At 41.7% G+C, this 223651-nt stretch overlaps 3 protein-coding genes across 19 annotated transcripts in view; 1 reads left to right on the top strand and 2 right to left on the bottom strand.

Moving 5' to 3' along the window:
* Window positions 1-57472, bottom strand: part of ATG4C (autophagy related 4C cysteine peptidase) — a 62326-nt gene extending 4854 nt beyond the window's left edge. For 4 of the 14 annotated variants that reach the window (XR_005583545.1, XR_005583544.1, XR_005583543.1 and 1 more), the window contains exons 1-11: window positions 57286-57467; window positions 54209-54337; window positions 52509-52592; window positions 51566-51799; window positions 46067-46397; window positions 43823-43893; window positions 41638-41774; window positions 37851-37929; window positions 37105-37181; window positions 32474-32593; window positions 2792-2912 (exon numbers count right to left, since the gene is read on the bottom strand). Coding sequence is in view for 7 of the 14 variants with exons in the window: in XM_039483929.1 (XP_039339863.1) it covers window positions 28300-28500; window positions 32474-32593; window positions 37105-37181; window positions 37851-37929; window positions 41638-41774; window positions 43823-43893; window positions 46067-46397; window positions 51566-51799; window positions 52509-52592; window positions 54209-54284 (1410 nt within the window). In the remaining 7 variants the exon portion in view is untranslated. Of the gene's footprint in view, window positions 1-1146; window positions 1165-2791; window positions 2913-10223; window positions 10294-15118; window positions 16295-22227; window positions 28091-28115; window positions 28501-31279; window positions 31446-32046; window positions 32154-32473; window positions 32594-37104; window positions 37182-37850; window positions 37930-41637; window positions 41775-43822; window positions 43894-46066; window positions 46398-51565; window positions 51800-52508; window positions 52593-54208; window positions 54338-57285 lie in introns of those variants that run through there. The other 10 variants (XR_005583548.1, XR_005583549.1, XR_005583547.1 and 7 more) reach the window with 10 other exon arrangements.
* A 22801-nt stretch (window positions 57473-80273) lies between these two features.
* Window positions 80274-222617, top strand: DOCK7 (dedicator of cytokinesis 7). 4 transcript variants are annotated; one of them, XM_039484526.1, is made up of 50 exons: window positions 80274-80427; window positions 89953-90058; window positions 115822-115997; window positions 116263-116331; window positions 119039-119168; window positions 119279-119491; window positions 119928-120013; window positions 124106-124172; window positions 125523-125672; window positions 128647-128727; window positions 131147-131312; window positions 132004-132146; window positions 134637-134730; window positions 135221-135383; window positions 158237-158354; window positions 159103-159173; window positions 162623-162761; window positions 163028-163129; window positions 163383-163469; window positions 164110-164341; window positions 166777-166941; window positions 167747-167916; window positions 171573-171665; window positions 172914-173003; window positions 174015-174110; window positions 174234-174374; window positions 174524-174637; window positions 175617-175787; window positions 176574-176713; window positions 184450-184619; window positions 186531-186685; window positions 187747-187929; window positions 188632-188767; window positions 190045-190141; window positions 194076-194172; window positions 195095-195229; window positions 196203-196355; window positions 197954-198112; window positions 198429-198529; window positions 200089-200281; window positions 200807-200950; window positions 202142-202273; window positions 203865-203879; window positions 213418-213543; window positions 214917-215006; window positions 215782-216018; window positions 217344-217487; window positions 219231-219337; window positions 220422-220589; window positions 222454-222617. In XM_039484526.1, exons 1-50 carry the CDS (start codon window positions 80390-80392, stop codon window positions 222494-222496), a joined length of 6396 nt encoding a protein of 2131 aa, XP_039340460.1. In that variant the 5' UTR covers window positions 80274-80389; the 3' UTR covers window positions 222497-222617. The 4 variants fall into 4 exon arrangements, with proteins under 4 accessions (XP_039340460.1, XP_039340461.1, XP_039340462.1 ...); XM_039484527.1 differs by lacking the exon at window positions 203865-203879 and having other exon boundaries at window positions 213409-213543; XM_039484528.1 differs by lacking the exon at window positions 171573-171665.
* ANGPTL3 (angiopoietin like 3) lies at window positions 138447-148147 on the bottom strand. The gene is made up of 7 exons (XM_039484530.1): window positions 147569-148147; window positions 146315-146425; window positions 145281-145398; window positions 144301-144414; window positions 142989-143084; window positions 140772-141044; window positions 138447-139931 (listed from the first exon to the last, which is right to left on the bottom strand). Exons 1-7 carry the CDS (start codon window positions 148061-148063, stop codon window positions 139750-139752), a joined length of 1389 nt encoding a protein of 462 aa, XP_039340464.1. The 5' UTR covers window positions 148064-148147; the 3' UTR covers window positions 138447-139749.
* Window positions 222618-223651: the final 1034 nt, after the last annotated feature.

Raw genomic sequence — 223651 nt, forward strand, 5'->3', positions numbered from 1 at the left:
TTTATTTTAAAAGTAACAGTGCTCTTTTACATATTAACCTCACTCCCTAGTATTAAAAGGCAGATAATGTATAAAACTAAATATACTGAAGGACTAGTGGGTCAAATCTATGGATTTTTTTATTTTATATAATTGCACAAAGATTTAAATGATACACATATTCTTCTGTGATCTTGTCAGGCTGCAGTACTGCTCTCTTGACTTAGGGAAATACAATTGCAATCCATAATGCTGATTTACTTTTTTACACCTAAATGTTTTAGCAAATGTTGCAACTCAGAATTCTGTAACCAAAACGGCTGTGCAAAAAAGAAAGAAAGAAAGAAGGCCAATATCAGGTACTCAATGCTTCCACGTTAATTTCCATTTATGTGGTTGGTTTACATATTATTAAACCACCCATCTGATCTATAATGGCAGCCCTGCTGACACTGTCTGACCCAGTTTGACAATCTGGATAGAAATTGTAGGGCTGGCTGTTCAATGTCTGTGACTTTAACAGCATTGCTTTGGGCCTGGAATCAATTCTCTCTGTTTACAGACCATTTCACAGCCCTTTACCTGCAACATCACTTGTGTCAGTCCCATAAATACTTTGGTGTATATAATGCTTGAATTAGCATAATGGTTTAGGCACAGAGCTTTAAGCACAAAGAAGGACATGTCAACATGTTCTCTTCACTTAAGCAATTAAGAGCCATTATGCTGCTTCAGTGGAAATATCATCAAGGTTAAAGACAATCCCAAACACCCCTCTAACCTTTTTATTCTAAGTCTAATAAATGAGGCATAGAAATTGAAATGTTAGTAAACAGTGCTACTTGCAAGCTCTTTTTGTATCACGTTTAATCAGACCTCTCATTCACCACTTGCAAAGTGTAAGGAAATGTGAATGTTAACTATGGTCACCTACTTAAAGGGTTGGGATTATTTCGTTTATTGCAAAAACTGATCTTGCTGCAAGGAATTTTTTTGCATCCAATGAAACATTCTAGATGTTTTGACTTGGACTTATGAATTTCTAATATACATACCTATAGGTAATACACACACAGATACACACAATCAAATTCTTGCCAGGATTCCCTCCCAGCGTGTATTATGTGGGCATCACCTGATTTTGAGCTCCTTCCCTTGATGCCTTAAATTTTCCTCTACATTTATCTAGAGAAAGTAACACAGTCAGAATTTGTTATTACAATAGCTACACTTTTATTTCAACTGACAAGATTCAGACAGGCTGTGGGTTAAATTCTATCTCTGGTGCTATTCTGATGAAATTGCATTCGGGTTGAATTTGGCCCCCTGGTTGTTGTGGCTTTGTTTTCACTTGGTGGTTGTTATTTTTTAATTCCATGTTTCTTGATATTTAAGGATTTTCAAATGCATTGGAGCAAATGAGGGAATAAGTGTGCCGCAGAATAAACTATATTGTCAGTTTTGATGGGCTAGTCTCATAACAGTACACAGAGAGCAGGGGATCAGCAATGCTGCTGCAGACAACAAACACAATTAGAGTGTCCAAGAGCCAGTTTCACAGTCTGATGCCATCACTGGGCCATCAGGACAGCATAGAGCAACCAGTTCAAATGAGGCAATCCCTAAAACCAAGTCAATTTTAACACAACGTTCTTTCTGTGAAAAGTGACCCATTGGTAGGCATGGAGAAGGAAATCTCTTTCACACATTCCTATAGCAACTACTGTTGGGTGGAGCCTGTCATCTTGCAGTGCTATCCTGAGCTTATTCTTATGTGAGATCCATAAAACAAGCTTCTTTACCCTTGACCTGATGAGAACACCTCAAGGGCTGACAGGATAACCCAGTCTCCAGAGCCAGACAATCAATGGCAGATACTGACAATGAGTGGGTGGGCTAGTCCTGACATTGGTGGAGGTTTGTCTGCTGGAAAGTGGGTATGACCACCAAATACCCCTCACATGGTAACAAATGTGGGTCACTACCAACCTTGGTCCCCGGTCTCCCATTGTATTATGTAATTCATTCTCTTTGAAGTCAGTGGAACTCTCATTGAAAATCAATGGGAGTTGCTTGCATCCTGCAATGGGAGAAGTGGGTCCATGACCGAATTTAAACAAGTGATCTAGATGTGAAAGGATTTGTATCCCATTGCTAATGCTCTTAGCCATCCACTTTCCTGAACTGTCTGGGAAAGAGAGTGAGAGGAGTGAGTGCAGGATGGGGCGAGAGTGGTTGTCTGACTATAACAGCTATATAGTGTGGTGTACGTGTGGGAGCAGAAAGCCAGGGTTCTCAGGCATTCATGGCATCCCTCCATCACTTACAGGCTTCCTACTTCCACATATGAAATGAACTGGAATCAGCACCTTCAGAAATCTGTCTAGGCATTGCTGCTGCATCTCTCCCAAGAGCCTTCTAAACCCTGGGGCACAGGGAATAGTGCCTAGCTGCAGGGAGAATAACTAATGGAATTGTAGCTATTGTGGGATCCTTCTGACCCAGGAGGTAGGAGGCTGGCTATCTCCAGAGATGTGCTAGCAAGGACTGGCCTCTCTTTGACCCATGGCTCCAAGGATTCAGTGGGGTTTGCAGGCTACAGTCCCCATCCCTACAAGTCAACGTGGAGATGCCAGAGCACGGTGGGGCTGGGAGTGGTACTAATTAGTTTTCAGATCATTATGTTTGGGGTGGGGGCTAGGGAGGTAGGATAAACCATTTTAATGTAGTTATTTACTTCCATTGTCAAGAGATTTCACCATTCTCAGGTGAATCTGAACAATCCCTGCATGGAGCATCTCAGTCTACTTACACTTACTCTTCTCCCCACGCCCTGCTTCGTGCTGAGATATCACAGCCGCTGGAAATGGGTGTCTCACTCCAGAAGAGGTTTAAACAAATCCTTGCCTTCATTTCAAATATATCAACTTAAGCTGCAAACCAAAAAGCCTGATGTAAGTGAATTGCCTTCTTATTTTATGCTACACCCTCAGGATCATCCTAAAAAGATTGCCAAATTACAGCAGAGATTTCCTTAGTATTATGCAGAGCTAAAATTAAGTTGGGCTCATTTTGAGAGAGATCCAGATATGGTAACTTTATAATTGAGCCATTTTGTTCTGCTCTCAATCAGCCTCAAATCAAAGGAGAAATTGATGTGAGACATAATGTGTTGCAATTTGAAAACTAACAATAATTAGCAAACATGATGATGTGGTTTGATCTGCTCTCAAATGCAGACACCAGTGGCTTTTCTTGCAGCCACAGCCTCCTGGGCTGTGACTGAGGGAAAGGGGGCAAAGCAGTGGCCCCTCCCTGTTGCTCCTGGATGCACTGGCTTGGTGTTGTCTGCTGGGGCTGCAGGCAGGGGTTGGTCCTGGCCCCCATCTGGAGATAGCTGGGGCACAAGGCTGGAGGAGCTGGCGAGTTCCCCACCTTCTCAGAGGTGGTGGGGCTCAGGCTTTGGCTTCACCCCTGGGGTGGTGGGGTGACAATCTCTGGCCACAGGGCTTCAGGCTCCAACCCCAGGCTCTGGGCGCACGGCTTCAGGCTCCATCTTCATCCCATGGGCCTTCAGTCTCTGGCCCCACACTGGCTCCTCTGGCCCCCACAACTCCATCACCCCTGGCCCCTACTGCCTACCCCGACCCCCCCATCCAGGGATTAATTTGTCCCCAGGCTTGCTGGGGCTGAGTAAGTCTTCTGTGAAAAGTGATACTTTTATGCTTGACAATATCACTTTTTACAACAGACTTACTAGCTAGCAATAAATAAATTACAGTGATTTGGACATGTACATGTGCATAATTATTTGTTTTTCCTAAAGCTAATTAAGTATTTTGGGGGAAAGTGGGAGAGAGGCCACCAGCAAGAGTTGGTGGCCGCACTCTGAGGCGACCAAAAAATTTGTCCTGAGAACCCCTGCGTAGTACTCTAGTGTCATAACTTTCCTGGAAGGGTGGTTTGAGGAACATGTTAATACCCTGGGCCCACGAACTGATCCTTTTCTTGTTACAGTGGCTATGCACTGCACCTTTTGGACTATATATCAGTGGAGATGCAGCAGCTTCTCTTGGCTGATCAAGCGTGTAGCCCATGTTCTTAGGGCAAGAGAACCATGAAGCGTAGCTGAGCTCTGATGATGCACCAGAATGCATCCATTTATACTTCTTAAATCATCCTCTTTCATAAAGAGCGGAGACGTACATGTTAAAGAGGTCCAGGAGCAAGGAAAAGGCTCTTTCCAACAGGATTTCCCCACAAGGCCCTAGCCCTCCCAAGTGGGGAGGGAGATTCCTCCCCAGTTGCTGCTGTTCTCACTGCTTTCCTGGAGAAAATCCATCAGGTCAGGTAAGAGTCATTTCGGTGTGCTGTTAAATACAAGTGAGGCTATTGGAAACTTACACAGGGCTTAAATGCCTGTTCCACCTGGAATACCCATGGCTTTAGGAACAGGTATAGTGCATTAAGTATTCTCCCTGCACACTTTTCATACTGTACCTTTCTAAACGGGGGGCTATTTTTAGTAGTCCCTGTTCTCCACAATCTTTTGTGCTAGGATGCTTTTCTTTTCTATACATTAATACTGTAGCACTTTTGAGGATCTCAGAGCATTTTACAGACATTAAGGGCTTGTCAACATGCACAATTAGTTCAGGGCTAGTGCAGTGTGACTCAACCTTGCACTAGCCTGCCACCAACTAACTGTCCATGTGGACCCTGCTGAAGCACATTAACAGTTCATTAATGCACTTTGAGCTAGTCCTCTTTGAAATGGGACTAGATCAAAGCACATTAACTAACTGCTAATGAGAGTCAACAGAGTCCACCTGGACAATTAGTCTGCAGCAGGCTAGTAGAGGGTATAAAACCCCAGTTTGTGGTGAATTAAATGTTTATCTAGACAAGCCATAAGCCTCACAACATCTCTGTAAAGGAAGTAAATATTACTATTGCCATTTTATAGAGGGGAAAAACTTGCCCAAGGTCATCCACTGAGGCTGCCGCAAAGCCAGGATTAGAACACAGATGATAAAACAAGAACTCCTGATTTTTCTAGTAGAGATAAACAATAAAATAAAAACTAACCTGAGCTTTTGTCCAAATCTGAAACAGTAAACTGCAGAAGAATTCCACTATACCTCCTCCAAGCATATCCTGTTCTTCACCCCTGCATCTGATTTTCACCCCTACATCTGAACTTCCTGGTTCCATCTGGAACCAGAAGTACACAAGATGGAAGACTATGGAAGAAGGTGTGTTTGTACTGATAATCTTGGGTTCTACAGACCTATAATGCTCAGATAGTTCTTCTCAGATTTGGGTTAAACATCCAAACTTTCGTGCTTTACTAGCCAATCTGAATCTCTGACACTTATGAGATTTGACCATCACTAGAAGATTAATGACCTTGCAAAAGGCTGAAAACCAATAGAGAAAAAGGAATGTTTTGCAATGTGGTTAAGAAGAGGTTCTATGTGTGCTTGATAAAAAGTGAAGTGCCTCCCATACCTTTGTGGAACACGGCAAGGACAATGCTGATTAGTCCATCATGTTGGAGTTATTTAACACATATTGTATGCCTAGTATTAAAAAAATGGGCACTAGGGCACAGTAAAATACACATATAGGTCTTGGATATGCTGTGATGGATCCAAAACGTGGATTCACATCAATATGACTACATGCCAGGGAGGCCAATAAAGTCCATAAAAAGCCAGATTTTCAAAGTCAGGCATTCACATACAATTGCATGTCTAATTTAGGGAAACAAATACCCAGCGTACATGGGCACATTAGGTTTTTGGATCAGCTGAGTGTGAAAACCCAACCATGTCTGTGGGGGAAAAGGTCTGATTTGCAGCCACGGTATTTGCATGCAAACATAGATGTGCAAGAGAATGCACCTATTGTAACTTTGAAAATCTGTACCAAGATGAGGATGTTTCATTCTTACCCCGCTTTTATAAATCATGTGGATTTGAGATCAGAAAGTGAGTTCTCATGTCATTGATATGTTTCTTGTAATTAAATTTTAGACCCATTTACTTAGATATATAGAGAGAACAGAGGAGTCAAAATGATGAATCTGCAATAGCCCTATGAATTTCCCTGGTAACAAATCAGTAGGTCAGAAACAAAGGGTTATGATTTCAATAAAGGATGAAAAAGGAGAAGCCTTTTTCAAATTTGTTCCACTAGAACAGTCCTCTTTTGGGTGTGTGTGTGTGGGGGGGGTGGAATGAGAGGGGAAAAGGACTCTTCTAGATTACACAATAGGTGCTGCGCCTCCCCTCCGTATCCGGCCCGCCAGCCATTTAAATCTGGCCCTCAAGCTCCTTCTGGGGAGCGGGGTCTGGGGCTTGCCCTCTCTTTAAAATTTGGGCCTCCTTTCTAGTCTTGAGGAAGATGCAAAGTTGATTCCTGATGGATGAAGACTAACACAGCTACCACTGAATCCTGATGGACGAGTTACCATGATTTTCTAAGGATGGCCTAAAGAATTTACTCTTGCCTCTAGGTACTAGCAGAACATTTAAAGAGAGTAGGGTTCACAAGAGAGACAATACTAAAGAGCATGTCCTAAAACTAACAGTGTATAAGCAGGAAATATATTATTAATTATTATTATTAATTTGCATGGTGGTAGCACCTAGGAGTAGGGTGACCAGATGAGAGGAAGAAAACGTTGGGACACATGGGGAGGGGGGGTTTGCTGGTGGAGCAAAAAAAAAAAAAAGCAGAAGTGGTGCCGGCGGAGAAAAAAGAAAGTGGAATGCTGCCATGAAATATCGGGAAAAACACCTAAATATTGGGACAGTCCCGATTTTATCTGGACATCTGGTCACCTTACCTAGGAGCCATGGACCCACTGTATTCATAACAATAAAATGGTCCCTGCCCTAATGCACTTAATCTAAGTATTCTGCCCTTGCTGTCCATGTTTTATGAACAAGACTTTAAGGATAATTCTCCCCTAGCCATTAAAGTGGTTTTAGTCCCCGAATCCACTGGTGGATTTATTTCATGTCTTTTAAGCATCAGTCACATTGTCAGCTTTTAAAGAACAATAGGACAACAAACATCATTGTCCAATGTTGCACACACTCTAATATGCACAGGCAGATGCCATTGGCAATGGGAGGTGGATAAGCCGAACTGCAGGCAGAAATTGCTTCCCTGACTCTACATCAGAAATGTGCATCCTAACAGATCTCAATATATTTTTCATTTCTTAAAGGCTCTGATAGAGAAGTTGTTCTCAAATTGTGGTCCATGGACATCTACTGGTCTGCAAAACCCTTGGACTTGTGTTACAATGGTGAAGCATGTGTCCTTCTTTAAGCAGATATACTTTCTGCTAGTTGTAGCCCAATCCACCAGTGCTCAAATTTGTGGATGGCACCAAAACTGGAGGCACTGCAAATATCCAAGAGGACAGACACGTACTGCAAAGAGATTTGGAAAGTTGAGAAGAGCCCTACACCCAGGAGAGGGAATGAAGAGTATAAACTGGGAGGACAGAAACCACCAGGCATCTGCAGCACATTTATTTACACTTTGACTCCTTAACACTGTCCTAAAAATACATTTTCACGCAACCAAGCTCTATGGCTTCTGCAGGATGTGGGATAGTGGAAAGGGGATAGGAGTACACTAGAAGATCTCCGGCATAGGGAGCAGTTCAAAATAGAAGCACTGTGATACACCATTTCTCCAGATAATACCACTACAAGTCAGTGCAGATACACTGATCTACACCAGCTCAGGATTTGGCCCTCGGTCATGAATCCACCCATAAATTTTAGGGTTCGTTTGTAATGCCCTAAATTGTATTTATACACCATGTAGCGCGGAGTTTACACCTCTTGCTCTAAGCAGCAGCAATTCTCTAAGAAGTGTGGATTTTTGTACAGCCACTCGCTTACACTGGTATTGCTATCCTGGGTGCATATTAACCATGATTGAAACAACGCCCATTGGAAGTCTTAAAACCTTAACCACCAGTTTTACTTCTAAAATAAAGTAAACTGCCAAAAGTTCTGATAAAAGTGACAATTTATATTTTTTAGTAGTACATCCGGAATTTTCCAATAGCTGTAGACAAAGGAATTCTTATCCCGATAAGTATAAGAGCACCAATAAATTTAAGGTAGCTTATGCAAGTTAGGCACTAATGAATGTCATCTTCTGTTTTGTCATGAAAAAAGATCTTTCTGCTGCTAAAGGAGACTGATTTAGATTATGAATAGCTGTAGTGATTTGCAAAAATGGCTCCAGAGAGATAGACTGAGATTCCATATACTCATGGCACTTGAGGTTTCTGCCCTTTTTGTTGAAAATTAATTTGTCCTGTGGGTTATTGGATTCTAGCTCAGCCAATGTATATTGCTCAGTCATCACAAATTTACTTAAAATTTACTGTAGCTGAAGTTCATTCAACAAGACAGAAGTCTACAGTTGAAAGCTTCTAAAAATCTTTTTAAAAAACTGGCTAACAGCGTAATTGAAAGTGCTGGAATCTAAGTAGATTCACAAAATGTTTTGCAGGTATCAATATACAGTTTATTATTACATTAAGGAGACTTTTTTTATTCAATCTGTTTGACAGTGAAAACAACGAAGTAGTTTATTGTCCTCTTGATGCACAGGGAATTTGGTGTATCAGCCCCATGCATGGAGGTAGAAATTTACATCCCTAAATTGAGAATACGTTCCTTACTACATATTCTACAACCTCCTAGATGACTTCTTTAATTTGACACATATTCCTTTTTATGGGATAGGGAGAGACTCTGGTTATAAAATCTCAAATGCATCTTTTTTTGCCTGTGAATCATAGGCAGAAATTTCATTTGCATTTTTGGCTAGTTCATTTGCTTCTTAGAACCACACGTTGTTGCTTGTAAATTTGACATCCCAAAGACAACTGGGCCAAGGTAAGAAAAAAAACAACAACTATGTAATGTAATTCAAGGAGCAAGATTCTGGTTTAAATTAAAAGGCTCTGAATAATTTGATAGATGGGTCAAAGTAATGTGTTATCTTGCATGATTGTGAATTTTGCTAGGTACAATGCAAAACTAAAATGGGGAATAATATAAAGGGGATGATTAAAGAATAAGCATATCTTAAACATTCACAGCAGAGTGGTTTTATTTTTTTTTATTTTTTTTTAAACTATAAAGGATAAAAATCTTCTTGAACAGAAACAACTCTCCTTATAAGTTTTATCTGAAAAAGTTTCATGTCTCATTTCAATTATATATATATATATAGAAAAATATACAGGGCCATTTTGTAATTTCAATTATAGAGAAAAAGCTCACTTTTTGCACAACTAACAGATAGTTTCTATGTAGTAAGTCACAACGGAGTTCATATACATTTCCTTGTTGTTTGCTTATTCTGTATGGAAAATTATATTTAAAAAAACAAATTTAAATTAAGCGGAAATTTAAACGTATTTAATTACAAAATCAATATATACAAATATGGGTAAAAAAATTCTAGATAAAAATCTGTACATTGCACAATCCAAATCTCTGTGTTTAGGAAGGTATTTTTTATGTTGCAATTTATTTATTTATTTATCTGCTTAGAGATGGAGATATATCTGAATGCAATTGATAAAAGTTTAAGCTATGGGGCTATCATCTCTTTGCTTGAGATACAATTGCAAGAAATGAGATACAGTGTGATAACCAAATCATGACACAATGGACTGGAAATTTTAGATTAATAAACCTCTTTCAGTGGAGAACTAAATAACTTTTACAGTTTTATCTATGGCTATTTGTTTCTTTGAAGATTTATGGTCCTTGGAACAGATATGCATCTTATCTTTCACTTTTCAGATTAAAGGAAGATGATTTTAAACAGGGTTCTGACTGGCATAATCTGGAATTGCAGATGATCTTGCTTTAAAAAAAATGCAAAAAGTGAACTTGCAAGTCAAATGAGAAGAGAACATCTTTGCGCATGTCAGGGGTCTGGAAAAAAAATCTGCATACAGCTAAACAAGCCTAATCACTTGTTAGCAAGCACTGATATACTCACAGCCCTTTATCAGCCAGGTGCAATCTGTACATGTTTAACAAGGAATTAAAACTCTTCATGTTGCTGCTGCTTTAACTGATTGATGCTAAAAGTTTAGAAACTAAAGCCTAACCAGCTATTACAAAGCTCCTTTAACCAAGCCTTTTCCTTTGAAAGCAGGATCCTCAATTGAAACTGGCAGCCCACATTTTTAGGTTTCAAGCAGCTCTGTCATTCTGCAAGGAATGTGCCTGCCACTTCACAGGATAGCTTGAGCTGAAAGACATGTACTTTGAATCAGAGAATCAATAGAACACTTAATGGACAATTAGGAGAACAGCTGTAGGACTGTCAGAGACCCATCTGTACACAGCTCAAGCAGCCTATGCCTGGACAAGGCATGGAAAACAAAGTACACTGCCCCAGGCGTTAGCTCCCATTACAAAATATCCCTTTCATTTTACATTTAATGTTAATATAGTATTCTTTTTTCATTACAAATTTTAACACGTGTAGAAAATTATGGAAATTGCTCAGGCCATTTGTCAACTTATATCATGTGAATTGATCAATAAATTTCACCACTTTGTTGTTAATGTAGATAAATTTTGGCATTTAATTAAGCTACAGTGAAAATGTGGCCACTTTTAATTTCAGCAGATGCTACCTTTTCATCTGTAATACAGGGTTACACCGGCAAATGCAATCCAGTTGCTAAATATTTATAGACAACATGACAATTCCTAAAAGAGTTATCATCAATGATTTTGGTTCTGAAACAATTAACATTGTTTCAAAGAGCTCATGTTGTGAGCTGAAATAAACTTTGAACAGAGGATTAAATTATGGTTGCACAAAAACCTTACACAAATTTACATACACCATGAATACACATATGCGCACACACTATACTAAATATTTTACAGACATACTCTATATGACACACACACAAATATAACTCAAATATGTGTATATACACATGTTGTACATAGAGATATAATGTATATAAAAATAGAGAAACACAAATATATACGCTTGGAAGACAATTTTTACGTTTTTATAATTTTGACGGATAATATCAATATTTATTTTTAAGTGTTTTTTCTATTTTTATCTATTTAAATTTTCACAGTTGCACAGAATTATGGGTTTTAAGCTTTTTTTTTTCCTATTCTTATCAATCTAAATTTTCAAAGTTGTGGAGAATTATGGGGGGGGTGTCACACAATGGAGAGGTCAGACAATTATTTAATAACATTAGATGCTGAACTTCAAAAAGTTAAAGCTGTATAACACAAATTGTATATTTTGACATGTTATGTCCACAAAGTTAATATCCTTAAATCAAACTCTAATAAGTTGTCAAGCAGCATTTTTCTTACTTTGCCTATCTGTAAATTTCTATTATTATATTGATATGAAATTTTTTCTGTTGGTTTGTGGGTGTACGGTGAAATTGATGTTTTCCAACATTTACCAAATAAAAATCTAATCCTTCCAAGTCTATAAATATATAAACACATATACAACTCAAATATATGTACATCTATGCATCATTTTGAACACAGATATATATGTGTGTGTGTATATATTATATACACACACAAATATTTAAATGCATATAACTTGAATATACATATATACACACACAAGCTTTGTATACGGACAGTGTATATAATATATATTTATACACACACATACTTCATTATAGACACACACACCTCTATGTAGTTCTGTCTATGAACCAGATTGTCCAACAATATTTTAGTATTTATCTCAAATTGGATTGCTTCCAAGGTTTCAATAAGAGAGATTCATTTCAAGAACTAGTACCACAATAGGAAGCATATCATATAGGCAACTAATGCAAAAGAAGGAGAGAGTAAAATGCATTTTTGTTTAAAACATATATTTAACATTTTTACTTGTTGGGTATTTTTCTGAGCCCCATTAATACATGGGTCAGCTTTTTAAACTTTTTTAAGCACACACAGGTTTGGCCAGGCAATAAGAAACATAAATGAATATTTGAGGCTTTCTATTTGGCCTTAGGGACTCCAAGATGAAATCCTGCCTCTGACAGCCAGAGGCCCTAGACACTGCGCTCAGCAGTGAGGTTTGACATGATAAACTGCTGTATCTCATTTGAGTGGGTAGGGGGAGGTTGCCTGTTGGTGATTTTGCGAACGCCTCTAGGGCAGGAAAAGACTTGAAATCACATTGCTATCTTTGCTATAATCCCCCTGACCACGTATATTCCCACCAGGATCTACATTCTTCAGTAAAGGCCTTATCACTTAGAGGACAACTGAACTGGAAGCATAAACTTCTGTTATGGGAGCAAAAGTGCCAAGAAACAAGGAAATCAAAGGTGGTCTCATTCATACTCAGTCTTTATGCTGGACTCTCAGTAACCATCATAGGCCGGGTCAACGTCTTCCCACATTCAGGGAATACACTGATCATATATTCAAGCATTAGGCAGAGGCACAACATTTTAGCAACTTTGGGGCAGAATCTTTTTCTTTTGCCTCTAGCCTGGATTTCTCAACTTTCACAGCCAGGTAAAATCATCTAGCTTCCTAAAAAGAGACAACTAAGTTGCGCTAATCTTTTTTAAAGAGGAGTGTCCATTTTTGTAGGTTTGTCACTACCACAGATGAGCTGCTCAGTGAATTTCCTAGAGTGTGACAAGGAGAGCTAAAATATTGCTCAGTCTGGGACTAGACTGGTTTGTAATTCACACAGAGAACAAGGAATCTGGATTCATTACCAGTGCTTGTTTTACCTCAGTGGAATCTTAGTAAAACATGTGTGTCTGTATAGGATCAGTTCAACTAAAAATTATTAGATAAACAAACCTGAAATAATTAAAATTGTCTCACTTTTTTTTCCTGTCATTCACAAATCTTAGTAGGCTCAACCTACCTAGCAGCATTTTGCAGAAGCCCCATCCCAAAACACATACCATTTTACCTCTATGGCTGGATTACTATATAGGCTTTCTAGGCCCATGACTAGGATCCCTGCTCCTGGAGTCACATAATATATCAGAGCTTCCCAGGAAAGGATGCTGTTTGGGATGGTGGGGGAGGAGAAGGAGGTGTGTGTTCTTTCACTCCAATACCCCATCATGGCTCTTCTGGGATGGCATCAGCAGTGTCCACACACACACACACACACGTGTGCCCTTTGCTCGGTTAGCTGGGGTTTGAGTTCTCTTTCCTTAGAGATAGACCCTCCTGAATACAGGGGAACGATTGTCCAGAGAGGAAGGTCATGGGGAGATCCCAAAGGAAGTTGGGGTCTCCCCCTCTCCAGCCCAGGCAGTTGCAATTACCACCCCAAGTCCCACTACAAAGGTGGGGCCACAGTTCAGGGGAACAAGTCTATTGGTTGTCCCACTGAAGAGTAGTGTCTTAGACTGCCCCTTGCATCTTCCCATTGATCGGACATGATGGACAGTCCATGCATTTCAATAGAATTTTTCAGTGGGGGAGAAATGGGGGGGAAAGATGAAGGACGTGCAGGTTCCCAAGGGTCTGATCTAGCGCAATAGCTGCAGGCTGGACTGGGATGACCAGTGATGATGCTCCCACCGCAGCATCTAGGGAAGTGGGCAGAGACAGGTGTGCTCCAACCATGTACATGATTAAAAAGTCAAGAACTCACACGTTCTAATCCCAGCCCTGAGCAACTCACAGAACTTCTCTGTGCTTTGGTTTCTTCTACGAAATGAAGAATACTCCTCTACCTCACAGAAGTGAGTACAACAGAGAGGGAATTTCAGTAGAAAGTACAAATAAGCCCTACTGCACCCACCCAAAAAAAGTCCTACTGTATTTTTTTAAAGAATGGCAGTAACAACAAATCCATGGGTCTGTTTCACCAATAAAGGGGATTTATTTGGGTGCAGGATTCCTATTTATCCAATTGATTAGAAATGCTCCATTGAGACAAGCATTTTTCTAATAAACCTAGAGGTTAGTACCATTGTTTTCAGTACAGCTGACCCTTGGATTTGCTGTAAAACCAGAATAATTAGAAATGATCCATTGGTTATATTGGAACATTTCTAATGAATTAGAGAGTCAGCTCTATTGAAATAATGTAAAATATCCAGATTCATGAGAAAAACTCCATTGAAATGCACGGAGCGTTTCTAATAAATCCAGATTTTAGTAGTGCTCAACCCTGAATCCATTAAAGTGTTATGAAAAAATAGTTACTGAGCATGCACCTGAAGTACTTTTTCCTATGTTAATCTCTCATTTATGTTAAAATGCATTGTAAAAATAGCAAAAGGCACCAGTGAAAATTTGTTATTTAAAAAGTCTGCCACTTCCCCCCCATGAATATATGAGTAGGAAGCCACTGATGCCACTAGAGACCAAAGGCATCTGATCACGTATTTAGCTTTTGCTATGCACATAGGGTGACCAGACAGGAAGTGTGAAAAATCAGGAGGGGGGTGGGGGATAATAGGAACCTATATAAGAAAAAGACCCAAAAATCGGGACTGTCCCTATAAAATCTGGGACACCCTATATGCACAAGCGAATTCTAGGAAATGTTCTAAAGTTTCCATTGCGTGTTATCAAGTTACAGGCTAGAGTGAATCTCATAGGAGTTATGACTGCTGAAGATGCAGGTCTCTACCTATCTTATGACTACACTTTGGAGGGGCTGTGGTCACTGAGATTTCTCCCCAGTCTCTTGGGCAGTCTGGTCCCTTGTAATCTAAGAGATGACCCCTTTTTGCATGTTGTTAAAAACTGGGGCACATGTACGGTCAGTTTCTGGGATAAACCTTTCTGGGTCTCTTCAGCAGAGTGTTCTCAGCAGGGGGTCCTTGCTTTTGGAATTCACTTCCTCTGATGAGCTCCCAGAGCCTGGGGACTGCTACCTTTCAGGACAGGGTGAAAGGCCCAATTGTTTAGCCAGGCATTTCACTATCTACGACACATGATGGCAGTTAATAAGTAGTACCAGCACCATTGAGCCACCCAGGCACTTCTTTTTAATATTGTGACATGCCCCGTCACTTGGTGGTGGCCATGAAGATTTTATAAAAGTAAAATAAACAAGGCCGTTTTGATAGGTGGTAGAACAGAAGGTGCTTTATTTGAGTATATTATGCCACAGCATAGTCATCCTTGCGGGGTGAGCTTGAACAAGTTCCCTTACTCTTTCTTGATTTACAGGCATGGTAAAGGGATTCTCCAGACTGGGAACTGCCTGATCGCATAACAGGGAAGTCTCAGTATAAGATATGAACAGCAGACACCATAGGGACCGTGGCTCAGTTCTCTCTACTGAAGGTAGTTTTTACAGCTTGGGCTATGCTACTGTTTCTATTTTGCCACAGGAACTTATCCTGTAGCCTGCAGGCCCTAGCAATTTTGTAGCTATGGGGACTAGACAGAGTTCCAGAGCGACAGTTAAGATGTTATTCCATTCTTAAACAGAAGGCAGAGCCTAGCAGATTTTTTTTTTTTAATTGCCAGTCATCGGGCAGCAACAACACTAGAATTTTGAAACAACAAAACCGAAAGAAGCTATTGCAGTTATTTCTATTGTATGTGCTTTAAGTCTTATTTGAAGGATACAGATTTAACTACTGCATTCTGCTAATACCACAAGTCCCGGAGATGGTTGTTTTAGAATGGCAATATCACAGACTTGCCCTTTTAGTGCCATGCAGTTAATTTAAGTTCCTTTTATGTGCATGAAAAACTATTGTTTTCGCACAAACCATGGAACTGCTACATGGGTTGGGAACGTTTTTAGAAACTGGCCATTTGAAATGGTCAAGCTAGAAACTGAAGGCTACAGTGGAAAAACTAACATTGTAAGTGGCAGGATTTTATGGCACCAGAAAACAAACAAAAATCTCTTTGACGATCTTTCCACAACCTAACAAGCACATGTAAACAATAACAGAGTAGTTGTATGATTCCAAGAACACATGGTTTTTAAGTCATAGCATCTCCGTGCCTCAGTTTCTCCATCTGTAAAATTCCTACTTCACAGGGGTGTTGTGAGGCTAAATTTGTTAGTTTCTGTGGCTGGTGATCCTGGTGTGGATAGTGCTATGGAAAAGATTCATCATCCTCATCATAATTGTGCCCAGTTCTCTGTTGCTTTTGGAGAATACTATTTGATTTCATATTGTGCCCCTCATCCTCTGAGATGCTTCACATACTAGATGTACATAGAGCACTGATGAAATGCTCTCACCCCTCTGCGAAGGATAGAAATCAGCTAGGGCAGCACCCTGCAAAAGAGGCAGGGAAGAAAATTTTGGTTAATATCCCCTAGGCAACCTGTTAGTCTTATGTGAGATCCTATGGGATCTTTAAAATCTATGAAGAAAAGGTCTCCATTTTTTGATTGTCTATTCCAAAAGACCCACACTTGGTTAACCACGTGAAACTCAGTATTTCTACCTCTGAAGGATGGAAAGGTGGGTTGACCAGCCAGGATTTGAACTTGTCCTCCAGAGAGTTAACATATGCTTCAAGATATGCAAACCTGGGACCCAACCCAACTCGTCTCAGAGTCCATTGATATTGAAAGGAGTTAGATCAAGCCCCTGATGTTTAGTCACTAACCCATCCTTTAGTGCACATCAGTGAGATCATAGTGTCATCATAGGATCTACTCTTCCCTTGATGTTTATGAGGAGAGCTTATGAAGGTAAGACGACTAGAAGCTCCTTGAGGCTGGAACCTGTCTGCTCCACAGCCCAAAGAGCTCTAAACCACACTGTTTTGTTGTTTGTTATTTGCTGACAATGTCATACTAGAATTGGATAAAATACTGATGAAGTTTAACTATGTTCCTATGTCAACAGTCTTCCCTCCCAGTACGTGGCGAGATTACACATTACATAAGAACGGCCATACTGGGTCAGACCAAAGGTCCATCCAGACCAGCATCTTGTCTGCTGACAGTGGCCAATGCCAGGTGCCCTAGAGGAAGTGAACCAAAAGGATCTGACCAATTTTGACCAAAGGAAAGTTAACTACTCTGTGTACACTTTTATACATTTGTAAAAGCTACATAGAATCTCACAGCATTGTGAATGCCACAACTGGAGTGTAAACAAGAGTGCTGTGACATTCTCAAGCCAGCATCCCCTTGCTTTTGTGGTTTTACAGTACATCTGAAATATATTTCAGCACAGTTTGCTTAAAATTCAGTCCACAAATACAGTACCTTCACCATGTATCCTTTACAAGGCTCTTCAGGGAACTACCCTTGCGTGTGTTGTAGCATTTTATAACAAAGGTCTTTATATGGGTCCTATGCTGTTAACAGTCAAGAAGAGGGTTGCCATCAGAGACATGGGCTAAGGTTCCGCTTATTATATGAACGAACACACGCCGTGTGTTTCTAAATCATTGGATGATAGTTCTTCTCCGTCAGCTGCTTTTTACTCATATTATATGTACACAGCAACTAAAGGAGAAGAACTTTATATATAGTACATACTGTATAATATAGTATATATAATATAATAAAGTATATTAATAGAATTCTATCTCAACAGATTTAATTCTTAAATGCTACATATACTTGTTTAATCTCTCATTTTAAAAGTAGAAAAGGTTAGATTATAACATCAGGTTAGCTCTCTTTGAAGCAGGTAATAATTAAGTTGATTCACTGTTGCAATTACTGTCAAATCCCCCTTAATTACCAGAGATTTTATAGCAGCTTCATTATACGTCTGCTGTAATGCATTGTGGCCCTAAGGAGAAGTGTTGCAGGAAATTCTGCATAGCATGTATAATTCTAACCTGCAGTTAAAGCTTCCAGTGAAAGCCTCGGCACTAAATTTATCTTTTTTTGACATTTTCCTCTATTATTTAAAGTAGTTTAACTGAAGTAACACCACTAAAATATCCACCTAACTTTGTAAGTAAGAACTGATGTCTTCACAGATATTAGAAATAAAAATGGAGACAATGGTAAAATTACAGTAAATTATTTTTGGAAAAGTATTGAACAAAAATTTAATAATGACTCTATCCTGACATATTTAAAAAAAGGCAACTAGCACCTCACTCTGAAAATAGTATCAAAAGAGTCTTTTTTCACCAGAGTTGTCTCACTGAATTCATTGCTCAGGTGAGTAAGGATTACTAGGATCAATCTGGGATGCACTAGTTCCATTTTTTTTTTAAAGTATTGCTAACTTCAATTTTTATTTATTGGATTGTACAAATACAGATATTTACACACACACACACACACACACACACACACGTCATTTATTCTTATGTTGCACATGCTTTTATAGTATATAAACTTTGTATTAATGTTGCAGGTAATAATACTTTGTACCCAGACCTCATCATCATATATAGAGAAGTTTTTAAAACAACACTTTGTAAATCTGACCTTCCAACTAACTTTTGTAAAAACATAACCACATGAAACTGCTGTTTTACAGCTCATGTGTCACTGCTTGTTTCCACTGGAAAAATCTTTACAAATCAGGATCTGTAAATTGAGCTTGTAACGGTTCAAAACAGATAACTGAATAATGTGTCCCACAGATCCCCTTGTAATGAAGGAATTTACTCCACAGAATATATTAGATGCAGAAAGGGCTTCAGTGTCAATGACACTATTGGCAGCTGTGTTAACAGTTAAGGAGCTGGCTTTGTACAGCAGTACAGTTATTAAATTTCTCCAGAGACCATGACTCATTAATCAAATATTCATACATCTCTGTAAATACACACTAAACAGAGAATACCCTCAGAGTTGAGCATCCCAGCACAAGCGCTCTTTCATGTAACACTGACAAAATCCTGAGAACATGCGGTCATGTTTTGCATTTCTAATGCTCTATGTACTCTTTAGTTCCCCAATTCCTAAAAACAGAACACAAATGATCTTACTGATCGCAAGTGTTACATAGTTACAATTAAAATTGCTCCACTATTGCTTCATACCATCTTTTTAAAATTGAAGACAGTGAATCAATTCTTCTGTTCTTTGTTTACCACCAGACAAGTAACTTTTTCCCATACGGATGAAGAAACCCAAGGCCGTGCTCTTATTAATACAAGAATTTGTATTAGCATGAAAACAACAAACCACTGGTTGAGCTATGAAGGCCAAAGAACTTCATATATTTGCAAGACATCAGCTTGCTGTGTTTTGCAAATACTTCATTCTGCTTTTCACAGCTGCTGTAAAATTTAATGTCTTCTTACCCATCCCATTGGAAGGAGAAATAGGGCTGAAAACAAAATCTAGACTCAGGTTCATATTTCAGTTCAGTGCCCATGATTGGCTGCTGCCAGCTGCATCCCAACACCTTGAAACATCAGCAAAATTAGGGTTTGAATTTCAAACCTGTAAATTCAGGTATGTTCAGATCTAGCATTTGGATTCTGCTTCTTACAGAGTTACAAAATTCTGATCCACACCTTTGGTTCAGACCTTTTGTAATTTAAGGTAGCCAGATCCCACTGTACGGTGTTTAAACATGGATTATCACAATACTGTGTAGATTTTAAAACCTCTGCACCGATTTCAAATTAATCTACTATGAACCTAAGGGTGCTGGTAAATCTTGAAGCAGACAACTGTCAGATTATTTCATTTATTTTTAGGGGTAGAAAACACAGCAACTCTTGGAACAGATGCCCGCACTGCAAGCTTTAGAGAGGCACTTGAAAAAAAAAAATCAGAGTGGCCTGCCATACAATGCAAGTAACTCTCAATTGTCCCAGTTTAAGGATTAAAGTTGGTCAGTGTATTAGGTAAAACTTTGGAGAATTAGTTCTCCTGTTTTTTAAATAAGATTCTTTCTAAATGTTTCTTTAAATTTACATAGAGGGGTTTTTCTTCTTCAGTTTATTTATTAACCGACCTAGTTGTTAGCGGAGACACGGAAAACCAAAGAGGAAACTTCCCACTTTGTTTAAAATTAAATAAATAAATATGCTAATTCAAGCATCCGACGCTGCTCTCCTTGCATTATTTTGCAGTGATTTTTTAATTGTCTTTAAGTGGAATTGACATTTACATTTAAAAATGAAGATCATCTTCCTTATTTAATTAAGACAGCCACTGACTGATGCAGAGCAACAACAATTCCTTCCCTCCCCGCAACTTCCTGAAAAACAGAATCTATGCAACCTTGCTCCACTGAGTCAGCACATGCCAATAAAACAATTGTGGGCATTCACTCAGTACCACTCTGCAGAAATTATGGGATTGCAATAAATTGCCAACTCTTACTGTCTAAGATAGGAGCCCAGACCTGCAACCGTTGCTCAGCAGAGGCCCCACTAAGTTAGATAACCTTATCCACTGCCCTGATCTTGCAAGCTACTTTGCATGTGTAGTCCTTTAGCCCGCACACAGGCCCCTTCATTTAAATGGCTACAGAGGTTCACTTGAGCAGACCAGCTTACAGGATGAGGGCCTAAAAGGAAAGACTATATGTATTACTCTCATTTAGATTAAGCACAGAACTCACAAAGCCCTGGTTGTTAACATATGCTCTCTCTCTCACACACACACGCTAGAGGTAGGCAAAAACCACTAAGCATTTATTGTTCATCTTCTTGCTTTAAACAAACAATAACAAAAAACCTGCTGATTTGTTTGGCAATTGCAACTGCTTTTATTCATAAACATCAGAGTAAGTTTTTATCTGAAAAAGCATTTGCAGAAAACAAAACCATCCTGAATTTGTGTGTGAATAAACATCCAAGAGCTTTCCCACATAAGAGATCTTGCGACCATTAAGAAAAGCCTTTTTTTTACTATTCACAAAGTAGACAAACAATATGACTGCCCATGGATTCCTTGCAAACTGTGAGACACTTGTTTGTAAAGCTTTTATCTTCCAATGAGGAAGCAAACAATACCATCTGATGAAGGTGACTAATTGTACCATCCAATGACAACTATTCAGGGTCCTGATTTTCACTTACACTAAGGCTATGTCTACACTAGCACTTTTGTTGGTAAAACTTTTGACCCTCTCCCACCAACATAGCTACTGCTGCTCATTCAGGGTGGTTTAATCATGCCGACTGGCGAGCTCTCCCCCATTAGTATAGGGCGGTTACAGAGGACACCTTACAGTGGTGCAGCTGTGCCTCTGGAAGGTCTCTAGTGTTGACATATCTTAAGTATCAGAAAGGTAGCCGTGTTAGTCTGGTTCTGTAAAAGCAGCAAAGAATCCTGTGGCACACCGACGAAGTGGGCATTCACCCACGAAAGCTCATGCTGCAAAACGTCTGTTAGTCTATAAGGTGCCACAGGATTCTTTGCTGCTTTGACATATCTTAAGAATCTTTTACATGGCTGTGATGCTATAAAGGGGCTTTAAAATGGGTGTAACTAGTTTACACTGCCATAGACGTGTAAATAGCCCTTAGTGTAAATGAAAATCAGTGAGATGTTCACAACCAAACTACAAGGTAAAATTTTGTTACACATTCTATACTCTCACCCAGCACCCACAGTGTGTTCAGTGCTGGATCACATCCTGATCATGGATAATTCATGGATTGGGAGACGTTAAAATAATCAAGCACCATCTGCCCCTATTGGGGGATCCTGGTACTGCAGCCACAGACTATTTGCTCCATCACATACACAAAAATAGTCCATCAATACAAACGATGCATAAACAGAACAGGAGGTGAGCTGGACTTTAAACATGCTGTTTATGTTCATTTCTGCTACTATTGACCGTTATAACTCACTCACCATTTGATTTTACAGGTCATCAATAACTCCCGGAAATAAATCAGGTCTCCAGAGTGGGCTCATTCTCTACTGTAATTAACGTAACTTACAAACATGCTCCCCCATGTAAGTGCCACGCTTTCAGCAATTAAGATTGCATCATGATATCCATGAACACCACTTCTTACGTCTAGAGATTAAAAATTCACAAGACTTTCCTTGGGCTGAAAAATTCTTTGCTTAACAAGATAAGAAATTAGGACACAATCATCCAAGCCTAACACACCTGATTGCTGTAAAACTAATACACAGCTGCGCACAGATTTCTATGGTCATTTCACAAGCAGAAAGCTCCTTAGTCTTAGCCCTCCTTTCATGCTCACTTCTGCTATTTCCAGCTTTTGAGGCCCCTAGCCATAATAAAAATAAAAAATGATGACACATGAAAACAAAATAAGGCACCAAGAGAAGAGAGAGAGATAATTTGAATATATTTTTATTTAACAAATGCTTTTCTGGTCTGATAGGGATGTGCATAAAAAAGTTGCAAAACATATCAAATGCCAAAAAATTAACAGGTGTCTAAATGTGAGGCCCCATTTGAGCTTGAGGCCCAGGCCAAATGGCCCTCCTTCCTCCTGCCCACCTCTGATTGGCCCTGCCTATCATGTTGAAAATACTTTGTCAAAGAGCAAGGTTTTGGAGTATGTCCTGAAAGCAGTCAGACGCTAGCCTAATCAAATTTCCTCTGGAAATTTGTTCTACTTGTGTATCCCCTTGACCAAGATCATAGAATATCAGGGTTGGAAGGGACCTCAGGAGGTCATCTAGTCCAACCCCCTACTTGAAGCAGGATCAATCCCCAGACAGATTTTTGCCCCCGATCACTAAATGGCCCCCTCAAGGATTGAACTCACACTCCTGGGTTTAGTAGGCCAATGCTCAAACCACTGAGCTATCCCTCCACACTTCTGGCTCTCATATGCTTTGTCTTGGCACTTTGAAAGTTGAACTGTCCCAGAGAGCAGTTGTCTTGGTAAATCCTGAGTGATGTGGTCTCCCACAGATGCCTTTGAAAATCAGGACCATGGCTTTGAATGGATACTGGACACAAACTGGGAACCAACAGAAAGTGGAACACGTAGGTGAAGTGCTCATGACGGGTAGTCTGTCTCATTGAGTAGGTAGGTGCACAATCACAAAAATGGACCCTCTGTAGGTCATCAGAACCAGGTTTTCATAGAAAGCTGGTGGAAAAAGGGCTTGTGGTCACTGATCATCTAGAGATGAGTGGAAGACAACCCCAAGACTTCGCTTCACTTTGATAAATGGAGGCATATACCCTTGGCTAGATGCAGAAGACGAAGTCCCAGCTAGTTATTCAAAGATCTGGCAGAGGTGACTCCTGCTGCTATTAGACTTGATAAACAAAAATGCCCCCCTCCTAATAAAAGAAAGGGAACAGCAGAAACACTTATTGGGCGGGGAAAGAACAAACCTATTTAAAAGATGCCCATATTTGCCACATTCCATGATATTGAGACGCTGGTTCCATCAAGAAAGCAAATAACTAATCAGTCAATGATTTGTATAAGCCACTTAAGAATATAGGCCACTGCTGGGTGTGTGAGTAACTAATGCACAGTTGGTTTGTGTTTGAAGGCAGCAGCAGTAACAGTGATGACACAAATTAATTGCACAGTTTTCAGGAGATAATGCAGTAGAAGTAAAGATAATTACTATGCGATTAACATAGTTTCCAATTAAAGTCCCCTGTAGTTACAGAAAAACATTAATTTCTAGTAATTTAGTAATTTAACTTGTGTCACCACTGTACATGGACCTTCAGGGATGAGGACTACCTGTGAGCTTGCCTGTCCTGGAGTCAGGAAATATACTAGAATACTTTCAAAACCAAGGTCTTCTTTCTGTGCCTTAGCCATTTTTCATTGGGGCAATGGGATCTAAACAGGAAGTAAGACTGGAAGGAGTTAGAATCTTGAACTATTCGGTTTCAAGACCTATGTAATTAGCTTTATGGGCAACATGGAAAAGTCATTAAACTAGCTGTATTTCTAAAATAGTGAGGCCTAGTATAGGGCATTTTGAAAACTACGTAGACAGGTAGAAATGAAAACCATCAAAGGTGAAATGTCATGGGTAGCAAAGGACATGCAGGAGTCACTAACATAGACATGATAGTTAAATCCATGGTAACAGATCAAATTGGCCAGGAATACAGGGAAGAGAGGTTATAGAACGGAGGCTGCAAGTGATCTGACCAAGAGGGATGGAGGAAAAAAAATTTAAGGCCAGAAATAAGCACATTTCATTGAAAGTACAAGTGGAAAACTTAAATTCTTCCTTAAGTACCCAAGCTGGAATTTGGCCTGGACTATCCTACTTTTTCCAAGTACCACCATAGAATTATAATTAAATCCCTATGCCTCCTTCAAAAAATTCCCCAGTTTTCATTTTAGTCGCCCATTTCCACTTCCTTATTAGATGCTTATTTACACAGATTTTGGGGCATTTACCTAAATCACCAACATGGAAAAAGGAACAAGATGGAAGTTGGAGGAGTGAGAGAAAAGGTAACTGAAAATTGTTACTAGTTCTAACAAATTTGCGCAGCTGGCTCTGAGTGCCACACTATCATGGTAGACTAAAGGACCCAATAACATCATCAACCAGCTGTCTTAATATTATTGACAGTTTTGCAATGCAAGTTTTCCTATCATAAATATACACTGAACAAAAGGTATATCATTAAAATTAAGTTAGCTAAGGTATTTCAACCTTAGGCCTTCTTCACAAGTTATAAAAGAGTAAGAAATGAAAATGTTCTTACAGATCCTAGAACAATGTGAACCTGTTGAAGTGTTAGATACATTTTATGTTTAACATTTATCTACAATTAAAACATTTCTATTTGCAGTCAGAACGCCAATCCATTCTTCTCACGTACATAAAATCATCCTTACATGCATCTCTATAGACACAGATAGCTTGTGTGGTTACATGCATGTTTTATTTTGTGATGTAAGTGTGACTTCCGCCATGGAGCAAAAGAGGAGGAAATGGCAATCCTTAAGTCAGCATACTAGGTTAAAAGTTACATGCACTGAACTGCAGTAGGCACTTTTACCTATAATCGATTTGTAGTTAAGTTTACAGCAAGAAGGTTTTATTAAAAACAGGAAGTACTACGCTTAAAGTTAAAACATGCTGAAATGGCTTGTTGAATTGAAGTCTGTAATTGTGGCAAACAGAGTCACTCTTAGATGAAACATGTATAAAGTTACCTAGCCCAGATAATTTTGTTTTAGTTTAAATACCAAACCTAATCTTTCCCACTTTGCAAGAATGTCCTTCCCTCTCAAACCCACTCCAGTTTCAAAACTTAATTCTGCTTCTTAGCTATCCACCATAGGACAAACCTGAGACATCAGACTAGCAGCTCAGTTATGGTTACTGCTGTAAAGAATGGGGCCTCTAATAGGAAATGGAGGGACATTGCTTTTAACAGATATGTGATGTTTTATGTACATACATGCTTACATACCGACTTATTGTAATATTTACTGTAGCATATTTATTCCCCATGGTCAAAACTAAGTATATCATAGAATCAGGAAAAAGTCTACTGGGTATCCACTTAAATATTCACTAAATTAATGTCACTTTTGGTTCCTTGCTTAAAAAGTTACTTGTAAACTCCAATGCATTAAAGCCTTTTAGGCATACTAAATTTATTCTTTTATTATTACAGTCAAAGAAATTGGAAACGGGAGGGATGTTATTAGTTTATCTAGTTCACCTTACGCATAATTATTCCTTATTGTACATTTGTTAGTGTTTGGGTCAGTCAGGTATCAATAGTCACATGTGATGGGACTTCTAACACTTCCTTATGAGCGTTACACAGCCTAATATTCTCCTGTATGAAGTTTTTCCTTTAGTTTCATCCTATTTCAGAAAGTTATATGCCCTTGTACCACCCAAGTAATTCCTCATCTCCTCACCAGTGTTTATACATTAAATATTTGTAAAGTGTCATGCCCTTCCCTTAGTAATAGATTAACAAAGCCATACATATTTGTTAATTTGCCTTAAATCCATGCCTGCAGGCCCCTGATCATTTTTATTGTTTTTCAGTGAACTTTAATTTGTTAATACCTTCCTGGCAAAGAGGCAGCAGAAAGGAAAGTATCAATGAGATCAGAAAGAACAATTACTACCTCCCTGTTTTATTACATAAGTGTCTAGATACATAGCCCAGAATTGCACTGGCTTTTTCTTTCATTTTTTTTGAATGCACAGTGCAAGCTCATGTCTAATTTGTTGTCCACTATCCCACATAGGTCTTGTTCAGTAGTTTTGTTTTCTGGACATACTCCCTAATATTTATTTTTTGCATTATTTTTCCATAGCAAAAATATCATTAGAAAAATGCAAGCCAAACTCAAATCTACAATATTTTCTAGCCCTCACTAAAATTCATAACTCTTCCCAAATTAACATCTGCATTTTATTAACATGTTAATTTTACTACTACTTCCGGATTATTAAGGACAAAATATCAAATAAGATCAGCCCTAACTGATTCCTTCTGTATATGCAGGATCTAAAAGTAATGTTACACTGATTAAAAATATTTAATAAGGAGCAAATTACCTTATCCAATCAACTGGAAAAAATTTTAAAAATGAAAACAAATGAAACTGAAAAATAATCCTCCTTTTTTGGAGTGATAATGAACAAATGTGAAAATTAATTCAACTCTGGTACGAACATGCGCTTGTCCCAGATTTGCCTAAAATCTCCCTACTAGTAACTCTACTCTCCATTCTTATAAAAGGAAAATATTACTTTAGTGATACATAGAATATTTAATATTTGGGTAGACAACATTTGTGCATTCTGTGCCTAAATGGCACTTTAGAATAAGTTAATAGCTGGTTTACAATACAATAAAATTTGCCTTATTACAGAGTATTTGCCTCAATACCTCAATTTTTTTTAGATCCAGAATTCAAACAATTCAAGCAAGAGAAATTTACCATTATAGTTCATAAGTACATGCATTTAATCTCACACCTTTAATAAAGTTATTTTTAAATGTAGGCAGTGTTAAATGTGTATTTTAAATTCTGAATTTGTTTTGTTAAAGCATGAAACTGTTCATGTAGACTTATTTGCTAGATGTTCTCTACATCTAAAATCACCAAGAGCAATGTATAATAATGGCACATATCAGAAGATCATATCCCAGAATATTTACTGTCTACCCCCAATTTGCTGTTTTATGCTCTGATTTAGAAGCTGCCTGGGTAGGAATAGAAGTCTCAATTATATTGTCGAGACAGGAAACAAACACTGCTCCCATTTAATAACTGTCTATCTGCTTTGATTGGTTGCAGTTAATATTAATAACATAACCTTTAAAAATGGTAGGGAAAAGCCAATACTTTATATTCATTCCTGATATTAAGGTTCAACAGCAAGTTTAATGAGTAGCCATTATAAAATCATATTGCTAAATAGTACCTTAACTCACAATTCTGCTTATATAATTGCATCTGGATTGTAGCTAACAATTACTATTGATATATCAAAGTTACATCTTGAGTAGTGCAATGCTAGAAAGGTACCTCATGGTTACATTATTAACCATTATAGGGGCTTAGACAGCAAAATAGGTTAAATGAACAAGGCTTTTTCTTCAGGAGCCCTAGATTCAAGTTTTGCTTACAACGGGAAACAATCCAGTTGTCTCAAAACTAGATGACATGTCCACACCACAAAACCACCATATAATTGGCAGACTATTCAGGACTGGAACAGCAGTGGGGACTGCAGGTCAAGACTTAGGCTCATTGGCAGAGCTATCAAGGAGGGCATGTCCATACACGCTATATTGTGTCTGGCTCTAAACAATGCTATCTATCTTCACTAACAAGAAGTGTCATCATATTCATCCAACTATCAATGAACAAACAAAAATAATTAATTACATTTATAAGTGACATTTTAAAGACCAAACATATACGACATTATAATCTTTATGAAAATAGATCAATTTCAATATTGCTTGCCTTGTGTTGTGTGATTTTTTTTAAAGGGCAAGTGTTCTCCTGGACAGCTGCCAATACCCTACTGTAAAATATCCTTAAAGCAAGACAAACTCTTCTGTACTAAATCTTTTTAATCTTTTCTTTTCCTCCTCGGAGAAAAGGTCATTTTCTTCATGGAGTGGACTGGAGGCAAAGTCATAGTCTCTAGAATGACCCTTTACAAAAGTAAACAAGGGATATTTCTCCTTAGATGAAGATTTCAGCATCTATAATGCAAGATAACATACCGGATAAACTGTTAATTGAAAATGAAGGGATACAGTCCCTGGGTGTATTGATCTAATTACAGCAGCACATAATTTGCAACATGCATATTTGTTTTTATTTTCATTTGTCACATTAGAATAAAAACACTGCACAGACTCTCAATAGCCCACTTCTTCTGGTAAATAAATATGTTTCTAACTCAGTCACCTCATGAAACAATAGCCACACTTGGAGTTTCAGGCCCCAATCTTGCAACTTGTTCCACACAGGCGAACTGAACCACTACACATATGCAGAACTCCATTAGCTTCCACTCATGTGTAACAAGTTGCAGAACAGTCTTCATATCTTCTGTCATCTCTTGAATTGCAAGCAGGATTTGTGGGCAGGTTAGCACCTTCTGGAATTTCTGGAAGCATTTTTATGGCAGAGACAGAGCACCTAAGTCATCAATATTTTTATTAAGTTTAAACATATACATTTAAGGGAAATAAGCCAGTTTAAGAGCAGATAAATCTGACAGTGGACTAAAAATGCTAATAGACAGCTTTTAAATACATGTCAGAAACCTCCCTTGGTATGTCCACACTGCACACTAAGTTTGGGTTCTGATTCAGGGTTGAGCTCAAGCCCCTCATCAGTTCCCACACAAATCAGTCTTACTCAGGTCAGCAAACACTCACGTCCCAGGTCCTAAGGCCCTGCCAGTAGGGTGGGTCAGAGTCCAAATTCCTCAGACTCAGGTCCAAGCTCTGTCATTCTGCAGTGTAGATGCAGCTCAAGCTGCAGACTGAAGTCAGAAGGTCTGCGCAATGCAGTATGGTTGCATTAGCATGGCTGAGACACCAGGGTCCAGCAATTGTAAACCCAGGTTTATGATGCCATGTGGACACTCAGTCATGGGCTTGGAAATACCGAGTCCACAAGCCCATGTCCCACAGACCTGGATTTACAATACAGTGTAGACAAACCACCTGTCTCCTCAGAGACGAGAAAGCTGAGCCTTTATCAAGGGATTCAACACTCACTGAAGTTTAAAAAAATTGCTGATCACTTTTGAAAGTAAATCTCAATATACAGCTATAGTATATGCAAAGCTACATTAGTCTACAGATATAACCTGCATTGAAGTGATCAAACTATGAACTCCAAAAATAATTTGTTTTAATGAGAAACAATCTGAAGCACTAAAAAACTTAAATAGATATTTAAGCAGCATGAGCTATTTAAAAAAAAATAAGGCACTGGAAAATTATGCTCCAAGTAAAATCAGATTCTGCAATTTTTACTGTGCTCTGCAATTTTCCACTTTATTCTAGACTATTTAAATTCATTCTATTATACTGAGAAACCTGAGGAGTAGGGCAAGGAGAAAGTGAGAGACATGCAGAAGGCAATGAAAAGGGAAAAAGAAAAGAATGAGTACTGAGGAAGAAAGAAAAAAGTTTAGACAAGAAGAAAGACTGTAGATCTCACGGGACTGGGTAATTTTATATAGAGTCTTTCATCACTAGGTCATTAGATGAAGCCAGCCCTGACAGTCACATGGCAGCTGTTTGGTAGCCTGTGAAATGGGTTAGTACACATAGTCCAACTCCTAAATAACATGCGTCTGCAACACAAAAGCCATCACCACAGTTTCAGAGAAGCCAAAGTAGTATCGAGACTCAACCATTGTCTCACCCCTAAAGGTGGTCCTTCTATGTCAGGACTGAGATACATGAATGAGGCAGCATGGGAGATGACAGAAGATTTCATTCTTTAGAGCCACTATTCTGACACCTCTCCGAGGACTAAATACTAAGGGAAATTATAAAAGATTAGAGAGAAAGAAAAAGTAACTAGAAAAGGTAGCAGAAAGCTGATCATGAAAGAATTGCAGTATGGAACTTGATTAAAATGAGCAATTATTTCCAAATTGCATATCACTCAGGGATTACCACTAGCTTCCAAGTCAATGGGCAAATTCTGGACTTGGGTTTTCTTAATCAGTATTCTAGCTTTCAAAAAAGTTAATGCAAAAAAGTGTGCATGTACATAACATTTGTTAGAGAAGATACTTCCACCCAGACGTTCACGTGAACAGGAGACAATTATCAAAAGAGATCATTAATTTGACATGCTGAGTCCCATTAACCGACTACAATGTTTCTAAAGCATTTATTTCTATTGTATCTGCTCAATGGATACAGATAACAGAGAGGACACACACTTCCAAATGAATAAATCCCTGTGGTTCTCAAACATGTATATATATATTTTTTTTACAATCTCTCTTTTTTGGTTTCACGTACAAATTTGATCACTGTTGCATTTTTACCAAAGAAACACCCATTCTAAAAAAATATGAACAAAGTAACCAAACAGTGTTCAAAGAGCTGTTTGTTTTTCAATTTAGTTGGCTTACAAAACACACACACGCTCGCACACACAGGGAAAGCTTTATCCTGAACCAGAAGTATCACTGCTTGAATGAACTATGAGATGCTGCAAAAGCATGACAAAAACAGCTCTTCAGCCTGAGAACCACTGCTCGCTCTCTCTGACCACCACAGGAATTTAGCTACATTTCATAATTTTTGTAAAAATTTAAAGTATATGGTCAGTAATTAACTTTCAAAGATTAACAACTTTATTTTTTGTGATTTTAAGACTATATCTACACTGTGTTTTAAAACCAGTAGCAGCAATCTGGGTCTACAGAACCCTATTACGTCACTTGCCACAGAAGCAAGAATTGGAAGTCCTTCATTAACCTAACCCGGGTGTCCCAACTCGGAAGTAAACTGTGCTACTATTCAAGGCATTAAGTTACTCTTAAAGTGATAATAAATGAACAGAAAAGTAGTAGTCAGAGGCAGAGCAGGAAAAATGAACAGACTGATGGGGCAGACTGGAGAATGCAGTAGGATTGTTCTTCACACAATATTCATATGAAAACTTTCCTTTTTTTTGGAAAATACATAATCTATTTTTGGGTGTACTTACATTGATGTCATCATATTAATATTAAAAGAGCCCCAATCCAAAATGCTAGTAAAATAGTTTTAAGACTAAAATCAGCTCCTTTGACATTAAACTAGATGCTGTTTCACAGCATCCAACAAATGGATGGGGAGAGAAATTCACCTGGCCTGAGATTTAAGAGGAAGACAATGGAAAAAAATAAAATAAAAGAAGGTTCTTACATATCTCAATTTCTCATTCATTATTCTGTCATGTTCTTAAATCTCCTCGCAAACACAGCAGGGCAGATAAACTAAACATAATGAAACTTTGCTTTATAAACTTTCATTCCTTTTCTTTATTGCTTAGAGTGCCTGTCCGCTAAATCTACTTTCTAGTCCTCCATGCCTGAATCACACAAAAGAAAAAACTTCAGCATTAACCAAAAAAATCTACTGACCACTATATGTCATTACTAAGTTTAAAATCTGGATATTACTTATTGGTTCATAACTTATCTAATAATAATATTTATCACTTATATAGAAAGTTATATTTTCTAATGTTGTACAAACCTTAATTCTTTGCACAGATGTGAAAACCATTATGGCACATGTATTAATATTGTGATGCATCTTTTGTTATTGCTGAATCCTTTTATAGGCAATTTTTGATAATAAAACATTTGGTTGTTTGGTACCATAGCTAACACAACACACATTAACACTGTATCACATTATTGGCATTCTTACACTGCAATAGTCTAGAAGAAAACGTCTGCCAACTACATTCAAACCTACCTAAATAAACCTATTCCTAGGTTCTTAAAGTGGAATGGACATGATTAGGCAGGTTTACTGGATGATACCTGCTTTGCTGATTTAAAACAATGCTTCCAAGTCATAAAAACACTGCTTTATCTTAAATGGAATAAAAAAAGCACTTATACTAACAAGAAATAATGCACAGTTTTGCTTTGCTCAAATATTTCCATTTCTTAAAAATTTCGTCTCCAAGGGATGGATTGCATTTTAAAAATTCCTCTTCAGGTAGAAGACAATCCAATGACTGTAAAAGGTGCTGTCTGCAAAAATATTTTCATTTCAATAGTGCCACCTAGTGGAATAATCTTATAGTGAGTCTACAAACCAGTGCAGTATCTGTTATGTTTCAGTCTCTCTCTTATACTCATCATCTCATTTCTTAACACACAATTACAGTAGTTATTCTCCTTTTAGACTAAACATGTTCATATTATGGGATTTAAAATATTCTAGAATTCTTGTATGTTTGTGCTTTATCAATAACCCCTATTTCTAGAACAGGATGGGTTCTATTTAGTATATTTAAGACTGTATTTTCTATCCTTAATATATATAGTACATACTATAATGGGTATCAGAGAGAGATTAAAATTTCATAATTTCAACACTCACCTTAGTTATTTCTTCAGAAATTCTTTCAAAGTCTTGCATGTTTCTACAATAAAATCCTATTGTACAGCTAGGATCCATGTTTTTGAATGACATCTTTTTGGGGGAAGGACAGTGAAATGACTGCAATTATGGAGATAAAAACATTTTAAAAGATATTTTAAAGACATGAGGAAGGCACAGATATCAATGCACTTGCCTTTCTATTAATGGTTTTAACATATAATTCACCATGCCACATATGCTCTAAAACCCATACAAGCTTTTAAAGTTATTTCTGTTCCCCAAAACATTCAAGTTATTGCACCCCTAGACATTCATAAGACCACATAACCTAGTACTGTTTATATTTTATTTACTAAACTCCCACACTAGGCCACATTAATGCCAGTCCAAAAAAGGATGTGAAATCTGTCAAAAGTTGGAGGCCCTAGAGAATATTTATGAATATTCCGAAGGTAGAGAAGGTGAATGCTCCTCTGCAAAGTGCATTTGTAGCAATATTTGAACTCTTACAATTACTGCTTTACCACCACCTCCCATTTCCCCCACACCTCCCTAAAAGAGATATGATGGAATATATTTTCATTAGCAAGAGAAATGGGAAAAAAAAAAAGGCCGAGTACTACAATATACCATTAGCACAAAAATCCACTTCATATTTTACACACATAAGGATTTTTATTTTAAATGCAAAATTTGTTCTTATGATAGATGACATGTTGACAGCCTTTGAAATGGAAACTACGAGCAATAGCTGTGCAAACTTCCCCCCACTACTTCACCCGGATCTAGAAAGAATACATATAGCGTAGTTCACGTCAGTCTCAGGGCACATTTAATTACTACAGACTGTGACCATGGGTAACAGTTGTTGGTTTCGCGTTTATTGGAGCTGGACAAAAGTCATTAACTCATTTCACATGTCACAGTATAGCCACCTGATGGTTAAACCATTTGGTCACTACTGATCTAGGCTGCAGTCAGTGATCTAAAGGGGTAAGGCTCTGTACCCTATTACTACCCAGAGCTATCCATACCCCAGACCCTCCATTAAATCATTAATAAGCCTCTTATAATAGCTTAGTATTTAAATTTAACAAATCTCAACGCTCCACATTTCATGTTCTACTGAGACTGGACTCGTAGTTTTATTCTCTGAGTACTTCCCAAGTGACCAATATGAAAGGAAGTAATGTGAAATACATATGCAGATGCGCATCAGGCACAAACTCAGTTAGCTTACCCTTGTGTCAAAATAACAATTGTTAAGTTCTAACCTGACTCTACAGAAACAGCAACAAAGCAAGTTAATATTCAACACTCTATTGGTGTAGAATCCCTCTTCCTAACACCTCCCTACTTTTCATTTTTGAGCTGGGTAAAAAAGCAGCTCGGCAGGAGTACAGATTGCTACATAAAATTTTAAGGTGTTTCTCATTGTGGTAGTTGTACACTATTGGCATATACTGCTCTTTACTACTGACTGGTCCAATTACAAATAAAACAGTTTACATTTTACATTAAATTTTGTTACAAAATCAATAAAGACTAGCAAGTTATATTTCTGCAAGACTGTTACACCTATTTATTGTGTTTTCTATAATACTGCCCAAATACTATATTCAGTTCACAGTTAATCAAAGTAAGATATTGGGAGTCTGCTTTAAGAAAAGCATTTTAACAGTAACATTAAAGGTGGTATTGGAACATCCTAAGAAAAGTTTTGTAGTATGTTCAGGAGAAGTCTTATTAATGCTGTGAAAGTCACTACCACAGAGAGATGTGGATAGGCATTTTTTTTTCACTCATCCAACAAAGAAGCCAATACAGAAATGGATTGATTTCCAACTTATTCTGGACAATTTGTCAATTTTGAAAATATTTCCTACAGAGAAAGCTAACAAGCTATTATCCACCCTAAGAGAGCAATTTCTGTTTACGTTCTGACCAGGGGCGGCTCTAGCAATTTCGCTACCCCAAGCACGGCGGCACGCCGCGGGGGGCGCTCTGGCGGTCGCCGGTCCCGTGGCTCCGGTGGACCTCCTGCAGACGTGCCTGCGGAGGGTCCGCTGGTCCCGCGGCTCCGGTGGAGCATCCGCAGGCATGCCTGCAGGAGGTCCACCGGAGCCGCCTGCCGCCCTTCCGGCGACCAGCGGAGCGCCCCCCGCGGCATGCCGCCCCAAGCATGCGCTTGGCGTGCTGGGGCCTGGAGCCGGCCCTGGTTCTGACACTTCTGGACAACTCATACATTACTATTCAATGCACTGAGCATGACCTTCCGATACTGCTTTTCTGGATACAGGATTGAGTATGATATGATCAAGCCACACTGGCAGCTTCTGCATTTTCAAAATACATTTAAAGTATATTATTTGGAAATTCATATTAATGACACCCAGCAGCATACTCTGGTGCATAAATCACTGGACTAGGAGCCCACAGATGTAGGTTCTATTTCTGTCTCACTGAGCTGCTCTATGACCTTGGATAGTCACTTCACCTCTCTTTGCTTCTGTTTCCCCTCCCACCTCTTATCTAGTTAGACTGTAGGATCTTCAGGGCAGGGACTGTATTTTATTATGCACTTGCACAGTGCTTAGTAGAATGGGACGCTGATACTAGTTAGGGTCTAAAGGCACTAACCTAATACAAATAAAGTTAGCTCATTTACCAACTTCCATCTGAGGGCCTCAGAAGGGCACTATAAAATGAAGACAGTTTTAGGTATAGCATATTGTTTTTGCTTGAGACTATAAAAAGGATCTATATTTCTTTTTAAATTCAGAACCACTAGTTTTCTAGGGGGAACTTTATAATCTCAGACTACATGACACCTTAATTAAAACATCTTGTTAAAATTAAACATTAAAATTAGTTTCATTATTGCTTTAACCCCATGCTAGGTTTTAAAATTATATTTACTAGTGTTTATAGAAGCTTAAAAGTGTCTAAACAGTTCTGCTAAACACACTATTTGATAATATATTGATTAAGATATGATTGACTTCAGCATGTTACCTCTTTGAAGTTGGTATGTTAACTGCACTTTACTCACAATAGTATTAGACAAGGAAATTGAAATAATTCCTGATCTTCTCTCTGTTTTTAAACCAATTGTTATACAGAACCAACAGCTTTGGGTACACAATAAAGTTGTATACTTCATTACAAACCATTTGACTTGTGTTTTAAATTTAACTAAATGTCATCAGTTTAAGAATGTGCTGAATTCCCCAATTGGCAGGTTAAAGGATGCACTCACAACACATAAGCTTAAGAGTATTTTTTTCCCCACCTCCAACCCTGTGCAAGTATCTGCAGCAAAACTTCAAGTGTTACCATAGTATTCATTATGCTGGTGACATCACAGCCACAGAACCCTGCTGGTACCAACTAATATGGGGGCAGGTAAATGTCTTTCCCTTACAAATATGGTGTGGTTTTGTGAAATCGTGTTTTAAGTTTTGTAATGTTTAATTAGAAAAACCCCAGTGCTAAAAACTATACTCTAGAGACCAGCTCTATGCTCTAGTGGCCTGATCCTGCAAGGTGCTGTGAACCCTTGGTGCACAATGAAGTTAACAAGAGCAGGCTCCAAATGGGTTCCGTAGCTGATAGAGTGTCATTCAGAGGAAGCTGGAGGTTCATGTAAGGGCTGGACATCACAGGATCCAGAAGGAGAAGTTTTAAACTGCTATACTGAATACCTCTTTTAGCATGAGTATTGGGGACATATTGGCTTGTCTACGAACTGCTTGTAAATGCAGTTCTTTAGTACCTTTCCCTGGATTTACTCCTTTGTTTTAATGTGAGTTGGAGGAGAAGGGGAGAAAATACTCATGTAAAAGTCTGATTTTTCAAGACCTAGACAGAGCCTGACAAGATGCATTAACTATAACCAGAAGGAGACAGAATGCCATAGCTAAAAAAAGAAACAGTAACTACACTTTCAGACTTGACAAGCCCTTGAAAGCTACTGATCCATGGAGCTAACTTGATTAAAAATAATAATAAAACAATCTGTTGAGAGGAACAGCATAGAAGACATCAGTAAAAGCAATACAATGGAAAATCCAGATTTAAGAAGTTAAATGAATGACCTATAAAGTAATTACGAGTAGACAACAGTACTGAAATGGTAATCACCAAGTCTTCCTAGACAACACACTGAAAATTCCTGGTCAAAAAAGCAGAGGGTAAATTTGTGTAGTCTATAGTTCAAAAGCTGAACCCTATTACACTGTAACATACATTTCTGACACCAATTCATTATGATTATTTTAAGAGAACCCATGTGTAATGTTTAAGGTCTCTGGTACTGCCTCGCTGTCTATAATGGAAAATTACTTAGTGGCATGATCATTTATTTGTGGAGTGTCTCTGCTATATAACAAGATACAGACAAAGATAAATGAAGTACATAATAAATTAAAATCCACTATCAAGTATTTAACCTTTGGTCATTTTTGTTGATTATAAGTCTATAAAGAAGGGCAAAATTTTGACAAATAACGTAACTAAAACTGTAAAAATACAGATAGCTAGAACAGCTCTAAATAATTAGTGTTTGATTCATATGGGGGGAAAAAAAACAAACCAAAAAACCAGTACCAGCTCTTTATCCACACTACCTCAAGAGGGAAATCCTTTATGCTGACATCTACAAAAGATTGGCAGTAATGAGGATCCATGTAAATCAAACTGTCATCTACAAGGACAAAACAGAAGACAAGTAATTCAAAAAACACCTTATTATTACACTGCTTACAATCCAATTTCTATGCAGAACAGCTGAAAAAAAAAAAAGCAAGCAAGTAACTGCTTGCCAGACTGATATTCATTGACTGCAGCATTGGTTTTTGCAGGACAGATTAACTTTTGCATAATCAAATATGCTTGTATAAGCAGAATTTTTATAAAGTGATGAGACTGTCATTTAATTTTTGGTGATAAAATTACTTTTACAAACACACAATTATATTCTAGAGTTTGCATATGAAAAATGCATTCTGCTACTTCATCCTGACAGGAAGAACATATTGCTTGTCATTTGAGCATCAACTAGCACTACTTAAACTGGTAAAAAGTAAATATGTAAATAAGAACTGCCAGACAGTAGCAGCAAAGGCTTCTAAAGTTTGGTGAAACGGATAAATTATGCCTTGTTTATGCAACAAAGGAAATTAAATGTACATTTTACAGAATCCAATTACTATGTGGGGCAAATGACAAATGACTGGACTTTGGCAGATCTGATGAATTAATAAGGTACTCAATTTTGCTATTTTAATCACTCTGCTGCCCACTGATCCTATATTAAACTTTCTAGCTTTTAAAAGGAAAACACTAAAGAGACATCTCTTATTAAAATACTAACCTTGAAATCCAGCAAAGTAATATGACTGCTTAGGTTTCCCACCAATAACACCAACACAGTATTCAAGACTCAAAATTCCCTGCCAACAAAATATTAAATAATTCAGATTTAAAGGCTAACAGAAGAAGGTGATGAATTAAAGTAACTTGGCGTAACTTTATTCATTTAATTTTTCCTGACCAACACATTTGGAATGAGGTCAGGGTGAATGACTTATGGAAGTGCCCCATGTTGCCAACTTTTGCAGCTTTATTGCAAGTCTCATGATTTGGTGTTCTTCTGAAAGCCCCAGTTCCTGGAGTCATGCAATTATACTAGAACCGCAATACTCAATATTAAAATAGGTATCTAGGTCTTGTGGCTGTGGAGAAAAATCTAGGAAATGTAAACCTTTAGCACTCAACGATCAAAAGACAAATAAGGCTGATATTAAAAAAAATCATGATTTTTCAGTAAATGTCATGATTTTCTGAGGCATTTTTTGAATGCTTGTGGTTGGCATAACTGACCACCTGCTGGCAGACATTCAAGAAGGGATGACCCCGGTCGTTCTGAGGTGTTCACAGTTTAAAGACAGGCCGGACCGTTTAGAAAAGAATAGATGTAACATAACAAAAGTTGGAATCACTGTAGGCTACCTGCCATGAAGTTTTACATATTTTATAGTTTTATGTTCAGTGGCCCATCACTGAGCCCCTCCATCCTGTTCATAGGTAAAAGCCCCACAGCACAGGAAGAATCTGCAGCTGCTTCTAAGAGCAGTTACTCTAAAAGACAAGAGGAGGTAAGTAAGGCGCACTAGTGCTGCCTCTTGATCTCCAAACCCTCTCTGAATTAATCTGTGGCTGTTTCGAAGAGAGAAACACCCTATGTTTACCTGAAGGGGGTAAACATCAGGGGGTTGGGCAGAAGTATGTGTGTCATCCCTCACGCAGGAACCTATAGAAGCATAGAGCAATAGAGGGAGAAACATTTCCCCCTAGAATAGCAGACACCAGGGAATAGAGGAGAGTCTGGTAAGGACTCTGATGTCAACATGGGCCAATATGAGGAATTAGTCTCTCCTCCACTCCTAAAAGACTACCATTTGAGCTAAAATGGCAGTGGCACTTATGCCCAATTTCTAGGGCTATAGCCACTAAAGGTAAGACCATGACAAATCATTACATTGTGAAGATTCTCTTTCAACAAGAAGTTTGGCTATAGCCCTAGAAATTGGGCATAAGTGCCACTGCCATTTTAGCTCAAATTTCTACTTTTGCAGCGCTATCACATTACTAACCCAAGATATTAACAACATGGAAACCAACTTCTGAGTGGTTTAAATAGGTAAGGAGTAAATACCACTTATTTCAAATATTAACAAGGGGTAATAAACATTACAAAACATGCTTATGCATATAAGATAAAGAGGAAAAAACAGTTTAAGTCTGTGTCCACTCAACCTATTCCAGTGCAGCAAAACTGAAACAGGAGCTATTCAGGTAAAGCAAAGGTCTGATTTCCCTATGGTAATCAGGTACTTTTCTTGTATAAAGGTATTATAAATCAATCAAGTAACAACTATCATCAACCAATTGCCAAATCCTTTGTAAACACTTATTTACTTAATTCAGTTCTGAGGTTTGTGTTTTCATTTATCTAGATCCACACCAAAGATACTAAGTCACTTTCAATGAATTACAAAGACAGGATGATTGCATGCATGCAGTTGAAGCCCCTTTTATCCTAGCCCCAGTGAGATATCTGCAAATGACAGCACATTTTCCAGTAAACCAATAATGGTCAACACTAATACAGAAGCCCACATTAAAGAAGAGTGACCACACAAGATCAGAAACCCTTATGAAAACAGAGGCAAAAGCAGTGCGTGCGTTAGCCTACAAATAAAAGCATTATGACTCCACATTCCGAGATTTCAAAGCTCTTTTGCAGAAGTACTGTAATGGGAATAGGGTTCTTAGATCAGGTCTGCAACCATGGATATGTTTTACTGTGCCAGACCTAACTAAGAGCAAACCAACTGTCTAGACACACAAGGAAAGGAATCAAGACAGAACAGCTACTTCATACTTTTTTATTTAAAGTCTTCGCAGTTCTGTCCTCCTTGGCTATAAAAGTTTTTCATAGTTCTCTCTAAAACTTTGTAATAAAATGGAATAGATAGTCAAGAGAAAGAAAAAATAGGTACAGTAACAAAAGTGCCCATCTCAGATTTTCTTAATGCTACTGAGCAGCTCCTTAAAAACATACAAATTTAGATGGGACTCAAAAGGATGATTCTGTGTGATTGACAATAGGGTAGTAAAGACAAAGGAACAAAGTTAAGCAAGTTCTTCCCTTCAACCAGCAGAACTATCAACATGTGTTCAAGAGGAATGAGAATTATGGTCCAGTTTCTTAGAGACCATTTTTAAGTGTTCAGTTAAAAAAAGTTGAATATTTGTTGATGAGAAGTTAGACCAAAAAACCCTACACTGTTTCCCAGCTCTGTCCTGCAATTTGATACACTGGTTGGTTTTTCATTCTTAATCGTCACTCTCTTCTTCCACATACAGAGTCATCTGAACCTCCAGCTAATGAAATAATGGCCACAAAAACTGCCAATTGGGTCAAACCGCTTACAACCCTTCAATCTGAAAAAAAGAGGTAGAAGGAATAAACTGTGAAAGTGCAGCTGGTAGTCTTCAATATTCGCTATTTAAGGATAAAAAAACCAAACAAGAAAATAAGCAGCTTGGTTTATATTTTTTAAGTGTTGGTTAATATGAAAGTTCATTTAAGACACCACAAATATAAATACCATAGATATACTAAATTATTTTTAATTTGAGTCACTGCATTAGGGTCTTTTCTGGAAACTACTTTAGGAATGGAATATTTATCACTGTTTTACCATAGATCAGGGGTCAGCAACCTGCGGCTCTTTAATCTGACCCTGCAATAGCGCTCTATAACGTAAGGGTTTTTGGTCTGGTGCAGCAGGGCTCAGGCAGGCTGCCTGCATGCTGTGGCCCCACGCTGATCCTGGAAGCGGCTGACTGATGGCATGTCCCTCTGCGCCCCTAGAAGGGGAGAGGGAAGGGGAGAGGTGACTCCGTGTGTTGCCCACGCCCCCAGCACCGTCCTCACAGCTGCAGGGGCGGTGCTTGTGGGCACGGGCAGCACACAAAGACCCACTGACCCCCTCCCCACGAGGGGCACACAGAGATGTGCCAGCAGCCAGACACATCTGGGAGCTGCATGGGGCCAGGGCAGGCAGGCTGTCTGAGCCCTGCTGCGCCACCAGCTGGGGATCACCTATGTAAGTGCCTCCCAGTCAGAGCCTGCACCTCGCACCGACTCCTGGACCCCAACCCCCTGCTCCAGGTCAGAACCCCATCCTGCACCCAAACTCCCTCCCAGACCCTGCACCCCAACCCCCTGCCCAACGCTGGAGCCCCCTCCTGCAAACTCCCTCCTAGAGCCCAGACCCCTCACCCTCTCCTGCACCCCAAACACTTTACATGTGATGCGGCCCTCGAAATATTTTGGTCAAAGACCAAAAAAAATTAAAAAAGGCTCTTCTGCTTTGAAAAGTTGTCGACCTCTGCCATAGGACATTATGTGCTCTGCAATTACATGAGATCTTGTAATATTGACATTTAAAATCTGTAAAGTCAAACTTTACAACTTATAACTGTAAAATCATCACCATGCATTTAATAGCTAGAAGATTACCACCATGAAGAATCTTTTCATATCTAGTACTACTGTTTGAAACAGACAATGAACTCTTATTTCATACCTTTACAAACTCCAAGTAGTCCATGTTGGTTCTCTCTCCACCAAGTCTTACCGGAACTAATATAATTACAGCTTTCATATCTGCTTTTTCAGAGCCCATGGAAGAGCACTGTCTATCAACAACATCCGAACTGTAAACTGAAAATAAGAATGAATATACTTGATCATCATTAAGGTACACATGTAATTTTTTTTAAATAAATAAAAATATCCTGAATACCTTTTACAAAATCTTATGTCCCTACAAAATTACATTTAAGCATAATAAATCAAAACTGCACATTTCTGAAAAGATTACACTCTCCACATTATACTGTCTTCTGGAAAAAACCTGTATTAATAGAAACTAATCACATTTTCCTTACCTCGAGTGGCATTTTGTGGAAAGATATGTTACACTGTTGACTTCAACAGTTTGGATACGTGGCATGTAGGGTGTAGGAAAGTAGTTATTGAGCAGAGCAGAGAAACATTCCTTCTATTTGTTTTAAAATTAATGGATAGTTTAAAATTTGGTCCTAGAACTAACTTTCATATTAAAAAAAAATTGTGACCAATAGAAACATTTACACATTTAAAATAAAAACAAAACAAAAAAACACCCAAAGAAAAGCTTTTTTAAAACGTTAACGTTCAAACAATATAGTATTAGATCCCAAGTTAAACAAAAATAAAATACCATTGTTTTACTTCCTCTGCTCAGAGATATGCATAAAGACAAAAAACCACTTCCACTATTTAAATTAAGACTACATTAGATTTTTTAAATTCTCTCACTTTTAATAACCCAAGGCAAGAGAGTCGGCAACCTTTGGCACGCGGCCCATCAGGGTAATCTGCTGGTGGGCCGCGAGACATTTTGTTTACATTGACCGTGCGCAGGCATGGCCCCCCGCAGCTCCGAGTGGCTGTGGTTCGCCATTCCTGGACAACAGGAGCTGTAGGAAGTGGCACGGGCCACAGGGACATGCTGGCTACCACTTCCCGCAGCTCCCATTGGCCAGGAAGGGCAAACTGCGGCCACTGGGAACTGTGGGGGGCAGTGCCTGCAGACAGTCAACATAAACAAAATGTCTCGTGGCCCGCCAAAGGATTACCCTGATGGGCCGCGTACTAAAGGTTTCCAACCCCTGCCCATAGGTGTTAATTATAACATGGTAAAGAAATTTGTTTACAATATACAATTAAATTGAGTGTGTCCCTTTAAAACTAGCTTGATCATAGAAAGGAATGATATTCCTGTATTATCTCCCAAGATCAGGTTCAGTATATCATAAATATAATAATAATTTTGGCAACTGAACATGGCTATAGAAGTAATATATTATGCTTTCATTTGAAAGCCTAGATTGTCATAGTCATTAGTGTAAAGTTTTATTACATCTTTAGTTTGTCTTGTTACCCTCCATTTCTGCACATCCACCAGAACCCTAATTTACCCTGCCTGTGATAACAACCAAGTATTTAAAAGCATTTGTGTTTGTGAGATGTCTTATACACTGTGTTAGAGTAGAAAATAGGTAACCATAGTGTTTGGTTTATTGGACTGCTCACATCTTTGAATGAAAACTGATTAGATTTATTACTACTAGAAACTGGTGCATTAACTTTCCCATGGACACATTCCTGCAAAAAATGGGACCTTTGCATTGCAAAGAGAATGCAAATTAATATTTAAGAAAATGCATAATAAATTAAATTACTACAGTTTGTTTCAGAAAAAATCTCTTATCAATTTCTGCATTTCACCAAAAGGTGAAAGGAAGACAGAGAAGAGAAATGTAAGCCAATTTATTTATTTTAAAGAGTAGGCCTAGCAGAAAAACCAACTGACTCCCTAGAATCAAATAAAAAATCATTGGAGTGAAATTATACATGTCAGGCAGATTAGATGGAAAAAAGGATCCACAAACTATTTTGAGTGCCATTATCCTAATCAGACGTCAAACAAGCAATTTACCAACCTTTCCATTTATTATGATTGATTCATCCAGACAAAAGCCAAAGATGTAGTGCAGGAATCAATAACCGCTCTGAGCTCATGATTCCAATTTTTAGGATTTCAAAACATATTTATAGCATTTAGTTTTTTCTTTTGAAATCGTAATATTGTTGAGCACTAATTGAAAAGCATAAGTGAAGTGCTTATAAAGTTGATTAAAACCTACAATAGCCACATCACTTACCTGTACAGTCCTGAGCAACATATATAGTTATCCCTTGTAACTCAGGGTCTCTTGCTTCTTCAACAGCTTTTCTAAGTGCAAATAAAAGATTTGATAGAGTATTTCATTTCAAGAAATTAACAGTAAACTGAATTTAGATTCTTGATTTTTAGAGATACACCTCTACTCCGATATAATGCGACCCGATATAACACGAATTCGGATATAACGCGGTAAAGCAGTGCTCCGGGGGGGGTGGGAGGGGGCTGCACACTCTGGTGGATCAAAGCAAGTTCGATATAACGCGGTTTCACCTATAACGCGGTAAGATTTTTTTGGCTCCCGAAGACAGCATTATATCGAGGTACAGGTGTACTATTAACTTGAATTTAAAAGAAACGGAGTTCAAAATATTCCGGTTTCTGATAGATCACCTTTTAAACAAGAATCCCTTAAATAAACTTCAACTTATTTTTATGTATTTTGTTTTTCTTTTTTAGCCACCCCTGTAGAATATTTATAAAAAGCCATTCCAGCAAAGCAGAAACTGACAGGCTATTAAGAAGAAACAGTGAAAGTGACAATACACAGAATGCAATTAAGTGCACAGAATTAACTAAACACAACCACCACCACCACCACCACCCCACATACTTTTGGTTATAATAATCCTTTGTCTTATTTGTAACTATAGGAAATACTGAATTTGCCAACAGAAATGGGATTTTTCAAGTTGATAGGGTTCCTTTAACTAACCTTCAAAGTAGTATCGGCTCAGTATGAACTGTTTTTCAGCTCACACAACTAACCTAAGAAGACAAGCTAAAGATATACAGAATTAGCTTCAGACATCTATTAGAATAAAAACTAACATTTGAACAGCTCCAAGGTTTCACTGAAACTTTAAAAAGATAATTGAAATACTAAACTAGCCTCAGAAGAATAAGAGTAATGAACCTAAAGACTAAAAAGAAAATATATGTCGATAGTCTGAATCATGATCATCAGTGAAGGACAAAATTTGTAAAGAAATTAAAAACTGTTCAAAATAAAAGATTAGCCTTTGACTTCTGATATGTGATTGTATTAAATAGTCACTATCCCTTTATTTCACAATATATTCTGAAGAATCATTTAATACAGACATTCTCAAGTTATGGGAGAACTATACATTCTCAGTATGGGAGAAGGGGAGTTCTAGGAAAGGAAAGCTTTGCAATGTTTGAATAACGGTAGGAATTATATTGAAGGGAATGCATGATTTGATCATGTGGATCTTGAAGCCAAATATACTTTTGCAAATTAGAAAATGGATTAGTAGAAAATATTTGTTTTGAAATTTCACAAAAAAGTCAATTTCAGATATCTACTACATGAAGAAAAAATTACAAATACAGGCAAATACATAAATAACCTTCACCTGTCATAGCACAAACACTGTAGTATTTCAATGTAGGCTCATTCAAGTAGAGTACACTTGTATATGAAATTATTCCAGCATCTACATAAATGTAGAAAAATTACATATGAACTTTGACCTCTCATGCTTAGGTGATTTATTAATGATTCCGTTTATGGCTAAACTGGGACCCACCTAGAACATAAGACTATAAAAAACAAAATCAGTAGTATCCAAAGAAATGGCACATAAAGGCACAGAGTATAGAGAAATTGGACTTTTTTTTTTTAAACTCATACTGAATGTCAAAGATCCTTTACTTTTACTATAATATAATTATAATATTAATAGTCCCATACATTTACGGTTTCACAAGAATTTGATGTGTGCAAAGAAATGCTGAAAACATCAATTTTAGCTCTGACATTTCATTACACTATCAGTACATTACAGCCCCCAGGTTACAGTATAAAAAAAAAAAAATCTAGAATATTATGCATGTTCCAAGGTTGAAAGAGTGGTTAGTTTTTAGAACATTTCATTAAAGGCAGCCCTATTTAAAGATCATGTATGGAGAGACCTTGGGTCTCTTGTTGCTCAGACTGGAGGAAAATAGGAATGTTTCAGAAATAAATGACAAGATTGGACAGAGGTTCATACTTCAGTTCCTGAATCTACTATTTCCTTTCCTATCTCTAAAAAACCCAAACTCTTCTAAATTGCTACTAACATGGACATGTTGCTAAGTGAATAATTAATGGTTAGGTGTCCAAGTAACCTGAAGAAATCTCAAGACACTTCTAAATGTTTCTCCCGTAACACTTAAGGCATTGTAATAATAAAGGATCATTTAAAGATATTTTTACCTTAAAATGTGTGCTACTACAGCAGGCCCATACCAGTCTCCAGCTGTTTTCCCAGACTTCTTTCCATATTCTATTAGCTGATGCAAGCCAAAAGATGCGGGTGGAGAATCTCCAAACCAAGAGATTATTTTTCTGTGATAAACTTCATCTCTCATTTCACTGTCATCACAGTCTCCCTTTAGTGCTTCCTTATGATCGTTTGACAGGACCTTGGGTTCTCTCTCTCCCGTAAGTGATGCTTCAAATGATGCAGTCAGCTTTTTCACTGTGTGGCTTGTCCATGATTCAGAGTCTGAATTTTCAATGTTCAGTGCACCCGGCCAGGTCCAGGCTGCAACAGAGTATTTTTTAAAGATATGTTTTACACTTCTTAACAGCAAGTTTTTTTGTATAATTACCAAAAAAGTGCCAATTTTTAATAAGACCAATAATCTATGTTTTACACAGACATGCAAATACTTCTGATAAGAATGTAGGCAAAAAATGGCAACTCAGTATAATATGGTTGTGCTATTTTTATTTGTGCAGGAGAAAGGAGGAAGAAAGGAAGATACTAACCACGTTACATTTCTTTCTTAGCCATTAATGCTAGCAGGATTTTCCAGGAGAGGATATAGTGGACTCTGCAGACTTAGGCAGTTAGGGTATAATTACAAGATAAAGATTAGGGGAATTTACATATCATCAACACAGTAAGTTAACTATTTAATACATGTAAAAAGGTTCAACTGATAGTTATCCAAGTCAAAGCCTTTGGATTTCTTGTTTGTTGATTTCTAAGACAAGTCTTCTAATTTTTTTAAACAGGGATGAAGAATTCTTATAATGTGAACAGAAGAACCATCCTCCCAATGTTCAAAATGCACATCAGTCAAAAAAAGGTCAGCAGAGTGACACTCTAGAACATACAATTTCCTTTGTTTGACAAATTTTAACGTCTGTCTATACTAGAGAACAGAACTGTTTCAAGGTTAGCTATTATAGCAAAGCATCTCCTGTCCATGTTTCTGGTTCTGCTTTTTTCTGTAACAGTTCGTCTTACATGCAGTGTCCACATTACTAGCCTAGTTGGCGTAAACTGGTTCAGCATGACAACACAACACTAATGATTCACTAACACTTCTCTTACCAGTGTATTGTGGGTCCCTCCCATAGGTCCCAACAAGTCCCTGCAGCAGGGGTTTGTGAAGAAACCTTCAAACGTCTATGAGTATGAGTGACAGATGAGGTAAATATCAAACTAGATAGCCACGTACTTTACAATTCTGCTGAACTTTTCAAGGAATTAATCCCTGCTGCAGCTCTATGTGCCTTTCACTTAAAAACAATTGTGTTCTAGCCTTCAGAGTTATGAAAATAAACCTGAAAATGTATAAGTGTGAACTTCAATGCAGTGTTGTGTCCCTGAATTTGCAGAAAGCCTGATACAGCTCTAAAAAGGTGTGAGCCCAGTGAAATGAACAGAGTAGAATTCTCATACCTAAAGAAGATTATTTAAAATGTCACTTAAATTATTTCACTGATGATCATTTTAATATAAACCTGCAGTTAGTGTTCTAGCTCAAACTCAAACTGCTTGCTATGTCTGCCCAGCTGCTAAAAGCCTAAACTGACATTGGCCAGATGCTATAATGTCCTCCAGTTTCTCCCAATAACTACTATGATGCAGGTATGCATCTTCACTACAAAATTCTACTGCACATCAAAACTTAAGTTATGGGGATGATGTATACTGAATTTAGTATCTAAATTAAGAAAAACAGTACCAATTGTATAATTCAGTACCAATTGTAAAAATCTCATCTTCCGTTTAATCTGAAATTGCTACAGAACTTCCATCCAAGTGCCACAGAATCCAGCAGTCCTGAGGCAGAATTTAGCTTCAGCTTTCCACAAAATACAAAGGCTACTGATTAATAGAAATGGCCTGTGCAAGTGATACAAATGGAAATGATAATGCTGACATCAGAATATTGCCGCCTGACTTTAAGATTTGTAAGTAGTGTCTTTTCACTATTTTATGGTGGTAGGTGCAAAGTGAACATTTCACGGATCATTTGTAAATTGTGTATAAAATACAGTAAGATTGCACAATTATTTTTTAAACTCGAGATTTATTTAGCTTTAAAAATGAATATCATCTTCAAGAACTAAAGCTACCAGGATGTGTACTGTGTCTGAATATAATGTCCTCTATTGCACTTTGTCCAATGCAAATACGAAACAGATCAGCGTTTCTCAAACTGGAGTCACTGCTTGTGCAGGGAAAGCCCCTGGAGGGCCGGGCCAGTTTGTTTAGCTGCCCCGTCTGCAGGTCCAGCCGATTGCGGCTCCCACTGGCCAACAGGGGCTGCTGGAAGCAGCGGCCAGTAAGTCCCTTGGCCCACGCCACTTCCAGCAGCTCCCATTGGCCTGGAGCAGCAAACCGCGGCCAGTGGGAGCCGCGATTGGCCGGACCTGCGGATGGGGCAGGTAAACAAACCAGTCCGGCCCGCCAGGGGTTTTCCCTACACAAGCGGCGACCCCAGTTTGAGAAACACTGAAATAGATTGTGGGCAGAGGAAAACTGAAGAAGCCATTGAAGGGACTATAAATGGTGGTACAGGTGTGTATGAGGTCTGGGTTGTCACTGTTAGCTCAGAAAGCAGGTCTGTGGATGTACAGCTTTTTGGGAGGTGACAAATAGGAGGGGCATTCTGGAGCTGGGAAGCATCAAGAGAAGAAGCACTGTTAAAAGGGCAGTTGCTGGAATAAGGCTGGTAGTAGCATTGGTACTGGTAGAGGCAGTCAACTTGGCTGATCCTCTTCCTTGCTTGTAGATGCTTTTACAGACCTCCAGTCTCTTCTTTCCAATAAAGAGCCAAGAAGCCTGTAAAAACAACTGGAAATGAGAAGACACAAGACCCTGTGAACTGCCATCCTTGTGGCACTAACAAGTGTACTATGGATCACAGTTTGACACCATCTACTTTAATATGTATAAGAGAAACAGATTTCAGTCATAGGAAGTGATTTACTGAACTCTGGCCTCATATTAAGCCCTTCATAGAAAGATTCAGAAATCAAGGAAGATACAAATGTAAATGTAACAGAACAATTAAATGGATGTAGCTGTTCCTGAACCTTGACATCTCAAGCTGCCACGTTTGTGTACATACCACAAAATTAAATGTAAAACCTTCTAAAACATAAAAATTAAAAATAGAAACTTATTGACAACATCATTCTGCGGTATTTGGAGCATTTCGTGTAGCTGTGGAAAGATGAGCATTTTAACTATGGGTAGGTCTATACTCACCGTCCGGGTCGATGCGGTGAGTTCGACTTCTCGGAGTTCGAACTATCGCGTCTAATCAAGACGCGATAGTTCGAACTCCCCGTGCGCTCCGGTCGACTCCGGAACTCCACCACCGCGAACGGCGGTGGCAGAGTCGACCTTGGAGCCGCGGAGTTCAACCCCGCCGCGTCTGGACGGGTAAGTCAGTCGAACTAGGGTACTTCGAGTTCAGCTACGCTATTCGCGTAGCTGAACTTGCGTACCCTAGTTCGACCCCCCCCCCCCAGTGTAGACCAGGCCTATTAGTGGCATTTAGGTGAGGGTTTTTTTGTTAAAAGAAAATACTATTAAAAAATCTCTAGAAAAGGATCTACAACCAATGAAAGATTTCATATGAAGATGTAAAATACAACATATTTCAGTTACCCCAATTTCACCAAAAGCTTTTCTAAAGAAGATTTACTATCCCTTGAGGGCAGGATGATGACAGAAGACTTTCATGTAGCCCAGACAGGTCTCTTTTCCCTATACAGAGGGGCTCCCACAGAAATGTGGGAGCTTGGTAGCTCCAAAGTAGTGCAGCACATGACTCACAAGTGAGGATACATGGATAGTACAAGAATTATTTTTAAGTGCAGTTTTTAAAAAATACACTTTAGATTAAGACTAGTCAAGGTCCTTTTGTTTTGGTAATATTAAACTGGGCCACTCCTACAGCCTCACCTGCATATTCATGTTTAGTGTTCTATCCAGATTGTGCAGGGTTTTAAAAAAAATTAAATAAAAGATTTATGTGCAACAAAAGCTGTATTTACGGGGAAACTGAGGTAGGATCAGGGGATAAGCCATCTCCAAACACAATAATTTCATATGTTTGGATGTTGAGGGCAAATGGAACAAAATAATATTTTATGAGCAGACAAAGTGCTTACAACAAAAAGAATGCTAGATATGTCAACTCCACAGATCAGTTTTGCTACTGGATCACTGAAGAATAGTCAAAATTGCATTTTCTGGTGTGATGGTTTTAGGGCTTTATAAGAACCATGCAAGATTTTGGTTCTTGACTTGCATAATATTTGCAAAATATTACTGAGCTGGACCTTCAGAATCTATGTTTTGTATGTTAGTTATAAATACAGCCCTCATAGGCCTCATGGCGCAGTAAACAAAACAACACACTCCCTTGCAACAAACCAGAGTTTGGAACTGACAGAGTTGAAAGGTCTTTGACAATGGGGGCAGCCAACCCAGCACAGGAATTGATCAACAGGGAATGGATACATATATTATAGAAGGAAAGGAAGTAAAGAGGATGAAATACTGAGAAGGTGGCTGGCTTGCAGACCTAGTAGTCCAGAAACAAACTACCATGCAGGAAACAGCTTTGTATTTCCCGTCTATCGCCTCTTGGGTTTGAAAAGACTGGGGAGAGCACGAGAGGTAATATGCTCAACCCCAGAAAGCAATCTTTTTTCCCCAAAGGAGACTGCGGCTGTTAGACAGTATATCGTGAAAGAACAAGGTTAAGATAAGAAAACACAAAGGGAAGCAGAAAAATAACTTTTTCAAGCCCCACGAGGGGGAAAAAAAAATAGTGAATCGTGCAGAAACTTCTGTTAACCCTCTCTCGTACAAGAATTAAAGAAAATTGAAAGATAACAAATTTAAATCTGAAGGAAATACTTTCTGCACATAGCCCACAATTAGGCAGTGGAACTCATTACCACAAGATATCACTGAGGTCAAGAACCTCTAAAAAGGATTGAACATTTACATGGATAACAAGAAGATGCAGTTACTGAAGTAAAGGTGCGTGTTTTGTTTTATTTTTTAGTTAGGAGTTTTGAAATGGACATAAACTCTTATACTTCAGCCGTAAGCTAACCTCTGGATAATAAGAGTTAGGAAGAAGTTTTGTCCACAACAAAAATTAACTTCTACAGGGTTTCCTGCAGCTTCCTTTGAAGCAGCTAATATTCACCATCATCAGAAACTGGTTCCTGGACTAGACAGACCATTAGTCTAATCCAGTAAAGAAATTCCTATATTCTTAAAAAGCAGTCGGACAAAAGCAAGCAAACACTTCAGCTAGCTAAGTTTAGCGGATGCATATGCAGAGGCTGACACATGTTCCTCATCACTAACAAAGGGCCACCTGCATCCTGATGCTTGGTCCTACCTCCTGACAAAACCAAAAATGATCTACTCTTCATTCTTACCTCTACCAAGAAAATGAAGCACAAGCCCTTGAGCCAGCAGCATCTGGCCAGTTCTCAGTGTACAACCCCAACCACAGTCTGTTGTCAAAGCAGATTCTTTTATCTGAGGAAAATCCTCTCTGTAAGTCAACCATATTCTAGAAATAAAATCTTTACGAAACTCTTCTACGTTTCCAGAAATGACTTTGTCAACTATATCCAAGCAGGATCCATCTGGAGAGAGTTCACTGGGTTCTGCAAGACAAACATAACACAAGTTACAGCTTTGAAATTAACTGACATGGCTTTTGTTAATTAAAATAAAATTATACTATTAAAAACAGGAATTTCTTAGGAGACTACAGTATCTCCTCAGCAACAAGTAGGGAAAGCTGAGGAGAAAAATAAAAGGTATGTAGCAGCTGAAACAAAGAATGATTCAGGCAGCAGCTGTCAACTGAAACGGTCATTTTAGGGCTGCAGCTGCTTGGTCCTGCTAAATATAAGTGGCCAAACCAAGAAAGGCATGCTGGGAAAACGGTTCCCATAAGAGGGCAAATTTGCACAGGGAAGAGTTAAGAGACTACGAAATCATCAAGGAAGATGTTACTTTGACGCTGGTATTACCATTTCATTCTCCTGAACAAGGCTGAGTTTATGCAGTACCTTTGATTAAGCCTCAGTATCCATGTGACAGATGAGTAAACTCAAGCATAGGTTATAAAATTTATGCACACAAAGGATGAAGTCTGATTTGCCAATGGCTAGGTTCTCTGGCCTATGTGCGAACAGTGGGATGGGGCAGGTATTAAGACTGGTATTGGAAACTTAACTGAGAATATTCTAACTTTTCCATATTTAAATTGTGAACTTTAATTCTCTATTAATAAAGGTTTTGGTAGATTACGACTTCACAGAGCAGTGCCAAAATGGGATCAGAACTAATTAAATCCTTTACACTTACCATCAGACTTGAAATGGTAACATTTTCCCAGCAAGAAGACAGCAGAATTTCTGCTAAAGTAAGTTTTTGTTTTCAATACCCAACCTAAAAGAGATAGAAAGCAAACAAAAGCTTGTGGCTGAAATATTTCAAAACACTTCCAAAAGCATTTTGATTATACAAAAAGTCACACAAGTTAGTAAGAACATGGAAACACCACATTGAATTGGAATTATTTTACAGATTGAATAATACAAACAGGTACTACGTTTTAAGACACAATGGATTTATGGTCAACAAGCTTAAAATAACTTAGCCTTTGTAAATACAGTATCACCCACATAAGATGTTATGCAACCTGAAAATTGCATAGGTAAGCAATGAAGTCATGAAATACAAAAGTTAAGTTTGAACTTGTTAACTCTGCCTTTTTGCATGAACTCATTACTATACACTTTAATTTTGTGATTTTTTAAAAAATACTCAAGTTAAGCTTCCAACAGCAATACTAAAACAGCCACACTGCATATTCTGCAAGTTTTACTGTATACATTTAGTCACAAGATTAAAATGCATATTTGAGAAAAAACAGGAATATATATATATATATATATATATATATGCGCAAAATGGGTGAGTTAATGTTGCTGTCAGAACTTCAACACTTACATATTTCATTGAGAAACAATAGCGTAACATATAGCCACAAAGGGTAGAATTAAGGTTGCATGTTTAATCTTAACTGTTGCACGTCCTGATTTGAATATTTAATATTAGCAAACATCGCACCAACTCCCCACCCCCACAAACATATTTAGGCCCAAATCCTGCAGTCTTCACACAAAAATAACTCCCACTGACTTAAGATGTGAATTTTCACCTCAGGCCTTGAGTGGAAATGGGAAGATTAAGATAAAGGCTGATTTAGGGTTGGGAGGATGAGGGTTAAAAAAGCTAACTAATTCCTCATTACCAAGTTTTGAGATTTGCCTACTTCTGAACTGTTTTGAAAGATAAGAGACAAAGGGTGAAATCCATACCCCATTGACTTTGATGGAGACAGGATTTGACCCAGAGTCTTAAGTTTATCAAAATACGCTACCAGTGAGAACTGCTCATACTGAGGTCTGGTCTACACCTAAAAATTAGATAGACCTACCTCTGTCACTCAGGTATGTGAAAAATTTCCTGCCCTGAGTCTTATGGCTATGTTGACCTAATCCTACAGTGTAGATACAATTTCCGTCAACCTAGCTACCACCTCTTGGACAGGTGGATTAATTACACTAACAGAAAAGCCCCTTCTATCGATGTAAGAAGCGTCTACACTACAAGCACTACAGCGACATAGCTACAGCTGTGCTGCTGTGGTCTTAGACATAGCCTGATTTTACAACTTCTCTGTTTAAGATCCTATGCAAAACTCTCACATCATCTGTGCTTAATGCCCATCTGTTTTTCTGATCTAAGTCAGTCATTGAAAAAACAAATCCTTAAAATATTTAAATTGAAGGAGAACATCTAAATTAGTTTGTTTTCCCAAATAGTTTAGTTTATTGTTGAAGTACAAATTGGTTTCAAAGTCCAAGTTACATTTTTGATTAATACACTTATATAAGTACACTTACTGTGCAAAATCTTGCCCCTCCACCCCGCCCCCAAGTCAATGGCAAAACTATTTACTTCAATGGAGTCCGGATTTTATCCACTGTTTCACTTACTGTATTTCATGTTGTGCCATGCAGACATAAACTTGGATTTTAGCTTTTCCACTTCATCTGTCCCTGTGGCCTCCATATTCAAATTCTAGAGAAAAAGCCATCACTGTCTTGCAAGACATGAATTTGTTACTGCAAAAACAAAAAATAAACATAACTATGGGCATAGAGTATACATTGTATAGTATCACCAGCATGCTTAGGTACTTAAACCTAATATGACCAGAAACAATAAACTTTCAGAATCCTCCACATCCAGGAACTGAAAAACAATCACATGTTCTAGGAATATGTAATAAAAGCATTTAATTCCAAATATACAATAAAACTACTGTACAAAGCTAAATAAAATATGTCCTCCATCGGCTCTCTATTCCACACACTGATTTAGACCACATAGACCACACTAGTGTATGTGACCGCACACTCAAGTTTCAATTTGTAGTTAGAATAGAATGCTTGAATCCCTATACAAGAGAGTTTTAGAAGTTTATTTTGCTCACATCTAGGATTCTGAGCACATAAAAATAATACCCTGCCTCTTCTTTTTAAAAAAAGACACTGCAGTGTTGGTTTCAGATAAACAAGACCTTTCCAGTGCAGGCAGAGAGAGAGAGAGAGAGTGTATGTGTGTGTGTTGATGAGGAGGTGGTGTAGGGAGAGAGGTGGGATGAAAGACAAAGAGGAAGGTGTTGAGCTTGTGGAGGAAAAGGTAGAAACCAGTTACTGAAAACAGGTTTATGTACAACAGAACTGAGACTATTTTGTATAGAAACAATTTGTTATAGAAGATTTTAAAATTAAATATATTTTGCAACAGTATTTATTCTATCAATATTTTCTAGAGATCTTTTATAGTGTACTTTACATCACTTCTAATCACATGTACAGGCTAATTGTAGTTTCCTTTCTACTTTTATCTTGTTTTATACAAAAGAGAAAAAGGTTTTTCATACATATTTTTTATGTATTCGGTCTAGTCATGTTGCTAGAATGTGATCATTTTGGCAACATAACTAGACCGAATACATAAAATGGTGGGAGCAGCAATTACCTTGCAAACTAATTCACTTAACGTTTTAAAAAGCTACTTACAAGTTGTCAAGAAAGGGAAACTGATTCCTGGAATAATCAAACAATGAAAAATGCAGTGCATACTTATTAACATGTTAGAAGCTGCAGCACAAATTGATTCAGCTTTCAAATGCCCCTTTTTTTATAATACATAAAAGCTGCATACTACCCTCACCTGATTTTTTTTCTTCTCCTAAGAGGTCTGAGAGAACTGAACAGAACTCCCTTGGTAGTCTGTCCATCAGTGCCACTTAACAGGAAAGGTTGCTATTGACCAATACAACTGCCCAAATTGCATATGCTTTGCCAATAAATAGAGGACTTCAGTTTCTATAGTTGTCAAGCTGGCACCTTTCACCAGAAATACATTTACTTTAAAATACTTGGTTCAGGAGCATTTTCTTGCCCATGCTAAGTAGAACAAAATTCTGGATTCCAGGATCTTTATTATTGGTGATATGAGAAGAAAAAAGAACCCAGTTTGTTTTTCAGAAAAGAGATTGCACTTGCAGTAATGACAGTGTGCAAAATTCATATGGTAGTCATTGACAGAGACCAAATATGGAATGCCAAGATATGATTTTTACAGTCACTTTTCTAACAAAAACCACACATTCAGACAGTCAATAAATTACACTCTGATAAATGTAAAGGGTATTTCAAAACAGTATCCTTGAAGGGCAGGTGAAAAGAACAAGCTTTTATGTCAGACAAAGATAGAACATTTTGCCCATTCAGGATTTAATGCTGAGTAAAAGCTTTTGACAGGCAGACCTTTAGGAACTGTTTCAGATTATCCCTTGGTACTTAAATTGGCAGAAATTAGTGCTAGTTCTGCAAACTACCCTTGTTAGTAACTTCATGGAGAGAAGAGAGATACTGATTCTTCTGGGATTTGTTTGTTCTAAAGGCTCTTGAATGTAAGTATCGGATTGTTGAAAGCAGTAAGGGTGTCACACTGCACTTTTGTATCCTCTTAAGCATAAAGAGCTATTCACAACTTTATTTTGTACTACAAAATATATAACTGGCTAGGTATTTAGGAGACATCATAGATACACATGCACTTTATGAACAAAGTTTACAGATGCTTGCTTTGAATGATAAAGCATGGATAAGAGAAAGAGATGGATGAAGAGTACAATAATGAAATATCAAAGTACACGTACTGACTTCCTTCTTTTAAAACCCTTGAAGGTACTGAAAACTTTGCTTGCTCACTCATCAACAGCAAGTGAGCAGCTCTCTGGTGAGGCCTAAGCCATCAACTACTACAGAATTTAAGCTCTTATTTAAAGAGCACAAAGTTTGCAGCCCTTGTAGAATGTCTAAACTACAGACCTTAATGCAGCACAGTTGCACCGCTGTAAGGTCTCCTGTGTAGCCGCTCTATGCTGGTGGTAAAGCGCTCTCCTGCTGGCATAATTAAACCACCCCCAAATACCACCTCACCCAGGGCAGTCTCTTTGCTTCCTTCCCTTTGGGGAGGATTGTTTCCCTAGATGGAAAAGCAGGTTAATTATGATCTTAACCTGCTCCCCATGCCCCAAAACTGAATCAGACAGGAAGACACATACCTCGCACTAAGCATCCCTCTCCCCCATTCACTGCGGGAACCAACGCCGCCCTCCCCACGGCACCGAGACATGCACCATGGGGCGCCCAGCCAGCCACCCCACGGCACCCAGGACGGGCTCATGCCCTGTCGTGAGGTCACCCTGGCGAGACCCTCGGGAGTTTCCTGGGGACACCCCACCTGAGACCCGCAAGGGGTCACAGAGGAGCTCGCCCCGCAGCTCGGGGGAGGGGATTAGGAGCTCCCCCACCACAGACACGCCCCGCTGGAAAGGGCTCCCCCAGGAACCACTCCCCCTCCCGCCCGGGGCGCTGGCTGTACCCGTCCCCCGAGAGGCGCGGGCTCCACCCTCTCCCGCTGCCCCGACCCCATGGGGCCCGCAGACGCTCCCTCCGCCCCCGCTGACGGACGGGAAAGGGGAGCCGCTCACCCCGCACGGAGCCGCAGCCCCCCCGCTCGGCCCGCTCACTCCAGCACCGCGCGCTGGCTGGCCCCTCGCGGCCGCCGTACAGCTCAGGAGGAAAAACGGGAGCCGTTAGCGCTCCAGAGCCTCCACTTCCGGCCTCCGGTCACGGGACGCCTGCAGCCGCGCTGGACACGCCAGAGACTACAAGTCCCAACATGCACTGCTCGCGGCGGGGAGAAACGGCGCGTGCGCGCGGTATGCCGGGAGCCATATTCTCTGGGGACCACCCCTGGGGTTGTCGTGTGTGGCCCCCCCGGCCTCGTGGTTGGCCGCGGTTACAGCATTTTTACGGCAGAGACCAAGCCTGGCAGCCGAAGCCCCGCAGGCGAAGGCGAGGAGGCGCTGAGGGCGGGCGTGACAGTGGAAACGCACGTGCCGCTGAAAACGGGGGCGGTCCTTGCGCTGCGCCTGCAGCCCCGCCCTCCTGTGAACAGACTGGCAGCTCCTGGGGGCGAGGACGGGTCATTTGCTTGATAAATGCACCAGAGCAGTCGGGTGTAATCGCCAATAATGCCTTGCTGGAGGCAGGCTAGCAATAACTCCAGAAGCTTGAGTCACATGCATCCGACTAAGTGGGTATTCGCCCATGAAAGCTCATGCTCCAAAACGTCTGTTAGTCTATAAGGTGCCACAGGACTTTTTGCTGCTTTTACAGATCCAGACTAACATGGTTACCCCTCTGATACTCCAGAAGTTTGATTTTCATCACTGGCCAGGGGGAATATCTCCTCTGATTGGCTGCTTTCCCTATGTACCTGCCTCCTGTGGAGGAGCAGCCAATCATAATAATACCCAGCTCTTGCATATTCATCAGAAAGCGCTCAAAGTTCTTTACAAAGGAGGTAAGTAGCATTTCCCCCCATTTTATACATGGGAAACCCAAGCACCTGATGGTGAAACGACATGCTTAAGGTTACCCAGCAGGCTCATGTCAAAGCCAAGACTTGACTGTAGGATTCCTGAGTCCAAGTCTAGTGTCCTATCCACTAGGCACCACTGCCTTCCAATCAGAACTGCTGCAGGGGAAGATAGTACTGGTGCCCCCGCCCTGGGAGAAGAGATGTGGGTGGGGAGAGGGAGCAGCTCATAACATTTTCACAGCAAGGGAAGAGGAAGCAGAAATTTTCCAGCAGTTCAAGGTAGTTCTGCTTTTTTTTCCCCTCTGAAAAATGGGTCAGTCAGTTTTCCCTTTCCACCAGTGCAACATCAAGTCTGGGAGAGAATAGGCCCCTGCTGCAGCTGCCATCCCAATCCTGGAAGCAGGGGTGAAAAGCCCTCACAATTGCAGAAGGAGTAGAGATGTGCCATGGGGTGAGGTGCAGATGAATAGTGGGGCAGAATTAATTGCTGGGCTAGGCAGTGGAACACAGAATTAGTAAACATTTTGGGCTCTGGGGAGAAGCTGGAAGCTCTGCACCATCAGGTGGCATTTTAACACAAATCTTTGTCATTTGATCTCAATTGGAAAAAAAAATTGATCTCAATTGAGTCTTCTAGTAAGAGCTCCTGTAGCAGGGGCCAAAAATCACCTTACTCTGTAAAGTTTGGGAGATGAGGCGACACTGTATTTGTAATACACATGAGCAGAGGAGAGTGAGGGGGTGCAGAGGAAGTTCAAAAAAATCTAAAGACAGGACAATAAACAATATAATATTTTGAAAATAGTTTGCAATTTTTGGCCCAATTTCATTATTTTTGGGCATCTGACTCATGATTTTTGAATTTATGGGATTGGCAATTGTTCTAAAGATACTATATAAGCAATAGGTTCCTGCATTCTTATGTTCCCATTCCACTAGTGGCAGGTTTGAGTGCATAAAGAATACATTCTATGCCCTTTCTTTGCGCTACTCCCTTCTATTGGATGAAAGATAGGAAGTGGAAATCTTCAGTGACCTGAAACTCAAGGAAGAGTCATACAAAAAGTGGAAATGAGGTTGAATTACAATGGATGAATATATATATTTAAACGCACGCACGCGCGTGCACCTTCAGGGACAAAATTAGAAATGTCAAGGCAAAAATTGGAGACGAAACTAGCCAGGGACTTAAAGGGTAGTAAGAAAACATTTTACAAATACATTGGAAGCAAGAGGAAGACCAAGTACAATGTAGACTGATTACTCAATGAGGAGGGAAAGATAATAACAGAAAATGCAGCAATGTGTTAAATGCCTTTTGGTTTCGGTTTTCACCATCAAAGTTAGCAGTGATTGGACAACTAACATAGTGAACATCCATGTAAATGGGGTAGAATCTGAGGATAAAATAGCGAAAGAACAAATTAAGAATTACTTAGATGTTAGATGTCCTAAGCTCAGCAAGGCCTCATGAAATACATCCTAGAATACTTAAGGAACTGTCTGAAGAGATCTTTGAGCCATAAGCGTTATCTATGAGAACTAGTGGAGGATGGGAGAGATCTGGGAAAGGACAAATATAGAACCTATCTACAAAAAAAGGAATAAGGACAACCCAGGAAATTATTTGCTCCATTATCTTTCCGGATACTGAAGTTAAACTGACTGGTCTATAATCAACAATCAATTTGTAAGCACCTAGAAGAAAATAAGATAAATCAATATGGATTTGTCAAGAACAAATCATGTCAAACAAATCTAATATCCTTCTTTGACAGGTAACAAGCCTTGTGGATGGGGAGAAGCAGTAGATGTGATATAGCTCGACTTCAGTAAGGCTTTTGATGAAGTCTCATGATCTTCTCATAAACAAACTAAAGAAATACAGCCTAGACAAAACTACTATAAGGTGAATGCACACAGGGGCAGCTCCAGGCACCAGTGTGCAAAGACATGCCAGCAGCCAACTGCTTCTGGGAGCGACGTGGGACCAGCGCAGGCAAGCAGCCTGTCTGAGCCCTGCTGCGCCGCCGGCTGGGAGCCACCTGTGGTAAGCACCTCCCTTCCAGAGCCTGTACCTTGCACCCCCTCCCGTAGCCCAACCCCCCTACCCCAGGTCAGAACCCCCTCCTGCACCAAACTCCCTCCCAGAGCCCACACCCCTCACCCCCTCCTGCACCCCAACACTTTGCATGTGATGCGTCTCTCAAAATATTTTGGTCAAAGATAAAAATTAAAAAATGGTTCTTCTTCTTTAAAAGGTTGCCAACCCCTGGGTTAGACATTAGGAAAAAGGTTATGACTATAAGAGTAATTAAGAACTCGAACAGATTACCTATGGAGGCAGTGGAATCTGTGTCATTGGAGGTTTTTAAAGAAAAGTTAGACAGGGATGGTCTAGATAATACTTAGTCCTGTCTCAGTGCAGAGGAATGGACTAGATGACTTATTGATGTCCCTTCCAGTCCTAAATTTCTATGATTCTATGAAATGTCAGATCTCCTTACAAACATACGACCATATCAGGTTACCTACATAGGGAAATGCGACTCAGTGCTAATATACTCCATAGATATTTTACTTGTCTCATGTTATTGGAGCTGTTTTAGAGCAAAAGATCCCCAAGTTCTCTCTAGACACACACTTGTTACAATCACACAAGAGAAATGTTGCATCACATGAAGCATTTAAGTACCATACACCCCGTGGAGAGCGAATGCAGGTGTCCTGGGTTCCATTCCTGCCTACCACTGACCATGCAGGTTGGTAGGGCAAGTCACTGCCTTTCTCTGCCTCAGTTTCTCTATCGGTAAAATGGGGATAATGATAGCAAAGGAGCTTTGAGAGAAACTGATTAAAAATGTTATAAAAGAGCTAGCTTCTATTTTACTGTTGCACCTGCAGCATACAATTCTTTATTGTCCTTTTTTAGCTCAAGAAAGAGACAAGGAAGGACTGGAAGTAATTTATACTGCATGTGTTTGTCTGCCAGAAAAAGATGATAAAATGTTTAAATAATCAAAACAGGATTGTAGTCTTATATATTGTTGTTTGCTGTTGAACTAAGCTGTCAAAGGCCCAATCAGGAGTGAGGGTCCACTGTGGTAGGCGCTGTACAAAGAGAGGAAAACAAGATCCCTGCCCTTAATGGTTTATAACCTAATTTGAAAATATGTTTTTAGAGTTTAATATTTATTTTTATTTTCGGATACAAAGACAGATTAGAGTACTTGTCTGTTAGTGTATGGTCTTTCATACGGAGTTCAGAGCAGCTAGGGTGGCCAGAATTTACCAACTTAAGAACAAAGAGTAGTTCAATGTATCAAATAAAATGACTATTCCCTTGCCTGACATTAGTTGCCTGCATCTCCCTACAATGAAATCTAATAACTGTGTCTTAATTTGATAGGACACACAATATGCCATCTGGATATACACTATTAATCTCTAGGTCACCCAGGTTAAGAGAATGAAAATATTTATTTTCTGCTTTGTGCATCTGTCAGATGCAAAACAAGGCTTTGATTACAAAATAATTACACAAGGCAACCATAAATAACAAAATACGTGGAATTAGTTGCTTCACATACACTAAATCAGTGATTCTCAACCAGGGGTACTTTACAACAGGTGAAATCAGTACAAACTAAAATTTCATAGAGACAATGTCTTGTTTATACTGCTCTATTTATGATACACTGAAATGTAAGTACAATATTTATATTCCAATTGATTTATTTTATAATTATATGGTAAACATGAGAAAGTAAGCAATTTGTCAGTAATAATGTGCTGCGACACTTGTATTTTTATGTCTCATTTTGTAAGCAAGTAGTTTTAAAGTGAGGTGAAAGTTGGGGATACACAGGAAAAATCAAACTCCTGAAAGGGGTTCAGTAGTCTGGAAAGGTTGAGAGCCTTTCTGTAGGAGAGAGATTGGAGAAAACGTCTTGCATATAGCAAACTTCCCACAAAAGTCACAGAGGGAGTTTATACTTTTAGCATTGTAATAGCATGAACTTCCATACAAACGACTTCCCAGCTCCAATAGTGCTAAATTATGCAATACCAGCAAGTAAATATTTAAAATCTGTTGATACACAACATAATTTAAGTGTATATTGCTTTTTTTTTATATTAGCAGGCAAGAACAAGTCATAGTAAACTTGTGACAAATACAAGATTAAAAGTTAAGGGAGATGCTCTATACTTCACTAGCCTTACATAGGCTGCAGACGAGGCCAATGCAGTTTTGGTTTCAGACTTTCTTCCCGCCACTCCAAAGGAGAGCTTCTGCAGTAGGGGCAGGAGTCTAGCAGTTACTCCAGCCCCACTGCTCTAGCGTCAACAACTTCTCCTAGTCTCATGGGGACCAGAGTAGGAGCTCAGAGTCCCGCTCTGTTTTTTCATCACCTTAGTGGCATCTGAGATGAGATGGAACTGGAACCACTGTACCTGCTTCAGAGAGGAATCATGATCCCCTTGTGGGCCTCACAGGTTGGGAACCATTGATTTAGAAAGATGCTTGCTTTGCACCACAACTTTCTTAGCATGATTTTCTTTGATATTCAGAACTAATGAGTGGCCCTGACTTATTGTATTGATGGGAGAAAGGTCAGAGAGGTAAAGAACACCCTTCACCATCTAAACGTCTTGATCTTCAGTGCTTGTGTGAGCCTAATAGTTACTGCAAGGGACAGGGAGGCAGGAAGCCTAGGTTCTGTTCCCAGCTCTGTCGCTGACTTGCTGAATCACTTACCTTCTTGTGCCTATTAATATAACTACCTTTAAAAGGAGCAAGATAGAGCTGAGGGATGTAATGGGAACATTAAACATTCAAAGATCCTTATTATCCAGTTTACTTTGCTCATGTGTAGTCCACCGACTTGAATGGAAGTACTTGCATGAGTTAGGCGATAAGATTTGGCCCTTAATGAGTTTAAAAGGTTTCACCTAGTTGCCAATAGATGGCTCTCCTAATTTGCAATATTTCTATTATTTGCACTTTGGGTTATGCTGGACATATTATCAGTGGAAAGTGTGTTTTCTTTGAGGGACTTTATGTAAGAATAATAGAACAAGCAGTAATGGCAGACATAATTGAATAAATATGCTAATAAAGACAATATCAATTATTATTTAATACCTTTCCTAACTGGTGTTTGCAAAGTGCTTTGAAGGTAATGTAAGAGATCTTTTATACTGTTGTGCAAGAGCTAGACAGCATAGGTAACAAGCCTGATGACTCATCATTATTATTGGCAGAACGTCACTCACCTACTGTGATAAGAACCAAGTAAAAATTCTCTTAAAAGTTCAGAAAATAAAGATAACAAAATGTAGTCACTTATTTTAAAAGATGTATCTGGCTAGTGGACAGATACCTCAGTGAATAGCTGAGTTACTTCTCTTCCCTCCCACTACACCTGGGTGCAGAAGGCCGTCAGTGCAGTAGAATTGCTGCAGTGTCATAAATATATCTATATTCTTAGATATAGTCAGTCTGTGAACCTTCAGTATATGGACACATAGGTTGAACCTAACTATAACTTTGATATACATAGAATTGATTGGTCATTCCCTGAATTTGTTGTTGCTAAATTTCCCAGCAGAGAAGTTTGGATTTCCCCCATCTAGCATTTTAGCCCTTGATGTCCTGAGTTGATAGTTTTCTCTCACTCCCAAGATCAACAGAGCAGTTAAAGAAGATGTATGGGCATTTTAAAAAGTATTGTAGGCAAAAACAACTGGGGCGAGTCAGTCTACAGTGTCCCTCAAAGCTGCTGTATTTGGTCTAGATATTGTAGTGTGTTTATACAAAAGTAACATTAACATTGGGGACAACAACAAAGAATGCAACAGCGTTACCTCTTTTATCACATTTCAAGTAATTCTTGCCTATGAAATATTGCGTGACAGGAGGAGTTACTGCTATAGCAAGCCATTTCTTTCTTGTTCCCTTTCCCTCTCCTCCTGTATCATCTTCTCCTTTTCATTCCTGTACTACTTTCACCTTCTTCCCTTTTCTATCCTCTCATTCTGGTTCCTTTTAAATATTAAGTAGATTATATTATGGCAGCTCCCAAAAGCCCTAGTCAGAATAATGGCTTTATTATGCTACACACTGTACAAATGCCTAGGAAGACAGAGAAAAGACCTGATTATATTTTTGGTTCTTTCTGTCACCTCTCTTGTTCCTATTTTCCTATTCCTCCTTTCTCTACTATTCTCTCTCTTTATCCTATTCCCTCACTTTGTTTCACCTCAAACCCTCTCATCTCTTCAGCAGTCTAATTCCAACTCATCTTCTCACTACAAGTTCAGCCCCTATACTGGAGTAACTTTTGGATAATGTTGCATCCTGGGTACGTCAAGGCCCCCAGCACCTCAAGTCTTGATGATTGAAAGAGGTTATTGATACATTCCATGTATCTCCACTTAATGGAGAAGGCTTATTTGAAAATAGCAGATTAGTTAAGATGTTGGTAGTACTGTTGCGCATGCCTTTCCCATGGAAAGCCCTGGGTCAGATATAGTACATAATTAGAAGGAGCGAGGTTCTGGAACAATAATAGTGGAGCAAACAACCTACCTAGTTTTAAAATGGAGCTTGATAAAGTTATGAATGGGATTATATGATGGGGTTGTGTGCAACAGCGGGGGCTGGACTTGATGTTCCAGTCAGTCCCTCCCAGTATTATGTCTCTAAGTGTCTCCCATCGTCCAATGTGGCCAGGATTCACTCTTCTTAATCTTGTGCCAACCTTATAAGAACATTTGTCTTTGTGACCATACCACTGGGCTATTTTCATTTAATTTAAGGTTTCCAGCAATGCCTGTTTATTGCTGGAGTCTAGTCCAGAATACAGAAGCTTGTTTGCTCACTTATGCACTCTTTACACTGGAGGTCCATAAAGTGAATTAAACTGAAGGCTCTGTTTACATTACAACTATAAACAGAGTCAGGAATGCTAGTTACACCAAGGGTTTTCCCTTACTCTGATTATAATTTGGATAAGAGCTGTAGTGCATTAGGGCCTATCTAGCATAACCAGGTTAAAGCTTTGGATGTTTGAGTTTCAAACTAGTTGTAGGGACACTTAGGTCCCAACAACACTTCAACAATGTTGTAATTGGGGGCCACGGATGAAGTTATGGTTGCAACATATATGGGGTCTAAAGACTATCCATGTATGTTGTCTTTGGTAGTTTTTAAAACTTTAATGGTAGAATCTAGATTGGCTTTATTTAATAAAAAATCATAGAAATGTAGGACTGGAAGGGACTTCAACAGGTCATCCAGTCCAATCCCTTGCACTGAGCCAGGACTAAGTATTGGCTAAACCAGGGGTAGGGAACCTATGGCACGCATGCCAAAGGTGGCACGCGAGCTGATTTTCAGTGGCACTCACACTGCCCGGGTCCTGGCCACCGGTCTGGGGGGGTGTCTGCATTTTAATTTAATTTTAAATGAAGCTTCTTAAACATTTTAAAAACCTTATTTACTTTACATACAACAATAGTTTAGTGTTATATTATAGACTTATAGAAAGAGACCTTCTAAAAAAGTTAAAATGTATTACTGGCACACGATACCTTACATTAGAGTGAATAAATGAAGACTCAGCACACCGCTTCTGAAAGGTTGCCGACCCCTGAGCAGGTGTTTGTCTAACCTGCTCTTAAAATCTTCTAATGATGGAGATTCCACAACCTTCCTAATTAATTTGTTCCAGTACTAACTGGAGCCCTCTTTGAGCCTCATTCTGCGGTTTTAGATCCAGTATGTGCCTTTTATGGATTATATGTTAGGTCAGCAGGTGTTTGGCTAGACTATGTGAAACTCATTTTCCCTTAACATCCATTTCAGTCTAATTCTTTGTCCTGGTGGCTCTCTTCTCTGCCTTTGGGGAGGCAGGAATTCACCCAAGAATCAGTCCAAAGCACAGCTTTCTCCCAACACCTTTATTAGTCTATACAGAATCCCACTGAGATTGCTAAAAACAGTCAGTGGGTATGATACAGAAATCCCAGATGCCTACAAGGAACTCAAGCTCCATCAATCAAAAACAATCTTGCCTGCCCCAGTCTTGGCTCCTTTGTCCCAGACTAAGGCTCCTCCTTCCCTTGAGACAATGGCTGATTCTTTAGTGGAGAAATCTCAACTTGCTGTATCCTTGCAGTGGCAACATGCACTCCGGGCTGCAGGCTGCATGGTCCCTTCTCGATTGGCAATCTAATCAGTGGAGAACTGGCAGTGGCAAGGAGGAGTGGTATTTCCTACCAGCCAAGGGTGCCAGAACCTTTATAGAAGTGTGTGCGGGGGCCAAGGCCAACGTGGCAGGGGAATTAAAGTATTACTTAAATATCCTGTAGAGTACAGCTGTAACATAAGTAACCGGAATACAAAATGTAGCCACATTATAATATTTAAGGTATATTATAATATGAACAAACAAAAAAAACAACAACTTTAGTTCTAAACATTGGGTCTTCATTTTATTTTTGCACTTCATGTATTGTATGTCACTTGCATTTATAATTTTATTGCGTATACTCCACTATTAATACTGCACTATTATTATTGAACTGTAACTTGCAATTCTGTAACATCACAATTGAATCATCCTTGTTTATCTGTAATGAATATTTTAACAGTTGTAACCCTAAATTTTAAATCTCCTTGGAAAAAGGTATCAACAAAATAAATAATAACAAACAACTTTGAAGGGAGGTAAATGTTTCCCTGTCTATGAGCTACCATATAAAATGATGTTTTTTCTAATGTTTTCTAAATAATAAAATAAAATATATATTTTTAGAAAACCTAACAAACACCATCAACAGGCTGTAAGATAGAAGTAATACGATATCTACTGAGCAAAAAATGTAAACTTAATGCAGTTTTCATTACATGATTATCCAGGATTTCCGTGGATATCTAGGAATGCATCTGATCCGATCTCATAGTGCATCTTGGCCATTAGCAGTATGATCATCTCTTTCCCACACCACATAAGAAACATATGTTAAAAAGTGGGGGGCATAGCCCCCTGGCTTCCTGGGTGCTGCCAGATCTCTAGCCAACCAGGACTCTGGTATGTAGAGAGGTCAGCTACTCCTATTTGCCCATCCCCAGCCAATGAGGCTCCAGAGTAGTTTTAGCCTTCAAATCCTTGCTGCTGATTGGTGGAGTGGGAGAGGTTCCACATCTCTGCCATTTTACATATCTATCTATCTATATATAGCTGGCAATAATCCTGCACTGGCACATAGATATATTGGCTTGGTCATCCAGTGTGTCTCCATCTTGAACATCTATGTCCCTATGAATAACTCCTATTTACAACCATGTTAGTACAGATTTTATAACTAGCTGCGTTCATTTAAAAATGAAATCATCGTTAGTTTTATGCTTAAATAATTGGCTGCAAACTATTTCAACTGCCTCACACCAACCAAGAAAATCAAGTTGCAGCACTTGACTTGCAGTGGGCACGCACCCCCTGGGGCAGGGCCAGTGCAAGGATATTTTGCGTCCTAGGCGAAACTTCCACCTTGCGCCCCTCCCCCCTGCACATCGGTTCATTGAGGGGCAAATCCCAACGAGTCTTTATAGACCCCAGATGCCAGCCGTGCCCAGGGGCTGCTCCCCAGACCAGGTTCCCCCCTCCCCACCTCCTGAACTCCCTTGGAGGGTGCACAGCCCCTCCGCAAGCCCTCCCCTCCCCACCCCACCCAGGTGGCCCCCGCCCCGAGTCCACTCACTGGCTTTGCCGGGCTTGGGCTGCTGCAGCTGCTCGGCAGGGAGGAGCCACCTTCTGGAGGCACTGGAGAGCCAGAGTGTTCCGCTTATGGCAGCAGCGAGCTCCAGCCATGGAGGAGCCAGCGTGGTGCAGGGGGGCAGCAGCCCTGCAAAGGCAGCGCCGCCACTAGCGGGGAGCAGCTGCCCCCCCCTCGCCCCTCCTGCCCAGGCTGCGGCCCGGGGCCCCCTCCGGGGGCTCCTGCAGGCTGCAGTGGATGTATGCGGGCGCCAACCCCCATGCGCCCCCCGGCTCCCACCTCGCCTAGGGTTACCATATTTCAACAATCAAAGAAGAGGGGAGATCCCTGCCCTAGCCCCGTCCCCATCCACTCCCTCTCACTTCCCACCCCGATTGCCACAGTCAGAACCCCTAACGCCCCCCTTCTCCTTGTCCCCTGACTGCCCCTCCTGAGACCCCCCCACCCTGACTGCCCCCCTAGGACTCTACCCCCGTCTCCTGACTGCCCCAACCCTTATCCACACCCCTGCCCCCAGATAGATCCCCGGGGACTCCCATGCCCCATCCAACCACTCCCCACCCCCTGACAGGACCCCCAGAACTCCCAACCAATCCAAACCTTCCCCTGCTCCCTGACTGCGCCCCAGGACTCCCCTTACCATGCCCATGCTGGTCAGACGCTGGCTCCACGTGGAGGCAAAACTCCACGTGGAGTGGTGAGGCAGCCGGAGGTGGGGAGCTGCAGGAGGGGCAGTGGCGGCGGCAGCTCACACTTCCAGTAGCCACTGAACCTGAGTGCGGCGAGGGGGGAACCAGGGGACACACCTGCCCTGGCTGTGGCCTGGTGCCTCCCCCGGGAGGGATTCCTGCAGCGGATGCATGCGGGCGGCGGTCCCTGTGTACCCCCCGGCTCCCTCCTCGCTGCGCTTGGGCTCTGCGGCTCCCAGGAGTATGAGCCGCTGCCACCACCCCTCCCGCAGCAGGCTCAGGGCCCCGTGCCCCGGCGGCTCACACTCCCGGGAGCCGCAGAACCCGAGCACGGTGAGGGGAGAGCTGGGGGGTGTGCCTGCCGCCGGTCTGGGGTCCCAGCTGCTGGCCCCGCTCAGCCTCCTGCCGGCCTGGGGTTCCATTCACTCAGCTGGCTGTGTGCTGAGCGGGGCCGGCATCTGGGACCCTGGCTGGCAGCCGCGTGCCAGGCAAAATCGGCTCGTGTGCCAAAGGTGGCACGTGTGCCGTAGGTTGCCGACCCCTGCACTACTCCAATAATGGTTGCAGGATCACAGTACTACTTAGCTTTTACATACCACTTTATATTTTCAAAATCAATGTATAAAATTTAGCAAATTAGTTCCACACCACCTTTTCAAGTAAAGATTATCTCCAGTTTTAGAGGTGAGGAAATTGAGGCAGAGAGATTGTGGCTCACACGGCAAGTCAGTGACAGCACTAGGATTAGAATTCAGAGTTTATGGTTCTGAACCAGAAGCTCAGTCAGTCTGCCTGTCAGTAGTGTGGAGAAAAGATTTGTTGATAACATGAATGTTAGTGTTTGCTGTTATTGGGAGCATACTAGAAAAGAGACTGCACCTTTTCTTACAGATCTTCAGTTTTCCCTTCATTCTGTTGGTTAATGTTCCATGCGCTGAAAAATTGTTGAGACAGTCAATCTACAGTATCTGTTGGTCTTCCTCACAAGGTCATGTATACGTTTCTACCAGCCTCACCCATCTGATATGATTTAAATTCATTGGCACTGATGTGGTAGTTTGTTGCTGGGCTGCAGCTATCTGGAAAGTAACAAGAAATGTTTCTATTATTTTTCTGATATTTGCTTGTTGAGGCTCACTGGGTTGAGAGATTTTTTTTTCATATTTAGACCAAATATATGGAGAGAGCCTATCAATCTGCAATGGATAATTCTACACTGAGGGAATATAAATAATGGTTTAATCTACATTAGCTACAAGACTATATTCATTTTATTCATTTTATAGCTTGGAAACTTAAATATACATTCTTCTCTATGTGGGCAGATCTTACACATTTGATAACATGAAGTCTGGATTTTATCATCTCTATTATTACTTCTATACTTTGCTACTTATGGATATTTACCTGCTTGAACAAAATGAAAACAAAATAATTTATTTAAAAAAGAAAAAGAAAAATCTACCCACCTCCCTTCCCAAATTTGGTTCTTTTTGAACCAAAACTGATTTTTTTCCCCAATTTTTTTCTTGCCCAAACCACCCCAAAATGTAATATGGGTCGAACATAACCTTTTGAATCAACATTCCATTTCGAAAAGGTCATTTCAAAACAAAACGTCCAAATGGTTTGTTCAAAAAATATTCGGACATTTCCAGGCTTTTTTCTAGCCAAAACTATTCACCAAGTTCAACGCAAGTTTGTGAATAGTTTTGGTGAAAAAGGCAGTTTTTGGTGTGACTTTACTATTTTCCAATAAATAAATAAATAGAACGGGGGGAAAAAAAAAAGAGAAAAATTTGCCCAGCTCTATCCAATACATTTAGTGACAGGGATTATCAGCTGCTGTGCAATAGCTAATAGAAAGCATGGAAGAGGGACATGGTAAATTAGAGCAGCTCCTGAATTCTGTACTTTACAGTGCATCGTGGATGCAACTTCCCTGTGCAGAGCTGACTGAGTGCTACAAGGGACCTTGGACATGGAGCTCAGAATCAAATGTATGCAAATGTGGCTTAAAGCTACTTTTGCAGTCCATCCCCCTTGCGTTGTGCCTTACTGTGGTGTACATCTTGGAAGAACAGCACAGAGTGTGAGCTATAATTGAGAATACAAACTTTATCAAATGATCAATTTAGATCTGCAGTGAGAAGGGAAAATATAATCAGAAACAATGCATAAAGAATATATTACAGGTATTTGCAATGGTATATTACGCTGCATGATGGTGTAGTTTAAAGGTTTTATTTGGGAAAGCCACATTACTCAAATTCTATAAGTCAAGCCATCTTGATGAGTAATCAGTCATAAAATCTTTTACATGACAGGTAGACATTTTCAAAAGTGAGCTAGGATCCCAAGTCCTATTAACTTTCATTGAGACTTAGATTCCTAACTTCCTAAGTCTCTTTTGAAAATGGGACTTACTTAATTTTTCTGTTGAAGTGCCATTTTCAAAAGTGACTTAAGAATCTAAGCCTCCCTGAAAGTCAATGGGACTTGGGTGCTTTTGAAAATTATACCCCATATTATTAAGTATTCACTATATACCACAAATTTAAGAGCAAAAATATTTTAGAAAGTTTTTAATCTATATTTACAAAGTTTTAAAAAATTGGGACTATTTTTCATGTCCCTGTATGCCAAGTCAGATTCTTTTGTTACTATGAGTTCAATAGTTCTGCATTCAGAAGGAAAGAAGAGTTATAATCAGAATCTTAGAAACCTCTGAATCATCAGTATTAGCTTTTCTGTATGCAATATCATCATAATTCTAAAGCCCAGTCTCTCAGTAAGTTACAGGACTAGATTCATGTACTGTGTCCCCTGTGATAGTGATAAAAATCTTCTCTTTCTACTGGTTTAAGTCTCACAATGTTTGGCCTGAAGGGGTCTTGGCCAGTGGGTCTTGATGATCACCCACACCCAGCCCACCCAGTCCTGAGTGGTGTCCCCCATGATGGACTTCATGGTGTACGCGTTGTCGTAGTCTCTTGCATACTGCTGGTTGTTGGGGATGGGCCTGAAGGTGTTCATCTGAGCAATGCAAAACCACCCAAGTGTCTTATTTAACTGGTCGTGGGTCAGTATCCACCCACACATGGGGCCCACCGTCGGCTGCCAGAAGGAGTCCTTCTGACCACTACTCCAGGGGCTATTAGCTGCTACAGCTACAGCATAAAAGACGTAGAGGAGAATTTCCCTGATGTAGGAGCCTTGTGAGATGCTCTCCAGCCTCCTCGCAGACATGGTGAACTGCTGGAGCAGCAAAGCTGGGAGGGGACAGATCAGGGTGAGAGGGGACATGGTCTTAGCACTCAGTACTATAGGGATTCTGGGCTTCAGAGAAGTCCATAGCCAGCCTAAGTAAGGCTGCCCCTGGACTCTTCTAATTTATAGTGGGTCCATTACAACCCCTACAACACCTCAGAATCTAGGCAGTGCAAAGGTGGCATAAAGCCATCTTTGCCTACTGCTTCAGGCTCTGCCTACTGAGATGCAGCATAGAGTCTAGCCCAGGTTCTCAAACTGTGGTCCGTGGACTACCAGCTCCATTCAGGTGGTCCGTGGAAACTTCCCTCTAAGGTGCACGCCTGGGTGGCCACACATGAAAGAATGAAGGGCCACCCACCTAATTAGTGGAGCCATGCAGGCATGGTTCCACTAATTAGGTGCCTGGACCCTGGAGAAGACGCACATGAAAGGTGAGGTGGTGGCCTTGGGGGGAATAGAGGGTAGATGAGAGGGAGCAGTGGGGTGAGAAGAGGGGGTGGAGGGAATTTGAGACATGCAGGGCTGCGGTGGCCGGAGAAAGAGGCGACTTTCCCCAGCTGCAGAGCTGCGGCTGCTGGGGAGAGACCCCCCTCCTTCCCAGCCTCAGCTCTGTGGCTGCCATGGCAGGGGAGAGAGGGCACATCCATCGCATTAGAAAGGTTAGACGACTGATATTAAAATATGAGTTGTGTGCTTTTATTTGTAGAACAAAAATGTTAATTATTAAGGTTTTTTTAATATAGCGCTTTTATCAAAAGTGCTTTACAATAGTTAGCTAATGGTACAAACAACATTTGGAAAGATCATTAAGTGGTCCACTGAGAACCTCACCTATTTTCAAGTGGTCCATGGAAAAAAAAAGTTTGAGAACCACTGATCTAGCCCATTAGCCCTAATGGAGTCAGAGTCCATTTACTATGACATTGTCATCACTGGTGTTAGCAACTGACAAGGTTTTTAGACTCTATTACAATTTAGCCTACACTAAACATGGTGAGCAGGAACAGCGTTAGCAACAGTGAAAATGTTTTAGAAGATTTCCCTTGTGGAGACAGGGCATCTATTTTGCAGCCCAGCAACTCTCTTCTCAGCTACTCCTGCTATCTCCACAAAGCCCTCCTTTCTCCAGTTAATGCTATTTGTTCAGTATTTGCTTTGGCTTTCGCCTTGTTGCAAATACTAGAAATGGTTTCAGTTTTTTGCAGACACTATACTAAGCGAAATTTAACTGGTTTAATCACAAACTTAAAATTCATAGGTCAGGGACAATGGTTAGGCTGCTACTGTGCAAAGACCACTGCCTATCATGACTCAGTGTTGGCTTGGACTCCTCCATTTGTCTATATCTATCTGTTGGCTCCTGTCTTATACTTAGACCGTAAGCCCTTTTGGGCAGGGCCCGTCTTTTTGGTCTGTGTTTGTAGAGCACTGAGCATAATGGGTTCTGGTCTATGACTGGGGCCCCTAGGCAATGCAAATAATAACAGCAGCATTCAACAAAAGGTTTGTTAAAGGGAAAGAACCTGGATCTGTTTACGGTTTCATTATAAAAACCATGCAAAATATTCATGGTTCAAGTTCAAAACCAGGTGAAACTTGGTAGATTCATCTTAGTTTTACCTTGAGCTTCAGGGGTTGTTTGAAACCAAACTCAGGGAATGCGATTCTACATGAACTGGAACTGAAGCTACATAAAGTAAAATTAATGTGTATTAGAGCCATATAAATTCACTGGAGTGAAGTATTGAGCCAACACATCAGATTGAGACCAGTTTCTCATAGCTTTGAGTGGCTATTACTTCTTAAAGCGAAAAAATGGTCTCGTGATGTCATGGCAATCAAGGTGTGACTTAATTATGGCAAACATCTAGAACAGGGATGGGCAAACTTTTGGGCCCGAGGGCCACATCTCAGAATAGAAATTGTATGGCGGGCCATGAATGCTCACAAAATTGGTGTTGGGGTGCGGGAGGGGGTGAGGGCTCTGGCTGGGGGTGTGGGTTCCGGGGTGGGGCCAGAAATTAGGAGTTCAGGGTGCAGGAAGGGGCGCCGGGCTGGGGAGGAGGGTCGGGAGGGGGGAGGGTTAGGGCCCCAGCTGGAGGTGCAGGCTCTGGAGTGGGGCTGAGGATGAGGAGTTTAGGGTGCAGGAGGGTGCTCCAGGCTGGAATTAAGGGGAATGGAGGGCAGGAGGAGGATGATCAGGGCTGGGGCAGGGGGTTGGGGTGCAGGGAGAGGCTCGAGGCGCAGGCTTCGGGCGGTGCTTACCTCAAGCAGCTCCCAGAATCATAGGATATCAGGGTTGGAAGGGACCTCGGGAGGTATCTAGTCCAACCCCCTGCTCAAAGCAGGACCAATCCCCAACTAAATCATCCCAGCCAGGGCTTTGTCAAGTCTGACCTTAAAAACCTCTAAGGATGGAGATTCCACCACCTCCCTAGGTAACCCATTCCAATGCTTCACCACTCTCCTAGTGAAAAAGTTTTTCCTAATATCCAACCTAAACCTCCCCCACTGCAACTTGAGACCATTACTCCTTGTTCTGTCATCAGGTACCACCGAGAACAGTCTAGATCCATCCTCTTGGGAACCCCCTTTCAGGTAGTTGAAAGCAGCTATCAAATCCCACCTCATTCTTCTCTTCTGCAGACTAAATAATAATCCTAGTTCCCTCATCCTCGCCTCATAAATCATGTGCTCCAGCCCCCTAATCATTATTGTTGCCCTCTGCTGGACTCTTTCCACTTTTTCCAAATCCTTCTTGTCCAAAACTGGACACAGTACTCCAGATGAGGCCTCACCAGTGCCGAATAGAGGGGAATGATCACGTCCCTCGATCTGCTGGCAATGCCCCTACTTATACAGCCCAAAATGCCGTTAGCCTTCTTGGCAACAAGGGCACACTGTCGACTCATATCCAGCTTCTCGTCCACTGCAACTCCTGGGTACTTTTCTGCAGAACTGCTGCCTAGTCACTCAGTCCCTAGTCTGTAGCCGTGCATGGGATTCTTCCATCCTAAGTGCAGGACTCTGCACTTGTCCTTGTTGAACCTCATCAGATTTTTTTTGCCCAGTCCTCTAATTTGTCTAGGTCCCGCTGTATCCTATCCCTACTCTCTAGCGTATTTACCACTCCTCCCAGTTTAGTGTCATCTGCAAACTTGCTGAGGGTGCAATCCACGCCATCCTCCAGATCACTAATGAAGATATTGAACAAAACCGGCCCGAGGACCGACCCTTGGGGTACTCCACTTGATACTTGCTGCCAACTAGACATGGAACCATTGATCATTACCTGTTGAGCCCGATGATCTAGCCAGCTTTCTATTCACCTTGTAGTCCATTCATCCAGCCCATACTTCTTTAACTTGCTGGCAAGAATACTGTGGGACACCGTATCAAAAGCTTTGCTAAAGTCAAGGAATAATACGTCCACTGCTTTCCCCTCATCCACAGAGCCAGTTATCTCATCATAGAAGGCAATTAGGTTAGTCAGGCATGACTTGCCCTTGGTGAATCCATGCTGACTGTTCCTGATCACTTTCCTCTCCTCTAAGTGCTTCAAAATTGATTCCTTGAGGACCTGCTCCATGATTTTTCCAGGGACTGAAGTGAGGTTGACTGGCCTGTAGTTCCCCAGATCCTCCTCCTTCCCTTTTTTAAAGATGGGCACTACATTAGCTTTTTTCCAGTCATCCTGGACCTCCCCTGATCGCCATGAGTTTTCAAAGATAATGGCCAATGGCTCTGCAATCACATCTGCCAACTCCTTTAGCACCCTCAGATGCAGTGCATCTGGCCTCATGGAGTTGTGCTCATCCAGCTTGTTTAAATAGTCCTGAACAACTTCTTTCTCCACAGAGAGCTGGTCACCTTCTCCCCATACTGTGCTGCCCATTGCAGTAGTCTGGGAGCTGACCTTGTTCGTGAAGACAGAGGCGAAAAAAGCATTGAGTACATTAGCTTTTTTCACATCCTCTGTCACTAGGTTGCCTCCCCCATTCAATAAGGGGCCCACAGTTTCCCTGACCTTCTTCTTGATGCTAACATACCTTTAAAAACCCTTCTTGTTACTCTTAACATCCCTTGCTAGCTGCAACTTCAAGAGTGATTTGGCCTTCCTGATTTCACTCCTGCATGCCTGAGCAATATATTTATATTCCTCCCTGGTCATTTGTCCAACCTTCCACTTCTTGTAAGCTTCTTTTTTGTGTTTAAGATCAGCAAGGATTTCACTGTTAAGCCAAGCTGGTCGCCTGCCATATTTACTATTCTTTCTACACATCGGGATGGTTTGTTCCTGCAACCTCAATAAGGATTCTTTAAAATACAGCCAGCTTTCCTCGACTCCTTTCCCCCTCATGTTATTTTCCCAGGGGATCCTGCCCATCAGTTTCCTCAGGGAGTCAAAGTCTGCTTTTCTGAAGTCCAGGGTCCATATTCTGCTGCTCTCCTTTCTTCCGTGTGTCGGGATCCTGAACTCGACCATATCATGGTCACTGCCTCCCAGGTTCCCATCCACTTTTGTTTCCCCTACTAATTCTTCCCTGTTTTTGAGCAGTAGGTCAAGAAGAGCTCTGCCCCTAGTTGGTTCTTCCAGCATTTGCACCAGGAAATTGTCCCCTACACTTTCCAAAAGCTTCCTGGATTGTCTGTGCACTGCTGTATTGCTCTCCCAGCAGATATCAGGGTGACTGAAGTCCCCCATGAGAACCAGGGCCTGTGATCTAGTAACTTCTGTTAGTTGCCGGAAGAAAGCCTCGTCCACCTCATCCCCCTGGTCTGGTGGTCTATAGCAGACTCCCACCACGACATCACCCTTGTTGCTCACACTTCTAAACTTAATTCAGAGACTCTCAGGTTTTTCTGCAGTTTCATACTGGAGCTCTGAGCAGTCATACTGCTGTCCCCCACCTGTCCTTCCTAAACAGTTTATATCCATCCATGACAGTACTCCAGTCATGTGAGTTATCCCACCAAGTCTCTGTTATTCCAATCACATCATAATTCCCTGACTGTGCCAGGACTTCCAGTTCTCCTTGCTTGTTTTCCAGGCTTCTTGCATTTGTGTATAGGAACTTAAGATAAGAAGCTGATCGTCCTGCTTTCTCAGTATGAGACAGGAGTCCTCCCCTCTTGCGCTCTCCTGCTCATGCTTCCTCCTGGTATCCCACTTCCTCACTTACCACAGGGCTTTGGTTTCCTTCCCCTGGTGAACCTAGTTTAAAGCCCTCCTCACTAGGTTAGCCAGCCTGCTTGTGAAGATGCTCTTCCCTCTCTTTGTTAGGTGGAGCCTGTCTCTGCCTAGCAATCCTTCTTCTTGGAACACCATCCCATGGTCAAAGAATCCAAAGCCTTCTCTCCGACACCACCTGCATGGCCATTAGTTGATTTCCATGATTCGACTGCCTCTACCTGGGCCTTTTCCTTCCACGGGGAGGATGGACGAGAACACCATTTGCACCTCAGAAGCAGCGACCATCTCCCCCCTCCGCCTCCTACGCGGAGCCGCGGCCGGGCAGTCCATAGGCACTGCCCCTGCAACTCCCATTGGCCGCAGTTCCCAGCCAATGGGAGCTGTGAGGGCGGCACTTGGGGTGGGGACAGCATGCGGAGCAGAGCCCCCTAGCTTCTTCTATGCGGAGGAGCTGGAGCAGGGCCATGCTTCAGATCCCCCTCCCCAGTTTGAGGGCCGGATTAAAATGGCTGGTGGGCTGCATTCGGCCTGTGGGCCGTAGTTTGCCCACCCATGATCTAGAGGATAATAAGGTGATAAGTAACAATCAGCATGGATTTGTCAAAAACAAATCATGTCAAACCAACCTGATAGCTTTCTTTGACAGGATAACAAGCCCTGTGGATAGGGGGAAGCGGTAGATGTGGTATATCTTGACTTTAGTCAAGCTTTTGATACTGTCACTCATGACCTTCTCATAAATAAACTATGGAGATGCAACCTAGATGGAGCTACTATAAGGTGGGTGCAAAACTGGTTGGAAAACCATTCCTAGAGAGTAGTTATCAGTGGTTCACAGTCATGCTGGAAGGGCTTAATGAGTGGGGTCCCACAGGGATCAGTTTGGGTCTGGTTCTGTTCAATATCTTCATCAATGATTTAGATAACGGCATACAGCACACACGTATAAAGTTTGGGGACGATACCAAACTGGGAGGGGTTGTAAGTGCTTTGGAGGATAGGATTAAAATTCAAAATGATCTGGACAAACTGGAGAAATGGTCTGAAGTAAATAGGATGAAATTCAATAAGGACAAATGCAAAGTACTCCACTTAGGAAGGAACAATCAGTTGCACACATACAAAATGGGAAATGACTGCCTACGAAGGAGTACTGCAGAAAGGGATCTGGGGCTCATAGTGGACCACAAGCTAAATATGAGTCAACAGTGTAACACTGTTGCCAAAAAAGCAGACATCATTCTGCGATGTATTAGCAGGAGTGTTGTAAGCAAGACACAAGAAGTAATTCTTCTGCTCTGATTAGGCCTCAATTGGAATACTTTGTCCAGTTCTGGGCGCCATATTTCAGGAAGGATGTGGACAAATTGGAGACAGTCCAGAGAAGAGCAACAAAAAAGATTAAAGGTCTAGAAAACATGACCTGTGAGGGAAGATTGAAAAAATTGGGTTTGTTTAGTCTGGAAAAGAGAAAACTGAAAGGGGACACGATAACAGTTTTCAAGTATATAAAAGGTTGTTACAAGGAGGAGGAAGAAAAATAGTTTTTCTTAACCTCTGAGGCTAGGACAAGAAGCAATGGGCTTAAATTGCAGCAATGGAGGATTAGGTTGGACATTAGGAAAAACTTCCTAACTGTCAGGGTGGTTAAGCACTGGAATAAATTGCCTAGGGAGGTTGTGGAATCTCTATCATAAGAGATTTTTAAGAGCAGATTAGATAAACACCTGTCAGGAATGTTCTAGATAATTAGTCCTGCCAGGAGTGCAGGGAACTGGACTAGATGACCTCTTGAGGTCCCTTCCAGTTCTATGATTCTATGTTTAATCTGTAAAATGGGAATAACAATACTTCCCCTTTCTAAAGCATGCTGAGATCTTAGATGAAGAACTGCTAGGCAAGCACAAAGTGTATCCGATCATCAGTGTGCAACATTACATGGCTATTATTGGTAATTTGTATTACAGCTGCACCTAGTGAAAGGATCAAGACCCATTGTGCTAGGTGCTGTGTGACAAATAAAGACAGCTCCATCACTTAAAGATGCAAATGGACAAAACAGAGGGGCAGGGGGGCAGAATGGATGTAGTAAAATGAAAACAAAAACTGCAGAAAAATGGACCTTTTGGCTTGTTACTTGATTAAATCAAAAGTTATAAAATGTAAGAGTCACAGTACAATGATGTCGTGTGTACACCAAAAGGTATTTCAGGATTCTTTCAAAATGTCTGTAATCTGAACCCAGCCAGGAGAATGCATTCACAAGTTAGAATGGCCAGCAACCCAACTTTCTAGAGAGGAAGAATGACCCACTGGTCTGGGCAGAAATCTAAGACTTAGGCAACCTGGGTTCAATTCCCTGTGCTAGATGGTATGTGTGACCTTGGGTAAATCACTTGGTCTCTCTGTGCCTCACTTTGCTATCTGTAAAATGAGGATAATCCTACTTGGAGGGATGGTGTGAGGCTAAATATGTTAGAATAATTGCAAAGCGCTTAGAGATCTGCCTGTGAGAGGTATTATCATACTTATCTGTAAGAGATCAATGTTATTTGGTTAGGGAAAACAGCATGCTTAACCCTATGTAGGCCCAAAGAGCTTCCAGACAGACTCCAGGCTGACACTGTGGAACAAAGCCTGGCCCATGTATGGTGGGGCCCAAGTCAGGGGCTGGATTTCCACACCCTTTGGATCTGGGATGTGGGTTCCAACCTGTCTATTTAACCGCCCTCACTAGGAAGGGCCTGAAAATAATCATCTGCCAGCCAGGGACACTCCCTGCCTTTTCCAACAGAATCTCTGCCCTGTGGCTTCTGCCCAGGGGCTGCCTGCAGAGCTCCCCTCTTCCATGCATTGCAATGGAGTTAAGCAGCGTGTCACTGAGTTCCCCCCTTGCCCTGAGGCCCCCCCAGCGCTGGCTGGGGCGGAGGAGGGGAGACTCCCAGTCACTCCCCAAGAGGAGATTTGGGGGCTTGGGGCCGCTCTGCCCTAACCCCCGCCTTAAAATGGGACAATAACTCCTCAGACAGCCCTTGGCCTCCACCCTCCGCCGCCGTACCGCATATCGGCTAAGAGCGGCTCATCCTCCCCACTCTTGCCTGGAAGGGGATTGTCAGCGTGGAATCTGGTTGCATGCTGGGCCGGCAAATTCAGGCTGCGTGTCTCTCCGGAGCGTTACGGCTCCCTTTCCCGGCTCCTGCTGCTGCTCCAGGCTGAGGAGCAGCCGCGAGGGGGGACGCGCCGAGCTTCCAGCCCGAGCGGCCGCAGCCATGGCCGAGCGCCGCGCCTTCGCCCAGAAGATCAGCAGGTAAAGGGCCCGCGGGGAGCGCCGCGCACCCGGGAGGCGTGCGCCGCACTGCAGCCTCCCGCTGGAGCCGCGCTCGGCGCCGGGCTGGGCCGGTAGCGGCAGAAGGGGCCTAGTCGGGGCAGGAGATGCCCCGCTGACCCGCCCTGCTGTTCAGCTCCCTCCGCCCGGGTTTTCATCAGCCCGGTCTGGGCCGGTTCGTTTTGCGTTGCCCCAGGTTGCATTTTGCCGGTGCATGGTCCCGATCTAGGGTGGGGGGCGTGAGCGGCGGGGATGCATCGTGCTCCGCCAGGGCAGGGGGGCTTGGGTGCCTGGCGCTCCCAGGGAGGATCTGGGGGCTGGGGAGGTTTGTTTACGTGCGTTGGATGCTGGAGAAACCCAGGGTCCGCCACATTCCCCTGATGCAGGCTGACAGGTTTCCCAGCGCCCCCCTGGCTGGCGCTGTCAGTGCAGCGGGGTGGGTGGGGTGCAGCGCGAGATGTCCAGCGCCAAGAACCACAACACTTCTGTCATTTTCTGCTCCTGGCTCTTTGACCCCCGCTGGCAGCAGGGAAGATCCGTTCGGAACAGGAGGCTGCCGTGCCGCTTGGCCCAAGTTAGCCACGGGTCTGCTCTAATCAAATCAACAAAAGCAATTATGGAGTTGCTGTGGAGATTGTGTATTTCCTCATTCTGCCACAAAAGGGGATGGGGGAAGGAGATCCCCGGGCTAAGTTCCATCTGCAGTTGTTATTGTGTATTTATATATGTGTACATGGTGTCACCTCAATTCAGGGTTTCATTAAAACTCCTTACATTAAACACAGATTGGGCAGGCCTTGCTAACATCATTCTGCGCTCTGCATTTCACCTATGCTTTTGTAGGAGGTGGCTCTGAAGTCTTCTGGAAAATTAGAGCTGTTCCATGTGTGCTGTCTAGATATACGGGTACAATGCTAATGTTGTACTAGTATAAAATATTACTCAGACATTGTAACAAGAATTTATAACTACTACTGGAATATAATTCTTCCTCTACTGACCAAATATATGTCACGCAGATTCATCTAGTGGAAGGCGCATGGGTCTGGATTCCCATGGAGTTCTAGCACCAGCTGAGAACAGACACCTTGGGAGAGTCACTTAACCTCTGCCTCAGTTCTTTCTCCCCTTCTGTAAAATGGGGGATACAGCTCCCTTCCTCATACATGCTGTCATAAGCCAGCTAGTTTGTTTGTCTAGAGACCTGTGCAAACACTAAGCTGTATATAACATTTGTAACATGAAATTTTTTTTAACAGAGCAGAATTTAAAAGAATTCAACTAGTAACTTTCTACAGCCTTTTTAAAAGTTACATTTCCAGCCACACACACACACACAAATGCTTCCAACTGTGAACTGAGGCAGTGTTGTTTTTGAGCGCCTGAGAGCAGATTGGGTAAGGGTCTCTGTGGCTGCCCCTTCCTTTCCCAAGCAGCAGAGTGAAATTATCTAGACTGGTCAGTTTCACTGCTGCTATTCAGATGGCTCTGGGCAGCCATGAACTGAATGTCACTTTCAGTTTTCTGAATGGGAAAACTGCAAAGGCAGATTTGAAGTGATTCATGGGAGGAGGTGGGGGAGGGGAGAGTGCTATCCCTCCCATTGCAGGGGTTCCAGGAGAGAATGCAGCTCTGTGCTCTTTCCTTCTTAGGGAATAGGCAGGAGAGAAGAGGGGCTTCAGATTTACTAGAGTGTATTAGTCAGAGATTGATATGAAAAACTGATGGCCCAAGAATTTTACCATACCTCTTCCCATCACATGGTGTGCCAGGAGCTGGTTTTGCCATCAGGGCACTTTTCCTGGTTCTAACTTGCAGTCATGAGTACAGCTGCATGAGAGGTAGGAGTTCTAGGAAAGTCAGGGGTAAGAATTTGTGAGTTCTGCAACTCCAGTGAAGAGTCTGCACAATAGTTTGCCACCCTCCCTTTGTGAAGTCTCTGTCTGGCTCTAGTTGAGTAGCTTTCAGGTTTCCCAACCACTGTTACAGATGTTAACCTCACAATATAGGAAGGGAGAAAAGTTGCTATAATGCCATCTTTGTATACCTTGCAGTGCTGTAGTCATTTGTTGTGTTTAAAAGCGACCAAATGACACTGTGCAGGTACAGATGTTTCCCTTCTGACACTTGCGGAGAAGAGTTACGGAACTCCTGACATGGAGTATGTGATTTACTGGATATGTGAATTTTACCTGCACATGGACAGGTTAATAGATTTAAAAGTTTATTAGGGAATATTTGAAAATAAACAATACAAAGAGTTTGAAGCATCAGTTATTGTGTCATCGGGGGTAACATACAGATTATGGGGGGGTGTCTATTTTTGGTATTGGACAGCATATACCATACACAGTTTGTCATGTCCCCGATGCGGGATGTACGGTGGGTGAGATCAAGATACAGTCTGGAGGCAGTGGGGGTACATCGCTCATACAAACAGGTTATAGACAGTCGTGGGCATAAAGAAGCGGGCTGGATAATGGGGATAGGGCGACCCTCATATGGTGGAGTTTGGTTCGGTGGGTTCAGGGCTCAGGGGATAGAGTCCAACGGGGGGGGGTCTACAAGTCTCCTCCTCCCCGCGGGTGCACGGGGTCACGCCCACTCACTCCTGGTATTGGCGGTGACCGGTGACGTGCTCCATGTAGATGTCTCTAGACCATCTAATAGTGTCCGAGACCATCAGGCGTCTCATGAGCCGCGCGTAGCGACGGCCTACCCCGCAGTTCCGAAGCACGCGTTCATTGCAAGGGTCCCAGGCACCCAGGGCCCCAACAATCAGGGCATCGGTATACACTACACTGACAATTTCTTAGAGCAAAACTACTGTTAATGGATATGACCGGATAAGCCCTATGTCCAGTTATTCTGGTAGAGCAGTATTTAGGAATTCTGAAGCAAGGAAACATATTTTTTGTACTTATACTAATACACAAATTACTCCTCAAAACATTGCTATGGTGGAGTCCTAGAATCTAAACTCTGGCCACAAGCAAACTGCTTGCACTTGTAGGTTCCAAGGGCTTTTCCCTGTGGCTGTCGGAAGCCTTCTCTTGTTTTAATCTTCATGCCATTGTTTGAAGTAGAATATCCGTGTTACATTTTTCACACATTGACATCCTGTTTGCCTTACTCCTAGAGCTAGTCACACAGATCTAAGTTTTGCCTGTAGTGAGTATGTTCATGTAGCTGTCACACACTTTGGTTAATATTAAAGCAGAATACAATTTGTAGGATTACCTGCCAATGTGTGTGCAGGCTTCAGGGTTGGATTTAGAGTAGTTTTAGGGAAGAATTTTCTGAGTGAGGAAGTGATTAGACTTAAGTTATTACTTTTTCTGAAATACTATCCAGGTAATTCTGTGCTTCCTCGTCATCATAGCATTGATACATTTGTCTACTATTTCCCCCAATCAACGTGGTCTACCTCAAAAGTGTATGCAGAACAGTAGTCCCGTCAGTGGTATACGTTCATCACTATTAGGTTATTTTACTGTGAGCAACAGCAGCTGTGCTAGACTGTTGCAGCTGTTTCACAACACTTCTCAATATCTCTATTATAAAATGTCAATCTTACCACTGCAGTGCAACATTCTGTTACTGGAAGTGTTCACAAAGATGCAAAATTCTTGGTCTGCACTTTGACTATGATGTATGTACTAATCCTCCCTCACCCTACCTAAAAAGGCCTCAGTGTTGAGCTGACTTTCCTGCCTGAGGCCTGATCTGCATTTGAAGTTGTGCCGATATATGTAGATCAGTTAGGCATGTGATTTTAAAAAAGGAAGTATAGTTATATCAGTATAAACTCTACTGTGGATGCTGTTACACTGATACAAAGGTACTTCTATAAAAGTTTAGCTACTTGCCTCCTCATGTAGGAATAACTATTTTGGTATAAAGCACCTTTATACCAATGTAATTCCACCACACTTGAGGGGTTGTACCACTTGAGTGATACCAGTGAAATGGTACAACTTTTTAGTTTAGGCAAGGCCTTAGTACAGAGCCTCTCAAGCACATTGTTCTTGGAGGGACCTGGAAGGGTTTTAAAGCATGAAGCAACCTTCTTCAGGGGCTCATCAGCATTCTGTCTGCCAAGCTGGAATCCTGGATTCTGACCTCCTGTATGGTAGCAGGTTGTGCTAGTTCTCCTCCTTCTTTGATATTACGCTTTCTTCCATCTGTTACATTCAGAGCCAGTGTCTCATTCATATTAAAGCCCCCTTTACACCTCAGGCAATATAAAGGGGCCTTAAAGTGAGTAAATTTACATGTAACCCTCTTTAATGCCCCCTTATACTGCCAAAATGGTGTGTAAGTCTCTGGCCCTTAGTCTGCTTAGGTCCAGTAGAGACTGAGGGTTGTTCTTAGCCCAAATAATTCACATGCTGAGATGGTCTGATCCTGCACCTATTGAAACCAATATCAAAGCCCTCATTGGCTTCAGTGGTCACAGGACCAGCCACCAAGTGCAGTGGGCATGGCAATGTCCTCTTCACATTAAATAGCTTTATAGCTGTTATCACAAATGCAGCAAACTAGAAGAGGCTGAAGTGTAAGGTACCTTTAGTGAAAGCATCAGCTTTCCCCAACCTCAGCCCCTAAAGAGATACAATAAGTGCTGGGACTTTTGCACCTATTTAGCCTTTGGCTTTCATGTGTTTGAGTGTACACCATTCTAGAGAGAGTTCAGAAAAAGGACTGACTGGTCAATGGAATTATTATTATATATACACCTATCTCATAGAGCTGGAAGGGACCTTGAAAGGTCATAGAGTCCAGCCCCCTGCCTTCACTATCAGGACCAAGTACTGATGTTGCTCAAGATGGTCTCCTCAGGGATTGAGCTCACAACCCTGGGTTTAGCAGGCTAATGCTCAACCACTGAGCTAGCCCTCCCCACAGTTCAGCACTAAAGGTGGACCTCAAAACAAAAGACAAACCTTTCTGTTGTTGCTTCCTCCTGGTGTAAGAGAGTTCATACTAGAAGCAATTTCCCTCTTTGGTGGAGGATCTTGATAAGTTAATCGGGGGAACCCGTTACAGGAATGTAACCTCTTCCCACTGCAGCTCAGGGATGAAGGGTGAGACAGTTGTTTGCCTTTGTAGAAATCTATCAGTTTTACTATATTGGAGTATTAGAACAGGGTCAATCCTCTGCTAACCAATATAAAAACCCCACAAGATATGTAGTTCTGGTATCATCTTAATCAAGACACACTCCTATCCCAGAGCAGTTGGAAATGGTCTGCACTGGGGGAGTTTTCCTCAGATTCTTATCAGGTTTATAATCAGTTATAGTCCCTCCAGAAAAATCTTCCAGAAATTATCCCTAGTGTAGACAAAGCTTAGAAGACCAATACACAAACTTCAAATCTGGGAGTGGAATAACAGTATACACTGATGGTCAAATCCATGCTACAAATAATCCAACTGAACAATGCTCAAAATCCTTTTTAAAACAGAAACATTGAACAGAATTCTCTGAACTTCTCAAAGAGAAGCAGCTTGATTGTTATAGATCTGCAAGGATACTTTACTGTAAGGCTGTCTTTCTACAGTGAAATACTCTAGGCAGAGCATCACCAAATACAGGATTAAGGATTATAAACAAGACAAAAACTGGAATGGAAAGCCAGAAAGAGTAACAATCTTGATGGGAGAGAGAAACAGACATTTTTTATTCCACAGTTCAAAATATAGAGAACTATGGGAAAGATACTTCCTCAAACGACTTGACAAAATAAAAGCTCATATTAAAATGCGAGTAAAAACTGAGCATGTTTTAGGGAGAAGTGAAAGATGATATATGGTCTTCATAATATTTAGCAGCCTGCTTCTAGTTTAGAAGAGAGTAACACCAGCAAATAGGCACATGATTAGAAACTCATTGTTAACATCTGTCTTGGACAGCTACTCAATTCTATTTATACTTTGATATAAGTAACTGATTTGATTTAACTGGTCATGCCAGTAAACATGAGTAGATAGAATAGATAGCAAGACTCTGCATCCTCTTTTCACACCTCCCTTCTCTGCTGTGAGAAGTAAGAGGATCTGCAGCTCAGTTAACTTTGATATCATTGCCAAGGACCTGATATTTCCAGTGTAAAAATCCCACACAATCTGGAAGTTTTTTAGGGGGTGGAGATGGAGACAGTCTTTACTGATTCTTCATCATATATAAAGTGCAATTAAGTTTGGTTTTGCTTGCAGCTCACTTTCTAGTTAGCGATAGTACTTTAAAAAAAGGACTAGTTTTGTTTTCTTTAAAAACGGGCTCCTAGGGGATTTGCCCCCCTCCTTTGGCATATTCTGTATTTTTGTGATATCGCATATGTTCACAGTAATTACCCAGTGAAGAATAAGATCAGAAAGAGTGTTACTAGGAAAAAGTGTACTTTAAGTCATATGACAGTGTCCTGTGACAAAGTTGTGGAATATTTGTCTAAGAATTCCAGATAAACTAAGTATGATGTTAGCATCAGATGGTTACAGAACTAATTTTTGATTTGTCATTCCAGTTAAAAGCTTTACCATTGTTCATTTTATTCTATACCACCACAAGAGTCTTTGAATCAGAGGCATGTGTCAGGAAAGCTTTTTCTGGTTATCTTTGGAGCATTACAGTCTTTTTAGCCTATCTGCTATAGCACATTCCTTTACTGTTTTGTACTCTTGCTGGGGGCTCAGATATCATGATTCCATTGAATTTATAAATCATCCCAAACACTTTTTCTGGCTTCTAGACTTATGTTCATTTTTTTTCTCTTAGTCTTGTCACAGAAGAGAATTCTAGTTTGGTGGGCAAAAGTACTTAGCTGGGTCTTTGTTTTGACAGTTGGATGATTAGAATGATAGTAGTAGAGAATCCTTCAAAGGAGCTCCATCTCATGGTTATAGCAATGTCCCCTTTTGTTTTATTATGTTTCATCCCTTCTCCCACCCTCCATGCAGGCTTGTACCGCACTGAATTACCTAGCTAAGGCCTTGTCAGTACTGATTATTTCAAACGCCATAGCTGCACCCATGCAAACTAGTGTAGCCAGGCAACACCAAATTGTAATATAACTGGCCCTTGCTTGAACCTGGGACAAATCTCCATTTTTGCCCTCCTACCACTGCAAGAATTCCCAACCCCCCCGGTCATTATCAGGCAAGTGCTGAACCTACAAAGAAGAACAGAACCAAGAACTACATCAGAAGAGAATGGGTTGCTTGTTACATGATGGAGTCAAGTGTAAAGAAGCCACCACACAGCCAGAGGTGCAACATTTAGTAACATATTTAGACATCATCTGTGGCTTCACAGCTGAAGATAAATTTGTTCCTCTGGCTAAACTTTCCATCTAGAAACAATATTTAGATCTATAAATCTCTGCAAAGATTTGTTCTCCCCCCCGCTCCTCCCGTTGCATTCCAAGCCCCTAGATAACTGTAGCCTCTAGTCTTTCATACCAGCCCTGCAATGAAGAGCTCTGTTCTGTGTTGCCTGAGGAATTGCACAAAACATGCAACAAGTAAGGGATCAGGTTTAAAGCCAGGATCATCTGCAGTAGAGGGCATGCTTTTAAGTCTCTCATCAGCTATAGATGCACAATATTTTCCATGTCTAAGACTCATTTTAGTACATTCCAAACTTTTCTATTAATACTAACAACCGAGTGGATAGGGGAAGAACCAATACAAGGACGATAGATCCTTATGGAAGAGAATAGGCTGTCTGTCAGTCCCCAGCAGGAGCTGGCTGGTCTACATTCAACTTTCAGCTTCTGGAAGTGAAAAGAAAACCTCCTGTGGTAAAGTCAAATATGAAGCAAATGACTTCTTGCAGCCAGAGTGCATAAAAACAGTTTTCTATAGTCCAAGTTATTTTTAAGGTAAAATAGTGCTTCCTCTAGCTAACCGTACCCCCATTCTCGGGACTGAGGAAACATCTGCTCTCCACACTAGGCCTGGTTGTTCTAGCCTGTTCCTTTTTATAGATTTTCCTCCCTCCTTCCCCCCGCTGTCAGCCCCATTGCACTCCGCCATTGCTGACTTCCTTGGCAGTCCCAACAATGAGAGCAGACCCTGTTGTCAAATCCCTGCTCAGAAAGGTTCTTTCCAGCCGATGGAGCCTGAACAGCCCATCACACCCTATGGTAGCGTACTTAAGAGTTAAGTCATAGCTAGTTCAAGTAGCCATGCCTCTGCTGATTTACACCACACAGCCAGTTGTGTTTGAAAACATGTTGGAAGATATTTGGGGGTTGATTTGAGGCTGGGCAAGCTGGGCATTGCCTTTGGCTAATGAGATGGGCTCCTGAGAGAGGGTATTGCAGAGCTGGGTGACATTCTTTTGACAAAACATTTTTTTTCAACATTTTTTTTTTTGGGGGGGGTCAAGTTTTCAAAATTTGAAACACTTTGACCAGCTCAGTTGCTGGTGGGAGTGTTCCATCTCCATCCCCTTCCAAGGTTATGGGAAGGTTTCCAGTGCGTTGCAGGGCTGTGGATAACCTAAGGCCCAGGATTTGGCCCAGTGTTGTTTTTAGGGATGTTTCTTTTTTTACCCATTTTTTTTCATATGTTGTCTCTGTCTCTTTGCTACTGTTTGTAAATGAAGCTGTCTTACGTTTTAATGTTACTTTGTGATATGGGGGATGGGGCGCTTGTCTGGGAACATAAAAAAGCAAAGGGGACACATTGTACTTGATTCACCCTGCAGGCACGGAGGGACATAATGTGCATTCCCCCGTGGCCAAGAGGAAAGCAGTGGCAATAGTGGGATTCACCTGTAGCAGAGAGCATGTGGCAGTGTAACCGAGCGGATCAGTGTGTGTTTCATGTCTTTTTCTGTGCCTGAGCCACAGAGGACGTGGGCCTGTTTCAGCCTCCAGCTTAGAGAGCCATCACAGCGGCACTTTTGCTGCCTTCCCCTGAGATTTCGACAAGCTTGGGAGAAATAGCTTTAAATGTCAGCCAGGGCTCAGTCAGTGCATTTTCCAGGTGTTGCCTCCTCAGCTGTCCCAACCCACTTTCTAGGCTGCACAGCTATTCCAGGCATAGAGGGGGTTGGACTTTAGCAAAGAAGTCTCTGCCAATCTGTAATCATTGAGATGAAAGAGAAGTCATGGCACACACACACAGGGTTCAGGAATGAGAGAGCGATTACATACAAGAGCTGGTTTGTGACTGAGGTCTGAACTGCTGGGAGGCACCGAGAGTGCTGCAGAAGGTCTTTCCACAGAGGAAAGTGGAAGGAGCTTGCTAGAGACAGGTTCAGCCAGTTGGATGCCACATCTCATTTTGCTGTGGCTTGGAAATGCACCGCACAAGAGGAAAAAGTTTGTATGTGGGTTAAGAATCTGAATTTTTTGCCCTGCAGTAGATTCTGTAAGTACTGGGGAGTCTGATACACACATTCTGTCCTCACGGGCCAGCAATATTCCTACAGCAGAACCACCTACCTGACATTTTGCCCTGGTTTACAAAAGTTAAATTGTTCCTCTCTTGTTTCAGAACTGTGGCAGCAGAAGTCAGGAAGCAGATCTCGGGGCAGTATGGCGGGTCTCCTCAACTTCTCAAAAACCTTAGCATTGGAGGAAGTGTCTCCCATCATACAACTGTAAGTAACACTTTTTGTTCAGGGTACTTTATACAGTGTCACAGTAAAGAAGAAGATGCAAGTTGTTTTGATTGCAAGTCAGGAAAAAAAATCACTGTTATATAAGTGATAACAATTTACTGAATTTATTGATCGTAAAAACATTTAGGCAAATAATTTACTACTGGCTATCTTAGGCATCCCTTCCTCAGCTTGCTGGCTTCTGTGAATCCTTTTTAGGCACCTAATTCTCCCCATACAATGCATGGGGAGCCTGGGCGCCTCACTCGGTGTTGTGAATGCCACTTGTTAGGTCCTGCAGTGCTCAGCAGAATTTCCCCATGTCAGTCTAGACCAGAGGCCTCCTTCTGAGACATGGGGCCAGATTCTCTTCCCAAATTCCATCCATTTTGCATGACTCAGGATCAGATTCTGTCTTTTGCACTGCCTAACTGGCTAGCTGAGAATTCCTTTAGGGGAGCTCTCAGCAGGCACAAAGCAGCATAGCCAGCTTCTGTGCCAGCCGCACTCCACCGCTGGTGCATAGGGAGCAGGAAGGGGATGGGAGAGGCAATTAGGCTGGCCTTTCTTTAGATCAATGGTCTGAATCCTGCAAACAGGTCTGCGTGGGTGGACACTTACGACCATGCAAGCTCCTCCAAAGATATGTTCATGTGGTTCCCTTTGTAGGACCATAGCCATTGTTTATCCCATTAAGGTCTCAGTCTTGCAATCAGTTCCGCATGCATGCAGGGTTCTGCCCACACAGCTTAATGCAGGGTCAGGGCCTTAGAAAGTTGGAGTCTTGTCTTGGTCTTTGGGGATGGTGTGGCAGCAAATGGAATAAGTTTCTCTCCTGATAAGATGCTTTAGAAGGGAAGGTGAGAGTTTGGAGATGGTTATTACTGAGGAGTGTGCATTTATTTAAATATGTGAAATTATTCAGATGAGTTGAGTTGTTTGTTTGTTTGTTTTTTAATAAGAGCCGTTGAATAGTGGAAACAAAATTGTCAGCATTGCCCACATTGAGGCAAATTATACTTACCATCTTCTGGTCAGATTTCAGAATTGAACCAGCTCTCTGGACTTAAATCCAAGTAATCAGATACAGAGGGTGTGAAAACTCCAATGTACTTGCTCAAGGTGGAACTGCATTCTGGGAAACATTCATGATGCCTACATCATTGCTCTGTGTTAGACCAATCGGGTTAAAAGTAATTCATTGGATCACCCTGTCCTCATAAAATGGGTCTGCTTAACTGTTGCATTCCAAGTTCTAGATACCTGTAACCTTTAACCTTTCATACCAGCTGTGCAGTGAAGGGTTCTCTTCTGTGTAGGATCAGTTGCTGGAAGTACTCCCTGGAGCGTGGAACCCTGGCACACATGCTTTTGGGATAGGATGTGGTCATCCTATTTTGCAGTAAGGGCCTACTGAGGATCAGCTTCTGATATAGCACCTACTACTTTACTCTTCATCCCCTGTGATACATTTAAAACCTTTCCAGCTTTCTCATCCAGAGCACACATACTTCTTTAGAGTCAACCTAACATTAAAAGGCCATGCTTGCATCGCAGAAGGCAGGGATGACCTCCAGCTTAAAGAAGTGAGTTAGCTTCATGCTGGAAATGCTTTTGAAGGGTTCCTTTTGTACAGTTTTATTCAAAACTCCTCATTTATCATTCCTGGTACCTGCAGTAATTGTGATATCTTCCTCTGCTTCACATGGAGATGCTGCAGCACCACGATCACCGACAGATGTTGAGGGCCACATCCATAGTTGCCTTATGGGCCCTTTGAGTCAGTGATGTTGGTTATGCAGGCACAAAGGGACTATAGGGCTAGCTCTGTGGTAACGCCACAGAAGCCCTGGAGGCAGAAAGAAGGAGAGGGTTGATGGTAGGAGGTTTAGCTGGGTAGTCCTGGACTGATGCAAACCCCATGGGAGGTATGATAGCAGATGGAGCAGGTTAGAGCAGTCATGACCCAGCCAGGCCTGTAGGATCTGTCTTGTAATCCAGGAGTGGGTATATAAGTAAGATCTCTTCCATGGACCAATCTCAGATACTGCTCAACTGACCATACCTTGGTAAACCTGGGTATCATTTCTTCTTCTCTGTCATCTTTCTTCTGTCTGCATTGTATCCTCTGATTTTCTTTGATCTGTAAGATTTTTCCATCATGCAGGCATCAAAACAAACATTCAGTGCTCCAGGGCTACACTGAGAACTGTGTGAGTGGACACTCTGGGGACTCTGCTAGTACAGGGATCTACCCACACTGTTTATCCTCCTGATTGATCTAACCTCGTTATCTCTAGCCTGCTTCTTGCTTGCTTATATATACACACCTGCCCCTGGAAACTGCTGCTTGCAGAAGAAGTGGGTATTATTCACCAAAGCTCTCATGCTGCAAAACATCTGTTAGTCTATAAGGTACCACAGGATTCTTTGCTGCTTCTACTGTTTTCAGAGCAGGATCAGGTCCTTAGAGGTATGTTGCCTTACCAGTGAATTGCTGTAAGTTCATTGTCGTTCCCCCCCCCCCCATGCCTACCAATACTAGTGAATTATTGTGCACGTGTACTTCTGTGCCATCCTGTGTCTGTGTGTGTATATGGGGAGTCAGTGGAAATGTAAAACAGGATCTCGAGCATCTCAGAAAATGGCAGACTGCTTGAAAGCTCAGCATTTCATATCAGACTTCACTTCACAATCGTTGATGTGATTAGCCACAAGCTTGTCATGTTAAATGTTATACTGAGCCTAGATGCTACTCAGAATTAAGATTAACTCAAAGTGGTAGTGGGCATGTTGACAGGACGTGGCTGGGCAAGTAAAGAATCTTTCTGAATGTGTAGCTAATACGACAGGGACTTGGTTGTAAAGAATTTAGGGCCAAATTCTGCTCTTTGGGCATGCATGATAGGCTGAAATCAGTGGGAGTCATGCATGAATCCAGAGGAAGAATCCAGCTGAGTGTTATACCTCTGGGATGCTAGAAAGAACTATGCATGGCATTGGACAGTAAATTCCCTTAGAGAAAGTGCTTTATGATAACCACACCCTTAGCAGTTGCCTCTGTTATGCAGAAATAGTCTTTGTTCTGGGAAAGGTTTGTGTGTTCTGGAGAATAAAATATAAGGCCCTGATCCTGCACAGCCAGTCTCTGCGGGCATAGGGGTCTGCGCACACAAAGGCTTGCAAGACAAAGGCCTACGTTGCTGTTTTAGACTACATTTCATCCCATGTTTGGATACATTTGATAGTGTAATTGCTTGAGTGAATTATCTGACTTATTGTTTGATATATTGTTGCCCAATCACCAGAGAGGTTGTGAAAAAGTCTGGTGGAAAATTAAATAAGCATGAGTTCATTTATTGAATCTTGTTTCATCTAGGTATGAAAAGGTTAATGAATTCTACTTTTTCATATTGGAGATGTCTTTAAACATTTGCCGTAGCCTGCTGTGGTATACAGCAGGATTAATGAACAGGACTGGTGAAGGCCCCCACTGGCCTTATCTACCCTATTTTTTTTCTTAATAGTTCCCTCTGATGCATGTCTCCAATGGTAGCTCTCGTGTAGACAAGGCATGTCCAACCACCGCATATTAATCACTTATAATATTAGGGTTAGTGCCTAGAGACCCCAACTGAGATTGGAACCCCATTGTGCTAGGTACTGGACAAATACCTAGTGAAAGATCATCCCTGCCCTAAAGAGCTTACATTTGAAAGAGATAAAAGGTGGGAGGTTAAACAGAAGTCACACAGCAGCTCACTGTCCGTACCACGAATACACCCCAGGTCTCTAGACTCCCAGCCCCATTTCCTATCCATTAGACAATGCTGCCTCAGTGTGGAGACTCAGACATTGGCAGCAGGTCTACACTAGTGTTCCCACTGTTGAGTCTGCAGGAATTTTTAATGCTAGCATAGACACAGCCTGTAATATTAAAGACATCCTGCTCAGTTGTATTTGTAGATGGCTACGATCTGAATGAGGTCATGCCACTGACCCTGACTTGGCAGTTTCCTCATTAGCAGTGGCTGCGGGTAATTGTCCTGAAAGTCTTGACACACTGTCTGTTGTAGATATTTTCTATAAAACAAGATGCCTTTGTGAAGGAGTTGGTAATGTAGATGTCACTTGGCACCTTGCAAGGTCGCTCTTTTAGTTTCTCATTGACTGAAGCACATTTGCATTCTCTTAGATAGTGGTTGAGTATGGGATGCAGTGCAGTAAATGGTCTGCTGAAATTTAACTAGTCTTTTCCCTGTATTTTGGAGAGATCCTCGTGCTGCATGAGCAACAGAAAAAATACTTCCGTGATTGTTTCTATTTTTGCTACTCATAGAAGCTAGGGAGAAGTACACTAACTATATTAAGGTGACAATACCGGAGCCTATGATTTACTGCCTTCCTCCTCCCCCTGTCCCAGTTTAAATGCAGCTCTTTCTAGTTGTGCTTTGGGGAATTCACAAATTTAGGTCCCAGTCATGCAGGCACTTCCACATGGGCTTAACTTTTCCTACTGAATATTCTTATTGGCTTCAATGGGACTAGTCACAGCACATAAGTCTTTGCAAGCTCAGGGCCTTAGATTTGAAAACCCGGTTACACACCCCAACTATCAATTTATCTGTAAGAAATAGAGTTAAGGTCTCGAAAGTTTGATTCAGGGCTGCCTGGGAAGCGGGGGAGGGTAAGAGGAGGAATTTGCTCTGGGCCCGCAGTTTGAAAGGGCCACCAAATGAATGGCATTGCAACCTAGCACATGGTGTCACAGTGCCACTCAGGTTAGGACCAGCGGCCAGAAAGTTGGCCAGACCAGACCTGGGTGGTGGTGTGACCCTTCATGCAATGCCACTCAATGAAATTTGGCCCAGCAGACTCTCCATCATGATGGAGTTTGTGTAATATTAGTAATGCCCAACAGACTTCCAGGTGCATTTGGACCCTGCCTTTGGGAGATGAATTAGCAGATTTTGCACAGATAAGTGCATTGTTGTCTCTTCCAGTCCTGCAGGGTGTTGAATTCCTCCCCCAACTCCCATTGATTTCGTGGTGTTCAGCTCCTCTGAAGAAATTTGCTTAGCAGGAGTTTTCAGGATTGGGCCCAATGAGAATTGAAGGCCTTTGCCTTGTTTTTCTGCTAAATTGAACAGTTAAGTCTGGGCTATTCTCATAGTTTGTGACCACTTTCTTTCCCATCATTAAATGTTTACTTTTTCTTTTCAGCAACTCATTACGGTGTGATGCTTGTTAACTCTTTCACTGCTGAGCCTCCAATGCACTTGTCATTTGTGCTGTTTTTCACTGAATTTAACGGCAAGTTAGGGACCTAGCTGACACATTCATTAGCATAAGCAGCAAAGAGTCCTATGGCACCTTATAGACTAACAGACGTATTGGAGCGTGAGCTTTCGTCGGTGAATACCCACTTCGTCGGTTAGCATGTCAGGTGTGGTTTTACCTGGGTGTGTTTGAAATGTTAAGTAGGAGTCTCGGGTTAATTCTGCTTATTGTCTGGGCAACACAAGGGCTTTCTCTTTCTCTGAATCTTGTTGTGCAGCCTTTGGTTTGGTGTTTAAGGGCTGGCCCTTATTCTTGTTTGAGATAGTAAGAGCAGACCTGTTGATTGAGGTTGAGGGTCAAGTATCCATTCTTGTTATTTTTCTTTGACTGACATGTTTGCTATTGTCCTTTTACAAAGAACAAATCATGCCCTCAAAGGCTGGAAAATAATCAGTAAATATAAAGATTTCCCTTAATCTCCTAACATCTAGCCTAATTGTCTCTCTCTCTCTTTTTTTTTTTTAAGCAGCTGTTTTGAAAGCTTTTGCTGTTTAACGATATTTACATTGTTAAAATGAGAATAGGTAGTTATGCAGTCACTGATTTGTGATTACTTTAAACATTCAGTTGATGGGTATGTTTAAATGTGCATCTCTTTATGCATTGTAAAGCAATAGCAGGAAATTGCAGAATAGTAAGGTTGTGTCAAAACTTGGAAAGGCAAACATTTCATGGTAAAAATGTTTTGGGGGCTAAAATTTGATCTAAAAGACCTTAAATATAATTTATTATAACTTGATTAGGGTAGGAAGGAAATAGTCTGGACTGTAAATATGTATTTTAATTTAAAAAGTAACATTTTGTGGGATCTGCAAAATATTTTGTCATTCAGCTTGTTTTGCAGAAGGAAGACACTGTTCCACAACTGAAACTGCACTGACATTGCCTGTTATGTTGGTGTGCAAAGACATTTTATTGCATGATTGGGTTTAATGTTAGCAGGTAGTGTGGTCCAAGGAGTAAGCCAATGGATTTGGGAGTAGGGAGGCTTGGGTTCTATTCCCACTGTGACATTGACCTTAACATGTCTCTTCTCTGTGCTTCAGTTTCCCCATGTAAAATGAGGCTAATGATACTTCCTCCCTTTGAAAAATACTTTCAGATCTATGAGCTTGAGCCAATGCCAAGTGGAGCCTTTCCATGGATGTAATAGGCATTGAGATCAGCCTCTGTGGCTGCAAAGCTAAGATGTAATTATCACATAAGATGATATTGTAGTTATACAAAAGAACCCATGTTAATTTTAACTTCATTCAGAAGAAGAGGAAAAAGATAATGTTTGCCAAAGAATGGAAAATATGGCTAGGGAAAAAATTATAATACCCTCCTCTTCCCGTCGGCCTGCCCCGTGGAGTAGAAAGAGTGTTTAAGGTATTGAGTGCCACGTAATTTTATCCCCTAAACACTAAAAATATATAATCTAGAGAAACAAGAAATGGTAGAAACCAAGTCTTCGTTTCTTAATGCCAATTCAGGGATGTGACTTCCACTATTTTAGTCACATGAGGTTTTTTGCCTGGCCTTAGGGACACCAGGATTAAAGACAAGCAAAATAATCACAATTATTAACTCTGACTATTTTATTAAAACTACAATTATTTAAAATAAAGCCAAACAGAACACAGACAATCAACAGTAGCAGGTCATGTATGGAGGGTGTTGGCGCACACCAAAGTACACAAACCCACACATTTGTGTGTGAAGGAAAGAGTCTATGAAAGAGATTACATACCAATTTTGAATACAGCAAATCTGTAGCAGCCTGCTATAGATTTTCTGTATTCACTATATTATATTATACCGGTATATATAGTAGCAGGGCATTCTTCTCCACTGCGCCTGTGGCTTATGCACAGACTGCAGCCAAGGTTAATCAGGAGGCAAAGCTGCTGCGATTTTCAGTGGGGTTTGGGGTGGTGGATTCGCTGTCCAAGCCACAGACTGCAGTGACTGTCAAGCACTCTAAAGTGTTGAGCTCTGACTACCCCATATAGATCCTGCTGATGGGCTCTAAAAGATACATACTTTGCATTGACATAGTTCCGTTTCATATAGGACTACTTTCACATGTTCTAGATACCTTTTAGAGCACATCAGCAGGGTCTACGTGGGGCAGATAGAGCGCAATACTTTAGAGCAATCTACAGTTTACACCCAGACTGCAGGGACCAGCTTTCACATGCCCCAGTGCAACCGCAGTGACTCCAGGGCCGAGATATATTAACCAGGGGACCAGGCTTTATTTAATTTTCCTGCTGTGTCCCACTTACCTCAAGGTTCACCAGCCACCACTGCATTACTTCGATGACCATCTCCTCTGTTTCTCTGTGGAGAACTTTCAACAGAGATTATACTTTGAGGGGGTCCTCTCTGGTGGTGATACTCTTCCCTAGGTAAATGTAAACCAAAGTTCATTATTCCCCAAATCAGTAATGAGTCCTGTTTTAGTACATCAGAGAGAACCAAAGCAGCATGTAGATGGGCAAAGGAATTTCATTTAAGGGTTGGTCAATGAGGTTTGGTTTATCATGGATAGGGTGACCAGATAGCAAGTGAGAAAAATCAGGACAGGGTGTGGGGGGTAATAGGTGCCTATGTGAAAAAAGCTCCAGAAATCGTGACTGTCCTTATAAAATCGGGACATCTGGTCACCCTAATCATGGAAAACTTAGTTTATAACTCATTTAAAAGAAGCCATTCAAGAAAGGCATAGTAATTAATATTAAGAATCTTAAAATCAAATCCCACATTTTGCTTTGTTTACTATAGTTAATAATGTCTCCTCTCCAGGAATACATAGTATAAACAAGCTGATGTTTAACAGACTAAGCTGTTAGTACCTGAAATTACTAGAGCATTCCAGTGTCCCATTAACTTTATTACAAGAACAAGTTAAATCTTTTCCCTTGGGAGGGCTTTTGTATGTTCCATTATATCAATAATCCTGTAGTCCGAGTGATGTCATCATGTTACAGAAGCAGTGCTGGGCTTGAGGTTTGTTCCTTCTTGATAGTTGTCTTGTCACTGCTGCTGTTTGCGTTAGCGATGGGCACTGAAAGCATAAAGAAGCATGTCTGTAAGAGTGTAATAAGAGTAAGTGTGGGAATGTATAAGTGTTTTGGAGTGTCTTAAGTCAGAGGAATTTATATTGTTCTCTTTCCACAGTCTCACTGAAGGTGGAAGATATCTTTTCAGGGGCTTGTCTGGATTCAGATATCAGTCGCTCTCACCTTTCATTGGCTCAACACCTTCATGGGGTGGTTCTGGTAGCATCTTCAGCTCATGAATATGCAGCCTGCTAATGCGTATGCAGCAGGGTTTTAATTCTTCAGTTCTGGGGTTATACTGCTCCTGGCTTTGTGGCAGGGAATTCTCAGAACATCTTTAAAGATACAATGGAACCCCATTTATCTGATCTAATTGGGACCAGGGCCAAATCGGATAATTAAAAATTTGGATAATCTGGAGACTGGGCAGAGTTTCAGCCCCAGGTAGCGGGGCTGTCAGCCCCCATTCGGTTAATACAGAGAGCTGGATAATGGAGGCTCGGATAAATGGGGTTCTGCTGTAGTTTAAACTCTCTCTTTTTTTTTTTAAGTTCATTTTTTGAGAGATCCCTTTAGTTGATTCAGGGTATAGTAGTAATTAAAATTCTGTTTCAAATAAGTCAAAACACTCCTATTTTCTATATCAAAGTCTTTCAGCTCTTAAAATAGTTTTTTTAAATTAAATGATTTTAAAGGGAGTCTTTAATATTAAATGGTCAAGAAAGAAGGTATTTTCTTTCATCTTACGAATCCTTGGAGAGGTGACTCATATCTTGCTGAGTTTGGTGAGGGGTGGCTTAAGCATTGCCAGATAACTAATTCCCCAATTAATATAAATATTTCTATACTCAAATGGCTGTTTACATTAGTAACCAGTTATAACATCAAATGACCTTGCTAGATTTGCACATAAAATATCTTACTGTTTTTTACTTAACAATGGTATCAGGCAGTTACTTTTATCTAAATGCAAGCCTTCGTATAGTATTTGCAAATATGCATCTCAAAAGAGTATATCTTAAGTATTTGAAGAACAACAATGGTTTTCATCTTTAAATATCTGTAAAACATTTCCTAACCATAAATGGTCTCAATGTTTAAAGAATGAAGACTTTAGAAAGAAATCACTTTCAGCAAGGATATCAGTTTCAGCAAGGATATTTCTATTTGTGTGAGTTTAAAAACCAAAGGTTTTTCTCTTTGCAAGGAGAATGGGTAAAGAGGCCGAGTTTATTAGTTTATAGCTCTGACAACATATCCTAAGCATTGCTCCTCTTTGGAATATTCTGAATAAGGAATAGACTTGCGTTATTTTACACAACCAGGTTACTTTCTAAAACATAAACCTCAAGATTTTTTTTTTTTTGAGATAAAGATCATGTCTATACTACACTGATGTTTTGGGTAAATTGGAGATGGGGGCAGGGTCCTGTTCTTTGTGAAGACACAAGTGTTGGTTAATTGCCTTTAGGAACCATTTGGTCAAGCTTTATGACCTACCATTTGTAGTACATTTACAATTTACAATTAAAGATACCTACTAGATATTCTATGTAAAGCACAAATCACAATAACACTTATCGACATCTTTCAAAACATAGTATAAAATAAAATAGTATAGAATAGTATGGGGGGTAGCTGTGTTAGTCTGTATCCACAAAAACGAGGAGTCTGGTGGCACCTTAAAGACTAACAGATTTATTTGGGCATAAGCTTTTGTGGGTAAAAAACCCATGAAAGCTTATGCCCAAATAAATCTGTTAGTCTTTAACTAACAGACTCCTTGTTGTTTTAATAGTATAGAATGTTAAAACAAAATAGAAGTTATAAAGCTGCATCCCAGAATCTTTGTAAACACACTTAGAGGTAATAAATATGGATTTAAGACTAAGGAGATGTCATCCTGTTTGGTACTTGGTCCCTGTCACTAGTTGACAGAAAGCAGAGATTTTCTAGGAATTTTCTTAAATAGCTTGAACATTTAATTAAGCAACTAAAAAATAAGCTTGTGAACTATTGTGTTCTCCAAGCATTGTGTTTATGACAAGAAGTGTAAGTATCTCTTAAAATTCAGTGACGGTAAGGGCAAATTTGTAATAACCAACTTTAAGAATAATCTATAATAATTTTATTAATAGTGATGCAGAAATGGTTATTGAGGTCTGCCCTGTCCTCGTATCTATAAAACAAAATGTAAAAAATTACTTATTAGTACCTGAGGGTTTAATCGTGCACCTCTAGAATTAATGGGAGCAAGATTAGGCCCTTAAAGTGAACACTGCTCAATTCAGGTTTAGGAGGTAAAAAATCCACTGTTACTGTTCAGCAAATTAGTGATTGTAAACCAAAACCTCATTTTGTCACGTACAGATTTGTTTTTTCTGTATTTTATTTCCCAGCATTTCTGACTACCATGGTTTGTGCCATGTAATCAGTCTCCTATCAATTTCATTTACTGGTGGTACGAATCAGTCTCTGTGACTTCAGTGTCATTTTCATGGTATGGCATTTTGACAGAATAGAAACTGGTCAGTGGCTTCACTGAATGATGGGCCAAGCAGGTGGAGGTGACCGCTTGCTGTGGAGAGCTACAGGGATTGTTCTCCATGTACACCAAGGGTTGGTCAAGAACTAATTGGCTTAATTTGCAGCAAAGGAGATTTAGGTTAGATATTAGGAAAAGCTTTCTAATTCTAAGGAAAGTTAAAAAAGTACTGGAACAAGTTACCCGAGGAGGCTGTGGAATCCCCAGCATTGGTGATTTTTGAGACCAGGTTGGACAAACACTTGTCAGAGGTAGCCTAGGTATACTCGTGTGGGGGATGAATGAGAGAAGGGTTTTTCTGCCCATGGGTCAGGACCCAAAATTGGGTCACCGGAATGTTTCAAAGGGTCACGTGGCAGCTCCTGCGGCTCCTGTCCCGTGGGGCTGGCTGGGCTCCCCTCCCTGCTCCAGGCACTGCAACCCCTGGGGTCCCAGTGCCACTCAGGTTTGGCCCAGCCGTCGTGATGATGGGAGTCCGGGTAGGCCAGATTTGAGCGAGTGGCACTGCAAGCCCGTGAGTCAGGCCACAGCTCCACTCTCAGAATGGTCCAGTCGAGGAGGCGGGGCCAGATCTGAGTGGCGCTGCAACCCCCGAGGTAGCCACACCCGGAGTGGAGAGCCAGCCCCACAGCACAGGAGCTGCAGGAGCCGCGATTGTGGGATGAGTGCTGGGCAGGATCCAGCCCCCTTGGTGGGGCAGGACCTGACCAAAACCACCCCAGGCCTCCACCCCCAGAGTATTTACTGGGTTGCAGCCCACCATAAACATTTACAAACGGGTCCTGAGCCCAGAAAGGTTGAGAGCCACTAAACTAGATGTACCTCCTGAGGTCCCTTCCAGCCCTACATTTCTGCGATTGGAAAGAGAACACCAAAGGAACTACTAAATGTTAATGAGGTTTCAAGGCTTGCCAGGTTGTGCCGTAATGTTAAAGTGTTATAAATGGTTTCATATTTAAAGAGATACTGAAGTTGTTTAAGATGAACATTTGAATTACTTCAGAGTTGGCGGAGAATATCATCCTGATTCTAAATAGCTCCTACCCTCCAAATAAAAACACTAACCAGGATCCTGCCCCACAGCAGAGGCAAAGTCTCCGCAAGATTTAACTTCCCATGTTTTTGCAGTGTCATCCCTTCCGGAGGAGGGTTTTCCCTCCTACACAGGAGACAGTGGATGTGTCCTCCTGTCTTACCCATCAATGTTTTTACAGTGCCCAAAATACTACTGGACTCTTCACAATCAAATACAAAAGCATGGTTCCTGCCTTTCATAGTCTTTCAGCTCATTTTAGAGAGAGGAAGGATAGTCTTGAACTTGGACTCAGGAGACTGTTTAATTCCTAGCTTTCCCACAAAGTCCCTTTGTGACCTTGGGCAAATCACTTGGCCTCTCTGTGCCGCAGTTTCCCATCTGTCAGATGGAGATGATAATGCTCCCTTTGTCTGTCTTATCTGTTTAGAGGGCAGAGATTATTTGTATAGTACCTAGGGCAATGCTTCCCCAGTCTCAGTTGGGGCTTGTAATGGCACTGCTGCAGTAGAAGTTGCTCTAAACTCTCCCATTGGCTTAATTATTCCAGCCCCCACGAGTGAGAGGCGGTAGCTGTATCAGCAGGAGAGGCTCTCTCACCGACATAGCACTGTCCACACCAGTGCTTATGTTGTTGTAACTTATGTCGTTCCCTGCGGGGGTGGGGGCGGGGATTTATTCACATCCCGCGGAGTGACATAAGTTACGCCCACACAAGCTGTAGTGTAGACAGACATACACGGAGAGGGTAACAAACTAAAGTGAGGGGATGGAGTGGGGAAGAAGGAAGGTTACTTGAGTCAATATTTAGGTAGGAGCGCATTAGCATGGCTCAGTGGGAATGTTTTGTTGTTTAACTAATTATACTTTTGTCATTTCTTGTGAGCACTGTGAAAAAAAGTGAGTCTAAGGGATGGTATCCTGTTTATTTTAAGTGCCCATAATCTTGGTATCTGGGCACCTGCACAGTCCATTCATGCTACTTTGAGTATCCCACCCTCCAGACACAGACAGGTGGTAGCACTATGCTATCACTGGCTTCCTGGTCACATCTGTGCCTTTTCAAAGAAAGAGGATAGAAGACACAGCATTGGGAAAAGCAGGAGGGAAAGGCTGTGGTAAGCAGTGGGATATTCTGCCAGGATTTATGCATGTCTGGAAGGAAATTATTCTGTGTGGAGTGGCCACTTCCCAGGTCTGCTTTCCCTGCACCCAGGTACACTCCCCCCCGCAAAAGTCTCCACATTTCTCATCAAGGAGCTTCCAGTGGGCTTGAGTAAGATGGGGTGCTGACATTCTTTGGGCTTGTCTTTCCCCTTGTGCATCTTTCATCCCCCTATGGAAACAAGTGTGTGTTTGTGGGTGGGGGGAATAAGTCCCCTGCCCCCCCAAAAAGCAATAAAAGGGACGAGCAATGATTCATCTCACTAAGAAATGCAAAGTCATGGATTGGCCTTGGCTGTCCACGCTGACACGGCTATGTGTACCATGAAATTCAGGCAAAAGAACCAGCACCCAGACACAGCAGGCCAAATTCTCTTTGACCTACCTTGTGGATTTACACCAGTGAGGTTGCATGGATCATAAGTCAGTGCAAAATGTAACCCAATGTGCAACTATCCCACCATTAGGAAATCATCGTATAAATCAGGGATCTCAAACTCAAATCACCATGAGGGCCACATGAGGACTAGTACATTGGCCCAAGGGCTGCATCACTGAAACCTTTTCATACAACGATACAAAAGGGTAGTCAAAAATGAAAAAGAGTAATATAGTATGCTATTAAAAGTCAATGTATTAAGTTTATTAAAACTAATGCGAAGAGGGGTTTTAATAAAATACAAACACCTGTAACTATTCTCCTTATGTGGTCAGTAACACTAATGATGATCTGCACTAACAGTCTATCACAGGGGTGTGCAAACTACGATCCGCGTGCTGGATCCGGCCCATCAGGGCTTTGGATCTGGCCTGCAGGATTGCCCCCTCGTGGCACTGTGGGCTCTGAGAAGCGGACGGCACCAGGACCCTGCGGCCCCTGGGCAGGGGGGCAGAGGGCTTCGAGCATTGCCCTTGCCTTCAGGCACCACCCCCCCGCAGCTCCCATTGGCCAGGAACGGGGAACCAGAACCAATGGGAGCTTCGGGAGAGGTACCAGGGGCTGGGGACAGGGCAGGCATGCAGGGAGCCTGCCCTGGCCCCAGTGCGTGCAGCTGCCACCCTGGAGCCTGAACCCCTCCTGCACCCTGCCCCCCAACTCCCTGCCCGCACCTTGCACCCCTCCTGCACCTCAACTCCCTGCCCTTAGCCCCCTCCTGCACCCCAGCCCCCTGCTGCACCCTGTACCCCAAACCCCTGCCCTGAGCTCCCTGCTGCACCCTGTGGACCCTAACCCCTGCCCTGAGCTCCCTCCCGCAGTCTGCACCCCTCCTGCCCCCCTGCCCTGAGCCCCCTCCTCTACTCCGCACCCCTCCTGCACCCCAACCCCCTTCCCTGAGCCCCCTCATATGCTCCCCACACCTCCTCTGCCCCAATCCATTGCCCTGAGCCCCTTCCTGCACACCGCACCCCCTCCTGCACCCCAACTCCCTGCCCCGCATACAATTTCCCCACCCAGATATGGTCCTCGGTCCAAAAAGTTTGCCCACCCCTGGTCTATCAACATAGCTGTAATGGCAGGAACTTTTAAAAGTAACTATTCATACAAAATATGTTGCCACTTTTAACAAACATTCTTCCCAACTACTCACAGGAAAGAATCATACATGCTGAACTTCATACCTCAGACTGCTTGTCTAGTCCATGAGCCCCCGCCTTCCCCGCCCCCATTCCAACCCCTTCCCCAAATCCCAGCCCCGCCTCTTCTCTGCCTCCTCCCCTGAGCGCGCCGCATCCCCGCTCCTCCCCTCTCTCTCCTGGAAAGTCCCAAGCTGTATGATGGCAAAAAGTGCTGGGAGAACATAAGAACATAAGAACATAAGAAAGGCCGTACCGGGTCAGACCAAAGGTCCATCTAGCCCAGTATCTGTCTACCGACAGTGGCCAATGCCAGGTGCCCCTGAGGGAGTGAACCTAACAGGCAATGATCAAATGATCTCTCTCCTGCCATCCATCTCCATCCTCTGACGAACAGAGGCTAGGGACACCATTCTTACCCATCCTGGCTAATAGCCATTTATGGACTTAGCCACCATGAATTTATCCAGTCCCCTTTTAAACATTGTTATAGTCCTAGCCTTCACAACCTCCTCAGGTAAGGAGTTCCACAAGTTGACTGTGCGCTGCGTGAAGAAGAACTTCCTTTTATTTGTTTTAAACCTGCTGCCTATTAATTTCATTTGGTGACCCCTAGTTCTTGTATTATGTGAATAAGTAAATAACTTTTCCTTATCCACTTTCTCAACATCACTCATGATTTTATATACCTCTATCATGTCCCCCCTTAGTCTTCTCTTTTCCAAACTGAAGAGTCCTAGCCTCTTTAATCTTTCCTCATATGGGACCTTCTCTAAACCCCTAATCATTTTAGTTGCTCTTTTCTGAACCTTTTCTAGTGCTAGAATATCTTTTTTGAGGTGAGGAGACCACATCTGTACACAGTATTCGAGATGCGGGCGTACCATGGATTTATATAAGGGCAATAATATATTCTCAGTCTTATTCTCTATCCCCTTTTTAATGATTCCTAACATCCTGTTTGCTTTTTTGACCGCCTCTGCACACTGCATGGACATCTTCAGAGAACTATCCACGATAACTCCAAGATCTTTTTCCTGACTCGTTGTAGCTAAATTAGCCCCCATCATGTTGTAGGTAGGTGGAGGAGCGGTGACGCGGCGAGCTCAGAGGAGGCGGGGGTGAGGGGAGCTTGGCTGCTGGTGGAGTTGGCGCCTATGGCAGGCCGCAGGAAATAACTCGTGTCTGAGACCCCTGGTATAAATCATGAGTCAGATCCTTAGCTAGAGTAAATGGGAGCACTGAATTGGCCTTAATGGAGCTGTGCCCATTTACTCAAGCTGAGGATATGTCCTCTTATATCCAGAGCTGTGCACACATTTGTATCATAACCAATGATACTACAGATGCACAGAGAGGGAAACAAACAGGAAGGGGCCATGTTTTGGCTGGAAGAGCACTAAACTAGAGTAAAATACTATGTTTGCCATGTAGAGAAGGACAAAGTCAATAGGAAACAAAATTTTATTTTCAAGTTTTTAAGGGAATATAACAGTGAAGAATAATGGAGCTTTAAGGAAAGAAGCTTGACTGTCTCTGTTGCGGTAGAGTTATAAACCTTTGAAATAGGGTTTTATAATGCAGGTGCTGACAGCCTGAACTTCAGTGGCACAAATACACCAATGTAATGGGTAATAGTTTATATAAACCCAATCAATCAAACTGGTATCTTAGTTAAGCAGGCAAGTGGTGTGTGTGTATGGGCAGATTAAAAATATATGCACAGTATTTCGTTACAAGTGATGTGCTTGATTCAGGAAGATAAAGATTTTACTGGCCCAGCCCTGGAAAAGAGCCAGCTCCGAGTGATTTCTTTTGTATTGCCTGCATGGTAGGAGCTGCAGTTTATCTATATCAGTGGTCTCCAACGTGGTGCCCGCGGGCACCATGGCGCCCACCGGGGCATTTATGTGCGCCTGCCTAGTGCTCAGCAGGGGAAAGAAGCCGCGGCCCTGTGGTTGCCGGGGCCAGAGAACTCCAGGGCTGCGGGTGCCGGTGCTCTCTGTCTCCAGCAGGCACGGGGCCGCGGCTTAGCCGGAGAGAAGCCGCGGCCCCGCACCTACTGGGCACAGAGAACTCCAGGGCTGCAGGTGCCGGTGTTCTCTGTCCCCGGCAGGTGCGAGGCCCGCCTACTGCCCAGCAGGGGAGAGATGCCAGGGCCCCCTGCCTGCTGGGGACAGAGTACTCCGGGGTTGCAGGCTGCGCAGCTTCTCTCAGGCTTCTCCCTGCACTGCCCAGAACTGCCACCAAAAAAACCAACCCAAAAAACAAACAAACAAAAAAAAACCCGCTCCGCCTCTGCAGAATGGACCGAATGCTGCCCCATAGCATGTGCTGACACAGGCACCTGCTTGCTCCACTGGTGCCTGGAGCCAGCCCTGTATGTGAGTATTCTTCCTGCACTGATACTGCTGTTTTCTTGTGCTTTGCAATTTGTTATTTTTTTAACATTTTGCTCTAAAATGAGTGGTTCAAATAAGAGACAACGTACGTATTATTTCAACCCAGAGTGGGAAGAATATTAAATATGATGTTTTTCGTATTATTTAATGTACAAATACAAAATAAGCCTTGAAAAATTGTTGGCGCCCGCCACACTCTTCTGAAAACATGAACGTGCTACTGGCCACAAAAAGGTTGGGGATCACTGGTCTATATGTTGTACTTGATGTACAGCCTCTTATCTAGGGGCCAGGTTATATCACCTTTACTCACACTAAGTAGCACCTTAGTCCATGAGTAGCATTTTATCCATATTAATTTCAGTGGGGTTACTTGCAGAGTAAGGTACTGCTTGCTGTGAGTAAGGATGGCAGAATCTGACTTTAGGGATCAAAATGGAACGAAGTATGTCTTGAGCAACTATCCCAGGGATCAGCAAAAATTGATATGCTTTAAATATGGGTCAAGCAAACCAAGCTGGAACATTGGAGGTCTCTTGAGACATGGGGTGAACTATTGTAGGTGGATCTCAGGGCAGGCATCACTGTACATATTTTGAGACATCAGTATTCTGATCCAGTGGCCATTGAAGTCAATATCAATGGAAGGTATTCCATTGACTTCAATGAGTACTGGGTCACATGCTGAATAAGGCTGCCCTTCATGGGCTGTCTCCATCTCTGCTGTAATGCCATTCATTTCATGGCCAAGGTTCACATCAGAAGGAACACTTTGCAACCTTCTGGCCAAGTGTAAATGCCAAGAAAAATTCTTGGCCCCATCGCTGGCTGGACATACAGAAGGACCCTCAGGCCACTGCAGCTACTTGGACCCAACAACAGGACCCCCAGATTCCAAGCTGGAGCAACAAAGCAGTGGCAGCCTGCCCCAGTGGAGGGAACTGTTGTCAACTCTGCCATTTCTTCTGGTTGGTTCCTGCATTTTACCAGCATAATCTCAGTCTGGATTGAGTTTCAGACAGTTTGACCTCATCTAAGACTCAGTCCCAGCAAGACAGTGTGGTAAATTGATTAACTTCACCAACTGGGTCTGATAGACCAGAGATGTAAAGTGTCAACTGAATACTGGAAATCCATAGCACCGCAACAGCCTCATGTACACATTGAAGAGGTGGGGATGACAAGGTATGTGAGAATCCTTGGGCCAGATGAGCAGTCACCTAACACTACTTTCTGAGTCCTTTCAGAAAAAAGGAACGGAGACACTCAAGTACAATTTTGATCATCTATGCAAGACAACATAGTCAGTGGTATCAAAGGCAGCTGATCGGTCTCAAAGGAACAATGTGGATGCTTACTTGGTTCTTCTCTATTGCTAGTTTTACTGAACTCTGGCACTTGCACTGACCTGGGTGAAAGAAATCTGAGACGTGCGGGGACACCCAGAGTTGTGTCGACACCACCGTCTCTAAAAAAGATAAAGGAAGATTAGAGACCACTAATGGAAATTTTGCCATTGACTTCAGTGAGGCCTGGATTTTACCTCCAAGGTTGTTGTTGGCAAGATTATCAATATCCAGATGTGGCTTCTTGAGGAAAGGCCTACTAACCGCTTCTTTACTAGAAGCTGGCACTGTGCCCACCTAAAGAGAATTGTTGACATCTCTTTAGCCTATTATTTCTCCATTAGACTTTACCAGCCAGGAAGGAGAGAGGTTGAACATGCAGGTGTTTGTCCAAAGATCTGCTAGCACCTTTGGATCCTCGGTGAGAGGAGCTGACCAAAACTTAAATAGAGAAGACACTGGCTGTGTTCCCACAGAAACCAAAGTTCAGACTGAATTAGAACGATCTTATCCATAAAGTACAATAAAAATTTCTTGCTGTCTTGGAGTGAATAATACTCAACTCTCTTTCCAGATGGGGACATTGAGAATTTATCAAACTGTCTAATGGCTTGAAACAGGTCCACTGATTTGGACTTCATGGCTTTTTCCTTTGCTTCTTGAGTGACTGCAGTGTAAGATTTCAAAACATGTGGCTATGTGATGAGGCATGGGATTTTTACCACAGTGTTCTTGTAATTTGTCCTCACTTCAGCTGTAGACCAAGATGATCTGTGGAGTTGATGAGTCATAAACAAAGTATAATAATGTCCTGATAAGCCATCGGTAGTCATCTCTTGGTTGCATCACAATTTTCCTCAGGGTCATCTGAAACTGAACCAGCTCTGTAGCCTCAAATATTGGACCAATAAAACAGGTTCTTCATCTCAGTGGGAGTGGTGTGGCCTAAAATGATAAGGTTTAGAGGTTTGGGTTGGATAAGTGACCAAAATTTGAGATGCTCATCCAGAGCTTATCTGAACTATCCAGACTACTTGGGTCTACATATGTGGTCCAGAAATCTTAGGAGAAACAAGTTCATTGGGTGTGTGGTGCTTCTGCTCAGGGTCAAATTGGAAATACCATGAGAACAGCCACTTGTGCATTGTTCCTGTTCCTGGCCAGAACCAAGACTGCAGAGGTGTGTAACAGTGGAAAAACAGTGCAAAAGAAAAGTTATGTGAACTTTTAAGAACTTCATAAAAGAGTCTGTCCTGGTTCAGTTAAACTTCTGGTGGGATTTGCTTGGTGCTTATTTTGTATAGATGAGTTTGCTCATCTCTACTTCTCCCTCCTCTTTCTTCACCTTTTACCCCACAAATAGCTAAAGCTTAAAACAATGCACTTTCCGTGTATCTGCCAGTAGTCTAACATGAACTAGTTCCTCTTTATAACCATGAATTTATGTTTGGCCTGTTTACTCAGGTGCTAGACAGTATTTTTGGCTGCACAGATGGTTTGACTAATACTAGGCTTCTGGGTTTGACTTTTATGTTTATTTACATCTTCACGGTATAAGGCATCTGAAGAGGCATAGTGGAAAAACTGTTAAGCCTAACCTTGTGCTTAGTCCGGAGACATGTGGAGCACCCACAGTTCCCACTGAGTGCAGTAGTATTGGCAGGTGTCCAGCAGGTCCTTTGGCGCTTTTCAGGATGAAGTCCTTCAATCATGTGGGTAGTAGTTTTTTTTCTTCTATTAAATATAAGAAACCTACATTACTGGAGTACAGTGGTTGAGATTTTATATGCATAGAAGTCAGGAAATTCAAATTATGCATCTCCCCTACAACCATAACTAAATCCTTACATATATCACATATTTTGAGTTATTCTGCATGGTACTGATATATATTGTGCAGTGTGGCCAGTCTCCAGCCACAACTGTTCAGTGATGTGTTTTTCCCTGCTACTATTTTTGAGGGAGAGGAATTTAGAAAAATGGGGAGGAAATGAGAGCTGCTCTGTCAAGCTGTGCACACATGTAACTTAATGGTAGAACTTTTGGTTCAAATGTTAGGTGCTCTGGGACAGTGCACCTTAGAATATCAGGGTTGGAAGGGTCCTCAGGAGGTCATCTAGTCCAACCCCCTGCTCAAAGCAGGACCAATCCCCAGACAGATTTTTGCCCCAGATTCCTAAATGGCCCCCTCAAGGATTGAATTTACAACCATGGGTTTAGGAGGCCAATGCTCAAACCACTGAGCTATCCCTCCCCCCTTCACCATCCCTTCATCTTAGAGTATATGAAGTTTGAAACTGCCAGTGTGCAGGTGGAGGGCAGAAGGAAGGATAGCACATTTTAAACCCAAATGTTTGTTTGTGTGTGTGTGTGTGTGTTTATATAAAATGATCATTCAAACAACCTTAACTTTACCCCTGTTATGCTACCCCCGAGAACAACCAGAAACTCTAATAACCTTTGTTATAGGGTTATAGACTTTACCTATAACCCTATAAAGGTTTTAAAATCTTTGTCCTTCCTGCACATAGGCTTATTTTAGTAGTGCCTAGGGGAACCAGGATTGTACAGTGGATAGGGTTCTGGACTGAGAATCAGGAAACCTCAGTTCTATTCCCAGCTGTGTCACTGACTCATTCTTGACCATGGCCCAGTTATTTAACCTTTTTGTGCCTCAATTTCCCAGTGTGTAAAAAGGAGAAAATAATACTTATTAACCCTTCATGAAGTGCTTTGAGGTGTTTGGATGCACAGCATTATATACATACCAAGTTAGTTAGTTATTTAATAGCTCGGCCCTTCTGTACAGCTATATACAGTCCATGGAAGAATTCCTAATTATCCAAATAGCATACTACATACAGCTATGCCACATGTAGCCACTTGCACAAGTGTTAAACAGATACACTTGGTATATCTGCTGATGCCCCCTACATAAACCAGTGCTTACGTAGACCATAAGCATGGTCTAGGGGACAACATCCTCTTGCAGATCTGGGATGACCAGCAGTGGTTCCAGAGCTTTTGCATGAAGAAAACTACACTTCTGGAGCTCTGTGAGCAGCTTGCCCCAACCCTCCAGCATAAAGACGTGTGTCTGAGGGCAGCCATGCCGCCCCAGAAACGAGTTGCTATAGCTATCTGGAAGCTGGCTACTCCTGATTGCTACAGGTCTGTTGCCACCGGTTTGGTGCTGGAAGATCAGCTGTGGGTAAAGTGGTGGCAGAACCAGTACACTCAGCCACAAAGTTGTCCTACCACAGCTGGAGCTGGATGCACCCGGGCAATAGAAGTTAGAGATGCTTTGTGTTGCTTCATTAGGGACTTGCATGGGCCAGTGGAAGAGGGGGGAATAGTAGCTTTTATGAATGTGCTTGTGGGGGACAGGGGTTGATTGCTTGAGAGGGGTTTCAGAGCCTGGGGGGTTGATTGCCATGTAATATACTTATTAATGACCTGACCATTTATCAAATGGGGGTTAAAGGAAGGCTGATTCACAGTATGAATTGATGTAAGGAAGTGATTGATGTATGGATTGATGTAACTAATTGTACTGAGAAACAGTGTTTGTATGCAAATTCCCAATTGTCCCTGATCATGTGTTCACCTTTATTATCTGAAATTCACATTGTAAGAGGTGATGCAGTAATAGCAATACACTTTATAAACAATTATTAGAAAAGTACAACATTAACCCCTTGCCAGACAGACCAGCTGCCATTTCCACACCAAAACAACAGAACCTCAAAAAAAGTGCATGAACAAATGCAACCCATCTATAAGACAGAGCCACTACTGTTTCATGTCCCTGGCCCCCATTCTCCTTTCCATTCCTTCCATGTTTGCTGTCTGCTTTGCACCAGGGGAGGAGAGTGGAGGCATCCAAGGGGAGGAGGTCAGTATGGAAGACTGCATGGGACACAGTTGGCCTGCCCAGCTGCTCATGAGGTCTGACTGCGTGGACCACCCAGGCATGGAGTTGTCCAAGGTTTTCCTGGACTGCATCCCAGGGTACCGTGCAGGGGACTCGGGCTGTGGTGTAGGTGCAACAGGAGCCAGTGCTCTTTTGACCATTAGTGATAGCAGCTGCTCCAGTAGTTCTTTCTGCTGAGCTCTGGCATCCTCCCTTAGCTGCCATTCCTGTTCCAGGAAGTGCCTGCTCCCACGCCGAAACCCTGTCCTCAAGCTGCGCGGCCAGCCAGAGCCTTTCCCCTCTTCTCTTGCCCATGCCTTTCCTCTCGCTGTCAGTCCCTCTGTCTTTGGTACTGGGCCTGCTTGTTGGCCCTGTCCAGAACTTCAACCACAAGTTCATTATGAAAATGCTTCCTCCTGGAATGGTCTGTAAAGGTGCATTGGCCCAGGCTTCTGCTGCAGTGTGGGGGAGCTGTGAAGGTGCTGCAGGCTGTAGAGGGAAAAGGGCCTTGGAATAGGACAAGACACACAGAGTTAGTGTCAGTGCAGAAAAAATCCTTGTGGAATTTCAAGGACGTGAAATGTTACTGTTGAAAACTGAACTTCAGCATATTGTGAGAGGGCTGCTTCAGGCCACAGAAGCTCCCTGGACACAGCCGCGTTCATCACAGTGAAAGAAGTGCAGAGACAATGGTAAATTAAAAATCACAGCTGCTTTTTATTTTCCTGAAAATTGCAAAACAGATTTGTAAATGGAACACATTTCCACAGTCCGTGGCTCCCTCAGTTCACTGTTTTCAGGCGGCACGTTACAGCTACGCCGCTGAGTGGTTACAGAGTAGCGTCCTTACAGGCATGGCAACGTGAGGCTATTATTTTTAACAAACAGGAAAGATCTGTGCCTTTCCAGTAAAAATTCACTTTTCAAGGCTTTTTTTATGGTTTGCATTTTCCAGTTGCCATTTTGAATTCCACATGGTGGAAGTGGACGGGTAGGCTGGGGGGACACCAAGACACTGGCATTAATCCATCATCAGCAGATATATGTTGCTAGCCGGGGCTTGTAATAACTTTTGCATTGGTTCATAGAATGGAAATCCCTCCCGTTTCTGTATTAATAAACATACCAGGCTCGGGGGCAGCTTCTGTTTCTGATGCCAGTTCCACAGTGGGCTGTTCCTTGGGGGGGAGTGAGGGGAGGCGCGCGGAGGAGAGCGTCAAAAAGGGGCTCAGAGTACAGCCCTGGGATATGCTGCAGCTGCTCCTGTGGCAAAGCTTCCTCTGGGACTGGTGTCAGCAGCAGAGTCACTTCACCAACTTCATTCGGCACCTGGTGCTGGCTCCCATCAGTTCCCATGCTGGATTCTGGGGCCAGCAGATCGCCATCCTTGCTAACCAGGTCATCACGCAGCACCGTTGGCTCTGTGCTTAGTGTACTGCCCAGCACCTGGTCAAATGCCTCATAAAATGGGCATGATGCCTGTGAGTTGCCCGTGGTGCAGTTCTGGTCCCTGGTTTTCTGGTACATGGTCCTGAGCTGCTTAATTTGTTCCCTATACGGGTTACCAGTCCAGTAAATTCCCAACACTGCCAGCTTCTTTGCTATTGGCTGGTATGCGTGGTCATTCCTGGTACTCTTACTGCTGTCCACTGTTTTGTTGGCCTCGCACCTGAGATTAACCACAATCTGGCTGTGCATCCGCAACCATGAAGCAGGGTGCTTTGCGGAGGACTGCTTCTGGTCAGTCTCCATTGCAAACACAGAAGGTTCTCCAAAGGTGTGTTTGCAGCTCAGCGGTTAGAAAAAAAAAGGAAGAATTAAACACTGACTTGCTGAGTGGCTGCACTACAGCAAGGGGGCTTGCTTCCATTTCCGTTAAGTCGCTTGGTGATTCTTGAGGACAGAGGAAGTTGGCCTATGGGATTGTGGGATACTTTTGGTGGACTCCCAGGACCTGAGTCTGGGGGAGGGTGTCTACATTGCAAAGCAATAGTGCTTGAGCCCTGGGTCCCAGTTTGACTTGAGCTGAAACCCTCCATCCTTATGTGGTTCTAGGACCCTGGGTCTGAGCCTGAGTCCAAGATAGAAGAGGGGTTTAGGCTCAAGCCTGAGTCTGAGCCTGGGCTTACATTGCAGTGTAGGCATACTCTGTGGGTGTTGACAGTGGGTCCAGCTTATGTCCCCGCAAAAACCCTTAGCAAAGTGGAGTTTGCATATGCATTAAAAAAAACTAGTTGGTGTGCACTGCTGGAAGGCACTCAGATACTATGATGATAAGTGTGGTGTAAGAACCTATACAGAACAGGATATAGTGCAGAATAGACCAACAGAGGCAGGTAGCTTTCATTTTGGAGACTTTTCCGTTTGAGAATGACTTTTCCGTTTGGGAACGTACTCTGTATTAAAATGAATGACTCCTCACAGTGTGGAGTTATAGGTTATAACAATTTTCAGGTCAGGCACGTTTTTGGGCCTACACTATCTGATCATGTAGGGGTATGGAACACTATTAATTTTGGAGATCGCATGCTGTCAAGCCACGTGTTGGAATCTGCCATTTATGTTGCTGTGGTTGGGGCAAGTTCTACAGACCTTACACAAGTAAAACTCCTTCGGGGAGCTGGGGAAAAGACTACAGGATTTAGTGCATAGCAAACAAATCCAATTTATTCTTCAGTATAAATCCCTGGGACTCTTTGAGGAGGAAGAGTAGATTATGTTTTGCATTCCCGAGAGAAGACATTTACATGGAGACAGTGTTAGCTTTTATGGGGGTGTTCTCTTCACAGTTTATACTGATTTAGCAACTGTATTTGCATTCCCCAGGGTAAATGAGTTCTGTGTGTCTCTTGAGACAAAGAGTGACCTTTGGTGGTTAGTCCAGATTTGTGGGTAATCAAAGAGGAAGTGACAGACCACCAGTAATAAAATGTGAGATTTACTTCTGAGTTAAACTAATGAATTTCCAGCTCTTACTGAAAATGTGGTAGAAGCAATGTCAGTGATACTATAATGATTAGCATAATATACATACCAGGAGGTGTGAAAATTAGCTTCATGCTGTATGTTGGTTAAGACTAACTGCAATCTGGCAATAGGCCAAGCTGCTGTTTTAGTTGAAAGGTCAATCTGGGGGAGGGATAGCTCAGTGATTTGATCATTGGCCTGCTAAACTCAGGGTTGTGAGTTCCATTCTTGGGGCAGGTATTTAGGGATCTGGGGCAAAATCAGTACTCAGTCCTGCTAGTGAAGGCACAGGGCTGGACTCCATGACTTTTCAGGGTCCCTTCCCATTCTATGAGATAGGTATATCTCCATATATTAAAAGTGCAGTAGAAAATAAGACTTGCTTTTGATTTTTCTCATTAAAAACTCTCCCATGGCTTGGCTTCTCTTAGGTTCCACTTACGGAAGCTGTGGATCCAGTGGATTTGGAAGATTACCTTATTACTCATCCGCTTACAATGGATTCTGGTCCTTTGAGGGACTTGCTTGAATTTCCTCCAGATGATATTGAAGTTGTGTATAGTCCTCGAGAATGTAGGACTCTTGTGTCAGCTGTACCTGAAGAGAGGTAAGGTGCAGAAAACTGCAGGCCTGACCTGCAAACACATGTAAACACATGTATCTTTTCATATGGAAATGGACCCCATTGAGTTCAAAGGAGCTGCTTGGGGTATAAGTGTTTGCGAGGTGGGCGCCAAATTTTTCTTTTGTAATAACTACTTCCATATGTATGAAAAAGGTTGTATTTTAATATATTATGAAGTGAAAAGTCAATGTGTCATTAGAAAAATCAAGTTTTTGTGATTTGAAGAGATTATCTTATTCTTTTACAGTGAAATGGACCCTCATGTGAGGGATTGTGTAAGAAGTTACACAGAAGATTGGGCAATTGTGAACAGAAAGTAAGTTACAATGTGATATTTATCATTTTGATTTAAGGTCTTGATCTTTCAAGGTGGATTCTGGTATGAGCAAACTGGATAATAACTACAGACCTACATTTCAAAAGTGACTAGGATTTTGGGTGCCTCTCCATATTTGGCTTCCTTAACCAAGTGAAGTGGATGCTCAACATGTTCTGAAAATCAGGTCCTTCTAAGGTATCTGATGTTCCATGCCCAGAATCTGAAGCACCAGAAATTCATTAGTCACTTTTGGAAATTTAGGCCATTATCATCAGTGATAACTTCCTTTAGGTATTGGACGGAAGGAAAAAATTAGGGAATATAAACATGTAGGTGAAATCTCTCTCTCTCTCTCACTCTCTCGGCATCAGTTTCTTACAAAAAGAAAATAGGTTCGGGAAGGTTTAGTGTACACTTTTGGTGGGTGAGCATCTCCGTAGTAAAGGTGTCTAAAGTAATAATCATGTGTGCTCAAAGAGGTTTTGCAGGTGTACATTACTTTAAAAATGCTCAGTAATATTTAACCTCTACCAACATTTACATAATGCTCTGACTTAACGGTTTAGAGCCTGTGCATAAGTTGATTGATTTATGCAAATCAATATTATTAACTCACAGTGTTTGTAAGCAAATAGTCTAGTCTCCGGCAGCATAACCCACATAGCCAGCAGACATGCATCACTACATTTAACAAAGGTTTTCATTGTTTCCAAATGCGCTTGTCTAAATGATGCCCTTTCCATGTGGGTGCACCAGAGAGGTAAAGAGTGCAATGAGTGTAAATGAGTACTACCCCACTCATGCAGGGAGCAAGCAAGTCTGACTCCCAACACTGAGTGTGCTGAATAGACATAGCCACTGGAGGTTAGTAGGACAAAATTAGGTGTGTCTGTTTGGGGTGAGGATGAGGCTTGGCTCTCACTCCCACCCTGTGGACCAAGGTGGCTGCCCTGAGGAACGCGCTCCCTGTACAGATTAGCATGCCGAGTGCCCAAGAGACAGTGTATCTTTCAAAGGCATAACGTCTCCAACCTCTGCCATGGAAGTGGTGGGCCTCCTCCCCCTCCTCGGCACAACTCAGTCTTGCTAGAGGCATGACTGAGCCCTTTGAGACCAGCAGTAGCACAGACAAAATTACCCTCCCGGATTGTGGTCCAGCTGATGCATTCTAGCCACCAACTGCTGGAGGTAACCTATTCCCTCCCCCACCGTGTCCCCCATCCCCTGCAGAGGGTATGACCTATAGCCAGAGCAAAGTGGTGGTGGGGCCTTGGAAGGTGGCCAGCTGCCCACATTAAGGGCCTAATCCTACAAGTGTGGAGCAGCTTCTGGAAGTGCTGAGTGCACCCAGTTCCCCTTAGCAGTTGAGGGTGCTCTGCACCTCCAGGAACTGATAGGAATCTTGCAGATTGACCCCTCAATGCAGTCCCTACAGTGCAGATGAAACACTGGTGGGAGACAGTGGGTGTCTTGCCTGAATAAGGACTGCAGGGTTGTGTGTGAAGCAGAAGAATCTGACTGCTTAATTGGGAAGGACAGAGTTTAAATCCCAAAGTATGGCTGCTTGCTCTATGGGTTGTCAGGGTTGTGACTGCTGCAGTGGCAGCTTGCTGTACATGAAGAGAGGCAGTAGTAGACCTGCTCGTAAGCAGTCCCTTCATGTCAGTGGTTAGAGTGGCATTGACTAACTTTGGTTGGAGCTAAATCCAGCCCTTCTTATCTAGATTAGAAGGATGCTATAAAAAGAGGCTTTTGACATGTCTCCCCTCTGATCCTGTGGAACATAACTGGGGAGAAATCCCTTATTCCAATATCTTTGTTTGCAGTTCTCTGTGCCCAGCGCATTTAGTGGGCACATGGTTATCTTGAGTGAGTGCTCTAATTGTGCTGGAAACAGTAAACCCATTTTCTCTAATTATCTGAGAAAACAATAGGTTTTCTTAATGCTGATCTTTGCAATAATTTGCTACCCTACCCTGGAGGCAGCTATCCTAGAAAGCATTTCATGAAGCTATGATTAAAACAAATTTTACTTTTATCAGCTAAGCAGTGATTGAAATGTAATACTTTTGAGTCTTTGCTTTGCACATTCAGATAATCCAGATAAAACACTGTGTAGCTGACTGATAAATCGTAATAGTACCAGGGCCTGTATTATTCAAATTTCATTGGAATTTGAGGTCACATAGCATATTACTCAGCACTTCATAGGGTCAGACCTGAATTTGGCCCATAGCTTTCAAGATATCCATGTTTTCCCTAGCCTGGTTATCTGTGTCCCCGATAGAACCCCAAAGGCTGTTCATCCCCACACTTTTAGCCAGTTTAACCCACTCCACCTTTAGGTCCAGCTTTACAATCACCATATTTTCCACCCAGGTTATTTGGGCCTACATAGGATTTCCTTTCAAAGCTAGTCAGTACTGTTTGTATGTTAATGGAGTCATATTGCTGTGGAGTGACATGAATCATTCCCAGTCCAATGCAGAGCAAGAAGTGACTGAGAATGGGAAATAAACCTGGGTCTTCCGCACAACACCACCACATCATTACAAGCTTACTGCTAAGGATGACAACAAATATTTCTGGGAGTGATTTATAATTTAAAATGGTGCTGTGATAGTACTGTATATGCTCAATTATGCTTATTAGGGGATGGGGTTGAGAAGGATAAAAATTACGTTAAATATTCTGTTTTGAATAGATATCACAAACTGGGAACCGGATTTAATCCCAACACATTAGACAAACAGAAAGAGAGGCAAAAAGGGCTCCCGAAACAGATCTTCGAGTCGGATGAGGCTCCAGATGGCAGCAGTTACCAGGATGAACAAGTAATGTGCCTTAAAACCCTGCCACGTAAAAGCTACTTGATAGCCATGTTTTAAAAATACGACTCCTTCCCTATTGCATTATTAATTACATTTAATTTGTTAAATCTCAGGATGACCTTAAAAGGCGTTCAATGTCAATAGATGATACTCCACGGGGCAGCTGGGCATGCAGTATTTTTGATCTGAAGAACTCCCTTCCTGATGCTCTTCTTCCAAACCTACTTGACCGAACTCCAAATGAGGAAATTGACCATCAAAATGATGACCAGAGGAAGTCAAACAGACACAAGGAGCTTTTTGCATTGCATCCAGCACCAGATGAGGTATTTTGAGTGAACGTGGAGTGAACTAGTCTAGAAAGAAAACAGGGAATAAGTGGAATGTAGGACAAAGTCAAATTACCATGGATGTAAAGTACTAAGGAAATAAGATCATCTCAATTTAATTTCCATAAAACTGTATTCCAATTTGCCTGAAGTAGCATATGTTTTGAGCATGTGAACTAGCCAAGGATATTACTTTCCAAAGACCTTTTTTCTTTATAGATCTCCAGTCCCCTATTATGTAGATACCCTAAATTAAATCCCTTAGCTCTTATTTATAGTCACAGTGAATGCAACATGTAGTTAAATCTTGAGGATTAAATTGTTACTTATGTTTTAGAAGAAAAAAATCTGAACCTGGATTAGCTTTTTAATGATACGATTGGAGTGCAGCAATGACCCGTGTGTAAATGACTGTTTCTGTGACAAATTCCAGGAGGAGCCTATTGAACGGCTTTGTGTCCCAGAAGTACCCAAAGAACATTTTGGTCAGAGACTTCTTGTGAAGTGTTTGTCTCTTAAGTAAGTATTATTTTAATATAGAGTCAGATTCAGCTGTTATACCAATGTTTACCGGAAGTAACTCCATTGATTACCCCTTACTCAAAGGGACACAGTTAAGATTATTTTTAGGCTTAAAAAGGCATGTATTGTATTGTCATTAGTTGTGCAAAATTATGGAACTCATATCAGCCAATTTTATGTGTCAAACCTTTGTGGTAAGTGTGTGAAACAGAAAACACTCATGTTTCCCTGGCTCACTGTACATCCATTGTAGACAAATCTGTGGATGTGCCCTAACACCTATCATGAGCCCACACATGCTCTATTTGTCACATTGGGCCTTGGAGTAAGTCAGACATTTTGTTTTTTGCCCTGTAGCAAAGGTTGTGTTTTTTTTTTTTTTTTTAAATAATCATAATGAAAACATTGCTGCAGATTTTTAAGATAAGGCTTTACAGTGTGAGACAACTGGCAGGGTTATGTGAAGGTTTAGGCTCAACAACCTTGACTTGTGTCACTTTAAGAGCTAAGTCTTTATACACTTAGCAAGCTTTAACTGGAGGAATAGAAACCTGTTAAACAAGTTTAATGAAGTGAAGCTCCTGAATATAGGGTTACCTGCAGCTGGATCATTGCCTATAACTCTTCTCTAATAACACAAGGTAAAATTTTACTGTTATTCCCTTAGAGAAATAAAGTACAAAACTGATTTTCCACACTACTGTATTCCTCTTCTGTGTCCTCAGTTAGGTCAAGCCTTCTTGCTAGAGAGCTCCAGTTAGACTACATTGCCCCTCATAACTGAGACATATGTGGGACTTACCTCCTGCAGGTAAAACACTTCGGGACCTGATATAGCCTTAGAGATGAGCTGATATTTCAGCCTTTTATTTTACTGTGTGATGTCATGAGCTAGAACAACATAATATGCCATAGCAGTGAAGCTACCTCTCCAGAAATAGCTGTATTTAGTGGAAATAAATTACATTTTAGAAATTAATGAGTTCTGCTATTTGAGTTTATCCTTTGTATATTAGTAAATTTATAGCATATCTATCAAAAGCATAGTTGCCCCTAATACAGAGATTATTTGTACTTTATGCTAGTGTTTGTTATTTTTATGGCACCCAAAATTGTGCTAGCTGCTTCATGGTAGAGAGAGAGACATATGGGCCTTGCCCCAATGAGCTTACTGTCTAAAGCAACACGTCATTTAATGAATGGTGGCAAACAAACAACAGGGGTAACAGCAATTTAAAAAAATACTCAAGCAGGACTGTAACCTGGGACCATTGTCAGGCTGAACCAGACAGACCTTATTGCAAATGTAGGGAAAATTACCTTTCCTATGACCCAATCCAAGACATTCCACTCCTCGTTGTTAGGAGCAGTGCAGAACTGTCAAGTTCAGATGCTCATGTTATGTATGTTTCTTACAGAGAAACGATGCTGCATATGGAGCTTTAGGGGCTTTTTCCTGCAAGGTGCTGTGTGTCTCCCATGAGCTGCTGAACATGCTCCATCCCCATTTGCTCATTCTGTTACTATAGCTCTCAGTACTGTGGTATGTGAGTGCTTCCGAATCTTTTAACATATTTAGCTTCACACCCCATTTTACAGAGGAGGAACTGAGGCACATAGTGACTAAATGACTTGCCCAAGGTGTCACAGGAAGTCTGTGACAGAGCAGGGAATTGAACCCAGTTTTTTCTCAGTCCCAGGTTAGTGCCCTAGCCACTTGGTCATCATTCCTTTCACTAGGAGCTGAGGCTACTTAGGTCTCCCAAGAGATGCTCTCTGATACCAGAATCCAGATTGCTGCTTATCTACTACAATATGCCTTTGCTCTTGGGACCATTCGTTCATTTCAAAAGCATATACCCCAGCAAATCAGACAGGTTCTGAAATGGCACACTGAGTCTAACTAGAGAAGTGAACAATTACACAACAGTAACTAACTTGAACAATCATTTGCTCTGTTTCCTTGCCAATTATTTTTCACATATTTGTGTTGTGAATACTCAACTGCCTTCACTGCTTGGCCATACAGCAAAGTCATAACTTTGAATAGTGGCATCAAACTTGTCATTGGAATGAATGTAATTTAATCAATGGAGTATCATGACACCTCTGATGAAAGATGGACACTTGATTATTATTCACACCCATGATTATTTGTACTTTGTTAGATTCTTTAATCCAGGGATTTCAAAGATGCCATCAAATATTATAATATAATATATTATAATAATATATATTATAATAATATCATATAATACCATCTCTAATAATAGATGGTATATATTACATATTGTATATTTACAAATACAAACTACCATAAGGTAGGTGCTATTTCAGGAAATTTAGCCAAAAATGTTTCCATTGAAAATTGGAAATTTTTTCAGATGAAAATGGTTGTAAGAAATTCTACCAATTCTAGGTTAGATGTTCTGAGTCCCAGTCTCCTGCTCCAACCACTAGACATACAGCAGCCCCTCCATATATCTTTTGAAAAAAATTATCTTTTGATAATACGCAAGCGTGGCAAGAAAAGCTATACAAAGAATAAGTGATAGATTAATTTCTGTTTGAAAGTTTTCCCCAGCATGAAAGAGATCCCAACGGGACCAGATTCTTTTTACAGCCCGTGTGTTCAACCAAAGACAGAATTTGACTCTAAAACATCCATCTTTACTGTGCAAGCAATAGATGATTGGACTATTTTTGTGTGTTTTTTGCAGGCAGGCTAGGAGGGCCAGGTGGGTTATTTCCTGGGAAGGGCACAATTCTAGTCTGTGCTGATTAGAAGGGATAGTGTTTCAAAGTGTGTCTCGAACATCAAACTGGTATTATAATATGCTGTGATACCAATAAATAAAAGTCTTCGGGCTGATTTCATACTTTGAAACAAAGTCAGCATTCAGTCTGATCACACTCTTCAGAAACGCAAACCAAAAGGCAAGCATTGCAAACAAAACATCAAGCCAGATAGGAGCCAGCAAATAAGCCAGCCCTGCTTCCCTCTATCTAAAAGGTAAAGGGTTATTAGACTGTCCATACAGCTCTATGTGGTACCTCTACTGTGCTATATTTAGTCTTTTGAGAATATTCCTCTTTGGGAATATACAGCCCTGTTCCCAGATGTCCTTCTAATGAAGAGTGAGCCTCGTCCCTTTGATTTTTATCCTTGTAATTATCAATTTTTGCTGTATACAGAAACATGCACTTAACGTTTTTTTAAAGAAGATTTCTGTGTATTTAGTTGTCAACAGTAATTGGAAACCAAAACACAGAAACCAAAACCCAAGATCTTACTTCTAACAGTTCCTCTTTCAGGAAAGTCAGGGACACTTCCTGATAACTAGTGTTGGAAAGTGACAGTGTCACTTTCAAAAGAGCTTGACATTGTCAATGAACCGTTTTGATTATGTCTAAGTGTACAGGGAATTCTCATCACAGAAGCTAAAGTTCCTCCATTACCATTGGTCCAGCTATATCAGTTAATCATGTGCTTTTCTTCCAGGAAACCACTAGACTGCTTTCCTTAGCTTCCAATAGCACCAGTAGAAGATAACCAAATAAATATCTTGAGTTTAGGATTCTGATCCTACGCCACTGCAAATCAACGAGACCAGGATCAGCCCCTGGAATTCTTCCCTTATCAGTTGCTCCTAGGAAAGAGAAATAGTCTAGTTTTCATTGCCTGCTGACAACTGTTTCAGATGCCACTTGTGTATCTTTTCCTGAAATGCGAACTGAGGAAGAGAGAGAGAGAGAGAAGCCTGACAAAAAAGGATACTATTAAGTTTCATATATCCAGTAGTGAGACTGAGCTAATGCTGGCGGCTATCTAGTAACACCTTTTTGGTAGCCCCATGAGTGTCTGCAGAATTTGTTTTCATGTGAAAGAATTCTGTAATAAGATTCTGGTCCTTTTTGGGTATGTCTCCACAGCAGAGAAAAACCTGCAGCTTGGGCTGTGGAGCTGTTTCATTGCTGTGTATACTTCCGGGCCCTGGCTGGAGCCTGGGTTCTAGGACCCTGCGAGGTTTTTGGTTTTGAGTCAAACTCAAGTCAAATCAATTTATTTATTTGTCTCTTCCCTTAAAGATTTGAAATTGAAATTGAACCCATTTTTGCAAGTTTGGCTTTGTATGATGTTAAAGAAAAGAAAAAGGTATGTAGTTATTTTTTACTTACACGGTGACATGTTTGTGTATGGAGCATTAAAGATATGTGTCCAAAGAACTTAAGGTTGAAGGCACTAATCCTGCAAATACTTTCTACCATGAAGCCAATGGGACTACTTATGATAGGAAGTATAGTAAAGTATAGATTTCAGTTGCACTACTCATGTATTTAAACATGTACATTTTGCAGGCTCAGGATCCAAGTTAAGGTATTACAGAAATTTCAAAAAGGTGCATTCTCTCTGTCTTTAATGGCACATCAGTTCAAACATACATGATTTTCTAAAAATATGCAAGCAACTTAAATCTGAATACCTGTAAAGGGATGCTGTCAGCTAGTTTCAGGTTCAAAATGTATGAATGGAAAACTTAAACTAAAAAAATGATTTTTTACAAAATATAAATATATATTTTTTTAACCCCCCCCCCCCTTTTTTTTTTTTTGTTGTTGAGTGATTCAAACATTGCCCTGGCATGTTGTCAATCCAAATAACATTTTGCTAGTGCATGAGAATAGGAAACTGACTAGAAACAAAACTGACCGGTCTGTTTTTGTAGTTCAAGTTGAGTGAAATGCAAAGTGAATGGAGTGTAAGTAGTGAGAAGTAAACTAGATTTTGAAAATTCTTTTGGTTTTTCATAATCCAAGATATTGTTAGTAACCAAGGTAAAGATATTTTTGAAAATAAAGTATATGTCTTATTTTGACACTGTCCCTTCAATGCTTGAATGTCTCAAATAGTCTTTTAAATGTGAGTAGGTCGACTTTGTGAACTTGGCTTAATTTTTCAGTCACATTTCACAGGCCAGTTTTGATCATCTTATCATTTCAGTCATTTTCTTACATGTGGTATGTTCTTGAAGTGGCTTTAGTGACCTCTGCTGTTGATAATGGCATGTTACTCCTTTTGGCATTGGAATCTTACTACGGTCACTAGTATTTGGTGTCTGTGGAATGTTTCAGTGTATTAAGGTTACTCAGCCCCGTGACATGCTATTTTTGTGTTTCAGCCTAGCCTGTGGAAACTGCTCTTATAGATAATTTCTTTCTCTGACACTTTGAAACTGTTGTAATAGTTAATCAAGGGATCTGAACCATATTTGAGAGAGGTACAGTAGGTTTTATAAGTAACTTACATTTTTCTTTTCTTTCTGCTTTCCTTTCCCCCCTATTGTCTGCCTTTATGAAACTGATTATTTTGGACTTCAGACAATACGGATTGGTAGTGTTGTTTGCTAAATAAGTGATATCAACAGGGGCCATTGTGCAGTCTTTTTTCAGTAATGTTTTTTCAGTAATGTAACAAACATCTAGAGGTAGCTAACATCTCCCTTAGATTTCAGAGAACTTCTACTTTGATTTAAACTCTGAACAAATGAAAGGAATGCTGCGTCCTCATGTCCCACCTGCTGCCATTACCACTCTGGCCAGATCAGCCATCTTTTCTATTACTTATCCCTCTCAGGATGTCTTTCTGGTAATAAAGGTAAGAAGGGGTGTGTGTGTGTGTGTGTGTGTGTGTGTGTGTGTGTGTGATGTCATTGTTCCTTGTTTATTTTAAATAAAAAAACTAGGACCTGTAGACCACACAGACCTGTGACTCAAATGTATTGAGGCAGATTTTGTCCCTTTGTGATAGTCATGGGGTGTTCCCATAGGAGCGCCTAAGAATTTGACTAATTTCAAATGGTCTTTTTATGTTAAACATTTTTATATCAGACACTCTCCAGTGGAGAAGTAGGCTGGTTTTAATATTGAAAACCCTAGAAAACAGCCTAGTGCATAGCTGCTTTTTAGGGACTGCTATTTTCTGTGAAAGGAAACAGTTTGATGGAGCGTTAAAATGATAGAGAAGCTATTGGGTAAAATTTAAAAAAAGATGCATATTCAAGTACCATATTCAAAAGTGACCTAGGGCCACATTTTCAAAGATATTTAGGCACCTAAAGATGTAGATAGGCACCTAGGAGCGTTTTCAAAACCATCTTATCAGGAGATTCCCACTGAAGTTCTACTGAGCTGCAGATAGCTAGATACTTAGGCGTTGCTGCGCTTGGTGTTGCTATGCCTAACTGATTTCGGAGCCTAAATCTCATTTTGAAAAGTGGGACCCTTAGACACTTGGGACACTTGGGAGCCCAAATCCAATTGACAGTTAATTAAATAGAATTTTGTAACTATGACCTAAGTAGGAAGTGTGCCGATAATGTTGCATTTCATCCCACGATTCTATTTCCATTTTTTGCCTAGTTAATGTATCATTTTAACAGTTTCTTCTTTCACGCACAGTTGAAAGGGGAGAGTTTCCTTAAATAGACTTCAAAGTTATCATGCACAGAGGCTTCAGTATTCTAAAAAGTATTGTGATTTGGTATTGAGTGTATATTTGAGATGCTAATGCATTTCATTCATAGTTACTTATACAATGAAACTGCGTATATGTTAACGAATACATCCTAATATGCTGTCCATAGCAGACTTTACAAAAGCAAAAATAAGATGCAAAAAACTAAAAAGGTAAACAAATTGAAACAACCATGGTGGTCAATACACAATATCACTAGTGCCCAGGGAAAGCTAGATCAAAGTACTTGTCTCTAATCCTTTTATCTTTAAATACCAAATGTTTTGAAACCTTTCCCTCACTGCTGTTCCTCAGGGAAACGTATCTCCAACCATTATGCAAAAAACCCCAAAACAAAACACCCCCCCCCTCCTATTTCTAGCTTACGGAACTTTTTTCCATAAACTCAGATTTGTGTACGTCGGGTTTACATGACTCGGGGAGCATCTATATAGGGCTCTATCTTCAAACCTGGCCAGTAATTGAAAGAACAGTATATGTCATGTAAGGTACCTAAGTACCAGATCTGTGAGCATGATCAGGTAGATAAACATCTAAATTATATACATTGCACCTACTTTTTATTGGCACCTGCAAAATTATGGGCCCCTGGAGGGAGGCTGGGATAAGGCCAGGTGGAAAATTAGACCCATAAAATGTAGTGTTGGTAACTTCAGGAATAAGGTGTGTGAAGATAAAGAACATTATTCCTCCTCTCATGTGGCTAGAAGAACACCCCAATGGGAGGGACATTCATCACCTAGCTGGCTGAAATTGGGAATTGGATAAGTTCTCTACCTCAATCCCAGCATGAATTCTTCCCCATTAGAGAAAAGAGAATGTGACACACCCTTTCTATTTGCAGCCATTGGTTACATCACCCTATAGCAAGCTATGTTTTAAAAATTGATTCTGAATGTATGAACAGATAGATTAAGCTTTTGGAAGTAAGTTAATATGGTGGCTCAGCCAAAATTGTCCCAAGAAAGATCAAGGAGTTTGGTAGTTTAGGTCATATTCTGATCCCAGATTTTGCCACACGTGTCATTGCATATCTTGTAAAATCAGGGTCTGCATTTGTACAGTAGCTGATTTTTACAAGATGAGAGGCAGAGATATACACCATGTAACTGAGATCAGGATCTAACCAGAAGAGCTTGTGATTGCACACAAGGGCTTGTAAACCCAGTGAGGTAAGCACAGCTGGTAGCCATTTATTTAATAATGGTATTTTGATTTTTATTACGTGATAATAGTAAATAAGGTAGAAAAATAGCTTGCCTTGTCAGTTGAATTTTCACATAGGTGTTAGCTTTGTTATGTAGTATGAAATCACTAGCTATGCACCTGAACATTTCTAACTAACCATCCTAGCTAATCTGGGCATGCAAAGGATGATGGTAAATATTCTTCTTTATTATTTGTATTATGGTACCACCTAGAAGCTCTGGTCATGGGCCAGGCCTCATTGTGCTAGGTGCTGTACAAACACAGAACAAAAAGATGCCCCCAAAGAGCTGCCAGTCTAAGTAATGGCAAGTATGCAATGCTTAGCTTGTGAAGGCAGGGGTGCTTTTTAAACCAATTGATATGTCCCCACCTGTCTTCACTGCTCATTTGTGTGATCCACCTGTTTGGTATTTCAGGGTCTTTGGGCAAGGACAGTAATTTTCTATATCTTTGTACTGGGCCTTGCATAATGGGACACCGGTCTGGTTGAGAACTTTAGGTGCTACTGCGATACAGATAAAATAACATTGAGAAGAACCAAATTCAGAAGAATCATGAAGTAAGAATCTGACACTTAACTCTTTAAAAGCCCTTGGCAAGCAGCTAAACTTTCAGAAGGCTGGAATTTGCACCTTCATTTTTGCACTTGCAATTGAATTGTGGGTGAAAATTGGGTTACTCACACTTCCGACTATCTGGCCAAGGAGCATGTTCTTTGATTTACACCTACAGTTAAATGTGCAGGTGCAAAAGGGAAACGAGCTTCAGCTCTTTTGAATATATATTCTTCTGAACATATCTAAGCTACACAGAGTGTTCAATTAATTTGCCATTCTCTGATAAATACATGTCCCTGTCCTCACTAACACCCATTGTTTCTTCACAGCTGGAAAAAGTATTACAGCAGGGGGATATTGGCGAATGCGCAGAGCCCTATATGATTTTTAAAGAAGCTGATGCGGCAAAGGTAAGCATTTTTGGAAGTTTAGAGGAAATGTTGGTACTGATACTTCTGAAGATATTGAAGTTTAATCATTTATATTTTAATTAAAATTACTAAGACCTTCTTTCCCTTTACTGTGGGTTTGTTCCGGTTCCTGCTATTCCTGTTATTAAAACAATACCTTTAACTAGGAATCTTGTCAAATTCTAAAAGGGAATTATAAAATAATCCCAATATCACAGCTGCTGGGGAGTTCCCCTGCTAGCGTTGGAATTGTGGTGCTTTTACAACCATGTTTTCCTGTTTTCTTACAATATTTTCCTCTCTTCTGATGTTGTGTGTAAGATCCACCCACACATTGGGGGGAAACTGACTATCATGAAACAAACTGTAGTCCCAGTGCTCCTGTTGTGTGTGCAAAGTAGCCAACTGAACAAAAAGAGACAATGTATATTTTTGTCTCTAATCTTTTTTTTAGTGATGTGTAATTAAGCGCAGCAAAAGGCTTGGCCTCTTGGGCCACACTTCCAGTTGAATTCCTACCTCCCCTCCCTTGCTTCCCCCTTGTATAACCAGATTCTTTACTGTGGAAACCCTAGCTACACTGCAGAAGACTTGGAACTGCAGTTTTCATAGCTCAGAAGAATATCATAATTTTTACTGAACTCTGAGCTGTTAAAGTGGTAGTTGTGCAAGCCTGGATATGGTAAATGACTGCGGATCAGAGGCTAGAAGGGAGTGCATTGATTTTGCTGGCTTTCAGGAACAGAGAGGAAAACTAGTAGCATCTAAGAGACAGCCTGTGCTATGGCATTTCTTTGATCTTGTCCTTTGTAGGTTACACCAAGATCAGCAATGGCTATAGAATGGGAAATCTCCATTTTATCTTTAGAAGAGCTACAGTTTAGAGCTGTAAAACTTTACCCAAGCTCAGTCAGTTTTTGTACAATTTAATTTAAAAAAATGATTTCACAGCCATCTTAAGAAAGACCTCGCCTGATCTAATGGAATATAGAATGAGGTGGTGCATGGCATCTTCTCTTGCTTATCATTTAATTTACTTCTGATATCCTGAATGAGCATTGCAGATGAAGTGAAAAGCAAAAGGAAATGGTGAAGCCTGGACGGGGCGGCTCCAGGCCCCAGCACGCCAAGCGCGTGCTTGGGGCGGCATGCCGCGGGGGGTGCTCTGCCGGTCGCCGGGAGGGCGGCAGGCAGGGCTCCGGTGGACCTCCCGCAGACGTCCCTGCAGAGGGTCCACCGGAGCCGCGGGACCGGCAGAGCGCCCCCCGCGGCGTGCCACCGTGCTTGGGGCAGCGAAATGGCTAGAGCCGCCCCTGAGCCTGGATGCACCATAAAATGGATGTTCTTCCTGCATGTGATCCTCAAATCTGTCACCATACATTTTCCAAGAGCTAAGAGTACAAACCTCTGGTTGCTAACTAAATTCTACTTCAGTTCTGCCTGCCTAAAATTCCTTCATAGTTCCAGATGGCAAAGTTGATATTCGCTTTCTCTTCTGGACTTTTATGCAATGATGCTCCCTAAGCGTTCAGATACCATGGTGATGGGTGCGTTTCTGTGATGAGTGAAGTGACCCTGCATGTATATTGTACTTTGGAATCAGTGAGACAGGTGCTTTGGGAATTTTGGGCAAGAGGTGTTTGGAAGGCCTCATTGCAGCAAGGCACCTAAGCACATGTCTAATTTGAAGCATGTGAGATTTCCATGGAAGTTGAAGGACTACTCATGTTGTTAAAGTCGTCCCTTGATGAATCAGGACCTGCATGTTAAAGGCACAGGACTGGGAGACGGGAAGCCTGAATTCTATTTCGGGCTCCACCACAGACTCTATATGACCATGGGCAAGTCCCTTTAATCGCTTTCTGCCTCAGTTTCCGCATGTGTAAAATGGGTATAAAGACAGTGACCTCCTGTGTAAAGCACTTTGGGATCTACTAATGAAAAGTGCTATATAAAAGGTAGATGGTATTATTATTATTTTAGGGTTTTATGCTGCTCCTGTCACCATAGTATCACCTCATAAAATGAATAGCAATAATGAAATCCCTAGTGGACTTCCTGGAGTCCTTGTGAGGGCAGAGGGCCAAGTGATTTGAACTGGCAATTTCTGGAAGCTTAGGAACATTAAATCAGCTGCTCCTTTAGACCATCACTGCTCTACAGGATGGGAGTGTTCTGAGGCTAAATTCTTTACTGTTTGTAAAGCACTTGGGAATACTTGGATAGATGGTGCTACAGAAGTGCAAAGTATTATTATTATCGTTATTTATTTATTATATTAGAGATTGGTGTAAAAGTAATCATCATTATTACTTTGCATGGACAAAGCACCCAGAAACATCTTTGATAAACAGAGGCTGGCTCCCCTTTCCTTTTTTTTTTTTTTGGTAATCAGTTGGAATTAATGTTTTGTTTGCAGAATAAGGAGAAACTGGAAAAGTTGAAAAGCCAAGCAGAACAGTTTTGCCAAAGATTAGGCAAATATCGAATGCCTTTTGCCTGGACAGCCATTCATTTAATGAACATAGTCAGCAGTGCTGGAAGTTTGGAGAGAGATTCCACAGAAGTAGAAATTGGCACAGGAGGTACAGTATATCCTGCATTTTCATAAGGGAATATGTGCCTGAGCTAAATCTCATTGAAGTCAATAAGAGTCTTTCTATTTACTTCAATGGGCTTTAGATCAGGTCTATATCCACTGCTCTTTCCTTTTATCAGCTTGTTTCCCCCTTCGCCCCCTGCCTTCCTTCCCCACCCCCCGTGGCTTTGTAACAGTCCTGGAAAAGGGTTGAAATAAAAAGGACAAGGCTGTGGTAACAAATAGGTTTATCTTTCAAGAATTTTACAAGCAAACCATCTGTTATATGCCATTTATACCCAGGCTGCTAGGACTGAAGAGCCTTGTAGGCTGATGAACATTTTCCAAAGGAGTGGATTAATCTTTGTGAACCACACAGCTCATCTGAAACTGCTCTTCAGCATCCCCAAAACTGCCAGCTTCATCATCTTTCAGCACAAGAGAAATACATAAATCTCCACACAATAAAGACTTTTATAATAGCAATAAGGCACTGGGGTGAGGTTGCTATGAAAGGAGCAGAGGTATTCAGCTGTGCTTCATAGCTTCCTGATGCCTCAGGAGTGTGATTGTCTTAGCATAACCACCTCTTCTATCATGCTTATTGCATAATTTTTGAATGCAGCCGTTATCTTCCTGTGTAGGAAATCTGCTTGAAACAAATGTAGTTCTCTTTGTTTTTCTTCCTTTTGTTTTAGAACGCAAAGGATCTTGGTCAGAGAGACGGAATTCCAGTATTGTTGGAAGGCGTTCATTAGAAAGGACAACCAGTGGAGATGAAACTTGCAACCTTACTAGCTTTAGACCAGCTACTCTTACGGTGACAAACTTCTTTAAACAGGTACTGTACGAGCCATGGTCATTGTGGTGTTTCCCATGACACAGTATGATTTGGTTTGCCCTCCCGGTGAGGTCAGAGTAGAGCTGAGTGGATAATTCATAATCCATTGACTGAATTTAGCCTTGCTTTCCCATTCACAATTTGTGTTTGAGCAGCATCTGATTTCATTTATTTTACTGGAAGTTTATTCTACAGACACATTTTTGCAAACTGTTTGTTGTGATCTGTGGATTCTTTCTGAAAAGTTCATTGTGAATAATTGATTTATGAAATTTGAGCTGTGTCAACTTGTTCTGGGTGGATCCTTTGGTCACATGGTAATATCACTGTTCCCTAACTGGATCCGTGTAACTCATAGAAACAGATTTCCGCTGAGAATATTAGTTCATTCTTCTCCAGTGTTCTCTAATAAACATTTAAAATTCACTGTTTTCATGAACATTCCTGCAGTATACCGGTTTGCTCGAATAATCACAGAAGAAAACACAAAGCAGCCAGTGAGAATTTATTGTTTTTATTTGAGTGAATATGTGCCAAGGATATTTGATGTATTTGACCTACTCTCGGCCATGAACTGTAGCATAACTTTTGCTGTGGTGGCTGCATCATCAGCTCACACATAATGACCTCAATTCTTAGAGTTCCCTCAACCTCTGTTCAAACACCCCCATTCAATTCAATGGGTAATTTGCCATTGATTTCAATAGAAGCAAGACCAGGCTCTGCAGTGGGAGATGAGAATGGCCAGCAGCTCTTGGGATACTCTCAGCATTTGGAGGTCAGATCCCATGGTCGAGCAAATCCTTTCTGTTGCTGTGGTGCTGATGTCAGCTCTCCTCAGCTGAGGCTCTGGATTTCCCTGAGGAACAGCAGTGAGGGAAAGGTTTCAAAATATTTGGTATTTAAAGATAAGAGGATGGCAAGGGAGGCTGGACTATTTTTTAAATGGAAGCCATTTTGTTTTCAATTAAGTAAAGTATGAGGTAATTATTATTTGCCCCTTCTTAATTCCCATATGGACTAGCAGCTGAGGTAACTACTCTTGACCTAAAACTATATGCTTTCATTTCCCAATTTTCTTTAATGCAGTGCCTTGTTGGAAAAAAAGAATTGTTATTTGAGACTACTTTCTATCCTGTGATGTCATGTAATAGTGCATAATGTCTATTTATGAAATAAAAATGGTATTTTCAGGACCAGCTCATTCATCACTAGGAAACTGTTAAGATGTGAAAAGAGTGACTTTATCTATAGAAAAACTATTTACACTCTATTTTTCCTGAAATATGGGGCCTAGATTACTCTTCTTGAAATCAGAGGGCCTGATTCTGTAGTTGCATATGCTGGGGTAAATCAAGAAACTCCACTGAAGCCAGTGCGCTTACAGTGGCAGAAAACCAGTGTAAATGAAAGTAGAATCCAGCCCTATAGGATTTGGGCTTCCATAGGTGGTACCATTAGGGTGTTGGTGAAACACTCAATGGTAGAGCTTGTTGAAAAAAGAGGAGGTGACTTTTGCCAAAATGTTCACAAAAATGTAATCCCTTTTTCTCATCAAAATTTGAAATGTTGATGAGATTATTGAAATTGTGAATTTCCAAATTTTTCCGGCAGCTCTACTCAGTAGCATACCTGCTCTCTTGCTCCAGTTCATGTCTTTTCATCAAATTAGTAATGAAGACAGGTGGTTGAAAAATGGAAGAATCAGTTTTTTGAAAAAAATTAGAAGGTTTTTCCATTTCACAGGATTTGAAACAGAATCCTTTTTTAATTTGCTTGAACTTTTTTTATAAAACTTTTTTTGATCATTTTCTAAATTTTGATCCCCCTGAACCTCTTCCCCGTCCTTTTTTTTTATTTTTGGCCACCAAGTGCAATAAAATGATGTTCAGGGTGGTATTAGCATGTTTTTTGCTGTTCTGGAAAATGTCCTCAATTTTTGAAGCATTACCGAGTGGCAAAAGGAAAGGTGAAATTGTAACTCTGCCACTCTAACTTCTCCCAAGCCAAAGCTGAGGAAGTTTTGATGAGTTACAAAGTGGCAAAATGAAAAAAAGAAAAACGATAAAGTGGAACTCCTCTCCCTGCTCTCTCAACCCGCCTCAAAACCCTAGACATCATTAATTCTATTGTGCTCATTGGTAAAAAGGGGAGAAAAAAGGCAGAGGGAAGAAAGGGGGGGAAAATCCTTTGATATTTCATAATTTGAAAATTCAATTTTCTGTTTTTGATGAAAATAGGAATTTTGTTGGGGGGGGGAGATTTCTGAAAAAGGCTATCTTTATTTTTAAAAGTTTACAGTAAAAAATTTCATCCAGTTCCCATAATAAAAGGCCCATGATATTAACATAACCTGTTAATGTTCTCACCATCTTCTTCCAAGAAAGTATGTTTTAGAGTGAGGAGTAGAAAGGTGAGAGATGATTTTTTTTTCTAATTGCATTCTTACGTAGGCACTGTATTAAACATTTTTTTTCTCTCTAACAATAGGAAGGGGATCGCTTGAGTGATGAAGATTTGTACAAGTTCCTTGCAGATATGAGAAGACCATCTTCCGTTTTACGAAGGTTGAGACCCATTACAGGTATTTAACTATCTTGATGGAAAGAAACCTTTTTGGATTGTATATTATAAGATTGCTTGTCTGTCCCTCATAACTCCCACCTGATTCATCCACTCCTATCCCCGTACTCATTCTCTGTTGCCCATCTGTGCCCCCCAACCCTTTATTTCAGTGTTGCACAAATGCATTTGCCTCAGGACTGTGGCATTGTAGGATCTACGTGTATCTTCTAGATGGGAAAATCCTACTATTGTAAACTATATAATTGGCAGTTCAGGATAGTTCCTGATTGTATATTTATTACGCAGTCTAGTATTTCAAGTGCCAAGTGATGGGTGTCTAGATGTTTCCCTTAGGTCTATTAGCCTGTGAAATAATTTACTTTCAGGATATTTTTCAGAAGCGAAAGGCAAGTATATTAACCTTCTCCACTCTAGAAAACAGCATTAATATGCACACTGAATTTGTATTTTTCTTTCAATTAGTGTAATACATTTTTTTTTGTCTATAGCTCAGCTGAAGATAGACATATCTCCAGCCCCAGAGAATCCTCATTACTGTCTAACTCCAGAATTGCTGCAAGTCAAACTTTACCCAGATAGCAGAGTTAGACCTACAAGAGAGATACTGGAGTTTCCTGCTAGGGATGTGTATATTCCAAATACTACTTATAGGTAAGATTTTGAAATACATTTTAATCCCCATGAGATCAGCAGGTCCAGAACTTCCACGCTTATCATGTGGTTTGCTGCAAAACCTGCCACAGCAACAAATCCCCTGTGCCAAAGACATCATAAAGAGTCAGATTCTTATGGCAAAAAATAAACAGCTGTAGAACAGTTCTTTGCAGAACCTAGTAGACCTAGCTGCATAAAACTCAGAAATTTGTGGGCTTTCTTACAATCTGAGCGAGCTTTCTTCATTTTTAGTCTGAGGTTTGCTTGAGTTTCGGTTACAAACAAACCCAAAACCTCAAAGGAAATTTCAGTTGAAACCTCACACGTTTCATGTGGTTTTGTGTTAAAATCATAATTACTTCAGCACAGTCCCAACATGAAACCATAAACCTGAACTGTCTTTCAGTTACATAATGAAACTCAAATCCAGATGAGTTTTACAACCGTGTCAGTAAATCGGGGCCATGATATCAGTGAACAAGGGGTTAATTTCAGCACATCTTTTCCCTCTTTTTGCTCATGTGTCATGGGGAGGTGCTGTAAGAGTGACATCTTGGAAGGCAGAAGGGAGAGAATGCCTTTTGGGAAGATAGGGTCACATGCTCAGGGGCCATAGGATTGTGTTGGACGTAGAGATGATCAAAAAATTTTCTTGTAAACATTTTTTGATGCAAAATGTCTTTGACTTATGAAAATTTTAGTAGAAAAAATTCCTATAATTTGAAAAGCTATTTTTAATTGAAAAAAATGTTTAGAAGAAAAAATTTCCACCAGCTTTAGGTTCAACCCTGCCCTTTGATGTGTCAACAGAACTATATGGTGCATTGCCGGTTTATCACTGCTGTTGTGTGTTCATTTTTCAGTATTTTGGTTTCCCTATCACTTTTATCTCATACTCCTCCTCTACCCCCTTTTTGGTGGTGGTGGTGGGGGTGAGGGGAGGAGGAGAAGAAAGAACATTTATTTCCTGTGAAAAATAAAAATAAAAGAAAATCCACCAAAAATTGGAAAAGATATATTTAAATAATAATAATAATAATTCTTGCAGAAAATTATTACTGTTTTTGACCAACCATAGCTCTCCTCCAAGCTGGAGGACAGATTTACTGTCTTTACTTTCAGACGATCTTAACTTATTTTGCTTTTTTCTTATAAACACTAACCCTTGAAGAGAATACATTGCCAACTGAGACTGTCCTTTTCTTCTTAGTCATTTCACCAGTCCACATCTCTGCATTACATTTTAGTATAAACATTTCATAGATCTCTAATAACTGCTTAAGTATAGTCACAGTAAATATTTTGTTGACCTGTTCATAGCACTTCGATACATATTCAGATATAAATCCTATGGATAGTCAAATGATTAAGCTCATTTAAAAATCAATTACCTGCATTGAAAGTATACTAATATTCTACAGATCATGTGGAACATCTTTTGTTCCCTGTAGTATGTATATAACAAACATTTTTATTACCAGCTACCCACTTAAACTGTTTCTGAAAGTATATTCTTTAACTACTTCATTTATTGTACTTGTATGATCCCCCGTTACCATAGTATTTGAGCATCTCGCTATCTTTAATGGATTTATCCTCACTATACCCTTGTTGGGTAGGGACTTGCTGTTTTTATGGGGAAGAGAGGCTGGGTTCTTCTGGGGAGAGCCAGTCCTTCTCTGCCCTTCCAAATTACTTCATTCTTCTCCTAGCTGATCACCCTGATTTGCCCTGCCTCCCCTTTGTAATCTTTTCCATCCCTTGCCTCATGCTGGAAGGCTGCAGTCATTGGGCAACTGTGGGCCGGGCATAACTGGCCTGGCTCCAGGACACAGCTGTTAGCTCAAAGCCTGGCCATTAGGAGTTGGTGATGGGCTGTGAGCATGATAGTCTCTGCTTACTCAGGAGTACCACTTTCAGAAACCGGGGGTGGGGGAGGGAGCCGATGAGCTGCGGAAGGGCTTGTTTTGCAGCTGTGATAGAGGGGAAAGGAGATGGAGGCAGTGAAAGTAAGGAGATGAAAACCCATCTCACATTCTTCTTTATAGAACACTAAGGATCAGATGTTGGGGTTCTAAAACATTGGACTCTACCTGTCCGTCAAGACCCTCTCTCCTGCTAGAAAATTTTTACCAATAAGTTGAACTCTTGGGCTCTTTCGCTAGAAGTAGCTAGTGCTGAAGTCCATTGAAAGTGTATCTAATCTGCAGGTCTGACACGTGTTTTAGCCCAACCCCATCTTACCATCCATAAATTAAAGCCCTTGACACATGTATTTAGATCCTCAGAATACATGCTTGCTAGCGTGTCCAGGAGTATAGGTACCCCTTACTGAAATTTGTGTCTCAGACCACCCACTTTGCAGTGAGGATGAAGCTAAAGCATGTGTTGCTGAGGTCATGTTTGAATAGGTCGCCAATGCTATTCCACAATTCCCATGGCCTGTATATCTTTCTACAGACCCAACTTCCTGCTCCTCAGGGGCAGGACATCTCTCATTGCTTTTTTCCAGATGTTTGGCAGTCTTCTATGGGTCTAGTGACTGAGGCTTCACCAGGAAGTAATGACTTTTCTTGACTGGAAAGTGAATTGGTTTGTGTCTATGGATTAGTCTATTAGCAGTGAAGAAAACCAGCTCCAGACCATTGAAATTGGAGAGCTTCAAAGTACAGTCTAAATAACTGCACAGTAGATTTATCACTCAGGCATTGTTACAAGGGGCAGGACAGGGGAGTGAGGATCCAGTCCTGAGGGTAGGATGAAACAGCACAAACTGGTGGGAAAAACTGGTGAGGCAGCCCTGCTGTTTCTTGTTTTCCAAGGATGCTAGCAGACGGGGACTGAGATTTTCACAGAGGATAAGCAGCATCAAGACAGTTCTTGTCCTCATCCCCAGACTACCTTTCCTCTAAGCTGGTGTGGGTCTCCTTGGCCTCTGGAGACTAGACAAACCTCTGTATGGGTACAGCAAAGTTTCTTTTTGGAAATCTTCTTTATTGATTTTTAAAGTGTCATACAAACAACTAAACATTTCCAGTACATCGGTACAAATGTGCACTTTCTCTTGGTTGATCATCTTACTTTGATTGTAATGAGTGCATTTCAACAGCATCAGACCTCTAATTAAATTAGTTAGTTTATTGTTTCTCTGAAATTTGCTAATCATATTCAACCTTGTTTTTATTTTGACAAAATATAGTTTTAAAAGGTGGGGGTCTTTTAATGGCTACAAATGTTAAAATGCTACAAAATTCATACAGTACAGTTGTTAGGTAAGATAGAAAAGTCAATATGACTCAAAATAATCACATTCTACGGCTCCTACCATGCAAACACTTACATGCACGCCTAACCGTAAATATGTGAATAGTCCCATCGACTTTGGGGGTTCCTCCTTTGAGTAAATTTATGCAAATATGTGTTTGCGGATTGGGACTGAAGGTCCTGCAGGATCTTACAGTCCTTACCAATGTGATTAGTTGAGTTGCACCATTGACTTCAGTGGGATTTCTTGCATAGGTACAGGTTGCAGGATTGGTTTCTATTTATATTAAAGGCAGTTGGTCTGTTTCAAACACAGCACTTTGTCCAGTTGATTCCATAAATAAGATTTACCAAAAGGTAATTTAAGGGCCTGATTCAAAACCCATTGAAATCCATACGAAAAAGTAACAGCAGTCTTTGGATCAGGCCCTGAGAATTATTCTACAAAGTATAATATAAAAGGTTAGTTTCACATTCTGGGTTTCCAGATGTGCTGCTTTCCTAGTTGCATGAGCACAACAATGAAGATCTGGCTCAAGATACACAGCTGGATGTTCACATTTAAATACATAGTACCATAAAATGCAGACTTATTTGCCAATTCATTCATGCATAGACACATTCCAAGACTATAGTACTTGAGTCTAACATGAAAGTAAGTTACTTTATAATGTAAAATCTTTTTTTCTTCAAAACTAATACTTAAATGTTTTCTGTAGAATTCTGTCAGTCTGTTATTTTTATTGAAACATTTTGAATAGTCTCCTCTACATAATCCAGAAACAAGTGCATTGGCCTGAAAATTCTTGTCCGCATGCAATACAGTGCCAAAATATCAAAAGCACATCCAGTTTCTAGGCACTAGTGTTCAAAGGTGGGGATGCGTATGTAGTTTTGAACTTGAAATATATTTATATTGGAAAAAATAATACTCTCAAAATATACCATAAGACCATAGCAGACTCCTCCGTGTTGTATCATTGAGTAGTATGGAATATATGTAATGCCTTGTATTTGGGCATTCAGCCCTGATTATTAGTTCATGTTATGTTTAATGTTCAGTGAATGTGTGTTCAATTAAACACATCAGAATGAGGTTTCACTCAAAACTTTCTAAATCCGTAGGATGTATCATCAGTTTGGTTGACTTGATCAAATAGAATCTTCCTTTCTGAGGCTTCCAGTATATTCCTCGTCTCCTTTCCAGTTTTCCTTCTGATCTTGGTTTGATATATTTTCCATTCAGATTGGTTTCCCCACACGTTCTGTGCCACCAGCCACCTAAAAACAATATTTTGGTGTCATTTAGTCCACATTTTACTTTTTCTGTTTGACATCAGAAGGCTAGTCACTGATATGGACTGCATTTTCAAAATAAGGCTTCTTTAGGCCTGATCCAACTCCCATTGAGGTCAATGGGAGACTCTCTTTTGTTTTTTTGTTTTTTAAATGTATAGAAAAATTCTACCTTTGTCCTAGATATATCTATCAGTTTTGAGGTGAATGTGACTTATATTGTACATTTTAAAGCAGACCAAACTCAGGCTTGAAATGGAAACTCGGCTGCAGGCTTAACTATAGTCTGCTGCGTATGATAGAGTGGAGTTAATATCCAGTCCATCTTCTGTTTTGTGCAAGAAGGGATTACATGTAGAAAGCCAATGTAGTCCAGTGGCTGGGCTCTGGACTAGGACCCTGTACATGGGAGGTGAACTCCTGGCTCCATTGAAGTCTGTGGCAAAACTCCTACTGACTTAAATGAACAAGGAACTCACCCCTGAGTTCCATTTCTATCGCTGCTACTAATTCACTCTATGACCTTGAGCAAGTCACTTAGCATCTCTGTGCTTCAGTTTTCCCCATCTGTGAAATGGGATAATAATGCTCAGGTGTTGTCTTAGGACTCTGAAATCTGTGGAGAAAAAGCACTACACAAGTGCTGATAATTATTATTTTATTTTATGTTCTTAATTTGCAGGGGAGAGATTTTATGAACTAGTCTTTTCAATCTCTAACATCCGTGAGAGCTGAGCCATTATTGGTAGATTCCCAGTAATTCATGAAGTTATATCTAATGTAACAAAGGGAACTGAAATTGTAATGTGCTTTGAATACTGGTACCTGAATATCTTTCTGGACAGTTGAAATCTCTCTTTGTAGCATTGTCATGATCCATCATAGAGAACCTCAGTTCTGTTTGTTCAGGCAGTGCGTTGGGAATATTTCCTGAGATCTGTGAAAGATGAAGTGTGTAGTCTGTTTCTGGGCTTCCCAGGGTGAATGTGTACTCAATGCAACGTTTATTGTCTTTCCAGTCTTTCAGCTCAATACGTAAAATGTAGTCAGCTTGGTTAGCAATGGAATATAACTTCGCTAGTCCCAACCAAAATTCCCCTGCAAGGACAGGTTGCATGAATATCATTAGTATGGAGTTAAGACAGAGCACAATTATTTAAAAAGGTTTATTCATTGCTTTAATTAAATCAATAGTATGAGTCTTGGGAACTCTTGATCTTTTCAGAGAGTCTCCTGAAACATTCTTTTTGTTTACATCTTTTTAATTACACACTCGTGATCAATAAAAACTAGATATATAAATGAAATGGAACCTCTCCTAATTTTCACAGCGCTTGTGAAGGACTGCAAAGGGGACTCCAGACATTTAAAAAAAATGCGTAACTGAAACAGTATGATAAGTGAAGCAAGTGACATATATAAAACTTAATTGTAATGGAAATGGATTTCACTTGTGGCTGTAGGGGTGGTGGTGGGGGCCTAAATTGGGATTTTGATGCCCTTATATAACAAAAAATGGATTTAATTTAAGTAGTTTTTCTCCTTCATGGACTTTTTGATAGTTGAACATATCGTTTAGCAGAATATGAACCAGCTTCTTATTATGTCTACTACTGATCCCCGTGCAAAAATAATACTGCCAAATGTGAATGCCACACAAGCAAGGTGCCCACCTACATTTCAAGGAACAAAGGACAAGCTCTTTTGAAAAAATACAGGACAATATTTTAAGAAGCACCCTTTTACGTTCATGTTAGAAAATCCTTCACAGGCCACAGTCATACATTGGTATCTCTGTATATTTGTATGATCCTTTGCGTGAATTTTTCTGATCTATGGAACAAAATGCACCCTATATCAGGGTTTCTCAAACAGGGGTCGCCGCTTGCGTAGGGAAAGCCCCTGGCGGGCCGGGCCGGTGTGTTTACCTGCCCTGTCCGCAGGTCTGGCAAATCGCGGCTCCCACTGGCCGTGGATCGCTGCTCCGGGCCAATGAGAGCTGCTGGAAGCGGCGGCCAGTAAGTCCCTCGGCCCACGCCACTTCCAGCAGCTCCCATTGGCCTGGAGCAGCAATCCGCGGCCAGTGGGAGCTGCGATCATGGGATATGGGAATTCTACACCAAGTAAGGCACATTCCTTAAAATAAGAGGCAGGAATCCTCCTACATGAGAAAATGCTTGCCTTGGTCCTATTCACTGCTCCAACACCAGAGGGGAGGAGTGGAGCAACTCTTCACTGTTGCAGATGTGAAATAAAACAATAGTTGATATCATGCTACTGTCTACACTCTGCTCTGTGAGTAGATTGGGAAATTAGTGGCTTGAATCTGCCACCTGAGTCCTACCACAGTGAGTCATTTTTCTGTAAAAGGAGAATCAAGTAATTTTTAATAGATGCATAGAAAAATCTGCTGGATAAGCAAGTCGTTAGCCAATACTTGGCATTAAAAATGGTCTTAGAGTTGATGATTAACTAATATAAACATGGGTGTTTCCTCACCATTCACATTCTAGGTAAGATGATTGGCTGCCAATGATTGGGAGACTGGATGTGTAGAGAGGAAAATATTGTCTAGCCTGATGGTGTCTTGAGCTTGAACAATTAATGTGGTGGTGTTTAGTGTAAACATGGTATGGTGGGAGGAAGAAGTGCTGCTTTGCCGCTGTTTACTGTGTCTTGTTTTCTTGTGGTCGGAAATGTGTATCAAGGAAACCTAGAACTTTGGATGGGGAGTTTGAAAAGGGCAGAATCTAAATAAATAAAATAACATTTAAAGCTGAAATGAGTCTTTTTGGTCTGATTTAGCAAAGCTCGAGCACATGTTAAAGGGTAAGCACATGCTTAAGTGCTTTGCTGAATTCAGGGCCGTATGATTCCTGGTATGCAATAGGCAGTGTCTCACATTAGCTATACGAGCGGCTCAGATTGGTTTGCTTGTTTCTGCCTGCTGGTGTGTGAATGCACTAGATTCATCCAAGATTCCAGCATCGGAAAGCAGCTAACAGCCTATAAAAGAAGAAGGAGCAAAAAGAGTGCCTTTACCCTTGAGATCACCAAAACCATTTGCATAGCTCTCCCAGGTTTGGTTGAAATCTAGGGATCCATCAACTCTGTTTTGAATGACTGTCCATGAGCTGTCTGTGAATGACAAAGGGAAGGAAAACATAAACCTGGTAGGTCATTTTAACCATTTGTTTGGACTTTGACAAGAGTAGAGCAATAGATAAAAAGAGAAATTAATTGTTCCATGTTAGTAGCTTTGCTGGGCATTTTATAAATACCATTTACAGTCAACAAAATTCTCTTAAGTGGTAGCTCTTGACTGCTTAGGGTATTTTGCTAACATTCGTATAAAGCGTGACTGATTTTTTTGTTTTTTGAAGTAACCAGGTCATGACACCCTCATCTGACCCAGTTACAACAAACATGGTTGAATTATGACCTTCAGCAGTTTCTTTTCATAAACCACAGGCCAACCATGTTTGCACATCCAAACATATCACCCTGCCTCACTATGTTTGCATCAGTGTATTCTTAGAAACTCTAGGCAGCTGTGCCAGAGATCAGGGAGTCAAGAGGGCACTTACATAGAGCAGCACTGCCAGTCTGAGAGGCACTGTGCTGTGGTCTGATACGATGGGAGGAAGGACAGCTGGCCAAACTGGTGATACACATGCATGTGTACCACAAAATAACAGCATTATGACTTTGTTACAGGAAGACAAGCAGATACCAGCGTAGGCTTCTGGCAAAGATATACCATCGGTAGTTGTCATAGTTGTTATGTGTGTATCAAGCATGTTGTGCATGGACACAATCCTTATTTAGATCCAACATGGTCACTGACTGATGACAAACTAATTGAAATGTGTTAGCATGGATAAACTCATGGCAGTTCTGTACCCCAGAAAAACGTTATAAAGAATGCGTGTCAGACTATTCAAAGCATAACCACTGCTAGCTGGCCATGGCGAGTGTTATGCCATTAACTGGTTTAATTTAGAAAAGTTACTAGTTGTTTGTAATACAGTGTTAGTAATCATTGCTTTTTAGTGGTCATTTGGCTGTAGGGATGAAAAGCTATTTCCCGCAGATGCTAATGGATTTGCTTCTTGCTTATACTGAAGAATGGACTGAACAAAGATTGGAAGTGATTTCTTCAATTCCCTGTGGTGTTTGGAAAAATAGGGACGAATTCAGAATGCCACTGGCTGCAGTCAGCCTTATAATAGATGACAACCTTGTGGGTGGTCTGATGTAAGTTTGTATATATTTTAGGGCAGTAAGCACATTTCAGTTTACCAGTAAACTGTTAAAGGAAGAATTACATTGCTTCTAGCGTAACTGGTCTTACCAGATTTCATTTCACAATAGACATTAAAAGCTTCTGATCCGTTGGGCTTAATAGAGTAAATGCCACTGGTCCGTTCACCTCTCTTATAAAGGGCAGTGCAATCAGTAGCAACACCTGGAATAGCAATAATTAAAGAATTACAGATATCTTTTTGCAGTTAAGAAGCTTGCAGGACAGAATCCAACACTGCAGAGGTAATTGCCTTTTTCAAGCCTCTTGGAACAAAACAGAAGCTGGAATAGTTGGTTCAGCAGGAGTGTTCTTTTATGACGGTTCCTTCTGTGAAATGGGCAAATTTAAATTCTGAGGACTAAAAATTACGTCAGAGGAAAAGTGGCCAACTGGTTGTTGGGTAGCTGGTGTTTGCTCAATTAGGCTAGGTTTCAATTTAGATAATCTTACAAAAGGTATAAGACTGTTGGACATAATGACTTATTTTCTCCACAAAGTTCTAATCATGGTTGTTTGAATTAAACTGAATTCCCAAACGTTACTATTGCTGAAGTCTAAAAATGCTGATCAGCTTTAAAAATCTAATCCGCGTCCAGTCAGTCCAAGTTTCAGTCCATTTTCCAATGGACAAATGCCTGCATCATCAAAACTGACAATAAAGGTACCGCCTTGTATGTGTGATACAAAATGTAACCCAGGGAAAGGTCAGAGACTGAATTGCCTACCGAGACCGAACTATTTCAACCCTAGAAGTTGTCCCACTTTGTGAAAGTGGAGGCACATTTGTGGGGCAGTATGGGGAAATGTGCACTGCTGCACCTTTTGTATGATTAAATAGAGGACTTGAGTCTCCAAGGCTGAAAACCCAGTCCCTTTCATAAGAACTGGCTTCACAGAGAAACTAGAAAAAGAAAGGTAAAAACCTCCTGTATCTGACCATTTAACAGTGAGCACATGCAGGCACACAGATGTACTACTGCCAGCACAATGTGTTACACAGTCATACCTAAAGCATTATATGATCTTACCATTGAATTCCTGACCTGGAGCTGTGGAATTATGTGAAGGAAGGGGAATGATCTTTGGTTCAGGGTGCTTCAGAGAAAATGAACTCTCTGTGTTTTCTTGGAAACTTGTATTGCTTAGCTGAAAAGAAGCATATTTATATATTATTGATTTCCCAAGCATCTTGGAATTATAATCAAAAGTCGTATACTTAGTTCAACAATCCAAGGTACTGTATCCATTTTTATTGTCCATTTAATCTTTTAAAGTAATCAGGGTACAATTTGAAAAGTGTTTTATAAATGTTCCTGGCAATTTTGAATATACTAATGCTAACATGCCTCTTTGAAACTCATGTTTGGTCTACAAAACTTCTTCACTGAGATAAGCTGCCAGTTTGCTTACCTACCCATTTGACATGTATCTTGATCGGTGGATGGACTTAACTTGGCCCGTAAATAACACCACTCTGGCAACTAGTCCCAACCTCTAGAGAGTTTATGGAACCCTTGGGCCCTGCACTAAAAACTCTTTTCTTTTGGGGCCTGCTATGAGGAGTGAAATTAAATAGGAGCATGTCAATTTCAAAACCATGTCAGTTGTACCCACAGCTGTGGTAACAGAGGTTAAACATTTTAGTGTAGAGGCATGGTGCTGTGTTGAAATGAATATAGCAGCAGAGAGGAGGAAAAAGGGAAAATAAGTTAACACTGGGAGGCAGGAGAAAGGACAGAGTTGGAAGAACAGTGAGGTTGGTAATTAGAAAATTAAACAAAATGAGAAAAGTTACAATCCCCAAACATGCCCCACTTGGGTTTTATAGTCCATGGTGCAGAGCTTTATACTCAGCCCTCATGCCCTCAGCCCCAACCACATACTGCAGCACCACAGCAGTTCCATCGCATTTAGCAGTTGCACACCCACAAAAAGATTGTGTCCCAAGATTTGCATTTTGGCCCCTGGGGTTATTTCCTCCCTCCTCCCCCACCCAGGTATCTCAGACAATCAGAATGAATTCTGGAAAGGAGAAGTGTATTCAGATAACTAGTTCCTCTACCTTCTCTTCCAGCTCTTTTATTTGATTGTGCTGTTTATCAAGTTGTGCATGCTGTTCTTGTACAACTTTGAGAAGTTGCCTAATGTGATTGTCCTGTTGCTGTACAAAATTCTGGAGGGGAAAAAAGTGGAACTTTATCAAAGACAGCTTTCATTCTGTGTTAGAAAGATCAGATTAATGCTTTAGCAAAAGTATCCTTCAACCAGTCTTTTTTTATCTGTGTCACTTTTTAAAGGCAAAACCATTGCACAATGGTTATTGTTTTCCTTTCTTTTGCCTTCCCTGTCCTATCTTGTGAGGCAGAATCCTCTCTTTTCCCTCTGCACTGAGTATCTACACCAATTTTGGACCAAATTATGTAGCTCTTACTTGAGCAAAACTGCTGTCAGCTTCAGAGGCCTTCATTTGGTCCTTAATTTCAAACACTTTAATCCCACTCTGTAGGTGACTCAAAGAATGAATTTTTGTGGAGCTGTCTTGTGTTTTTCATTGAACTATATAAATAACACATTCCAGTAGGCCAGTAGAGAGGAAGGATGCTCCAGTGGTTAGGCCTTGGAAGACCTGGGTTAATTTCCCTGCCGTGCCATGTGCTTTCTGTGTGACCTTGGGCAAGTCACCTAGCCTTTCTGTGCCTCAGTTCCCATCTGTAAATTGGGGATAATGGCACTGCCTTACCTCCCAGGGTGTAGTGAAGATAAATATATTGAAAATTTTGAGATGCTCAGGTACTGTGCTGATGGGGACCATATAAGTACCATAGATAGACAGCTCCTCTTTAAAGTTCATTTTTTAAATAAATGTTACTAAAGCTTATAAACATTAAACCTATCAGAATTCACATAGACCACAATTTTGCAATGAACTGTATTGTGCTGTAGTTTGTTAATCTGATTTCCAAAGGGTTTACCATTATGCTTTAGTGTACTTTGAAATTGATTTTTTTTTTAAGCGCAGAGCAAAATATGTAGGGCCATATCATTCCATCTGTTTTCAAGCATATTTCCTCACTGATTTCTTTGGGGATTTATGCTTTAAAACTGATGACATTTCGTGGCCCATAATAAGACACTTGAATTGATTTCTGCAAGACTATTATTCTCCAGATTAATATACAAAGCTTATTTCTCAAAATACATATTACTGCTTCTAGAAATGTGTGGAGGAAACATGGCTTTCAGAGTAACACTCCTTAAAATACCATCCCGATTTACTTTGGCTTTCTACCCTCTGGGTTTCCTCAAGTCTACTTACTTTGAGTGAAGTCATTTCTTTCGGTTCTTGAACTTCAGGCTGGATGTGGACTAATTTAATTACTTTCTCTTCCAGCCCCCCTACTTTCTCTTGAAGCTGGATCTTGTCTTGTAATAGGTCTTCAATCTTTGAGTTCAGCTGGAGGGATATATTCCTTATCTCTTCATTGTTGGCCTGCAATCTGGAAGTTGTTTTTCTGAGCTCTTCTTCTTCTACCTTGATTTCATTGGTTTGCAGTGAGAGCTCATAAAAAGACTTGTCAAAAATGTTCAGTTTTTGAAAGATGTCGTTCATTTGCCCCTTGGTCTTGTGGACAAAGTCTTTAAGGCCATGCCCAAGCTGGAGAAGCCCATTAGCTAAAATCCGCACATCATCTAACATGGCAAATCTTGAGTTTGGCTCAGGAGGTGCAGAATCAAAAGAAGAGTAGTCCTTGTCAATTTTACTTGAAATAGCAAAAGGGGCAATGAAAAGAAAGACGAGGGCTATTTTCATGGTGTCTGTTTCCAATGTCCTAAGGTAGTTTTGAACAGAGCTATTTTCCCTAGTTATGGTTTTTGCTGTATGGTGGTTCTAGGTTGAAGAATTTAGCCTATATATATGCCTGTTCGGTTCAGAAAAGGCAAACGGATTAAGTTGATCATTAAACCATGTATAATTGAACTAATGTAACCTCTGTCCTGTCCAGGTTGATATCTGGAAAGATAAACCTGAGTGACCAGCCTGTTGCTGATTAAACTAGTACTTACATTTTCAATATGTCAGCTATTCTGTTGTTAAAATTATTGGTCGACGTGATGTATTGATGGATATAGCCCTTTCTTAACAGGTTCATGTTTTGTTTTGTTTTTAATCATAGTCTTGAACTATGGATAAGGGTCTAAATTACCTCTGAGTTACAGTGTAAGGGTTCTTTACTTTGCCAGAGGAATGTAAAAGGGCCTTAGCATAAATGAGATGCAGTCTCTGTGTTTCAGATTCTGCCCTCTAGTGGAGGTGAGGGGGACATCCTACAGCAGGGCAATTCACTGAGCCTGACTCTGATCTCACACCACTTTGACACTGGTGTAATTCAATGTACTTCAACTGATTTACTCTTCAGTTACCCCAGGATAAGTGGCAGCAGAATCAGACACAGTAAATGTAGACTCATTGGGCTTGATTTTCCACTCCCTTGCACCTTCTTTAAGTTCTTTAATCCTGTGCACAGTGGATGTAAAATGCTACCCCTGGTGTACGTGAGTGGAGAATTCTGATTTGGCAGATTCACTTTGTGATCATTTTGCACAAGTGTACATGACTTCTCAAGGTTCAAGCAGTGGAAATCAGAACCACTGGGTTTCTGAGGCATCATGTGATCAGGAGGGCAAAGGTCGATGCTCATGATTCCTTAGGAACCTAAAGGAAACTCCAGCACATCATGAGCCATCCACATGGAGCATCTGCCATTCCATGCTAATCTGCTTCCTTGATAACCTCTTCCTGAGTAGCTATGCTACCATTTACCATCCCCTCTGTACCTATGCTGGACAGTCCTCTAAGTGCTGGGAGTATTTTTAGGACATCATGAGTTTCAGCGGGAAATTCTGCAGGGGTTTCCTTTTGTTTGCAGGGTGAATTTGCATGGGTTTGTGGATGATGCAACTGAGAAACTTTTCCTGGTCGTAGAGTATGTCTACATTTAAACTGCTACAGCTGTGCCGTCGTAATGCTTTGGTGTAGATGCTACCTATGTTGATGGGAGGGGTTCTTCCATCAGCACAGGTATTCCACCTCCCAAGAGAAGATGGCTAAGTCTTCTTTTGACTTAGCGCGGCCTACACTTGAGGGTAGGCCGGCCTAGCTACGTCCCTCAGGATTGTGGATTTTTCACACTCCTGAGAGATGTAGCTATGCCAATATAAATTCCCAGTGTAGACCAGCCATTCATTAAGCTTGGCTTTGCAAAGCCTTAAACCATGGGCTTTGCAAAGCCCTAAACCATGGGCTTTGAAATGCTGCATTCCAAGGGTGGGTGAGAGGGACAAAGCTGTACTTAGGCTTGGTGTGTACTTGAAAGTTATACAGATGCTTCCCGGGTTACGCAAACCCGATTTGTGGAAATCGGTAAGCTTTTTTTTGGTGTGTGTAATTGTCGGAGATATGTTCCCGACTTACGCAAAATTCAACTTACGCAAGGCATTCTGGAACAGAACGTTTGCGTAAATCGGGGTGCTTCTGTATCAATATAGGCGGGAGGGATAGCTCAGTGGTTTGAGCATTGGCCTGCTAAACCTAGGGCTGTGAGTTCAATCCTTGAAGAGACCACTTAAGGATCTGGGGCAAAATCAGTACTTGGTCCTGCTAGTGAAGGCAGGGGACTAGACACAATGACCTTTCAGGGTCCCTTTCAGTTCTATGAGATAGGTATATCTCCATAGCTGTGTTGGTCAGGAGTGGGGGGAAAAAAACCACACCCCCGACTGGCATAGCTATGCTGACATAATCCCCAGTGTAGATGCAGCTGTGTCACTGGAGGAGTGTTTCCATCAGCATAGCTAACATTGTTTTGGGCAGGCGGTGTTTCGACATGGGTAGAAAAAACCCTTCTGTCAGCACAGGCTGTGTCTACACTACGAAGCTATGCCAGCATAACTATTCCAATTTAGCTATGCCAGTATTGTCTCCGTAGTATAGACATACCCATAGATCTCTCTCACCATAAAATCCTTCTCCATGGCCTAGATATGGCCCTAAATAAATAAAGTTTGTGTCGGGGTAGTCTTGCAAGGATGATCTGAAGAAAGTATTCAGCGTTATGACTGGAACGATTGCCTGCTTTAGAACCAACTAGTTCGCAAGGAGCAGTGAAGTTTTGAATTAACAGTGGCTTGTGGCACAGTCATATACAAATATAGGAAATCTGCCCACACTGATTATAATGTGCACTCTAGCACTTTTGGAGGATTTTCAAGGTTTTTCCCAGAGTGCTGGCTGGAGTGGGGAGAGCCTCCTAGTTGCTCAACTGTATTTATTTATTTATTTATTTATTTGCATATGAGCGTGTAACAGGTTGGGGACTCCCCACCTGGCGCCTCCCGCTGGTGACTCCGGGAATTAGCTCTGTCCAGGGGAGCGCCCCCTCCTGGTGGTGTCCCGCTCGTCGTTCCGCCCTCGGTTGGCGTCTCTGGACCCGCATTGCTCCCTGCTCGGCGGCGTCCTCTTCGAGGCCACTGCCCTCCAGCAGTGCCCCTTAGTCCATCTGCACCCCCTTCCGGGGGTCGGTGATCAGCAGTCCTACTCCCTCGCCACCATGTCCAACCACACCCTCTGAGTCCAATCCCTCTTGTCAGGGATCTGGCGTAGTATAATGGCCACACCCTACGGCCAATGGCTGGGTGTACTGCCAGGATGGGGGGGGGGGACCCAGGCCCGCCCTCTACTCTGGGTCCCGGCCCAGGGACCCTCTGGCAGCAGCCTTGCTGTCCTCCTTCTCTCCCTTCCTCTGTCTGTTTCCCTGGGCCGCTTCCCCTATGGCCCCTTGCACCCGCTAGGCCCTTCCCTTCAGGGCCTGCAGCCTAGCAGGCTCCGGGCTAGAGCTCCCTAGCCTCCCCGAGTCTGGCCAGCACTGCGCTGTCCACGGTGCTAGTCTCCCACCCTTGGAGGCTGACCTTCCCCTCTCAAAGTCCTGGGACAGACTGCCTGCTCCCTTCCTGGGCAGCCTTCTTATAGGGCTGAGCCTGGCCCTGATTGGCTGTCTCCAAACTGGGCCCTGATTGGTTCCCAATAAGCCCTTCTTTGATTGGCTTTTGTCTGTGCAGGCACCCTGGCCTGCCGCAGCGCACACTCTCAGGGAGTGGGGCAGTCTGCCCCACTACAGAGTGCATAACTCAGTGTCAAACAGGAAAGTGTATTGAAATTAAGTTGTTAACCCCGGCACTGAACCTCTGCACGAGGAAACTTTGGTGACATACAATAAATCATAAAAAATTAAGTGGCATGAAAATATTTTTAAATTCTGTTGCACAAATTAATAGAGTAGTATATTACATTGGTGCAGTAGGAATCTGAGTGATTAGCTCATGTACACCAGCCACAGAAAAATGATAGAAGAGCATCTGGATAAAGTCCATAGCTCTGGACAGTGGAATTTCATTATAAATCGGCTGGCATATGATCAAAGCAAATACAAGAAAAAATCTGATGTAATAGTCAGTACTTCACAGCAGACCACAACCACATTTCTCATAGTATCCCAAGGAGATAATCTTGATGAGAGACAACAATCCAGCAGATTTGGGCCCTGCAATGCAGTCTGCTAGCAGGAGCCTGCAGTTGGAGACCATGTTTCAGGATCTTGTTTTGAAACAATGCTGAGACAAATCACTAGAAAATGTCTTGTAGGAAACATCCGTAAAATGACAGGGGGATGAATGAACAGACAGCATCACAAGGGGCTATGAATAATTGGGAATTTGATCCTGAAATGTATCTAAAAAGTCAGGCAAAGAAAAGATTTAAACATCAGGAAGGCAATCCATGGTTTTTAATTCTTTACCCTCAGATATTTTGAGAACTTGGGCCCCAGTCCTTGATGGACAAAGTATTGTGGTGGCACTGAAGGTGTATTTGCCCAACATATTCAACATGTTAAGAAGCAACACGAAAGTTAAGTAGTTTGTAATTTATTGAATGGTTTAGTATTTCTCTGAGAGAATGTGTAGAGGAGTGAAGAGAGCAGGAGAAGGGGAGTCAGGACTCCTGGGTTCTCTAACTTGCTGTGTTCGCGTGGACAAGTCACTTAACCAGCCTGTACCTCACTTTTCTCAGTTGTAAAAAGGAGATAATACTCTTCTTCGTTAGAGTCCTGTCGCTTAATTTATGTTTGTAAAGCACTTTGAGATCTTCAAATTAATAGTGTTAGAGAAATGTCAAGTCATTTTTTACAAGGTTCTTGTTTTGTGCTGTTTTGTTTGTAAGAGGAAATAAAAGGGAATAAAAACAGTGCATTTGTGTTTTTGTCAGCAGTATTTGGTGGTGTATCTACTAAACAACAAGTGTAATGCTACCTAAAGATGCCTCAGTTTGATCTGCACAATTAAGGGTGATTATATAGAAATCATTACAAAGTTAACAGAAATATTCACTATCCCCAGGTATGCTACAAACTCATAGTATTACGAGGTATTGTTAATAAAATTTGAAAATTGTGATTTTCTGACCTGTTTTCATGACAGCAGCCACTAGTCACTTATTTCCTAGGCCAGTGGAGTCCATATACACACCAAAAGTTTACGCATTTAAGCAAAGCGCTGCACATGCATATCTTTAAGTGTGTTTAGTAGTTCCATTGATTTTAATGGAACTAGTCACATGTCAAAGGTTATGCATGTGCTTATGTGCTATGTTGCATCAGGGCTTTAGATTCCAGGTACACTGTGATGAACGTGGCTAATCCATTGAATAACAATTCTAACTTTTGACATTGGCGGTGACTTTTGACATTGACTGTGGCCTTGCTCACAAACTTGGCTACAAGATGATAACCACAAGTATTGTGGCTTAATGGAACCGAGAGTGAAGCAATTACATTACTTGCAGGCCACATTCTTTATAAACAGATCTTGAAGGAGTAGCACAGAGTATGTATTAGCTCAAATCACTTCTGGCCTATTGTTAAAATGAACCCCATTTAGTCTTTCTTCTTTAGCCTTTATTAGATTATGCTATATATTAACTCCACGAGTAAAATTATAGTAATGCTGTGATAGAATAGTCATATTTGTACTGAGATGATAATGATTACCGTATTTAACTGTGATATAGAATGCATAGTGCTTTATACCAGAGCATTAGATTCAGTGAGATTGATTGATAGCTGTACCACATGGTATCAGAGTTTTTAAGGGGTGTGTCAATGAGATTACAGCCTATAAGAAGTTACTTTAGACCAAAACTACTATTGGAAGGATATCATTCTCTACTAAATTCTAAGCATTTTCAGATTAATTTCTATAGAAACACATTAAATGCCCTATTGATTTCAGTCCTATTAAAAACTATATCCTGCATTATTACTTACCCATGTGAGTATCTCAATAGTGTTCAAAGGAGCTAGTCACATGAGTAAAGTTAAGTATATGCTTAAGTATTTTCAAGATCGAGGCCTGAGTTTGTACTTGTGTGTGTGCTGAAATTTCTTTGGGCTCTTACAGTTTAACTTGTAATGTTTTGTGGAGTTTTATTTTTAATGATTGATCTGGATAGATCCCTTATTATAGGAATTAAAAATGGAAAATACCTATTAGCCCAGCCTGTTCCTCCCCTTCCAGTGTTTAAAAAGAAAGATAAATATGCATGTTAAATGTATACGTATTTTCTGCATGGAAAAATCCATGATAGTCATATAGTCAAAAGACTAAAAGTCATTGAACCCTTAACTTGGCGAATGCAGTTCAGATAAAGTTTTCAGTTAAGCATGGCACCACTTTGTAACAGAGGGAGACAGCTAGTTGTCGTTTCCCCATACTGCTATTGTTCTGTAAGTTACAAAATAGTAGAACTGGTTGAAAAATTAAAAAACACGTTTGCAAATGTTTGAAGTTGCTTTAGTTTTCAGAGTTTAAAACAAAGCCACTTTTCATTTTTCAAATATTTTTCATAATTTTCCCCTGTAACTTTTCCAGTATTTTCATTTTTCCCAAGGAGAAGAGAAGCTGCCCTTGTGTTTGTTCTCAGTAAGGCTTAGGAGATGGTTCAAGAAATAACTAGACTTGAGCCACAGTATACCACAGTGTAATTAAGTCCAGTGCTCTTGGCGGGAAGAAGTGGTGTAAATGAGTATTATGCTAACATTAAACTTTGAAAAGATGGATTAAAAAAAATACTGGGGAAGCTAGTCAAAAATCTAAAATAAAAAATAAAAAAAATGGTGGGTGGGATTTTCTAAAGGGCTCGTCATTGGCCAGTTCTGTTCCCACCAAAATCAATGAGAGTTTTACCATTGATTTCAACAGCTGTGGACTTTTGAAAGTCCCACCCTCAAAATACCACAACAAAGCCACTGAAGAGATTCGCACAAACCAGGGTCCAGGGGGAAAAAACTAGCCTGATTAAATGATAAGTTTCAAGGGGTTATTCAGAAGCCCGTAGGAGAAAATTGTCTCTGAGAGCTGAGACCTCACATTGCTAGAAAAAAAGATGTATTTAACAAACACGATCCTGAAGGGCATTCATGTCCTGCTATCTAGCTGACCCGCATTAAGTGAGCTTTTAAGGATTTTTATAGTATGAATAAAACAAAGAAAAATGTCTTTGGATTTTACAGAAAAGGGAAATTTTAATAACAGTGAGAAATTCCCTCCAAGAGTTCAGGATCACCTCTTTATAAATGTATTAAAAATTAAGGATTTGAGAAAATGGCTGCAATCACATTACATAAATATTTAGAGAACTGCTTGGTGCTTTCATTTCCTGGGCTGAGAAAGACGTTGCAGTTTAACAGTTCATTTTATGAAGGTAAAAGTACATTTGAGCTCCTTTGCAAATAATATAAGCTTTGCATACGTTTTGCATAGCATTGCGGATGTCCTGCAATAAAAGCCCTAGACACCAGTCTTTGGATTTAGAGCCTTTGGCTGCAACTTTTATTGATTAAAAACCTGTGAATGAAACCACAAAGTATTGACTGTTACCGTGACTTAGTCCCTGTGGGGTCCTTTCTTAATCATCATAGACTGAGAATGTCTACTGGCATCTCAGCCTCATCCCAGTGGCAAATCCTCCCTCTGTTCTCCAGCCCTGTCCTCTGCACAAACTTCTGGCCCCACTAGTGTCCCATTCAGTCTTGTCTCTCTATTTTCCTCCTCTGAAACCATGATAAGACTGCAGACTTTTGACCTTCAAGGACTCTGCCAACAAAGTTGTGCCAAATAATTAACCCTTAAAGGCTCAGTATCTTGGCACAAAGCCCACATAGCTAGGCAGTCTTTGCCATGACTTCACATTCTCTCAGCATGTTCAGAGTATGGTGATAACATCGTCGGCATCCCAGCCAGTCTATAAAGGCCCAGCACGTTGTGCAAAACAAGTGATTAAATGAGCCTTTATGAAGAAATGACTCTAATGAAGGAGGGAAGACTTGTTTCATGGGGCTTGATGGCTTAGCAGAGAGGAAAAATAATTAGAACTTAACAGGAGAAAGGGGAAATGAAGAAGAAACTGGGGTCTGGCACCTACTGTACAAGATCTGTATAAGTGAAGTGGTTCCAGTTACACCAGTTTTACATTGGAGTAACATCACTGATGCCAGGGCCATGTGAGTGAGCTGAGAACCAGGACATGCTGAGTCAGGATCATATTCTGATTGAATAGCTGGTATTTTTTATCCTGTGATGAACTGTATTTAAGTCCCCGACAAAACACACTTATGACACCACTGGCTGTATCATCTAATCATCGGGGGCAAATTTTCAAAGGCACAAGCAGGAGTTAGGCACCTAGCGCACATAGACTATTAATGGAAATTATACACCTTACTGCCTTTGAAAATTTCCCCTCAATATACATGATGATTGTCCTAACAGCCTTTATTTAAATGAGAGATGATTAAAAGGAAGTGGGGGAGGAAGCAACTAAGTCTCCCCTCCATGTTTTTGGTTGTGAATTTATCCAAAGCTGATGAGCCAGATCTTAGCTGCAGTGTGACAGCCACTCTAAAGTCATCTTGTGGATTCCCTCCCTGCGTAGGGATTCCATGGGTGGAACAGAGCAGCTGTGATAGCTTCTACCCCACCACCTCCCAGCCCCTCGGAGAAGAACGGATGTTTGGATCTCGGGTTTTGGCTTGGTCCCATCTCTACTATTCTACATAACTTGGCCCTAACTCTGCCTTTAATACAGGAATCTTGTGGCATGGCTTCCCAAATACATTAAATCTCTGTCTCAAGTACTAATAATTCTTAATGAAAGTTTTTTGAGCAAAGTGCATTTTAAAGCAAATTTTAATTTCTATTTTTAAAAAGAACATCAAGGAGCAAAATGTATTCATGCCCCAATGAGGACATTTAGTGGAGCCAAAAAAAAAAAAAACCACGAGTCGCCCTCTGAAAGAACAAAAGAATGTTGATTAGGCATGGTGAACAATGGGGATGAAATTCTAAAGCTTCATTCAGCATGAAGGACTTGGTTTGAAGAGAGGAAATTTGCCGTGTGAGAAGTAGGCACATTCCACAGCCTGGCAGGGGAAAGTAATCCGGAGTTCACCATGCAGCCCCATATTGCATTCTGGTGTTGTAGAGTTGAGCTGCTTTGTACAGGAGCCGACTTTCAGTGGGTACCCCCCTAAAAGCAGCTTTCTCTTCTCAGAGTCCTGCAGAAGATCTCAGACCTAGTATTATTCCCACTATACATGCATGGAATTCTTAGTGAAATTACTGAGAGCTCTGAACACATAAAGAGAGCAAGATACTTCTAATGCTCTGGGGCTGCTGCTTATTACATTGACGAATTATCTTACTGTTCCTTTGTGCTCCCCACATCTGTTCCTTGTGTCCACCTGTTGTGTCTCGACTTAGTAACATAGACTGGGAGCTCTTTGGGGCAAGGACCATCTTTTTGTTACCTGTGCATTAGAAGGCTTTGAGCTAGTCCCACTCAGGGCCGGCTCTAGGTTTTTTGCCGCCCCAAGCAAAAAAAATTTTGGTGGATGTTCCAGCTTCCTCTGGATCACTAGGCTGGGGCAAACCATTCCCCTACAATACAAGTGTGAGTAGGAAACGCTGAGTGTTTGAAACTCCTGGGACCTAATTCTTCTTTGCCCTACACCTTGTGTAGTCATTTATACCTGTGCAAAGGGAGTGCAAAAACTACCACCAAATCAGCATAGTAATGCACTACATCTGTCTTACATTTGCTTTGCACTGGTGTTGATGACTGCACAAGAAGCAAGACGATGAGGAATCAGTCACCTAGAGGTTCCTCTCTCCCCTGCAGGGGGAATTGCCACATAAGAGAGAATGGAGCCTGTGGTTCACTATTCTGTTGGGGATGCATGAGTCAGAATAAAATCCAGCTCACTTGTATGGGTTTTGCAGTCCTAAGAGGAGTAAAAAATAGTAAAATCGTATTTCAGTCACCATAGTGAGCAGGTACAACTGATAGACAGAAGGTGCAGATCTGCTGAGTAAGTAGGTGCCATTTTTATATGGTCACTTTTCAGAGGAGAACTGCACTTTGACACCATCTTGATGTCTTCTCTTTCATCCTCTCACAAGTGTCAGCAAGGCAGTGCTTCATGGGAGACGGGTGGGTGGGTGTGTTGGTACAGTTTAAAACTTTGCACATGCTTCCTTATTGATGGTCTCGCTTTCCAGTGGAATTGTTGGTGTAGTAAACTTATTGAACAGAATTCTTTTTAAAATGGCAAGAACGCTTTAGAATGGCAGTGACATAGAATTACTGTGTCAGAGCCTGTCACAGCTGGGAGAATTGAGGTTTGATGTTTGGAGCATGAGTTATAACCAAATCACCGTTGAGGGTGGTAGTGGGGGCGGTATAAGGAAAAAATACTAAGACCTTCGTATGTCACATTGAATTTTTACTTGTTTTTGTAAATTATTGTGTCAAGAGTGTGTGTGTAACCCAGAGTTTTCATGTTGAGGTAAATGCTAATGCTTCTGTTTTTTGCAGAAATCTTCTGTACGTCTACCCTCAGAGCCTTAACTTTGCCAACCGGCAGGGCTCTGCCAGGAATATCACTGTGAAAGTCCAGTTTATGTACGGAGAGGATCCAAGCAATGCCATGCCAGTAAGGAATATGCTTTGCTTTCAGTTCCTGTAACTGCAGGGTGCTGCCAATGTAAAATGTTACCATCTGCACTGCAGCCAGAACGGTGGTGCAGTAACTAACAATGCTCTGAAAAGATCTTTCAGGATGACTGTTTCTGTTGGAATTAAAATAAGAGCATTTCAGAACACAACACGCATTAAAATGCAGTTTGTCAAGTAGCTGAGTTGCAACTGATGTTCCAGAGCCAGGCTCAGGAAGTCTGTAGTGGTCACCCTTGAGGCTGGTAATGTAATATTTTTGCTTAAGTAGCAAAAAAAAATAAAAAAATCGTATGTTCTGCTCTTATTCAGGGTCGGCTTCTCAGCCAACAGAGCTCGCTGAATTACACCTGCTGAGGATCTCTCTGTGGGTTTCTTCTCCCTTTCCCACGTTCACACTCCCATTCTTTAGTCCTCTCTGTTCCCCTTGCTTCCTTCCTCCTGGTGTTGCCCAACGGAGAATGAGGGCTAGCTGTTCCACATGGCCTCGTCGGCCAAGTCTTCAGCTGGCCCCACTCCTCCCAATTTTTCTAACTGGGTTTATGAAATAATTTTTCGAAGGATCAAGAAAGATGTTGTATAGCAATGAAGAGCCAAATTCTCAGCTGGTGTAAATCGGCACCGCTCCATTGACTTCAGTTTACAGCAGCTGAGGATCTGGCCCTGAGTCTCAAACAATGTAGAACTCTGGCACAAATTCTAACGCTTCTTATGTTGTGTTTCTGCAGGTTATCTTTGGTAAATCTAGCTGTCCTGAATTTTCAAAAGAAGCATACACAACGGTAGTATATCATAACAGGTAAAATACAAAAGCTGCTTTTAAAAAACGATTGGACTTAGTTCACCACGATGCTACTCCACTCAAGTCAGAGGAGTTTTACTGGTGTGAATGTGGAGCAATGTAATATGAATCTGACTCATTACTGTTTGTTTAATACTGATAATACGCTCAATGCTTATCATATATAAAAAAATAAAGACAGCACCTAATACTCCAGTTGTACTTTTACAGAGACTGAGGGCCAGAGTCTGCTCTCATAGGGGTATAAATCAGGAGTATTCTGTGTAAAACTGACGTGAGAGGTGAATCGAATCCTAAAAGGTTCCTTCTCGCAAGACACTGAGCACATCAGCCTGATCCAGCGAAACACTTAAGCACAAGCATAAAGTTAGGTATATCAGTCAATGGGGACTATTCATGTGCTGAAGTACTTGTTTGCTTGCAGTTTTGAGCCCAAAATTCTGACTCAGACACTTTTACTCAAACTAATCGTCCTTACTCATAAAAATAGTCCCATTAAAGCCAGTGGCCCTACCGGAGGCAAGGAGTACTCACCCGAGTAAGGATTGCACAAGTTGGCCCCAGTTCTGCATTTGTTCACAACCTCTTGCATTTACAGAAATGCACTGAAGGACAAGGCTCTTACTTTAGTGGGACTGGGGTTGGACTCTGATTGCAATGTATAAAATTAGTGAAAATTGTATTCCGTATGGTTCTAACTTTAAATAAGCAGACAATTGGTAGTTGATACAAAAATCAAGCATGAAATCCTGGCCTCATTGAAGTCAGTGGATGATTTACAAGGATTTCATGCCAGATCTATGTGCTTGCTTTTTGCTGAAAATAGAATGAACATCTCATTTGAAAATTGACCTAATCTATAATTATTAGCATTTACTCCAAAACAATTAAATAACAGGTCAACCTGTAGAACTCCTAGCGTGAGGAGGTTGTGAAGGCTAGAACTATAACAGGGTTTAAAAGAGAACTAGATAAATTAATGGAGGTTAAGTCCATTAATGGCTATTAGCCAGGATAGGTAAGGAATGGTGTCCCTAGCCTCTGTTTGTCAGAGGGTGGAGATGGATGGCAGGAGAAGTCTATGTACTCCAGTTGTCCTTTATATTTCCAAAAAGCAAATTCATTTATTCATTTTCTTTTTAGAATAATGCATACTTTTAATTATTTTTATTAGTAGACAGAAAAAATGCCTTTGTTGATCGCAAAGATATTTATGAAAATGAGCAAAAATGCTGATAAATTATAGATCTGCTTCCAGCTTAAAGTGGCATGAGGTCCAGGAATGTATCGTTTAAATTCTGGACCACTGCTAAAATAGTGCTGTTGGTCCAAAGAACCTGTGAGCATTTTAATGTTTAATATTAGTCAATCAAAAATTGGGAATATTTTTATGAAGCTTTTCCAACAGGCACTATTGAATATCTCTCATACAACAGGGGCTAACAATGTCTGCTATAAATACTTGTACAGTCTAGAGTTATGGCCTTCCAGAAATGTGTAGACTTCATTTCCATTTCTTATGGTTCGCAACACATAGGACATCTTAAAAATCAAATCGTTCTGATTACCCTTGTACCTCTTCCCCATTTCAACTCTTACCTTCTTTCCAAAGCCACAGTCTCTAGAATGGTTAAAGCTATAACAAATGCTGTTAAAACCTAAGATTTTCAAAGGAGCCCAAATTCCAGTGAAATTCACTAGGACAATGGTTTTTAACATTTTTTCATTTGTGGACTCCTGAAAATTTTCAAGTGGAGGTGCTGACCCCTTTGGAAATTTTAGACATAGTCTGCAGACCCTCAGAGGTCTGGGGATCCCAGGTTGAAAACCATTGCATGAGGAGATGAGCACCTCACACTCTTAGGGTCTGGATTCACTGCAGTATTAACTCTGGTGATCGGCACCCAGGTTAGCCTATTCCCGAGTGTAAGCAGCCACACTGCAAAGCCAGACTCAAATTATTGTGTTCTCACTGGTGCTGTAGTCCCCCATGTGTGTTGCTAAGATTCCTGAGGGCACATCCTATGATTTTTTGTAGTGCCATAAGCTGAGCTGCTCTATGATGCTTTCCCAGTGAATTGTGGGGAATTCATCTGTCCTCTGGGCACATGGGGGAATTGTGGGAAGGCACTGGAAGACTATCAGCACTCAAGTTATTTAGCCTGCATCTGCACTGCAGCATGAGTGGGTTACCAACTAGCCCAGGCTTAAAGCACCATCCAGATCAGGTGAGGGGGTTCTGTGTGTAAAGGGGAATGAGGTTAGCAGCAATACCCTAAGAAGGATCCCAAGTTAACTCTGCAGGAAAGACATCCCCTTAAAAATCCCAGCCAGAATCAGAAACCTGGAAAACTCAGCTTTCAAATGGCATAAAACATTAAGCTCCAATCCAGCAAATCCCTTAAGCACAGAGTGAACTTTAATGGTGTGAGTAGCACATGGCTCATGTGCTTCAAGTGAAGCACCCATTTAAGTGCCTTGTGAACTGGCCTTAATTGGCTCACGAGACTCAAGAGCGCCTCTTGAACTTGGAAACAGGAACTGCAGATGACAGCAGCAGCAGCAGCATGGGAATCTAGCCTTCATTCAGACTTTGATGGGAGAAGAAATGCAGTGTGGTGAAATGTTAAATTAAAAAATAAAATCTGGAAGCTAATCAGATTTTATGTACTGTTCAATGAAATAGCAAAAATACTTTTTCTAATTGTTCAAAAAGATGACACCCATGTTTAAGGCCCAATGTATTCTGACAACTTTTGGCAGACCAGTACAAATATTGTCTGAGCTAATATATTTTTCCAAACACTGATCAGAAAGCAGAGGCGGCTCTAGTAATTTCGCTGCCCCAAGAACGGCGGCACACCGCGGGGGGCGCTCTGGCGGTCGCCGGTCCCGCAGCTCCAGTGGACCTCCTGCAGACGTGCCTGCGGAGGGTCCACTGCTCCCGCGGCTCCGGTGGAGCATCCGCAGGCATGTCTGCGGGAGGTCCACCGGAGCCACGGGACCAGCAGACCCTCCGCAGGCATGTCTGTAGGACGTCCACCGGAGCCGCGAGACCAGCGGACCCTCCGCAGGCATGTCTATGGGACGTCCACCGGAGCTGTGGACCAGCAGACCCTCCGCAGGCACGCCTGCGGGAGGTCCACCGGAGCTGCCTGCTGCCCTCCCGGTGACAGGCAGAGCGCCCTCCGCGGCATGCCGCCCCAAGCGCGCGCTTGGCGCGCTGGGGTCTGGAGCCGGCCCTGTCAGAAAGTAAAACTTTTAATCTTCGGAGGAACTCCATTTATTTTCTTCTTTGCACAAAGGGTTCAATCTAAATCAATCTAAAAAGGATTTTGGAAAAAATAAAGGTGAAGCAACTAAGCGTGGTTTATCTGAATGTCAGTAATAATCCTAATTACAGAATTTGAATTGGTAACTGAGTTGATGATTTTGTTTCTAAACAGGTCGCCTGATTTTCATGAAGAAATCAAAATTAAACTCCCTGCCACTTTAACTGATCATCACCACCTGCTTTTTACTTTTTATCATGTCAGTTGCCAACAAAAACAAAACACTCCTCTTGAGACGCCAGTTGGATACACTGTAAGTATTTTTCTTTCTGTCTTGCTTTCAACAAAATCAAATTTTGATCCAAAGCAGGATGTATTGATAATGAATGTATTTGTTTTTATTTTACTCAGCATTGTCACATCATTATATGACATAATTTGAATAGTGCTTCAACTTGTAAAAGTCTAGAATGGCCACTAATCACACATTAGCCATGTTTCCATCCAGAAAATGTTTTCTGTGAAATTCAACCCTGTAGGACTCAATATAATGTGTTGTTTTTTCCCCTCCTCTTAAAGTGGATACCAATGCTTCAAAATGGACGTTTGAAGACTGGTCAGTTCTGCCTACCTGTTTCATTGGAAAAACCACCACAGGCTTATTCTGTGCTTTCTCCAGAGGTCAGTTATTGCTCATGCTGAAATCCCTCAGCAGAAAATATAAGGGAAAAGCTATAGAAAAAATTGAAATTCTTAGGCTATTTCTTGAAAGCTGTTAACTCTAAAAAGTGCTGTGTGTATCATCTGACAGTAAAATTGAGTTAGTATTTTAATTAGAAGAACCTTAGCTCTACAAAGGAGGTACTTTCTCTTTTCCTGCAGGTAATGCCTCAGGTGTCTTACATGAGTTAATGATTTTATTAACTTCCTATAGGTGCCCCTTCCTGGAATGAAGTGGGTAGATAATCACAAAGGAGTTTTCAATGTAGAAGTTGTTGCCGTATCATCCATCCACACACAGGTAACTATTAATAGTGGACTTAGTCACACATGTAGCTTGATAGTCATTTGACAATGGCAACATTGAATCTCCGACTTGTAATAAATGTGTAATAAACTCATGTCAATTTCAATGAAAGCTTAAAGTAACAAAGGATGTAAAGTTCTGAGAGGACTGAAAACAGAACCGTTGCCCCAGTTCTGCTGACAGTGCATCCTGATAACTGCCATTGAGGTCAGTGGGAATTTTGGGTGCATACCTAAGGGCAGAACGTCCTGCAACACTTTCAGCTTCTCGGCCTGTGGCCTATATCCTTGTAATTTTAGATACCGTGTACTACTCGGATCTCAGACTTTCATTTTTTTCCTGTTTATCTTTCTTTTCCTTTCCTAAATGTGTCCTCTTCCAATTGTACTTGAACTACAACATGAAACTGCACTCCTTTTGACTAATAAATACTTCACATATTTTATTTTGAAGTCCCAGGTTTCTTTTTGGATGTTTTTACATATTGTGTTATTTTATTTGTGATGTGGTTGGAGGTGGGGGTTTACATGTGCTTTTTGTTTTGTTGATAAATTCTCAATGAATGGGTTACTTAAGATAGATCCATTGAGACTTTGAAAGTAACACATTTATAAATATCATTATTTGTGTGTAGGACCCTTACCTGGACAAATTCTTTGCACTTGTTCATGCTCTGGATGAGCACATGTTCCCTGTGCGAATAGGAGACATGAGAATTATGGAGAACAATTTGGAAAATGAATTGAAGAGCAGCATTTCAGCTTTAAATTCATCTCAGCTGGAGCCGGTAGTGCGATTTCTTCACCTCCTGCTTGACAAGCTGATTCTTCTGGTAGTGAGACCTCCTGTCATTGCAGGCCAAATAGGTATTTTCTTGAAGTTTTATACAAACACAGTTGGCAAACTGACGCCTTCAACTTTATTATATTTATGTAGAAATTAAAACAGTCCCATATTCATTCCAACATTTTAGGAATGCAACTATACAATGTATCCTCAAAATAAAACATGCTGGCATCTGGATCCGTAGTGATACATACTAGAAATATCTAACGCCAAGATTTTTCCAAAGTGACTTATGAGTAGGGTGACCTGACATCCTGATGTTAGGGGGTTTGTCTTATATACGCAACTCTATCCCCCTTCCTCACCCCCTGAAAAAAAAGTGTTTCGATTTTGCAACTTGCTATCTGGTCACCCTTATTACGAGTTATGATGCCCAATTTAAGATGCTTAAAGAGACCTGATTTTCAGAGGATTGGGTGCTCAGCACTTTCTGAAAACCAGGACCTATTAAGGTGTCACCAAGCTGAGCACCTAAAGTTTGAGACCCCCAACATCCCTAGTCACCTTGAAAAATCTTGGCCTAGCTAAGATTAGATTTAGATGCTGTTTGTTCATAAGGACATAAGAACGGCCATACTGGGTCAGACCAAAGGCCCATCTAGCCAGTATCCTGTCTTCCGACAGTGGCCAATACCAGGTGCCCCAGAGGGAATGAACAGAACAGGGTAATCACCAAGTGATCCATCCCCTGTCGCCCATTCCCAGCTTCTGGCAAACAGAGGCTAGGGACCCCATCCCTGCCCAGCTTGGCTAATAGTCGTTGATGGACCTATCCTCCATGAACTTATCTAGTTAGAATCATAGACTATCAGGGTTGGAAGGGACCTCAGGAGGTCATCTAGTCCAACCCCCTCCTCATAATGTAGTCATTATGGAGCTGATCCTGCCAGCAGTAATTCCACCCTTTGCCTCCACCACAAGCAATGCAGCTCCTCACAGCTCTCTGTTATGGGCTGGGCTTTAATGGTATAATTGAGCACTTTGTGGAATCTGTCAGTATTTAAAGTCCTATAGTTCAAACACAGGTGAAGAAGTTACTGCTGTACTTACTGTCCACAGTGTGCCCAGGGGATTGTTTGATTAGATAGACTAAGTGAGCAAGTTTGTTCAGGTATGGTGTGCTTCTGATAAGCAAGTTACTTTTCACTCCTGGAGCACCCACAATAAATATATACAGTTGGAATTTACCGGTGGCTGCCTTTGAAAGTGAATGAGACTTGTGCTCTGAGGTCATGTAGATACTTACCCATGCTGTATGTAGGTATGATCTTGAATAGACAGGAATAGGATTAATACACTTTTTGGATGAGGTTGATGATGTAGGTGAAATAGACTTGAAAATTAACTAGCGTGACCTCTGCACCATTTGCGCAGTGATATGTATTGTATGCCAGTTCTGAGATTCAGCTTGTCTTCTGAAAGGAGGAAGGATTTCAAGTGTGAATGTCAGCTTATATAGTACAGGCATTGGGTCCTATTCTGCTTTTAGAGATCCAACACTGTCTTCATTGAAGTTATTTTGGATTTATATCAGTGTAAGTGAGAGCAGAATTTGGCCCATTCTTATTAAAACGTAGCATCCCAAATAGTAACCATTTTAAATCTTAGGACCTGGTTCTCATTTGCACTAATACTTATTAGACCACTCTAGTATAAAGAGGTCTTAGATGAAAATGATATTCAAGCCCTCATTGTTTAAAACTATAGGTTGAGATTTTCAAAGCAATCTAATGAATTTAGACATAATGGAAGATATGTCAAAATCCCCTAAATGTCTTTGAACATCACTAATGATTTTCTTTTTTATTTGGGAAAGGGTGTGTTTTTGAAACATGAAGAGTGGCTCTATTTTTGAAAAAAGCTCTCTTGTTCCACAAGTGTTTTTTGTTTTGGGCTCATGAAACTAGGGGCTGCCAATGGTCATAAACTGGTTCCAGCTACAAACATGGGTCTGCCCATATCTTACTAGCTTATAGCCACATTAGGCTTTCTGTGTACTCATTTTTAGAACATAACCGGTTCAGATACACAACTTGGAGTTCTTGTTGCTACATTTCATACTTCAGTTGCAGCTTGACTGCAGCAAACCTGTTAATGGAAAAGAATGCTGTGAACATTCCGAGGATTTTATCTTTTCATTAACTCGCGGCCTGAGCTTGCTCCCATTGCAATCAGTGGCAAAACTTCAGTTGATTCCAGTGTTCTAGGACTGAGCCCTAACACCATTACATTTTATATTCAACCAAATGGAGGCTTATCACGACAGCTTGTATCTGCTCCTTAAACTGTTTGTTAGAGCTGGTCCAAATTTCAAGTAAAATACTTTATAAGAAACTTTTTCTGTTTTATGACCTGTTCTGCTGTTTATCTTTTAAGTGATGAATGGAATGCGCATTTATAGTGTGATCACAGGTACTGTTAAACTCTTATAACCAAACTTCTCATCTTTTTTCAGTTAACCTGGGTCAAGCATCTTTTGAAGCGATGGCATCAATCATAAACAGACTCCACAAAAACTTAGAAGGAAACCAGGACCAGCATGGCAGAAACAACCTTCTCACTTCCTATATTTATTATGTTTTTCGTCTACCAAATACCTATCCCAATTCACCTTCACCAGGTATCTTCACTGCTTGTTTTTAAAACACATTTTATTGAGAAATTAGAATTGCGTTTTGTGAAAGAGCTTTGTTATACATAGCTGAATGTGGGAGAGAGTCTTGTTCCTTGTTTAGAACAGGTGCTAGCAACCATCCCTGCTGGGTTACATCTCGGTCGTTAGCTTGCTGTATGACTCAGTGAACCCATCTGGACAATGGGTTTAATAGTGCTTGCCTACTTCGAAGGCTTAATCAGTTAATGTTTGTAAGGTGTGTCGAGAGTGTCAGATGGGCAGTGTTGTATAACTGCAAAGCATACGTAGCAGAAGACTTCTTTTTTGGGAGTAAATGTATTCTTTTGTGAATGTACACATAAACTCATATTCTCCAGATTGGACAGACTGGGCTTGACACAAATCTGGAGTGGAATTAATGTGACATTAAGCCATGTTTGTGACCCCGCCCCAGGCTTGGGGTTGGCAAATAGCAGCATGATTCCAAGCACAAGATAGAGCAGCTTGAAGGCTGCTTTATCTTACACCAGTTGCCAGCAGTCCCCAGGGGCCATTCCAATAGTCAGGGATCAGTGGACAGAATGGCGTTCTGACCATGCCCCCTTTTTCCCAGCCACATCCCCTATACTGGAGAGCCAGGTGTGGGGATGGCACAGGAGCTGCTACAGCTACCCTATGCCATCGGAGGAGTCCCCTGCTGCCCGGATCCACCAGGTATGCAGACGCTTTGCAGCAGCAGACTGGTGCAAAGCAGCCACTCTGTGGCCATGATTTATAACGTTACAAGATGTTCTCTTGTGTGAAATTGTAGGTCCCAGTGGTTTGGGGGGATCCGTGCATTATGCTACTATGGCTCGATCAGCCGTCCGACCAGCAAGCCTTAACTTGAATCGCTCAAGGAGTCTTAGTAACAGCAATCCGGATATATCTGGGACTCCGACTTCACCAGATGATGAAGTACGGTCAATCATTGGAAGTAAGGTATGATTGCACAACTAAGGCTCCTAGGAAACTCCACATTTCTCTTCAATCTTAAAACAAATGAAGAAGGAACTGTAACGTTTGTCCTGTCAAAAAGAAATCTATATTCACTCATCCTTACTGATGACCCCTTCCCTATGCTGGGAAAGTCGCTGGCATCTTGCTCCCAGAACACATGCCACTGTTTCTGTTTGACTTGCTAAAGACCCCTAAGAGGAAAGAGAAACATGTACCAATCAGATATTACCCTGTCTCCTGACAAGTGTTCCCTGTAAAGACATGGGGGCTGACAGGGCCGGCTTTAGCAAGTGCAGGGCCCGATTCGTACTCACCCGGCGGCGCTCTGGGTCTTTGGTGGCACTTTGACAGCGGGTCCTTCACTCGCTGCAGGTCTTCGACGGCACTCAAGGACCCGCCGCGGAAGACCCGGAGCGAGTGAAGGGCCCGCTGCCGAAATGCCACCGAAGTCCTGGAGCGCCACTGGGTGAGTAAAAATTTAAAAGGCACCAGCACGGGACCCGATTCCAGGGAATCGGGCGAATCGGCCTAAAGCCAGCCCTGGGGGCTGAGAGGACGGGACTCTTTTTTATTGTATATATATTCTCTGGCCCGCCTCTGGTATAAAGTGTCACAGCCCCTCCCCACCAGCACCACCACCCTTCATTCTTCCAGCATGGATTATCTTGAAAGAACTTTTACACCCAGTCCTTGAAAAATCAACTAATCAAGTTTGTTAGTAAAGTCACACACCTGGGTCAGTTTGACATTTGTCAATCCTGTATTCAAAGAAAGGCAGGGGAGGCTTGGTCTGAGACAGAGATGTCACTAATTTTTGAATTACTGAAAATGTAATTTTCTCACCAGACAGAAGACAAGATAAGTTCTGTTTGGTGAATTATTATTTAAAATAAATAAATAAAGCAAGGACGAGAAGATTTTAAAAAGTTTAAAGATCCACTTAGATGTCTCACTAATTAAACAACCTTGACCTTTTGTGAAACGCCCCGGGGAGCGATGTGCATGTGGAATTTACACAGGATATTAGATGCTTCCCATGTGCTGACTGAGTACATAATGTGGCAATAGAAAACGGAAAGAGATTTTCTTCCAGATACATACTCTGTGCTTAAAAAGCTAATGTGTAGACTACTGTGCTTAAAAAGCTAATGTGTAGACTACTGTTAACTGAAATATTTCTTGCCAATAGCTTGGTCAGCAAATACTAGGCTGGATATAAATATACAGAATCTAAGAGAAATAATTACATTTAAATCTATCAAATCTATCAAATCTATCAAATCCAGTAGTCAAAATATAGATGTCTTCATAAAACGCTGAAAGTGGCACATAGGTGCAAAAATACCATTTGTACAGTCCCAAATAATGATTTAAGCATGTGACCACCCTACTAAAGCGCCTTCACTTGAAAATAGGACCAATCATGAGAGGTGTTTTATTTTTAAAAAGCGTCCATCATTTTGTTTGTTTCATTTAATTGTTTGGAATAAACCCTTATATTTGTTATTTGTTGTGTGGGTTATCTGGTAGATTCCATTTAAGCCATCACTGACTCGTATTTCTGATTTTATTGTAAAAATCTTGAAGTTATCTCTCTTGCAGAGTTTAAGGATTGCTTTGGATCAACATAATGCAGGAGGTTTTGGATCTGATACTAATCTTTCTGTCTTTCACTATTTTGAGATTCTTACTATTTTTGAAGCAATTTTGGCATCTGCCAAAAATAGCCTTTATACCATTTTGCACTTGTAGTAAAATTATGTAGATCTCCTAAATTGTTGGAAGTATGCTGGGGAAAAAATCAGAAAATATCCGGTTTTTGACTGCTATGAATATAATGCTTGAATATAATCCTGCTAGTGGATCTGCACAAGCAAGCGGATGCACCCACACAGATCCTCTTACAGGACTGGGACCTCAGCCATTACCTGGAATTTAACAAGTTGTATGTACTTCATATTTACTCCTCCTTGAAAGGAAAGGAAACTCTCAATTCTGTACATTGTGACGGGGGAAGGACTTCTACATTTTCCATTCTAAAACAAAATTGGTTCCCACTCCTGTAAACACGTAAGTCCATCTGTCACATGATCTACATTGCAGTCATTAGGACTGTGCATGTGAGCAAAGTTACACATGTGCTTAGGTGTTTGCAGGATCAGGACATGTGTTTAGCTTGACTCACTGCAAGTAGTCCCATTGACTTCTACTCAAAGTGTGTAAAATTAAGCTTGTGCCTTTGCATGATCAGGGCTTTTCTTCATTTCTGCTGAATAGTAATTCAGAACAAAACAACATTTTTCAGTTTGTGTTGTCTGTTTGTTACTGAGTCTATTTGAGCAAAATTACAACAACGCTGTGGTCTCTCATACTGGATGGCTCAATGGCATAACCTCAAGGATACTGGTTTAAATCTGGACTCAAGTTTGATGTGAGTTTTTAATGGGTTGTGAGAAATGAATTGGTGGTCTGGATCCAGTTTGTAGTTGACAAAAGTCTTTATTTCAAAAACCATCACCATAGCTGGCATCTAAACTGCGTCTTTTCTGGGCATCTAAGCAAACTTGGCATGGAGATTGAAAAGTCCTCTCTCCCAGGTGATGACTGAAGCTCATTTGAGAATGTTATGAAGAGCTGTATGTGGTAATTATCCCATAAGATCTGATCCAAAGCCTCTTCGTGTTAATAGGCTCCCATCGATCAAACTGATGATGTAGAACGGTTTCTGGAATGAGCTCAGTTTTGTCTGCTCCTACCTTTTCTTTAACTTTCTTGGGATGGATGAGCAGGAACATAATTCTTTTCCACCTGAAATGTTGTATACATGCTCTCTTGGTGGAGGAGGATTTGGGGAACAAATTCCATATTAATTATACAGGTTTTTTTTCCCTCCAACATATGAAAATATGAAAAAAAAATTGTTGTGTTATGAAAAGCCTAGGGTTTTTTTTTCAAAATGTCATATCTCAAATATAGCTTTGGGTATAGAAAAAACACCTTTTCCCCCATTTGGTCCTTGTTGAAATCTAGTGCCTAGCACTATTTTTTTTCAGAATAGTAGCGTTCTTTGCTGTGAACATGCAAATGTCTGAGAGCTCTTTTGATGTCTCTTCAGAGCTCAGACATTTATCAACAGGACTTATGGGGTTTATGAACACTGTATGTCAAGGAGCCTGGCTCAAGAAATGTAGAAACCCCACAGGCCACCTTTTGTGGTTCCCATCATCTCTGAGCCATATTTGTTCTGCTACATCAGTGTAAATCTGGAGTAATTCCAGTGAAGTCACTGGATTTACTCAAGATGTAAGTAAGAGCAGAATTTGGTCTCATAATGGTTTTGGTGCATGGAGAGTACGAATACAACAGGTGTAGCCTGAACAGCTGCCGCCTGAACAGGTGCTCTCATCAATGTTAATGTTGTGTTTGTGTGTTTGAAAAATAATAAAATAACCTTCGGGACTAAAATTTCTCAACACATGCCTGAGAATTCAGGTTGCTTTAACAGTACTAATTGGTGACGTGTGTTAAACACATTTTGATTTCTTTTAAGGACTGCATATCTCTAAATTAGACTACTGTGTGGCATGCAACGTGTAATATGTCTTTCCTTTCCCAACTGCTTTCTATTATATGCCCAGGGTTTAGACCGCTCCAATTCCTGGGTAAACACTGGTGGTCCCAAAGCTGCCCCATGGGGATCCAACCCCAGTCCAAGTGCAGAGTCAACACAGGTGGTGTCTACATTAGAGTTTTGGTTTTTTTGTTTTTGTTTTTTATTGGCTGATCTTTCCCTAAAGAACATCTCCTTTTAAGTGTATACTATAGTTTTGGTGGCTTGCTTTTTTCAATCTTTGAAAAGTTAGTGATTTTTATTTTTTATTTTCAAATTAGCACTTCTCCTCTTCCCTCCCCCCCCCCCCACTGCATGAAAACCCAAAAATGCATAAACAGTGTCCCCTTCCTTTCATTTCAGTAGTTGCTGGTTTGTGAAATTTAGATGCTACAGCTCCTTTCCTTTGTTGTTGTTTTTTAACATTAGTTTCTACTTTAGGTGAAGCACATTTTTAATGGAAACGTTGATCACAATTTTGTGCAGCATCATGTTTGCTTTTTGTTTTAACGTCATGAACCATTTTACCATTTTCATAAAGCATTTAGTATCCTTCATATTCAATCGATCCTTCCTTTTTAATGTGAATGTTTGAATGAGAGATAATTAAACCAAAACAAAGTGCTGGAAGCAATGATTCATGAGATGCAGCTGTATCTGTTCTGTGTTGCAAAGTATGAAATTTGTAGTGGCTTACATAAGATAGGCTTCACTTATTTAACCCTGGTTGCTTGTTGCCTTACACTGCATGATGGTTTCGAACATACCTCTCAACTTTCCTTCCTTGTAAACTCAAATTTATCTCCCTCCCACACAAATCTAGTCTGAACTAACTTGCGTTAAGGCAAGTTATTTCCATCAGAAATGTTGAATCCTGAAATTGAGTTTATGGATAAAGTTGTGTATGCTAAAAGAAAAAAATCTTATGTAATTTTCTAATTCCCTGTACTAATAGGTGGGTCATTTTCGGGGGGGTCCACACATTTGGACTGGTAGATTGAGAGGTATGACACTAAAACATATAAAAATATAATATTCTAGACATCTGCATGCTGATAGAATATAAGTATGGAAAAGTTTCATGCTTTGCAGCATTAAATGTCTTTGTGCATAAAAACATGCTTTTATTTAAAGAACATGTAAATCTTAAAAAAAAAAAAAACCAACCAAACCACAACAATGCTTTTTATTGTTGTCACTCTGTTTGTTTAAACAGATGGCTGAGAGTTTGAGAAGGGGGGAAGGTGTAAAAACCCATGAAATCTACTGTTAAACAGTATTTTGTAAATGTACACTGCCCTTGAGCTGCAGAAACCATCCCCAGCAAACTTTAATGTGCTGTCATCATTCATTCATCTCCACTCCGTAGGCTACAGATCGAAGTTGTAATCGTATGTCTTCGCACACTGAGACGTCAAGTTTCTTACAAACATTAACAGGACGGTTACCAACTAAAAAGGTAGATGTCAGTGAAGACAATTGATATCGTGGGGCAGGGAGGTCGAGTCATTCTGAAACATGGTTGTCTATCTTTTATTTTGGCCTGATTTTCAGAGGTCAGTGGGGAACTGCTTTTGCTGAGCACTTCTGTATACTAGACCACTAGCAAATATAAAATGTCCTGACCCAGTGAATGAGGATGAGTAAAAATAGCAGGAGAGGCTTGTCTGACGAATGTTCCTGTTGCTTAGATGGAATTACTGTAGGTTTTTAAAAAATATTAGTGCTGCTGTTGGATTATGTAAATGACTTGCTCTAATACAGTGAATTAAAATGTGTTAGATATTTAACACAGAGGGCCAGATTCTGATCTCACTTACATGAATGTAAATCCAGTGTAACTAGTGATGTCAGGGTTTACTCTGGATTTATGCCAATTGAAAGGAGGTAAGAATCTACTCCTAAATAATGCCAGTGACACAAAATCTGTTGACTTTTTGAATAATAAAAACACCACCAGTGACTTCTGCTGGTCTGAGATTTGTTCTTTCTGGGAATTGAAACTAAAGCAAGAAGGTGGCTGTTAGCGCAATATGGTTTATTTTTCCCATATGTACCATTTTGCTAAAGTTCTTTCTCAAAATAAATATACACTTGTGTACAAATTGCTTTATATGTCCCCTTTTTACTCCCTTTTACTTCAAGAATCTGACCAGGCAGAAAGGTAGATTTTTAAACTAATTTGAGCAACAAATATTTTGGGAGGGAAGAAAATTGTCAACACTTAAATTTTAATGTTGGACCAAAATGACGTGATGTTTCTCACCACACACATCATAGCAGCGTCCTAAGTTGTTAATTGGGGGGATCTTTTAAGGGACATTGTCACTGCTGTTGCATTAACATTTATTATTTTGCTTATCTGCATTGTTCTCCATATTTTTCCTGTGTTGTGCTTCCATTTTTCACGTGGATTGTGTTGCAAGCCAACGTGGGTACTAGGACTAATTTTGGATTTGAATCTGCTTAGCTTTTTCATGAAGAACTGGCCTTACAGTGGGTCGTCTGCAGTGGAAGTGTTCGGGAGGCAGCTTTACAGCAGGCGTGGTTCTTCTTCGAGCTTATGGTGAGCAAATTGGAAACGCATTGCTTACGGGATTAATCCAGGATTTTAGTAAAACAGACACCACTGTTAATAGCATAATGCTTTCCACAAATGATCGTTACTAGTAATATATGTTTCCTATAGGTGAAGAGTATGGTGCATCATTTGTATTTTGCTGACAAACTGGATGCTCCAAGGAAGAATCGTTTTCCGGAACGTTTTATGGATGACATATGTGCTCTGGTCAGCACAATTGCCAATGATATAGTCTCTCGGTTTCAGAAGGTAATGGCAAGCACTTAGCTGCACTCTGGCCAATTCTGCAGCTTGTTCCATCCAGGTGCATAGATCAGGGCCTTAATTTGAAACTGTTGTGTTACCATATATAACAGCACTCTTTTCCCTGCATTTTCTCTTTTTGTTCTCCCATTCAGGATACAGAAATGATTGAAAGGCTCAACACCAGTCTTGCATTTTTCCTCAATGATCTGCTATCTATCATGGATCGAGGGTTTGTCTTTAGCCTTATTAAGGCCTGCTACAAACAGGTAAATGCAGAGGAGTGTTATGTATTAGCTGGGTACCATGTCACACCACACTACTGTAACTTCCTTAGGACCAGCTGTGAAGCAGGAACACAACATTCCATTATCAGCGTGTCTTTAAAAAAATTAGCTTGATGTGTCATTCAGCTTGTGTTTTAATGCTTCTACATCTCTGTGCCTGATTCCCTTCTCAGGTATACTGTCTAAATCAGGAGTTAGTCTACTAAGTCGATAGAGTTACACTGGGAGAGAGGAGTCTCTTTCCATGAGTGTTGCCACCAGAGTAATGGAGGAAGAGATTAGAAAGGAGCTTGACTGCAAAATTTGGATCTGAGCATCCATGATGTCTGGGGGTATTTGGATCTGGGCTTCAGGTTCATCTTTACTACAGATTGAAACATTCCATAGTAGATGGCCTGAATGATAATAGTATTTGAACTTTGTTGCCTACTGTGTGAGCAGAGGGGCTGGAACAGTTTTCATAGTGGGGGTGCTGAGAGCCATTGAACTAAACTGTAAACCCTGTATACAATGGAAACCACCACAAGCCAGGGGGCGTGGCAGCACCCCTAGTTCCATCACCTATGAGTGTGACTAGCTAGCCTGCTGATGTGATATCCTTGATCTTAGTTGTGCAACTTCCTACTGAAAACAGTAGGAGTTCAATATTGCATGTGAAGTAGATGGGACTTAATTTGTAATTGTAATTAGTATGCCTATTATGCAAATATTATATTGTTATCAGCATTGTTGGCTGTGGTAAATGTTAAATGTACAGTTTCCCTATGTGACTCCTTTAATTGAAACTACAGAGAAGTGGTGTGTGTCTTACTGCTATTTAATGACAGCTAAAGCATTATAAAACCCTTTAATCTGGTCTTTCCTGCTATATAACATGGTGATGGAGGATATGTCAGAAGTCACTTGCTGCATTTGTGTGCTGTATTACTATTAACTGTATAGTTTGTGTTATTCTTGCCAGGTGTCTTCAAAGCTTTATTCCTTACCAAATCCAAGCATCCTTGTATCCTTGAGGCTGGACTTCCTCCGCATTATCTGCAGCCATGAGCACTACGTCACCCTGAATTTACCCTGTAGCCTACTCACGCCACCTGCATCTCCCTCACCGTCTGTGTCTTCGGCAACTTCTCAGGTAGGCAAAGCAGCAAAGGACACATGTGGAAATTCAAGCTGAGCTTTGTTCATAGGAGTAAGTCTCAGAGACAGGTGTGTCACACACATGTTCAGGTTCCTTTCCTGCTAAAGGTTCCTTTCCTGCCTCTTTGATCACTTATTTAAAAAATACAGGCAATGCAGGTAGAGTGGCTTAGAGGGGCCTATGGGCAGTACACTTGGCATTCCTCCTTGTAGCTGAGTTACCCATATTAGGATTGCCATAATGAAAGCTTAAAGTGCGTCTCTGAAACCCTAAACTTTTAGCCATAGCGTGTAAGCAGAACATTTTCCTTTGAAGCGAAGAACAATAGGCTTTTATTCTGACTTGTGTTGATCTTCTGTGATCATTAAAATAACCAAGGTCCATTCACTTTGTAACATCCAAGCATCATTCTACTACCTTTTCCCATCCTGTGCAAAAGAGTGAATGTGCAAAAAGTAGTCATTACTCAGCAAACACGTTGCCTTGCTCAGTAGCACTGCTCTTGCTCATCAGATTAGCTGTTTTCTCATCCTCTGGTTTGTAATGCATATTCTTAACTAAGAAGGGAACAAAAGTAAAATGCATCTACTCTGAATTATTGAAGGGTTAATGAAGTTACATGTAACATAAGTAGATATATAGCCAAAAAATGAGTGAAATAGTGGCTGACGTGAGATTTTATTGAATCTGTACAGGGCTTGTCCTCTATTTCATAAGCTGTATCTTTCTGTGTCCTCAGTGGCTCATTACACAACTTTTAACACTTGGGTTTTTCAACAGAGTTCTGGATTCTCTACAAATGTCCAAGACCAGAAGATTGCAAATATGTTTGAATTGTCTGTGCCTTTCCGCCAGCAGCATTACTTGGCAGGGCTTGTGTTAACAGAGCTGGCTGTCATTTTAGATCCTGATGCTGAAGGGTGAGTTTTTAACTTTTTCCCAAGAGGTTACTGTAATCTAAGTAGATGGTGGATCACATGCAAACTACCACCATGGACAGAGTTAATTTACATGTATAATCTGAGAGGAGAGTGGGAGTAGGAAACAAGTCCTCCAACCCGAGAATCCTCCCCGCCTACTTGCTCTGCCCCCGTTCCTATCTCTGTTAACCTCGACTCTCCAATCCTGTTTACAGGCACATTCTCCTAGCTGAGAATGAGGGGATGAGAGTCTCCCATTGGAGCCTTTCAATGATACTCTTCAATTGGCTGTGGAGGCTGCTATTGAGCAGTGGCAGAAAGTAGCTTTTTGCAGCAGTAGCAAGAACATAATTTTCAAGAGTAAGAAAATGTCTGCTGATGTTGGGTTTAGGTATAGTAGCACCTTTCATCTTAGGATCTCAATCACTTTATAAATATACATTAAGCCTCACAACTCCCCTGTAAGATCGGTAAATATAGCTGTACTACAGATGGATAAAGTGAAACAGAGAGTATTTTAAAGTTGTTTGCCAAGGTTATGCAGCAAGAAATTTTCAGAACTTGGAATACTGCCGAGTAATCGTAGAATCATAGGACTGGAAAAGACCTCTAGAGGTCATCTAGTCCAATCCCCCACACCCAAGACAGGACTAAGTATTATCTAGACCATTCCTGACAGAATAATAGAATATCATGGTTGGAAGTGGCCTCAGAAGATCTTCTAGTCCAAGCCCCTGCTCAAAGCAGGACCAGTCCCCAACTAAATCATCCCAGCCAGGGCTTTGTCAAGCCTGACCTTAAAAACCTCTAAGGAAGGAGATTCCACCACCTCCCTAGGTAACCCATTCCAGTGCATCACCACCCTCCTAGTGAAAAAGTTTTTCCTAATATCAACCTAAACCTCCCCCACTGCAACTTGAGACCACTACTCCTTGTTCTGTCATCTGGTACCACTGAGAACAGTCTAGATCCATCCTCTTTGGAATCCGCTTTCAAATAGTTGAAAACAGCTATCAAATCTCCCCTCATTCTTCTCTTCTGCAGACTAAATAATCCCAGTTCCCTCAGTCTCTCCTCATAAGTCATGTGCTCCAGTACCCTAGTCATTTTTGTTGCCCTCCGCTGGACTCTTTTTCCATTTTTTCCACATCCTTCTTGTAGTGTGGGGCCCAAAACTCGACACAGTACTCTAGATGAGGCCTCACCAATGCCGAATAGAGGGAAATGATCACGTCCCTCGATCTGCTGGCAATGCCCCTAATTATACAGCCCAAAATGCCATTAGTCTTCTTGGCAACAAGGGCACACTGTTGACTCATATCCAGCTTCTCGTCCATTGTAACTCCTAGGTCCTTTTCTGCAGAACTGCTGCCTAGCCATTCGGTCCCTAGTCTGGAGCGGTGCATGGGATTCTTCCTTCCTAAGTGCAGGACTCTCCATTTGTCCTTGTTGAACCTCATCAGATTTCTTTTGGCCCAATCCTCTAATTTGTCTAGGTCCCTCTGTATCCAAGGAGGAGGGAGAAGAATTGTTCCCCTTAACTTCTGAGGATAGGACAAGAAGCAATGGGTTTAAATTGCAGCAAGGGAGGTTTAGGTTGGACATTAGGAAAAACTTCCTAACTCACAGGTATTTGTCTAACCTGCTCTTAAAAATTTCCAGTGATGGAGATTCCACAACTTCCCTACACAACTTATTCCAGTGCTTAGCCACCCTGACAGTTAGGAAGTTTTTCCTAATGTCCAGCCTAAACCTCCCTTGCTGCAATTTAAGCCCATTGCTTCTTGTCCTATCCTCAGAGGTTAAGGGGAACAATTCTTCTCCCTCCTCCTTGTAACAACCTTTTATGTACTTGAAAACTGTTATCATGTCCCCTCTCAGTCTTCTCTTTTCCAGACTAAATAAATTCAATATTTTCAATCTTCCTCATAGGTAAGTCTGTGGGTTTGTCACGGAGGTCACGGATTCCGTGACTTTCCGTGAGCTCCAAGACTTCTGCACTGGCAAGTGCACCTGGCTCAGGGGCAGCTCAGGCATCCCCTGTGCCAGGCACACCGGCCGCTGCTGGGGCAGTCTCGAGCCACCGCAGCAGCGGCAGAGTTTGGGTGTGGAAGGGGGCAGGAGGTTGGGACACTGGACAGGGTGAGGCGGGCTCTGGGCAGCACTTATCTTGGGGCTCCCCGGAAGCGGCGACATCCCCCTTGCTCAGTTGCTATGCGGAGGTGTGGCCAGGCAGCTCTGCATGCTGCCTCCACCCAGAGTGCTGGCTTCGCAGCTCCCATTGGCCCAGGTACAAAGGGTACTTTTACATAGCAGAACACATTCCACACATACCACCTATCCTCGGAAGTGGATGAGATTCACGCACTGATGCTCTGACAAACAAACTGCTCCTAATCCCGCGCCTCTTCCATTAATATTCAACTACCTTTTAGGGCTTAAACTATCTGTGCAGGGTAAATTGCTCTGTTCAGATTTATTCTTCCCCTTCCCATTCCTATGGAGAGTTTTAAGGGCCCTATCCTCGGATGATGTAAATTGGCGTAGCTCCGTTGACATCAGTGGAGTACACTAATTTTCACCAGTTGTGGATTTGACCTGTAAGACATTTCCTGATTTGGACAGTTTATCAGTGCAGGACTAAGACTACACTAATCGTTACAAAGTTATCTATTTCAGCCACAGTACTCTGGAATAATTTAGAATTATTCCTAGATGTGTTGCCCTGCAGTGGGAATGGATTAAGGGATACATAGCTAACTGCTTTTGTATAGGAAATTCATGGGTTCTCCTCTGAGCTCTGTACATGACATAAAGTTATTGAAACTTAGACTTGTTTAACTTGTTTGTTCCGTTATCCTGTCTGTTGTATGCAAGCTGTTTGCATTCAATTGCACTATAACTTCATAATTCATGTACAGAAAAGACTTAATAATACCTTTTAAATGTATTATTACTAATATTGTTTGCCATATATTGTGTTAGTGTTCAAAGGTTGGGGTCTCATTCTGCTAGGAGCTGTACAAACATATAATCAATGCCCTGCTCCAAGGAGATTACAATCTAAAAGACAAGGCGTAACAGGTGGATTAGATAACTAGTGTGCTGTGGTGACAGAAGAGGAAAGTCCGAACAAATCAAGTCCTGGTTGGATTGTCTTAGCACATAATGTCTTCTTTGTTGGTGATGTTGAGCATTGCCTAAGGGCCAGATTCTGATCCCCTTACTCAAGTTGGGTAGCACTTTCCTCCTCAAAGAGTCCTATTGAGTCAGTGGAATTGTGGAGGAAAGTACGTACTATTGAACACAAATAAGGGAATCAGAATCTAGCCCTCTGTGTTTGGGACAGCTCCCCATTAAACAAAGAACATATAATAAAACTGTGCAACACCTGAATATAGGGTAAATCCAGGACTGAGATGGCAAAGAGACCAGCTGTGGGCAGCGAGGTCTGTTTAATGCAAGCCTAATAGCAAAATTAATAGAAGCAGCAAAGAGTCCTGTGGCACCTTATAGACTAACAGACATATTGGAGCAAGAGCTCCATGCATCCGACGAAGTGAGTATTCACCCACGAAAGCTCATGCTCCTATACGTCTGTTAGTCTGTAAGGTGCCACAGGACTCTTTGCTGTTTTTACAGATTCAGACTAACACAGCTACCCCTCTGATATTTGACAAAATTAATAGATCTTCTTTGTTATTCTCTGATATGGCTCGGAAATATCAGCTCCCATCTCCTTCATGCCAACTATGGAAAGTGGTGGTGGAGCAGAGACAAAGTTTGATTGTGTTACATAAGCTGGGTAACCCTGTGATCTCCAAGGCAGTTTTTCCTTTAGCTTTTACTAATTGGACATAAAGGCAGTTACTTTACAATTATAGCAAAGAGCTTTTTTCTAATCGTGGTTTGTAATTTCCTGACACTTTAAATGTTTCCTCCTTAGTTGTGTTAGGTCCCAGTGACACCGCACATATAACCAAGCTGGAAGACCCAGTTACAATGCAGTTGTTGTATAAGCTACCAGGGGTAACACCCCTAAGTATGTCCCTGTAACCTGTTTAAAAATGTGGACAATCCAAGGTTTATCTACAAATGTTAGCCTTTTGTAACCAGGTCCACTGACTTAGTAATAGCTGTGAGTAGATGGTGCCTGAAATACCCAGAACACTTTAAGACCTAAGGGTCAAATCCTGGGGGCCATGTAATACAAAAATGTGGAGCACGAAAACTCTTCCCTGCTTCATGGATTGGATCAAAGGACCTTGAGGAGGGTCAGGCTTGTTGCCTATAGAGGACAGAGAGGTTCTGTATCTGCTCTGCAGGCAGTTGTTATAGAGCTACCCAAGGGTTTTTCCTATTTCTTTCCTTTTCACTGAGGTCACAGAGGTTGCCAAAGTCCCAGGCCTGCAGTGTGTTGAAGGAAGGGATCAGAGTGGGGCTCTCCTGCGGTTCAAAGACAAAATAACTTACATATTGGAAAAGGAATGTGTTGCTGGTGACCTGCAAAAGGGGAAAACATCTAGACTGTGTCCTCTTTTGCGCCTTTTCAGTGAATAAAGAAGGCCAGAAAGGTTCTTTTGCTCTTGTTTTTCCTGTTTGTTTGGCGGATTTTTTAATTAGAAATATCAGGAATATGTATCCCTATTTTTCTGTTCTTCTTTGAGAGCTGGTCCTTACGTGTATTCCACACATGGGCTGCGCATGCACGTCATACTCCTGAGTCTGGAAATTCAACAAGCCGTGTCCGTTGGCCTGCACTTGCACAGTAGTTTCCCTTGTGCTCCAGACTGAGGATATTAGAGGCAGTGCAGGCTGATGCCTCCTCAGTTCCTTCTTACCAGTGCATGGCCTGAAAAGGAATCCCTGTGTCCACAGATTTCTCCAGCTTTTATCCTTATACTCTGTAAATACATTTGTAAATAATTTATAACTGCATTGCTGTCCAAGCCACACACTTTCCAGGGGCCCAAAACTCCTTTGCAGGCAACCTGAGCAAGCACTTCTGTGCAGCTCACAAGTGGGAGATGCTCAAGATAGAGCTGTGTAAGATAGTCGCTCATTGGGGAGCACCTCAATGGGATCTCTTCCCAAATGAACAGGAAGCTTCCTTTGTACTGCCCAGAGGAGCTAAGGGTCGTGGTTCCCAGGGCAATGTTCTTCTGTGGACATGCAATCTCAGACATGTCTGCCCTCCTATTTGCCTGTTACAAAGGTCTTGAGAAAGATCTGTCAGAAATGGCCCAGACAGTTTTGGTTCACAGAGCTCCTGAGGATGTCAATCTGTCCTCCTTTCAGGATCCACCCCTTCCCGGATCTCCTTACCCAAGAAGGGGTCAGAATCAGAGACCCCAGTCCAGAACTACTCCACCTAATGGCCTGGTGTTTGGATGGGCATCAGAACTAGGATGCTCTTGCTCAACATCCATCCAAGCTATTCTTACTCAAAGTAGAAAAGACTCAACTAGAACCTGCTGCCTAGCTAAATGGAGACGTTTTTCTACCTGGGTTCAGCATAAGCAGCTGTCTCCAAATTCAAGTATCCCAGTTGTTTTAGATTACCTTCTGTTTTTAAAACATTCATGTCTTTCCATTTGCTTCTACTGCGGGTCCATCTAGCAGTGAACAGTGCTTTCCTTCCTCTAGTAGATAGACATTCCATCTTTACTCACCCTATTACAATGAGATTTATGAAAGGCCTAGTTAGGACCTTTTCACCAATTGTCAAACCTACACCTCAGTCGGACCTCAGTTCGTACTATCAGCACTCCCTGGGCCACCATTTGAACCCTTGGCAAAAAGTTCCATGTCCCACCTGTCCATGAAGATTGCATTCTGAGTGACTATTACCTCAGCCGGAAGAGTGAGTGAGATGTGAGCCCTCATGGCAGACAAACCATATACTGTTTTTCACAAGGAAAAGGTCTCTCTTCGATAACATCCTAAATTCCTCCCCAAGGTTCTTTTGGAATTACCTGTTTTCTTCCCAAAACCCTATGTCTCTGCTGAGGAGAGAGAACTTCATTCCCTTGACATCAGACATATCTTAGCATTCTACCTGCAGAGAACCAAATCTATCTGAAAGTCTCCTAGGCCATTTCTTCCCCTAGCGGAAAGGTCGTGAGGACAAGCTGTATCCTCTTGGAGAATCTTTAAATAGATTTCTGGATGCATCATTGTCTGCAATCAATTAGCATATATCCCTTCACCTGACGGGGGAAGGGCACATTCCACCAGGCTCAAGCTGCCTCTACAGCATCACTGCAGGAAGAACGGTTACTGGACATGTGCAGAGCGGCTCTCTGGAATTCCAATTGCACATTCACAAAATATTACATGCTATCGTCCAAGCCTCCGATGCAGATGCAGTCCTTAGGACGTCTTTCTTGCCAGCTTCCTCACACCCTCCCCCAGTCTGAAGACTGCTTGTCAGTCGCCCATGTGTGGAATACATATAAGGACCAGCACTTGAAGAAGAAATGGAGGTTACTTACCTGTAACTGGAAGTTCTTCAAGATGTGTGGTCCCTATCTGTGTTCCACTACTCACCCTCCATCCCCTCTGCTTCGGATCCTTCTGTTTTCACTGTAAGAAGAGGAACTGGAGAGGCATTGGCCTGCACCGCTTCTTATGCCCTCAGTTTGGAGCACAAGGAGAACTACTGCGTATGGGTGGGCCACCAGACACTGCTTGTTAAAATTCCTGGACTCGGGCGCCTGGTACCCATGTGCCCCCACATGTGGAATACAGATCGGGACCACACATCTCAAAAGACTTTCCAATTTCAAGTAAGGAAGCGCCTTTTTTTTGCTAGATGACTCCTTGGAGGACCAGAGAACTGGGGAAAAGTTTTTTCAGCTGAAGAGTCAGGCATGTTCAAATCTTGTATAAAGAAAATTTTTATCTTAAGGGTGCTTGTCAGAAGTTTCAGTTCAATAGGTATAAGTAAAAACCAAAGTTTTAAACAGTTTAACTCAGGGGTAGGCAACCTATGGCACGCGTGCCGAAGGCGGCACGCGAGCTGATTTTCAGTGGCACTCACACTGCCCAGGTCCTGGACACCAGTCTGGGGGACTCTGCATTTTAATTTAATTTTAAATGAAGCTTCTTAAACATTTTAAAAACCTTATTTACTTTACATACAGCAATAGTTTAGTTATATATTATAGACTTAGGGAAAGAGACCTCCTAAAAACATTAAAATATATTACTGGCACACAAAACCTTATATTAGAGTGAATAAATGAAGACTCGGCACAGCACTTCTGAAAGGTTGCCAACCCCTGGTTTAACTAAACTAAAAACCCTGACCCTTCTCAGGTTCCTTTCTTTTGTGTCTTGTGATCCCATTAGTTCACCAGTTGTAAATTTGTGAGACTCTACACACAAGACTTGATCCATCAAACGTAGCATAAATAGATTTCTTCAATAGAAGGATTCTGGGGCATTCACATTGTATCAGTTCTGAAGGACCCGCAGACCTGTATGTCAGTGAAGGAGTATTTCTCATTTACATTCTTTGTGCTACAGTTAAAATTACGACTTAGCTGGCAGTGAATTCATAAAAGCCAGTCTCCAAAATGAGTCTGAGATTGAGAAGTATTGCATAATGATACGTGTATGTGCATGCCAGGTTAAAAATAAAAACCAGGATTTTTTAAAACGTACTTAGTTACAAAGTATTGTTTGCTTTCAAGATATTAACCAATCCCTGTGACTCAACTCTCTTTTAACAGTTTGTTTGGATTGCATAAGAAGGTCATCAATATGGTACACAATTTACTTTCCAGTCACGACTCCGATCCACGGTACTCTGACCCACAGGTAAAGGCCCGGGTGGCTATGCTGTATCTACCTCTGATTGGCGTGATCATGGAAACCGTGCCTCAGCTATATGATTTTACAGGTATTTTGTGCACCAGGCTTTGCATGTATGTTGAATTACTCCCAACTTTTGAGCGCATTAAGTCAGTGCTGTTGGAGTGAGCAACCAAACTGTTGTGGTGGTGTTGCTATTTTCAAAGTATAATATTTATTTATTATTTGTATTACCACAGTGACCAAGAGTCCTAGTCAAGGACCAGGACCCATTGTACTAGGTGCTATACAAAGAGAATAAAAAAAACACGATTCCAGCTTAAAATCTACGTATAAAACTAAAGACAACTGGTGGCTACAGAAAGGAGTAGGGAAACAATGAAACAATATTGATCGGCAGTATAGCTAGTGGGCACAGTAAGCTGCCAGCTGCAAAATGTATGCTCAAAATTGCCTTGCATAAAAGCTGCATTTTTCCACTTGTTTGCACAAAACCAATAATTCCTTGTGCATGTGTCCTTTTGCCCATGTGGATGCAGAATTTTACCATGTGCAAACTTTGCAGGCACAATTTATTTTATTTAGACTAATAAAAAAAAGAGGTGTCTATCTAGACACCGTAAGCCTCTCTGATATGTATTTAAAAATACATCCAATCAAAGAGACAACAGCCCCATATAGGTAACAATAGCACCAACAGACAGCACCAAAAAAACAAATTCCTATGTTCCTTTACACATTACCTGATGTTGTCCTCTTCAGCAACCCTGCTACTGTTTGCCAGATAAGAGTGTCCTGAAGGGCGAAATGTTTGGGCTATTTCAGACCAGGGTAGGGAAGCTGGATATTGAAATAGTCTGACATATAGCTAGGGCCCTATCAAATTCACAGTCAATTTTGGTCAATTTCACGGTCACAGGATTTAAAAAATCATAAATATCAGTTTCAGATACTTAAATCTGAAATTTCACGGTGTTATAACTGTGGGGTCCCAATGCTTCTGCACTGTTGCTGGCAGTTGAGCTGCCTTCAGAGCTGGGCACCAGCAGCCAGACCAAGGCCCCTTTAACCTCTGAGTACCAGGGTGCTGGGCCTGGAGCTGGGGAGGGGCAGGGTTGGGGGTGTCCTGACCAAGGGCTCCTACCATATGCCAGGCTCCAGCTGCTGGTTCTGGCTGGGTTACTGCAGGATGGGACTTCCTCTTTGCCTGCAGAGGCCACTCTGAGGGGCTGGTCAGACCAATTTCCAGGAACCTCCCCTGGCTGTAGGAAGCTGCAGCTGCTGGCTGGGAGCCCAGCTTTGAAGGCAGGGCTCCTGCCAGCAGAAGTGCAGAAATAAAGGTGGCATGATATGGTATTGCCACCTTTAATTCTGCGCTGCTGTTGGCTGCAGCACTGCCTTCAGAGCTGGGCAGCCAGCCAGCATCCATCACTCTCCAGCTGCCCAGCTCTGACGGCAGCTTAGAAATAAAGGTGGCAATGCTTTTGGATAGAGACCTCCAGTTTGAGAAATGCTGGTCTCGATCAGATTTCACAGGGGAGACCAGATTTCATTACATATAGACTCCTTCTTTGAGCATTTCGGCCCTTTAAGTTAAATGACATGGTGAAGGTTTGGGGAAATTTTCAGAAGTGCCTAAGTATCTTAAGAGTCTATGTCCCATTTTCAAAAGTGACTTAGGCACTTAAGGAACCTAAGTCCTGTTGACTTGTAATGAAACTTGGGCTCCATAGTGCCTAGGTCACTTTCAAAAATGGGACACTCCAAAATTCCTTAGACATTTTTGAAAATTTTCCCCTTAGCCTCATATGTTTGATTTACATAACTATATATATAGAGAGAGAGAGAGAGAGAAGATCCCCATTTGCTAGCAATGCCAGTCTAATGTAATTTTTTCAGTGACCATTACCAGACAGTTAAATGAAACTAACAGAGAGGAGCTGTGAGGAATGGACCTTTCAATGCACCGTTTAACTGAGGTGTGTGTGTTTCTCTGCAGAGACTCACAATCAGCGAGGAAGGCCAAGCTGTATCACCATCGACGATTATGAAAGCGAAGGTGGAAGCATGATAAGTCAGACAGTTGCCATGGCCATTGCAGGAACATCTGTCCCTCAGCTCACCCGACCCAGCAGTTTTCTACTCCCATCAACGGTACAAAAATATTCCCGCTCGGAGCATGTGTAACCAGGCAGATATTTATATGTGTATGCTCTAGGGTGATGATCACAAAGCAGCAGGGACAGAGGTCAGCATGCGTCTGTGCATATTACATAGCAGGAGGGAGGGGTGGGAGATGTGAAACAGATGGTGTTTGCACTGGGTTATTCCTGTCCTTGTGATGGTGGGGAGGGGACATAGTTAGAATGATCAGTTTTGCCAAGCTTCTGTTCCTCCTTCTCAAAGCAAGCTGATGAAAATGCCGTACCACGGCTGCCCTTATGGTCATCCTAGGTGAAATTCACCCTTTTGCAAAGGCTCTCAGCACAAGGCCTCTGCCCCACTTAACCAAGTCATTAAATGGAGCTTGGGTGGGGCGGGAGCCTTGGGCTGGCCCCCTGCACAGGGGTGGATTTCACCTTATTTGGATTACGGTAGCACCCATAGACCCCAGTCAACATTAGGGCCCCATTTTGCTGGGTGCTGTACCCATACAAAGGGAGGACAGCCCCTACAGTGTAGAGTTTCCAGTCTAATGAGACCAAGACCAAGAGGCTGAATGGCTCAGACAGTGGAGAGGGTGGTGGTCTGGCGATGAAGGGAACATCAGATTACACAGGCTCATCATTTGCAGGTTTCAAGGTGGTTGTTTGGGGTTTTTTTCTCTACTGTAATTCTGCTAATGAATGGAGGTCCCCTGCCAGGCCACTAACTAGCTGGAAATTTATTGAAAGCATCATAGTGGAGGTGGGTCTTGAGAAGGAGCTTAAAGGAGGACACTCTCATAACTTGAATTTAGCTTAAAATGCATTGCTAGGGCTGAATTTCAGTGTCTTTTGTGTCATCTGGGCTCTGTCATTGTGGGTGATGTGGGTGATTCAGACAACATTAGCTCATAATGATTATTTATGCAAATCTGCTGGCCCCTGCCCTTGTCTGATGGATGATGATTGGTTAGCCCAGCATAAGTACCTGATGCAGCTATTTTTAATGGACTATCAAAGTATTTGGGGCACTAATCGGTGTGGCTGAAGTGATTGCTCCTGTCTGTTCAGACTGGTCGGCAGCACTCGACCTTCTCAGCAGAATCGAGCCGGAGCCTCTTGATCTGCCTCTTGTGGGTTCTCAGGAATGCCGACGAAAGCGTCCTGCAGAAATGGTTCACAGACCTCTCCGTGCTGCAGCTCAATCGCTTGCTGGATTTGCTGTATCTCTGTGTCTCCTGTTTTGAGTACAAGGTACAGAAATATTGGTTAGTTGCATTCAAGCTCCCTCGAGGCACGGAATGGGATTCAGACAAGCACCCAGGCACAAAGTGAAAAACAGATATCCCTGCCCCTTACACAGTGCCAAAGAGGCCCCTTCCACCCATCACCCTCTCCTGGCTGTCTTCTCCTGACCTGAAAAATCCTGGCGGCTGTGCCTCTTCCCGTACACACACCAGCCCCCGGTCCCTCTGCATCTGTCCCTTTCCCTCCATCTTCCAACCGCCAAGTGACTCTGCCCCCTCACCACAGAGTGGCTGATATAAAAAAAGCCTCTGCCCGCTTGCCACTCCCCTGGGCAGGCAGGTGAGTGCTTCCCCCTATGTATTACCCCAGAGGCTGCCACAGGAAGTAAGAGCAGAGAGAAGCTGACAGTCCTATTTACTCACTCTCAGGCGTCAGGGAAAACTTCCTGCAGTGGCAGTGGAGATTTAGCAGCTTCCCAGGTCACCAGTTGGTCCTCTGTCCTCCCCTCGGTCGTGTCTCCCTTGTCCTCTCCCCACTGCAGGCTTGTCAGATCCTGCAGAGGACATCATGGCCTGGACTTCTCCTACAGCACATCCTGGCCCTGTGGGTTGCCAGGGATAGGAGTTCTATCCATTTAGCCTTCTTGTCCATCCCAGGTAAAAGGAGGCTTCCCTCAACATCTGTGCTTTTCTGGTTTGAAATCTGCAGGGCAAGAAAGTGTTTGAAAGAATGAACAGTCTGACATTTAAGAAGTCGAAGGACATGAGAGCAAAACTTGAAGAAGCTATTTTGGGAAGCATAGGGGCGAGGCAAGAAATGGTGCGAAGAAGCAGAGGGCAGCTAGGTAAGTAAGCTTGCCTGTTGCTGCTGACCTTCCTATATGAGAGTCCCTTGAAACTATCCCCAAAGAGCCCCCAGATCCAATAGAGTGCTGCAGGACGATATGCATATCAGTTAAGAGCTCCATCTGAAGTGCTGCACAGAGGAAGCGGTTTGCAGTGCACAAGTTTCATTGGTCCTATAAACCCCAGGAACTATGCTGCATATTTGTGAGCCCCATCTATAGGCACTTTATCTGTTACCTAACTATTTACATGTGTAGACGTGTCTCATTTATAGAGCACTCCTGTAACAGTGTCTGGGAACGCTAGCCTGACCTTGTAGGCAAAACCAGCACCCTGTCACTGTATGTCAAGGGTCAGAGTGGAAACTCAGTCCCTGAATGGATGGTGGTTTCTGCTAAAATGATAAGCAGTGAAATAGTTAACAGTTTTGGTAATTATATTGCCAGCATGTGTCAGAATTAACACCCCGTTGAGATTAATATTGCTATTTATTGAGTATGAGAAGAAGGCTGGTCCAGTGGCTAGGTCACTAGACCCAGGAGACCCAAGGTCAATTTCCAATTCCACCACAGACTTCTTGTGTGACATTGGCAAGACACATAGTGTCTACGTATTTCAGTTCCCAATCTGTACAATGGGGATAATAGTATTTCTCTACTTCACAGCGGTGGCGTGAGGATAAATACATTAAAGATTGTGAAGTGTCTGATAATATGGTAATGGGGTGCCATATAAGCACAGTAGAACCTCAGAGTTACGAACTGACCAGTCAACCACACCCCTCATTTGGAACTGGAAGTACACAATCAGGCAGCAGCAGAGACCCAAAAACAAACAATAACCCCAAATACAATACAGTAATGTGTTAAATGTAAACTACTGAAAAAAAGGGAAAGTTTCAAAAAAAGATTTGACATGGTAAGGCAACTGTTTCTGTCCTTGTTTCATTTAAATTAAGATGGTTAAAAGCAGCATTTTTTCTTCGGCATAGTAAAGTTTCGAAGTTGTATTGTCAGTGTTCAGTTGTAAACTTTTGAAAGAACAACTATCATGTTTTGTTCAGAGTTTTGACCATTTCAGAGTTACAAACAACCTCCATTCCTGAGGTGTTCGTAACTCTGCGGTTCTACTGTACGGACAGATAAATGTTATGGCTTTGCATGCTGTAGAGTTTTCTTATGCTGTCTGTCACATATTACTTGCAACCAAGTCTTTGGTTGCCACATGGAAAAAGTTAATATTGATTTATTTAAAAAAAATTGACGTTACCCGACAGAAAGAAGTCCATCTGGGAGTGCATTTGGAAGTCAAGAGAATCTAAGATGGAGAAAGGATATGACTCACTGGCGTCAAAACACAGAAAAGCTTGACAAGTAACTCTATCTTATCCTTCTACATCAATAACTGCATGGTCACGTTACAAACTCAAGCCCTGACTCTGCTCCCATTGAAGCCAAAGGCAACACTCCAGTTGTCCTCAGTGTGAGCAGGATCAGGCCGTAAGCTCGGACAGGCTGATTATATGGGAACAGTTTTAATGCTGACAAACACAGCATCACTTCCCATTTCTTTCTCAGCATTTCAGAATGAGACTTAAGACTAGTAAACTCCATTATCTTCTTAGATTCCTATAGTGAGTTGTAATGTAAAGAAAAGATCCATTAGCTATGTTTACAGATCGCATATATGTCTCATGTCATCTTTCCCTTATTCCATGAGAGTCTCTTATTCTGGAGTTGTCCAAGCATGCTTTCCTTTCCTTTCCTAATCCATCCCTTTGATTGTTTTTCCACATGTGCTGTGTTTTTAGAAGCCACAAACCACTCAGGTACTGTAGCATCGGTGTGTGGCATTTTTGTGTAATTTTCGTTTTGTACATCTGCATATTCAACCATTGCAGCTCTGTTTGTGATGCTTGGCAGAGGGTTTTTTGTGTGTGTGTGTAACTGGTTGAAATAATCCCTTTTGCTTGTCACACCCATTACTTTTTAAGTTTGCTTTGTTTTTTGCTAGAAGGCTCAGGAATGGTGTGTGAGTTTTGCTGCGCACGTTTCCCATTTTCTAAAATTACAACCCCACAGGCTTCCATTTTCCCTTAGTGGTACTCTGAAGGCCCAGCAAAAGGACTGGCCTGTATCATAAGGTAATAATTGGAGATATACCAATCTCCTAGAACTGGAAGGGACCTTGAAAGGTCATTGGGTCCAGCCCCCTGCCTTCACTAGCAGGACCAATTTTTGCCCCAGATCCCTAAGTGGCCCCCTCAAGGATTGAACTCACAATCCTGGGTTTAGCAGGCTAGTGCTCAAACCACTGAGCTATCCCTCCCCCCCAAACATCATGAACATCAAACAGCTCAAGTAAAGCTCTGAGGGAACTGGGAAATGGCAGAGCCCAAATAGAAGGAAGGCCAAGCCACCCACAGTGCATCTACTCCTTCCTCCCACATGACTGGACCCTGTTTCCCTCCTTTGTTTGTGGTCCCGTGGATTTCTGCTGTGCATGGATCCCTGTGCTTTGATCTTGGCACAACCATATTCTCCGCCTCATCCCCTCCATGTTGCAGAGCACCCACCCTATCAACAGCGCACGTTGGGGTACATAGTTCTTCTTCCGGGACATCTCCAGAGCACTTGCCACCAGCACAACAGAAATGCAGTATTTTTGCTGTTTGGCCCTAGCATATCTGTGTAACAAGCTTTGAATAGAATCCCAGGAGATTCACTGTTGCATTTTGCAGACATGTATCAACCCAAGAGTTTTAGAAATTAGAGTTAATATGATGTGTGTGTGTGTGTGTACATGTGTGCGTGCATACATACACACGCACAGATAGGCACACAGTACACAATGAATTAATGTTACATATGTGCAGTGTATCTTATACCTCTTCAGACAGTGTTTGAACACATGCCAAAATGAGCTACACTGACGCAAGTCAGCCATGCTAACCCTCTCCAAAAACCAAAGAACTCTCCCCATGTCTCAGGAAAAGCTTGAGTAAATAGCCTTTGTAACATATTCTGAAAGCCATCAAACTTAGATCTAGGAGACAGTCAAGGACCCTTCACTAAGAACACCCAGCCACCAGCCCTCAAACATAGGAATTTTTGGCTCACCTGTCAAGAGTACAAGGAGATAGGCAGACTCCTGCGTGCAAAGGGCTTTAGGTCACAACCAGCATCTTGAACTGCATGCTGAAATGGATGGGAAACCAGCACAGTCTGTGGAGCAAAGGTGTGAAATGGTCCAGGTGTGAAACTCCCCTGTATAAGCAAGAAGCCTTACTCTGCAATGGCTGAGGATTCCAAGCTGTCTCTGAAGTGGAGTACACATTGGTTGTCCATTGGCATGGATGGCTGTAGTGAAGTCTGTATCCAAAAGGAAAGGCTGTAACCATCTAGCAAAAGGGAACTTAAATTCTACGGTGATGGGTCCCTTAAAAATACTTTGCATGAAGATGGAAAAAAGCTCTCTTGGCTACTGCTGCAATCTGGCTATCCAGAAGCAGCCAGGCATCCAACAACAAAAGACAGACATAGCTCCTGAAAATGAAAGGGCTAATGCCACCTCTACCATCCCTGCCAATTGCTTTTCCCCAACTCAGGGCTCTAACCTTTTGTTTTGTCAGCCAGGTAACTTTTATCCAAACCTCCAGTCATGTCCAGACATTGGCAAAGCTGAACTGCACTGTCAGATCCAATGAAATAGAGACATGGGAGCAAATTCCTCCCTCGTGTGATTCCATAGCAGCGGATATAAAAAAAACACCGGATATGAATTTGGCTTATAGAGCTGTGTGTCATCATCTTGCTGATGGTACTGTACCCCAAACAAAATCTCTCTAACCCCTGCTAGTGGCCTCACATACCTGTGGAACAGCTGGAGTCTCTAATGGAACTACCATGGTAGACAAAAGATAATTTAATTTTCTCTCTTAAAAGAAAAATCTGCTAAAACAACTCCATAAACCCGCACTCCAAGTCATCCTTGCGCATTCTATTCTGAGCCAAATCTGGCCTCTCTTCTGCACAGCTCCCACTGGTTGCAATGAGAGTTGTGAGCACATACTCCATCTACGGGTAGAATTTCGCACTTTGAGTTTAACATTAGAATAATCACTTTATAACAAATGAATGTAGAGGATTATTCAATACAAAGAATTCTGTACAGCCAAGTGAAGTGATCCCACCCAGCCCTTCTTTTTGCAATTGATATCCTTTAAATAGAGGTACAGTCTATGCCTCAATCCAGAGCCTTCATAGTCTAGAGATTTAGGACTAGAGTATTCTCTTATAGCACGACCTCCGTGGTGGGCAGGATGTGGGGCAGGCATGCTGCATCAGGAGCTCCAGGAGAAAATTTGGTTGAGTCAGCTAGAATTGCTCCCAGGGCCCTGGAGGAGCCAGTGCTGTAGCGGGTGCTCTGGCACTTGGAAAGGACGGCGTGCGGGTTTTGCCTGCATCCAGCCAGCTCAGTTGTGTGTCCCTCCCATACTGTAGCTTTTCCCTACACAAGGATGCAAGGGGAGCACCCTCCCCACCTACCTTCCTGCTCAGCCAAGCAGGGCAAGCCACAATCACATACTTAAAATTACTAATGGGTATTTGCCGAATCCAGCTAATTTTACTGAAGTTTAAATAGTGCCACTGAAGACATGGGACTACCAGTGTGAGTAGGACTGGGACCACAGTCAGCTTTTCCAGGAAAGCAAGTGCATTGTATTTAATAGCACAATCATATGATTTTCTCTAGAAAGCTGATGTTTAAAAACCTTTAATATAATGTAGAGGCAAAAGAATAAATACCAGATATACATACTACGTACAATATACTGGACCCAACCTAGCTACTGGGTAGTGGCAAACTAGTGCAAACAGGGCAAAAATACTAGCTCATAGAGCACCATCTTGTGCTCATATCCTGTAAAATAAAGTTAAAGGTGTTTTATTTCTTTTGTTTCATGCCTTACAATGCTATTAAACCACCTTTGAAGCAGGACTTTGATGCTTACACTGTTATTAGAGGTTACTGGTAGAGTAATGAAAGGAAAAAGAAATTATCATGACCTCGCCTGAGGGTGTTAAACTTAAATCGCATAGTATATTTTATACATTAATAAAAAAACCCAATTCTCCCTCCCTCTGCACTCTTACATATATTAATGCATTTAGATATTCTTGTGGTGTTGTCCATAACTAACTGTGTGCATTTATAGCAAGGTTTTTCCCACTGGTGAGCCTTGAGAATGTGCCGTACTGATTTTTAAACTAACTATAACTTGAATGCTGTCTTTTCTTCTGTTAGATCAAGGGCAGAGATAGAACATGAAGCGCTTATTGATGGAAATCTTGCAACTGAAGCAAATCTGATTATTTTGGATACATTAGAAATAGTTGTCCAGGTAAGGAAGAGGGGGATTTTGCAGATGTCTGAATAACATTTTGCTAGCAGGTTAAGTGGTTCAGATTCTTAAACTGTGCCCTCTTGCTGTTCGTATTTAAACTTTGCTGCTGCAGCAGAAAGAGGGATCCAGGAGGAGAGATCCTAGAGTAGATAAAAGATCACAGTGATCTTTTTCCCCAGCCGTATAACAGTCTGTTTCGTAAATCACAAACGTTCCTCCAGCCTTCTGTAAAGGTGCTTGTCGCCCTCATTAGAGTAATGCCGGAAATATTTGCTTGCGTGTTTTGTGTAACTAATGCCTGGCAGAATATGTCATAATTCCATGGTCCTGCTCTCCTCTGACAAATTTCTGCTAGTTCCTTCCCAGGTTTGCCATTCTGCCCCAGGGCTCAGCAGGAGGAATTGTGCTTCCCAGAGGCACATGGGGACGGTACCGGAACTATCCCATAAGGAGGTGCAGGGAGCTCCCCTCTGCAACTATGGCCCTGTTGTTCTTTGTCTCTTATGTTGTTTAAGTGTTAGCGGGGAGCAATCCTGGCCCCATTGAAGTCCATGGCAAATCCTCTGTTGACTTCAGTGGAGCCAGAATTTCACACAGAGAATCCAGTTGTGGCTGGCTCTTCTGTTGGGTGCATCTTCCACCTTCAAACCCACACAAGAGCCAGCCAAAGTGTGTCTTTAGAACAGTATTTGTAATAGAGCTTAGTGCATACATAATGCTTCAAGGGCCGGATCCTCAGAAGGTGTAAATCGGCTTCAGTAGGACTCCTGATTCCCACCCATTGAGGATTTGGCTCAGAAACTTGTGAGGTTCAAACATTTGTAATAGGTCAGTGCAGATTATTCGGGACAGTAGCACCACCTGATCGGCCGAAGGGTTAACTTTGTTCACGTGACTGTTGATTTAATTTTAACGGCAGACTGTGTCTGTGACGGAATCCAAAGAGAGCATTCTCGGTGGGGTGCTGAAAGTTCTTCTCCACAGCATGGCCTGTAATCAAAGTGCACTTTATCTGCAACACTGCTTCGCCACGCAGAGAGCTCTGGTTTCAAAGGTGAGTGTCCTGCAGGAGGCTGTCACATGTAGTGGGGTTTTCTCTTCAGTATTCGGGTCATGTCACTGCAAGGCTGTTGGTCTGTAGTTCCTAACGTTAGTGTTTACGCTGTGTGGTTTGATGAATGGAAGGAGGCTGTTTGTTCTTCATGTTTGCTACCTGCAGTCATACACTTCAGGTCTGACTACTGTGGACAAAATGAATTTGTTTTGCTGGGCTGCTTGTTAAAATTATATCACACACTGAGCTGATGGGCAAGTTAGAGCCCCTCTTAGTCATTGAGACCTACTTAGAGCGACTTACCCCCACCCTACCAGTGCCTAAGGAGCCCATGTTGCTCTAATGCGCACCAAGGACCCTCTATCCTAATGTAACGTCACCTTTCTTCTCCTTCTTCCAGCTCCTTGTCATGTAATTTACGCCCTCTTGACATGTAGACGTTAATATCTTAATGGAGTCCAACCTAGTGTACAGAATTTGACCCTCGGACCTTCGAGTTTGATCCATGAGTCTCATGAAGTTTGAGTAAGAAAGGCTAGGAGTCTAACCTGGCTTAACATAGAAACTGAGGGAACTGGAAGAAAATGTAATTTACACCGATATGAACTCCTTGTAATGTAACTTAGGGCTCATCTCTGTGAACAGTTAGACGGCAGCAAGCCAGGGTGTAATCTAACCCCCCACTAGCCAGTTGTGGTCTGTCTGTCCACGTGCATCTGACTGACACATGTTAACAGTTCGTTTGAGCGCTTTGATCTAGTCTTCTTTGTAACAGGACTAGCCCAGAGCACTCTAACGAGCTGCTAACGCACACAGATAGACCGCAGCAGACTAGTGCATGGTAGTCACGCCCCAGCTTGCCGCGGTTTAATTGTCCGCATAGATGAATCCTTAGATTCACCTCTGAACTTGGTCCATTAGTTGATGCTGGCAGCCTCAGCAGAATTACTTTTCTCATGTGCTTTCGCTACAGTTCCCTGAGCTGCTGTTCGAAGAGGAGACCGAGCAGTGTGCTGATCTCTGCCTGAGGCTTCTGCGACATTGCAGCAGCAGCATTAGTACCATACGGTCCCATGCGAGTGCCTCTCTTTACCTCCTTATGAGGCAGAACTTCGAGATTGGAAATGTAAGTATATGGCTGCTGTTGTTATTTTATTAGCATCATTTGGAGTTTGCTTATATTCCGGTAGTACCTAGAAGCCCTACTGGTGATCAGGGACCCACGATATGGGGCGCTGTACTGGTGAGAGACAGTCTCTGCCCCAAAGAACTTACAATCAAAATAGGCAAGACATGCAAAGAACAGGAGGGGAAAACAAAGGCACCGAGCAGTGAAGTGACTTTGCTGTGTGTCACACGTCAGGTCAGTGGCAGAGCAGAAATTAGAACCCCAACCTCCTGCATTCTAGTTTGGTGCCCTGACCCCCTAGACCAAGCTGCCTCCTCTGTAATTTCATAGGGACTTATTAAAAAAAAATGGACAAGGACCTCTGCTGAAGTGTAGAATTTTTCTCAAACTGAATGACTTGTTGTTTACTACCCACTGTTTTTGTAGGGCCAGGTCGGGCTGTTAGGCACAGGCCCCTTGCAGGAGATGGTGTGGGGCCACATTAGGCCAGGAGCACACAGTGATGCACAACACTCCTGGGAAATGCCACCACTGCACTACCTCCTAGGAGAGCGCAACAGGCATTCTCCTCTGCGGCCCTGCCGGCTCCTTACGCCTCTGTACCCTTACCGGGGCAGCATCCCTGAGGCCACTGCAGGAACTGCCCTCTGCCCGCCTTGCGCATCCCTGTAAGAGAGCCACAACCTGCCCCCTCGGCTGTCCCATCACAAGGCTTAAGTGTGTCCTCTGTGAAAGGTCTGCATGAATCTAGACTAATTAGGTGCTGTTGGTTCTGTATTCTTTATGAATCTAATTGGATCTCAGCCTGATTCTCCCCATATGCACTTTACGTTACAAATAGAGCTCCCAATGTTCACTTTACTATTAAATGTTTTAACAGCGCCACTGCAGCAATCTCACAAAGTATACCCCAAACACCTTGTGTTTCAATACAGAGTTCCTGTAGCTGAGATTAGATCTTCTTTCATCTTGTGATAAAATCTTTGCTGTTTGTGAACAGCAGAGACTGAAGCGTGCACAGGCTTCTGGGCTCAGATGCTCTTAAATTGAGAGCAAAAAGGGGAAGGGAACTGAGCTCACTTAGTCGCTATCACAGGGCTCTGTCCACTGAAACTATAATGCCTCTGTACCCTCTTGCTGAGGATTTGGCCTGTGGGCTGAAACAACACAGAATGGGGTACCTGAAATAGAAGGTCATGCACACACGGGGTAATCTCTTCCTCTAAAGGGACTGGGGCCAATGGGTCATTTCATACACCAGGCTCAAGAGAGGAGCAAGAAGAGGCAGGGAAATCTAACAGCTCTTCTCTGGAGAACACTCGTCTAGAGCGAAGTACCCCTGCCATATGCCAGCCAAAGACACACAACAAACAAAGTGGCAGAGACACCAAAAAAATGCATTGTTCAGAGGCAGGGAAGGAACTGAGGCTGCTCAGCTGGCCGGCCCTATAAAAAAGGGAAGATGTTACTAAATGTTTGTTTTTTATCCCACATCCATGGCTGGTGGGAGGATGCAAACGCCACTGTGACGGCGTTGTAATGGACAGTTACGATTCCTATGGAGTCATTGCATTGTAGTAACTTTTCTGTTGCAGAACTTTGCCAGAGTGAAAATGCAGGTGACCATGTCCCTCTCGTCCCTGGTGGGAACGTCCCAGAATTTCAATGAGGAATTTTTGAGACGTTCTCTGAAGACTATTTTGACATATGCTGAAGAAGATCTGGAACTCCGGGAGACGACATTCCCAGATCAGGTTAGAGAAATACCACCGGGCCAAGAGTTACGTTTAGCTGGAAAGAGTGGCTGGATTTTCATGAAGCCTTTGGTCGTGGCTCATTCTGGGTTTTTAAAACAGGCTGATTTAGATTAAGCCACGTATAGCAGGGCTGTCGGATACATTTCCTGGAGAGGGATCCATGAGCTGCTCTGTAAAACTCAAGCCCTTGATTAGCTCCCACTGATAACAAGGAGCAAATGTACAAAGATTCAGAATAGGCAGCGGCCCTAATGTGTTTAGTGTATAGTGAGGTTCCTGATGGCAATTCATTTCATCGGCTTCTGTTTTACAGGTCCAGGATCTTGTGTTCAACCTCCATATGATCCTATCTGATACAGTTAAAATGAAGGAACACCAGGAAGATCCAGAAATGCTGATAGACTTGATGTACAGGTAGAGTTTACATGCCTATTGCGGAAGATGTACAGTGGATGCAATCAGCTGTGATATTTGAATGTTGTATTTCCCATCTTAGGAACTTGAAATACCCTGTCATAGTGATTTTTTTAAAAGTAGCAATCACCGTTTTTACATTTAAAACTGCTTTCCTTGTGTTACCATGATCCCCATGGTGCTGAGCATGTCAATATCACTTAATGCAAAGGTCAAATGGTGCTCACCTCTCCTCCAGTTTGAGATATTTCAGTGGCACCACTTTTCCTACAAATACAGGAGGCCATTGAGACTCACCCACAGGCCTCAGAGTTTGACCAAACCTCTTCCTCCCATGCTTAAGATTAGTGCTTCCAAAATAGCATCGAAACACCGAATTCTTATAAAAAGCTATTAGCAATGCAGCCTTCCTCAGCAGTGAAATATCTGAAGAACATCTCGTGCGTGGGGCAGACTGGGAGAGAGATCGGTCCCAGAAGGGAAAATGTCTAACATTTTCCATTCCAGATTCTGTCCCGTGTACTAGTGCCAGGCATCTGGGATACAGGACCAGTCTAGCTGCACAGAAGTAAAAGACAACTAGTCTTTTCAGAGGGACCAGGCGCAGGCCATAGCGAGCAGTAGGCAAAAGGAAAGGAGCGATAAGCAGGACAGAAAGAGGCAGCTAAAATGGCTGCTATTAGTCTATTTTGAAACTATCAGGCCAGGTCTGATCAGCCTGCAGTGAGACATGGCCCAAATGTCTAAGATTTTGGGAGTGTGATTGCTGTTAAGAGAGCTGCATAAGGGCACCTTTTCCCCTGATGCACTGTAGCAGGTTGGTGCACGGAAGGCACATCTTGGATCAGGTGACAAGTGGTGAACTTGGGGGGGTCCCACCCCACAAACCACCACAGAAATTAGCACTGTTCAGCCCAGTGGGCAGTGTCTGCTCGGGAGGGCCCAGACTAAATCAGCCTGGGTATTTCAGGTTATGCTCCAAGTGCATTGGCAGAGGAGGGGGGGAAGCTCACACAGTGTCTGCCCACACTATGCCCGGTCCAGCCCAAAGCCAGTAGGGCTTAATCCTGCAAGAGGCTGTGTGTTGTGGCCTTGATCTAGCAAAACACGGAAGCTCAGGCTTAACTTTGAAGCCAGTGGGACTACTCTGTACTTTGCTGGATCAGAGCTAGAGTGCTCAGCACCTCCCAGGATCAAGCCCTTTGCTATTATGTCCCAAGAACATTACATTCACTGTCAAAATGTTTTTTAAATGAGTTCTTCTATTTAAACACCACCCTGTTTCTTCCTATGCTGCTGCTATAGCATATGTTTACACCAGTGTTTGTACAGCACCTAGCACAACGGGGGCCCCAGCTTGGTTAGCCTCTAGGTGCTGCTGCAATACAAAAGTTAAATGATAACACCAAGAGTTTCCTAGCTTGGAAGTCCAGGGAATTATTTTGTATATGACTCTAGTTCATAGCTGTTTATCTCAAGCCTAGAACTATGGAGGGGTACTTGTAAAATATACATATAAGTAAATAAACACTAATTGCGAGATGTTTATTTTCAACTAGAATTGCGAAGGGCTATCAGACTTCCCCAGATCTGCGACTGACCTGGTTACAGAACATGGCTGGAAAGCATTCTGAAAGGAGCAATCATGCTGAATCTGCCCAGTGTTTGGTCCACTCGGCAGCCCTCGTGGCTGAATATTTAAGCATGCTTGAGGATCGAAAATACCTTCCTGTAGGGTGTGTAACATTTCAGGTAGGAATGTGCTTCCGTCCCCCCAAAATTGTACATTTTGCTTTTCTACCACCTAATACCGAGATACGAAGCAATAATTAAAGTCCTAAGTACAAATCAAAGTTGGCCATGTTAAGAAGCATTTTCAAGAAGCAGTCCTGAAAACAGCTTCATCTAATACGATTTTGCTGTTCCAGACAGGGTATAACTGTTCTGAAACAGTTGTTTAAAACTGTTCTTGTGATTAGGTTGTGACTAAGAGCATCAGGCTGCAATCCAGGAGAGCATGTAAGGTCATGCTTAGTTTTGAGCATATGAGTAGTCCCACTGGCTTAAAGTTAAGCATATGCATAAGCGCTCTGCTGGATCAGGGCCTGTGGCGAAATGAAAAATACTTGAAATTTGCCTCTTTCAAAGAGGATGTGGCCTGAGTAAAAACTGAATAAAGCTTTTTGACGCAGTATCAGATTAACTGTTTCTTTTGGAGTATTAAATGTAGTTGCTCAAATAAAACTTTTCAACTCTATCTAAATTGTCTCTCCTTAGAACATATCTTCTAATGTTTTGGAAGAATCCGCAGTTTCTGATGATGTTGTCTCACCAGATGAAGAAGGTATCTGTTCTGGGAAGTATTTTACAGAAGCAGGTCTGGTGGGATTGCTGGAACAGGCTGCAGCGTCTTTCTCCATGGTAGAAGATTTTAATCTCTCTCTATATCTACTTCAGCAACTCTCATAGTGCTGGGCAGTATTCAGGAAAATGTTTTGTAAATGAAACTGTACAATTCTGCCATATCACTTGCTTTATTTTTATGGCACTGGTCGCATTTTTTCTTCTGGGCAGCTTAAGTTAGCCCTTGTAATCAACCATAGCCTATCACTGAGTGGGTTTTGTGGGTTTGTTTCCATTTCAACATTTCAGGTAATTGAGTTTTAGTTAGTTGGGAAGCTCTAATTCAAGTTCTAATTTACCATTAGTGAAAGACGAATATTATCTCTACATTAATAGTTAAAGACCACGTAGTTCCTTCCACCCCTTTGAGTAGAGGGGTCTGGCACACACAGCTGGTGAGTGGTATCTTTGTGGCCTCCCTGTCCTCATACCACAGATGCCCCTCCACGGATTGCTAGGCCGGGTTTGTGATCTGTGGCTAGGGAGAGCGCAGGCTGGTGCTGGGAGTGGGCAGAGGTTGGGATGGTAATGGAATGGTAGCAATGTACCCATCAGAGACAGGCTTTTAAGGACAAGGTAATTATTTACCACAACATGACTTGGAATTCCCTGTGGCGGGGCAACAGACAACAGAGCCTGGCAGCACATTTCCTGCAATTGACTAGCAAAGCCATGAGGGAGCAGGGAGGCATAGTGCCTCTGCAGATGCTTCTAAATCCATCTGTGATGGGTGGAACTCTAGTCAGATCACTTTGGGTGAGAGGGCAAATGGTGCTACTTGGCAGACACGCTTCAGGGAGACACTTCACAAGTCCCATCTCCTGGAGTTTGAGAATGCAATATACAAGTTACATAGACCCAAGTCACACTAAGCCTAATGGGCCATACTGTGCTCTCAGACATAGATACTATTCCCATTGACTTATTTAATATTTGGTTAAGCCTCTCCCCTCTTCACTAATAAATACGTTTATTAAAAATAAATAGAAATGTGTTACTATACGTGCTTTGGGATCTATGAATTACTGAGGATTTGATAACTCTTCTAAAAAAATTCCTGATTAAATTACAATAAATATAGGCATATAAGCAACCACTTCAATTTTGTAATTATAGTTACTGTGAGCATGCATTATATACCAGGTATATTTCTTTTCTTTTCCTGTTAAATTGATAGAAAGATCCATCTGATACATATTATTTTTGTAGGCTGGCATGTATGAAGCAGTTAACGAGGTTTACAAAGTCCTTATTCCTATTCATGAAGCTAACAGAGATGCCAAGAAACTGTCCACAATTCATGGTAAACTCCAAGAAGCATTCAGCAAAATTGTTCATCAGGTAATGATTTTAATCTCCAGCTGCAGTATGAGCTGTGAAGATATTTGAAATGTTTTAGTGTTGTTTTCCACCAAAGCTAACTTTCAATCAGATTATACGAATAACATCAAAATGATGGTCCACTTTAAATGCAAGGATCGCTAATGAGCATTGACTCTCGGGACCTTTATAATCACACAAGGATGTCAAGTCTGCACATACAAACTTTTCATGTAAATAACAAAAATGATGAGGAGTTAATAAGAAATCTGTCAGTTGCATTGTGCTTACTAGTTATAGATGTATAATTTCAGGTGTTATTTTAAAATATGTTTGCATGCTAGGAAAAAAAGGTTTGTTACATTTAGCTCGCTAAATAACATTAAGAAATGTTTGGGTTTTATTTAGCTCTTCATAGGCTGCCTGAGCTATTTTGAACTTCACCAAAATCCTTTTTTCGTTAAACAAAAATGTAAAAGAAAATCAAAATATCCTTGTTTCCCTGCCTCTGAAATTAGATTTCATTCTGAATACACATCTATTATTTTTTAAAAAATCCTTAAAATTGTATCCACCAGTATAACTAAAAGTCAGACAACATTATCCATGTCATTGAAAAAGCAAACACTTAGGAATGAGGTAGCTGGGCTGTGTTATTAGCAAAGCAGTAGTCTCAGCTAAATACATTGTGCAATCTCCTGCTCTTTTCCGTGCAATATTAGCTGATCCTGCTCCGACTGAAGGCAGTGATGTAAAATCAGGCAATGGGCTGCTAATCACTGAGCTCACTTCCGATTGGGCTTATTGTAAAAACTGTGGCCCCCGTGTAAACACATGCTTAACTTTAAGCTAAAGTTTAATCACGTGCTTAAAAGTTGTCCTGAATTGGGAAGATTTCCTGAACTGAGGCTTATGCTCGGTGGGATTTGAAGGCACCACATAGGAGACACTCAGCATCTTGCAGGGTCAGAGCAGTTATATGGGACCCATCCTGTGAGGTGCTGAGCACTTCTTGGAAGATGCTGAAAGGCCTCAACTCCCACTGAGCTTAGTGGACCTCAGCTCAATGGGAGATGGAGGTGCTTGTTACCTTATAGGATTGGCCCATAGCACTTGTCCTTTTCTGTGCCTGAGCGTAAGAACTCAGCAGCCAATTCTAAAACAAATACCAATAGGATGGTTTAGTATGCAGCCCTCACATAGCCTGGGTATGTGTGACCGTTGGTTTAATTACACTTCTATAAAAGTATAATCTGGGCCCAGCTCTTCAGTGGAGGGATATCTACATAGCTCCACTGACTGTCCTGATTTACACCCGCTGGGGATCTGGCCCTGCTCTCTCCACATAACTGGCTGTGCCAGAATTCCTGATATTAACCAGACATGATAAACAGAATAATAAAGGACAAAAAAGTGGTTGATCTCTCTTTAATCAATCATGTAATGTTCTTCTCAGCCAAAGGAAACAATAGGCCACTGTAGGTGCCTGGTAACTTATAATCAATGAGACCATTTCAGATTAATAATACCTTACGTTAGTGGTCATGTTTTTGGCCTTTGAAACATCTCTCTTTGTTTCTGTGACATGCCCTTTTTACTTTTTATTATACAGAGTACTGGCTGGGAGGTAGGTAATATTTTAGTTAGTAAAGAACACTAATTGATCAGATGACTCATGCCAATGCTTTGCCCACATGTGCTAGCTGTGGGTATTTCTGTTGCTGTCTGCTGTTTAAACTGAATTCATTAACCAAAGAAATATCAATAAAACGATTGTGGTAGTTGTAGGAAACTCTTTCTAAGAAGCTGTAGGTAGTGCATGGATGCCAATGTGTTCCACTAATGAGGTTCTTTGGTGAATGAGCCACTGTATCATCACTAGTTTGTTTTTATATTTTGTTTATAATTCTTCTCATCAGCATTGACACAGAATATCATCTCCTCATACCATATTTTCACCCCACCCACAGGGGTCGATTTAAGTGCTTATGCTCAGAGGTGTCAAAAGCGAAACGTGTCATGGTTAAGCAGACATTCGCTCATACTAAAGCCACTTAATCTTGGTAATTAAAAATGCTGAATACTTTTTTTTAATGCAGATTTTTGGGTGGGAATAAAATAGCTCAATTCTTTTAATGCCAGAGATTTTGTTCTGCTGCTTTAGTTTTAGCAGAGGCCTTCTGCTTGCATTTCTACAATATCCACCACGAGAGACACTCATTTGGATTAAAAATAAACGGTGTCCACTAGATCTCTCACACAAACCAATTCACTGTGATTTTGATGAATCAGTTCATAGGTCAGTTGCTTGTGTTTGCATTTTTGCTCCTATACATCAACTTCGATGGTCTAAGAAGATTTTTTTAACATTTTGTAAATACACTCCTAGATTATTTTCCTCAGTTCCCAAAAGAGCTTTTCAAGCACTGATATTTGCTTCTGCTTTACTTTAAATCAAGCAACTCAATCTGGTCCACTCTTACTATCAAGATTGTTCAGTACTTTAAGACCCCAATTCAGGAAAGCACGTAAGCACACGCGTTTCTGAGTTGGAGCCTACATAAGAGGTCCTACATATTCTCTATTACACTTAGAGATTTGGCCAGAGATGTATAAACTTCGTGTCTAATTCTGGCTTGTCAAGAATTAAAATTCAATAGTTTACTTGTAATTTCTGATGTAAAAGAACTTGCCTTGTTACTGTGACAAGTCCTAGCAGATGAGGTGACCAAGCAATCCAATGTTTGTATCATAGAATGTAAGTTATGTGTACTCAATAGCCAATAAGTAATGAAAGCCTGTGAGCATCTATTTTGATCAATCTTCATGATGCTAAATCGACCCCTGAAGTATCCCCTCGTCATTGGTTATGATTTTAACATCATTCAGTCTTGTTTTATTGCATGGTAAAACACACCCATGGTTTATGTTCTCGTCTACTTTGTGCACTTTCGTTGCCACCTTTTGCTGAGCTTTTTGCTTCGTAGCCTTCACATTTGTTGCATGTTTTTCTTTTTCCTTATTTTTTAAAATATTTTAATTGATGCGCACCTCTTTTTTTTTTTTAATTTATTTATTTGCTGCCAATTGCTGCTTATTTGTTTTTTGGAATTTCCCTAATTAAAATACTTTCTGTTTTCTCCTCTATCGCCCTGGTTGCTGACCCTACTCCCCACTTTTACTATTGTCTGTTGTGGTAAGTTCCTACTTTGTGGATTTTTTCTTTTTTTTTTTTTTTTACTCTGTGGAGACCTCAATAATTTCATTTACCAAAGAGCAATGCCAACTAAAAGATCCAGGGAATGCAGTATTGCCAACTCAAGTGTTCATGAGTCAGATCTCAAAACATTCATGAGATGTTGCTTAAAAATCATGAGTTTTTTAATAATTTTATTTACCTTCTGGTTTTTGAGCTGTTAGGATTCACCTTTTCATGCTTTTCACTGCAACCAGGTGGGTTTAAAAACAAAGCCAGTGGAGATTCTTACTGAATCACAAGACTCCAAGAGCTGGTGCTTTGGTGGTTTTAAGAAAACCACCAACCATTGAAAGACTTTAAGAGTTGGCAAGACTGTCTAAAGACTTTGTACGTTGGATTAAAATCAGCAAGAAAATTTAAAACACCATAACAGAGAGATTTGGGGTTATCAACTCCCCCTCTAACATGTATGAAGGAGTTATTTTTGCTCATACCTATTTTGGGCCAGTTCTGCCTGCATTTATACCCAGGCTACCCTGTTGTCAATAGATGGCCCCCCGCTGTGTCTAATTTCTCAGCCCTTTAATAAGGTCAATCTAGTTGGCAAAGCTTTTGGTGTGTGTGCAAGAGATAACTTTAAACCTTTATTCCCAGCGATTTTGAAAGGTATTTACCATGCATAATAACAATCATGAACCCTTCATAAATCATGGTGGCTGTTATCTGCTCTGCCAGTTCTGTAATGGCTACTCAGTGTTCACCTTCATTCTCGTCTCCTCCCAAAGACCTATTATTTTTCTTGAAATAATAGGCGAGAAAATGCTTTGTTAATAATTTCTCCCTCATAACTGCATTTTTAGCTCTCTTCAGAAACAATGTAATAGTTTTAAATGACTTGTTTTGTTTTCAGTCCTATGTTTACAGGCCTTTGGAATTGATTTAATTTCTATGGGAAAATCCTGGCAAAATTAGAGTCACTACATGCTCATAACACAAGACCCTTAAATTATGTTACGTTATCATCTAGCCCAGTGGTTCTCAAACTTTAGCAACCTGAGGACCCCTCATTTTGATTTCAAATTTTTCACGGACCCCCTGTTGCCCCACTCGGCTCCAGACCCCACCCCGCCCCACCTATTCCTGTCACCACTCCACCCCATCCTTCCTCTTCCCCACTTCTTTTGGCCCCTTCCCCCAAGTGCACCCCGTCCCCGCTCCTTGCCAGCGTCTCCTGCATGCCGCTGAACAGCTGTTCCCCAGCATGCAGGAGGCACCGAGAGAGAAGGGGGAGGAAGGGGGAGGAGTTGATCAGTGGGGCCCGTGGACTCCCTGGAGTAGAGGGTCCGCGGACCCCAGTTTGAGAAATGCTGATCTAGCCCATTGCCAACAGATTAGCCGTGGAATTCAATTCTTTGTTTCACTTTTGCTACCGAGGGATCAGCAACCTTTGGCACGCGGCTGGCCAGGGTAAGCCCCCTGGCGGGCCGGGCCAGTTTGTTTACCTGCCGCGTCCGCAGGTTCAGCCAATCGCTCGCCGCTCCAGGCCAATGGAGGCAGTGGGAAGCAGTGCGGGCCGAAGGATGGGCTGTCCACTGCTTCCCGCCACCCCCATTGGCCTGGAGCGGCGAACCGCGGCCAGTGGGAGTCGCGATCGGCCGAACCTGCGGACATGGCAGGTAAACAAACCGGCCCGCCAAGGGGCTTACCCTGGCAAGCCGCATGCCAAAGGTTGCCGATCTCTGCCCTAGACTGACGTTGTCCTTCAGTCTTGCCCAGTCAACAAACACCTTTGGAGAGCCACCTTTCTCACACTAGACAGTGGAGTTCAAAGAACAACTACCTCCCATTTGTGTCCAGTTTCCTACTTTGTCCTAGGTGGCTGACCTGGGTTTTTTAATGCCATTAGGCAAAAGCTACAATGATTTGAATTGATTAATCCCAAATTTGCATGTAACTGCCTCTGACTCCGCAATCAACCCTTGCCTGACTGGCTCACTTGGCTGCTAGTTATAGTAACTTGAGCAAACACTGGCTTAACACAAGCAAAAACCCTTCGGTATTTCCCAGCCAGGCTGGAAACTGGGCTTTTCGCAATTCCAGGAGGTTCACTGTTACTAAAAATATGTGAAGGATAAAAATAGCACTTACGCATTTGCCCATACAGATGGGTGTGTGTGCACCCAGCTGTCTGGTTTGCACATGCAGATACTCACTTGTGGCTGCACCGGGGGTAATTAGTTGTTCATGAGTGTTCATAGTCAGCTGGCAGCCAAGCCAGCTCCCTGTCGCTGCACCCCCTACTGGAGCTGAGCGGGGAAAGAGCATCCAGGTGGCGGCAGTGATGGTGGTAGGAAGTAGCAAGTGGCACTGAGGGGAAGGGGACTCAGTACTGGCCCCAGATCTCCCCCAAACCTGGCAACCAACCAGACCATCCCTGGCAGATTCCAACTTCTACCCCAGCCAGCTGCCCTCAACTTTCCACAATGTCCCGCCCTCAAAAGCCGCCCCACAAACATAGCTGCCCCCAGCTTCTACCTCAAGCTATTCAGCTACCCTTCCCCCCGGCCTTCCCACCAAACCCAGCTTCCTTTAACTACCCCAAAGCTTCTCCCAGCCACCTCCACTTAGATAGCACCCACCTATTCCCCAGACACCTGTCAGCACCCCAACGGTGCTTGGGGTAAAGGTGTATTGACCTTAAGCCAAAGTTTTATAATCATATACAAGGTATTTGCAAATAGGCACATTTAATGAGCTGATTTGTATATTTGCAAATAATTTGCATGTCATGTCATACACAGAACTGCACAAAGCTTGGCAGCTGTGCATTTCGTTGATGAGAAGAGGGACACAGGCATTAAGGCTGGAATTCAGTGGGATTTAGGCACCTAACTCTCTTATGCGCCTTTGAAAACCCAGATATACATTAAAATGTTTCCTTTGTTTGTCAGTGATCTTGTGCCCACTTAGCAAGGCTGACCTCCCAACAATAAATGGCTTTAAAGCAGATGCAACATATGGCAGCACATTGGAGATCACAAGTGGTTAAAGCTGAGGGGACAGCAGACGAAAGGAGGCTTTCAGGAGATGTTTCATTGTTTTTTATCAGGGAAACATGCTTTCTTATGATGCTAAAGGGGGATGAAGTTGGTGCTTTAGCATGTTGGGCAGCTCGGCTACAGGGTTCACGTACATGGATCCAGAGTTTGTGCCATAAGCACTCCTATCATGTTATTTAACCCTTAAAGAAATCCTGCCCCAGCTGTCCAGGGGCTAAATGTTATTGAACCCCCCCCCCCCCCCCAAGACATTTTAATGATGTAGCTTGTGCTTGAAGTGGGCGCTTATGGGAAGGGAGAAAAACAGTATGTCCACATAGGCAGACCACCCCCACCAGAGGAGCTTTTTAGCACAAACTAGTGTCTGAAAATGATTGTTTTGCCTATTGTAGGTGGGCTCAATCCAGAACCAGCGCTAGGCATAAGCAGACTAAGCAATTGCTTAGGTCCCGAGTACCTCAAAGCCCCACCCCCCCTTAATTATTAGTATGTGTTATTCCTGCTTAGGCCCCACCAGGCACTGACACAGGCTCACTCCTTTTTGAAGCACATGACTGAACTGTGGGACTGTCTTTGCTGGAACACAATCCCCCGGTGCAGCAGAGTGACTTGTGTAAACCAAAGCCCCTGGAGCCCAGGAGTGAAAATCTCACAGTCTGCAGCAAGGTGCCATGAAAGCTCCACCCACGCTCCTCAGTTCTGACCTGTAACATCCCTGCTGTTCAGGTCCTGAGTCTTTAACACAGATGCCCCTTGGGCTGGAATGCACCATGTTACAGGGCAGTTTTTTGATTTGGACTAATAGGATTCCAGAGGTGAAAGGCTAATGCGCTAACCAACGCTGCCAGCCATACCGACGCGGCAGGGATCGTACCTGCTGTTCATATCGTCTCGCTTGGATCATTTTCAGGAGTCAGAGATTCAGCTTAAGTGACTTTGTTTCTGGCTTAAAATACTGTTCATTGTTACAGAAAGCCACTGTAAATGGACTTTATGATAGTGAAGGATGTTGGCACGTGGTGTGAGGCCGTACTAAGCCCCCATCCTGGCTTCAGATTGGGGAGATGGATTTTGCCTTTGCCGTCACTGCCCTGTACATATGTATGTACCTGTACATGTGCACACACACAACCTGATCACACTGGTTGTATGTGGGTTTAGTAAATTTACCCAATAAAGCCTCAATATTTTGCAATGGTGAACAGCCAACATTTTCTTTTCCTACTTGTGGATATTTGCATAGCAACATAAATGTGCCTAGTGCTTAACAAAGTATCTATGACAATGTCCATGCCCCAAGAATTTACAATCTAAGGGCCCGATCCTGCAAGCACTTATTACTTGGCATAGTGCTTCATGCCATTGAAATCATTAGCCACCATTTCTCCCCCAAGATTAAGGCTTATTTGCTCCACTCCAACAACCCAAAGCAGCCCTAAAGCAGGAAAAGCTGGCCATGTGAGAATTCTCTCTATTTTAGGGGAATCCTTGGTTGGTGTCGGCATGGTCTGGGGAATAAGGGTATGGCCAGGAAACCCCTAGATCCCTCTGAACCCTTGCTGTGACCCAGGAGGCTGTTGGGACTTATACACAATAGAGCAGCCTGAAGGCTGCTCCAGCTTGTGCCAGGGACGGTACAGGCCCAAGATCAGGAGATCACAGAGGTGGCTTAAAGCCATTTTTGTCTCCTTTCCTATTGGGACAGCCTCTCAGAGGGAATAGCATGCAGGTGGTTGAGCCTTGGATTTTGAAAGATCCGTGGGTTTTGATTTTTTCCTGTTGTGAGGTGGGCGCATAGAAATGCATCCCGGAAGGACTTTCACATTTTATTTTAAGCAACCATTGCTTTGGTAGTAGTATATATTTTTTTTAATAATATGTCACACTGGTGAAGCCAATATCTCTTTTTATCAGGCCCAAACCCCTTCATTCTGACACTGAACCCAGCTAGTTTTAGAAATGAATTTGCGGGGAACTGAGCGCAGTTGGAGCTAAGGGCACTGTGCATCTCATCGGAAGTGCTCAGCATCTCAGACAATCAGAACCCCAGGGACCAATCCTGCACAGAACTGAGCACTTCTTGGAAGGTGGGATGTGCCCTCCACTCCCACTGAGCTCAGTGACTTTCAGGAGATGCTCATTAGAATTGCCATCGGTGGAGACTTGTAGGAACTTTTAAAAATGGATTTGGAATATGGCTTTGTATCATTAAGGCTAAAGGATGCAGGGCTTGCCTCTCAACCTGCCTAGGCCCAAATAGGAGAGATACATGACCCAATCCTACCAGTGCAAATCCATAGCAAAAATCCCCCTTATTTCCAGGAGAGCGGGATCAGGCCTGTAACATGGGACAAAGACCCCAAAAGGAAGGCAGCATGGTCTAGTGAATAGGGAAGAGCGCTAGGAGTTATGAGACCTGAAGTGTGTTCCTCACTCGCTGTGGGCCTGATCCTGTGCTCGTCAGTCAATGGCAAAATTCCCACTGACATGTAGGTAGTACAGGATCAGGCTCCGCGTCACATTGGGGGAGACACTGAATAGCTCTGTGTTTCAGTTCCCCAGCTGCATAATGGACATAATAATTCTGTGTAAAGCGCTTTGAGATCCTGTGGTGAAAGGCGCTGAGTACATGCCAGCATTGCTATTCAAATGATGGAAAGAGGAAAACAGATAGCACAGTGAGCTGGAAATGAGGAGGCATTTTCTTTAGCATAGATAACATTGTCCATTGCCTGGGTTTCATGGGTCAGTCTGATAAGTTAGAGTAAAGGACACCAAGACTGAGTGGGATAGGAGGAGGTATGGGTCTGAAAATAAGGGGTAGCTGAGAGATACGGAGGCAGTCCTGGTTGATAGTCCCCAAATGTAGCATCCAATGCTTCGATTAAAATACCATCATCCATTAGGGCACTGATCCAGCGGCGCATTTAAGCACATGTGTGAAGCCGGGCCCGGTGTGATTCCTCAATGGCTTAAAGTTACACCCTGTCCTTGGCTGAAGTGGGGCCTCAATGTTTTTCTCTAGTAACTTCCCTGTAACAAGACCAGCATGTGACCCATCAAAAACAAACCTGAGGCTTTTTTTTCAGCCATGGGCACCTCACGCATCTGCTGTGCCATCTTCCAGCTCTTCCTTTCTACTCTGTTCTGGTAATCTAGGGGAGTATGGAAAACTCCTGTTCTTGTGGAAATAGACAAAGCTCCTGCTCTCTGGAAGCTCTCCGCTGTACACCAGATGCAGAGAGCTAGGTAGGCAGGCAGGCAGGTATGCCCTGTCCAGGGGAAAGGCACCTCTGCTGCACAAGGAACCAATAAAACCACTTCCTGCTATGAGCATAGGGACCTGAGAATTCCAGGTGCTGCAGCTCCTTGCACTGAAGGGCTCATCAGCCACAACTCCCAAGGGCGTTCGGTTGGGCTGGTGGGGGGTGATGCTTTGAAAATGGCATTTCCACCCCTTCTAATTTGCCTGCTTTTTGTTCTCTCCACCCACCAAGGCAGAGGGGATAATGTGGCTCGCAAACAATTATGTGTTTTCATTACAAAGAAATATAGTCATTGAAATGAAGGGAATGCACCCAAACTACAATTTTATTACAATATTTAAAAGCAGTAAGGAAAACTCCCATCAGATATCTGAATGCTTTCCTCTGACTGGTCATTTTTCATGGATCAGATTCTTTTTATCTTATCAGTTTTGTATCCTTCCTGCCGTCCAGACTATTTTCACCATCACCACAAAAGATCAACTTACTGCAGAAATTGTTCTGCACCTAACCTAAAAAGTAGTCAAATGTCGCCAAAAATGCCTTGCGGCATTACCCCACCGCAAAATAGTAAATACAAATCCCACGCTCTGGGCTGGACATGTAGAGGTGCCATTTGACACCCAAACACTAAGATTGAGAGAGAGAATGCATTCTGTTCTGCCGCACACTTTCCCGTGAGAGTAAAGGTGAACATGTTCTAAAAAGCACGTCTAGTTTCTGCATGCAACGTGATGAGTTGTTTTGATCCTTAACAAAATCAGAGGTGTGATTTTTTTTAAAAAAAAATGTTTCTTCCGATCTTTCAGTCTCACTTTTTTAAAATTTGACTTTTCTGACAAAAACCCGTGTGTTTCACTTTAATTGTCATGGCTATTCCATTCTGTAGGCCAAATTCACCACTGGCTTAAATGGGAGCAAGGGCCTGGAAGCCAATGGAATTGCATCTGCTTCCACTCGGAGTGACTTTGGCCCTGTAGTTTACCCTAGGAGAATGAAAGTGCTTCTGTCAATGCAATGTTTAAAAAATAAATAAAACACCTTTTAAATTTTGGATTATTTTTAAATCACAGTATAAGTGGATCTTGACTTAGGCCCTGATCCTGCAGTTAGTTGTGCATGAACAGATGGCTCTGACTTGGAGCCGCTTAGACTTTAATGGGGCGGTATAGACATGTAGCAGTCTGCTTGCTTGGTCACTACAAATTGCAGGATAAGGACCCTAACTTGATTTCCCTTAAACCTAGGGCCAGCTAATCAGCTGATGTACGTCTACACAGCTTCACTGAGTTCAGTGGAGCTCAGGATCTTGCAGTGGGTTCTGCCTGAGGGATGGCTGCACTCCTAAATCAATAGGGGTCCTCCCAGGAGGGAACTCATTGCAGGATCAGGCTATTAATTATCTCCAATAACTTTGATTTGATACTAGTTTTGAGTTTATCTTCAGTGTGGTGTTTGCTGTAACTTGAATTTCATGTTGATTAGCCCAGGTACCTCTATCCCCTCCACCCACCCTCCTCCCAAAGCAAATGGCAGTTCAAAGTCAAGAGCAAATTTTTTGCAAACACTCAAGTTTACAACATATGTGAACGAGTCTTTATACTGAAGTGCCTTTTGTCTCTCCAAACGTAGGATGGAAAGCGGATGTTTGGTACATACTTCCGGGTTGGTTTTTACGGGACTAAATTTGGAGACTTGGATGAACAAGAGTTTGTGTACAAGGAGCCTGCGATAACAAAGCTAGCCGAAATTTCCCATAGACTAGAGGTGAGATTGTTGTGACAGACCTGAAATTCTCTCTGTAAATTGCAATTGAGCTGCTCAAGCCTTAAAAGCTGGATTGTTATCATGAAACGTAGGTAGTAGCTGAAACAACAATCACTAGGCAAAGGCAGTGGGTGAGATTTTGTGCTGTGCTGCTTGGAGCCTGATTCTAGGCTGCTCTAGGGACCAGAACAGCCTGCTGCATAACATAAGCTGCTCTAAGTTACCCCAGCCCTCCCAGAGCGCTGCTCAGTGACTCAGCTGCTAAGAACGGTTCTACCATGCAATGCCCCCATCACATCTCCCTCCCACCACTAACCCCACTCTCTACTCAGAGGGGCCCGCATGGCCTCCCTGCATTTCCCCTCAGAAACAATAATTTGACTTACTCAGTCCTGTAGCTAGAGGCCAAGACTTGATACATCACTTCCATGTTCTTGGTGTATTATACTGTGTATTCATCCTTGTCAGTGCAGCTGGCCCTCGCTAATATGGTTATTACAGTCACTCCTCTCGATCCTTCTCAAATTTGTTCTTCTTCTGCATTAACATTTCCCCCTTTCTCTTAATATTTCATTCCGGGATCTCACCTGACTGCACCGCACAGCCCTTCTGTTTCATTGCACCACCAAAACCAGGTGGTGTTTATCTTTTTCCCCTTAGTGAGACTGCATAAAGGAGATATTAGTTTGACTTATAGGCTGTAAAGAGATAAGCCTCCCTTCTCCCTTCCCTACCTCCCTCCCAAAAAATCAGGCCCCCAAAAAATCAGGCCCCTTTTAGGTGTTTCAGGTTGGGTGCCCAAAAAAACGAGGCACCTAAAATAACTGGAAAATGTAGCCTGTAAAGTTTGTTTCACTTATCGGTGTACCTTCCCTGACCAAATGGAGGCAAGTATAGGGCCAGATTCTGATCTCAGTTACCCTGCTGATGTAACTCAATTGAAATTAATGGAGCTGCTCCAAATTTAAAATTGTGTAACTGAGGTTGGAATCTGGATATTCAAATTCCCCCACCCCACATCTAATTTATTCAAACCAGCAAATTCCAGTCCTGTTGCACCATCTGCTTTTCAAAAAGATCATGTTGTGCGCAATGTTCAGCCTCGTGACAGATTCACAAGGAGGCCAGATGACTTGTCAGCATATGAGATTGGAAGGATTTAGAGCCATCCTGGCTTCTAATTTTTGTGCTGTAACCCCTAGAACCGAACTGATTAATTCTCCAAATTCAGCAGATTAAATTCAGCCCAGGCACAGCTTGAATTGAAGGCAATTGGAGTTGCGCCTGTGCTGAATTTGGCCTGATCTCTCCAATCCTCTTGCGGTGGTTACAGAAATAGGTGTTGTCTTTCAACGCAGTGTTCTCCATTTCAGGGATTTTACGGCGAGCGATTTGGTGAAGATGTGGTTGAAGTGATTAAGGACTCTAACCCTGTAGACAAATGCAAACTAGATCCTAACAAGGTAAGAATGCAAAGTACAACTGTCAAGTTTAAGCCATTTCTAAGTACTTAAAGCACAAAGGGAAAAATCCTGGGCTGGATACTGCCTCTTCTGCAATGAAATTCCTTGGAGAGGGCTGACAGGTGGCAAACCCGTGAGGATCCCCATGTGGAGATTCCACACACACCACTGTTCCCACAGAAGAACACAGAATAGATTGCAGGACATGCTCCTTGGCCCTGTGGATCCTGGGGAGGTCAGTGGGAAGTCAGGGCCTTCTGAAATCCCCACTGCAAAGAGAGCTCAGTGAAAAAGATAATACAGCTTCATGCTGCATTATCTGTTCCTCATCATCTCTGCTGTATGCAGGGAGTGGTGTAATATTAATTGCCCCCATCTTCGAGCACCTGGCTTGCCCTCTCCTTCCTCCAGGGTCCTGGACCAGCAGAGAGGTGCCATAGGGAAGTGGGGAATAGTGCTGCAGATGAGCACAGAGGAGAAAGAAACCCACACATTTTGGGGGGGGGGCTGCTTTTCCCCCTCCCCACAAGCTGCTGAGCATGCCCAGTTCTCACAGAAGCCAAGGGGAGCTTTGTTTGAGTAAGGACAGAGTAAAAAGTGAGTTAGGGCTACTGGAGGTACCCCAAAGGGAGGAGAGTGAAAAATAGTCCTGTTTCTTAAAGGTGAGGGTGGTTATTGTGCAGCTAAATGGAAGGAAGCAGAATTTATCTCCTTGCACTCTGGCTTCCCTCTGCATTGTGTTTTGTTATCTGAAAACTTGTTTTCCCTATTACAGGCCTACATTCAAATAACCTATGTGGAGCCCTACTTTGACACATACGAGATGAAGGACAGGATAACCTATTTTGACAAAAACTACAACCTGCGGCGTTTCATGTACTGCACGCCCTTCACCCTGGACGGACGTGCTCATGGGGAGCTGCATGAACAGTTCAAGCGGAAGACAATCTTGACGACCTCCCATGCTTTTCCTTACATTAAAACCAGAATAAATGTCAGTCACAAAGAAGAGGTGAGACCTGTGCATTGGGTATATTATGAATCCCGAACAGTGTCGCGTGGCGGGAGAGGAGGGGTGCCTTGTAGTGCCACAACAAAAAGTCTAATAAGCTGTGTTGAAATAAGCTTATCAGCCTCTCTTGCATTGCTGAGACTCGTGTATAGTGAGCTCTGTAAAGCAGGCCAGGCTGCTACAGACAAAGATGAGCAATGGTTAGTTATTTGCTTTATTAAAACATTACAAAGAGGTTCTTACTGGAACAATTTGCAGGGGATAAAGAATGAAATTTTAGCCCATTGGATGTCAAATTCACTCATTCCAACTAGCGGTTTATCTGTGTTATGGGCATTTGCGTGCTCCAGAAAGCACTGCTGCATGTATTGAATCAAATAAAGAAGAAGGGATTGTCCTTCAAAACCAGAGGCTTTGTGGTGTCATCCCAAATGACAAAGCCAGTTCCTACAAGTTTAACAGTTGTGGTTACATCATTCTGCTGAGGAGGCCAGACTCAGCTGTGTCTGTTCCTTGTGAGTATTTCAGTACCGGACCTTAGTCTATCTGAGGCCATGTCTATACACAAACTTAAACCAGTGGAAACTCCTACGTGAAACACTCTTTATTTTAGTTTATTTTGTTTTCGCTTAAACCTGTTTCTAATCAATTTAAACTAAACTAAGATACGTGTGTCCACATAGCCGTTTGAACTGGTTTAAAATCATCCCTGAAGTTGAATTTGTACACGTCTGTGTATGTAGACAAGCTCTGAGTCTGCCATGTAGTAGCATGAGTTATATCTCTGCCATTTTGCTCGAGGAACATGTGCTCTACCTCTGCAATTACACTGGGTCCCTCCCTCACTTCAGAAGCCTGCCACTAATAGAAAGAATTGTCCCCAACATAATTTAAGCCAAGGTTTTCCACTACAGGAACCTACAGCCAGGGTCCTAAATGCATATTTAGGTACCTGAATAAGGCTGTAATCCTGCAACTTCTTGCATGTGGGTTGATTGAACACAATGGGGTGCAACGGGCACAAGGGACCTAATTTTTAAAAGCTCTAAGCACCCAACTGCAGAAGCACTTCTGAATATCCAGTCACTTATTTAGGACCCTAAATGAAGGCTCAGAGGTGGGATCTGCAAAAGCGCCAACGTGGTTTCAGAACACCAGTTCTATTAACTTCTAATGGGATTTAGGCTCCCAGGTCACATAGGTGCTTTTTGAGAATCCCACCCTGGGAGCCTAGTTTTAGGTGCCTTTTTTCGAAAATCTTGGCCATAATAATAATAAAAAAAAAATACAGTCCACATATTTCTGGCTAATGTTTGCCTCTGTAGATAATTTTGACACCCATTGAAGTTGCCATAGAGGACATGCAGAAAAAAACACAGGAATTAGCTTTTGCAACTCATCAAGATCCAGCAGACCCAAAGATGCTCCAAATGGTGCTGCAAGGTTCAGTAGGTACAACGGTAAATCAGGTGAGAATCATTTTATCATGCTTCAAACACGCTCAGATATTGCATATCACTCAGTTGGATGTTCAAGCTTGGTGGAGGCTTAAAGTTGTGTCAGTGAAAACTGCTTTTGTCTGGATTTTTTTCGTTTAATTTTAAAAATGTGCAAAGTCACTTTAGAAACATACTTCACAGCTAATAGCACAATTAAAGTACCAGCAAATGAGAGGCAGCATTGTGATCCCGGCCACTGTAGCCTTTTGTGTTGCAAAGACTGGACACCTTTGGCATTAGGGATAATCTAGCAAGGGAGAAGTGAAAATCCAGAGAGGTTATCAAGAGATTTTACTCTCTCTATTGTTGAGGGAACACAGCAGTAAAGTACCTCAGCAACAGAAAGTCAATTATGAGTGGAAAATAGTTGCAGTGCCCTGAATTAAAACCAAGTATACCATAGAATGAGGGAACTTCTAATATAATTGCTGCCAGAGAAATTTTTCTCCTGTCCAAATGCTCTAGGTCAGTGTTTCCCAAACTTGGGATGCCGCTTGTGTAGGGAAAGCCCCTGGCGGGCCAGGACGGTTTGTTTACCTGCTACGCCCGCAGGTCTGGCTGATCATGGCTCCCACTGGCCGCGGTTCGCCACTCGAGACCAATGGGAGCTGCTGGAAGCGGCGCAGGCCGAGGGACGTACTGGCCACTGCTTCCCGCAGCCCCCATTGGCCTGGAGCAGCAAACTGCGGCCAGTGGGAGCCACGATCAGCCAGACCTGCGGGCGCGGCAGGTAAACAAACTGGCCAGGCCTGCCAGGCCTACACAAGCAACGACCCAAGTTTGGAAAACACGGCTCTAGGTAATAGCAAATATAATTGAATGATGCTGCTGGAACCCCAGCTTTTTGTATGTTTCTGTGAGGTGGTAAATAATAGTTTACAGTACCTCACTCTAAATGATGGATTTGGTGAATGTCCTTTCCTCTGCAGTAAGATTACAGCCCAAACTATAGATGCAAGATTGATTTTCTGTTGATTCTTGACTAGTTACTATCAGCGATTTTATGATTTGAGTGGCAATCGTTGAAAGTGTGGTTCTGATCAATACAGTGACTAAGTGAAACTGGCCCATCTTAGTCAGCTGACCTGCTGCTTGTTGGTATCCAGAATCATATCTGCTTGCTTTTTTGATTAAAAATAAGTATTGCTACTTCTCACTCTGGTTAGCCCTGCAGAGCTACCAAAGCTAAGAGTGAGTGAGCTGGTTTGTATTTTGGTTTCTGCAATATCAATGGAATTGAAAGTAATACAATTGCACAGGTAGAAGATGAGGGAAGAGTTTTGCCTGCAGAATCTTTACTACTGGACAAGCCAGAAAAATTATAACTTGAATTTCAGACCCTACGTTCATTTTGCAGGGCTGGCAAACAACTACTATACTGGTTCAGTTTTCAGTGTTAAATACCTGTTTACTTGACAACTGAGCACATTTGATTTAGAAGCCATTGAGAAAGAATAAATGTGGAATCTCATGTATTTTACAGTCACTTTCCAAAAGCAGACCCACGCTTTAAAGATTATCTTGAGAATAACAGACATTTTCACTTGTCACGATAGTTGGTGATTTACTCTGGACTTAGAAGACACAATTCACCAAGAAATACCCTCTTAAGGGAATGTTGCATTTTATGAAAGTTTCTATATGTAAGAAATTTCTCCAATGGCTATGACAGGAGTGCAGAGACACTTACTATTTTCTCTTCTACTCCTAAAGGGACCATTAGAAGTTGCACAGGTTTTCTTGTCTGAAATACCCAATGATCCAAAGCTCTTCAGACACCATAACAAACTACGGCTCTGTTTCAAAGACTTCACAAAAAGGTAGAGTATTGGCTTCAAACTCTTTCCAAGAACATTTATTTTCAGTGCATTAAACAGAAATTCAGATAGCAGTATAAGGGGGTGTCCAGTGCCTGGTAAAAGAATACACTTGTAATGTAGGAAAAGATACAGTAATCACCATTTGCTCTGTTCGAGGAACAAGTCTGTTTAAAAAATGTGTTTTCTGTTTCCTTGGTGCCATCTGTCTCTGAGAACTACTGTCAAGTGGCCCAAGTTCTTAGGTATGGGTGTGTATGTGAAATGAATTGGTGGTCTCGGCAGAGTTCCTTATGGACAGGTGTCCTCATCTCAAACACCCCACTATCATAATTGGCACTAATGAATATCTTTATTGATAGTGTCAACACAACAGGCAAACTTGATTTGGCAGGGAGACTGAATTACCCTCTCCAGGTGGGTTTGAAGCATGTTGGCAGAGTTCTCTGAGGGACGTGTGTGCTGCTGCTCTATTTTTCCTTCCTTGTTGGTAAAGAGAATTGCAGTCTCAATCCGGTACTAAATCTCATGAGCATTTAAACAATTGGTGCAAATAACTGAAATTACAATATTGCCCTCCTTTTCTGAACTAGTAGGTCCAGAAGCAGCCTGGTTATTCATTATGAAGTAAAGTGGCATTGATATTATCAATTCCTTTTTAGACACGTTGTTTAATTTACATCGTTCAAAATACTAGAGTTCACAGTGAACATTTAATAGTCTGCTGCTTGATAATCTTTTCCTAGGGCTGGCAGTGAAAACATCCATCTTTAAACCCCCTTGGGCTGAAAATGGCTGTGGAGATAAGCTTTCCATTCCTCCTCACAGAGGAGAAATGTTATAGGAGAACAAATTAAATTTAAAAATGAATCACAACTCTATGAATAAAATGGAAATTGGAAATATGACTCACTATCCTCTCCCCAAGGAAACCAACCAGATAAACTGAGTCCTTATTATTACCCAGAAGACAAGATGGAGGATATTAAGTGTCAAGCCAGGAGAACTGTATTAAATGCTCTCATACTAATAAATTAACAGGCATCCCCTGTTGTCTGCCAGAGTTTTACAAAATTTTGTTTTCTAGGTGTGAAGATGCATTACGCAAAAACAAAAGCCTGATAGGTCCAGACCAAAAGGAATATCAACGGGAGCTTGAAAGGAACTATCACCGGCTCAAGGAAGCGCTCCAGCCCTTGATAAATAGAAAGATCCCGCAGTTATACAAGGCAGTTTTGCCTGTCGCTTGCCACAGGTGGATGTTAATTTTACTCTATTTTAACCTAACTCGGGTAATGTTGAAAAACAAAAACTCAGCTGGAATGATATGGCATAAAGAGGACATAGGAATGGGAACAGGAGACTCCCCTGGGAGTGTTTAAAACCACTTTCCTTACCATAGATCTTTTAAGAGGAAATGCAGGTGGGTCCATCCCCATCCCCATATCTCTTGCACTGCAGGATGGCATTGGTTGGCCAGTTTGCCTTTGCAGATTTTTCTGGTATGGCCCCCTTTTCCTCATTCCATTAGGATGCTCCTTCCTTCTAACAGGTTTGAGACCACTCCTCCTCCAAGTCCAGTCAGTTCTGTACCTAAAATTGCAGGGAGTGAAGCCCAATGATCCCTGGAGGGGTAGCTAAAGAATCCCTGGGGTGAGTATCCTAGCGGATGCACAGTATGGATTGTAGAGCTTCACGTTAAAAAGCCAGTGAATGTTGTCCATGTTGGGAGACCTTTCTGAAGCAGACTAACCATTTCCATTCCCCTGCAATGGGTTTTAACATAAAATCATTAATTATTTTATCAACCAGGTCAGGAGCCATTTGTGCTATTAGTGTTATGATACCAGTGTTATGAGAGCTGATTTTAACAAGTGCACGTATCATAATTGAGCAAGTGGAATTTGCATGCTGTTCCTGCAGTAGATTTAGGGTTAAAAGCACCCACCCAAAACTACTACAACCCCTTAGAAATGATGGGCCTCAATCTACAATCCTGAAAACAAGATAGTGGTTAAGTGTCTCCTATTACACATTCCTTGCTTACTGAAGAAGTGGCAGGCTTGGCAATTCCTGAAATTAGCTTTCTCTTTATCCCTAATTGCCATTCGTATGTCTTCTATGGCTCTTAGGACCGGGAGCATATGAGTGACATCATAATTCATGCAGTGATCCAGTAACAAGTTAGGGTGAAATAGCGCAAAACTGTGCTAAGGACTGATACTTAATATGTCCTAATGTCCAACCAGTCTGTTTTTTAAATATACATCACTGAAGCATAGGAGAAGAAGCCTAACCTATTAAATGCAAGTAGCAAGCGAGCTACAGTTCCTTTCATTGTATGAACATTATTACTGTTTTGTTTGTGTGTGGTCTTCAAAACAACTCTTGCTACATGCAACTGCTTCAGAAGAATATAGCCCTCATCCTAAAGTTTCCTGTTTGCGTAGCCGTTGTTCAGCAGTGGAGAGCAACAGGAAAAACAAACAGAAGAACTCTGTCCAACTAGAATTCAGCAAAAAATCCACAATGAATAACTGACAGATTTAGTGTATTTTTCTACTAATTGATGGCAATTTCCTCCAGTTTCATCAATTGTCAAATTTTTTCTTGTTCTCAACTCTGCGGATGGCTCATGAACTATTCTCTGAGTATTCTTTATTTGAGCTATTTTTAGTTTGTTGTTGGTTGATTAGGTAAGTTGCATATTTTGGTTTCTGTTCTGTTCCCTGGCTGGATGATCTCATGAGACCTTCTGCCACAACTACTCATGCATATGAATTTCAGATTTGGTTTTCTCACATGAAGTTTAGAAATGTTTTGTGAGTGAAATTTCCCATAGGACGTAACAGGTGCCCAGGCCTTGTGCTGTCCCTCTGAATTTCATCATCTGTGAATATTCATGTCAATAAAACACAATCACTCCAGTGTTCTCAAAATGCAAACCCAAATTAGCAAACGAATTGTAAAAATTCAAGTCAATTTTTGCAGTGAGCAAACATAGAAATCATGTACAGAAAAGCACTGTGCATCTTAATGGAGAGCATGGACTTTTTAATTCACAATGGAAAATATAAGCTTATTGTCTTGTTTTTTTTTCTCCCCCCCTCCCCCCCCAGAGACTCCTTCAGCAGAATGAGCCTTCGCAAAATGGACATCTAAACAAGTTTTCAAAAATGCACTTAATATTAAGGTATTGAAAAGAGCAAGCCATGTTATCAACGTTGGGAATCAAAGAAGTTTTATTGAGAAATAAAACTTGGACTTCATCCTGGACGCCATACATACACATGTTTTACTTACTTACATTGAAGTGTTAAGCGGCCAAAAATTATTCTGAATTGTCAAATGTAGACTTATTGATGTTTTAAAAAAAATCATGGCAGTGGTATGCAAAGTACTGGTGATATGCTGTAAACTTACCTGTTTTTAAGGCATTTTTATGACTCAAAGGTACACTAAATGCATTTACCATTATTTATAGCATTACCTAATGTTAAATTTATTTCCTTTTTAGTTCATATATTTAATTTATATTAGGAGCATTGCAGATGCATTTTTGAACAGGTTTTAATGTAGTGCTGGTTATTTCAGTGGTACTATTAAATATGTGAATGTTTACATTTTAATTCACTATGTGTTGGACTTCAGAGCTCATCACCCTTGAGGACAAAGCTAGAAAGAAAGGTAAGTCTTAAGACAACACTTCTTAAATGAGTGCAGTGACCATATCATCTCTAACTTGGTTTTGTATCTTTGATGGGGACTGCGGCAAGGAAAAATGACTTTACATATCCTCCTAAGATAATGACTTTTGTTGTACATAGGAATGTGCTACCACTTACTCTAACCTTTTCTTCTGTATTGGTAAAGTAGATGTATTGCTACAGTCTTGTTTACGCTGTAATTTCTACTAAACCAGGAAACCCAGTTACAGCACAGTAGTCCCCTCATGTTTATAGTTGAGTCTTGCAGGCTTGCGGTAAAACTACTTTTTATTGTCATCTTTTTATTATAATTTTCTATAAAAACACGTCTTGGAAGAAAATGACATCAACATTTAAATAAGTTAAAATAAAATATACATACATAATTGCCACTGGTGCTTAGTAGAAATTACAGTTTACATTTTATTACATACAAGAAAACTACATTTTAAATAAAGTTCTTTAAGTTGCTAAGTCATGCACCTGAAAGTTAGGAAACCCCAGATTTATGGTTGCCTTGCAACCTTAATTCTGACTCTTTACATTTCCAACCTATGCACTTAGAGAGGGGTCCTCTAAAAATAATGATATATGATAGTGTAACTAAATC

This window comes from Mauremys reevesii, linkage group 8, assembly GCF_016161935.1.
Source record: "Mauremys reevesii isolate NIE-2019 linkage group 8, ASM1616193v1, whole genome shotgun sequence".
Lineage (NCBI taxonomy): Eukaryota > Metazoa > Chordata > Testudines > Geoemydidae > Mauremys > Mauremys reevesii.

What these genes read in the sequence shown, in the direction of transcription:
- DOCK7 (XM_039484526.1), top strand. Translation starts at nt 80,390, where the DNA reads ATGGCCGAGCGCCGCGCCTTCGCCCAGAAGATCAGCAG. An exon ending in GACGGTTACCAACTAAAAAG is followed by an intron (nt 173,004 to 174,014) that starts GTAGATGTCAGT and finishes GAATCTGCTTAG; the next exon opens with CTTTTTCATGAAGAACTGGC. An exon ending in TAGTCTCTCGGTTTCAGAAG is followed by an intron (nt 174,375 to 174,523) that starts GTAATGGCAAGC and finishes TCTCCCATTCAG; the next exon opens with GATACAGAAATGATTGAAAG.
- ANGPTL3 (XM_039484530.1), bottom strand. Translation starts at nt 148,063, where the DNA reads ATGAAAATAGCCCTCGTCTTTCTTTTCATTGCCCCTTTTGCTATTTCA. An exon ending in AAGAAATGACTTCACTCAAA is followed by an intron (nt 146,426 to 147,568) that starts GTAAGTAGACTT and finishes TTTCCCCTCCAG; the next exon opens with AATTTTGTACAGCAACAGGA. An exon ending in TAAAAGAGCTGGAAGAGAAG is followed by an intron (nt 145,399 to 146,314) that starts GTAGAGGAACTA and finishes GCTTCTTTTCAG; the next exon opens with CTAAGCAATACAAGTTTCCA.